This window comes from Tachyglossus aculeatus, chromosome 9 (genome assembly GCF_015852505.1).
Source record: "Tachyglossus aculeatus isolate mTacAcu1 chromosome 9, mTacAcu1.pri, whole genome shotgun sequence".
NCBI lineage: Eukaryota > Metazoa > Chordata > Mammalia > Monotremata > Tachyglossidae > Tachyglossus > Tachyglossus aculeatus.
Genome location: NC_052074.1, coordinates 55,961,396 through 56,249,753, shown reverse-complemented (window position 1 = coordinate 56,249,753; position 288,358 = coordinate 55,961,396). Strand labels below are relative to the sequence as shown.

The 288,358-nt window shown below is 42.6% G+C and overlaps 2 protein-coding genes and 3 long non-coding RNA genes across 9 annotated transcripts; 3 read left to right on the top strand and 2 right to left on the bottom strand.

Annotated features, from left to right (window-relative positions):
* Positions 1-106,455: 106,455 nt before the first annotated feature.
* LOC119932374 lies at positions 106,456-142,324 on the top strand. Of its 2 annotated transcripts, none has more exons than XR_005452308.1 (3): positions 106,456-106,559; positions 107,746-107,883; positions 142,185-142,324. It is a non-coding gene; the product is annotated as an uncharacterized LOC119932374 (long non-coding RNA). The 2 variants fall into 2 exon arrangements; XR_005452309.1 differs by lacking the exon at positions 142,185-142,324 and adding an exon at positions 120,640-120,716.
* On the bottom strand, positions 111,700-124,738 carry CDCA7 (cell division cycle associated 7). The gene is made up of 10 exons (XM_038751505.1): positions 124,705-124,738; positions 118,208-118,333; positions 117,548-117,790; positions 116,829-117,065; positions 116,309-116,386; positions 115,511-115,699; positions 115,114-115,251; positions 114,337-114,486; positions 113,209-113,345; positions 111,700-113,051 (listed from the first exon to the last, which is right to left on the bottom strand). The coding sequence occupies exons 1-10, from the start codon at positions 124,723-124,725 to the stop codon at positions 113,021-113,023; spliced, it is 1,350 nt and encodes a 449-aa protein (XP_038607433.1). The 5' UTR covers positions 124,726-124,738; the 3' UTR covers positions 111,700-113,020.
* Positions 142,325-152,063: 9,739 nt separating the features above from the next.
* Positions 152,064-286,463, bottom strand: MAP3K20 (mitogen-activated protein kinase kinase kinase 20). 4 transcript variants are annotated; one of them, XM_038750978.1, is made up of 20 exons: positions 286,445-286,463; positions 263,358-263,550; positions 225,445-225,532; positions 218,457-218,558; positions 215,260-215,325; positions 212,566-212,594; positions 212,323-212,460; positions 206,856-206,942; positions 200,710-200,784; positions 194,910-195,016; positions 187,990-188,125; positions 179,107-179,151; positions 178,383-178,413; positions 178,153-178,292; positions 174,921-174,983; positions 173,545-173,637; positions 162,829-162,945; positions 161,209-161,283; positions 157,985-158,135; positions 152,064-153,021 (listed from the first exon to the last, which is right to left on the bottom strand). In XM_038750978.1, exons 2-20 carry the CDS (start codon positions 263,514-263,516, stop codon positions 152,321-152,323), a joined length of 2,403 nt encoding a protein of 800 aa, XP_038606906.1. In that variant the 5' UTR covers positions 263,517-263,550; positions 286,445-286,463; the 3' UTR covers positions 152,064-152,320. The 4 variants fall into 4 exon arrangements, with proteins under 4 accessions (XP_038606906.1, XP_038606905.1, XP_038606904.1 ...); XM_038750977.1 differs by lacking the exon at positions 286,445-286,463 and adding an exon at positions 280,061-280,093; XM_038750976.1 differs by lacking the exon at positions 286,445-286,463 and adding an exon at positions 263,699-263,877.
* LOC119932118 lies at positions 179,265-181,345 on the top strand. Its single transcript, XR_005452285.1, has 3 exons — positions 179,265-179,349; positions 179,939-180,046; positions 181,243-181,345. It is a non-coding gene; the product is annotated as an uncharacterized LOC119932118 (long non-coding RNA).
* LOC119932117 lies at positions 187,034-198,203 on the top strand. The gene is made up of 2 exons (XR_005452284.1): positions 187,034-187,102; positions 198,035-198,203. It is a non-coding gene; the product is annotated as an uncharacterized LOC119932117 (long non-coding RNA).
* Positions 286,464-288,358: the final 1,895 nt, after the last annotated feature.

Genomic DNA, 288,358 nt, shown 5'->3' with positions numbered 1-288,358 from the left:
GACCGCAAGCCTGAAGAGGGGAACGGTAATGTCTGTATATACTTGATTATATACCATTACACCGACTGTCTTCTTTGGCCTCTTTGTCATTATTTTTTTTTTAAAAGCCAACAACACAAAAAACCGTTTGTTTCCCCAGATACAGTGTTTTCCCTCAAACTGGGGAAACAGGTTTGGTGCTGGTGGTTTACAGGCTCAAAGGAAACTCAAAAATGACACCACCCCCGGGAAATGTTTGCCCGGGAAAGAATTCTAGGAGAGTCAACTCTGTTTTGGGAGATTGACCGGGATCCTATTTTCAAATTATTAATTATCTGCTGCCCTCTAGGGATTCCGGCTCTCCCCGTGGCAACCTGCTGCAGATCCCGAGAGCGATTTTCCAACAACGCCACGGCCAGAGTTTGGGGGAATGGAAAAGGGTCCCTTGGTGGGGTACGGTCCCTCCTTTTTCTGGAAAACGCATCTCCTTTTCAGAGTGACTTTCTCTCAATTAGGACCTTGGGACTCCGTCCCCATTCCCTTTCCCAGAGGGAACGCCATCTGGGAAAAATCAGCCTTGGGAGTGCGAATACTTTTGCTCCGCTGCACCCTCTTCCCACCCTGGAAACCCTAAATCCTCTCTGGTTGGGGAAGCAGGACGTGGGGACTTTCCAACGCCTCTGGAATGAATCCTTCCAAAGCCATTTATTGCTGGGTGGTATCGCCTTTCGTTTTTGAAGGACATGCCCTTCTTAAAATATTGTTCAAATCCTAAACTTCTAGGAGGAAAAAAGACAGTGGCTCCTGATTGATAATGCTGATTGGCTTTTATGAAGAACTCTGTTGAGGTAACGTAATCTCACCCTCTTTTCTTCCCTAGGGGGCTAACGCTGCCTTTTATTTGGAATTTGGAATGGGAAACATCGGGACAATGATCAGACGGGAGAAGCAGCTGTTAATCTTAATGAGCAACACCCTGGCAGGTAAAAAGAAACATATAAATCAGATCTTTCGGTTGTTTCTCATATTTTGTCGAAATAATGAACAGGATCACTCTGACAGACCCGTTTTTTGGCGGGGGGGACGTTTGAAAAAAACTTTCACAAATATATTCATGATGAAAACAGTTTAGAAATATAAAATCTTGAAATGAGCAAAGGCCAGCAGGTTTTTGAATAGGCTTCATCAGTGGAGGGGAGAGGTCAGCTGTGGAGATTAGTTATAGGAGCTATTAAGTCTCCTCTGTGACACCCAAAGAACAAGCTGCTTAACATAATCAGCTGCAATCAGCAAAAATGCTGTTTATTATTAAACGCTTTTCCCCTTTAATATTTTACATTGTTATGTAAAATGGTACAGTGTAGGGACACACACATTTCACCAGGTACAAATTGTACAAATTGTTGGCAATAATAATTTATAGCTCTTCTCATGACATCTTTGGAAGTTAAAAATTGTTGAGAGATCTCTCTACAGAGCTATTTTCTCTAATATGGTTAATGGTTTGCCTGGGAGTGGGTAATCCACTACCTATTCGAGGTTATTGCCATTTATCAGGCAGGGAGAGAGTGTTTGTAATGATCCTGTATCAAGCTGGCAGTTTGGGATGTGGCGGTGGTATTCTGTTCCCTCTGAACGGCTTTGTGAGCCCTAGATTTCAAATACAAACCATTCCAGGAAATACATCAGATGAGAAGTTTATTTTTATTATGAGATTTTTTTAACTGCTTACTGCTAATTTTTTGAATTTCCTATTACCATTATTTTTTATCTGTTTTCTTTTGTTCTTTTAGCTATTATACATTTAGAAATTGTACAGAGTATAAACTTTTGAGGCCAGAGGTCATGTCTTCTACTTCTGTGTTCCCAAGTGCTTAGCACATTGTTCTGCACACAGTCAATTGTATTTATTGAGCACTTACTGGGCTCAGCGTACTGTATTAAGCACTTGGGAGAGAACAATACAACAATATAATAGACAAATTCTCTGCCCACAATGAGCTTACAGTGTAGAGGGCACAGCGGGCACTCAGTATATTCTGTTGCCGAGCAGAGGCAGATTTTACAATTTGCCACCCAGAGGCACTAAGCTTACTGCCACCACCTGATTTGTTAATTGTAAAATTGATTTAAAATAATTATGTAATTGTTGTTTATTATAAAAATGCTTGCTACAGTATGAGCTTTCTTTGAAATTCACACAGGATTGTACTTAGCCTTCCTTTCAGTAAAGGCATTGTTGAAGGAGCTGGATGACAGTAATTCTAATGACTTTCTTTTGCGTTTATCACTTTAGCTCATGTTTTACACTGAGCTCTGCTCAACCTGTTTCTTCCAAAACTCAGTACTGAAAAAAAAAAAATCTACTTCACATACTCAAAAGAGCTGTCCCTGGGGGCAAGCCCACCCGTGAGCCATCGGGGTCATACAAGCAATCTCACATTCATTCATTCAATCGTATTTATTGAGCGCTTACTGTGTGCAGAGCACTGTACTAAGCACTTGGGAAGTACAAGTTGGCAACATATAGAGACGGTCCCTACACAAAAACGGGCTCGCAGTCAGTATTGGATACTCTATTGCAAATTGCCCATTGAGAAAAACACATACAAATACTTTGTTTTATTAATAAAATAATTTTTAGCCTTTTGATTTTTTTTCCCTGAAAAATTGTGTCTTTCCCTTGGGCCCACTCTCAAATAGGCCACTGGCCTGTGCAGTTTATTGGGGAATCCAACCCTGATGATGGTAATTAAGTTCTGCACTTTTTTGTTTTACTTTATAAGGTGGTCCATATTATTATTAATAAAAAGCCGTGTGGTCTAGTGAAAAGAGCCCAGGCCCGGGAGCCATCGGATTTTAAGTTCTAATCCCGGCTCCACCACTTATGTGCTGGGTGATCTCGGGCAATCAATCAATCAGCTAGTCATAGTTATTGAGCACTTACTGTATGCAGAGCACTGTACTAAGCGCTTGGGAGAGTACAACACAATATAACAGACATATCCCCTGTCCAGAACACACTTAGAGTCTAGAGATGAGAGTCTAGAGATGAGTTTACAGGTCACTTAACTTCTCTGTTTCTCAGTTCTCTCATCTGCAAAATGTGGATGGAGAACAGGTATTCATTCATATATTCAGGCATATGTGATTATATTTGTTGAGCCCTTACTGTGTGCAGAGCACTGTACTAAGTGCTTGGAAAGTACAGTTCAGCAACAGAGACAATTCCTCCCCACATACGGGCTCACGGTCCAGAAAGGGGGAGACAGACATCAAAACAAGTTAACAGGCATCATCAAATCCCTGTTTTACAGATGTGGAAAGTGAGGTACAGAGAAGTTGAGCGACTTGCCTTAGGTCACTGTTAGCATCTGTGATTATTTTGTTGCAACTGCAATGAGTCAGAATTGGAAGGGACTTGATAGTATACCCTTTGGAGAGCCACATATGATGCTTGGTTTTACAGTTTGTTGGGACAGTGGGAGATGCCAGTTAGTCAAGTGTTTCTAGTCAACAGAGCTAGGGCTAAACAGTCCCTATAGGGAGTTTTTCATAGTTATAGAGAAGACAAATAAGAGCCACAGAATTAGGAATAAAGACCCTACAGAAGCTAGTTAGCCAGGCAAAGTTCTGTTATGGTTTGGGTATGGGCTCTGGAATATCCCCCAGAACTGAATTTGCTGGCAAAGGAAAGATGTTTTCTTCAGTCCAGTAATGCAGAAAACTCTATCAAGTGCTGGGGAAAGTAGAATAGCCATAGTAGACCTGTTCCCTTCCTCAAGGGTCTCACAGACTAGGAGGGGAGACTGCCTGAGACTACACCAAGCCTGAAAGACATTTTGAAACTCACCATCCTCTCACCAGAACCCTGATTCTTATAAGGAATTGCCTATTTGACAGTGCTCTCTTAGGGGCCTAGTGTAGAAGCTGGCAAGAAGGTGGCTTTCTCAGTTTGGCCCCAGTTTTAGTGGGTTCACTTGATGCTGGCCTAATCTGAGCACTCATTTAATCACTCCAAGTCCGTAACTGCATCCTTTATCACAAACTACTCTTGAGCTAGGGTGAAAATGCTCCTCTTTTTTCTAGATCGAACTTGTTCCTCTTAGATTTGCGTTCAACATCATGAGATTAGAAATTTATGTGGTTTTTTTTTTTTCATTTTGTCAACCTGGTCTCCCTAAAAATATAAAACACACACTCCTGGTCAATCGCTACTCTTAATAGCTACATGAAATGATACAGAGAGATTGAAAACCAAGATCAGTCAGTGCTCAGGATAAACACGCCAAATTCCCAGTAGAAATAGCTCCTCATGCTACTAAATAGTTTTCTGTTGGAATTAAAGGAAAGTGTTCTAACAGATGAAATTATGCCCTTCTTTCAGGTGTATCTGAACCTGTATCCTTGCCAAAGCTTTTTAGGCTCTTCCTGGTACAGCCATCCCTTATGAGACAGACGTTTTTGTGATCTGCTGTGACAATTGTAGCTTGGATATCTTGGCTAAGGAAATAGAGCAACTTCAATCCTTAGACTTATATACTGTTTTATTCTTTCTTTAAGCTCATCCAACCTTGAAGATCCGGATCAAAAAAGGTCAACTTCTGCCTAGGCAGAATCTTTTTTGAACTCCACATTAAGTGTTCAGGCTTTATTTGTGCACCCCAAGTGTCTTTTAATTTTCATTTATAAAGAAGCAACAATTCCTCACTCTGAATTTTTGCTCACCATCTGATAACGCATTAGGGAAGATTAGAGAAGATTTGCTATTTTCGATTTATTCTTTTTTCTTCTTCTCATTGGCAAGACACCAAGGTGGCCAAATAGTGCTAGCAGTGTCTAGTAGCTTCAGAATAGTGTATATCTTAAAAGCAATAATTATGAACCACATTTAGCTGAATAAAATATTAAAATCCTCCTCTAATGAATATGGGTATCATGAAAATCATCCTCAATGTCAAGAAATGCTCTATGAGGAATAAGCACCTACCCGCTCTGATTTGCGTTTTGAAAAGAAAACGAAAACAGCACAGATGCATTCAGAATTGTACAAAGAGAATATATGGGTATTTCAATTCCTAATATCTCACTATTTTCTGATGCTAATGTAAAATATGTTCTTTGTGCATTTATAATTAAGATGAACAGATGGTGTGGACTTAGTTTAAAGTAGTACTGTATGTCCATTAAAATAATGTATGCTGACCATAAGCCTTCACGATCGCAGGAATTTAATTGCTTATAAACACGTACACATTAAGAAAGGACTGTGATTCTCAGAGCCATTTGCTTTTCCAGGACAATAGTTGAACAGGGCTTGGCCATGACGCCCCTTGAATACTAGGTGCCTCTCTCTTCACACTCTCTTCTATCGGTTTAATTAATAGAAACACCAGGATATCGTCCACAGAGACTGGTGTGTTCAAACAAGGAATCTGCTGCAAAATAAGCCCCCAATCCAATCATCTTGGAAGAGGTGGCGGGTCCTGGAGGGTGAGGAAAGAATGAGAAAAGAAAAATCTAGTAAGTAATCTGTCCCAATCATTTTTACTATCGGGGTCTGCTAGATGCCACCTACAGTGGCATTTAGCCATTCAGGGTGATTAATATTGATTAAACGGTTGCTCTATTTTGTGAAAGTAAAAACCGCCAGAAAGGGATGAGTTTCTTCTGTCTAATTCCAAGGGCCTCCACTGCTCAATCACAGGGGAGAGGGAGGCAAAGCCTTTCTGTCTTTGACAGTTTTATGCCACCCACTCAGCTTTATTGGGAAGGGGGCACTCCCAGGGGAGAATATATGATCATCAAAGCAGATGAAAAAGTCAGGAGGATCAAAATCCAGACTGACGCGAGCGGAGAGAAATTGGTACTGTTTGCAAACAGGAGGAGGAGGAAAACAGGAGGAGCTGGAGACAGGCGGAGCGCCAAGGGACCAAAAAATACCGCAAGTTTTAGAAAACATTCATTTGACTAATTTGCCTAATATACCAAAGAAAGAATGGTTTATTTTCCACAGTGGAAGGGGTGATTGATTATGGGGGTAGTGTACTTGCAGCATGAAGAATGAGTAACGGTTGGGGATGGATTTGGAAAATACCTCACAGTGCAGGGAATAATCCATAAGTCATAAGAGACAGAACCCCAAAATATCAACACACTAACATACTGAGAAAGAGTTTAAATAATAACAGACCCAATCTTGGAAGAGGTCCAAGGAAACGAGGAACAGAAAAGGAACAACGGGCAGCGTAATTGTTTCTAGACAATAGGCAGAGAGAAAGGATCTGCACATGCTTGTGAATGGAGTATTAGCTCCTTAATTGTAATAATTACCTGGGCATAAGGTCAAGTTACCTGTATATTGCTGGCTGTGAAGGACTGATAAAATGCTTAATTTTTTTTAGTAGTAGAAGTAACGCGTGATCACTTAATTGTGATGTTACACTAGTCGTAAAAAAACATGCGTTTCATAAATTCTGCTGTTCGTTGAGGAAATCTGCAGGAGTTGACCCATCTGCTATGGCAGCAATGATGCCATCGATGGTCTTCTACCCTAATGATAATAATCGTAGTTGTGGTATTTGTTAAGCGCTTACAATGTACCAGGCTCTGTACTGATCACTGAGGTAGATACCACACTGGGGGGATGTTCTCCCAACTGTATCCTGATGTTGCAGGTGACCAGCCTCCTTGGTGAGGCATATGGGGAAAATGTTGGTGGGAGATTTGGGTACACTTCGTGTTGGGAGGGACAGGGAAGGGATGGATGGCCCTTGGGATATAGCTATGTTGCTTGGGGGGGCGGGGGGGGGGCAATCAGGTCTGGTATCCTAGGCCACGGTTATATCATTGCCTGAGGTGATATAGATGGCAAATATTTGTGTAAACTACAAAGGAAATCTTATATTTTGGAAACGTATATTGACTGTGGGAAATTATTAAACCTGGAAAATGAGGGAAATGTAATTTGAGAAATGACTGCCATCATTTGGGCACAGCAAAGCCCTGCTTGAACTGATCAATTTTCTTTTCCTTGGAGAAAAGTGCCCAATAGGCACCATAGATGAGTAGTTTAAAGCTTGCTATCTTTCTCCTTCCCTGACTACTTATAAATAACTTAGGTCTGTCAGTCTCCCTCATTAAATTATCCTGTTCTTCTAAGAGGCAGGACGGTGCCTCTTACTTTACTAATTTAACTGTACTAAATACAACTGCAGTCTTGATTGATTGACTGGTTGATTAATTGATTTGTAGGTGGAGCTAATGGAGTACATTTTTTTAACCATAAAAGCTTCAGATCCTCTATGTAATATAGAATTCAGGGAAATTTTTCACCTTCATTTGGAATGGGATATGACAAAAATCTAGTAATCGCCCAAGGATATAGCTATTTTAGCCAGCAAAATCATTGCCCAGAGATATGAATCCCAGTTATGTCGAGCTCCCATTTTTGTTTTTTACCTGATCATTCCATACTCCTCTGGCCTGTAGAAGTAAATTGTTACAGCAGCAGGGGTCTTAGATGGTAAATATTCCTCCTATCTAGTTCTGGGGAAACTTCCCAGGCTGGGAGTCTTTGTGCCTTTTCTTAAGCAGCTTCTGCCTTTCACTAGCAGGGAAGCTCATCCTGGAATCTGCTGTTGCCCAGAAACAACATCTCTCCAAAGCAGTTACATTTACCTGAATTCCTGCCATATATTACATTAGTCAGCACCAATAATTATTTGATTGATTAATACGTGGTAGGATGCACTCCACTCTCCAGTCACTTCAAGGAGCCACATTTTAGGTGACATTTAATTTTAAAAAAAGATGTTTGGCCGGGAGAGGTTGAAAAGAAGGAAGGAGGATGGGATTGAGATAGAGAATTCCTACGGAGAAGGGCTGGAAAAAAGCAAGAAATTAAATCTCACCCCAAGAAGACTGAATAACTCGGAGTGAGCACTCCTATTATTTTGATTGAAGTGGGACATGCGGTTGGGGTCTGAGTACCAAGGAAGCAAAGTAGAGAGGAAAAAGCTTTCAGTGTGTCAAAAGTGCTTGGCAAAAACCATAAGAGGAAGAAGAGAATCAACTATTTCCTTTAGGTTTCATTGATGACAAAGAATTGAATAAATAGCAGAAATGGTGTCTATATTTAAACACAGTATTAATGAAAAGGATGGGCCCTTCCTCAACCAGTTTGTTCTTCGATTAATGTATATGCTTCAGTGAATGCTTTTCAGTGAAAATAGTATTTCAAAGGGTGGTGGGATGGGAAAGGACTAGGGTGTTTCTGGCTTTAACTCCTGCTACATCACTAATAAAAATTATTTTTATTTGGAAGAAGACAAACTTGGTGAAGAGGAATTGGACAGCATCAATTTTTTCCAGCTAGATAGAGTTGTGGAGATCAGGACAGGCAGGTTGCAGAGAGAACTGCTGGCAGATTTTTATCGACAGAATCTGTCAACAACTGAAGGTGAAGGGAAAGCAATGAATGATGAGAACTTTAGTATTTTTCCTACGATCTACAAATAACTCCCCCAGACTACAGTGGAGCAGAATGAATTCTCAAAAACACAGTGTTTGTAGAAAATTATCCTTGTTAGTGAGGGAAAATCAATGTATTGACTTTTATTTTTTCAAATGGGCAATACCTAGTTATTGGAGACCACAAAAAGTCTTCTTTGGTCCCCTGAAAGAGAAGAGTAAATTAGGGAATGAGGAAACTCCACCTATTTTCATGTTCTTGGTTAAAGGGGCTTGTATCAAATAAATGACAAAATAGCATTTCAGTTGATTTTAAGAAATATTTACATTGAGCTACTTCAGGCTGAAGTTAGAGTAGTTCAAATGGTAATTCTTCATATGTGAAAATCCAGTGTGCTGGTGAAACAAAGCTTCACCTCCAAATGGACTATATTTAGTTTGATAAAATTAGAAATAACTGAGGAAGTAGGTTTACTCTTATTGTAGTAGCAGTAGTAGCAGCAGTAGAGTTTATTTAATGCTCACTTGGTGTGGCACACTGAAATAGACACTTGGTAAGTACAGAATAAAGAAGACACATATTCCCTGCCTACAGGAACCTTACACTTCCCACTCTTTTTGGAATTTTCATCCTTAAACCCTTGAGACCCTTAAGTGATACCCTGAAAACAACTATCCTTGGATCTTCTCCTAAAAATCTCTCATAAGCTTCATTTGAAAATCATAGCTTGTACTAATATTTGACAAGTAATGGGGACATTTCAGATGAAAAGGAAAATAGAAATGTTGATTAAATTAGGTGAGAGTTGTGCATCTGTTTCACCAGTCAAGCCTGTGGGGAGAAACCTATTAGATGGATGAAAATTTTTTCCTGAAACTGCCTGCATATATAATGATGCTAAAAATATCTGACCATTCACTAGGTAATATTAGGGGAATTTTACTCTACTATTTTTGGTGGAAATTTATGTGGCAATTCATTGTAGAAAGGCCCTAAAGTGTTAGATTGAGATTATTTTTTCATGAGATTGTATTCTCATTCTGTGCTTGCTGACTGGATTGAGGAATTGACAGTTGCTGCCCAAGGGTACCAGTGATCCAGCACGCCACCTCCTCCCCTTCAGAGTCAAATCCTGACATTACTCTGGGGACAGTCCTGAAGCTAAGGAGGCCAGCCAGTCGGGTAGGAACAAGATGGAATAGAAGCACTGGCATCAGGGTTCCCAGGATGGTCTGAGGGGTGAGTCTAGCGATGCATTTAGTCCTGTTATGGGATGCAATCTCCCCTAATGGTGTAGACTCAGAATTTCCACGGAAAATGGTTTTCAAAGAAAATGTGTAGCCTCTTGCAGTCATAGCTTGTGAATTCCCCTAGGTGCTCTGAATACTGAAATGGCAGTGTGAAGGTCAAATCAATCAATCGTATTGAGCGCTTACTATGTGCAGAGCACTGTACTAAGCGCTTGGGAAGTACAAACTGGCAACATATAGAGACAGTCCCTACCTAACAGTGGGCTCACAGTCTAAAAGGGGGAGACAGAGAACAAAACCAAACATGCTAACAAAATAAAATGGAATAGATATGTACAAGTAAAATAAATAAATAAATAAATAGAGTAATAAATATGTACAAACACATACACTTATATACAGGTGCTTTGGGGAAGGGAAGGAGGTAAGATGGGGGGGATGGAGAGGGGGACGAGGGGGATGCAATGTTATGGGATGCAATCTCCCCTAATGGTGTAGACGCAGAATTTCCACGGAAAATGGTTTTCAAAGAAAATGTGTAGCCTCATGCAGTCATAGCTTGTGAATTCCCCTAGGTGCTCTGAATACTGAAATGGCAGTGTGAAGGTCAAATGTTACTTCTCCCTCCAAAATAGCTACGTTAGACTAGTCCCATTTTCCAGGCAAGAGATAAATGTATTTTTCCTCACTTCACACTCACTGTGGTTTCTGCCTCTCCACTCAATATGTCTCTTCTCATCTCCCACCCTATTCTGCTCCCTCTGTCCGTGTGTTTCTTCCTCCCTTTCTCCCCACTCCTCCCTCTCTCCCCACCTGCTGACTCTAGCACTAGAGTCTGATCTAAGTTGGCGAGGGCATTGGCGGCAATGTGTGATCCCCTTGCATGAGTGAAAATGAGGGAAAGGGTATTCTATGTCCTGGGTATATCTGGGACCTGACAGCAAAGCCACGACAGGGGAGATAAATGTCAGGGAGCTCCCTGGGTGCCCACCACTATCCAAAAATGCCATGGGCCCTATTTTGTGAGTGACTCTAGACAGTTGTGCTTATTGTTAACCCCTTTTCCTGGCCTGTGGGTACTCTACGTCCCTCTGGGTACAGCCCCATGCCATTAACACTTCCATCAGCCCCCATTCCAGCCAGGGAAGGGTAAGAAATCACCAGAAGCATGTGGCCCTCTCATCCTTGAGAATGTTTGGAAGGCTGTGGCTGCAACTAGCTGTTGCTGTGGCTGAGATGACCATGATGTAAGAGTTAAAACCCTGAAGAGCCTGTATCTCTTCTAATCGCAGCATCTTATTGTATTTATCATTGTCTTTGATGCCATTTTTGTGTTTTTATTTCATCTTTTCTTAAATGTCTGTCACCAACCTATTATCCTCCCCTCATTCTTGTGAGAGCCCAATAAATACTTCTTGAAGGTGGTGGTGGTGATGACAGTGATGATGATAATAATGGTGAAAGATAATCTCCCTCTTTTCTGCTTCCATTTACCACAAAACCCCATCCTTTAAATTGCAATCCAAGGAGTAGGTCTCACAAAGCTTTCCACAGCTATCCTGCCCAGTCCCCAAGTACCATTCTCAATTACTAGATTTTCTAACCATATTTACATTAACTTGTCTTCCTTTCTATAGTGTTAACTCCTATAAAAGGCACCTTTTCTATTCTACAAACCCCACGAATCTAATTCAATATTAGCCACTCTCTGGACACTCAGTAAATATTTGCTGAGTGATGATCTGAAATGAAACTTTAATCCATTTCTTTTTGAAGTGCAGGGTATAACTTGCCCAATTAAATCTTTAACTGGTTGGACCCTGAGGAGTGAAGTGAAATGCCACCTGTGAATTCCCTTATTCGGCCTCAGGAGAGGCTGAAATCGATCATCTAAGGTCAGGAAGCCAAGTCTTTAGAGGGAAGTAGTGGGCACTGTACTCTCACCTTCAGCTCCGAGATAGCCGATGACCCATCTTAATTACAGCCCAGATAAACTGGCTCTATTTACCGTGAGGTAAGTGTTTGGCAGAAACCATTCAATCATGCTTTCAACATATTTATTGAGCGCTTACTGTGTGCAGAACACTGTATTAAGCACTTGTACCAAATCTGACATGGCTCAGGATACTTTGAGTCACTTGTCATTTTTCTGAATACCAAGTTCCGGAATCGAACAGAGCTCTAGACCATCAGGAAGCTACTTACCTATTCATCATCTAACACAATATTGTAGTTGTTTTTAGCATTTTGTTTTATGGCAGCCTATCTGAATGGGACCTTTATGACTCAGCCCTTGTTTGGAGGCAGTTTTCTTTTTGCTCTACACACAGTGCTGGAGACCAAATGGCTTATGTTTTCAGGATTCCATCAAAAATACCTTTTTGATATACCCAGGATTAGAACCCAGGTTTTCGGACTCCCAGTCCCTGGTCTTACCACAAGGCCATGTTACTTCTCACACTTCCTGGTATGACCATCGTTGAAAAGGCCAATGGGTGACTAACACACGCAGCCACACTGCATGTAGTTTAAAACAGACCCCTATGACACTGGGCAAATCACTTAACCTCTCTAAGCCTCAGCGTCCTCATCTGTAAAATGGGAATAATATACACTTATTCTTCTTCCCTCTTAGATTGTGAGCGCCTTGTGGTACAGAGACTATGTCTGATGTGATTATCTTGTATCTCCCTTAAAACAGTGCTTGGCACATAATAAGCACTTAAGGCCATCATTATTGCATTTGGTAGACAATAAATACCATTACTACAATTAGTGGGTTTGCCCTATGAATACCAATGCTAGTATTAATAGTATTGTATAGTATTAATAGGACTGTCCTATTCAGGGCCTGTCTCTGTAAATCTGCTTCTTGGTGTCCTGATTTCACAAAGACTTTACCTCAGCAGAGCAATCCCTCAGGTTGTTATTGTTCAATGTCTGTCACCCCCACCAGATTGTAAGCTTCTGGGAACATGGATCATGTCTACTGGCTTTGTTGTAGTCTCCCAAGTGCTTAGTGCAGTGCTCTTTACATGGTGGGTGTTCAGTAAATACCACTGATGGATTGATTTGGATTCACGGTATTGGAGGGAAGAAGACCATATATTTTATCCCAATTTTAAAGATGAAGAAAGAGAGGGTAAGTGACTTGCCCAAGGTCACCCAGAAGGCCAGTCGCAAGGTTAGGACTAGAGCCCAGGTCACCTGACTCCTATTCCAATGTTTTTTCCATTAGGCCTTTCTGCCTGCCTTAAGTTATGCATTCCATCCACAGACCTTCTCATACTCTGTATATTGCCAACTTGTACTTCCCAAGTGCTTAGTACAGTGCTCTACATACAGTAAGCGCTCAATAAATACGATTGATTGAATACAACATCATTTTGGTTCATAATTGCCTTTCTCAATGGTATACGATGCTGCTAGTCTCCCATGCCTCTGCCATTTCCTCTAGACCTCTTTATAGATCATGAGCAGTACAGTATGACCTTACCTCCTCCTTTCGGCTGTCTCCCAAGGAGGATCAATACCTGCCCCTGGGCTTTTATTCAGGTGATGGATAGTTCTGGTAACTCTCCTATCTTTATTGATCACCTATCCCCATCAATTCCTCCACCCTGACCTTCAGTGTTAGGATTCTGAAAAATGCCTAAAGTGCACTGGGGCTGGATGAGCCTCTTGAGATCTGGTTGGGACAGGGGGTTTGATCTCCTGAAGAATGAGGTGGTTAGGGTTTGTTTTTCTACTTTGTGAGCCGCTACAAACCCCGGGTTGTAGGAGGAAAAGCCCTGCACAATTAGAGACTCTTTAAGAGGGTATTTGCCTAAGAGCCGCTTATGTCCGACTGGGCCTGATCTGTGCCAAGGTTAAAGAAAAGGCCAACTGGAAGCAAGGTCTTCCTGGATGAGAAAAGGTGCAAATTTCTGGAAGTATGCCCTCCATTTTCCTCCCTCTATGTCTCCACTACTCCCACACTTCCTCCTCACCTTTTTCCCTTTCTATTCTCTCTCTCTATTCTTTTCTCTCTCCTGTTTCTTCTTCACATTTTCTTTTCCACCCTACCCTCTTTCTCCTCCCTTCTTTCCCCCTTGCCCCATCCTTCCTTTCCCTTCCCATGCTTATTCCCCACCCCTTAGCCCTAATAAACTGTTTGCTGTGGGAATACATGGTTCTTTCTGATCAGTGTTAGATGAATGACCAGTTTCAGGAAATGCAGTTTGAGAACCTGTTCTTCTTTCTAGCTTCTAGCTGGACTTCTAAGCAGAACTGTTGAATGCCTCTCCTTAAAGTCTCTTCTCAGAAAACTTCCTGTCTGCATATACAGGCTTATGAGTTCTGAGTAATTCAGAGAAGTACAGGGAGTTGAAACATTTCCCTGAAGCTTCCAGCTTGGAATTCCCAAATTCTTCAGTCTTTTCAGGGGCCTGTTTATCTCTGGAGACTTTCTTAAGTTCCTTGTGATGGCTTTTGGTGTCTCAAAGGAGATAGTGTTGCAATTGAAAGCAAAGTAACATTTTGTTTCCTAATTAACTGGCTGAAATGGGCTGGTGAGGGAGCTGAATTCACAGATGATGGTGTTTAAGGAACTCCCTTTTAGGAGCAGGTGTTTGTGTGATCCCATTTTCCAGGACTGACTACCAGTGTCTCCTCCCAAACTAAACTTTGAACTACACCTCATTCATGAGACAGTAAACTCTCAGGACTGCCAAAGAGATTTATAGAGAAGGGAGCAGAAATACAACTCCTATCCACTCATCCCCTCCACTGAAGTTATTTGTGTGTTCCAGAACAAGGCTGGCACTTCTGTCAATAAATAGTTGAAGCACAATTTCCCCCCTGCTCTCCAGAAGCTATTGGGATATTCTGGGAGGAATCTGGCTCCTTTGCCAATAGTGGATAGGCTCTGCCCCACTAAGGATGGGGCCAAGTTCTACTGAGGCAAAAGCTAAGAGAATGCAGTTTTATTTTCTGTGCTGTGAGTTTCAGCTCAGCTCCTGGCTGGGGATGCTCCATGTGGTAATATTTTTCTTTCTGCTTAAGCTATACCTGGGGTACAAAGGAATTTTTTGAGTGCTATTTTAAGCTAAGCATTTTTTTCCAGCCACTTTTCCAAGCAAAACCTTCAGGCTGCTTCAGGGCTGAAACTAACACTGTCTAATTTATGATAATCAGATCATTAAGCTTGGCCCTTGCAGCTTTGAACCTTATTGCCTTTAAATAGCATCTTGTAAATCTTGGCTTTAGTATGTTCTGCTTTTTATCCTTTCCAGTGCGTAATAATAATTACTGTGGTATTTGTTAAGTGCTTATTATGTGCCAATCACCATACTGAGCCCTGGGGAAGATACAAGATCATCAGGTCCCATGTGGGTCTCACATTCCAAGTAAGAGGAAGAACAGGAATTGAGTTCCCATTTTACAGATGAGGTAACTGAGGCTCAGAGAAGTTAAGTCACTTGCCCAAGATCACATAGCAGACAAGTGATGGAGTCAGGATTAGAACCTAGGTACTTCTGACTCCCAGCTCTATGCTCTTTCCACTAGGCCAAGCTGCTTCCCAAACTGGTAGTGATTATATCCTGACTTCTTGATCGTTATCTTGTTCGGGAATCTGGTTCTGTGTGGTTGCCGAAGTAAAGAATGGTGGTTTGTAGATTTGGGGCAGAAACAGGAAATTCTTCTTTCACTATCATGCGTTTCATCATGTGTTGGCGGAGGGCACCTCAAGGTGAACAGCTCCTGAAGAACACCTTGCCTAGGTCACAATGAAGCTTTTGGTTTTGTTCCACAAGCTAGGAGAGTGTGACTCAAACAACTCATTAATTATTTAAATCACTGGTTGGGGAGCCTCAGTAGGCCAAGGATTCATCCATCACCCCTCCAAGGACCAGGGATTGGTAGAATTGTCAGCTGGAGTTTTTAGTTCTGAAGTGAAAGGTCCGGGATGTTGGTCTTAGTATTAAAGATTGGGAAGGAAGGGTAAAATAAATCAACACTTTCCCTGTCAGAAACACTCTATTTTGTTCATGTCTCTTTCAGAGAGGTGCTACAAGAACCCGTTAATTAGTAGAAATGTGACTGAATGCTAGAGCTCATCCTTGAACAACTCTAGTGGCTATAATCCGAGCCTGTCAGAGATGGGGAATGCTGAAATGTTAGGTGGCTTTTGGAGGGGACTCAATTGCTCCCCAGAGAACAGCTGTAAATTCAGCTGAGAAAGAGATAAGCATCATGTGGTAGAAGAGTAGTTTGGAGCTTCCGCCACTTGTCTGTTGTGTGACCTTGGGCACGTCACTTAGCATCTCTGTGCCTGTTACATCAACTGGAAAATGGAGATTAAGACGGTGAGCCATACTTAGGACAGGGACCGTGTCCTACCTGATTATCCTATAGCTACCCTAGGGTTTAGTGCAGTGCCTGGCACATAGTAAGTGTTTAACAAATACCATTACAAAGAAAAAATACCAGTGCTTCCTAACTTTTTATTTGCTCAGCCAGAGCAGGTAATTGGTCCAAAGATGATCTGTGGGAATGATCGGGGAGTTTCTCCTAGTTTGGAGAGTTCTCTGCCGGCATGAGTGTGGTGTAATCATTGATGGCGTCACTCAGATATTCTTAGTGGGGATCTGTGCGGGTCCTAGAGCCAAATGATTGCAAATCAATCAATCATTTATTGAGCGCTTACTGGATGAGTACAATAGAACAGAGTTGGTAGATACATTCCCTTTCCAAATAGATGTAGCTGGTGTCAGAGTTGAGAAAAATCTCCCCAAATGTACCTTTTGGGGTGTCTCAAGTGGCTGGGGTTCCTGTGTAGCTATTTTTCAGGGTAGCATTTTAATTCTTTAAAAATCCATCTGATTTGTAGTGTACCTACCCACCCTACCCCTTCACAGTCCATATGCATGATGTTCAGCTGTGCATCTGTGTATGCGCATACAGGTGTTCAGTTGGGTGCACTAAAATTTGACCTGGGCAGAGGCACCATCAATCAATGAGTCATATTTATTGAGCACTTACTATGTGCAGGCACTGTACTAAGGGCTTGGGAGAGGACAATACAGCTGAATTAGCAGACAGGTTCCCTGCCCGCAGTGAGATTACAGTCCAGAGGATGCTGTATTACGTTGGATTCCTTATTCATATAGAGGAAAATTGAACTGTTTTTGTAGGGGCAATAAAACTGCAGTGAGACCAAGTGAGCCCCTTACTGAGCCTTGTTGTTAATTTCTTCACCACTGTCAGGGAGACTTGCCAAGTGGTCTTGTTGCAAAACATTGGTTTTATAATGGCAATAAAGTGTGAAATGGAAAAAAAAATGAGTCTGTTTATGCCTAAAGATTTTATTGTTCAGGTGAACAATTAGTCAGACACAGAGGCCATGATGGATGTGGTGAGCACCCCAGAAGAATCGTAATAAAGTTTGTTTAGAATCGATTCTTCCCACTCTTCAGTGGTCCCGATAGCCAGGGAAAACAGCCTGGTTCCCAGCTTGCCTAAGGAGGGTTCTAGGTACGAATCAAAGCAACAGTGGTCAAACAGGTTCCCTCTCATTTTTAAAGAGTGCAAGTTGGATTTGGAATTTTGCAGTTTTATCTGGCCACCTTCCTAATCTCACGTTCCCTTCCCAATTTGATTCTGTACAGTATTCAGTGTTGTCATTTTTGGATTTTTAGAAGATTAAGTCGACTGGCGAGGAGTTTGATTCTGTGTTCCTCTCAATGTGATTTCATGGTCATTCAAACCTGGGCTCCACAAAATTCTTCCCTCCTATCCCAGACTGCTATTGCGCTGATCTCTTAAACATGTGACCTGTTCACCCAATAAAATATCAAGATGTACTGCACCCAGTCTAATCATTAATTTGATTTCTTTGAGCTGGGAACCGGTAATGCCAGCACAGTCAAGAATGTTTTATGCCATGGCAATAATATTCCATATCCATCCATTCATTTAATTGTATTTAATGAGCACTTACTATATGCAGAACACTGTATTAAGCACTTGGGAGAGTACACTGTACCAATAAATAGACACATTCCCTGCCCGCAACAAGCTTAGAGTCTAGAGGATGAGCTTAAAGGCGGGCATAATAATGACCACATTAACAGGCACTGGAACTCAGCAGGGATTTTTTGGTCAACAATCTGCCATTTTGATCTAAATGAAATAATAATATGCTTCCTTAGAGAGCACTGGGGATGCTCTTTGCATTCAGAATATATGAAGTCATTTGGATAGTTTTCACCTTCAGGTGACACCGTGACATACCAAACAGAAGCCATCTGATTTTAGAGATAACCCCCTGGGAAGAGTGGAAACTTAAGTAACCTGGAGATAGATTTCTTGAGCTTCACAAAATGGTCAGGTGTAGTCCTCTTTCTCACCTAACATGGAAGAGCACTTTCTCTCTAATAGACAGTGATAATAGTGCCTGGGGTAGGCGGGAGGTCTCATGAAGCTAATTTTCAAGAATCCTCAAGCTGGTAAAGTTCTACTTTTTGGAAAATTAGTAGTGTCACCCACCTGTACCAGTGCCATATCCCTCTCCTCCAGATTATCTCTGCTCTCCGTCTTATCAGGCTGAGAGAACCCAGGCTCGAGACAAACACAAACAAATTTCCCTCCTAGCTTTAGATACCCAAAAACATTCAACAGAATTCAATAAAAAACAAAACGGAGGCAAAGGATATGGAGCTCGACAGTCAACCCCTTGTGGGACAGGACCTGTGTCCATCCTGATTAGCTTGTATCTACTCCAGTGATTAGCACAGTGTTTGGCAAATAGTAAGTGCATAATACCATATTTAGTATTATTACTTTAGATCTATTACCCGATTTGGCCATGGCATATTTTTTTTCCTCACCTGATTGGGCTTTGCAAACAGACGTACAATCGCATGCACCAGTGTGCAGTGTACATTAGCCAATTACCAAGGTTATTGAGGAGCTCAAAATTCACTTTGGCCACTAAATATTACAGTCTTCAGTGGGATTTGTGGAGAAAATGAAGCATAAGGTAAGGTGGAGAGGGGAATGCTAACAAAAACACAAAAGAATGAAGAGAAAAGAGTGCCATTTGGTAAGGTTATATTTGTACTTTAAGGGAAAATAAAATCTATGTAGTATAAAGAGGAAAGAGCCACAGGAAAAATGAGGCCATAATCTCTTTTGACATTTCTGGTGAGATTTGAATTCACCTCAGCTCCATGGAATCATAAGGAACTCTCCTCTGTGAGGACAACCTTATAGTTCACAATTTTCTCTTACTGTTCCATAATCACATCTAAAGTGGAAAAATAACACCTGTAATTTCAGCCAAAGCAATCCAGTAGTAATTTGAGACTAAAGTATCTTTTTTTTTTCCTCCATGTATGTGCAGAAAATATATTTGGACCTACCCAAATAAATAAAGCAAGAACTTCTAATATTTCCTCATTTGTACCCAAATGATATAGATTATTTTACGGTAATTGTTTGATTGTCTTTCATATATATCTTTCAGACATCCTACACAGTTCGTAGTAGAGTGTTCTTTACAAAGTAGTCCCCTAATAAATGCCGTATAGATGATGGACAATTGATCTACTTTCATGTTGTCAATAGCAAACAATATTTTTTTTTTTTATTCATCTGCATCCGCAGTCATTCCACTTGATAGTATCGGATGCAGCTCGACAGGTCAGGATGTAGAGTGGCAGCAGTTACTGCACGTTCAGATACCTCTATATTATCAGCAGGGGCGAAGCGGCAGGGATAATACAAAATAGGGGAGGCAGCTCAACCCCATTTGGACAGTGGTGGGAGGCAGTAGGACATGCGTGAGGGTTGAGGAGAGGCAATCCTGGGCCATTAGAGTCGGGCCATATGTAGGTGAATAAAGGAATAAATGACAGTTTAAACGAAGGGAGTGAAATTAAGTAGGGAACCGTGTATTACATGCATAACTGCAAATCCCAAAACACATTTTCTGTGTTAAAGATCTGGAGCGAATGTGGTAGCAAAGATGAGAACTTTATCTGCCGCTATGAAACTGCAGAAAAGGATGTTTTTTTTTTAGATTGTTCAGAGATTGCAAATATACATGTATAATTCGTAGTTGTCAGAACCTTATTCTAATGATACTGTCAAATGTTTTGAATGGTTTCACCTGTCTGAGGCATTTATCTAGATCCTAAGAATATTTCCTTTCTTTTTTTGTGGTATTTATTAAACACTTACCAGGTCCTAAGCACTATGCTAAGCATTGGATTAGTTTCAAGAGTCATCTATCTCCATCCGCATCATAATCCCCGTAGACTTCTCAGCTGCCTTCAACACTGTGGACCACTCCCTTCCCCTGGAAAGGTTATGCAACCTCAGCTTCACTGACACTCTCCTTTCCTAGTTTTCCTCCAATCTCTCTGGCTGCTCATTCTCAGTCTCTTTCATGGGCTCCTCCTCTGCCTCCCACCCTCTCTAGCCGTGGGTGTTCCCTAGGGTTCAGTTCTAGGTCCCCTTCTATTCTCGATCTCCGCCCACTCCCCTGGAGAACTCCTTCGCTCACATGGCTTCAACTACCACCTCTATGGGGATGATTCCCAAATTTGCATCCCCCGTCCTGATTTCTCTCCCTCTCTGGAGTCTCACATTTCCTCTGCCTCAAGTTCTCTCTTCTTGGATGTCCTGCCATCGCCTCAAACTTAACATTTCTAAAATAGAACTCCTTATCTTCCCACTCCAATCCTGTCCTCCCCCAACTTTCTCATCACTGTAGACAGCACCACTATCCTTCGTATCTCACAGCCTGTAACCTTGGCATTATCCTTGACTCCTCTCTGTCATTCAGCCCACATATTCAATCCATCACTAAATCCTGTCAGTTCAATATTCACAACATTGCTAAAATCCTCCCTTTCCTCTTCATCCAAACTGCTACCACCTTTCATTCATTCAATCGTCTTTATTGAGCGCTTACTGTGTGCAGAGCACTGTACTAAGTGCTTGGGAAGTACAAGTTGGCAACAGACAGAGACGGTCCCTACCCAACAGCGGCTCACAGTCGAGAAGACGGGCTCACCGTCTAGAATTGAATTGAATAGGTATTCAGTTATTGATTCGAATAGGTATTCAATTCAGTCCACCTTAATCCAAGCATTTATCCTATCCCACCTTGATTAACGTCAGCCTCCTTGCTGACCTCCCTGCCTCCTCTCTCTCTCCACTGCAGTCCATATTTCACTCTGCTGCCCAGACCATTTTTCTACAAAAGCGTTGAAACAATGTTTCCCCACTCCTCAAAATTCTCCAGTGATTGCCCATCCACCTCCATTTCAAACAGAAACTTCTTACCATCAGCTTTAAAGCAATCACCTTGCCCCCTCCTACCTCACCTTGCTACTCTCTACTACAACCCAGCCTGCACACTTCATTCCTCTAATGCCAACCTACTCACTGTACCTCAGTCTCACCCAGCTCACCGCCGACCTCTCGCACACATCCTACCTCTGCCCTGGAATGCCCTCCCTTTTCATATCCAACAGACAATTACCCTCCCCACCTTTTTGCAGTCAGACAGTCCTCAGTCTCTGATTTTCTGAATCAGCTCCTAGGCTTAAGTGACCACGTGATGCCCCTACACCCACCTCCTAAAGCAAACGTTTTGCTAGCATCATTAGACATGGGGCCCCAACAAGGACAAATGTAAGGAGAGAGCCGAGATAATGATAAGGCCACCGTGTTTTTCAGCACACTGCGAAACAGAGAGGGACAACCAGGTGGCATCAAACCCCATACCAAGTTGAAGGTATATAAGACTGTGGTGTGTCCAACCTGTTGTTTGGCTGTGAGACTTGGACCTGCCGTAGAAGACACTTCCAGCTTTTAAGAGCAGCTCCACCAGGCCGTTTGGGAACCCTATTCAATACTCCCAACAATGAGAAGGGCTGCAATATCACTTCAGGCATCGTCGTTCCGAGGAGCAGGGAGGGTGTGAAGGATGGACAACAGCACATGGAAAACAGGAGGGCAGAATAAGTGATATAAAGGCATAACAATAATAATAATAATAGTGGTATTTGTTAAGCACTTACCATGTGTTTCCACTGGGGTGGATACAAGCAAATCGGGTTGCACGCAGTCCCTGTCCCATGTGGGGCTCACAGTCTTAATCCCCATTGTACAGATGAGGTCACTGAGGCCCAGAGAAGTAAAGTGACTTGCCCAAGGTCACACAGCAGATATCTTCCCTCCAAAACCCTGCCCTCTCCCCGACTTTCCCATCACTGTTGACGGCACCACCATCCTTCCCGTCTCACAAGCCCGCAACCTTGGTGTCATCCTCGACTCTGCTCTCTCGTTCACCCCTCACATCCAATCCGTCACCAAAACCTGCCGGTCTTACCTCCGCAACATCGCCAAGATCCGCCCTTTCCTCTCTATCCAAACCGCTATCCTGCTGGTTCAATCTCTCATCCTATCCTGACTAGATTACTGCATCAGCCTCCTCTCTGATCTCCCATCCTCCTGTCTCTCCCGCCTTAAATCTCTACTTCACGCTGCTGCCCGGATCATCTTTGTGCAGAAACACTCTGGGCATGTTACTCCCCTCCTCAAAAATCTCCAGCGGCTACCAATCAACCTACGCATCAGGCAGAAACTCCTCACCCTCGGCTTCAAGGCTGTCCATCACCTCACCCCCTCCTACCTCACCTCCCTTCTTTCCTTCTCCAGCCCAGCCCGCACCCTCCTCTCCTCTGCCGCTAACCTCCTCCCCATGCCTCGTTCTCGCCTGTCCTGCCATTGACCCCCGGCCCACGTCATCCCCCTGGCCTGGAATGCCCTCCCTCTGCCCATCCGCCAAGCTAGCTCTCTTCCTCCCTTCAAAGCCCTACTGAGAGCTCACCTCCTCCAGGAGGCCTTCCCAGACTGAGCCCCCTCCTTCCTCTCTCCCTCTTCCCCCTCCCCATCCCCCCCACCCTATGCCCTGCCTACTTCCTCTCCCCACAGCACCTGTATATAGGTTTGTACAGATTTATTACTCTATTTTACTTGTACATATTTACTATTGTATTCATTTTATTTTGTTAATATGTGTTGTTTTGTCGTCTGTCTTCCCCTTCTAGACTGTGAGCCCGCTATTGGGTAGGGACCGTCTCCATATGTTACCAACTTGTATTTCCCAAGTGCTTAGTACAGTGCTTTGCACATAGTAAGCGCTCAATAAATACGATTGAATGAATGAATGAAAGTGGTGGTCAGGATTAGAACCCATGACCTTCTGACTCCCAATCCAGTGCTCTATCCACTGTGCCATGCTGCCTCTCTGAAGTGGCAGCATTGTGAAGCACAGTCTCAAATAATGTGACACAGAAGTAGATATTTGGGAAGCCACTGCAACAGCAGCGTTGCTCAGTGGAAAGAGTACGGACTTGGGAGTCAGAGGTTGTGGGTTCTAATCCCGACTCCTCCAGTTGTCAGCTGTGTGACTTTGGGCAAGTCACTTAACTTCTCTGTGCCTCAGTTCCCTCATCTGTAAAATGGGGTTTAAGACTGAGCCCCACGTGGGATAACCTGATTACCTTGTATCCACCCCAGCACTTAGGACAGTGCTTGGCACATAGTAAACATTTAATAAATACTATTATTATTATTATTATTATTATTATTATTCAAGCGCTTACCACCCCAATGCTTAGAACAGTGCTTGGCACATAGTAAACACTTAATAAATACTATTATTATTATTATTCAAACATTAGTGCAGTGCTCTGCACACAGTAAGCACTCAATAAATACGATTGAATGAATCCGGGGAAGCAGTAAATCCTGGAGAGAGGTTGCTCTCCTTGAGCAAAGCCTTCACAGTAAATCCATCAATGGTATTATTTTTCTTTTTGGTATTTGCTTATTATAGGTCAGACACTGTACTAAAGGCTAGGGTAGATACAATGCAGGTTGGACACAGGCCATGTCCCCTAGGGTTCACGGTCAAACTCCATGTGCTTTCTGCTTCTTTAGTTGTCAAAACGTAATTGTATATTAAGCTGCCCAAGTAGCAGAGCTTGATGGCTGCTTTCAATTACTGATACTGAAATTACGGATGAATGGAGGATTTTTGCGGATTAGGGCTCAATGACTTCAGGGCCTAGCAAGTGAACAAGTATTGGTTTGTATCTATTTATGCCCAGAGTTGTGTTTTGCATTTTAGAAAAAGTAACCTGATGCGACTGTGCCTTTTCATCAACTGATCTCTTTTAGGTGATGGATGAAATAATTTTCTCAATGGTTAGTGTAAATCAGGTTGCCTGCCACACTTTGCTATCAATCAATCAATCAATCAATCGTATTTACTGAGCGCTTAGTGTGTGCAGAGCACAGTACTAAGCACTTGGGAAGTACAAGTTGGCAACATAATTATTATGAGTTAGTCCAACTTCAGAATTGTATTGTTCCTAAATACCATCACTGTCATGATTACAGAGACCTTGCCTGAGATCAATAACCCACCACAACTCTGACCCAGTTCACCAGTCAACTTTAATTAAGCCGCAAGATACTTGGAGAAAATGGATTTGTTTTCTAATCTAAACCAGTTCTGCATCTTTATTTTGTCTCCTTTGAATCTTGCATCTCACAGTCAAAACTTCATTGACTCTGTCAAGTAGTTTACGGTGAAGCATTTGACCTAGAGTAAAGTATTAGGAGTTTTTAAACATTTCACTTACACCGTGTATTAGTATGAAACTAAGTTGAGCAGAACCCATTAATGTCACAGTGATCGGTTACCAATGGAAATAAATAATTCATGATGAAGGGAATTAGTCTAATTAGCAGGCAGTTTGAGTCCTTTGATAAAACCCAGCTCTAATTCCGTGAAGGGCAGGAAGTGCTGTCATCAGTCAGCCCTGAAAAGATTAGCATCTATTATGAATGAGGTTAGACACCCTAGTGAAGTCATGTGTGTCCTGGAGACAAACTTAATATGTTCCAGAATGGGACCCAGTTTGTCTCACCAACGCGTCACGATTCCTACTCGGCTATTGTATGTAATAACAAGCAAAGATCGCGGCTCTTGCCCTAGCATTCGCTCCCTGCCCATCATTCTGACAATGGTGAAAATACATTTTCCATGCAAAGCGGGGAGGTGCCCTGCATATTTGTCAGATTGCACAGGATGGCAGAGAAAATGTATCACCATTTTCGATGGCAAAAAACCAAAAAAACAAAATGTGAGCCCCGAAAGAGAGGAATTCAAACCGTAGCTGACAGTTTGCGTGTCGTATTACATGATGAAGAGGTATTTCTTCCTCTCCCCCTCATCCCCCTCTCCATCCCCCCATCTTACCTCCTTCCCTTCCCCACAGCACCTGTATATATGTATATATGTTTGTACATATTTACTGCTCTATTTTACTTGTACATATCTATTCTATTTATTTTATTTTATTAGCATGTTTGGTTTTGTTCTCTTTCTCCCCCTTTTAGACTGTGAGCCCACTGCTGGGTAGGGACTGTCTCTATATGTTGCCAACTTGTACTTCCCGAGCGCTTAGTACAGTGCTCTGCACACAGTAAGCGCTCAATAAATACGATTGATGATGAAGATGATGATTACATGGGACATGCGTGTATGTGTGTGGCTGGCGCACCCAAATTCCATTGGAAAAGCCATCATCAGCCATTCCAGTAGATTGGTTTCACCAGGTAAATTGAAGTTACGAGATCAACCGCAGAACTGCAGATTCTGGCACTACAGTCAGTCATCAGTGGTATTTATTGAGCATTTACCATTTGCAGAACACTGTGCAAGGTGCTTCGGAGAGTACCATACAGCAGAATTAGCAGTCATCATCAATCATCATCATCATCAATTGTATTTATTGAGCGCTTACTATGTGCAGAGCACTGTACTAAGCACTTGGGAAGTACAAATTGGCAACACATAGAGACAGTCCCTACCCAACAGTGGGCTCACAGTCTAAAAGGGGGAGACAGAGAACAAAACCAAACATACCAACAAAATAAAATAAATAGGATAAACAGTCACATTCCCTTGCCCAAAATGAGCTTACTACAAGGAAGCAAAGAGAGGATCTTGGAAAAGGGATGGCCACAAATTCCAAACTAAACATCTGAAGGGATATAAGTAACGGTGCCCAGCTGGCTTAGATCTCAGAGGTGGCCCAGATTTGAGGGGATTTAGAATTTCAGAATGATATTGTGCCTGTATATATGTATATATGTTTGTACATATTTATTACTCTATTTATTTATTTTATTTGTACATATCTATTCTATTTATTTTATTTTGTTAGTATGTTTGGTTTTGTTCTCTGTCTCCCCCTTTTAGACTGTGAGCCCACTGTTGGGTAGGGACTGTCTCTATATGTTGCCAATTTGTACTTCCCAAGCGCTTAGTACAGTGCTCCGCACACAGTAAGCGCTCAATAAATACGATTGATGATGATGACTGATATATCTGAAAGAGGCTGACTTCAGTTGAGAGTGAGCCTCCCATTATTTTGCAGGCTACATGCTGACGCAGTGTCAGCTGTGTTTCCATTTTTACTTCAGAGCCTTTTGAAATTACATGTTTCCATATTGTAATTTGATGTAATAATGAAGAAACTCCAAGTCTGTGAGATATTGTATTGCCTGTTTTTATTGTACAAAATTAATTGCTCCTTTTATTTATGTCATTAAGTAGGGGGAGAAAACCAGTTTTGGAGTATTTTATCATTTGGTGTAATAATTAACACACCAATAATGCAACAGAAGCCTTGGAAACAGAGGATATTATTTTCAAATGTCTGAACAGCATTTAATATCCCAGTACTTCTATGTGTTGTGGTTATTCAAAAGTATATTGAACAAAGTAACAATATGTTGTTAATATCCCTTATGAAGCACATTGATTTACACTACAGAGATGCAGTGGAGAAGAATATATTTAGTCAAAACAAATAATTTTTAAAGAAACAGAATAATATAGTGCCCCAAAATTGTAATTTGATTTTCCAAATGCTCAGAAAAAAAAATTTAGCTTTGAAATTGAAGAGATGCAGGTATATAATGAACCACTGATAAATTTCCTTGGAAGAACAATGCAGGGACTTATTACTAAATAAAGGACTTAATTTTTACCCAGTGTTTTGAAAGGTAAATTGAGGAACACGCAGTCTTGTGGGGGTCATGAACTTGGAGGTAGACTTTAATGATGATTAGGGGTGTTTTTGTGTCATCTTTGCTCCAGGCTGAATTTACAGACCTCTCAAATTCGAGGAGTCTCAAGCCAATGACGTTTAGTAATGCAATTACATCTTTGAATCTTTGGACCGCAATCCCTCAGCTAGATGTTCTGCATATTTTGTGATAGGGCCTTCACCTTGTAACCTCCCCAGAGCTTAGAACAGTGCTTTGCACGTAGTAAGCGCTTAATAAATGCTATTATTATTGTAGGATAGTGCCAAAAAACCCACAGATCTGGAAAAATGGTTACCTTCTTTCTGGACACATCATTTTCACCATTCGTATCCAAAATTATCACTGCCATATCCCTTTCCCTCATCAATATCCACAGATGACTAGGCAAAGAAAAACCAAAACTATTCTCAAAACACCGAGAATTTCTCCTTACACCCCCAAATCCCCAAACTCAAATTCCCAGGAGGGTTTGCTAGGAGAAGCCAAGTTTTCCAAATGTTTTTAATGTCTGCTATCTGGTTTCTTTTCAGCTCTGATTTGAATCTCCGAGGTCTTGTCAAAGAGTATAGGAGTTCAGTTCAGAAAACTGTCAGGGGGGAATCACCTCCGTGGAGTGGGTCCCTCTGTGCACAACTAGTCAGGGAAGAGTCAGATACCGATGCCTGTAGTTACAGAAACAAAGACACAGGCCAAGGGATTTGGTCAAGTCTTCTCAAGTAGTCATGGAAGAGCCGGATATTGACATTCATAGATGAAGAAACTGAGGCACTCAAGGTTAAATCCTTGCAAGTAGTCAGGGGAAGGCTCAGGTATTGTCACCCAAGACTCTTCTGTTCTTCCAGGCAGTAGTAAATACTACAATTACCCTTGTCCTCCGCCCCTTGGGAATAGGGGCAGAAAGCCCTATGCCCAATTTCAGCTTTGTGATTTCCCGACAGAACCAGGTTTTTACTTATATTTCCCACCTCGCAGCAGGACTAGGCTAGCACCCAGGGATTACCTGACCAAAACTTTGGATAACCCTGGATTAAACCACATCAGAGTGCAAGCAACAGATAGTCTTTGGGAAAAATTATAGGTAAGGTCTACCCAAGCTCTGTCTTCAGATACTTTAGGCTAAGAAACCACTTCCACCTGAAATACCTATATAATTGAGGCCAGAATATATTTTTTCGACCTAAATACACAAAGAAAAATGCTTAATGAGGTAGTTCACTGGTCTCCTCATTTCTTTTATGCTAATCCTTGGAAGTTGTAAGGACTACTAGTTCCTAGATCTGCAGTGGGACTAACTTGGGCTCTAAAATCTCATAACTCTGAAAGGAAGATAAGAAGCTGATTGGTCCCATTCAACAAAGCACCGAGTGTTACTAAACACGTAGCACACCAATCTATATCCTTTCCCAGGGATTCCTCAAGTGAAGACCTAAGAATTTTGCTTTGGAGAAAATTCTTTGCTCTCCCAATCTAAAGTTTATTCTTCCCCAATCCCAATAGTGACCAAATCTAAGCAGGGGAAAGAGAAAGGAAGCTAAGGGCTCATTGCCGAAATGAGTTGCTCTCACTTTGTGCCCTAAAGGAGAGCTCAAAGCTATCTCTGCTTCCTTCCCATTAAATAATCCCCTCCTCTCTCCTTAGACACCAAACTCCATTTCTTGATCCATGTGCATTGCTTTTTCCAAGATTAACATAAAAATTGGGTTATTCATATGTTTCTCTCTACCTTCTTTATTTGTCATTCTGCCCCTTCTCCCCTACAAAATCATGAACAACAATGAAACAGCATGTTGTCACAGCTAAGGACACATCAATGACATTTATGGAAAAATTTACCATGCTGCAACTGAAACCTTTTCTTGATCATTACAGAAGTGGGTATAGAGGACCCTAGTGATTCAGATCCCATTGGTTATTAATCCTGACGGTCTACATCATTTGTCCCATTGAGCTCAGTAATGAGATACTTCTGCCTCAAAGTAGGACTGCTATACCTTCTTTGGCACTCTATGCTCATCCTACAGCTGTTTTTACCTGGCAAATGGCAGCTGGTCCAAGCAGCCCCTCCTTTTCCTTTTTCTGTGATTCAAGTCCTGCAAACTGGGCTTGTATGAATAAATACGTGCATGATTGGTGTCTGGGAGCCTCTCAACACCATTACCTGGGTCCTAGGGGTCTACTTAATTTCTATTTTCTCCTGCATGGAACTGTTTCCAGGAAGGGCAACGGTCACGCCAATTCACATAGAAAAGCAGTGTGGCCTAATGGAAAGAGCTCACAACAGGGAGTCAGGAGGCCTGGATTCTAATTCCAGCTCTTCCATTTGTCTGCTGTGTGATCTTGAGCAAAGTACCTAGCTTCTCTGTGTCTGTTTCCTCATCAGTAAAACGGGGATTAAATCACGGCTATGCCTGATCAGATAATAATAATAATAATAATGATGGTATTTGTTAAGTGCTTACTATGTGCAGAGCACTGTTCTAAGTGCTGGGAGTTACACACGATCAGGTTGTCCCACGGGGGGCTCACAGTTTTAATCCTCATTTTACAGATGAGGTAACTGAGGTACAGAGAAGTTAAGTGACTTGCCCAAAGTCACACAGCTGACAATTGGCGGAGATGGGATTTGAACCCATGACCTCTGAATCCAAAGCCCGTGCTCTTTCCACTGAGCCATGCTATCTTGTATTTACCTCAGTGCTTACAATGACACTTGTCACATAGTAAACACTTAGCAAATATAATTATTATTATAAGTATTACATTCAACCACAGAACTTGTTTGCTTAGAGGTGTATTCGTTCCACATTTACTCATGTACTATTCATTGTTTGTTTTCTTGTGTTACCTATTGTTTCCGTTTTCCTTCATTGTTCCATTTGATGTATATTATGGGTGTCTGTCTTCCCCACTAGACTGTAAGCTCCTTGAAAGCAGCAATTCCGGGCTTCCAAGGGCCAGGTATAATGAGAACACTAGGGTCTCAGTGATTGATGCTGCTGCTGATGATGATGTTTGTGACTATAGATTTGCTAGAAGAGCACTTTATCCTTTCTTCTGGGGAATTTTTACCTTTAGAAATATCTGGTCTAACTCTCCATGATGGGCTGATATTTCACATCTTTCTCTGCATGAATGGAAAAAGAGAAAATTCACCCCAAACAAAACTCTGGCGTCAAGCTGAGGAAAAGCTTCCCTTACAAGGTAGGGGAAAGGAGTTGTTTGCTTTTCCCATTTGCTTTTTTAAGGAATCTACCTAATTAGCACAAATCTCATCTTAGGCTGTACTCAGGTTTAATGCTCCTGGCATTGCTCTGGCTTCAGTGGGTTCATTTCGAAGCACCCATGGGCCTTCAGGTGAAGACTATCTTGGCTTTTTCCACACCAGCCTATGCATAATTTAGAAGCCAACGACCCGTCAAAGAACAAAACACCTCCTGGCCCTGTAATTACTGGCCCCCATTGACCACCTCTTGGACTCACCTGCATCATAATTGCCTTTCTCACTTTCCTGCTCTTCTTTTCTTCCCCTGTGATGAGCCTGGGAGACTTCAACATCCATGTGGAAGTTCCTGATGATCTCCCTAACCCACCCAATTCTCCTGCCCCACATTCCCTATCCCATGTCTCCCTTATCCTCAAAAAAGAAAAAAGCCAACCCAAAACAGCCCTCCTCTAGATCCCACTACATCACCCATCTATTTTCCATCTTCCATTTTCTGGTCAGACCCTGACTTTGCATCTACCAATGTTCCCTTTGAGGGTATTTCTGTTTGTGAGCAACTTTAGAACCTTCACCCCGTTGCACTTCTTCCATGGCTGTATCACAAGTAGGCTGAGTTTTTCTGGAGGACGTTATGGGGGCAATAAGATGGAGCAGTGACTTGGAGTGTGAAGAAACATGGTAACCAAAAGAAAAGCTAAATCTTATAATGTTTTGGGTGTGAATCAAATTAAATCTTAACAACCCAGTACTCAGAAGATGAGTTGCCAATTTGTACTTCCCAAGCGCTTAGTACAGTGCTCTGCACATAGTAAGCGCTCAATAAATACGATTGATGATGATGATGATGAGAATTCTCATATCCTCAGCATTCTTTCTCTAATCTGTATTTAAACTGGGGTCACTTTTTGAGGACTTTCTCCACAGTAACTCCATATTTTGACTAATACACCTTCAAATCAGTGCTGGGCCTTGATGTATTACACTGATAGGTTGATCTGTGTGTGTAATCCATCACTTCCCTCAGCTGTTGCTGGACTTAGAGGATTGAGAAACTGAGCCAGCTGTTGTTCCGATGTGCTGAGATAATGTATTAACTCAGCGTGGGATGCTAATGATGTATTACTCCACAGTCACACTATCTGGGGAAGAGAAAGGTCTAGGGACAAATGGAGCATAATAAGCAGCAAAGTCTTTCCTAATACTGAGTGTTTAAAAGAGATCAGTTTCTTGTGGACTCAGATTGGCAGTTTTACCAAGGAGACAAGATGGCAGTATTGATCTACTGCAATGCGTCTGTTCTTGCAATGCTGAGATAAACAGAATGAAAGGTATCCCTTAAAACATCTTGTTTTGTACTTTATTGCTAATGATGTGGGTTATTGTTACACTTTTAGACTGTGAGCCCACTGTTGGGTAGGGACTGTCTCTATATGTTGCCAATCTGTACTTCCCAAGTGCTTAGTACAGTGCTCTGCACATAGTAAGTGCTCAATAAATACGATTGATGATGATGATTTGAATTGAATGGAACATTGTCTCCCCCCACAAGTGAGTTTGACTGACTTTGCTTTCTTCTAGACTGTGAGCCCACTGTTGGGTAAGGACCGTTTCTATATGTTGCCAACTTGTACTTCCCAAGCGCTTAGTACAGTGCTCTGCACACAGTAAGTGCTCAATAAATACGATTGATTGATTGATTGATGAGGCACGTGGCGATCACGTGCGCGACACGTGCCCGTCACGTGGTGATCACGTGCACGGCATGGGGCCGTCTCTCGGTGATCACGTGCTCAGCCGTTGAAGTGATGTACATGGTCACCCTCTTTTTCCTTGCTCCTCTTGCTTCCAGTCAATCAATCAATCAATCAATTGTATTTATTGAGAGCTTACTGTGTGCAGAGCACTGTACTAAGCGCTTGGGAAGTACAAGTACAGTCCCCTATGGTGCTGGTTCATTAGCTCTAACAAGGGAGGGAGGGGAAGGGAAGTTGAACTTCTCTAACCACCTGACCAAACAGACCTAGGGCATTAAGACATTTTCTGTTTGGTTGAAGTCATCCAGTGGTGGAGAGAGATGAAGAAACCTAGTTTCTTGAAGGAAGAATAGAAGTTCAAATCAAGGTTCTTTAAAACTGCCTTGGAGTTCACTACTCCATGCTAAAGAATCCGAAGACAGAATTGGGCCGAAATCCTGATTTTCCCCACCCTTAGGCAGCATTTTGTTTTACTGGTTCGCCCGTTGTCCCAGTTGAAGCCACCAATCTGGGCCGTGAGCTCACTGCTTTTCACTGACTCCCTTCACTTCATTCCTCCTGAAACGTTTTCAGTTTATGGAGGATTCATGTCCATTTTCCCATGGAATTAGTGCCCGTGACTTTGAGAATTTGCTGCCCACCACCCTTCTCCCAGGGCAATCCGGGAAGTAGTGGGCCCTTCTGGACCACGGGACAATCTATGGGCCTCTCTGTGGGTACAGTTTCCAGTTTTTCATTATTATTATATTAATTGCTTAGTATGTGCCAATCACTGTATCTGATCAGATGTAGTCTCCGTCCCACCTAAGGCTCACAGTCTAGGAGGGAGAACAGGTATTAAATCCCCGTTTTACAGATAAGGCAACTGAGGCCCAGAGAAGTTAAGTGACTTGCCTAAGGTCTCACAGCAGGCAAGTAGCAGAGCCTGAATTAGAACTCAGGTCTTCTGACTCCCAATCCCATGCCCTCCCTTTCCACTAAGCCACACTGCTCTGTAAGACTTTGCCCTTACTGTCTAATTCCACCATCCAGCCTGTCCTAGCAGTGCCACTCCCTCCTATTATTCTGCATCTCCACAGGCTAAAGAAGCAGAAGCACATCTCTCCATCCCCCCCGCCTTACCTCCTTCCCCTCCCCACAGCACCTGTATATATGTTTGTACAGATTTATTACTCTATTTTACTTGTGCATATTTATTCTATTTATTTTATTTTGTTAATATGTTTTGTTTTGTTGTCTGGCTCCCCCTTCTAGACTGTGAGCCCACTGTTGGGTAGGGACCGTCTCTGTATGTTGCCAACTTGTACTTCCCAAGCACTTAGTACAGTGCTCTGCACACAGTAAGTGCTCAATAAATACGATTGAATGAATGAATGAATGAACATGTCAGCAGTTAACTCACACACAAATGTCCCTAAAGATGCTAATAATAATAATGATGGCATTTAAGCGCTTACTATGTGCAAAGCACTGTTCTAAGCGCTGTGGGGGGGATACAAGGTGATCAGGTTGTCCCACGTGGGGCTCACAGTCTTCATCCCCATTCTACAGATGAGGTAACTGAGGCGCCGAGAAGTGAAGTGACTTGCCCAAGGTCACACAGCAGACATGTGGTGGATCCGGGATTCGAACCCATGACCTCTGACTCCAAAGCCCGTGCTCTTTCCACTAGGGAAAGAGAAGGGACTAAAATTGAGTATCTAGACTTTCATCTTCCCCACTGCCATCTGAAACATTACTCCCAGTGATTCACAATGAAAAATTAATTTTATAATGGCATTTGGAAAAGCAGCGTGGCTCAGTGGAAAGAGCATGGGCTTTGGAGTCAGAGGTCATGGGTTCAAATCCTGGCTCCGCCAACTGTCAGCTGTGGGACTTTGGGCAAGTCACTTCACTTCTCTGTGCCTCAGTTCCCTCATCTGTAAAATGGGGATGAAGACTGTGAGCCCCCCGTGGGACAACCTGATCATGTTGTAACCTCCCCAGCGCTTAGAGCAGTGCTTTGCACATAGTAAGCGCTTAATAAATGCCATTATTATTATTATTTGTCAAGTGCTTACTATGTGCCAGGCACTGTACTAAGCACTGGGTTAGATACAAACTAATCAGATCAGACAGTCCTTATCCCTGCTTTGCACATAGTAAGCGCTTAACAAATACCAACGTTATTATTATTATGGGGCTCGCAGTCTTAATCCCTATTTTGTAGGTGAGGTAACTGAGGCACAGAGCAGTTAAGTGACTTGTACAAGTTCACACAGCATACAAATGAAAGAGCAGGGATTGGAACCCAAGTCCTTCTGGCTCCCGGGCCCAAACTATCAACTAGGCCATGCTGCTTCTCAAACAATTAAAGAATTGAAGATAAGGGAGCAGTGAATAACCTGAAGCACACTACTTTTCCAGAAAACAGTTTATAACCAATCCTAACTACTCCCGCATATCTTCCTGGTCCCTTGCTCATTCATTCATTCATTCAAATTTATTGAGCGCTTACTGTGTGCAGAGCACTGTACAAAGCACCTGGAAAGTACAACTCAATAAATAGAGACAATCCCTATCCAACAACGGGCTCACGGTCTAGAAGCGAGGAGACCGACAACAAAATTCCCAGCAGGTGAATTTCACTCTGCCATCCAACTGTTGGGTTACATTTTGGAGACCTTTCTTGGTTTATCCCAATTTTTTTCTCCGCATCAGTTTTCTGGATTCCTCCACATCCTGAGATCCAGAGCTGGAAAAAAGCATTCCGGGCCACTGAAAATCTCCTAGAAGGTTTTTGGTTTCTTCCCTGAGAAGTTTTGACACCAGAAGAGTAACATTAATATGTAAATTATCACACTCTACAATCCATTCTGGTGCCTCGGAGGCAGCACTTTTATAAATACAGTAACATAATTACGCATCCTCTCGAGGACTCAAAATCATTATACGAATTCACAACAAAGCCCAAGGCCATGTTTCCTTTTAACTGCCTGTTTTTAATATCATTTCAATCTTGTTAAAACTTAATTACCAAATCTCCCTGGTAATAATTCAGGTGGAAGATCTGGCATCTAAACTTGCTATTTAAGAAATAGAACGAGAAGCAAAGCTGTCATAGCCTTGCCTGACAAAATGGGACTGGAGGGAAAAAGGCGGCCAAGAAAGAGCTCTGGCTGAGGTGAAGGAACAGAGGACAGATGAATTCTAGGAAAGCCTTAGTAACATAAAGCAGAACCACTTGGTTTAGGCCATGGTTTCTGCCCCAATCTATCAATCAATCAATCGTATTTATTGAGCGCTTACTGTGTGCAGAGCACTGTACTCAGCGCTTGGGAAGTACAAGTTGGCAACATATAGAGACAGTCCCTACCCAACAGTGGGTTCACAGTCTAAAAGGGGGAGACAGAGAACAAAACCAAACATACTAACAAAATAAAATAAATAGAATAGATATGTACAAGTAAAATAAATAGAGTAATAAATATGTACAAGCATATATACATATATACAGGTGCTGTGGGGAAGGGAAGGAGGTAAGATGGGGGGATGGAGCGGGGGACGAGGGGGGTACGGGCTGGGCTGGAGAAGGAGAGAAGGGAGGTGAGGTAGGAGGGGGTGAGGTGATGGACAGCGTTGAAGCCGAGGGTGAGGAGTTTCTGCCTGATGCGTAGGTTGATTGGTAGCCACTGGAGATTTTTGAGGAGGGGAGTAGCATGCCCAGAGCATTTCTGCACAAAGAAAGGAGTTGAGTCCAGACAGAGCAGTGTCTGCCTGCCCCAACCTCTAATAATAATCATTGTGGTATTTGTTAATCACTTACTATGTGCCAGGCTCGGTACTACCTGCTGGGGTAGATACAAGGTGGTCAGCATGGTCCTAGTCCCTAGCCTGTATGGGGCTCCCAGTCTTAATCCCCATGTTCCAGATGAGGTAACTGAGGCACAGAGAAGTGAAGTGACTTGCCCAAGTTCACACAGCAGACAAGAGGCGGAGCTAGGATTAGAACCCGGGGCCTCCTGACTCCCAAGTCCGTGCTCTAACCTCTAAGCCACCTTGCTTCTCTACCCCTCATCCTGTGCAGCCCTCCCAATTCATACCTCGAAGACCATTCATGAGTCACTTTCTTTACCCCCAACTCATCCAGTGAGTCTTGGGCTCAGGAGTGAAAAGTTTCATTTCTTATTTTTGGTTGGAAATAGCACTGCCTGGAGGAAGGGAGAAAGCCCAACATCTCCATAAAGTTTCCCACTGGTTTTCCGGCCCATGGCTCATCTTTGCTTCTGGCCCGGCCTGGCGCTAGCCCTGTCATTCATTCATTCAATCGTATTTATTGAGCGCTTACTGTGTGCAGAGCACTGTACTAAGCGCTTGGGAAGTACAAGTTGGCAACCTATAGAGACAGTCCCTGCCCAACAGCGGGCTGACAGTCTAGAAGACTGTCGACTCTGCCTATTATGTGTTCGATAAGTGCGATTTTGCTCCCTCTTGAATTGAATTTTGTCTTTTTGTGTTCACCTTCTGTTCCAATCTAGGCAACTTTACCTTGATTTAATTTGCATTATAAAAAGTCCACGTTTTAAAAAAGCAGATAAGCACCCAAACTGCCAGTGAGAAATAGGGTTTTTTTGTCCTTTAAATGGTATTTGTTAAGAGCTTGTTATGTGGATCAGGCAGAGATCCAACTGTTTCGGCATGGGGTGCAGAAGGAAACCGGTGCTGATTAATGCTATCAAAACACTTGTCTTTCTTGCGATTGATATGCCAGGCACTTGTTAGGATTATCGATGCCAGCGACAGTATCGTTGTAGTTCATTTTGGTTATGAGGTGTGCATACAATGAGGGCATTTTGATGTTGGAAAACAAGGAAGCATATGAACTTCTCATACACACGCACGTACCCTTATTTAAGGTCCTTGGGTGTTTGGATGGATCTCAATATATCCTGACACATTATCAATATACTGTCACAGGATGTATGCTGACTTTTTATGGGCAGGTCAGATGGAAGGAACTTAGTTTATGAAGTCTGGAAACTGGAACCTTAAGGCCAAAGATTACATTTTTACCCTGTGACAACACTTCAATATCAAATAAAAATGGCTACAGGAGTTGTTTTCCAGCCTACCGCTTTTCAAGCAGGTGACAAAGAAACAGCTAATCTCTGAGATTGACTTTATGGGAGCGAAGCCTGGCCATAATGCAGAGAAAACTGCTTAAAACGCTAAACTGGATAGAAACAGTTGTTTGTTTGAGCCATAGAGCAAAACTGCCATGAATTCTCATCCTTCACGACTGTTCTGTGGCTAGGACTGAGACGTTGCTATGCCAATTGCAGTTTACAAACCTATTTTCATAACCTGTTTATGAACTTATTTTGATCCTTGATGGATCAAAGGACAGGTTTACATATAGAGAAGCAGCGTGGCTCGGTGGGAAGAGCACAGACTTAGGAGTCAGATATCATGGGTTCAAATCCCGGCTCCGCCACTTGTCAGCTGTGTGACTTTGGGCAAGTCACTTCACTTACCTCATCTGTAAAATGGGGATTAAGACTGTGAACCCCACATGGGACAACCCGATCACCTTGTATCCTTCCCAACGCTTTGAACAGTGCTTTGCACGAAGTAAGTGCTTAACAAATGCCACCATCATTATTATTATTATTATAAAGATCACTGGTATCCAGAACACTAAATAGGAAGCCCTGTAAGAAGTATTCCTTTTGTGTAAGAAGCAATAGGAACCTTAGAAAAGCCCTGGGAATCTAATTTGCAGTCCTTGCTAAGAAATAATTCCAACTGACTTCCTTGGCTTTTGCCATCCTGACAAGGGATTGGTTTTTATTTTTGTATTTTGGATGAGGTATCAGGATTTTGACCCCCACAAGACCAGATTTGGGGAGCAAAGGGTGAGGGGAATTCGTTGAATACTGGCCTTGGAGACACTGGACAGGAGTGACCAGTGATGGAATGGTGGCCAAACCCTTGAAAAGAGGAAGTTTTCATTAATAAGGCATTTCATTTAAACATTGAAATTTGGTGTAATGTGAAGTATGAAATAAGTTTTGAAAGGAAGCTGATGATTAAGAAGTGACAGGAGTGCAAGACCAGCCATCAGAATCTTCCATCTCGTGATTAGGAGTGTACCAAAGCAACCCTGTTCCTCCCAAGAGTCCTGCAATACTATAGTCAGAGAAAGGACACTGGGCTGATGGAATGGTGGTCTGCCCCAGGGATGGTGCTTCATATGCTGTCTTGGAAGCTTGAGTGAATTTCACACCTATCGTGTGAGCTGCCCCTCCTAAAAACACGATGCACGCCTGCCTCCTTACAACTCCCTGATAGCTTGAGGCTCTTGCCCAAATTGGCTCCGTATTCACTGAAACCAATTAAACTCCTGCAAGCTTCTCAGGCTGGACAAATTAAACCAACATTCAGCCTTCCCTCATCACGATGGTAGGTGGACAATTTCTCCCAAAGTCTGGTTAATTTCGAGAAGAAGTACACTCCCGAGGCCATGATTAAGGCTGAGAACGACGATTATCCGAGTGACGAGGCATTCAGCCCAGAATTGTGCACATAAAGTCATCTGCAGCTGCCGGCCGTTATTAATATCATGAGGTGCCATGTGGGAGGAATTAAAATGTTGAATTCTTCCTCTATGGGGATTTACAAGTTTCTTTCCCTTCAGCCCAACAGCCCTTATTCAGGCGACAATTTGTCTCATTTCATGAACACAATCAGAGTACAAACGTCTCTCCCACCCGCTCAGGTTACCGTCTCCATTGCTTAAGGGTGAGTTCCCTGCTTAGCCATCCTGCAAAGGAGAGAGGAAACTTACGGTAGAGGTACATGAGACTTGGTTCAAAGGCACTGGGTAAACTTTTGACAGCCCTGTTCACGGCATCCTTTCAGGCAGGAGAGCAGAATTCACCTCCTCCTGCTATGATCTGTTGGACAGCTGGAAGTGTCATCAGCTTCAGGAAATTCAAGTGGCGGCCGTTGGAGTGGCTCCCCAAGAGCTTGTCTGTGGAGAGTAAAATTGCCCTCCCCAGAGAAGGAAGCTAAAGGGAAAAAAAACTGGATTAGGGTAACCTGTGTGGAGTTCCTGTGAACAAACCAAAGGGCCCCTCAGTGATACCATACCGGCAGCTCAATCTGTTGGGTGGTGAAGTGTCTACACTTTCTCTGGTATTCACTGGGGCCGCCATGGGCTCACAGCAATCCATTTCTTCAGCACCTTTTATGCCAATAACGATGGTTTTAAATATCTCTCACTCATGCAGTGCCTGTCAGACATGCCACTTCAGGTAGTTTTGTTTGTGAGAAACATGATTGAGCCTTTTGAGCTATTTCCCGGAATGAGGGTACAAATGGTATTAGTTTTAAAACACTTGAGAAGGTCCCTTTTGTAGAAGTAACAAAATAAACGCCCCGGGTAGCCGAAACAAAGAAGAAGTTGTAAAAGAGGGAGAAACAAATTTATAAAATGGAGATCATGCTCATGGATTATAACATTAATTCTGCGTTGGATTTCCCGCTGTGACGTGGTGAGAACAGTCTTCCCACCACTCGGATCAAAAGTCTTCGATGCATTCTTAAAGCATGTGTACAGAGTGCAAAGGTAAATGGGCTTATTGTGCCTTGGACCCAGATTTCTTGTCCATATTCCGTGTTACTTAATGATAATAATTGTGGTATTTGTTAAGCACTTAACAACCAACAGTACAATCAGATCAGATATAGTTCCTGCCCCACAGTGGGGCTCACAGTCGAAAGGAGAGGAAGAATAGGTATCTAATCCCTAATCCTCTCTGTCTCTTCCTCTCTTTCTCTGTCACTATTTCTGTGTCTTCCGTATCTCTGTTATTCTTTTCCCCTGCATGGAGACCATTGGCTCTTCATCCCATATCCTTGCACCCTCCTTGCTGTCACTCAGTTTGAGTTTGGAGAAATATAACCCCTTTATGCTAACCATGAATTGAAACAAACGAGAGGTGGCCAACTAAGAATGAGAAGCAACATGGCTTAGTAGATAGAGCATGGGTCTGGGAGCTACAAAGGCGTTTGTTAAGCGCTTACTATGTGCAAAGCACTGTTCTAAGCGCTGGGGGGATACAAGGTGATCAAGTTGTCCCGCGTGGGGCTCACAGTCATCATCCCCATTTTACAGATGAGGTAACCGAGGCTCCGAGAAGTCAAGTGACTTGCCCAAGGTCACACAGCCGGGATTTGAACCCATGACCTCTGACTCCAAAGCCCGGGCTCTTTCCACTGAGCCACGCTGCTTCTCTCAGAAGGACCTGGGTTCTAATCCTGGCTCCTCCACTTGTCAGCTGAGTGACCTTGGACAAGGCACTTAACTTCTCTGTGCCTGAGTTACCTCATCTGGAAAATAGGGATCAAGACTGTGAGCCCCATGTTAGAACAGTGTTTTGCACATAGTAAACATTTAATAAATGCCATTATTATTATTATTATTATTTTGTGGACAGGGACTGTGACCAACCTGATTTGCTCATATCCAACCTAGCACTTAGTAAAGTGTATGGCACATAGTAATCACTTAACAAATACCGTAATTATTGTTGTTATCATCATCATCATCATCAATCGTATTTATTGAGCGCTTACTGTGTGCAGAGCACTGTACTAAGCGCTTGGGAAGTACAAATTGGCAACATATAGTTGCAGTGAATAAACTTGTGATGGAGATGGCCAATTGGCAATTGCTTTGGGAATAGCAGAATTCCACAAAACAACTTATTCACAAATATTCATGCAAAAAAGTCAACTGGCAACAAAAGAAGGATGTACTTGACTTCCTTACTCCAGCACATACAATTTTCAGTATTACATTTCCCATTTTTAATGTGACGTGCCCTATTAAAAGATAAACCAGGCACAGCAGGTTAAAGAATCTAGGAATTGATTAGGCACAGTCCAACCACTTCACAGTTATGAACAGCACTTGAATTTTCCATCCATGTCACCAAGAGTAGGAATTTAGTGAATCTTCTGCATTGAACTCAAGACCCACCTTCCTATTCAGAGGTAGCTATGCCTCTTTGAAACTCTCTGGGATATATCTGTGTGATCTCTTGAAATGTACACTGTATGTGTGTGTGTATATATGTATGTATATATGTGTGTATATATGTATATATACATGTATATATATGCATATATATGTATGTATATATATATACATATATATATATATTTGTATGAGTGTGTGTTTCCTACATTCACTTTTTAGAGATGTATGCAATACAGGAAAATTTGCTATTGGGTGTGGTAGAGTTTATATGATTAAATACTTTATTCCTACTCATATGTCAATCTATTAGTGTGCTGTTAATTCAAATGTTGCTATGATGTATTTTGTCGCCATTAGCACATTCATCACAGGTGGATGTGAAACTTAGACAAAGGTGTATGTTCTCATTAATGATGAGCAGCCTATTCATCTTACTGGAGCGTAATTAATGCTAGGTACAATCCTTAATTTTTCACTGTTTGTCATGATGCATATTTAGCATTTCCCTTGTCCTTTATCAATCTGCTTCCGTATCACTTGGACATTTCATAAAGATTTATGTAAGTATTTAACCTGCTATGACTCCCTGTTTTTACAGTATTTAAAATTGTTTTTTTTTTTCCCTTAATGCATGTGGGGTTTTCTTTTGTTTTCCCCTTGAAGTTTCTTTAGGAATCAAATTTTTGATTTGTATGTTTGATGCACTATTCATTACCTAGTAAAAGGTAATCCTTTTTAACAAAGGATTCAGATTACAGTGAATACGGTTAATATCAGAGTTTCCTCAAAAGTTCTGATTTCTCCGTTTATAATTTCCCTAATGAAATGTATTTAGAATTGAATTCTAAAGTTGTATTCAGAGTCATTGTAGGAAAATATATAAGGCTGACAGGGGCAAGGGTGAGCGGTGTTCTGGACAAAATAGCTAAGTACAGGTGTCACTTTCATATTGAATCAGATGCTCTTAAAATTCAGAGTTTGGTAGGAAGTGATTTATTGAGACCTACTTGAGGTTCAGATTTTGTTTTTCAAAAGTTGTCCTTATGCATATTTAATTAATTGGTCTTCGTTGTTCACTATGTAGCTTGGCCACTTACATTCACTCTACCTAAGGTCTTAGGAGAGACCTTAGTTATCTGACCTTTTTCTGTGTCCCATGACTGCTTAACCATCCATTTTCAGACCTATGCTGGCTGTGATTCAAATAAATAGGCATATTAAACGGCGGGACTGACACTCCAATGCCCTGCTCAAGCCAAGGCAGAGAGGCTTGTCACTGCAAAACTCAAAATGTGGCTCAGATTGCTCCATGGATGATTTCTTTGGCCTGTCATAGTATCTTCACTGTTTATTTTTCCCTTTGTGTCTGGTGCAGATACCTTCAGAGGTCCTGGGGCTCCTGCCATTGGTCCTGGGACTCAGTCCCAGCACATCCAGGGACAAATTAATCAATCAATCGTATTTATTGAGCGCTTACTATGTGCAGAGCAAATTAAGCACCTCTCACTCCCTTTAGGAAGTTGAAATTGAAGGCTGTGTCAGCTGAATCCATGTAGGCAAAGGAACATCCTCTCCTCAGCCACTCCCAGTTCAACCAATGGTTTTTTTTTTCCTTCTAGTCGACATCATCTCCCGACATAAACCATCTGTCCCTGTCGATATTCTGCCTATTTTCTGCTCAGCCAAATGGGGGGTAGCGGATTTCCTCCCAGCATGCAGAAGCAGCACTACAACTCTGAGCCTGTTTTGTTCCCGTGCCAAAACAGGCTTCCTTATTGGAATTGGGTTGTAAATCATTGCATCTCCAAACCACTTTGATTAAATGGGACCCAGATCCTCTATTGCAACTGCGTTTTGTGACCTGCATAAGCAGCGGTGTTAGAGAAAAACAGATGTGTTTCTGTTTGGCCTGACAAAGGAAGGATTAGCTTACAGCACCGTGTCACACTGAAGTTGCAAGTACAGTCGAAAAACGTCTTAAAAGCACACCAGTAGGCTTCTCACAAGCAGAAGCCACTCTACCACTGATGGGACATTTTTGTTTCCAAGGTTTTTTTTTTTTAAAAACCACTCAAGGACCAGAAAATCATTGCTGTTTTTAGACTGTGCAAAAAATAAAAGCTTCTGGAAGGATGCTGCTTTTTTGGCCACCTAACCCAAAATATGATCACATACAAAAAAAGTCTTTTTTATGATCATTCAATCAATGGTATTTATTGAGAACTTACTGTGTGCAGAGCACTGTACTGAGCGCTTGGGAAAGTACAACAGAGTTGGTCGGTGATGTAATCCCTGCCCACAAGGTGCTGACAGGCTACAGGGGATTTTGGATGGGAGTGAACCTGAAGTGATGTTTGTCGGCTCTGCTATTCATCTTTTGTTTATCTCCTCACCTACCTTGGGCCTTCATTCCAGTTGGTTGATGGACATCCTCCCCCTGCCCTTTGACAAAACCGTTCAGGATATTGGTAAGCTCCTTATGGGAGGGGATCTTGTCTGTTAATTCTATTGTACTCTCCCGGGTGCTTAGTATGGGGCTCTGCACACAGTTAAATACTCAGTAAATACCATTGATTGATTTAGAAGCTCTGGCTTCTACTTTGGTGAATTCCACCACATACTGAACCTGCACAATTCCCCATTTATGGACTAAATCTGTCACTTGTTGGAACATAAGCTCCCCCGCTAGAGTGAGGGTAAGCTATTTTGGGTAAGGAATGTTACTCATGCTTCTAGTGTTCCTTCCCAAACGCTTACTGCAGTGCACTGCATCTAGAGGATGTTCAATAAATACTATTACTAATAATAATGATGGCATTTGTTAAGCGCTTACTATCATCATCAATCGTATTTATTGAGCACTTACTATGTGCAGAGCACTGTACTAAGCGCTTGGGAAGTACAAATTGGCCACATATAGAGACAGTCCCTACCCAACAGTGGGCTCACAGTCTACTATGTGCAAAGCACTGTTCGAAGTGCTGGGTAGGATACAAGGTGATCAGGTTGTCCCACTTGGGGCTCACAGTCTTAATCCCCATTTTCCAGATGAGGTCACTGAGGCCCAGAGAAGTGAAGTGACTTGCCCAAAGTCACACAGCTGACAATTGGCGGAGCCGGGATTTGAACCCATGACCTCCGACTCCAAAGCCTGGGCTCTTTCCAATGAGCCACGCTGCTTCTCTACTACAACCATGACAGCATTCTCCGTTGAGGCAGTGTGAGTCTTAATGGTACATTTGCTCTGAAAATGAGCTTCAAGAAACGTAGCTGACATAGCTAAGAAAGATGGCAGACCTTGCCAAATGATTGTCTTTTTCGGGAACAAACATTTCTTCCATTTCATTGTTTAATACATTTGCATTTTTGTGCAGGCTTTCAAAATAATTTAAGAAGAGAATTCAATGGCTTTCCAGTTTATTTTTTCTTCTTCTTCGTGCAAATATTTATACACCTAAAATGGTGTTTTCTTCTGTGACTTTTAGCTTAAGGGTGCAGAAAAATACAAAGAAATTTCGAGCTATTTTAACTTGTCATTTCTGAAGGCTTTTCTTGTCTTTTGTACTGGGCGGCTCGTAGAACGGGAATCGAAACCTTGCGTGAACAGTAGCATAGTTCAGATTACATAGCTTCTATAATTTACCAAGCTCGCAATTTGATTTCAGTGATGTTATTAGGGAAATATCAAGGATTTATTTTCCAAATAAGTATCTGTGGAGACGAGAGCTGTCTCCAGCCAACAAGCAATAGACCTTCTAAAATATTGAAGTGAGTCGATAGAAGTCTACACCTAGAGAGGAAGTTTAGCGCGTCATGTGAGGTCTTCAGTGATTATTTTAGTTTGCAAAATGAAGAGTGACAGATCCCGCCTCGAAACCCGGCTCGATTGGCTGAATTGGACTTGTACCTCTTGTCTGAACTGCTGCACTCGTGTGCCAGCTGTGACAGAGTCCCGAGGCCGCGAGCTTCTTTCATTCGCCTCCCGGGTGAAGGTCTACGCAGCAGCTGTAGCAGGCCATGCTGCACAGGGTGGTTGCGCCTTCATTGTGTTTTTTCAGGGAAGAAAAACCCAGGGATTTCCCCCCGCCTCCCCCCAATTCAAACAACCTTTTGAGGTGCAGTAAATCATTTAATTGTTACCTTTGTACTCAATTTGTATCCGCTCAAAATATACCGGGGAAGCACAAGAAAGACGCTCATAAAGATTAGTGAGGCATCACATTTCAATAGCTCCGAGTTGGTTGAGGCAACCTGGCAGGGCGCACAAGTCCTGGATTAGCACTAAGCCGTCAATAATGACCTCGCCCCGAGCCAGGGGAGCCGGGGATCCCTGCCCGAGCCTTGTGGCTTCAGCCAGTCTCACAGAAATAGTTCTCGTGCATAATGGGTAGGAAATTTTAATAATGATTATTTTCAGTAGCATAGCAACAGCCAAACCCTTGAAAAGAGGAAGTTTTCATTGATAAGGCATTTCATTTAAACATTGAAATTTGGTGTAATGTGAAGTATGAAATAAGTTTTGAAAGGAAGCTGATGATTAAGAAGAAATGCGGTGGGCATTTAATAAGTGGAAGAACCGCAGGATAATTAACTGGCATGCATAAAGATTCATGCTTTATACCAAAATTTTAATTTTGCACATAAATGTGCCTGATGTAGGCAGCATTTAATCACCTAGCTGACAGGAGTAACTACTTTCATTTAACCTTGACTGAAGATCATGAATTCTAACAGGTTTAATTGGATACATCATTTAACAGAATGAACAGAGCAAATTTTTCTCAATTCATAGGTTCTGATTGACGTGCACCAGCAATAAGGCGTTGCACAATTACAGCTGATCTGTATTCCTGGCCTGGGCAGCGATTGCCATAGTGATGTGACACCGTTTGATCACTGTGGCACTGAAACTAGACTGAATCTCCCCTTGTTTTGAAAAGGGCAATGCTTTAAAAAAAAAAAAAAGGTGGGGGAGAGAGATTTGGGTAGTTATTTTTTTTTTACATTAATCACATTGATATGCACAAACTGTAAGGGAAGGGATGCGTCTTGTTCTCCGTAGCATAGAGAAAGAAGGGAAAATGGCATTATCTTTCATCTGTTTAGCACATTTTTTTATGGGGAGTGAAGGAAAAATGGTAATCAAATGAAACAGACTCAGACCTGGGCATTGGTACTTTTATCGTTCTTTGGGAGGAAAAGCAGTGAGGTGTGGACTTCTCACCGCAGCTTCTCACTCCAGTAGAGTTTAAGCACACCTGGAGAAATTTACCCCATGTATGAAAGAGAGAAGAGCTTGCCCTTTTCAATTAAGACTGTGTCGTGATTGTTTCTCTTGAATTTTCCCCCAGTGCCGAGTACGGTGACTGGCACATAGTAAATGCCCAGGAAATACAACAGCAGTAACAACAGAAATAATGAGAAGGTCTGTCACCCACGTATCCGGGAAGAGAAAAGGGATAGCATAGAACCCTAGAGTTAAATGATACTCATTTCCCCGGCCGCAGTATGAAACTAGGACTATCCCCTTTACTCTCCCATTTCCACCATCACTACCCTCCATTATCAAAAAATCTTCCACCAACCCAGCTACCTTTAAAAGTCACCCAAGATCTCCTGTCATGGGTAACCCTCGAAGTCACATCATTCACCGACTGTAACCAACTGCTTTAAAAGAAAATGTATAAATTATTTAAATATTCCTTCTCGACACTTCTTCTTTTTCCCCCTCTATACTGAAGGCTCTTTGTGGGCAGGGATTATGTCTACCAACTCTAATGTATTGGGCTCTTCCAAGCACTCAGGGTAGTGCTTTACACACAGTAAATGCTCTATACATACGATTTATCGCTTGAAGTCCTCCCCCATTCCTTATATAATGGCAAGCCTAGTTTCCAGGTGAATAATGTGCAGTTTCCTCCTGAGGAGTATTTTACCAAAGAGAAGAACTTTTAAAAGGAATGTTTTTGTGTTCTTCTCTGGTCTGCCTGGAAAATGTACCCTTTTAGACCCTTTTGGATGTGACCACCATAGCTGGGTGAGTTGGGTGTCTTCACTGAGCATTCGGATATCCTGACTGAATTAGGTGACCAAAGAGATTATAACAGTATTGGAACCAGATGGCTGAAAGTCCTACATTGTCTCTTAACCAAATGTTTTTATTTTTTTAATGGTATTTGCTAAGTGCTTACCATGTTGCAGGTACTGTACTCAGTCCTGGAGTAGATACAAGCTAGTCAGGTTGGACACAGTCCATGTCCCACATGGGGCTCACATTCTTAATGCCCATTTTACAGATGAGGTAATCCAGGCCCCGAGAAGTTAAGTGACTCTCCCGAGGTCACGCAGCAGACAAGTGGTGGAGCTGGATTCATTCAGTCGTATTTGAATGAATGATGAATGATCCTCTGATTCCCAGGCCTGTGCTCTTTCCATGAGGTCAGCTGCTTCTCTAGCTATGAAGATATGTGATAGATATATGTAGATTTCATCTGGTTTGTAAAACTAAATTCTGAAAATAGAAACAATGGATAAAATCCAGCAACTTGAGCAACAGCAGAGAATTGACTGTCAGTGAGATTTCGGCGGTCTCCACACTGCTTTGGATCCTGACTGAGTTCAGGCTAATGAAGGCCCAGTAGCAGTTCATTAAGAGAGAGAGAGAGAGAGAGAGAGAGAGTATTTATGTGTGAATGTACATGGTTTGTATTTGCTTTTGTGTTTACTTTTGGGTGTGGGTGTATGTGGATTTTTGTACATATATTTGGAATTCCAATACTCCTGTTAATAGAAGAGAAAAGCACCGAGTAGTACAACAGCAAAAAGCAGCAGCACAAGCCACTACTGGAGGCAAAGATAAGTGAAGGAAGGAGTGGCGACCTTTGCCACCACCATGCATCTGTCACAGATCCTCCAGCCCCCCAGCTCTGGTTCTGGGACCAACTTTGCAAAATTTTTATCTCTTCCCTTCTTCCCTCCCTGACCCCAATATCTGGCATCCAGGTGGGACACAGAAATCAACGATCAATCAATAATTGGCATTTACTGGGCTCTTACTGGATGCAGAGCAGTGTATTAAGTGCTTGGGAGAGAACAATACGACAGAGCTGGTAGACGCAATCCCTGCCCTGGAGGAGTTTACCGTCAAGGCCCAGGACTTCATTGGTGCAGGGCCTTCCTGGGGCACATTCTCTCTCCTTCCCGCCACTGCCACCCTATATCTCTAACACCATAGATATCAATCTGGCATCTCATACAGAGCCCCAATAGTTCCTTTGGGCATAGAAGGAATAGTGACAGAGAACAACAGCTCCCTATCCAGGAGCCAAGTTGTCCAGTTCTTTCTGCTTCAAGTCCCTGCTCTATTCTGCTACACCCAAGGTGTATCTATTTGAGTGAGGGCTTGGGAGCTGGGAGATCTGGGTTCTAGTGTCATCTTTGTCATTAGCGTGCTGTGTTTCCTAGAGGAAAAAACAACATTGCCTAGTGGATAGAGCATGGGTGTGGGAATCAAGAAGGATTTGGGTCCTAATCCCAGCTCTGCCACTTTTCTACTGTGTGATCTTGGGCAAGCCAGTTAACTTCTCTGTGCCTCAGTTACCTCATCTGTAAAATGGGAATCATGACTTGAGCCCCATGTGGGACATGGACTGTGTCCAACCTGATTAACATGTTTCTTCCCCAGAGGTGAGTACAATGCCTGGCACATAGTTAAGTGCATAATGAGTACCGTAAAAAAAAGTCTCACTTCCTGCCTGCCTCTCTCTGACCTTGTGTTGTGAGGATAAAATGAGATCATCGAGATAAAAATTCTATATACATTTAAGATCACGATTCCTGTTTACAAATGTACTCCCCAATTTTAACTAGCTCCTGCTTTTGACTTATACTCTCCCTTTCCTGCTGAGAGAAATGTGCTTCACAAATGCTCAAAGGTTATTTGACCTGTCCAAGTTCACCAGCCGTAAATAGAAGGACCATATAGAGGATGAACCTATTGAGCCTCCATCCTGTGTCCTAGTCACCAGTTGACATTTTTCTTTTAAAAAAAAAATGTGTTAGGCACTTACTATGTGTCAGGCACTGAACCAAGAGGTGTGGAGATACAAGCTATCAGGTGAGACACAGTCCCTGTCCCACATGGTGCTCACAGTCTTAATCTCCATTTTTCAGATGAGGTAACCGAGGCACAGAGAAGTGAGGTGACTTGCCCAAGGTCACATACCAGATAAGTGGCAGAGCCAGGATTAGATCTCTCAGGCACTTACTTTATCCACTAGGCCATGCTGCTGCTTCTTCTAGGTAACACAGTTGTACAGTTGCTCTTGAAAATGCTCTTCTGTGACTCTCCATCCCTGCCTCCTCACCTTTTTCCAAAAATACAATCATGAATCCTGATCTTGCAACACACTCATGCACACACAACTTTAATCTTCCTATTCTTCACCCCCATGATCTTTCCACCTTCAGTCCAACAATTCCCTAGGCTTTCTGACCTTCTTTTTCCATTATGCTCCCCTCCTGGAGGCTGTTCTTTTACATGTATTGGTCCCATCTTCCAGACATTTTCTCCCTCCTTCTGAGCAGCAGATTCATCCCCTCTTTTCAAATCTCATCTTAAAACCTTGGCTTCATCTTACAGTCAGATCTGAGTGCAAAGTGTTTTGTGGCACTGTGTATTGTGTGTTTTTGGCTATAATGCCATACATAAATATATCATATTAGCCTTTATGGATTTGTCTCAGAAAATGGCATTCTCCATTTCCCCCAAGGTTAAAGAATTTGTACCTTTTCTTGGAAGTTGCATAGTATGACAAAGCTTGCGTGAATTGTCAAATACCGTTCTCAGCTATCTCCCTCGCTGTATGTACCTTCTCATTGTGTGAATTGGCAGAGTCTTTGGAAAGCAGTAGTGTTTACTGCCTTGGCACACTGTGTAATTGAACTTTTCTCAATATAAAATAAGTCAGCGGTGATATTTCTACTTGTTCTGAGAGGGTCTAAAGTTGTTTCTTACTGTTTTTGTTTACGGGAACGGGGCATAAACCTGGTGGCCTTAATCAATCAATCAATCAATCGGGTTTATTGAGCGCTTACAATGTGCAGAGCGCTTAACCACTGCCTTTGAGAGGGCTACAGCTGAGAAAATCTGCTGTCAGGAAGGAGTGAATAGAACTAACAAGACTATTGAGCTGGCCAACAGATTAGTGAAAGGTCTGGAGGTGAGGTCCTACAGGGCAGGCTAATGAAGCAGCCCACAGAAAGCACTTCTTTGTTATACACTACTGATCTGGCAATAACAGCGGCACTTAGCAAAGAGCCTGATGAGCTGAAAAAATTATGTCATTATCATTCATTTTTTCATAATAGAAACATGTTTTTGACCTTTACATTTTCTTACATTTTGCCATGCTGTGGTCTGTGTGAGCTGTAAGATTACCTTGTGTCTAATGTATTGGAGAGTATTAAAGCGAAAGAAGAGGCAGTTTTAGCTATTGACAAATAAAGTTTCTATATTAACATGCATAGACTTTATTTGGAACGATTAAACAGTGCTAATGATGCTGCCCCAAGTTGGTTTATCCCAGAACACAATACAATTGGTGCTATTTAGTTGAGGAATATGATAATTCCCTAATTATGTGTCTCAGAAGTGCATGGAGTATTACATGGGAGACAGAAAATAAATAGTGTCAAAACAATGAATTATCAGAAATAATCCATATTGTTTCATTGATCCAAGTTGGCTCCAGGGAAAACGTGTTCACTCAAAGGTCTCTCTTTACCATTCATCTATTGTTAATTTTATCTTTTGTGAATATTCAAATGTCGTTCCCTGGGGTAACATTGGTTTGGAAAATTTCTCTTCTATGTTCACCACCATTGTAGGTGGCACAGATTTCCAACCAGGAACTTCCTGAGGGTTTTGATTTTGGTAACTGAGCTTGCAGAGGGATAGGGAAGGGCTGTTTCTCTGCTAATTAAGCCAATAAATCTGGTTGGTTGTGATCAGTAGACATTAAAATACAAATTGATGGATGCATGTTGTGACCCATTTGAAACAGAAAGTGAAGGAACTGAAGAAAAAGTCCCAGTGTTAGACAAAAATCGGGAGAAACCTATGAGGGGACTAATTTGGTAGCTATATTCCGTCTCATCATGTGAAGCTAATGTCACTCAAATTAATGGAGGAAAATTACTCCCTTAACCTAGCAAATCAATCTCTGTTTTCTCAAGACAGGAAAAATAATACATGAGGGAGCAGAAGGATTTTTTTTTTCTGAATAGCAGAGTGACCCTGAAATTAACCACTATCACCCAGTCCCTGTTTACTGTGTTTATCCACCCTGTTCCCCAACTGTGGGTGTTAAAGCACCTTGAAGAGGAAAAAAAAATATAACATGTAAGAAGGAAGGAACTTGAAAGAAATCAAAAAGAGCCGTAAACCTAAAGGACAAACCCACCATAAATCAGTTAATCATCACAGAACCCACCGTTCACCAAACTCAGTGAGATTGAAATTAAGGGAAACCAACAATTATCTCCATGGCCCTTAATCTTAGGGAATGAGTTCAAAACCCAAGCCAAGCTGGAAATGACCCAAAATGAGAGCATTTACTTTAGGTGAGTCAAGTTTTCGTGGTTACAGAAAAGATTGGCATAGGTAGTGAAGAATCAGCAACATTTACTCACAATTTTTTGGTTCTGATTCCAGGTTCTTGGAGGTGTCCATTGCACAATTACCTAAAGCTATCGTTTCATTTTCCAATCAGCAACAAAATCATTCCCAACAGAGTCAGATTTCAGTTCACCCAGACAAGTTCATAAAGTTCCTAGCTTTTTAATAGCCTTTCTATCCCTTGGTCACTTGGTTTAGGGGTCCTTGGGGGGAGAAAAAACTGAATGCTGAGTGGAATTCCTCCTTTTCTTCAGAAGCAGCAGAAGCGGTGTGGTCTAGTGGAAAGCACATGGACCTGAGAGAGGATCTGGGTTCTTATTCCGCTCCACGATATGCCTGCTTTGTGACCTTGAGCAAGTCACTCAACTTCTCTGTGCCTCAGTTACCTCATCTGTAAAATGGGCATTAAGACTGCTAGTACCATATAGCACAGGGATTGTGTCCAACCTGACTACCCTATGTCTTCCGCAGAGCTTAGTTGAGTGCCTGGCACATAGTAAGTGCTTATCAAATACCTTATCAAATATCAAATGCATCATCATTCACTCTGAGAGAGAACTGACTGTTCCCAAGTGATGGCTCCACTGGCTACTGTGACAACCCCAAAACAAAAGCCATCTTTCCTGCAACTGCTAAATTTGTATGCATTTTGACTGACATTTAATCCAGATAGTTCTAATTTGCTTCCATTTAACTTATTTAAACATTGTCTTCTAAATGATGTTTGCTTAAAAAAATTGTGGGACCATTTTATATTTCTGTGTATTTTATTCTGGATCTGCTTTTGAATTTTTTTCTTTTCTTTTCCTTCTCCACCCTGCTTCCCTCACTTCCCTTTGGCCTTTTCTTTTTTCCTTGCCCCTGCTTGTTTATTTCATATTTCTTTCTCTTCCTCCATCTATTCTTCCTTTCTCCTTCTCTCCTTTTGATTCTTTCTTCCCATTCTCACCATTTCATGAGCTCCTTGGCAAAATACATTAGTCTCATGGAAATGGGTGCATACCTGAAGAGCTATGTGCCTTAACTGTTCTACATTTAAATACTGAAATTTCTATCGAGTTATTGCATGCTCAGTCATATTAAGCGGACCATGAATCATTGTAGCTTTGGTAACCTACAGGACCTAGCGACAGACACAGTCAGAAACTCAGATAGAGAAACAGAAATGGAGACAAAGAGTGACAGAGGCAGGCACTGTGACTGAAATGCGAAAGACTAACGGAGAGCTACGGATGTGTGGTGATTGGTCATGAAAGGGAGAGTCTAGCAAAGAGATATAGTCAGATGATAATGATTGAGATGGAAAAACACATAAGGGATAATGACTGCAAAACACTGTGGAAGTAAGTTAAAATTCTAATTTCAAACAAAATAATACCGACACTAAAAATGAGAAAAAAAATCTAAGAACAAAACAAAAGGTGAGTCCCTAGAAATGAAGAGAGCAAAGGTTTGAAGTAACTGAAGGGGAAAGAAAAATTAATATCCCAATGAAAAAACAGAACTAAATACAAAAGTGTTGCCTATCCCCTTTCATCAACCCCCCACCTCAAGATTTGAACACTAGACAGGTAATGACATCCCATAAAATTTGTAAAATACAATGATTCTTCATGGTTTTCTCCGGAGTCTGGAAAGATTTGTCTTCCTCAGCATTTTCCCACCATCTCCTTCCTTTTTATAACACTAAATGCTACATTCCCACTTTTAATATTTTCTTTTCAGCACTACTTAATAATGTTAATACAAGAAATGTTTCTACCCAGGCTATTTCCACTATGAATCCTTAATTTGCTCAATTAGAAAAATTTTTTTTGCATGATTGTTTTCCAAAATGACTTCTCAAGTTGAACCAAATTGGGAAAATTAAATGTAGTCATTTCCTAAAAGCTCATTCCTTTTAAGGCCAAAATGTTTTTAGTAGAAAGTTCAGCCTAGCAGTACATTTATTCCTGTTGCTCCTGCTTTGTTCAGTGTGTGTTACAAGTCGAGAAGCTGAACCATCCTGCTAGAGAAGCAGGAATTTAAATGTTAACGTTTATTATTTTAGGTCCCCATTCCAGCGACTGGAGGTCTTGATCCAATCTCCATGCTGACGGTAGATGCAACAATTGCTAAGTGGAACAATGAAGGTCTGCCCAGCGATTCAGTGTCCATACAAAACGCCACAATTCTGGCTACTGTGAATGCTGGCCTTTATTGACTGACCCCCAGCTCCAGGGGATCAAATGGATAAAGAGCCAGTACGGTTCAGATCTGAAAGTCATCCATTTGAGTCAGAAAGGGGAAGAGCTAGGGGAATCAGAGCTATTCATAAGCAGTCCGTTGGAATAATAAAAAAAATGTTTTGGTTGGTCTCTGGAAAAGATGACACTGATGATGATGTGTTTCGAGGAGATGCTTTCTACATATAAATAAAAATTCATTATTAGATCCCTCAGTGGTAACTTTCACTGTAAGTGCAGTATAGGACAGAGTGCTAGTGGTGGAAAAGTGAAATTAGGATCCAGGAAAACCCCGTCATAACCCTGGCTCTGCTTTGAACTTCTTCATTGGCCTTGATCTCCGACTGTCTCAGTTCTTCCAGCTATCAGATGAGGTTAGCAAGAATATGCCACACTACAGTAGGTCATGGATAAGAACCTTAATGTGGGAATGGAAGCGTCTTGCAGATAGAACATAAAAACCGTAACCAGTGCCGTACCAGGCCAGACCCGCTGGTCCAACCAGCTCAGCATTATGCCTTCAGTAGTGGCAAAGAATGTTTAAAGGAACAGTGACTTGGCTAACCTTGACATCCATCTTCTTGATAGGAGCATAGCTCATAAATATTATTAATGTGCTTTATTCTATCAGTCATTCGATCACTGGTATTAGAGCTTATTCTATGCAAGGCACTGTTCTAAGTTGTAAATTGTAAACTCATTATGAGCAGGGGGACTGTTCTTTTAATTGTTTTATTGTACTCTCCCAAGCCTTAGTACTCAATAAATACCACTGATTGATGGAGAATACAAATCAACAGAATTGGTAGGCATGACCCCTGCGCTCAGGGGGCTTTCAGCGTAGTGGAGGAACCTCTAATGCTTTGTACCACCGTTTTTCAGCTGGAAGCCGGTATACAACAGACGACTGGCCAGTTGACCCCTTGAACATCCCTAAATCTTGATGTTAGGATCCATCGGTGGTTCTGACCTTTGTCCGTCCTGGGCAGTGGAAGTACTCAAGCATCCTGTGCTCGCTGCTATAACCAAAAGCAATGAGACTTTGGACCATCTTCCGTCTTGCGGTGCCACAGGAAAGATTTGCGTAAAGCATCACCTATTCCCTCTCCTCCTATTGACAAGTAATCAGATCATTGTTCCCTGAGGGCTTGTTTGCAGTCAATTTGTGACACTTACTTCGAGGTATCTCGGGACCTAATTTCCTCCTTGAATTATGTATTATCTTTACTCCGGAGTCAATGAAAAATGTAATAGGAAAGTTCTATCTAGTCGGAGAGGGAGTAGCAGTTGCTTCAAATTACAAGCTGTTCTGATTAAACCAATATTAGATTAATGAGACTTTACAGACTATTTACGTATCTATCCCCGTCTGTATGTCTCTCCTAACCTGGCTTGTTATTAAATTGATTGGTTTAAAAATCTCTTATGGGTTTCATATTTATCAGGCTCTGAATTTGAGGCTTGAATGCAATTGGAGTAGATTGCCCTAATTAATTAATTTGTTTTATTTTATTTTACATACTTGGAGTTAGGGCCTCTTGAGCTCAGTATATAATTTTATGTAAATTAATATGCAAATATAAACAAATGACACACACATTTTGCTTAACCTAAACCAGGCTAGATCCCACAGGCTTTCAGGGGCCAAAATCCTCTTTCAACTACAGGCTCTAGATTTTGTTAGGAAAGACCTAGAAAACACATTTTCAGCTAATATACAGAAATAGCGATCAAATACAATTAAAAGGATAATCTTCTACAATTAAAGTCAGTCTTGCAGATAAAGATGAACTATTAAACCAGCTCACAAACATTTCTACAATCATCCTCCCGCTTGCCAGAAAGTACATGGTTAATTTTAATAAAGTGAAATTCATCTTCTTTACTACTTACCTGACATAAATTGCTATTCACCCTTGTCGAGTGGGTGAGTGGCCATTTACAAGGTTGAATTTGAAGCCCTGCCTGGTCTGGAATGTATTCCAGCCCCGAGCACAGTGTGTCCTGGATAGCTCAGAGGCGTCACTTTGAAAAAAAGTTATTTGGTTATATGGAAAATGGAAGGTGTTTCAAGAGGGTCAGTGTATTCTCTCCTATGCCCGTTTTCCATGAAAACCAGCTCTCGTTATTCCAGTGCATCAACTGTAGTAATATAGGTGCTAGAATCCTGTCAGCCCCAGCCCCCAGTGCCACGCATGTCCCGGGTTCCAGCCAGTTTGGGATTCCCTGTCAGGGTCAGGCTGGATCAGTTCACCCTGGGATTGTTGGCCTGGAAAGGCTTCCACAGTGTGCCGTTGAAGCCACAATTAAGCCAGTGGAAGATAGAAAATTAAATAAAGCGCCATGGTTGGTGGCCATTTGTCCAGTACTATACTGAACAGCCCACTTTTCAGCCGGTCTCTCCCACGTTTCCACTAGGGTGCTGGCTTAATATGTCTAAAACCAAACTACTTGTTTCCCTTCTAAGTCTATTCCACCCTATCTTTCTTATCTCTCCCTCTTGTCTGCTGTGTAATAAAGCGCCGTGGTTGGTGGCCATTTGTCCAGTACTATACTGAACAGCCCACTTTTCAGCCAGTCTGTCCCACGTTTCCACTAGGGTGCTGGCTTAATATGTCTAAAACCAAACTACTTGTTTCCCTTCTAAGTCTATTCCACCCTATCTTTCTTATCTCTGCCTCTTGTCTGCTGTGTAATAAAGTGCCGTGATTGGTGGCCATTTATCCAGTACTATACTGAACAGCCCACTTTTCAGCTGGTCTCTCCCACGTTTCCACTAGGGTGCTGGCTTAATATGTCTAAAACCGAACTACTTGTTTCCCTTCTAAGTCTATTCCACCCTATCTTTCTTATCTCTGCCTCTTGTCTGCTGTGTGACTTTAGGCAAGTCACTTAATTTCCCTGTACCTCATCTGTAAAATGGGAATGAAGACGGTGAGCCCTCTGTGGACAGGGGACTGTGTCCAACCTGATTAGCTTGTCTCTACCCTTGCACTTAGTACAGTATCTGGCGCAACGTAAGTGCTTAAGAAATACCATTTTAAAAAGTTGGGGGGAGGAGGAATTAATCCCCATTTTACAGATCAGGCAACTGAGGCACAGAGAAGTTAGGTGACTCACCCGAAGTCATGCCACAAGCAATTTGCAGAGCTGGGTTTAGAATCAGGTCCTCTGATTCCCAGGCCCATGCTCTTTCCACTGTGCCGTGCTGCTACTCTAATGTATCGTATTCTCCCAAGTTCTTGTCATTATTATCTTCTTATCTCAGTGGTGGTTGAAAACACCACCGCCCTGCTTGTCCCAGAAGGCCGTAACCGCTCTGCACATAGTAAGCGCTCAATAAATACAATTGATGATCCTTGACCCCTCGCTTTCCTTCAGCTCTCACATTCAATCTATTCCTGAATCCTGCCTATTCTTCCTCCCCAACGTCTCCCAGATCCTCCTTCTCTTCTCCACCCAAACAGTCACCGCTTTAGTGGTGGCACTGGTCATATCAATCAATCAATCAATCAATCAATCAATCATATTTATTGAGCGCTTACTGTGTGCAGAGCACTGTACTAAGCGCTTGGGAAGTACAAGTTGGCAACATATAGAGACAGTCCCTACCCTGTCATCCTCCGCTCTGGTCTCCCTGCCTCCAGACATTTCCCGCTCCAGTCTACACTGCAAGCAACTGCACAGATCACCTTCCTGAAGCATTGCTCAGCACACATCTCTGCATTCCTCAAAACCCTCCACTGGCTCCCGTGTCCTTCGACAATAAACCAAAAACTCCTTACAGTTGGGCTTCAAGGCTGTCCATCATCTTACTCCCCCATACCGTTCTAAGCCCTGGAGTAGATACAAGCTAATGAAGTTGGACACGGTCCATCTCCCACATAGGGCTCACAGTCTTAATCCCCATTTTATCCTGTATATATGTATATATGTTTGTACATATTTATTACTCTATTTTACTTGTACATATCTATTCTATTTATTTTATTTTGTTAGTATGTTTGGTTTTGTTCTCTGTCTCCCCCTTTTAGACTGTGAGCCCACTGTTGGGTAGGGACTGTCTCTATATGTTGCCAATTTGTACTTCCCAAGCGCTTAGTACAGTGCTCTGCACATAGTAAGCGCTCAATAAATACGATTGATGATGATGATGATGATTTTACAGAGGAGGGAACTGAGGCATAGAGAAGTTAAGTGACTTGCCTATCGTCACACAGTGGAAAAGTGGCAGAGGCAGGATTAGAACCCAGGTCCTTCTGACTACCAAGCCCATGTTTGTATCCGCTAGGCCATGCTGCTTCACACTGCACCTGCACGACACTCAGTAAGTGTCACTACTACAACTGCTGTTATTATTCTATTCTATTCTATTTATTTTATTTTGTTAATATGTTTTGTTTTGTTCTCTGTCTCCTCCTTCTAGACTGTGAGCCCACTGTTGGGTAGGGACTGTCTCTATAGGTTGCCAACTTGTACTTCCCAAGTGCTTAGTACAGTGCTCTGCACACAGTAAGCGCTCAATAAATACGATTGATTGATTGATTGATTTTCTGGTATTTTCTCTCTTTATGCTTTCCTCTGCCGTGGCTTCTGCTGCCGAGTTTAATGACTCAAATGTTCTACTCATATGTTCTCAGGGCCCTGGGAATATAACACAAAGGCTTTGGAGCAATGTGGGCAGACTAGACAGAAGTGCTGTAGATTGGGTGAACTCAAGGTACTTCTGCAAAATCATCATCATCAATCGTATTTATTGAGCGCTTACTATGTGCAGAGCACTGTACTAAGCGCTTGGGAAGTACAAATTGGCAACATATAGAGACAGTCCCTACCCAACAGTGGGCTCACAGTCTAAAAGGGGGAGAATGCAAAATGGCACCTGCATTGTCTTCACATCACCCTGCGTGCTCAGCGAAACACGCGTGATGCCGTGTCTGGTATCCACATATGCCTCGGTCAGAAAAATTAGGGCACCAAGACCTGAACAAGAGTCAGAACGGAGCGTCGGATTGATCTGTTCGGCAGGTACGATTGCCAAGTTTCATAAGTCTCCCATTGAAGGTGGCTAGTTTCTTTCGAAACTTGAACCACTGGGTAGTTTCTGTCCACTTTCCTCCAACTTCTCAGCAAGCAAGGTTTACCCCCGAAGTGACTCTGACTTGTGAAACAGCTCCCTCTGAGTTTTATAAAAGAAGGGTGGTTACAGGGGGAGCGGAGTAGAAAAAACTCTGCAAAATGTAAGGCGTGGGCCTCTTCTTTTGAGAGCGAGGCTTTCCTGACCACTCGCATCTTTGCTTAAGGTGTTAGATTGAAAAGGAGTTTTGTTTCCGCTGGATGGGGCTGATTGAAGATTTGTCCGTTAACCAGTGGCTACTATCATCCGTACGTGATTTTCATTTGTGATTTGGGGGTTTGGATTATTTAATGTCACCTCTGGGTATAAGCAGCGAGTCCCCGTAATGTGTTTGTTAAAAGTGAAATAAATATACTGTTGCCCATTTTCTTAACCTGTGATTCAATCAGGGCAGATTGAAATAATTCCTGTACCTCCAAAGAGTAAGTAATTTACTCCTTTCTTAGCCATTTGATCAGGGCAGTAAATAATGCATAAACCTAGTACCAAGCACTTTTATTATCCTCGTGCGGACATATCTGCCATCGTGGAGAAAGTTCTAATCAGCCTTCTCTTGGTGATCCTACAGAATTCCAACAATGTCCTTTAAATTTTTACCCTCCTATTGGTGAGAAAATTCACTGGGAAATGCAAATAATTAATCAGGGCCACCCGAGAGTGATTTCTATTATTTACACTGAGACCCACTGGGAGGGGAACTCTGGAAGAATAAACTCGTGAGTTTAATAAATGAACTCTTTCAGAGGCAAAGGCTCTCTCGTCAGTTTGAAAATTATGACGCAAATCACAAATGCATCTTGGAAGTTTTCTCTTCTTCCAGGATTCCATTCCAATCTGTGACTGTACGTTGCTGAAGACCATGTTAAAGTGGTTCCTAAGCATGTGAAGGCAAAGAGCTGATTTTACAGCTCATTGAAATTTTAAGGGATAAATTGCATTCAATTAAGATAGCTATTCCATTGGGTTTAAAAAATATTTATCATGTTTGAGATGATGATGCTTCAACAGACAATATTAACCAAATAGCTGGGGAAAAGTCTCTCCCCAGAATACAGTGGACTAGTGAAGAAATTAGACTGTGAAAAGCTTCAGCTTAAGAAAGTGATAGAGTGTAATGAAAAGTGGCATAGAGTATTTTTAAAACACAGTGAGTGCTCAATTAGTGCTTATTTAAAATGAGCCATCAAATATTCCTAATCATAGTGAATAGATTGTCATCCAGGAATTGAGGCTCTGCAACCTAGGGGACTGAAGCATAAGTAGGAATTGAATTTGATGTCTGGAAGCATATTGCTCATTTGTAGTATATCACTATAAGCCAGTTGTTTAATTATTCTGCCTCAATGTCAAATGTGAAAAATGATAACTTACCCTACTTTACTATCCAAGGGCTCACAATATTCATTGCTTTTCATCCTGTGATGTGTTTATGTTCTTACTCTTTAATATTTTGCATGTATGCTTACTTGTGTCTCCAAGTCTCCCCCAATTTTTTTATGGTATTTGTTAAGCGCTTACTATGTCCCAGGCAGTGTATTGACCACTGGGGTAGAAACAAGATAATCAGGTTGGGCACAGCCCATGTCCCTCGTGGGGCTCACAATCTTAATCTCCATTTTACAGTTGAGGTAACTGAGGCACAGAGAAGTTCAGCGACTTGGCCAAGGACAAGCAGCAGACAAGCGGCAGGGCCGGGATTAGAACCCAGGCCCATGCTCTTTCCACTAGGTCATGCTGCTTCTCGTTAGATCGAAGCCCTAGGAGGGCAGGTACCTTTTCTTATACAACTAGTTTTGCTAAAGCACAAATATTAATTACACAACTTGGAGAGAACGTGATGGAAAAATTAGGGAATGTTCTTCCAACAACAAGAGACTGCTTTAGTATGTGTGCTAACAGATTTAGTGGAGGAAAAAATGATTGTGTGTATGCTTGTGGTGTCAAAGTGTGATTCTGTTTAACTTCCCAAGCTTTGGCGTAATGGTTAGACCCTGGCCTGGGGGTGGGGGTGGGGGTCAGAAGGACCTGGGTTCTAATCCTGCCTCCACTGCTTATTTTCTGTGTGAACCTGGGCAAGTCATTTCATTTTTCTGTGCCTCAGTTACCTTGTCTGTAAAAGTGGGATTGAGACTGTGAGCCCCATGTGGGATATGAACTGTGTCAATTTAATTTGCTTGTATCCACCCCAGTGGTTAGTACAGTTTCTTATACGATTTCTTATACGATTAAATACGATTGATGATGAGTTTCTGGTACATAGTAAACACGTAACAGATGCCACGCTTATTATTTTTTTAATTTCACTGTATTCTACAATAACTGTGTTTCTCAGTGTTTTTGTAACTTTTTGGTATTTAATACTCTAAAGTAACAATGAGTGGCAAGGACGGGAAGCATTCTGCTAGTTGTGGAACAGTGACATAAGAATATGTATCAAAAAACGAATTACAGTGGTATCCTGAAATTATGCCCTAAATCATTAATTTCCTTTGAACAAGTGGTGATATATAACAAAAGGTCCTTTGAATCTGTAACCCTCATATTTGAGGAGAACTGAGTGTTTTTCTTCTATATGCTCCCAAGCACCTAATACAGTGTTCTGCATAAAGCAGATGCTAAGTAAGTGCTGTTGATGATTATATTTTTCTGATAATAAGTATGTGAAAGATTGAACTGAGTTTAATAAGGCAGGTTGTGGATCTCATTCTCTAGAGATTTTTAGGAAAATGGTCGTGCTAACATGCTATGAAGGAATGCAATCTTCCCCACTGAGTATCTTCTCATATAGTACGGCAATGACTGTTCGATTTAATGACAAAGAATTCATTTGTAGAATTGAATTATGTATAAAAATGGCTTCTTATCTGAGTTCACCTGTTCTTTTCCTGGCTTTTCCAACATTTCTTACCCTCCAGAGAGTTCCATCTTAAAGGTGCACTTATCCTAATATGATCTCCTTCCGAACTAATATTAACAGATTTGATACACCAAAATTAACAGATCATTTGTTTTAAACAGGACCAATTCATCATTCATGCTACATTCTCACTTCTAGCTGACCTTTTTAAATACTCCAACCCTGCTTCCTCCATCCTCAATATTGGCGATATTATTCATGTTTCACCCATTCTCCAGTGCTCTAGAGTTTAACCTTATCTTCCATGAATCCAGTTTTTGTTTCCAAAACCTTGATATTCAAGCCTGTTGTTTTGTTCCTCTTAGCTGGTAGTAGCTGTAAAATGGGCCTTTTCTTTCTTAAGTTTGTCCCTTGTCTTCTTTAACACTTAATTTATCAGTACCCTTGCCCCACCAACAATTTTTCCAATGAAAAACTTTGACTCTCTTCATTTAACTATGAGAATATCTCTCATCACAATTTTTCCTTTTTTATGATCCTGTTTTTATTATGTCTTGTTGCCTTTACTGCTTTCTTGGAAGTCTATTTCTGATTCTTCTCCTAAACAGTAATTCCTCTGGGAGGTACTCACTTCCATAGGTGGCACTTGAAACTTGGAAATCGTGCTAATTAGGGGTCCTTTCCTGAATATTTTAACCTTTAGGAGGCTATAGTGCTGAAATTTCGGGTTCTCTTTATTCTTCAAAGCTCTGATAGATTCAAGTTATTAGGTAGTGAGACCATTTCTTCCCCATGTGCATTTAGGAATATTGGAACTTTCTGAGGATTCTTTTTAAAGATTTAGTCAACTCTTGCACAAAGACTTCCAATCATAAGCAACATCGAGGGCCAACCTTGAAACTTTTAGTTCTTCCATATCTGAATACCAAAGCATATCCTGTTTTCAATCCACTCCTAGTACCTTGGGACTATATCTTTGCTTCTTAATTTATTTATTATTTTTATTTTATCCGTGGTATTCGTTAAGCACCTACTATCTGTCAAGCACTGTTCTAAGTTCTGGGGTACATACAAGTTAATCAGATCAGACACAGACCCTATCCCACGTGGGGCTCACACTCTAAGTAGGAGAGAGAACAGGTTTTCAATCCCCATTTTACGGCTGAGGAAACTAAGGCCCAGAGAAGGTAAGAGACTTGCCCAAGTTCGCACTGCGGGCAACCGGCAGAGCCTGGACTAGAAACCAAATCCTCTGATTCCCAGGTCTGTGCTCTTTCCACTAGGTTCTGCTTATCATTACTATTCTATTTATTTTATTTTGTTGGTATGTTTGCTTTTGTTCTCTGTCTCCCCCTTTTAGACTGTGAGCCCACTGTTGGGTAGGGACTGTCTCTATATGTTGCCAATTTGTACTTCCCAAGCGCTTAGTACAGTGCTCTGCACACAGTAAGCGCTCAATAAATACGATTGATGATGATGATGATGATTAAGCCAAGTCACTTCATGCTGTGTATTTAAGAGCAAATAGTTTATTTATAAGATTTAACTATGTACATAAATGGCTCTCTCATCTCAGTTCCTCTGCTGGCTCTTTCAATATTTCCTGTCCCCCTTTTGTATGGTGTTGTTTGGATTGCATGAATAATAAGTGAATAAGGTTTCTATCAGTTGTTTTTAAATCTTCAAAGGAAGGTGGTTGTTGTTATTTCCAACTCCCAAGTGACAGTGACTTAGGTTCCTAAAGATACTATTCGACACTGGAAAGACGCCCCAGAACAGCAGTTCCTTCTGCCCAGTGGTTAAAAGGTCCTGGGAGTTAGGATCTGGAAGAGAGAAAAGACAATTAATTGAAGAAGCCCAGCTGAATGTATGACCAGAAGACCCTGCTGTACAAGCCCAACATTCAGGTGTAAAACAGAAATTTTCTGTGTTAAACCAAAAACCTGTCATGGTTACTTGAGCATGTCAAATGCAACAGCTAGAGCTAAAAACAAAACAAAAAGGGAGCCTAGCCAAGGATGACACTTATGAATTTAATGGAGCTGGGAAGAGAGGCTGGGATAGAAGGGATCGGGCCAGAGGAGAAGATTCAGAGAGGTGGGGAGTCTGTGCTTTGGGAATTTAATAATAATAATAATAATAATGATGATGTTGGTATTTGTTAAACACTTACTATGTGCCAAGCACTGTTCTAAGCACTGGGGTAGATACAAGGTAATCAGGTTGTCCCACGTAGGGCTCACAGTCTTCATCCCCATTTTACAGATGAGGTAACTGAAGCCCAGAGAAGTTAAGTGACTTGCCCAAGGTCACACAGGTGACAAGTGGTGGAGCCGGCATTAAAACCCATGACCTCTGACTCCCAAGCCCAGGCTCTTTCCACTAAGCCATGCTGTTTCTTTGTGAATTTCTAATGCTGACTTGGTGCCTTGTCCACTTTCTTCTTTATTAGAAAACAATAAGCTACAAGTATTAGTGGTAGTAGTGCAGCGGGGCTCAGTGGAAAGAACACAGGCTTGGGAGTCAGAGGTCATGGGTTCTAATCCGGCTCCGCCACTTGTCAGCTGCAAGTCACAACTTCTCTGTGCCTCAGTTTCCTATCTTGATTACCTTGTACCCCCCCCCCCCAGTGCTTAGAACAGTGCTTGGCACATAGTATGCGCTTAATAAATACCAACATTATTATTATTATAACACCTGACTGGAATTCTAGGGAGGGTATTCATATAGATTTAAACTGGAGAGTCTGGTTTTCTGCTAGCCTGTCCCATTCCCAGTACTGGATATGGCTCTGGCACCTTTATGTTGGGTATTTTCATTTTAAGTTCCCAACCCCACTCCGCCTCAGCCCTGACCACCTTGGGTCTCTTTGGCTTGGAAGCGGTCCCTTCAAAAAACCGTAGAAGTTGGTAAAAAAATGGAATTGGGGATTTTAGATGGCATTGATATCTCAGGGACTGGGGAAGGAAATCACATCTGGAATATAGAAGTAGGCCTCTGAGACTTTGGGTAACAGATGAGTGCCTGCAAATGTAATTTGGAAAGCTACGAGCACCAGCTCCAATCCAAATGGAGTTTACCCTTTGATAGCATCTAAGACTTTCACTCAAGAATATTTTCAAGCAGGGATTGAATTCTCAGAGTTAGTCATTCATCTTCGGTCTCCTAAAATCAGCCCCAGTTCTTCACTTGCAAAGACCCTTCTGATCTCTTAGTATCCTGTTCATCTTTTCTGTCTTAATCTTGTTAAGTCAGATGTGAAATAGAGCCCTGCAGGATCGGCTTATGTCACCTCCTCTGTCATAACTCCTGACGTTTCTAAAGGAATTGCTGCAGACTTTCAGAACTGCCCATTCGGGGCAGGGTTCATGAAACACAGTAGTCAGGAGGTAGCATTTTCCTTACAATCCAGTCCTCTCTTGTAAAGTGGATTAAACTTGTAAACAAAGCCTACTTGAGGCTGGGTCTTTTACGGATTAGCAGTTGGGAGAACTTGGAGAGCTGCCTAGTCTTACCCAAGCTTCATTCATGAAACATTTGGGCCCCTCCTCATCCAGACACCAACTCTCCTGAATATCACAACATTTTTTTTCTTTTAGTTTCTTATCCCATGAGGGTGAGCTGTCAGGCTTGAAGCTTGACAGGATTGTATAAGAACAGTCTGCATTCCTATTTGCTCTGCCTTGCCGATGAAGTTAGATCGTTATAAAGATATCTGAAGAGGTTTGGGGAAATTGGACTCTTTCCTAGTAGTAAGAGTATTAGGTGCTTACTGTATGTAGAGCACTGTACTAATCGCTGGGAGAGAATGCACAGGGGGAAATGAGTCACATTCCCTGTCCCTTGGAGCTCACAAGCTGAAAGTGGAAAGGGGGAGAGGAGGCTGGTGACAGACACAAAGCACTAAGACAACATAAAGAAACAAAAACCAAAGATCTGTAGGGTACTGTGACTACGGGAGCAGAATTTAAGACTCCTCCTGACTCGGAGTCCGTAGTCACAGCACCGACCACAGTGACTGCTATGGCCATGGCTGCCACAGTTTTCCCGGGGTTCTGTGGCAGTGGTACCTCCTGCTGGGATGGAGCAAGGCAGGTTGGAATAGAGGCTCCTCATTAGCAGCCTCTAATGATTAGGGATTAATGAATGATTAATGATTAGGGATCATCAGGCAGCCTGGTGGGCTGGTAGAGTACGATGCCAAGGGTCCCGAAATCTCAGCGGGAAGATGGAGTCGGCTGCTTTCTGGTGGAGAGAGAGGCAGGGGAAGTACTCTGTGGTGGCTAAAGTCCTCACAGCCCACATGCTCACCCTTCTCAGAGAATGCAGGGAAATTTCTACTGCATGGGGCCTTCAGCGTGAAGCGGTGGAAGGGATAGAGCAGGGGTTGGATGGGGAATAGATGCACGGCAGAATGGAAACTTTTCTAGTTCATTATGATTATTATTATCATCATCATCATCATACTTGTTAGGCTTACTGTGGACCAAGCTTTACTAGGCTCACCATGGCCTAGTGGAAAGACAACGGGCTTGGGAGTCAGAGGACCTCTATTCTTATAACGGCTTTGCCACTTAGTCGCTGTGCGACCTTGGGCATTTCACTTGACTTCTCTGTGCCTCAGTTCCCTGAGCCGCAAAATGGGTATTTAATACCTGTTCTCCCTCCTACTTAGCCTGAGAGCCCCATGTGGCACCTGATTAGCTTGTATCCATCCCAGTGCTTAGAACAATTGATTGGCACATAGTAAGTACTTTACAAATACTATTATTATTATTCTCTTGGGAAGATGTAAGATAATCAGATCAGGCATAGTCCCTGTCCCACATGAGGTGTACAGTGCAAAGGAGGGGAGAACAGGTGCTGAATCCCAATTTAACAGATGAGGAAGCAGAGGGACAGAGAGGGTAAGTGACTTGTCCTAGATCACACAGCAAAAGAGTGACAGTGCCAGGACTAGACCCCAATTATTCTGACTCCTGGGCCAATGCACTTTCCACTAGGCCGTAAACTTGAGGCATGGCACAGCAGAGACCCTGGAAATGAGGGCTCCCCTTAGCCCATGGCAAGCTGTCATGGGAAGGCTACCTGGAGCTTGAGGGAAATTTTTTGTTTAGACTCTAAAACCCCAAGGATTTCTCCCAGGCTTGAGTAGCCTCACCCACGGCCAGGGAGAAAACCGGCACCTAAAGAATATAGCCCCGGCATCATGCTCACCTTTTGGATTCGTGGTTGTGTTTCTGCATTAAGGAAAGTAGGGAATCATCCCCTCTGCCACTCAAATAGTGAGCAGAGAAACAGGAATCAAGAGACTGTACCCATTCCCTAGGAACTGATTCTCCCGATCTGTCAGGTTTGTACGTATCACTGGCTTGGTGATCACTCTCACTAATCAGTTGTCTGGAACTGCAGTAGCAGGATTCGGCACTGTGTTTTTATGTATAAATTACGTGTTTTGCAATCACGCCTTTGTTCATTTTTTAAAACAAAATCAAGGGAGCTTATATTTATCTTCTGAGATGTATTTGCATTCTTCTGGTGGGAGGAGAATCAGTTCTACATGGGCCCCCATAAATTATGGAATATATTTCCTGCCCCAACTTGTCTAAACTTAAGGGTAGTCTGGATTTATTGGCTTCTCAATCAAACTGACCTCCAAGCTTCTTTTTTAAAAAAGGCAAAGCAACCACCTAAATATAATTGAAAATTAGCAGTACCCGAGTCAGAAATACATTCAGTTGAGGCAGGCTTTAACACTCAGGATAGGGCTGAATTCCGTGGATCGATTTGGTCAAAGAAGCAATGAAAATAGGGTTTGAAAATGTCAAAAAGTATGGAGGACGCGAGGGAAAAGCAAGGCAAAACAATCGATGAAAATGGAAAATCGAAGAAAGTGAGATTTTGGCCCATTTATTTTGACATCCCGTAGAGTTAAAGAGGTTGGTAAGCCAATTAAGCTTTAGGTTTCCACCCATCCAGTGTTTGACTTGCATAGCTGTGCTGTAGCTTAATTTCTGGGGGAGGCCCACATGTGATCAGCAGATGGTTATGTTGGCTTCATCCGTTCATCGGCAAGAAATCCAACTGGGGAGCCTCAGTGTCCTACTAGCTGGACAGATTTCAAAAACTGTGTCTAGGCAAGAGGGCGTTTTGTTTAATTGCCTAATAAACATACAATTCCTAACTTGAGCTAAGTCCTTAACACCCTGTTCAGGGACAAAGCGTCGGGGCTGGAAAAGAGAGGTACAAGCCGAAGTGGGACGATTCCTGGCCCGTCGGTAGGATGGCGTTTGGCGACGTAGGGCTTGAGCAGCAAGTATGTGAGAGGAAGGCAAAGAATTTTCCTTCTGAATGAGGATGTGAACGGTCATGGTAGCTGCAGAGGATTGGGCAGGACGTAGCTCTGGGCCTGCATCACTGGTTCATACTGCTTATAGTAAGCCTTATTAAAAACACATGTCCTCCAAGACACCTTCCCCATCTAAGCCCTCATTTCCTCTCTCCCACACCCTTATACATCCCCCTTGTACTTGGATTTGCACCCTTTAGTCAACCTTGTTTGCCAACTTGTAATAATAATAATCATGGCATTTATTGAGCATTTACTATGTGCAAGGCACTGTTCTAGGCGCTGGGGAAGTTACAAGGTGATCAGATTGTCGCACAGAGGGCTCGCAGTCTTTATCCCCATTTTACAGATGAGGCAACTGAGGCCCAGAGAAGTGAAGTGACTTGCCCAAAGTCACACTGCTGACAATTGGCAGAGCCGGAATTTGAACCCATGACCTCTGACTTCAAAGTCCGGGCTCTTTCCACTGAGCCATGCTGCTTCTCTACTTGTACTTCCCAAGCGCTTAGTACAGTGCTCTGCACACAGTAAGCGCTCAATAAGTACGATTGAATGAATGAATGAATGAACCTTCCCTCAGCCCCTCAGCACTTCTGTAGGTATCCATAATTTATTACTATTAATTTCTGTTTCCCCCCCCCTAGACTATAAGCTTGTTGTGGGCAGGGAATGTATCTACCAACCCCGGTATATTGTAGTCTCCCAAGCTGTGTTCTGCACACAGTAAGCGCTCGATAAATATGATGAATTGACTGATTGCTCAGATTGCACCGTGAGCTGGGATTGCCTTATCGAATTCTTGCCGGCTTCTCCTCAAGGCAAGATTCTGTCTCCCTGAGATAAAGCATTAACCTACCCAATACAGATTTACTCATGGGATCTTCTCCAGTGCCTCTAAAACCTCTCCTGATATCTTGGGAGCCTTTCTTTCTAGATATCAGGACCCGGGACACCTACATCCCTCCCCTTTATTTTCACAGTCATGTGGAAACTCTGAGTCTCTGAAGTCTCTAACTTTGAAACCCTGAACTCTGCCCTGGAGCTGCTAAACATCCTATTTTATGATTAGTTGCTGGTTACCTGACTTGTGATCTCTTTGGAGACTGAGCCCTCACCAAGCTTTCATAGACTCGTTATTCGTGGCATCATCTAATGTGAAAGTAATTACTTTTAATAATAATAATGATGATGATGGTATTTGTTAAGCGCTTACTATGCGCCAAGTACTATTCTAAACGCTGGGATAGATACAAGGTAATGAGGTTGTCCCACGTGGGGCTTACAGTCTTAATCCCAATTTTACAGATGAGGTAACTGAGGCCCAGAGAAGTCGACTTGCCCCAAGTCACACAGCTGAGAAGTGGCGGAGCTGGATTAGAATCCACAACCTCTGACTCCCAAACCCGGGCTCTTTCCGCTAAGCCACACTCTACACCTGGGAAGAAGCTAAATTAATAGAGTTAGAACAAAAGTCATTTCCTGTTCTCCCACTCCCTCTGTCACCCTTGCATTTGGAATAATAACAATGATGAGCCTTTTCCCTTTAGTTAACTGTTTGTTCTAGGTAACTGTTGGGGACCACATTTATCAGGGCAATCTTCCATTCCATTTTAAATGTCACTTCCGCAGGAGCAATAGTCACCATTGTCAGTCTGCTCACAGACTAGCGATGGTTTCCCATTCCTTTTCACAACAAGCAGAAACTTCTGACCACTGAATTCAGAAACTCCTTCACCTCTCTCCCCCTTACTTAGCCTCCCTCCTTTCCCACTCTTCCACTCCTCACATAGTACAAGGAGTTCAGCTTAGAATAGCCCTTGATTCCTCTGTTCGGAGTGGTTTTTCTGGGCTTCCTCCTCCAGGAACAATTAAAAGATGAAGAGTAACACGATCCAGGAAAACTACAGAATGAATTAGAAATGGTAGAATTAGTGATTAATAGTCATTTTTCAGAGATAAGTAATTGGTGGATAAGACTAAGTAGCGGCATTTCAGTCCAAAAAAGGATGCAATTCAGTTAATGTGTTTTTGACATTTAATGCCTGACAGTTTTATAGTGTGCATACAGTCCAGCATCTTTGTTGCATGCCAACAGGACAGCAACTCTAAGCTTCAAATTCAAGTGCCGAAACTTGTCACTGAGCCCCTGTAATTGGTTGATCAGTTAGCTAGATTTACCATACAATACAGAATCCATAATATAGAACCAGGCCATTTGCCTAAGTCTTAAGGCAGGTTAGTCCCACCTATGGATTGAGTAGGTTGCACTATGGCAGAGAGCAAAACTCAGTTTCTCCCCGGGGACCCCCGGCATCCTGTACTAAAGGGGGATGGACCCTTTTTGGCTCCTAGTGGCATGTGTCCTTGAGTGGAAGAGGAAAGAGGAGTCCTCCTGCTCCCAGCAACTTCCCCAAGGCATCCCCCTACCCCCAGCCCCACCAGATAGTGTTGCCTGGGCCTCTATTAGAGTATCAGCCCATGGCCTGACAATATTCTAAAAATGGTGCTTGAAGCACCGTGGGAATTGCTGAGAAGAATCCCAGTCCCCTGAAGTTTTGCTTTCTCCCTAACTAAAGGGACCCAACCTCCCTAGGCAAAGTATGGGGGCTAAAAGAAGAGGGTGCAAAGAACAGGATGAAGAGACAGGAAGGGATTAAAGAACCAGGAGAGGGGCCAGAGGGGCAGAAACGGAAGGAGCAGAGAGGGAACGAGAGAAGGAAAAAGAGAAGAGGAAGTTGGGCAGCTTTTCCATCATTGCTCATCATGCTGCCATGGTTGCCGCCACAGTTGTACTGGTAATTGTACTGGTAATAATAATAATAATCAATCAATCGTATTTATTGAGCGCTTACTGTGTGCAGAGCAGAGCTTGGGAAGTACAAGTTGGCAACATAATAATAATAATGATGATGTTGGTATTTGTTAAGCGCTTCCTATGTGCCAAGCACTGTTCTAATCGCTGGGGTTGACACAAGGTAACGAGGTTGTCCCACGTGGGGCTCCCAGTCTTAACCCCCATTTTACAGATGAGGTAACTGAGGCACTGAGAAGTTAAGTGACTGGCCCAAAGTCACGCAGCTGACAAAAGGCGGAGCCGGGATTAGAATTCACGACCTCTGACTCCAAAGCCGGTGCTCTTTCCACTCAAGCCACATTGCTTCTCGGTAATTTGGAGAACGATTAGGATGTGCCAGGAAAGCCAGGGGGATCCTTAAGAATTAGAGGTGGGGAAGAAGATCCTGGGGATAGTAGGAGCAGGCTAATACAAAACCTCCCCAGCTGTTGATACAGTGCCTTCCAGTGCTTAGTACAGTGTCTGACACATAGTAAGTGCTTAACAGATACCATCATCATCATCTGCTACCTCACCTAATTGAGGCGCCAACATCATTCTCTCTCTGGATTAACCTAAATCGAGGCTACTTCTGCAAACACAGTTTCCTTCTGAAGGAGACGGGTGCCAGACCCTTGTACAAAGTGTGCATCTTCAGTACAGCTTTAAACCTTTGAGGGCATATGAACAAAGCACAAAGCCTCAACAAAGGGCGATTGATTAGTTGATAGGATAGTTGATGGGATAATCTGATTTCTTAATGAGCCACTGCTGAATGGAAACCAAATGCATCCAGATCAAGGCCGGGGACAGATGACATTCCTATCTTGTGCTAAAGGAATAGGGGTGAGGAGCAGCACAAGTTTTCAAAAGCATCTTTCTTTGTCTCTCCTTTCTCTTTCTCTCATTTCACCCTCATCTTTCTCTTTCTTCTTTCTCTCCCTCTGTTCATTATTACAAGTTGAGGAGGAAGAGGGGGTCATGAATGGTGTCTTAAATTAGAGAAGTAGAGGATAATCCTGAACCCTCGTCTTTTAGAGCAGTTAACAGGCTTCTTCCACTAAAAAGTAAAATAAAGAGACAGGCAGTTGCAAAATGTCAGTGAGACATTACACAAAGAACTCAGTGCATTTGTTGACCTTTCTTTCTTTGAGATGGGTTCGGTCTCAGTCATCCTGCCGAGTATATGCTCTTAAAATATCATTTGGATGCTATCGTCTGGCTGCTGCGTGGAAAATGTGGCTGGTTCACCTAACCCAAGTAAAGTGAAAACAGGGCTTTATTGAAATACCTTAAATTCACCAAAATGTCATTTGGTGTCACGTCGGCTCTTATACGTGTGTCTGTATCTTGGTTCAGTTGTTCAGCTATTATCAACGCACTTTCCCTCACATTTTCAGCAGAATCCTGTACAGTTAAAATTAATCTACGACAGGGACTCTGTCCCATCTGCTTTTACTGAATCTGTCCTTTGCTTAAAACAGTGTTTGAGAAATTGCACTTAATAAAGACTACTAAGTCTTTATTAACTCATCATCATAATAAGATAAGTTGGAGAAGAATGAAAGGGGCTGCTATGGTCAGAAATGACTTGTTTCCTGCTGGAATAATTTAGGGGAAATTCCTTCAAAGCTGCACTACACCATCGTGTGCCTTGAGTTCGACAGCTTCTGAATCAGTTGCCCATTTAGGGTCCTGAGAATGGGCCCAGAACTACATAGGACACTGAAAGGCCATGTTGCTACTGCACAGTGTGTATGGGCTAGTTAGAGTCCAGATCAGTCACACACTGCATGGAAAGATTCCACAAAGGAAATGGAACACATACAATGCTTATGTAAATATTCCTGTACTCTACTGTTTCCCCAACCCCTAATATATATTAATCTCTGTCTTCCCCTCCAGACTGTAATCCCCTTGTGGGCAGGAATCGCCTCTACCAATTCTGTTGTAATATACTTTCCCAAACGGTCGCACAGTGCTCTGAACACAATAAGCGATCAATAAATACCATTGATTGATTGATTTTAAGATGGTCTGGAAAGGAGCAGCGGCACAAGGAGGAGCAAAAGAAATTTAAAAGAAAACAGAAAGTGGAGGAATAAGACAAGAACAAAGCTGCGGGTATAATTGGGTATGCCAAAAAAAAATGACCAAGCGGAAAAGGATTTTTAAATCAAAACCACAGAAGTGAAACCTGAGAGCAGAGGAGAGGTGGCCAGAGCAACAAAAGAATAATGCCATTTCTGACAGGGGTTTCAACTCCAATATTTGGCTTCCCAGGAAAACCCGTTGAAAGTTCTGAATGTTTTTAATGGTATTCATTCATTCAGCCAGTTGTATTTATTGAGTGCTTACTGTGTGCAGAGCACTATACTAAGCGCTTGGAAAGTACAGTTCAGCGACACAGTCCCTACCCAACAATGGCTCACAGTCTAGAAGGAGGGAGACAGACAACAAAACAAAACAAAACAGGTAGACAGGCATCAATAGTATACTCCAGAGCATGCTGGTCCTACTCCAGCATCAGGGCTGCCATCACCTATTGCATTTCTTAGAGTTATAGGCTTGCTGCTTAGTACAGTGCTCTGCACACAGTAAGCGCTCAATAAATACGATTGAATGAATGAATACTGTTGGTCCCGTGAAAGGAGTGCCACTCTGGGAATCAGGAGATTTGGGTTCTAGTCCTGCTCTGCCAGAAAGAGAATATCTGCTGAGGCCATGTCCACAGCGCTCAGGGTCTCTGACTGAAGAACCACCTTGAGGAAAAAAAATTTTAGTGAAAAGAGGGAGGACAGGATCTAGTAGAAAGAACACCGGCTTGGGAGACAAAGGACCTGGGTTGTAATCTGCTGTGTGACATTGGGTAAGTCATTTAACTTCCATGTGCCTCAATTACCCCACCTGTAAATTGGGGATTAAGACTGTGAGCCCTTTGTGGGACAGGGATTGTGTCTGACTCAATTATCTTATGTCTACCCCAGTGCCTGTCACAGCATAAGTGCCTAACAAATACAACAATTATTATTATTATTATCAGAACAGGAAGTTAGGAAACCTGGGTTCTGATTTCAGCGCTGCTGCTTTCATGCTATGTGGCCTTGGTCAAGTCATTTAATTTCTCTGTACCTCAGTTTCCTCTTCTGTAAAATGGGGAGTCAAAGCCTGTTCCCCTTTAGACTGTGGGAGGGAGTCTTCCTCCTGTTCTCTGACTATCTTGTCCCAACCTCAGTGCTCAGCCCAGTACTTGGCATATAGTAAGCGCTTAGCAACTACCACAATCATTATTCCCTGGGGATAGACCCAGCATGAATCCTAAATATTAGCTGGTTTACAAGGGTGGCAAAGACTCCAGCAATTACCAAGGTAGCTGCTTACTGGTACAGGATTGGCACTTTTCTAGAGTCACTTTGGCTGTAAATGGGTTCTGCATATAAATCCCCTTCCTGTGTCCTCTGCAATATCCTGCACTGCTGCCCACCAACGAGCTCTTTGCACTAATTTTCCAGCGGGAACACAACTGGCTGGGATGAGGAGCGAAAATGTCACCATGCAAACCGTTAGCAAATGTATAATCAGTTCCTCTGGGCAGCTTCTCGGGCCTCAAGACGGAGGCTCCCCGTTTATTTTCAGTGAGAGATTTCAAGAGGGTCATTTGCAATCTGCTTCCTAACAATTAGGGCTTCAGCGGAGGGCTTGTAGGTCTTCGCCTCTGAAGCAGCGATCTCCTTGGACTAAACTGTTCTTACAATTTGCTGAAATTAGACCGCAGTCCTTCCCACGGTTTGACATGTTGACTTTGAGAAATCGCCATCCAGGGAAGCGGTAATGGTGTGTTCAGAATGACCACATAAACTGGGTTATCTGGACCCTCTAGACTGTAAACTTGTGATGGGCGAAGGAACGTGTCTGCTAATTCTGTTGTATTGTACTCTCCTGAGTGCTTAGTATAGTGCTCTGCATACAGTAAGCACTCAATAAATACCACTGATTGATTTATCCAGGACTGACTTCACTGCTCTATTTCCCAGATATTTGGCTATTAAGAAGAAGATGATATGGTCCCTGCCCACAAAAAAAAAAAAAAGCTATTGGGAAAGACCCAGCTACCACAGAGGCCAAGTCCACATAGGGCCAAACAACATCTGTTTGGAAAAAGTGCAAAATCCTTATGTTCTTAAATGGTGCAAACATGAGCCGCCTCGTTTTAGCAGGATGGAAGGTTGACCTATGCATCTGCTCTTTTTCGTTGCACATTAGCTAAGATGAGCTGAAATACATTTGACTGGGGTCCTGAGGGCATTTTTTCCTTCTGGGAGATGAAGAGCTCAAAAAACAACCCGAAAACATGCCTGATAGTTGATTCCCGGAGATGCCTGGTGCGTAGATAAGATTTATAAGGAGCCACAGCTTAGCATTTCAGTGTCATCAGTAGCCATCTCTGGATGGGAATGGCAGAAACTCTGGAGAAAGCCTTGCCATGTTCAAAATAAAATGGCTCTCGCCTTCATCCTGGTATTGGGACCAGGGAAAAACGGAGGATCGATAACAGTCACTGCAACCTGATTCAACTCCCTGGGCAACTATGACTCCTGGGTCAAGATGGCCTAGAGGAGCACTGGGAATCAGAAGACCCTGGTTCTAGTGACAGCTCTGCCACTGGCCAGCTGGGCGACCTTGGGCAAGTCACTGAATTTATTTGTGCCTCAATTTCCTCATTTGTAAAATATGAGATAAAATACCTGTGCTGCCTGTTTCTTTTTTTTTTAAATGGTATCTGTTAAGCACTTACTATGTGTCAAACATTGCTCTAAGCTCTGAGGTAGATGCAGGTTAATTAGGTTGGACACAGTCCCCGTCCTTCAGGGGGTAAGTAAAAGGGAGAACTGGAGAAATGATGCACAGAGAAGTTAAGTGGCTTACCCAGGGTCACACAGTAAGCAATTGGCAGAGCTGGGATTGGAACCTGGATCTTTTGAATCCCTGGCCTGTGCTCTTTCCACTAGGCTATACTGCTTCTCTTGAACTGTGAGCCCCAGTGGGACAGAGATTGTGCCTTAACTAACTTATATTTACCCCAGCATTGAGCACCATGCTTGGCGCATCTAAAAGACTTAATAAACACCATCATTATTATTATTACCTTTCTTTCCTAATTTCTCCCAGTCTGGAGAAACAAGAGCAAGGCTCACCTCAATCCTTACCACGGTCAAGCTGCTTCTCCTCTGGGAACTGCTCTGAGAGCCCCAGAGCTGTAGTGGGATAAGAGGACGAGGCCAGGTGGGAGTGGAAATCCTTAAACACTTTATTCATGAGGCAGAAAGACACAGATCAAAGTTCCTAGGTTGGGCTGTAAAGCAGGGCGATGTGGGTGGAGAGGCAAAACCATTTCCTTGGTCTTCAGTGAGCAATTCCTGGCTGATATTAGCTCTGTACTTAAGCCTGGAGCTGCAGTTTCGGGTCAAAATTTGATTTCTTCTTTATTCTTGAAAAACTCATAAAAAAACCGGGCCTATTAAGACGGTTACTGACACAAACTTAAGGAAAAATACATTTAAAATAAATTACCTATACCAAATGTGCCCCCCCACGTCAAAATTCACACAAATGACACAAAAGAATACAGATGACAGAAATGTGTAAACATCGTGTTCGGAGCTGTACAAGAAGGGTGAAGAATTCTGGATTGAAGGTGTGACCACACACATTCATTCATTCATTCATTCAATCGCATTTATTGAGCGCTTACTATGTGCAGAGCACTGTACTAAGCGCTTGGGAAGTACAAGTCGGCAACACATAGAGACGGTCCCTACCCAACAACGGGTTCATAGTCTAGAAGGGGGAGACAGACAACAAAATAAAACATGTAGACATACCCTCCTTTCCACCCCTGGTCCCCGCTTAAAGACTGTTAGAGAAACCCTATTTTTCCCTGTTTTTTCTCAACTTCCCCTTCTTCCCCTTCTAGACTGTGAGGCGAACCTGTCAACCCACCGATAATGAAAAGTAAAACTAGGGTCCCTGGACCCTGACAAGCAATGGTTAAAAAACTAGAAAACAAAAATGCTGAAAATGAAATGTGACCTAGTCTTGGCAGAGAACAGATCATGAATACTGTCCTAAATTTTTTGCAGATGTAAATAGCTTTATGCATCACAGAAAAGTTTGTATGATTAATTATGTAGATTTTTGACTTTCAGCTTTTACTCATGAATAAAGAAACTGATGCTGATGTATTTGCTCAGATGTGATCCTGACCACAGCTTCAGTAGTCCTCTGGATTTTTCTCTCCTTCTCTCCCTAGAGTGCTGTAAAGGTAGAGTACGTGTGTTTACAAAGATAAGCAAAACTTGATTATTTTTTATTCAAATTACATCCAATTTGCTTGTGTGGTTTGTTTAACTCTCAGACCATGAGTTTTGTGGATGAATTACTGCCTTGGATAGGGATAACCAGGGCTTCCTCCCCCAACCTTGGAAAAATGTGGTGGAATTGAAGTGCCCGGAGAGAGATCCCCACGGGAATGGAAAAAAAAAAGGTCTTTGCAGAAGCTTATTACTGTATGCATTGAAACTCGACCATACGGTCTTTGCCACTGAATGGTTTTTCAGTTCTGTCCATAGAAAGAAAGAGCAAAATTTTTCCTGGAGTCCTTTTGGACTTGAGCTGGGTATGAAACATTCATCCCAGAATTTGGTCTAATACATTTGTTCTAAATAAGAATTTGCAAAAGGATGACAGTTGGTCGATCTTTGTTTGAACCCAGTGCCTCATGTCCAGGATGGGGAGTGGCTGGAGCAGTATCTCAGAGTCCTCATAAAGCTAAGGCCGCCTTGTTTTGAGGTTAAGGGAATACCAGGAACAGCTTTCTGCCTCTAGCAAGGCTTTGACTTTCGCATCCAAGGTCACTGCCGCTTTCTAGGCATGTGGGCCTTTTTTTCCCCCAACTCTCAAACTTGTGGGAACTTTGGAAAGGAGGTTGCTGAAAAGCATCTGGCCCCCACCACTGCCATTTATTTGCTTCCATCCACCTAGCACCAGCTCTTCCAGGGCACACTTGGGAGGCAAAAACGTTTGCGGTACTCACTGTCATCGTCATGACCGTCAAATGTCTCTTGGAACCCCTAAATTGCACAGCATTATAGTATACACAATTGGGTTTACAGAGTTAGGATAGAGAAGGTGTTCAGCTAACAGAGCTACAGTGTAAGGGCCCATAAGGACTTGGTGCTTCATTATCTCTAGTTCCTTGAAATCTTCCAAGAGAAAGCACCATTAAATCAGTAATATTATCCCTGGGCCTTTTCTCAGCACCTCACGCAAAGGAGACCAGAACAGAGAAGAATGAACTCTACAGTTCTGAACCCTAGACTGTAAGCTTGTTGTGGGCAGGAAGTGTGTCTGTTTATTGTTATCTCATACTCTCCCAAGTGCCTAGTATAGTGCTCTACACACAGTAAGCGCTCAATAAATGCAATTGACCGACTGACTGATTGACTACAGGGCTCGCTCACCAGCCCCACTGCTGCTTCCCAGACATTCCCATGTTGCCAACTTGTACTTCCCAAGCGCTTAGTACGGTGCTCTGCACACAGTGAGTGCTCAATAAATACGATTGAATGAATCAATTCAGTTTGTACAGGGGAAACTGGGGCCCCTGGCCCCAACTCATTCATTCGTTCAATTGTATTTATGTATATATTCAATCGTATGGCTCCCAAGTGGAGCTGTACAACACGGACCACGATTTCAGGTGGAAGCTGTGCGACCCGGGCCAGGTTAACTCTTCTGTGGAGCTACTGCTATTGGATTTTGTGGGGACCTTCTATTTGACACATGACGTCCCTCCATCGTGTGACGTCTCGTGGCTCACTTTGGAGATGTCATCGTGCCACACATGGGTAGGACTTCATTGGATGACCCCCATCCAGGGGCCCTCAGTGAAAGAAGGGGTGGGAGCCATTCCGGGGGGAGCAGTGGGAAGGGAATAATAATAATAATAATAATAATGGCATTTGTTAAGCACTTACTATGTGCAAAGCACTGTTCTAAGTGCTGGAACCTAGGTTGTAATAGCCCTGGGACTAGCCCTCTTACATCCGGTCATGGCGATCACTCGGGAAAGCTGAATATTTTCCTTTCCAGAACTGGATGGATTTGGCCACCTCAGGTTCTGGAGCTATAATAAGAATGGCATAGCAGATCGTCTTTAGCAATTGTTCCAGATATCTTTCTCCTGCTCCGCAGGAGGGCTAATGGCTCAAAGCTGGCATCTCTCCTGCTTTTTGGGTGCCGTACACACCCTGGATTCGCCATAGGAGGCCCTGGGCTGCTGTCCCTAGAGCCCCTTCCCTAACCTGGCCCCGTGAGTGACTTTGCATGAGCTCAATTGTAGCTAAATAAAATGTGAGAGAGAGGCAGGTTCTGGGGGTGGGAGAAGTGAGGTTCCATTCCTGAAAACCATGGGCAGGGAGTTGAGGCCAATGGTGTCATAATTATCAATGTTATAGAAACCTTGTTGAGGAAGAACTGGGAGCCACATGGGAGAAATACTGAAAAAAAAAATGACTTTGCAAAATATTTCAAGTGACCTAGCTTTTCCACTGGAACTCCAGGAGTCCCCCACCTTGGAGAGCTGTTGAATCCCCAGCCTACATGTGGAGACTCTGTCTGATGACCCATCCATGAGCTGCTTATTCCTAAAGCCAGCAGAACATCCACTGTGCGACAGCTCAGAATCCCATTAGCCTCCGAAGAATCCATCATAATTACAATTAGCACCGCCACGGGAATAAATAAGGAATTTCCATTATTGTCGGTGGCTGTCATGCGGTAATGTCTGAAATCCATCACCTTGGGGAGATGAGGGTAATAATAATAATAACAGTAATGATGATGAAGGTATTTGTTAAGTGCTCCCTGTGTACCAGGCACTGTATGATGCCCTGGGGTGGATACGGGCAAATCGAGTTGGGACACAGTCCCTGTCCCAAATGGGGCTCAGTCTCAGTCCCCATTTTACAGATGAGGTAACTGAGGAACAGAGAAGTGAAGTGACGTGCCCAAGGTCACTCAGCAGACCGCGGCTCAGTGGAAAGAGCACGGGCTTTGGAGTCAGAGATCATGGGTTCAAATCCTGGCTCCGCCACATGTCTGCTGTGTGACCTTGGGCAAGTCACTTCACTTCTCTGAGCCTCAGTTACCTCATCTGTAAAATGGGGATTAAGACTGTGAGCCCCAAGTGGGACAACCTGATCACCTTGTGTCTCCCCCAGCGCTTAGAACAGTGCTTTGCACATAGTAAGTGCTTAACAAATGCCATCACTATTATTATTATTATTAAGTGGCGGGGCCAGGACTGTGCTCTATCCACTACAATAATAATAATAATAAAAACAACAATAATAATAATGGGGGTGGTATTTGTTAAATGCTTACTATGTGCCAGGCACTGTACTAAGTGGTGGGGTGGATACAAGGAAATTGGGTTGGATGCAGTCCCTGTCCCATGCGGGGCTCACAATCTTAATCCCCATTTTACAGATGAGATAATTGGGGTACAGAGAAATTAAGTGACTTGGCCAAAGTCACATAGCAGACAAGTGGTGGAGATGGGATTATAACCCAGGTCCTTCTGACTCCCAAGCCTGTGATTAAGCAGATGGGAAGCCATTTGGTAAGGATGAGATGTTCTCTTTGGGTTGGGTGATCCTTAGCCTTCAAACAAATCCTGAAAATAGTAAGAATCTACTAGTTCCCTCCGTTTCTGAGCACTTTCCATTTTGCTGATTTGGCCGCTCACCTCAATCCCCCATCTCCCTCCCTCAATTTCCACATTTGGTGACTGGTCATCCTTTGGTGATGCAGTGAAAAACAGGTGTGAAAAGCACATCCTTGGTCTCCTGACACTCATCATTCGAGTAGAGGTGACAAGGTATATTCTGTGTGGGAGATGAGTTTGGATTTACCACTAAATCGGAGAAACTTCACAAAGCATCTGTGGATTAGCCACAAGAAGCCACGGTAGAAACAGCTCTGGTAAGTGAATCAAAAGAGGGCCTCTTGGTTATGCTACAATCCAACTTCTTAAGAACTAAAATCTGAATCCTTTCAAAATAATATGTGTCTAGATCAAGCACTATTGAATAACCATTTAAAGGCCTACTTTGTCTACTGAAGTTATGGGTATAACTTCACGTTGTAGATTGTGTGTTAGTGGAACATTGAATATTATATAAAATATGAATTGCAACTGCCTCGTGGGGTAGACAGTTTACTAAAGTATTATCCAGAACACACGCTATCTGTTTTACCAACTTATTATCCATTAAAAAAATCCTTGGGTAAATAAATGTGTAACTAAAAGAATTGTTACTCTGCATAATCAGATGAATAGATACAAACAGGGAAGATTGCTGTCATTATGCTGTATATTGTGCAAAACAGATGCACATGATTTTTTTCCAAATAGTGTGCTCTATCAAACTGCTTCCTTCCGTCTGGGCCTTGCTTTTATCAATAAGAATTTTCATATTCCAAATCAATCGTTCGCTGGAAAGACCATTTCTCCTTCAGCCTCCATCTGACTCTTTTAGAATATTCATCTCATTGCTAAGTGGCTTTTGGTGTGTGTGTGTGTGGTATTTAAGTGCTTACTATTTGTTAGACACGGTTCTAAGCATGGGGGTAGGTACAAGCGCTTAGTACAGTGCTCTGCACACAGTAAGCGCTCAATAAATACGATTGATTTATTGACTGATTACAAGGGAGTAAGATTCGATACAGCACTTGTATATATGTATATATGTTTGTACATATTTCTTACTCTATTTTACTTGTACATATCTATTCTATTTACTTTATTTTGTTAGTATGTTTGGTTTTATTCTCTGTCTCCCCCTTTTAGACTGTGAGCCCACTGTTGGGTAGGGACTGTCTCTATATGTTGCCAACTTGTACTTCCCAAGCGCTTAGTACAGTGCTCTGCACACAGTAAGCGCTCAATAAATACGATTGATTGATTGACTGATTGATACAATCCATGTCCCACATGAGGCTCGCAGTCTTAATCCCCATTTTACAGATGAGGAAACTGTGGCACAGGGAAGTGAAGGGATTTGCCCAAGGTCTCGCAGCAAGGCAAGTGGCAGAGCTGGGTTTAGAACCCAGGTCCTTCCGTCTTCCAGGCCTGTGCTGTATCCACTAGGTCAAGCTGTTTCTCATGCTGCTTGTTAGACTGGAGAGACTACTGAGGCAGAGGGTAGAGCCTGCTCGTCCAAGAAAAGAGCACGTTATTCCACCTGGCACCCTAGAAACCACCTTTAAAATCACCAGCGAAGCACCCACTGGAATTTTAGAAAATCTGCCTCTCGGCCTGGAGAATTTGGACCTGTGAAGTAAACAACACTGGGCAATGGGAAATAGAGGGGCTAACATACAAGTTTTTTAAAAAAACGGCAGCTCACTGGAAGTTATTTTGAGAGATGGATGTTGAGCTGCTTTTGCCTAATAATCTTAAGCCTGCTACTGGTAATATTTCCTCTAGCAATAAGGGTTCCTGCTCTCAGGTAAGAAAAGCAGCATGGCCTAGAGGATAGAGCGTGGATTTAGGAGTCAGAAGAACCTAGGTTCCAATCCCAGCTTGGCCACTTGCCTGTCGAGTGACCTGGGGTAAGTCTTTTAATGTCTCTGTGCTTCAGTTTCCTCATCCGTAAAATAGCGTTTAAATACCTGTTCCCCCTCCTCCTTAGGCTACGATATCACGTAGGACAGGAAGTGTGTCTGACCTGATTGTCTTCTGACTACCCAAGCACTTAATACGATGCTTGTAATATAGTGAATGCTCAACAAATAGTATGTTTGGTTTTGTTCTCTGTCTCCCCCTTTTAGACTGTGAGCCCACTGTTGGGTAGGGACTGTCTCTATATGTTGCCAACTTGTACTTCCCAAGCACTTAGTACAGTGCTCTGCACACAGTAAGCGCTCAATAAATACGATTGATGATGATGATGATTATCATTACTAATATTATTGTTAACGAGAATCACTATCATTGCAGCTTTGTAAGTCTGTGTGCCCCCCTTTTCTTTATTTCCTTCTTTTCTCCTATCTTTCCTTTTTCTCTTCCTCTGTGCTTCCTTGCCCATCTTTCTTTCTTTACCATATGACAGTCATCCAAGCTAGCCCCGTGCAGAGGAGGGGAGAGAAACCTCAGAAGTTGTTCAAACAGGAAGAAAATCACTCCTGAGAACTCCCTCCCCAAGGGGAAACTAATCTGCTTAAGTACCAGGTACTTAGCTTATGGCTCCACTTAGAACCCAGCCAATCACAGGGGAAGATTGAGAAAAGAGAAGAGGGCTGGATAATTGGTGAGAAGAAGCCTCCCCTGGCTATTTTAAGTTAGAGTTGGAATGAGTGATCCATAGGACAGGATGCTGGAGAAGAGGGAGGGTCTCCCTGTTGGGGTCTAGAGGCTCAGACTCCCTCCCCCAAATTAGGAAAAACAATCAGATGGATCAGCCAGTTTCTACCTGGAACAGGAAAATCCTGAAGGAAGGGTCCAGAAGGGGATGAATCCAAAATCTGGATTCCCTGAGAGAGACTATGGGGAGTGCACCAGAGGAATTAGAACAATGGTGGCACCTGCAGGAAAGTGTGAAGGGTCCTGGGGAAGGACCATTAGAAAAAAGAGAAAAGGTGGTTTGGATCCAAGTTTTTTCGTGTTCGTTATCTAATGTACCCATTCCTTTATTTTGATTAATACCCAGTTAGAGCTCCAACCTCCATGTCTGCATTTGGAAGCGGCCCTGAAGAGATGGATTTGCCTAAGAAACTAAGCTGGGGAAGGAAGATATGACTCCGAGTTCCTGCAGCCAATCTTGGACGGGAGGTACCTGGCTAGATCCCAATTGATCCCTTGTTGTTCGGGGAATTTTCTCTGAAAGCCAAGGAGTCAGGGTTTAGGCCTAGGGGTTGGAGGACTGGGGTTTGTTCACCCATTCCTGAAAAGAATGTCCTTGAAAATGGCCTTTGGACCAAATTTTGGGGTTGCCAAAGGCAAGCTGCTTTGCCTAATAGCCTCATGGCATAGTAGTTAGAGCACAGGCCTGAGAATCCGAAGGACATGGATTCTAACCTCCGCTCTGCCCACTTGTCTGCTGCCTTGGGTGAGTCACTTCACTTCTCTGGGCCTCAGTTACCTCAACTGTAAAATGGGGATTGAGACTGTGAGCCCCACTTGGGATAACCTGACTACCTTGATTTCTACCCCAGCACTTAGAATAGTGGTTGGCACATAGTAAGCGCTTAACAAATACCATTATTATTATTATCCAGACCACTGGTGCCCCCGATCCACATCCCCAAACTCTGGTATGGTTCCAGGGGTTCCAATCAATCAAGACTACTGAGGGAACTTCTGAACTGGCCCATGCTTGTAGGTTCCTCAGACCAGGACCGAAACTGGGCTTGCAGCTGGAACCTCTCCAGGCCCACTCCAGTCCTGAGTCACAGGTACCGGGTCCTGGTGGCTCTACATTCCCACAGTCCCTGCTCACGTGCTCTAGACTGTAAGCTCCCGGTGGGCAGGGAATGGGTACTCTCCCAAGCAATTAGTACAGTGCTCTGCATCATCATCATCATCATCATCAATCGTATTTATTAAGCTCTTACTATGTGCAGAGCACTGGACTAAGTGCTTGGGAAGTACAAATTGGCAACACATAGAGACAGTCCCTACCCAACAGTGCGCTTACAGTCTAAAAGGGGGAGACAGAGAACAAAACCAAACATACTAACAAAATAAAATAAATAGAATAGATATGTACAAGCAAAATAAATAAATAAATAAATAAATAAATAAATAAATAGAGTAATAAATATGTACAAACATATATACATATATACAGGTGCTGTGGGGAAGGGAAGGAGGTAGCACTCAATAAATATGATTGAATGGAATGGAAAATGGGATCATTATATTTTATTCTCCCAAGCACTTAGTAAGGTGCTTTGCACAAAGTAAGCGCTCAATAAATACAATTTAATGGATGGGCTGCAGGGAGCCCCAACAGGTTGGCAAAGTGCCTTGTTACACTTACCTTATGTCTACCCCAGCACTTAGTACAGTGCTTATTTAAATGCCACAGTTATTCTTATTACGAGGGTACAGCTATCCCAAAGGACAATGATTAAACAAAGCTCCCCCATTCATTACTAAGCACAAGCACTATTCTGGCAAAATGTTTTTTTAGTCTGGTCATTAGGGAAAATTATTTGTGTAGGCTGTTCTGTGCCAATGTGACTGAGCTTCGTAGCTCTAAAGGCTGCTCAGTAAGTGTTCCTTGTGGCTGAGAGGATGGGATCGCCAAGCATTAGATCATGGAGCGAGGCCCTCTGATGCTGCGATACCCACTGCTTCCGTGGCGTCTTCCTCTGGAAGCCAGATGTGTGGCAATGGAGAAATGGGTCTGGTTCACAGCTGGGACCAGGAAATCTGGTTTGGGATTCAAGGAAAGGGGTCACATCTCTGCTGTGCAGCACAGCTGCCCCAGAACTCCAAGGAGCTCCAGGCATTGCATGGAATCCCGTCCTCCCATCCTCACCCCACACCCGGCATGTACCCTCGGTAAAGACCTCTGATGCCTATTTGGGGCATGAGCTTTTTGTGAATCTGCAGGAATTCAGGCAGGGCAGTAGGAAGAACCAATCTGGAGACACTCTGGACAGACCCCCGTCCACTCTGTGGAAAGAGCAAAGAGGAGGGAGAGGAGGAATGTGTCTGTTGTTGTACTGTGCTCCCCCAGGCCCTTGGTGCAGTGCTTTGCACACAGTGGGCGCTCAGTTAATGTGATTGGGTGAATGAATGAATACTCTGCACATAGAAAATGACTGATACACATTACTGATGGATTGATTGATTGCTTTGAGGATGGGAGGCTGGAGCAGGTTAACAGAATTTGGGGAGAGGACATGCCAGAGCCTTATCCTCCCGCCGGAACCCACCAGGAATCACCTTTCGCTTTAGGTCCCCTGTTTACTGTTGTATCGTACTTTCCCAAGCGCTTACCTCGGTGCTCTGCACGCAGTAAGCACTCAATAAATGCAAGTGACCGAGAAAGTGCTGTTCAGCTCTGCCAAGCCTCCTGCAGCGTTATATACATCAGCCTCTTCTAGCTGCGCACAACAGGGTTGGCCTTAAGTACTTTCACAACGGGCTGCTACGCAATTATCCTGTTTTCCACCCCAAACTCAGCCCGCTCGTCCTCTCTAGTTAGAGGAAGAAAATTCCAGTTGGGGTCAGGATCTGGATTCCAGATAACTAGGCTATTCGAAGGAGCTGCTTCAGGGCACGTCACCTGGCGTGGAGACTTAAACTCGTCACCTAGTCTTGCCGTCCGGCCTCCGGTGGATGCTGTGTAATCATTCATCCTGTCATCCTTTGATGCAGACATCTGAAAAATCTGGCCTTGTTTCAGGTGCCATCGGGAGGGCCTCCGTCACTTATTTAGCTCGGTCACAGGCGCTGATCAAAGCCGTGGCCACTGGAGCTGAAGGCTCTGTGCATTTACCTGGAGAAATAGATGCTCCTCCACCGAGACAGCTTTGAGTAGCCACTGAAGGGTTTCCAGAGTTAGAGCTCCCCTTGCTGGAAGCCAGAGCAGTTCTTCTAGTTACTGAGAAGCAGCTCATTCTGTTTTTAAGGCTGGAGAAAGGACATTTTAAGGCACAAAAAACAAAAAAAAACAAAAACAAAACAAAAAACAGAAACACAAAAAAAAATCCTCTCACCCTTTTTGCTCCCCCGAGCAAGTTTCTCCCAGAACTCGAGTTCACATGATAGATGAGCCCCATTCCAGCATCTCTGTCCCTTGGCCGCTTCCTCCTGCGGTTACCGGTGGACCCCGGACTTAAGACTGATCTCATTGCTGTTGGCGGGCGATGCTCGGAAAGCCGAGAGTTGGGGGTTGGCTGTTTCACAACCGCGGGCAAACGGCCTCAAGTCCACCGGGTGTAAGTCTCACCATCGGGAGGGTCTTACTGGCAGAATGTCATTTTGTTCTCTGTCTCCCCCTTCTAGACTGTGAGCCCACTGTTGGGTAGGGACCGTCTCTATATATTGCCAACTTGGACTTCCCAAGCGCTTAGTACAGTGCTCTGCACATAGTAAGCGCTCAATAAATACGATTGATGATGATGATGATGATGATGACTTCCCAAGAGCTTAGTACAGTGCTCTGCACACAGTAGGCGCTCATTAAATATGATTGAATGAATGAATGATCTCAGCCTTGCCTGTCCCTTCTCGGGAAGGCACAGGCATGTCCATGTATGTGTTCTGCATAAAACTCCAGGGGAAAATGAAGCCCATCGAAAGTGCTTTTTCAACAAAGAAGGTTGGGAACCCGGTTTATTCCACCGTGATCTCCACAAAACAGCCTACTGAACTAAAGAGGGGAAAATATTAAGGATTTTGCAAAATCTACATTTGGGTCCATTCGTTTCTCAGTGAAGGGGATATGAACCAAAGAAGAATCAGAACCAATTAACAACAAAAAAAGAGAAAAGGAATACGAATTCCAAGTTTACCCTGCAGTATTTTCTTCCATCTATTTTTCTTATGGATTTTCCTTCATTCAAGAATCATCTTGATCCTACTGCCAGAGAATTTTGTGGTTATTGAAATCTCCTGTTCCAGAGTCATTCCCCACCCTCTTCCCTGACCTGTCTCCGCCATCACCCAGCCCTGAATCTTCCCGATGGATGTGAAGCTTGCGTAAGGGCTTCAGTTCCCCAGAGCTCAGTTTCCCAGTCTCGAGTCCTCTAAGGGTCAGAAATCCAGAGCCCAGTCCAACTTTGCCTGCCCCATGTCAGTCGATTAGTTAATTAATGGCATTTTTTGAGTGCTTACTATGTGCAGAGAACTGAACTAAGCACTTGGGAAAGTACAATACAATAGAGTTGGTAGGCAGAATTCATTCGTCTATTCAATCGTATTTAACGCTTACAGTGTGCAAAGCACTGTACTAAGTGCTTGGGAGAATACAAGGTAGCAACAAACTGACACATCCCTGCCCACAAAGAGCTCACAGTCACAATGCCTTCCTCATGGAGATTGCAGTCTAGAGGGGGTGTTAGACATTAAAATAAATTACAGGTAGCAGAAATGGCAGTTGTACCAAAGTGCTGTGAGGCTAGGGTGGGATGGGTGGGAAGTGCTTAAGGGGTAAAGACTCAAAAGCATAGGGGACTCAGAGGGGCAGGTAAAAAGCATTGGAAAATTAGGAGTTAGGAAGCTTCCTGATGGGGATACGATTTAGAGCTTTGGGGATATGATTTAGAGGTTTCTTGGTGAAAAATACAAATATGGTTTACCATTGCCTTCTTCCGTGCAGTAAACTTGAGCCTCTGCCCTCAACTCTCTCCCACACCGCTGCTGCCCAGCACGGGTGAGTTAAGCGCTTAGTACAGTGCTCTGCACACAGTAAGCGCTCAATAAATACGATTGATTGATTGATTTTGACTTGTAGCAGATTGCCTTTTCCTCGCTAGCCACTGCCCAAGCTGAGAATGGAATGGGTATGCCTCTGCTTGACTCTCCCTCCTGTAGCCAAGACTGGTAGACTACTGGAAACTCTCCAGGTGCCATCCTGAGAGGCCAGTGACCGCCCTTCTCAGTGCCAAACTGAAGGTTGGTAGCCTAGGCTGAACCAGAGTGCCCAGGATCACTTCTCGAGGACATTATCATGCATTTGTGGTTTCTCCCGTGACTGGGAGTTGAGGTCCCAGCAGCCCAGAGATCTACTGAGCATTTGTGGAATTAACGCACATATCTGGGCCTGGAGAAGCAGCATGACATAGTGGAAAGATCACGGACCTGGATATCAGAGGACCGAAGCTCTAGTCCCATCTCCCCCACTTGCCCCCCTCTAGACTGTAAGCTCCTTGTGGGCAGGGAACGTGTCTACCAACTCTGTTTTGTTGTATTTTCCCAAGTATTTAGTACTTAGCGCTCTGCACACAGTAAGCACCCAACAAATTGATTGATTGCCTGCTGTGTGACCTTGAACAAGTCACTTAACATCTCTGTGCCTCAGTTTCCACACCCTTAAAATGGGGGTTCAATACCTGATCTCCCACTTAGTGAGTCTCATGTGGGACAGGGATTGTGTCCAACCAGATTATCTGATATCTGCCCCAAGCCTTAGCATAGTTCTCAGCACATAGTAAATACTTAACAAATACCACAATTAAACCATCGAACAATGGTATTTATTGAGTGTTTACTGTGTGCAGAACACTCTATCAAGCATCTGGGAGAGGACATTATAATAGAATCAGTGAAGCCCCAGCAGCCTTTAACCCTATCCCAAAGGAAGGGGTCTAAGCAATGAGAGGAGCCCACTGAACAAGGCTAGGTTTGCTGGATGTTCATCCTCCCCTCCACAGGTTATGCTCCCCATCTGCTATAGGAACCTGTAAAAGTGGATTAGAAAATCAGTCATTCAATCAGTGGTATTTATTGAGCACTTATTATGTGCAGAGAACTATACTAAGCTCTTGGGAGAGTACAATACAACAGAATTAGCAGACACGTTCCCTGCCCATAACAAGGTTACAGTCTGGAGGAAGCAGCTGGGGAAAGGGTGGGCGGACAAGTCCATCACGACCTTGGCAAGGGTGTGGGAGGGTACGAGAAGAAGGAAGAACAGGAGTGGAAATACTTAATCAATGAGAAATGCACCTTCCTTTTCATCTGACAGGAGACTGGAGGGAATCATTTGGAAGGATTGGTAAATGCAGAAAAGATTGCTGCTAAGGAGTGAAAACCATCCCATGTTCATTCAGTCGTATTTATTGAGCTCTTACTGTGCGCAGACACTGTACCAAGCTCTCGGGAAGTACAATGCAGCAATAAACAGGCATTTTCCCTGCCCACAAAGAGCTTACAGTCTAGAGGGGGGAGACAGACGTTAATATAAATAAATTACATTTATGTACACAAGTGCTGTGGGGTTGGGATGGAGGATGAATAAAAGGAGCAAGGTAGGGTGATGCAGAAGAGAGTGGGAGAAGAGGAAAGGAGGGCTTAGTAAGGGAAGGCCTTTTGGAAGAAATGGGCCTCCAGCAAGGCTTTGAAGATGGGGAGAATAATTGTCTGACGGATGCCATCCAAGCAAACCCCTTTCTGATTCCTCTCTGAGCCCTCCCTCTCAGCCCCACATCTTTCGTTTGCTGGATTTCAAGTTTGGCCGTGTCCGTGGCACACTCCCACCTCACTCTAGGACTCTGATTAGATGTCTGATGGAAGCCGTACAAGCAAACCCCTTTCTGATTCCTCTCTGAGACCTCCCTCTCAGCCCCACATCTTTCGTTTGCTGGATTTCAAGTTTGGCCGTGTCCATGGCACACTCCCACCTCACTCTAGGGACTCTGATAAAGCTTGTGCCCTGTGACACCAAGGCAGAAGGGCTTGGACCCAGAACATCGGCTGATTCTCTTTGAGAATTCTGGGGCATGTGGAGGTGAAAGAAGCTACCAGAGGGAAGGGTAACTTTTATTCATTCATTCATTCATTCAATCATATTTATTGAGCGCTTACTGTGTGCAGAGCACTGTACTAAGCGCTTGCCACTGCAGGACAGATAAGAAGTCTATCATTATAAGGAAGTCAAACTGCTTTTGGTAGATCTGAGAAGACCTTTCTGTATGAACTGGTGGGGAGAGCTGGCTTCCTTTCCATTCTCATTACATAATTGTTTCTGTGGTTGGCTTAATAATTAATAAAAAGTACTCTGACTTTTATTGTACTATATATCTTTGGCAATCTAGGTGTTTGAATTTAGCATAGCCAATGTTTTGTAAAAATAATAATGGTAAACACTGTGATAGATACAAAATAATCAGTTCTGACAATCCCTGTCGTGCAAGAGGCTCCAGAGGGAGGAAGAACGGGTCTTTTATCCTCATTTTACAGATGAGGAAACTGAGGCTCAGAGAAGTTAAGTGACTTGGCCAAGGTCACCCTGCAGGCAAGTGGCAAGAGGGCAGACTAGAACCTTAGATCTTCGCCCCCCCCAGTCCTGTGCTCTTTCCACTAGCCCCCACTGCCTCCCAGAAATTCAGTGTAGAATTTCAGGAAATTCAGGAAAGCAATCACTTCATCTGAGGGCCAACTGACCAGTGTGTCGCTTTTCAAACTGTTGATTGTCTAACTTTTTTATGGTATTTAAACCCCATTTTACAGATGAGGTAACTGAGGTACAACGAAGTTAAGTGACTTACCCAAAGTCACACAGCAGACAAGTGGAGGGGCTAAGTTAGAACCCAGGTCCTTCTGACCACCAGGCTGGTGCTCTAGCCATTAGGCTACGCTGCTTCTCTTAAAGCTGATTTAATGCTAAAATTTCCTTGGAAACCCCCCCCCCCCCGAAAAAAAAAACCATTGTCAGTTCCATACGAAATTCCCTGGGTTTGTAGGACTGCATAATACTTGTAGGACTAGTCATAGTACTCCTTTGTTTTTAGCTGACTGAGCAGGTGGAATAAACCTACATAGTTTTGTTATGATTTCCCACCCATCCCTCATCTCTTCCCCCAGCAATTGTTCAAAGACCCCTAATAGCTTTTTATTTCAACGGTAAGGTCTACAGAGGCATTTAAAATCAATACTCTCCCTCATTTCTGTTAGTCAATATTTGTTCGATTTTATGGAAAATCCGGTGATACAGCACAAATGTATCTCATGAATATTTGATACTAAATTAAACAGTTTGTCATTCCATTACATAAAAGCATGATTTACTTATGAACAAACCATTTGAAATAGAGCTCATTATTATGATACTACAATTTCATTTTATTTTATTGTAGTGTTTTGATTGTTCATAGGACAATACACGTCTCGCTCGTTTTTGTCTAAAATAAGTAATCCTGCCTTTTACTTTGCAAACTGCGTTACTTGTTTTCATTTAAAGAAAGGGAAGTATTTTTCTGAAATATTAAATTGCTTAATTCAGAACAAAATGGAATAATAACGCTGTGCCACGAAACCGTGCTTCCCCAAATGGCTAAAAATAAGTATTTTCCTATTTTAGAAAGAGCATTTATCCTCATTTTCCTTTTTTAAAAAAATGACATTTCGGTGATTTACTAACATCGGGATCAAATTAGCAACAGCAAATGTATCCAGCCTATGATGTTATAATGGAAATTCGGTAATTATGTTCAATGTAAAGGCTTTTCTTAAATGCTATGAATTCATTTGGAAGGGCATAAAAGCGCTATAAAAAGGGAGATATTATCCAACATTACTCTCCATTGCAGAACTCTTCGATTGAGCTCTGAGGAGGTTCCCCATCGTTGGAATGATGAGTTACTGGCTTTGTGTCTGCCTGGAAGGCTAAATAGACAACTAGTTCTTGGCCTCAGGGGTTTCATCTCTTTTAACCTGGATTTTCCGGTGAAATATAAGCACTTGGCTGAGCTGTTGCTGCTGGAGGGGCTCTGACTGACCATGGCCAAGCACTTAGTACAGTACTGGGCACATAGGAAGCGCTCAATAAATATGATTGATTGATCGAAGTCCTGCCCCACCCCTCCTGCCCACTGTAGATGCTGAATTCTTGGCCATGATTTCAGGCCACCTAAACTGTAAGTTTCTTATTGGCAGGGTTCATGCCTGTCAACTCTGTCGTACTGAACGCTCCCAAATGCTAAGCACACGATAAACACTTAATAATTGATTGCTTGTTCTACATCCTGCTGGACCCAGAGACCCAAACATCCCTGAACATCACAAACAGAGAAAGAAAAGTCTAGGACCTAAAATAGACTGCAGATTGTTATGGAAATGGCAGAGTAGGCATTTTTCTGTCACCCACCACAACCATTTTCTCATGGCTTGACTTCTTTCCTCTCCTGATTTAAAGCAGGAAAATAGGCTTGTAAATATAAGTGCCGCTAATGCTCTTTCAAATCCAAAAAGATTTCCTCTTTATGCTTAATAAGTACGTATTTATTACTCTATTTTACTTGTACATGTCTATTCTATTTATTTTATTTTGTTAATATGTTTTGTTTTGTTCTCTGTCTCCCCCTTCTAGACTGTGAGCCCACTGTTGGGTAGGGACCGTCTCTATATGTTGCCAACTTGTACTTCCCAAGCGCTTAGTACAGTGCTCTGCACACAGTAAGCGCTCAATAAATGCGATTGATTGATTGATTGATTGATACAATCCATGTCCCACATGAGGCTCGCAGTCTTAATCCCCATTTTACAGATGAGGAAACTGAGGCACAGGGAAGTGAAGGGACTTGCCTTGATTGATTAAAAAGATGCAACCACATAGGGCAGTTTGAATAAGCAATGCAACTACCTATTTGTGTGTTTATCTTTAAGCTTGTCTCTCCTTCCTTCCTTAATTTAATAGATTGTAAACTCATCTCAAGACTGTAAGCTCATTAAGTTGTACTCTCCCAAGCACTTAGTGCAGTGCTCTGCTTATAGCAAGCACTCAATAAATACGATTGATTGATTGAATAGTGGTAGTAATAGTAACAGTACTTAATTAAGTACTTACTGTGTGCAAGGCACTACACTACGTGTCAGGAAAAAATACGTGGATGAGGTATAGATCTGGTCCAGTTAACTTCTTTTTATCCAGGGAAAGAAATGATTCGACAGGTCGCTTCTCCTATTAAACTACTTGAGGGCTGGGAATGGCTTTTATACTTAAAATTAGTCTCCCCAAGTGCAGTGCTCTGCACACAACAGGAGCTCAGTAACTGACTCCGAATGACTTGTTAATTGCTTAGAGCTCCTAGAATAACCAATGCAGGCACCTACTCCCTGAGTTTTCCCAGTATCCCAGTGGGATACGCCATCTCATCATCATCATCATCACAGAGAAGCAGCGTGGCTCAGTGGAAAGAGCCCGGGCTTTGGAGTCAGAGGTCATGGGTTCGAATCCCGGCTCTGCCACAACTCTGCCGTGTGACCTTGGGCAAGTCACTTAGCTTCTCTGAGCCTCAGTTACCTCATCTGTAAAAATGGGGATTAAGACTGTGAGCCCCACGGGGGACAACTTGATCACATTGTATCCCCCCCAGCGCTTAGAACAGTGCTTTGCACATAGTAAGCGCTTAACAAATGCTATTATTATTATTATTATTATTATCATCATCAATCGTATTTATTGAGCGCTTACTGTGTGCAGAGCACTGTACTAAGCGCTTGGGAAGTACAAATTGGCAACATATAGAGACAGTCCCTACCCAACAGTGGGCTCACAGTCTAAAAGGGGGAGACAGAAAACAAAACCAAACATACTAACAAAATAAATAGAATAGATATGTACAAGTAAAATAAATAAATAAATAAATAGAGTAATAAATATGTACAAACATATATACATATATACAGGTCGCCCGCTAGACGCTCCATCTCGCCCGCTAGACCACAACCCAAATGTCCTACTCCTCTTGTCAACAAAGTGCCAGATGTCCTCCAACCATCTCCCTTTCAGGGCTCTCTACTGTCCCTCCTAAGGCCTAAAAGAGGGTCCCATTAGGAAACAATCCTGCTCCTCTTCTTCAGTGTGAGCAACGGCAGCCACTGCCACTGCTTTGAGCGCTACCCAAGCTGAACGGGCAGAAATATCATCATCATCATCAATCGTATTTATTGAGCGCTTACGATGTGCAGAGCACTGTACTAAGCACTTGGGAAGTACAAATTGGCAACATATAGAGACAGTCCCTACCCAACGGTGGGCTCACAGTCTAAAAATATATAGAAATATATCATCTCCCCCTGTAGACTATAAGCTCCCTGTGGGCAGGAATCGTGTCTACCGCCTCTTTTTTTCCGTGGTATTTGCTGAGGGCTTAAAGCAGTGTTTCAAGCAAGTTCTGAGTGCTGGGGTAGATATAAGTTTATCAGTTCGGACACAGTCCCTGTCCTACAAGAGGCTCACAGTCTAAGTCTTAGAGAGCAGTGTGGTCTAGTGGATAGAGCATGAGCCTGGGAGCTAGAAGGACCTGGGGTCTAGTCCCTTTTTTTTTTTTTAGTATTTGTTAAGCGCTTACTATGTGCAAAGCACTGTTCTAAGCGCTGGGGAGGTTACAAGGTGATCAGGTTGTCCCACGGGGGTTCACAGGTTTTAATCCTCATTTTACAGATGAGGGAACTGAGGCACAGAGAAGTGAAGTGAATTGCCCAAAATCACACAGCTGACAGTTGGCGGAGCTGGGATTTGAACCCATGACCTGCGACTCCAAAGCCCGTGCCCTTTCCATTGAGCCAACCTGCTTCTCCGACAAGTGGTCCCTTCATCATCATCATCAATCATATTTATTGAGCACTTACTATGTGCAGAGCACTGTACTAAGCGCTTGGGAAGTACAAATTGGCAACATATAGAGACAGTCCCTACCCAACAGTGGGCTCACAGTCCCTTGTCCACTGCTTGTCTGCTGTGTGACCCTGGACAAGTCATTTCACTTTTCTGTGTCTCAGTTACCTCATCTGTAAAACGGGGGTTAAGACTGTGAGTCCCATGTGGGACATGGACTGTGTCCAACCTGGTTAGCTTGTATCTACCCCGACGCTTAGTACAGTGCCTGGCACATAGTAAGTGCTTCCCCCTAATCTTACCTCCTTCCCTTCCCCACAGCACCTGTATATATGTATATATGTTTGTACATATTTATTACTCTATTTAGTTTACTTGTGCATATCTATTCTATTTATTTTATTTTGTTAGTATGTTTGGTTTTGTTCTCTGTCTCCCCCTTTTAAACTGTGAGCCCACTGCTGAATAGGTACTGTCTCTATATGTTGCCAACTTGTACTTCCCAAGCGCTTAGTACAGTGTTCTGAACATAGTAAGTGCTCAATAAATATGATTGATTGATTGATTAAATTACCGTTAAAAAAAAGTTGGAGGAAGGAGGACTTAATCTCCCTTTCACACAAGAGGTAGCTGAGGCACAGAGAAGTTAAGTGATTCCTCCTAGGTCCCATGGCAAGCATTTAACAGAGTCCTCTGAATAATAGTAATAATAATAATGGCATTTATTAAGCACTTACTATGTGCAGAGCACTGTTCTAAGAGCTGGGGAATTTACAAGGTGATCAGGTTGTCCCATGTGGGGCTCACAGTCTTCATCCCCATTTTACAGATGAGGGAACTGAGGCCCAGAGAAGTGAAGTGACTTGCCCAAAGTCACACAGCTGCTGAGTGGTGGAGCTGGGATTAGAACCCATGACCTCTGACTCCAAAGCCCGGGCTCTTTCCACTGAGCCACGCTGCTTCTCTATCCCAGGCCCATGCTCCTTCCACTAGGCCACGCTGCTTCTCTGTTGTATTGTACTCTCCCAAGTGCTTAGTACAGTGCTCTGCACACATTAAGCGCTCACCAAGTACCACTGAACGGTGGGATTATAGCCTCCTGAGATGGGTGGAAAAATTCTGTGAAGTTAGTGCCAGCTCTGAAATGAATGCATCTCCCTGGCAACCGGGAGCCAACCATGCCCTGTACAAAATCCAGACACTGAAGTAATAATAATAGTCGTGGTATTTATTAAGCACTTATTACGTGTCAAGCACTGGGGTAGATACCACTTAATCAGGTTGGACACAGTCCCTGTCCCAAATGGACACAAGCGTTTCCAGAGTGTGAGAAGCGTTGGGGTGATGGGTGGGTTGGGTCTTTAACTAGGTTCAGTCTTTCTTTTATCTATCTGGTTTAAATTTGCAGTAAGCGGGGAGAGGCATGAAGTAATGCATTCTGTAGCCTAAGGTTTTCTAACCATTTAGGAATGATGGGAACATACATGTCAGTGTCCCTTCCTTCCAGGTATTTACAGTCACTTTCTGAAATACCGAATACTCCAAACCACACTCGTGTTGTTCTGACCACTCCACCTTCCTTAATAAATGAGTCTCACCGATTGTGAAAGCCGAGGTGTTCTTTACACTTCACAATTTAGCTACCTTATGTGTTTGTATAGCAGCCCCCTCCCTTCAATCGTTTATCATGTCATCTTATCACAGTCTCTTTCTGAGACGCAAATAGCACACTAATGTTTTCTTTTGTTAGGGTGAGTTGGCAATCTCCTCAGAAATGGAGCAACTACAGACAGCTCTCTTTTTTATAATCTTCCTGACACTCGGATGAGACAGGCTTATCCATCAACAGACAGTCTAGCTCAATGGTAAGTCACATGCCGAGAGACAATCAGTATGCATGTCACTTCTTGTCCATCAAAAAAAACATGTAAAGTGAACTGTAGGATACCTTATGCTGGCAAGTAGCCTTTCTCTCTCTCTCAAATTCAGGAGGGTTTTTCCAGTCTGAAATTATGAATGCTACAAACAACCCAAACCCTTTCACGCTCACCTTTTGTCAGAGTTCATCTTCTCCGCTTATGTGTGTATTCATTTACAATCCAGCTGTGAACTAAAACCCCTCTGCCCAAGAATCCACCCAGAGATACCCTATGAAACCTGATCAGGTTGGAGGAAATTGAACGAGAAGCCATTTATTCACAGAACACTCCAAATATAAAAGATGCATGCCTACTGTTGGCCATACAGGAGCATCTCTGAGCATGCACGTGCGCACACACACCCTGTGCTCAAAGTGGATGAGACTTAGCCCTACATACTTTTTGGTTCATTCATTCATTCATTCAATTGTATCTATTGAGCACTTGCTGAGTACAGATCACTATAGTAAGCACTTGGGAGGGATATATTCCCAGTCCATGACGAATTTACAGTCTAGAGGTATTGGCAAATCTTTTGTGAGATCTCGTCCATTAGCTGGGGAGAAGAGAGTAGAACTACTGCCTTTTCAATTCCCCATGGTATTTGTTAAGCCCTTACTCTGTGCCAGGCACTGTACTAAACGCTGGGGTCCTTACAAGCAAATTGGATTTGCACTCAATTAATACCACTGATTGATTGATCAACTCCCATCACCATCAGCTGCTCCTGGATGGGTCTTGACCAGACTCCCAATGATGCTCGGAGTCATTGAGTTGTAAGAGGTTCCTGAAAGATTGCGAGCTTACTGAGACACCAACTTCTTCTCTCCTAGTTAGCCCCTTGAACATGGAGATCATCAATCAATCGTATTTATTGAGCGCTTACTATGTGCAGAGCACTGTACTAAGCGCTTGGGAAGTACAAATTGGCAACATATAGAGACAGTCCCTACCCAACAGTGGGCTCACAGTCTAAAAGAACAGATAAAGAACAGATAAAGAACAGGTCTGGGTCTCGACCACCCTGCTCTGTTCGACCTCAGTGTGAACGGGAAGGAGTCAGTTGGGCTGCCTTCAACTCATCTCGACAAGCCATACCCATGTTGGGGTAGCGCAGTCTCGATTAACTTGGCAGTTTCCAGAGCCCAGAATCAAATCCTTTCTCTAAAGCAAATTAATTCAGCATAGACACCTTGGGCGGGTTACTCCCCACCCTTCTAAAGTTGTCATGCCGCAAATATCATGTTCCTGGGATGTGTTTTGGTCTGAAAACAGATACAATGCAAAGAAAATTGCTTTAACTGTAAAATAGCTGCCACCAAGAATTTAGCACTACTCTTTTTTCCAGCTGAAAAGAAAAAGCTTTTAAGGGAAAAATAGCCGACCGAGAGCAGCTCTGGTTTAAAGTTCAACAGCTCCTGCTATCTCACAGGGCTGGAGCTTTGGAAAGGAGAGTAAGGCTCCTTAGAAGAAAAAAAAAAAAGAAGCAAGTATTGTAAAACAAGCCTCGGGCAGCACGGTCTGAAAACAAGGGCAGTGATGTTCATGGATTAGATCCTAAAGACATGTACTGTGTATTCCTGGAGGTGCTTGTCAGTCAAGTGGAAGGGCTGACATTACAACAACTTCACTCAAGCTGGACACTTGAACCAGGAATTTTTATTTCCCTGTGAAAGTCTCAATTGAAAGAGGTGACTGGACTATAAGAAAATTCTCCAACAAACAGCAGGTTGAGAAATCTGGGCAGATATGAGAAATCCACAATATTTTACATGAGCAAGGGCTACTTAGCTACATGCCTTCCATCTCGTTCCCTGAGACTGGATTAAGACTATTAGAAATATGTAGATACTATATGCACACACAAATACACATGTGTATGTGTGTGTGTGTATATATATATATATATATATACATTTGTGATTGAAGATGATGGTGCTGACTGGGGGATTTCAAAACTCCCGCTTTGTACACCCATGTAGATAGTAAGAAACCTTGTCCAATTCCTTGCCAAAATGGATGAACAATATATTCAAAACTGAGGCTGCTCAGATATAAACAATCCTGCCAAAGTGGCCTTCTGCTCCTTCAGCAATGAAGAAGACAACATTCTCAGGCTGCCCACAGATGTAGTATTTGTGTTAGGATTAGGAAAGGACAAGAGGGAAGTAGTATAATCATCATCATCAACCATATTTATTGAGCGCTTACTATGTGCAGAGCACTGTACTAAGCGCTTGGGAAGTACAAATTGGCAACATATAGAAACAGTCCCTACCCAACAGTGGGCTCACAGTCTAAAAGGGGGAGATAATACTCTCAACCAAACAGGCATTTGATTTCTTTTCCCAGTAGTAGTGATGGTTTGCCTTGAGTCATCCACACCCTCTCCCCATGTCCTGTGTATAGCCAGTGATGTGGATTGGGAGACAGCTGGCAGGGATAACAAGTGAAGTCTCTGCTTATTGAATAAGAAACCCCTGTAAATCCTCATTATTCATTCATTCATTCAATCATATTTATTGAGCACTTACCGTGTGCACAGCACTGTACTAAGCACTTGGGAAGTACAAGTTGGCAACATACAGAGCGGGCTCACAGTCTAGAAGGGGGGAGACAGACAACAACAAAACATGTGGACAGGTGTCATCAGAATAAATAGAAATAAAACTAGATGCACAACATTAACAAAATAAATGGAATAGTAAATATGTACAAGTAAAATAAATAGAGTAATAAATCTGTACAAACATATATACAGGTGCTGTGGGGAGGGGAAGGAGGTAAGGCCGGGGGGAGAGGAAAAAGGGTGTTCAGTCTGGGAAGGCCTCCTGGAGGAGGTGAGCTCTCAGTAGGGCTTTGAAGGGAGGAAGAGAGCTAGCTTGGCGGATGTGCGGAGGGAGGGCATTCCAGGCCAGGGGGAGGTCGACGGCGGGACAAGCGAGAATGAGGTACAGTGAGGAGGTTAGTGGCAGAGGAGCGGAGGGTGCGGGCTGCGCTGGAGAAGGAGAGAAGGGAGGTGAGGTAGGAGGGGGCGAGGCGATGGAAAGCCTTGAAGCCGAGAGTGAGGAGTTTTTGCTTGATGCGTAGTTTGACTGGCAGCCACTGGAGATTTTTGAAAAATATGGAACGCTTCACGAATTTGCAGGAGGCCCCTATGTATCCTCATCATTTCGCAAGCCATTTTGGGTGTATTACACATGATGTTTAGTTATATCAATCAAAGAACTTTCCTGGTATATGTTCTAGTGTCTTGGAACAATAGGGATGAATAACAAAGAAATGCAAGTCATAATTATTCCTCTTATCATTATAATTAGTAATAATAATTGAGAACAGGAGGTTAATTGGGTGACCAAATTCAATATTTCAGTTTCTAAAAATCACTCTCGAATTGACCAAACTTTTTTCCAAGACCCATAAACAGAGCATTGAGGGACCTTCCTTCTTCCTATCCTCTCTGACCACTCCCCCTTTACCCTATTTCTGTCCTATTTAAAGAGGGGGCCAGTAGGAGTAGGAGAGTAGGAGTTTTCTCCCTAGGCAAAAATTATCAGAAAATCAGAGCATGATCAGATGGAAGAAAAGGCTAGAAAAAAGCTATGTCATACCTAGAGGGAATACTAATAATGTACATTATACCCCAACTATAATGACTAATATAAAAAATAAATGGGGGGAAGTTACATGTAGGGATGACAAGTGGAATCAAATGTGCATTTTAACTAAATAGGTTTCCAGGAATACTTAGGTTAATCCTTTAAAAATGTGTTCACTGAATACATTAGAAGCCAACCTGCTACATGAAGTAAATCTTGCAAATGCTCTGTTGTGCTTCAGAGGAAAGAAAAATGAGGATATCCTTATGTGTTTGATCTGCGACTGCATGGCAGTTGAGGGTCTATTGGCCATAGGTGCTGAATAATTGGCTGCTAATCCTAAAAGAAGGGCTATCTCGAGCCGTGTTTGGAAGAACTGGAAGAATTACCTTGGTGGAGAATCTTCTCCCTTCACCTTCTTTCTCCATTTGATTGCTTCTGTTTCTATTCATAGGAAATAATGTACTTGTACCTGTGGAAAGGGCAGTTTTTGTAACCCTTTCATCAGCTGGAAAAAAGCCAATTTCTTCTGGATAGGCAAGGAAGCTTTTTTCTTGGTCTAGAATAAATGCATTTTTAAACTGATAGCTTGCAATTCCTTCACAGAATGAATTATTCGTTCCCAGCCATATGAAGCTGAAAATGTAGCTGGCTCCCAGTTACAATAGAAGTGGAAAGAATTAGGAATCAGAGGATCTGGATTCTAATCTCAGCTCTGCCACTCACCTGCTGGGTGTTCTTGGAAGTCACTTAATTTCTCTGTGCCTCAGTTCCCTCATCGGCAAAATGGGGATTCAGTGCTTGTTCTCCCGCCTACTTAGGCTATGAGCCCCACTTGGGACTTTATTATCTTGCATCCTCCCTATTGCTTAGTAGAGTGCTTGGCACATAGTAAGTGCTTAACGAATACCACAATTATTGCATTTGACTAAAGACCTAATATTGCCTGGCAATATGTATGTGTTTATATAGGGCAATCTCCTAGAAGGCAGCGAAATGCATGTAAAAATCATATAGTCAAATACAGACAGAATTGACTGAAGGGATCCCCCGGTATCTAACAACCAGGAATGCCTTTTGATCTCTTGCACTTTAGGTCTGCCATATCAACTGTTAGAATTGCCCCTACAAACCAACTGGGTATTCCTGGGCAAGTATATTTATTTATTTATTACTCTATTTATTTATTTATTTATTTTACTTGTACATATCTATCCTATTTATTTTATTTTGTTAGTATGTTTGGTTTTGTTCTCTGTCTCCCCCTTTTAGACTGTGAGCCCACTGTTGGGTAGGGACTGTCTCTATATGTTGCCAATTTGTACTTCCCAAGCGCTTAGTACAGTGCTCTGCACATAGTAAGCGCTCAATAAATACGATTGATGATGATGAAGTATATTTGACTTTTTTCCATTTGGCGTTTGTTCCATTTGAGGTTTGTTTTTGTGATCCATGTAGTGAAATCAGGGCTTCCTTCCATTCCAACCTTCTTCTCTAGCCACTAAGCAGCTTGGCTTAGTGGATAGAGCTTGGGGCTGGGAGTCAGAAGGACCTGGGTTCTAATCCTGGCTCCACCACATGTCTGCCGTGTGACTTTAGTTGAGACACTTAACTGCTCTGGGCCTCAGTTGCCTCATCTGTAAAATGGAGATTAAGACTGTGAGCCCCATGTGGGACAGGGACTTTGTCCAACCTGATTAACTTGTATCTTCCCCAGTGCTTAGAACACTGCTTGTCACTTAAAAAGCGCTTAACAAGTACCATAATTATTATTAATTATAATTCTCCACAAAGCCACAAAAAAGATGCCAGATCTGATTATTCATGGGGACCTTGTCCAGTTTAGCTCTCCTCAAAGTCCATATTTAGACCTCTTACCCTTCCAGAATGACTAAAGTTACATTTTTCTAGGAGAATTACATGGTTGATGAATGCGTTCGCCACCCAAGGTGCCACTTTGTGAAGTTGAATTCCACCTTTCAGGATCATGACGAGTAATGCTGTTGGTTTTGTTCTCTGTCTCCCCCTTTTAGACTGTGAGCCCACTGTTGGGTAGGGACTGTCTCTATGTGTTGCCAACTTGTGCTTCCCAAGCGCTTAGTACAGTGCTCTGCACACAGTAAGCGCTCAATAAATACAATTGATTGATTGATTGATTGATTATACTTGTAATAAGTCGCAGCTGAAAACCCTATAGAGAATTTTTTGGGAAAAAACAAGTCCAGTCCCTGGATGGCAGTGAGGAGCTTTGTGGGGAAATTTGGCAATTTATCCTAAATTATATACTATTTATTACCAATTTATTCATATTAATGTTTGTTTCCCCTTGTACGGTACTCTCTCAGGGGCTTAGTTCAGTGCTCTGCACATAGTAAATACCATTGATTGATTGATTGATTGGAAATCCTGCTTCTCCGAGTGGGGAGGCGAAGGGGATTGGATGAAACAAAGCAAATAGAGGTTCCCCAGTCGTATTGGAGAGTTGTAACGGGATATTCCCTGCCCGGCGATCTTGGGATCTGTTTCCTCTGAGGGCCATATTTCCTCCTGATGATCACAACCCCTCTCCCCCTCAGAAAGGACAGCAGTGCTAGATCAGTTGAACTCTCTGGTTGGCGGAGACGTCTCAAATTTGTACCCCCATCACTTAGTCATCGTCTCTGGATTTTCCTGGGTAAAATGCGGGGCTGGGAAAGGTTTGTAATGTTAATGTGAATAAGTCCCAGCAGTAAGTACAATATTACTCATTAGTTTCATGTACAATGATCATATTATGGTGATATAATACATAGTGACAATCTCGATACTTTAGTCTGACAAGCCAACAAACCCGATAATCTAGCTTCAAAGCATCAGCAATTAAAATAAAAAAGAAATTATCCCCATGTCAGGATGCCCTCCCCATGAGAGGAGGGGGCTGAACCCGTCTTCAGAGTGACATTCTGAGATGCTGTCAGAGCTCAGAAAGTTAAACAAAAATCCTCTCTCTATTATGGATGAGGAGACAATAGGCAGTCACTACCTGAATAGATAGCTGTCACTCTTGCAGCTCACCTGCCATTCAGAGATCTATGCTTTCGAGGTTTCTGCTACGGAAGGAGCCCCCAGTCTGATTTGAGGGATTGTGACTGAATTTCTGTGCCCTGTCAGTGGGCCACCCTCATTTGTCTTTGTTAAGTCACTGGAGGTCATGTCTATGATCATAAACAGAAACAAAGACCCATTATTTAATGGGAACATGCAGTTCTGTTCCTCCCAGACTTCTTGCTTCCTTCATTCAATACAGGAACTGTTGAATGAAGCTATTTTGCGGGGGGGATTTTGACAGGATTTAATTTTTCAAATTAACTTGGTTACTATGGCTTTTCACCAAGCTTTCCCCAGCTCGGTTTGTCTTGTAGCTTGTTGAAGATAGAAAATTTTTCAACAAAATCAATTACTCTCATCCTAGAAGCAGTGTGGCCTAATGGAAAGACCACAGGCCTGGGCGTCAGAGAACCTGGATTTTAATCCCTGCTTTGTTACTTTTCTGCTGTGTGACCTTGGGCAAGGTACTTAACTTCTTTGTGCCTCAGTTTCCTCATCTGTAAAATGGGGATTCAGTACCTGTTCACCCTTCTACTTACACTTTGAGTCCCATGAGAGACAAGGACTGTGTCTGACCTGATTATCTTATATTTACCCCAGCACTTAGTACAGTACTTGATTATACAATTATTCTTATCATTATTATTATGATCATTAGCAATAATAAGAAAAAAAATTCCCCAGAGTATCATGCACCCAAGAGTAAAAAGTAAAGATATCTCAGATGTGGACCCCAGGGGTAATGTAATAACAATAATAATGACTATGTTGTTTGTTAAGTACTTACTATGTGCCAGGCACTCTACTAAGCATTGGGGCAGATACAAGGTATTTGGGTTGGTCACAGTCTCTGTCCCGCATGGGCTCACAGTCTTAATCCCCATTTTACAGATGAGGCAATTGAGCCCAAGGTCACAGAGCAGACAAGTGGTGGAGCCAGGATTAGAACCCAGATCCTTCTGACAAGCCAGCCCCTCCCCTGCGAGGTCCATTCTCAGGTTTCCTTAGGGAACATGGTGTCTCAGCCACCAGAATTGCACCTTGTCTTGAAAGGACATGAATCTGGATTCCAAGAAGCAGCGTGGTCTAGTGGAAAGAGCACAGGCCTGGGATTCAGCGGACCTGGGTTCTAATTCCGCTCTGTCAATTGCTTGTAGTGTGACCTTGGGCAAGTCACTTAGCTTCTCTGTGCCTCACCTTCCTCAACTGTGAAGTAGGAATTCCCTTCTATTTAGACTATGAGCCTTGTGTGGAACAGGGACTGTTTCTGACCTAGTTAACTCATACCTACCCCAGTGCTTAGAATAGTGTAGTATTCATTCATTCATTTGATCGTATTTATTGAGCACTTACTGTGTGCAGAGCACTGTACTAACCGCTTGGGAAGTACAAGTCGGGAACATATAGAGACAGTCCCTACCCAATAACGGGCTCACAGTCTAGAAGGGGGAGACAGACAACAAAACATGTAGACAGGTGTCAAAATCGTCAAAACAAATAAAATTAAAGCTATATGCAAATCATTAACAAAATAAATGGAATAGTAAATATGTACAAGTAAAATAGAGTAATGAATCTGTATAAATATATATACTGGTGCTGTGGGTAGGGGAAGGAGGTAGGAGGTAGGGGGGATGGGGAGGAGGAGGAAAAAGGGGGCTCAGTCTGGGAAGGCCTCCTGGAGGTGGTGAGCTCTCAGTAGGGCTTTGAAGGGAGGAAGAGAGCTAGCTTGGCGGATGGGCAGAGGGGCGGAGAGAGGGCATTCCAGGCCAGGGGGAGGACGTGGGCCGGGGGTCGACGACGGGACAGGCGAGAACGAGGCACGGTGAGGAGATTAGCGGCAGAGGAGCGGAGGGTGTGGGCTGGGCTGTAGAAGGAGAGAAGGGAGGTGAGGTAGGAGGGGGTGAGGTGATGGACAGCCTTGAAGCCGAGAGTGAGGAGTTTTTGCTTGATGCGTAGGTTGACAGGCAGCCACTGGAGATTTTTGAGGAGAGGAGTAACATGCCCAGAGCGCTTCTGCACAAAGATAATCCGGGCAGCAGAGTGAAGTATAGACTGAAGTGGGGAGAGGCAGGAGGATGGGAGATAAGAGAGGAGGCTGGTGCAGTAATCCAGTCGGGATAGGATGAGAGATTGAACCAGCAAGGTAGTGGTTTGGATGGAGAGGCAAGGGCTGATCTTGGCAATGTTGCGGAGGTGAGACGGGCAGGTTTTGGTGACAGATTGGATGTGTGGGGTGAACGAGAGAGCGGAGTCGAGGATGACACCAAGGTCGCGGGCTTTAGTGACATGCAGTAAGCACTTATCAAATACCATTAAAAAAAATGAAGTCTTAGTCAGACTTCACCTCCTTCCCTGAAGTCAGGTTAGTTGTCACCTATGTTACCGAACGGCTGCCTCTCGGCCTGGTTAGGAGTAGTTCAGTTTCCATTCTGGTGAAAGGGAATGTGCCTGCCCTGCACTGTGCAAAGCCTCTCATTTCGCCCTGTTTCCGTCTCTCGGTTAAGGCCTTCCATTCTGAGGCCTGGCCGCCCTGCCGGGAGCTCTGCGCTTGGTCACAGGCATTCGCCCTCCCTTGTGTTGCCTGGATATCAGGCTTTTTCAAGCCCCAGTCCTGCCTCACAGGTAGGAAGCACATCACAACTCATTAGTAATTTACTGCTACAGTAATTTTTATAATTACTGCCAGGAGGCCTCATTAAATTTGATCTAATGAATAAATATTGTATTTTTCAACGTGATTACCAGAACAGCTTAAGCTGAGTGCCATAAACAATTATTTTCCTCACTACTCAGGATGTCAGTGATTATTGATTTTTATTTTGTAAAGAATTTACTGTAGTAATACCGATCTAAATGACTCTTCAGGGGGAATAAACATCCCCAAAGTCAATTCACAAATAACATGGAGTTGAACTGGGAATTGGGGTAAGTGATGGGGGAGAGGGGTAAGCGGAGAGGAAATATGGCAGATGATTCACAAAGGCTGAAACTCGTATTGGTGACCAGGAAATAGATAGAAAAGAGCCTGAGGCAGCTGAGGTACCCATGACTTCTTTAGCTGTAGCTTGTAAAGCGTGTCAGGACTAAACATTTTGAATGTATCGTTGGTGGCTTAGCAGCAAAGTAGCTGAAAAGCCTTGCAGTACTTACATTTGGGTGTATTTAGCACTTTGTGGAATGGATTTGCTAAATTCTGCTACTCTGGAAACTGCCGGAAGCCAAAAGTGAATAGGAGTTTTGTTAAGGAAAATTGCCACTCTCAGTTTAAAGGTCTTCATTTCCCCCAAGTTGTTCATTTTTTCCCCCAATTACAGGAGGAATCTCATTACATCAAATTCATAGGGGAGAAGGGGAGTCAAAAGCAGTTCCTTTAATGGAATTTTGTTAAAATGTAATTAAGCCCATAAATAGTTTAAAATATCATTAAAATTATCGATGCCTTCCTACGAGCTACATAAAATCCTAGAAACCAGTTCAGACCCAATCAACTCTATTCAATAAATGGCTACCTACTGTCTTCGCGGCAATTCAGCACTTTATTATTTCTAGAGAAAATCTGTCAATTTCAAATCACGAGAGCTTGTATTGCACTTGTCATCAAATAATCATCATTCTACCCCATTTAGTAATCAAAAAATTGAATCAGGAACAAAGAAGAAAGAACCTGCCTTAGTTTTCCTATTTTCACGATGATTTAAGCATTGATAATATTACACGACTCCCTCGTCATCCTCACTTTCAATTTTGGTCTCTTGGGGGCTTTCTACCATCCATCACACTGCTTTTTTCTGTCATTTCCTTTCTGCAGATGACTTCTGATGCAGTTTTGAAATGTCCCTGCTGATACTCCTGAAGTTGAAGGGCAGGAGGGATTTCGATTAGTCAGAACACTGGCCCACACAGTAATTTCTGCTATCAGAACATCCTTGCCGCATTCATATAAAAGGTACCTTCTTGGTGTTTTTTTCCCAGTCCTTCCTCTGCTCTGCAGTAAGTAGTCTGTGGAAGGCACCATGACATTTATTAGGAAAAGTACCTAGAAATATTATGTAACATACTTTTTAAAACTACCGATCTTTTTCAAGGAGGACTCATCGTCAAACAAGAGCAGGAATTACATCTTGTTTCTCTCTTGACGCTGTCTAGGCCGTAAGAATGAATGGCCCTCGATTAAGGCACAACTAACTATGGATGTGACAAAGAAATATAAATTAGGGTCTGCATAAGCGGTCAGAAGCAAGTGCGATACAAACTCACTGACTACATCCAAATATTTGAAGTTCACAATAGCCTCTGATGACTGCATTGAATCTTGGCTTTTTTCATATTAAGAATTTCCCATCTTCTAAGAAAATCATCACCCTAGTTCAGATGACAAGAGCTCTATAGAGGCACCTTAAGTTAAATTAGGACGAATAAATCAGTGAAGTTAGTGTTGAAAATTTGTTATCTAGGTAGAGTAGGCTCACAAACAAAAATTAATGACTTCCTTTCAGAATGGGAGACCCAAGCCCTTGGTAATTGAAAAGGGCATGAAGCAGAGGATGGCCCAAATCTTAAAAAAAAATTCCAACAATGAGCTATGTGAAAGCAGCCTTTTAAAAAATAAGTGAATTAAAGGAGGGAAGAGGGACATTAGGGAAAGCTCCAAAGAACTTGACATTGGCTTGTTTCCAAGGCCTGCCTCTGATTAAGTATTGCTAGGAGTCGCCAGTCCCACATCTTCCCCTTGCTATAGTTAGCAGATAGAATCTAATGCAGTCCTTAATGTCAATAGCCAGAATTTATAAAGTGTCTATCTTCTCCTTCCTGCCCTACTGGGAAAATAACCCCCCAAATCCTGAATAGAATGATTCTTAATGATTGGACTTGGCTATTTACTTCTCCAGTCAGACCCTTATTAGAATACCCTGTCCTCCTTTGTCACTGCACTTTAAAGAAGCAGCGTGGCTCAGTGGAAAGAGCATGGGCTTTGGAGTCAGAGGTCATGGGTTCAAATCCCAACTCAGCCAATTGTCAGCTGTGTGACTTTGGGGAAGGCACTTCAAGTCTCTGGGCCTTCAGTTCCCTCATTTGTAAAATGGGGATGAAGACTATGAGCCCCCCTTGGGACAATCTGATTACCTTGTATCCCCCCAGCACTTAGAACAGTGCTTTGCACATAGTAAGTGCTTAATAAATGCCATTATTATTATTATTATTATTTAAAGAGATCTAACAAAACTGGAGAGATCCATAGGTTATTGACAACCTAAATGAATGTCTTTGCTTCAGGTATAGTATTGAACCAGAGCTTAAATTGATTCGGGTTTAACTCTTTACCCTCTAAGCCTGCAAGGAAATTATTGTGAGAAAGACAGCGCTACTACAATGCTGAGTTGGTGTCCAGTCAAGTAAGACTTGGAGTCTCTGGATCCAAGCCCAATCATTGTTTATTGCACAAGTAATGGGACAGCTTGCATCCACCTTGACTGACTTCAACTAGTTCCATGTTCCAGCTTTTAAGCTGTTTCCCTTGCCCTTGTCATGATGCTGCTTCCTTAGATTCCTCCCCTGAATGTTACTGCTTACTTAGGGGTCATTTGTAGATGACCTGCACCCTTAAGGATGGCCTGTACCCTGGAGGTTCCCTTTATCTTATCCTACTCCTATCTGGCTGTGCCTCTTTATTTTGCCTAGTTGCACCACCTAATTTTGGTTACTTGATCAAAGTTCATCCTCCTAGACTGGCTCAGTTTCTCCTTCATTTTGTCCTCCCTGACAAGCAGTTTCCTCTGCTCCCAATTACCCACTCAAGAACAAACTCCTCATAATATATTGTCAGTTTTCAGCTCAAATTCATAGTAAACTCTGAGGATTGTCCTCCCTGACAAGCAGTTTCCTCTGCTCCCAATTACCCACTCAAGAACAAACTCCTCATAATATATTGTCAGTTTTCAGCTCAAATTCACAGTAAACTCTGAGGACAGGTATCTTTTGCTTTTATTCAATGCACCTAAAAGCCTAGTATAGTGCTCACTGACTGTTCATGAGTTTAAGGATGATGCCAAATACATTGAGTATATAGATTCTCTAAGGAAAGGAATTAACTTTTTTTAATGATATTTAAGGGCTTACTATATGCCAGACTCTTCATTAAGTGCTAATTCCTTAGCCTCGGGAAGAAGGCCTAGGGGGTGGGGACTGTTTTTAAGCATATGAAGTCCAAGGATAGTCTGGACCAGTTCTACCCTATGGACCAAACAAGAGGAAATAGATTTACAGCAAGAAATATTTTAGTAGGGCAAAAGACAGAATTTCTTAGCTATCAGGATTTTTAAATGCTGCAATCATCTCAAGGGCAGGGATCATGTTTACCAACTCTGTACTCTTCTGAGCACTTAGTACCGTACAGTTCTCTGCATTCAGTCAGCATCGGTAAATATGAGTGATTCTAAGAAGTTTTCAACATCATGGACTACTCTATTCTGGAAACACTAACCTTCATTTCACTGACACTGTTCTCTCCTGGTTCTTCTTTTCTTCTCCAGCAGCTCCATCTCAGGTTTTTTCACTAGCTCTTCCTTGGCCTGTCACCCCCTATCTGTGGGTGTCCCTTCAGACTGTTCTGGCTCCTCTTCTTCAAAATCCTTTTAAAATCCCACCTCCTCCAAGAAACCTTTCCAGATTGTCATGTCATCACAAGTCCCAGCCTGTTAAGCTTGTTTATTGGATTCCTATTTTAACTTTTGTACATAGGTAAATTTTTATTCCTGTATTTGTCATTTATTTGCTCAGCTCTTTCACCCTGGTGTGTTTGTTCTGCTCCATGCTTTACCACCTCATTTCCACTAGCACGCCCCCCTCCCAAAATATTAGTTTTGTCTCATTAATAGTGTGTTTCTTGAGGGCTATACTTTAAGCCATTGTACAGTGCCTAGGACTCTGGAGGCGTGGAGTAACCATCGCTGATTATTGGATTCCAGCCCACTTATTTCCCTACCACCTGTCTTTTTTTAAAAATTAGCCCATTCATAATTCATCCCCAAACCAAAACTGCTATTTAATCACTTACTAGTGGTATTAAAAGCAAAAAACAACCTTGCCCCCGCTCTCGCTAATAAAAGTATCTACGCTTGGAAGGACAAGGTTTTTTAAGTGGGGTAAAATTCCCAAACATCTTTTCTTTATCTTGCCTTGTGTTCCACTCAAAGGGTACAACCTAAAATGAAGTGAAGGAGAGATATGGTTCTGTAGAAAAACAATGAGTTTCACTTACTAGAAGAAAATAAAGCAGTTGCATAATAAATGTTAAAGATACAAGCCAGGGCAATGCTTTTTTTTTATTAAAATAAACTTTGTACATAAGAACATTATTGAACAAAAGATCCATTTACAACATTTATCCATGACAGTTTCTGCCCATGTGCATCTTTCAACACTACACAGCAGGAGGAAACTCCACGTGCAGCAAGACACAGTATGCCCTTAGCAGGCATTAATGTTCTGTATTCCAGCATAATTTGATTACTACTAAAAAACAGACAGTTAACCTATTAGTGCCCCAGAGGAAAAGAACAGTAATTTCCTGATCAACCTCACTCATCTCCAAGGCTTTTCCCATTGTGCTGAAGGCCCAACTCTGAAGACCATCTCAGAACACCCTGTACCAGGCCTGAGGTAGGCCTCTCATATGAGGGTAAGCGCTAGTTTCTTAAGCTGGGCAATTAAGCTTGCTCCCCTCCCACCTCCCAACCCACCCCCCCCAACCCCTACCAGGGAGTAAGTGTTATTAAATTTTGCTCTGGCTGCTTTCCACTCCTGGAGGGCATCTCAAAGAGCCCCTACCGAGAACAGCAAGGGGTCTGAGGCGACATGAAGAGCCTGGAAACAGTAGTGCTAGAAGCAAGGCACATGGAGCAGGGAGTGGATGCGCAGCAACCTCCTAGCCCTGACCAGAAGCTAATGCGCACAAGGCATAATGGCCTGGAAAGCCACTTCCTAGCAGGTATAATTAAGCATGGCTGTGTATCTAAGAAAGCAAAACGCCATTTTTTGGGACTATTTTTTATGACTTTTTTGGAAAATACTGGCAATTTTCTCTTTAGAAAATTGCAAGAATTCATTCATTCATTCAATCGCATTTATTGAACATAGAGGGGGAATATTTGAGCATTAAAGTATTTCACTAGAAGTCCAAGGTTAGTCTAGTGGGCAGGCTCTACTCTACCTCTCAGGAAATCCAAAGTTGAGTTCCAATCCCCATCTAATACTGAGCTTCTCATTTCTAGAGAGCCATACAGATGAACGCACTGTTCCCAGGATGCAATTTCTTTGTGTTGATTAGTGTAAACCTAATGTCGTGAAACAGTTCTATTGTTAGCCACAATTCAGACATTCAATTAACAGTATCGTTTTAAAAAAAAATCTCTGAAGTCTTGTTGAATGCCAAGAAGCCACTAAGGCCAGAAGGTGAACAGCCCAAATTCCACCTCCTAACAGAACTTCCAGGAGTGCACCAATTTGTGACATAGTCCTAGGACTGTTGTCCCTTGAAAGCATATCTATCTCTGGTCACAAAGAATCTCTGGCTAAAAATACCAGTATGTAGATGTTCACTTTAGTCCACAAATAAGGTGACTAAAGAGAGGGCCTCTATGGAATTTAGTGCAGTTAGTTTACATTGAGAATACTACCCACAAGCATTTCCTAGTGCTGTACAGAAGTTTTAGTGCTCAATTAACACCGGGGCCAAATGCTAAGTACTTTGGCACCCTAGGACCCAAATTAATGAAGTTCCACAATGTGTCCCAAATACCAATGCATTAAGGTCAAATAAATTTTTATAAAATTTTGGTTTCATATTTCAGGTTTTAGAGAATTAAAGGCACTAACCAAAGGCATTACTGAAAAAAACCTCTGGAGTTTAGATTAATAATACACTTGATTCAATTCATTTTCTCTATGTTGTCCTTCATAAAAAAATACTTAGGATTAAATGCTGAAGTTGTTGAACCTTTAACAGCCCATGATCAGACAAGTTTAACAAGGAAGACAGATCGCAGTAGAAATCAGAATGGTGCCAGCAACGTCCTCCGTCAACTTTAGGCCTCCATTTCAAATTCACGTTTCAGGCTGGATTGGGGGATGGGGGTGCGGAGGCAGAAAAAAAAAAAAAAAGACATTTAATAGAAGGAAATCTTCATTAGATATATAGCACTTTATAAGGATCTAAAATAGGACTGCTAGACAGATACTCAAATTCCAAGTGTGAAAAGGGAAAGAAAGTTACCTCTTCAAGTAAGCATGGACATTTCCAAATCCATGGTACTTAGCCAAATAAACCAGCACCCCTGTGGCACATCGCCCATCACGCTGTCGACAAAAGCTGCAGTTACAGATTCCACGACACGGTGGGCAGTGCCAATTCTGAAGGACAAAAAAAAAAAAAAAATTGAAGTAATCAGACAAAAAAAAAACAACCCTCAAAACTTTCAGTAACTGGTCAGTTCATGCCTCAGTCCCTAAAGAGCCAGGAAAGTTACACGTACGTTATTGAGTCATTACTCCCCTTGTAGACATCATTTCTGAGCAGTAAAAAGTAAACTGGGCCCTTAGAGAAGCATAACAAGTCTTGAAATGAAACCCAAATCTGAATCCAGTACTATTCACAAGAAAGCCATGTACAAAATGTAGTTCAAAAGCAATAGTTTCTACTGCTGTGGTAAGTGGAGGCTCACACAGAACTTTCACTTCTATGGTTTCTCCCCTTCCCTCCCCGATATAGATGGTCTTACCTATGGACCCTAACTAAAGGGAGATTTTAAGGAAGAAAGAGAAAACCAATAAAATGACCCCCAAAATGCTGCGGGTGGAGATATCACTTTCTCTTCCCTCCCAGATTATTTAGGCAGGTAGGTCAGATGGCTTTCTATTCTTCAATCTTGAAAGGTAGGCACCAAACTGAACTGCCCTGTGTTGGTGTCAGACAACCACAGAGTTACCTTTCAAAACTGTAATTGTGATCTCCTCCATGGGCTTCTATAAAATTCTCGAAACCACGTTTCAAACCAGCCAATTAACATCTCAATCTTTGACTAATTTCTACCCCCCGGTCACACCACCAACAGTAGCGCTTTGGGTTTTTGTTTTTTTTTTCATTTTTATCTATGCTACTTTCACCTCTGTGTCATTTCGGGTTTACGTCTGTGACCTTCCCCTTTATCCACTAAATTACAAACTCTTCAAAGCAGGGTAGCATCAGGGCAGCAGTTACCTCAGAAAGTTGCACATGCAGTAAATAACAGGCTCAAGGGTTTAGATAAATTAACCGAAGACAGAGCCACAGCCCTCCTAAACGAATAGCATGTGCTGAAATGGACGCTTTCCAGGACAAGGTAAATCACTTTACAATACTTACTGGGTCCAGTAACGCGGTCCTAACCTCCTCACCATAACGATTACGCAGGCAGGGGCCGCAGAATTGGCCTCGCACCCCAAAGCAATCTGGATTCCTGCAGTTGGTTTTGGTGTCAATTGTTTTCTGACGACACTGATGGCAGGTGGAACCCTAAACGAAGAAGGGGAAAAAAACAAGGAGAGCTCATGCCAAGGCTGTTGGTTTATATATTCACGGTGACATAATGAGTGTAAAACTCTTCAGTGGTGTGCAATCCGGCATATCGGCATGAAGTATGAATGGCAAAGTGAACTGGGACCTCCAGCTTAGGGCTGAAAACAAATTCAGGCAGACAGCGCCATGAACATCATCATCATCAATCGTATTTATTGAGCGCTTACTATGTGCAGAACACTGTACTAAGAGCTTGGGAAGTACAAATTGGCAACATATTGAGACAGTCCCTACCCAACAGTGGGCTCACAGTCTAAAAGGGGGAGACAGAGAACAAAACCAAAAATACTAACAAAATAAAATAAAAACACAGACTAGACTGTTGCTCAAACAATGATTTACCCATCTGACGCCTCCCCCCCCCGCCCACCCCTGACAAAAAAGTCATTTCCACCTACAGGATTACATTTTCTCAGGCTTTAAAGATCAGTATTTCATCTTTTTCTTCTCCTAGAATTCTGGGCATATATTTGGAGAGGCAGAAGTATCAAATCTGAATCCTAGTTTGGCCACTCATGTTCCATCCCCCTCTCTGTGCCACACATTATTCAGAGAAGCCCTTACTAATGATCGATTGTAGATCTTCTCCCGGGAGGAGCCGCAGATGTTATCCAGTTCTTCTTCAGTGATTTCTTCCACTGGACGCACGATGTGAGGAAGGGTCATGGTACCCGGGCGACCCCTTCGAGGTCCTTGATCTTCCTACATGAGAAAGGACACTGAGTAACCATTTTAGTTCTTTAGCTTTATCACTTATATGTACACTCTTGCTATCACATAATGACACGTTTTCTGCAATTTTAACTTGATACACACCCCATTCAAGAAACTTTTAAACAAATGAGAAAAAAAAATTACAGAACAAATGATGTTTTCCTCAAAGTTTCAACCTGAACTGTTTCATATTTAATGCTAGGAAACAAGAGAATTGCGTTGGTTCCTCTAGCATTCTGGAGCTCACCTCCAAGTATCCATCTATTGTCTTCCTCTTTCTCACCAAGCTGTATTTATCTTCAAAGTCCTCTTCTTCTGGTGGAGGAGTTGGGGGGCCCTCAATCAGAGACCTGGATCTGGTGTGAGGACGAGTGCGTCGCTCAGGGTTCCTCCGTAAAGGACCCCTTGGGAATGAACGCCTGGCAATTGGCTTTGACTGTCGAGGGAACACACCAGAACATTATAAACCCTTCTTGTTCTGGAAGGGAAAAATATTTTGAGGGGTTATCTAAAAACAAGACATTGTAGAACCTTTCAGAATTTGAGGCCAGTGCCAAGGCATTCATCTGCAACCCACCAGTCTCTCAAGGGATTCTCCAAGGGAAGCCATTGCTGCTTCCTGCTGATTTGAGAGACACAAAATCCGGCCTCCTGGCAGCAACATATTTCAACCCCCCTATGAGGAGCAATCTGGTGGACCTTGAGAAATTTACCAGGTTACTGCTCAACACTAACCTAAGAAGGAAGATTTCCTACTTAACTCCAATGCACCAGGGTGTGCCCGAATACTCACAAGAAGCACATTGCTACGTTTTCCCAGAGACTGTAAATTCCATGTGGGGCTGTTCATTTTAGCACAGGGCTTGACACACAATAAGTGCTGAATATGGTACAATTAATAAGGAAAATGAACGGGGAGATGGGCAAACAAAAAAGCTCAAGGGCAGAGTAAGTGGATACTTGTTTTACAGCTTTTTGATTATCATCATCAGTAGGAAGCTTCTCCACAGAAAGCACATTAAAATAAAAATGAACTTCTACTTACTGGACTAGCACACGACAGTGATCTTCTCCCAGTGAACAAACCAGGGATGCTTTGTAATTCTGACATTAGTTTTGCAAGCTGAAAATGCAAAAGACAAAAAATGACAAAAAGGCCTAAATAGACTGTCAATCAATGGTATATATTGAGCACTTCCTATGCACAGATTACTGTACCTAACACTTGGAAGAGGACAGTACAGCAGAATTAGCGGACATGTTCCCTGCCTATAATGACCTATATGTGTCTTTTTACAGTTTCAACTGGGCAGATGTCTAAAAGAAACAATAGCAGCTGTCTCTACATTCTTTGATGACCAAGTTGTAGACACTGAATTTACTGCTTCGGTATCATTTCTGATTAACAGATAGTCTTAGTCAATGACCAGAAGATCAAGAAATGCTACAAGACTCTAGAGTTCTCAGGTCTGAGAACACAACTCCCTCCAATTAGCTCCTTGAAGCTTAGAACCCCCCCCCCGAAGAAAAACCAGATGGATGAAGGCAGCTCTGGGCAAACATACCATTGCCTTGTTTTCTTTTATGTTTAAAGCTCTTTTCTCCAAAAAGCTGGATCCTTTCTCATCTTCTGAATCAGAATCAGAGTGTGACACACTAGGCACTGGTGATTTAGGGCGGGATGGTTTATCACTGTTCCTCCCCTTTGTATCTCGACTGGGAAACTTCAGGGCGACTCTCAAAGGAGCTGGATGCTTCATCTGACTCCTTGTCCTCCTTCTTCCGTTATCTGATTTCAGTTTCTGTTTAAAGTTATTTAAAAATTATACTATGGTTTACTACCTTGCTGAGAAGCCAGAGGGCCTAAAAAGATGCAATTTTTGAATAACAAATCCATACAAAAGTAAAAACTTGCAAATGCACACACATTGGCATTAGTAAGCGGCACCGGCTGACAACAAAAACATCTTAGCCAAATGACAAGCATAGCATTTAGGGGGTGAGGCTAGGTCTATGACAATTTATGGTAGGAAACAGGGTCATGCGATGGCCTTACTCTCTAAAAGCCACTCAGGACAACAGACTTTTACTGAATTTTTAAATGAAAAACAGTATTTTCTATTTCACAAATATTTCAAAATCTAAAAAATGAATTTGAACTATTTTTAACAGATTCAACCGTTTGCAGTTCATTTTATAAACCATTAACTGCGCCCTCCTTAAAGAAGGGAGTCGAAAAGCTTCGAAAACTTTTTCATATCAAAGACTTAAATTTGAAACTCACCATTCCATCATGTATCTCACTCTCTGAAAAACCGCAGAAGGATTCATCATCAGAGTCCGTAAGAAAAATATTAGCCAGTTCTTTAGTGATATCTGGCCTGAATTTGGGTTTCTGTAAAATTCCACAATTCCCCATTTTATCTTGGGCCTCACTTTCTGAAAACCCACAGAATGACTCATTATCAGAATCCTCATAAAAAACGTTTGCCAGTTCTTCACTGATATCTGACCTGAATTTGGGTTTCTGTAAAATAAATAAATAACATTGTATATTTTTTTTTTCCTTTTGAAGAACCAATTTTCCATAAAATGTGCAGAGAGCAAATCACATTTACAAGTGCACTACAAGAGAATAGCTTTTGTTACAAAGAAAAATGGTTCAGGGGTTTACAAATGATTTCTGAGTTGTTATGGCAAATCATCAGGCATGTTAGGTTAGGCGACATTTCAAAAGGATAGAATAAGTAGCTAATCTACCTCCAACAATTACTACCTAGAACCACAAGCAAAAAAGTGAAATGAAATTACAGTGTATACTGTATTTTCATAACGGCTGTACAGAAATGTAGGCAAAAAGCAAGCAGTTTTAATCACGCACAAAGCATCTGGGGCATTTTAAGCTTTGTAGATTCAATTCTGTTTATTCTCATACTGCACTTACTGTGTTTGCAAAATTATCAGAAGCAAAACTGTCACAACTATCATCAGAGGATGATGAGGTTTCCATGGAAATCAGTTTCACGTTTCGGAATCTTTTGAAGTTCTTCTTTACAGAAAGATCTCTTTGCTGTAGATGGAGAAGGGTAATAAAATATTGAGTAAGATGTTTACTATAGAGTCTAACTTTTAAACATTCACGACATTTCAGACATCTTCCGGGAGCTAGGTCAACAGCAGGATTAGCTTTCTTTAAAGACAAAAACAAAAACAACAACAACAACAACAAAAAAACCAAACCCCAAACCAACAAACTAAATAGCCCTTAAATGGGCCCATGGCCAAGCCAAACCCATCTTTTTTTCCGCAAAGAAATCCTGGGAGGAAATGATTACATGTCTTAACCATCTATTCATGCGTATGCACACATTAGTATATGCTGAATCGCCCCAGATCCTATGTCCCCACCCACATCCATAAGTCAAAGCCTATAACTTTAACATCATACTGAACACCCAAGGGGTTTCTTGCTAGATTCTAAAAATCACTCCACTTTAGGTTCTTTTAATTTTATGGTATAGTTTATCTGAAAGGAGATACTTGAGAAAGATTTGTGGGGTAGTTTCAAGACTCTCCCACCAACACCAACCTAATTAGCTTGTGCTATAGAAGCTCTGGGCATTGCAGTGTGATGCTAATTTCCCAAACTCCCCAAATGGGCAAGGTCACTACTTCAAATGGCAAACTTCCAAAAAGGGCTTAAGTATTCCAGCAAGTAGTGATGGTGATTTAGGTCAAGTCCCTACAAGATGAATGGCACAGTATAACGAACAAATATTTTAAAGGCAAGAACTCCCCACCCCTCAGAGGGCCTTCTAAGAGAAGGAATGTAAGAATGAAGCCAAATTCCCGATGGTATTTTTTAGCCTACGCAATCTCTAGCCCCTACAGTGTCAGCTGGATAAAGGTCTTCTTACACAGGCGCTAACCTTGTGAATTACTGAAAGCTCCCTTCCTCTAGGAGGCCTTCCCAGACTGAGGACTTCCCTCCCCCATCAATCAATCAATCGTATTTACTGAGCGCTTACTGTGTGCAGAGCACTGTAGTAAGCGCTTCGGAAGTACAAGTTGGCAACATATAGAGACAGTCCCTACCCAACAGTGGGCTTACAGTCTAGAAGTCACCCTGACTTCCTCCCTCCACTCTACCCCCTCCCTGCCCCACAGCACTTGTGCATATGTACACATTTATTATTCTATATTAATGAGGTGTAATATCTATAATTCTGCTTATTTATATTGATGCTATGTCTGTCTAGTCTTGTTTTGTTGTGCCTTCCCACTTCTAGACTTTAAGCCCGTTGTTGGGTAGGGATTGTCTCTATCTGTTGTCGAATTGTACTTTCCAAGCACTTAGTACAGTGCTCTGCATGCAGTAAGTGCTCAATAAATACGATGAATGAATGAATGAACCATGAATAAAACAAATGTGTATGGGAAAGCTTTTGGTTTCCCTGGCTCTGGCCTTTGTCTGCTCTGTGACCTTGGGCAAGCCACTTAACTTCTCTGTGCCTCAGTTACCTCATCTGTAAACTGGGAATTAAGACTGCGAGCCCCATGGGGGTCATGGACTGTGTCCAAACTGATTGGCTTATATCTACCCCAGTACTTAGTGCAGTGCCTGGCATATATGTAGACATATTATTCTATTTATTTTATTAGTGTACATATCTATAATTCTATTTATGTTGATGCTATCGATGCCTGTTTACTTGTTTTGATGTCTGTCTCCCCCCTTCTAGACTGTGAGCCCATTGTTGGGCAGGGACTGTTGCTGAATTGTACTTTCTAAGCGCTTAGTACAGTGCTCTGTACATAGTAAGCACTCAAATACAACTGAATGAATGAACATACCAAGCGATTAATACCACAAAAAATGTATCTTTAGCACTTTGGGAAGTTAACACCAATATTACCTTTCAGCACAGGTCAAGAAATCCATAAGTTTGTATGCACCGCAAATAATTCTTGCCTTTGCACTTAAATATGCTTAACAATTCTTTGGTTTCCATATCATTTTTTCTTTTTAACGGCAGTAGAGATCTTATCAGTAACTGACAAACTAAGGAGTAGTTAAAGCAGACAACTAAATGAGCCTTAAAAGGTGGGAAAGCCTGAAACTTCCGGGCTTTAATTGCGGCTACTCACAGCTGAATTCCTGTAGCCCACTTTACATTTCCACGTGAATGGGGTAGATTGGATGTTCTGCGGGGCAAAAATCAGAATTCTATTTCTAACTCTGTCACTGACACCTGAGGTCTTGAAAGAAGCACTTAACCAATACCAGTGATCTCCATTGAACACCAAACAATGATAGTGGCAATTTAACCTCTCTTTATGCCTATTTCACTTCCCAAACTTTGTGTACACTGATAGATCGAATAACTCCCGTGGTAAAATGTTACACAAAATGAGATATGCTTGAAAACGGTGGAACAGCAAGATTGCTTCTGAATTTCCCTACTGGCCATCCCGGGAGGACATCTTCGGGAAACGGTAAAGGAGACGCAACATTTTTAATCTATTTGTTTTGTAACATTTGAGGGTGTCTTTTTTTTTTACTTTTCCCCACGCCATAACTGACAGCAGCTTCTTCGTTTATCAGAAATCCATCTTCAGATTTCAATAGTTCTTACGTGATTTGAACTCTACCAAGCTTCATGGTATTTTCGACATCAGTGGGCCACCCCAGAAAGTTGCGCTTGTCCCAAGGGGTGCCAGGTTTTTAGATGGAAAGTTAACTACCCAGACTGAGCCCCTGCCTTACCTCCTTCCCCTCCCCACAGCACCTGTATATGTTTGTACATATTTATTACTCTATTTTACTTGTACATATTTACTATTCTATTTATTTTATTTTGTTAATATGTTTTGTTGTCTGTCTCCCTCTTTTAGACTGTGAGCCTGCTGTTGGGTAGGGATGTCTCTATATGTTGCCAACTTGTACTCCCCAAGCGCTTAGTACAGTGCTCTGCACACAGTAAGCGCTCAATACGATTGAATGAATGAATGAACTACAGACTGGCCATCCATATCGATTTTTACTGTCAAAACCCACTGATTGTGTCATCTATCCATCTATCAATATTCCCCAAATCATAGACTGTGAGCCCACTCTTGGGTAGGGACTGTCTCTATATGTTGCCAATTTGTACTTCCCAAGCGCTTAGTACAGTGCTCTGCACATAGTAAGCGCTCAATAAATACGATTGATGATGATGATGATGATGATTTCGGCTTAAATTACACCCAAGCGTACGGGCTATTGGATCAAAGAAATGAATGCGCCTGTCATCTTCTGAACCCCATCACATTTAGAGAAGCAGCGTGGCTCAGTGGAAAGAGCACAGGCTTGGGAGCCAGAGGTCATGGGTTCTAATCCCGGCTCTGCCACATGTCTGCTGTGTGGCCTTGGGCAAGTCACTTAACTTCTCTGAGCCTCAGTTCCCTCATCTGTAAAATGGGGATGAAGACTGTGAGCCCCACATGGGACAACCTGATCACCTTGTATCCCCCCCCCAGTAATAATAATGGCATTTATTAATGGAATAAGACTGTAGGGACTGCCTCTATATGTTGCCAACTTGTACTTCCCAAGCGCTTAGTACGGTGCTTTGCACACAGTAAACTCTCAATAAATACGATTGATGATGATGATGAGCCCCCCGTGGGGCAACCTGATCACCTTGTAACCTCCCCAGCGCTTAGAACTGTGCTTTGCACATAGTAAGCACTTAATAAATGCCATTATTGTTATTATTTGCAGGACCCTTTAGACCAACTGTGACCTGATCTTAAATCGGATGGAAACCTTCCTTGATGCTGCTGGTTAATGGCGATATTTGGCAGCCACCAAAGCCTTTTAATTCGTTTCCCCCTTTCACCCGAATCGACAGGGTTCATTCCAAAGGCGTCACCGCCCCCCTCCTCCTAATATTCTGATTAAACTGGTCGAGAGAGAGGCATAGCAAGGAGTCTCGGGGTGACACCAAGGCGATGGCTTCTTGCACTGCTTCTGCGGCAGCTAATCCGCCCAGCAACCATTTCCTCTCCCCGCCCAGGCCCCTTCCACGTTTCAAAAAAGGGGCCCCCGCCCCCCTGGCTCTGCTAGCCCCACCTCCAAATCGCTCGCCACTTTCGGGCCCTCCTTTCTCATTCATTCATTCATTCAATCGTATTTATTGAGCGCTTACTGTGTGCAGAGCACTGTACTAAGTGCTTGGGAAATACGATACACTTTCTCCCAGAAAGGGGCCTAATGTGGGGGTCACCTCAAGTGGGGCCGGGGGGAGGGAGGAGGGCTGCACCGAGCCCACCTTAGGGGGCTAAAAGTTGACACAACGCGACCAAAAGTTGCAAGATTTCGCAGCTTTTCCGCTCCACGGTTATCTTATCTCACTTGAGGGGCGCGGGCCGCACTGATTCATTCCCACGTGGGAGCCGACTTCACTCTGCAGCAAGTCCTCCTAAAAACTCGTAATTCCCAGCATCAATCAATCAATCGCATTTAGTGAGCGCTTCCTGTGTGCAGAGCACTGTACTAAGCGCTTAGGAAGTACAAGTTGGCAACATATAGAGACAGTCCCTACCCAACAGTGGGCTCACAGTCTAAAAGCAGCCCCTCGAGATCACATTTTGTTCCCTATTTCTTTTCCGATATTCACCAAACTTGAGGCCAGGCTCCCCCCCCACCCCCCACCCCCCCAAAAAAAATCCCGTTTGGGCAGCGGCCACCGGTTGACTTCCTTAGCTAAAGTTACTTCTCGATCCCCTAAACTCCCCCTCATTCACTCATGTTACATGGTGGGCATTTAACGAATGCCCGAAAAGTAGTAGTATTTCCCTTCAAGGCCCTACTGAGAGCTCACCTCCTCCAGGAGGCCTTCCCAGACTGAGCCCCCTCCTTCCTCTCCCCCTCGTCCCCCTCTCCATCCCCCTCATCTTACCTCCTTCCCTTCCCCACAACACCTGTATATATGTTTGTACATATTTATTACTCTATTTTACTTGTACATATCTATTCTATTTATTTTATTTTGTTAGTATGTTTGGTTTTGTTCTGTCTCCCCCTTTTAGACTGTGAGCCCACTGTTGGGTAGGAACTGTCTCTCTGTTGCCAACTTGTACTTCCCAAGCGCTTAGTACAGTGCTCTGCACACAGTAAGCGATCAATAAATACGATTGATTGATAGTAGTACTGTTAGGGTTTACTGAGCGCCTGCAAAGTGCCGGGGACCGTACTGAGCACCGGAAAAGCATGCATTCATTCATTCCCATAGACTCCCCCTCATTCACTCAGTCAACCGTATTTATTGAGCGCTTACTGTGTGCAGAGCACTGTACTAGGCGCTTGGGAAGTACAAGTTGGCAACATAACTCATGGTACATGGTGGGCATTTAACGAATGCCCGAATAGTAGTAATAATAATATTAATGGCATTTATTAAGTGCTTACTATGTGCAAATCACTATTCTAACCGCTGGAGCACGTACTGCTAGGGTTTACTGAGCGCCTGCAAAGTGCCGGGGACCGTACTGAGCACCGGAAAAGCATGCATTCACTCCCTTAAACTCCCCTTCATTCACTCATGGTACATGGTAGGCATTTAATGAAGCCCGAATAGTAGTAGTACTGCTAGGGTTTACTGAGCGCCTGCAAAGTGCCGGGCACTGTACTGAGTACCGGAAAAGCATGCATTCATTCATTCCCCTAAACTCCCCCTCATTCACTCATGGTACATGGTGGGCATTTAACGAATGCCCGAATAGTAGTAGTACTGTTAGGGTTTACTGAGCACCAGAAAAGCATGCATTCATTCATTCCCCTAAACTCCCCCTCACTCACTCATGGTACATGGTGGGCATTTAACGAATGCCCGAATAGTAGCAGTAGTGCTAGGGTTTACTGAGCGCCTGCAAAGTGCCGGGGACCGTAGTGAGCACCAGAAAAGCATTCATTCATTCCCCTAAACTCCCCCTCCTTCACTCATGGTACATGGTGGGCATTTAACGAATGGCCGAATAGCAGTAGTACTGCTAGGATTTACTGAGTGTCTGCAAAGTGTCGGGGACCGTACTGAGCACCAGAAAAGCATTCATTCATTCCCCTAAACTCCCCCTCCTCCACTCATGGTACATGGTGGGCATTTAACGAATGCCCGAATAGTAGCAGTACTGCTAGGGTTTACTGAGCGCCTGCAAAGTGCCAGGGACCGTACTGAGTACCAGAAAAGCATGCATTCAGTCATTCATACTTATTGGGAGCTTACTGTGTGCAAAGCACTGTACTAAGCGCCCGGGAAGTCCAAGTTGGCAACATGTAGAGCCGGTCCCTACCCACCAGCGGGCTCACAATCTAGAAGGGGGGCAGACAGACAATAAAACGTATAAAAGAAATAAAAATTAGAAGAAACTCTCCTGCCCTTTGTAACCCCCACTCACCGGCTCGCCGAAGGGGCCCATGCTGGCGACAGGGCCGTCCAAGAAGTGCTTTAAAAAGGGAAAGGCGCCCGGGCCCGGCCTTTCCCGCGTTGGCGGCCAGGTCCTGCACGGTGTCACCCCCGGGCCCAAGGTTTCCCGCCCGGTGTGCTCGGAAAAAAGGCCTTGAAAACGGCCCGAGGGTGGTTGAAGCAGTAGGAGGTGGCCTGAGCCGTCCTTCTCCAAAAAGGCGCGATTTCTTTTTTTCCCCCAATTCAGCCTCTCTACACCGCTGCGAGGTCCTGGGCGAATGGCGCGAAAACGGTTCATGTTGCCACCAAGTTGCCAGGCGATTTGCATAAAGAGGCAGGAAGAGGGAGCGGGGGGCCATGGGAATCAATCAATCAATCAATCAATCGTATTTATTGAGCGCTTGCTATGTGCAGAGCACTGTATTAAGCGCTTGGGAAGTCCAAATTGGAATGATAGCATTTATCAATCCATCAATCAATCAATCATCATCATCATCAATCGTATTTATTGAGCGCTTCTTTTAGACTGTGAGCCCACTGTTGGGTAGGGACTGTCTCTATATGTTGCCAATTTGTACTTCCCAAGCGCTTAGTACAGTGCTCTGCACATAGTACTTCCCCGACTGAGCCCCTTCCTTCCTCTCCATCCCCCCCATCTTACCTCCTTCCCTTCCCCACAGCATCTGTATATAGGTATATATGTTTGTACATATTTTTTACTCTATTTTATTTGTACATATCTATTCTATTTATTTTATTTTGTTAGTATGTTTGGTTTTGTTCTCTGTCTCCCCCTTCTAGACTGTGAGCCCACTGTTGGGTAGGGACTGTCTCTATATGTTGCCAATTTGTACTTCCCAAGCGCTTAGTACAGTGCTCTGCACATAGTAAGCACTCAATAAATACGATTGATGATGATGATGATGATGATAGTAAGCGCTCAATAAATACGATTGATGATGATGTGTGCAGAGCCCTGTATGAGAAGCAGCATGGCTCAACGGAAAGGGCACGGGCTCTGGAGTCAGAGGTCATGGGTTCAGATCCCAGTTCTGCCAATTGTCAGCTGTGTGACTTTGGGCAAGTCACTTAACTTGTCTGGGCCTTAGTTCCCCCATCTGTAAAATGGGGATTAAGATTGTGAGCCCCCCGTGGGACAGCCTGATCACCTTGTAACCTCCCCAGCGCTTAGAACAGTGCTGTGCACATAGTAAGTGCTTAATAAATGCCATTACTAAGCGCTTGGGAAGTACAAGTTGGCAACATATAGAGACAGTCCCTACCCAACAGTGGGCTCACAGTCTAAAAGTCTAAAGTACAGTCTAAAATACAATCGTATTTAATAATAATAATGATAGTAATGATGGCATTTGTTAAGCGCTTACTATGTGCAAAGCACTTTTCTAAGCACTGGGGGGGGATACAGTGTGATCAAGTTGTCCCACCTGGGCCTCACAGTCTTAATCCCCATTTTTACAAATGAGGTAACTGAGGCTCAGAGAAGTTAAGTGACTTGCCCAAGGTCACACAGCAGACGTGTGGGGGAGGCAGGATTCGAACCCATGACCTCTGACTCCAAAGCCCGTGCTCTTTCCACTGAGCCATGCTGCTTCTTTATTGAGCGCTTGATGGGTGCAGAGCAATTAAGCGCTTACTATGTGCAAAGCACTGTTCTAAGCGCTGGGGAGGTTACAAGGTGATCGGGTTGGCCCACGGTGGGGGGGGGGGTGGGGGGGCTCACAGTCTTAACCCCCATTTTACAGATGAGGTGACTGAGGCGCAGAGAATCAATCAATCAATCGTGTTTATTGAGCGCTTACTGAGTACAGAGCACTGTACTAAGCGCTTGGGAAGTCAAAGTTGGCAACATAGAGAAACAGTCCCTACCCAACAGTGGGCTCACAGTCTAAAAGGGGGAAACAACCAATCAATCAATCGTATTTATTGAGCGCTTCCTGTGTGCACAGCACTGTACTAAGCGCTTGGAAAGTACAAGTTGTTAACATATAGAGACAGTCCCTACCCAACAGTGGGCTCACAGTCTAAAAGGGGGAGACAGAGAACAAAACCAAATATACTAACAAAATAAAATCAGTAGAATAGATATGTACAAGTAAAATAAATAAATATAGAGTAGTAAATATGTACAAACATACATACATATATAGAGAATAAGTCATTTAACTTCTCCATGTCCCAGCTCGCTCATCTGCAAAGTGGGATTCCATGCCTGTTCTCCCTTCTACTTTGACTATGAGCCCCATATGGGAGCTGATTATCCTGCATCTACCCCCAGCGATTAGTATAGTGCTTGGCACATAGTAAGCGCTTAACAAATACTGCAATTATTAGTGTAGGAGGATTTCCTTGGGTTTAAGCGCTTACTATGTGCAAAGCACTGTTCTAAGCGCTGGGGAGGTTACAAGGTGATCAGGTTGTCCCACGGGGGGTGCACCGTCTTAATCCCCATTTTACAGATGAGGTAACTGAGGCGCAGAGAATCAATCATATTTATTGAGCACTTACTGTGTGCAAAGCACTGTACTAAGAAGTTGGCAACATATAGAGACAGTCCCTACCCAACAGTGGGCTCACAGTCTAAAAGGGGGAGACAGAGAACAAAACCAAACATACTAACAAAATAAAATAAATAGAATAGATATGTACAAGTAAAATAAATAGAGTAATAAACATGTACAAACATATATACAGGTGCTGTGGGGAAGGGAAGGAGGTAAGATGGGGGGATGGAAAGGGGAACGAGGGGGAGAAGAAGGAAGGGACTCAGTCTGGGAAGGCCTCCTGGAGGAGGTGAGCTCTCAGTAGGGCCTTGAAGGGAAGTGAATTGCCCAAAGTCACACAGCTGACAGTTGGCGCAGCTGGGATTTGAACCCATGACCTCTGACTCCAAAGCCCGGACTCTTTCCAGTGAGCCACGCTGCTTCTCGAAGCCAGGGAGCGGGGCTTGACTCACTTGTGCCTACCGCAGCTTTGCACCCAAACATGGGAGTCATTCATTCATTCAATCGTATTTATTGAGCGCTTACTGTGTGCAGAGCACTGTAGTCGACACAAACCCCCCAGCCGGTGCCTTTCATTTCATTCAATCGTATTTATTGAGCGCCTACTGGGTGCCACTGCCTCGCGCTTGTGCGTGGCATCACCCACCCAACATACCGAGTATAGTTGTGGACGCTAAGTCAGCCCTGATAGCTGGAGTTTTGTGAAAACCTGATGGATTTTTTTTTTTATGGCACTCTATCTCTCTCTTTGGCGTTGCTCAGTGGAAAGAGCACGGGCTTTGGAGTCAGAGGTCATGGGTTCAAATCCCGCCTCCGCCACTTGTCAGCTGTGTGACTTTCGGCAAGTCACTTAACTGCGCTTAGTACAGTGCTCTGCACACAATAAGTGCTCAGTAAATATGATTGATTGATTGATTCTCTGTGCCTCAGTTACCTCATCTGGAAAATGGGGATTAAGACTGTGAGCCCCACGTGGGACAACCTGATCACCTTGGAACCTCCCCAGTGCTTTGCACATAGTAAGGGCTTTATAAATGCCATTATAATAATAATAATTCAATCGTATTTATTGAGCACCTACTGTGTGCGGAGCACTGTACTATTCAGCGTGGCTCAATGGAAAGAGCCCGGGCTTGGGAGTCACAGGTCATGGGTTCAAATCCCGGCTCCGCCAATTGTCAGCTTGGGCAAGTCACTTCACTTCTCTGAGCCTCAGTTCCCTCATCTGTAAAATGGGGATTAAGACCGTGAGCCCCCCGTGGGACAACCTGATCACCTTGTAACCTCCCCAGCGCTTAGAACAGTGCTTTGCACATAGTAAGCACTTAATAAATGCCATCATCATCATCATCATTACTAAGCGCCTGGGAAGCACAAGTTGGCAACATATAGAGACGGTCCCTACCCAACAGTGGGCTCACAGTCTAGAACGGGGAGACAGAGAACAAAACAAAACATATTAATAAAATAAATAGAATAAATATGTACAAATAAAATAGAGTAATAAATACGTACAAACATATATACAGGTGCTGTGGGGAGGGGAAGGAGGTGGGGGAGAGGAAGGGGGGGCTCAGTCGGGGAAGGCCTAATTAACAAGAACAATCAGTGGGAGTTCAGAATTAGGTTCACGTGCTAAAGCTGCAGCTCGTGCAAATCACCGTTCCACGAGTCACCTCCCCACAGCACCTGTATCCATGTTTGTACATATTTATTACTGTATTTTACTTGTACATATTTATTCTATTTAATTTTGTTAATGTGTTTTGTTCTCTGTCTCCCCCTTCTAGACTGTGAGCCTGCTGTTGAGTAGGGACCGTCTCTGTATGTTGCCAACTTGGACTTCCCCAAGCGCTTACAGTGCTGTGCACACAGTAAGCGCTTAATAAATACGATTGAATGAATGAATTAACGAGAACAATCAGAGGGAGTTCAGAATTAGGTTCACGTGCATTCATTCAATCGTATTTAGTAAGCGCTTACTGGGGGTAGAAAGCTGCTGCTCGTGCAAATCACCGTTCCACAAGTCACCTCCCCACAGCACCTTTATATATGTTTGTACATATTTATTACTCTATTTCTTGTACAAATTTTTTCTATTTATTTTCTTTTGTTAATATGTTTTTTGTTGTCTGTCTTCTCTTTCTAGACTATGTTGCCAATTTGTGCATATGTTGCAAATTTGTACTTCCCAAGCGCTTAGTACAGTGCTCTGCACATAGTAAGCGCTCAATAAATACTATTGATGATGATGATGATGATGAGCCTGCTGTTGGGTAGGGACCGTCTCTATATGTTGCCAACTTGGACTTCCCAAGCGCTTAGTACAGTGCTCTGCACACCGTAAGCGCTCAATAAATACGATTGAATGACTGAATGCCTGCTTTTCCGGTGCTCATATTTCTCTATTTTACTTGTACACATTTATTCTATTTTTTGTTAATATGTTTTGTTGTCTGTCTCCCCCCTTCTAGACTGGGAGCCTGCTGTTGGGTAGGGACCGTCTCTATATGTTGCCAACTTGGACTTCCCAAGCGCTTAGTACAGTGTTCTGCACACCGTAAGCGCTCAATAAATGAGTGAATGACTGAATGCATGTTTTTCCGGTGCTCAGTACGGTCCCAGGCACTTTGCAGGCGCTCAGTAAACCCTAGCATTATTCGGGCTTTCGTTAACTGCTTACCATGTACCAAACACTGGGCTGAACGCTGGGGTAAGATGCAACAGATGAAGCACAGTCTCTGTTCTCCACTTGAGACTCACGATCTAAGGGAGAGTAGACAAAGACAGTGGATTGCAACAACGAGCAAAAAGAGTCCTCAAGCCAAGAAGACAATGTGTCCGGGCAAGTAAAAGAATGGATCTTGAAGGTGAGAGACCTTAGTTACAAACCCTCTTTGCTTCCCTGGGGTTTTAAAGGTTTTGCAGAGAGTCTCATGGCTCGCGGGGCCCGGGCTAATTATCACTAGGAAATTATGTGCCAAAACACAGCAAACTAGTGTGCAGCTAGTCCAAACACCGGAACAAGCATTGTAGTAAAATTAAAGCAGAGTTTTTCTTGAACTGCACGAACGGAAAATGACTTGGGTTTGTCAACAAAAACTCCTCCCAGAATAACCATATGAACACAGTTGTAAGTGCTGCTTGCGAAACCGCACAGAATTGCCTTTTGAAAAGGTAAATATCTCTGGGGGATTTTCTTCTTAAACTCTACACCGAAAATTGTTTTTCTAGAAAGTATTGTATCTTTTCTGGACGTCAGTAGATGCTGGTAATGTTTCCGTGACGGTTGTAGTTGAAATGCTTTGGGTTGGGAAAAGATCATATCTTTAAATAGTGAATTTTGGGAGCAACCAAAAGTACTGCGTGGCTCAGTGGAAAGAGCACGGGCTTCGGAGTCAGAGGTCATGGGTTCGAATCCCGACCCCCCCCCCCCCATGTCTGCTGTGTGACCGTGGGCAAGTCATTTAACTTCTCTGAGCCTCAGTTACCTCATCTGTAAAATGGGGGTTGACTGTGAGCCCCACGTGGGACAACTTGATCACCTGGTAACCCCCCCAGCGCTTAGAACAGTGCTCAGCACATAGTAAGTGCTTAACAAATGCCATCATCATTATTATTATTACTGCGGGACTCTAAATGTGGATAGTGTTTGAGGCTCCAGTCGGTCCCAGCCCTGTCTGCGGGGAAAATGCGCGAATTGCACAAAATTCATTGTGTAAACCATTTCAATCTGTTATCTCCCTAGAAATAACCTCAACTCCAGGTTTGGGGTTCACCTGAGGATAGGTGAGATTTGTAATCCTAGAAAACATCCGTGAAGCATTGGTATTCTGAGTATGCCATCTGAGATGGGGTGTCTCAAGACCTCAAAGTGAATGGCATTTATAAAGCTCCTCCTTCATCCTCTGTCCCTGCTTTCCCCCTCCTCCCCTGCTACACATTATACTCCTAGTGCCCAAAATGAGTGTTTCCTGGCTTTGTGTGTTAAGGGTCCTTCTAGACTATAAGATTGTTAAGGGCAGGGAATGCGTCCATTAATTCTGTAGTACAATGCTCTGCACATAATAAATGCTCAATAAGTACTATTGATCATTAAGTGTGGATTTTATATGAATATTTGTTTCAAAACTAATGCAACTGGGCCAGCTGTGGGAGGAATGGAATGAGGAGGATTTGATTTTTTTTTTTCAGTATCAGTAACTGGTATTTAACTGCCTACTATATGCCAAGCACTCTACTAAGTTCTGGGGTAGATATTAGATAATCAGGTTGGACATGTTCCTTGTCCCTCATGAGGTTTACAGTTTAAGGGGGAATGAGAACAGGTATTATATCCCCATTTTACAGATGAGGAAACAGAGGCACCTGGAATTAAATTGATTTGCTCAAGATCACTCAGCAGACTATCAATGGTATTTGAGTACTAATTGTTTTGCAGAGTAATCAATCAATCAATCGTATTTATAGAGCGCTTACTGTGTGCAGAGCACTGTACTAAGCGCTTGGGAAGTACAGGTTGGCAACATATAGAGACTCTACTAACCATTTCAATCATATTTGTTGAGCACTTACTATTTGCAGAGCACTGTTCTAAGCCCTCGGGAAGGTACAATATAACAATAAATAGTGATATTCCTTGCCCGCAATGAGCTCAACACTTGAGAGAGTAAGATACAGTACATACAGCAGACACATTCCCTGCCCACAAGGAGCTTCCAGGCAAGTGGCAGCTGTGGGATTAAAATCCGGGTTCACTGACACTCGGGCCCATTATCCTCTTCTCTGCTTCTCAATCAATCAATCGTATTTATTGAGCGCTTACTGTGTGCAGAGCACTGTACTAAGCGCTTGTGAAGTACAAGTTGGCAACATATAGAGACAGTCCCTACCCAACAGTGGGTTCTCAGGCCCAATGTCAGAGCTGAAAGGTTTGTATAGTCTGCTGTATAGTCTGGCCCACGTCATCCCCCGGGCCTGGAATGCCTTCCCTCTGCCCCTCCGCCAAGCTAGCTCTCTTCCTCCCTTCAAGGCCCTGCTGAGAGCTCACCTCCTCCAGGAGGCCTTCCCAGACTGAGCCCCTTCCTTCCTCTCCCCCTCGCCCCCCTCTCCATCCCCCCATCTTACCTCCTTCCCTTCCTCACAGCACCTGTATATATGTATGTATGGTTGTACATATTTATTACTCTATTTATTTATTTATTTTACTTGTACATTTCTATCCTATTTATTTTATTTTGTTGGTATGTTTGGTTTTGTTCTCTGTCTCCCCCTTTTAGACTGTGAGCCCACTGTTGGGTAGGGACTGTCTCTATGTGTTGCCAATTTGTACTTCCCAAGTGCTTAGTACAGTGCTGTGCACATAGTAAGCGCTCAATAAATACGATTGATTGATTGATTGATGGCTGGGTTGGTAACAGTTTCCTAGTTTAGGTGTTTATTTTTCTAACAGAAATCAGTCAGGATCCTGGGAATTAGATATCTTGATAATGGTAGTATTTCTTAAGTGCTTATATGTGCCAAGCGCTGTTCTAAGCGCTGGGGTAGATACAAGGTAAGTAGGTTGTCCCACGTGGGTCTCACATTCTAAATCCCCGTTTTACAGATGAAGTAACTGAGGCACAGAGCAGTTAAGTGGCTTGCCCAAGGTCACACAGCAGACAAGTGGTAGAGGTGCATTTAGAACCCACGCCCTCTGACTCCAGCCCCCGCATAATTTCAAATGGTCAAGATAACTTGACTGTTTCTAATATTTAAATTGTGTATGGTACTTTTAATGAAAATATGAATTTACCATAATGCTTTATACAATGAACTTTGAGTTCCTAGGGAAGAGGGGTCTGTGTATTAATATGTGTTATATTTGGGGTTGGGAAATGAGTTGGAGAGGCCTAGAATGGGGCATCAGTAAAAGGAGAGGTTGCAGTGCCCTTGTTCTCATTTCATTGTCAAATTTTTTGAACGCTTTACTGTGTGCAGAATTATTTCCAAGTGGTCCTGCGTTTTGGGTTGGTTTTTTTTCCTCATTTTTTTTCCTCTTGTCTCAAGCAACCTTGGATCAGAGGCATCATCTCAGCCGATCCTCTCTGCCAAGGAGTAGACGTGACGTCAGCCCCCGTGCTGTAGTGTGCCAGGCAGCCAGTCAGCAGCCAGCTTTGCCATCTCCTCTCGCAGGCAGCCGGCATTGCAGGCAAGGCATGGAGATCATTGCTCATTTGGGATGGGGGAAAAAGCTGGACTGGGCTTCCTGCTGCCCCTGCTTTGGCCAGCGGGATGTGGCCTCGGGCTCGGCCTAGGAACCCTTGGTGGTCTCCTCATCTTCACCAGTCTGCAGGGTGAACTATAATAATAATAATAATAATGATGGCATTTATTAAGCGCTTACTATGTACAAAGCACTGTTCTAAGCGCTGGGGAGGGCACAAGGTGATCAGGTTGTCCCACTGGGGGCTCACAGTCTTGATCCCCATTTTACAGTTGAGGTAACTGAGGCACAGAGAAGTTAAGTGACTTGACCAAAGTCACACAGCTGACAGTTGGCGGAGCTGGGATTTGAACCCATGACCTCTGACTCCAAAGCCCGGGCTCTTTCCACTGAGCCACGCTGCTTCCTAAACTGGACTGGACTGAACTGAACTGGAGCAGCTTCACTCCCACTGTCACCACGCTCCGAAATGCCTTGCCTTGCCCTCCACTCCTGCAAAACCTGTCCTTGTTTGTATCTCTAGGGAGCAGCCACAGCTCCTGTAATTCACATGCCCCCTCGCCATTCTTCTGTAAAGCAACTTTTCCTTTCACCCCTAATTGTACCTCTCCTCTGCACTTGTTTTCTTATTTGTCTTATTGAAATATTCAACCAACTCTTCCTGATATATTGTTGCTACTATCCACTCTGTCCTTGTTCTTCCTCCTGCTCCCGTTGTTTGCAAATCATTTAAAAATATGCCTGTTTTTCCATTAGTCTGTAAGTACCTAGACAGCAAGGACTGTCTTTTGGTTTTGGTGTGTTCTTCCAATCACAGTGTAATGCTCTGCTCACAGTAGCCACTCAGTAAGTGCTGTTGATGATATTGAAGGTTGAATCTAGTTCTACATTGCCTATGCATTCCAATTACTCCAGTTTGATCTGCATTACTAGTAGGCATAAAACAAAGTCTGGCGATTTGAAGTTGGCATCTTAACAGGATCTGCCAGTCTCGCTTTTTCCCCTAAAGCCAAATGTATTCCAAGTCATTTTATTGGTAGATTCGTTTAACTCAGCAATAACCCTTGGAAAACTTTCTAGACAAGCTGTAACAACTGATAATGTTGGTAATAAATTAGGGTAGGTCAAGGGCCCCAGTGGGCTTGCTGCATATAGGTTTCACAATGCAGTGTAACGTGAACCCAAGCTGCTCTGAAAGCTAAGGATCTTAAATAGGTCAAGGCACAATAGAGAACCCAAAGCTCAAAAAGAATTATTGCAGTGCATGCGGTTGGACTCCCTTTAAGCCCACTAGAATCTGTCACATCAAGCATTGCTCTTTTAAATCACCCCATAATTATAGACTTACCTGTTCTAGTGGCTTCCCAAAGGGTACATAAAGGCAGATAAACCTTAAACAGTCCACAATAGCCTGAGCTGCACTTCCTTCCTGGAATCCATTCCCTGGGATGGGGTGGTCCATGCCACCCATGAAGATTTTAGCCCACAAAGGTTTTCCAAAATATTTTTTGACTGAAATGTTAGTATGTAACATATCCTTATGTTGGTGGTCTTCACACATTTGAAGTTAGCTGTTAAAGCCCCCTGATGTAAAGGAAGTAAAAATACAGCCATTTTAACAGGGTGGAATGTCCGGTTTTCTCATTGATTAACATTCTTCATCACTGAAGTGCTTAAAATATACAGTGCCACCACAATTATTGGAAACGTTCCTGGTGGGGCATGATTTGGGAACTCAGAAACATTACAACGGGCGATGTTAAGACAACAGCCTTGATTTAGTGAGTCACATGAGAGATGGAGGACTGGGTGGTTTCAAAAGGCAACACTAATTTCCTCAGAAGGTAAATCAGGGCATTAGGGAATATCTCTTGTTCGGCTTCTGGAGAAACTGGTTCCTCCCTTTTCAAACACCCAGCGGTTTAGCGGAAAGAGCACAGGCTTGAGAGTCAGAGGATGTGGTTTCTAATCCTGGCTCTGCCATTTGTCTACTGGGTGACCTTGGGCAAGCTGCTTCACTTCTCTGTACCTCAATTACCTCAATCTGTAAAATGGGATTAAGGCTCTGAGCCCCAGCGCTTAGGACTGTACCTGGCACATAGTAAGCGCATAGCAAATACAATTTTAAAAAATTGATAAAGAAATTTAGGAGGTGCCAGTAGGCGTCTTTAAATGTTGAAATGTACTAAAATGCAGCAGCGTGGCTTAGTGGAAAGAGCCCGGGCTTGGGAGTCGGAGGTGGGTTCTAATGCCGACTCTGCCACATGTCCGCTAGGTGACCTTAGGCAACTCAACTTCTTTCTGCCTCAGCTACCTCATCTGTAAAATGGGGGTGAAGACTGTGAGCCCTACATGGGACAACCTGATTACCTTGTATCTACCCCAGTGCTTAGAACAGTGCTTGGCACATGGTAAGCGCTTAACAATACCAACATTATTTTTATTATTATTAATAAATAGAGGTCCTTGAAAAGTTTGGGAGCAGGCGTCTGTAACCACACCCCATACTGATTCTGAATACAGACACCTAGAGACACCTGGATTTCCCAATGGGCCATATAAAGCCTGGCCTACAGTGGCAAATTTTGGTGAGATGGCCATTTTTCAGGAAGCAAGAGTGGAAAAAACTCTAAAAAAAACTTCTCTCTAAATTATATAAGATTTCTCAGGATTTTATTCTTTTTTTCAGTTGTAGTTTGCACCTTGCAAATAAGTGAACATTTTACATAGGGCAATAGGATTCTTTGTGAGCTTGTCCAGGAAAGGTGCTGCCGTTTGTGTAAGACTCTTTCCCTCCCCTCCCCACTCCCCTCACTTCTTTTATGTATTTGTGTGTAAGTGGTGAATGTTGCGAAGAAAGAAGTGATTAAAAATGTTTTGTCACGGGATGATTGTCACCAGTCTCCTACAACATCTCCATCATCAACTTGATGATAATATTCTCTAAGTGCCTATTGCGTGCAGAACATTGTACTTAAGGACTTAAGTGTACGCCACTGACCGAGTCTATCAACTCTACTGTATTGTACTCTCCCAAGTGCTTACTATAGTGCTCTGCACACAGTAAACGCCCAGTAAATAACATTGATTGTCTTTTGCTTCTCAGTTAGACTTCCTGCCCTTTAGGGGGTTTCAACCTATGGGGGAAGACAGGCAGACTTTAATTATTTACAAACAATGGGAGGTAGAGCTTCTCCTTCCTGAAAGGGAGGTGAAGTATTTTGACTATGGAAATTTTAAGGTCAGTTCATCGTGATATATAGTTTCTAAAAGCTTCCTGTTAAAATTTTATACATGGGAAACTGAGGCCGAAATTTTCCTAGTGCCTGTGGGTGACCATATCGTAAAGACACCCTAATCAATCAGTGGTATTTATTGAACACCTATTGTGTGGAGAGCACTTGGGAGAGTACAGTGTAGCAGAGTTGGTACATGTGTTCTCTGTCCACCAGGAGCTTACTGTCTAGTTGGGTAGACAGACATTAATGTAAGTGAATAAACCTAATATCAACCCCAGCAAAATTCATTGCTTACCAACATCTCTTCTTGACCTTTCACTACTATTATTATGGGCAGCCATACCTGGAAAGGCTACAGGCTTCTCATTTTGCAGTACTGTATTCCTTTACTTCCTCTTCTTCTTAGTAGGGGTTACAGTGTTTAAGTGCTTACTCTACATTAAATATTGGGGTAGAAACAAGATAATCAGAGCCAGCCCGAGACAGTCCCTGTTGCAAATGAGCTCACAGTCTAAAGGGGAGGGAGAACAAGTATTTCCCCCCTCCCCGCCTTTTTGTTCATACTATTGTCTGTCTCCCCCTCTAGACTGTGAGCTCATTGTAAGCAGGGAACATGCCTCCTAATTCTGTTGTATTAATCTCTCTCAAGTGCTCTGCATCAAGCAAGCACTCAGTAAATACGATTGATTTTACAGATGCGGAAACTGAGGCACCGAAAAGTTAAGTGACTTGCTGAATGACAGACAGTTGTGGAGTTAGGATTAGAACCCAAGTCCTTTGACTTCCTGGCTTGTGCTCTTTCCCCTAAACTACAATGCTGTTCCTCCTTCAGCCCCTATTCCCCTCCTCAACTACCTTACCACTTTCCTTGCTTTGTTCAGCTTTATCTGGCAGCTTAATTTGCTCTACTTCTACAGTATTAAAATTGCCCATTTAGCTTTGGACGAACAATGCAAAAACCCTATGCAAACTTATGCCCTTTTGATGGTTGTAATGTGAATAAACTTAATGTTTGTCACTCCATAACTGAGTCCCTCTGAGGTTTTAACCTGCCAAAATTGCAGAGCAAATTGATGGCAAAATATGGGGTAATTACACATCTAATCATTCTCTGCCTGAAGAGATATTTGGCAATTGGAGTTTTTCAATATTAAGAGGAGAGGGTAAGCACATATAAGAATATGGTTTGGTTGAACAAAGAATATTAAAAATGAGTGCATTCCAAGCTGGGGTTCATTTTACCACACATAGAGCCCTTAGAATATAGACAGGTTTGGTGCATTTGTTCTAATATGTATTCACAGCTTGAACCATAACATGCTATTCCAAGCCAGCATGGTGCAAACTGCAAATGTGTAATTATAATTTTCATTAGAGTTTTTATAATCTATTAAGATAGAATACATAGCAAGAAATCCTCTTAAAAAGCAGTCAATTGTGCATGCAACTATAGCTACTTTTCAAATCTCAGTATCATCATAATTTTGTTTCTGATGCTTAATTTTGAATAATGTGCCTAATTTAAGGATTTCAAAGCACTTTATGAGATTAATGAAAATTTGTCTCATTACAGTGAGCCTGGAATTAACATTTCCTTTTACAAATAATGAGGATGGGATGTTATAGGTTAAAGGATGAGAGGAGGCTATCTGAATTGGAAGTCAGTAGAGACTTGACAGACTCCATAAAAACTATTATTGCCTCCTTAGTGTTAACTTGTTTTTATATTCTTTGGGAAATCTCCAGCTCATCTTTACTTCGCAGATATAAGGACACAAAAGGAGTAACAGAAAACCAGTCAGTTTATCAAAGATTCACAAAGATGGCAGCTATAGTCAGGATCAAGGTTAGCACCGAAAAACATAAAATGACGATAGAAATGTCAGTTCACCTGCATTCAGTCTTGTCATCTTCAGATGCAAAGATCATTTATGCTTAAGTCGCTTGTACTTAAAGATGGCACTGTGACAGTCCTAACAAGGCTGATTCACAATCCTTGATTCTCTCTTCCCTGACTCCCCTGGGCTAGATATACAGGGAGTCTCTCGCTGAGCTGTTGCAGTTGCAGCTTGGAACTGTCGTTTTCAAATCAGTTATATTTATTGAGCACTTACTGTGTGTAGAGCACTGTACTAAACGCTTGGGAGAGATCAATATAACAATAAACAGTGACATTCCCTGCCCACAATGAGGTTACAGTCTAGAGTCTCTTGTTATCAAACAATGGTATTTATAGAGAACTTACTGTGAGCAGAGCACTGTACTAAGCACTTGGGAGAGTACAGTGTAAAAGTTCATTCATTCAATCGTATTTATTGAGTGCTTACTGCGTGCAGAGCACTGTACTAAGCGCTTGGGAAGTACAAATCGGCAACATATAGAGACGGTCCCTACCCAACAACGGTCTCCCAGTCTAGAAGGGGGAGACGGACAACAAAAACAAAACATTTAGACAGGTGTCATAACCATCAGAATAAATAGAATTATAGCTATGCACATCATTAACAAAATAGAGTAGTAAATATGAACAAGTAAAATAGAGTAATAAATCTGTGCGAGTGCTGTGGGGAGGGGAAGGAGGTAGGGCTGGGGGGGATGGGGAGGGGGAGAGGAAAAAGGGGGCTCAGTCTGGGAAGGCCTCATGGAGGAGGTGAGCTCTCAGTAGGGCTTTGAAGGGAGGAAGAGAGCTAGTTAGGCAGATGTGTGGAGGGATGGCATTCCAGGCCAGGGGAAGGACGTGGGCCGGGGGTCGACGCCGGGACAGGCAAGAACGAGGCACAGTGAGGAGGTTAGCGGCAGAGGAGTTGGTAGACAATTTTTGTATCCATGAGAATGAGGAGGGGGAGACAGATATTAAATTACAAATATGTACATAAATGCTGTGGGGATTAGGGTGAGTTGAATAAAGGGTGCCAGTGCATTGGTGACACAGAAGGGAGAATACAGGGAAAATGACAGCTTAGTTGGGGTAGGCCTCTTGGAGTAGTTGTGCTTTTAGTAAGGCTTTGAAGGTGGGGAAAGTAGTAGTTTGTTGGATATAAAAGGGGAAGGAGTCTCAGGATATGATTAAAGGGTAGGCAGTGAGATGGGCAAGGTGGAGGTACAGTGAGTAGGTTGGTGTAAGAGGAGTGCTGGTTTGTCGGAAATCAGTGAGGTAAAATAGGAGTTGGCAAGATAGAGTGCTTAAAAGCCAAAGGAAAGGAGTTTTTGTGTGATGCAAAGTGGGTGTGCAGCCACTGTTGGTTCTTGAGGAGTGGGGAAACATGGACTGAACGTTTTTTTGGAAAAATGATCTGGGCAGCAGAATGAAGAATCGATTGGAGTAGAGTAGTTATAATCTCCAAGCCTCTGCCGCCTTCTTCCTGGTTGCCTAATGTCAGGGTGTGCTTTCTGCTGCTTATGTCTCCCCAAAAACCCCTCTTAGACTATAAGCTCTTGGCAGGCAGGGAGCATGTTTGTTATACTGTACTCTCCCAAGTGCATAGTACAGTGCTCTTCCGAGAGAAAACACTCAATAAATACCATAGATATGATTGATTGATAAGTCACTCTGTTGCCTTGCTGTTTGAAACTCCAATTCCCTGTGTCTTTACAAGACTGACCTGCCTTTCGTGCTTGTAATGCTCATTTCAGATTGCAGTATATTTAAGCAGCTGTTCTATGGCACTTATCTGTTCCCCTTACATGTTTCCGACCAACAAAGTAATTTTGCAGTGAGTGTTTCTTTGAAGTCGGTGGACCTTGTTTCTGGAAATCCTGATTTGCTATTGGTTTTGTATGGCTCATAAACAATCCTACTCCTCCTCATCTGTATTGGAGTGGTTACTATGTGCAAAACAATTTCGCTTGGGAACATACAGTAGATCCTCTAATAGAAATAAAAGATGGTCCCTACTCGTGGAGTGTAGTGGGAGTTTACAATGCTGATGTTGGCACTGTTTGAGAATCTGGATGTGCTTTCTGTTTTCAGTTTTCACAACCATCCAGAAAGTTTGACATGACCATAGCGTTGTAGACTTATGTACCGTTGTACAGCGAAGCAGCGTGGCTCAGTGGAAAGAGCACGGGCTTTGGAGTCAGAGGTCATGGGTTTGAATCCCGGCTCCGCCACATGTCTGCTGTGTGACCTTGGGCAAGTCACTTAACTTCTCTGAGCCGCAGTTACCTCATCTGTAAAATGGGGATTAAGACTGTGAGCCCCACGTGGGACAACCTGATCACTTCGTATCCCCCCAAGCGCTTAGAACAGTGCTTTGCACATAGTAAGCGCTTAACAAATGCCAACATTATTATTATTATTATTATTATTACTACAGTGTTGCCATACTCTGGCTGTCTTCCACAGGCCATTCTAGACTCCTTAGTTCAGTTTTTCTATTTGTTTTTCCACACACGCATTGTTGGATGGCACACGACCTAAGCAGCAGAATTCATGCTGAGAAGCAAGCGTGGCCTAATGGATAGAACACGGGCCTGGGAGTCGGAAGGACCTGGGTTCTAATCCCGCCTGTGCCATTTGTCTGCTGTGTGACCTTGGGCAAGTCACTTCTCGGGGCCTCATTTACCTCATCTGTACAATGGGAGGCCCAAGTGGGACAGGGACTGTGTCCAGCTGATAAGCAGAGTTTAGTACAGTTCCTGGCACAGCTCTATTTTTGCAGATGAAAGGCTGTGTGTGTGTGTGTGTGTGTGTGTGTGTGTGTGTGTGTGTGTGTGTGTGTGTGTGTGTAGGGTTTCCTTGGATAAGCAGAGCTTAGTACAGTTCCTGGCACAACTCTATTTTTGCAGATGAAAGTGTGTGTGTGTGTGTGTGTGTGTGTGTGTGTGTGTAGGGTTTCCTTGGATAAGCAGAGCTTAGTACAGTTCCTGGCACAACTCTATTTTTGCAGATGAAAGCCTGTGTGTGTGTGTGTGTGTGTGTGTGTGTGTGTGTGTGTGTGTGTGTAGGGTTTCCTTGGTTTGGGCAAATACTGTAAAAGCCGCTACCTTCCAAAATCTGTTCTACACTTCATATCGGGGCTATGCCAGTCAGTAATAAAGAATCACTAAAGGCATCTCACGGGTGGACAAGAGTCAGCAGGAATTCTGAAAGTAGATCATCATCATCATCATCATCATCAATCGTATTTATTGGGCGCTTACTGTGTGCAGAGCACTGTACTAAGTGCTTGGGAAGTACAAGTTGGCAACACATAGAGACAGTCCCTACCCAACAGTGGGCTCACAGTCTAAAAGTAGATGGTTATTGTGGGCAGTTAAGATCAAAGCGGCCACCAAGGCTGCTCCTCTGGCAACCACTTTCTCATCTGTGGTGCCACGGAACAACTTAGGCACTATGCCGTAGTCACTTTGGCCTTAAATGGAATTTTTATGTAAAATTTTTGTGGGCGCATCATATTGCTGCGCCAGTTCTCTCGTGGCTGCCTCGGCCCTAGTGGAAACGTGATTGGCAGGTGTGAGTGTCCCTGAGCAAACCACTAATACTACAATCAATTTCTTCACACAGGTTTCCAGTCCAGAAGTCTTCTCTACCAGGCCAGGGAGATTCCATCATCTTCATAAATGTCACCGTCTTCTGCATCTTCCCTCCTTTGCACTGAAAGGCAACTGCACCGGGATTTGCTGCTTCCTTTGAAGGCAACCGCATTGGAGGTAGGTTATTTCCTAATCTTTTTGAAAAGCAAACAGCCTTAGCATGTAATCAGTGTTCACCAGTGGATATTACTACTTACAGTCTGTGATTATGCCAACTCTCAGGCTGGTCACTCTGACTCCTTTATTTAATTGACATTTTCTGACTAAAATAATGCACTTCAGGAAAAGCAATTTAGACTTGGGATTGCTCCTTCCAATGACTGGTTTAGTGCAGGGAGGACCTAAAAAGGTGGACAAAATATATCCACGATTCCTCTGTAGAATCATTGGGATCTATGTCAAAGGGGACAGTCAACACCCTGTTCCGCTGAGCTTTTAGCTAGTTGTTTTTATTGTGCAGACTCTGTGATTCATTAAATCATCTGCATATTCTTCCAAATTCAATTATCAGCAAAGAGCTGCTCCATTACTGCTTTTAGGCTTTTGTTCACTTCCGGGCCTTCTGGGTTGGAAGGGTTTCCTGGTGACTTAAAGTAACTTGACTGGCTTTTAAAACACAACCCTGACTAACTCTGGGAGAGACATAGGTTAATTTCACAGCTTTATGGCATACCAGACCAACATTGAAGTAGCCTTAGGGACTTGGTGAATTTCTCAGGGTAGCAGTATTTGCTTCCTAGTTGCTAAAATAATAATAATAATAATAATAATAATGTTGGTATTTGTTAAGTGCTTACTATGTGCAAAGCACTGTTCTAAGTGCTGGGGAGGTTACAAGGTAATCAGGTTGTCCCACGGGGGGCTCACAATTTTATTCCCCATTTTAAAGATGAGGTAACTGAGGCACAGAGAAGTTACGTGACTTGCCCGAAGTCACACAGCTGACAGTTGGCAGAGCTTGGATTTGAACCCATGACTTCCGACTCCAAAGCCCATGCTCTTTCCACCGGGCACATTTGCAACAGCCAGGTGGCAACAATCACGTCTGTGTGGTACTTTGGTGTGAAACTGCTTTGCAGTTCAGAGTGTGCGTGGTTAATTGTATTCTTTAAGAATCTGATGAAAGGACCCTGGCTGTGGTCTTGGTGGTAGTGGAGACTGAGATTCCAGATCCCACCCAATTTCAGCAATCATCTCTCCCACTTTTCTTCACAAACTTTGATTATCTAGTGGTCATGACTCTTTTGATTGTGAATATCAATCAATTGCTTATTGCCCATCACCCCCGTCAGCTGTTCCAGACATATAACTCCCTCCTCAGGCCCCCCCGTTCCTCTTCCTCCTTCATCCCTCACCCGTCTCTCAGCCGCAATGATCTGGCCACCTACTTCATTAGCAAAATTAACACCATCAGGTCTGAGCTCCCCAAAGTCACCCCTCCCCCCTCTCCACTTCCCCCTCCCCCCCACCAGCTCTCAACCCTCTCCAGTACTTTCCCATCCTTCCCAGAACTATTTTCAGATAAGATCTCCTCCCTCCTTTCAAGTGCCACCCCATCCAGCTGTGCTTCAGAGCCCCATTCCCTCTCATCTTATGAAAATTCTCGCCCCTTCCCTCCTCCCCTCCTTAACTTCCACCTTCAACCGCTCACTCTCCACTGGTTCCTTCACCTCTGCCTTCAAACATGCCCATGTCTCCCCCATCCTAAAAAAAACCCTCGCTTGAGCTCACTGCCCCTTCTAGTTATCACCCTAGCTCCCTCCTACCCTTCCTTTCCAAACTCCTAGAAGGAGTTGTTTACACCCGCTGCCTCGAATTCCTCAAATCCAGCTCTCCCCTAGACCCCCTCCAATCTGACTTCCGTCCCCTACACTCCACCAAAACTGCCCTCTCAAAGGTCACCAGTGACCTTGCCAAATCCAATGGCTCTTACTCTATCCTATCCTAATCCTCCTCGACCTCTCAGCTGCCTTCAACACTGTGGACCACCTCCTTCTCCTCAACACGCTATCCAACCTTGGCTTCACGGACTCTGTCCTCTCCTGGTTCTCCTCTTATCTCTCTGGCCGTTCATTTTCAGTTTCCTTTGCGGGCTCCTCCTCCCCCTTACTGTAGGAGTTTCTCAGGGGTCAGTTCTTGGTCCCCTTCTGTTCTCCATCTATACTCCCTTGGTGAACTCATTTGCTCCAATGCCTTCAATTATCACCTCTACGCTGATGACACCCAAATCTACATCTCCACCCAGTTCTCTCTTCCTCCCTCCAGGCTCGTATCTCCTCCTGCCTTCAGGACATCTCTGTCTGGATGTCTGCCCACCACGTAAAACTCAACATGTCCAAGACTGAGCTCCTTATCTTCCCTCCCAAACCCTGTCCTCTCCCTGACTTTCCCATCACTGTAGACAGCACTATCATCCTTCCCGTCTCACAGGCCTGCAACCTTGATGTCATCCTTGACTCCACCCTCTCATTCACCCCACATGTCCAATCCATCACCAAAGCCTGCGGTCTCACCTCCACAACAACGCCAGGGTCCGCCCTTTCCATTCAAACTGCTACCTTGCTGGTTCAATCCTCATCCTATCCTGACTGGATTACTGCATCAGCCTCCTTTCTGATCTCCCGTCCTCCTGTCTCTCCCCTCTTCAGTCTACACTTCACTCTGCTGCCTGGATTATCTTTGTACAGAAACATTCTGGGCATGTCACTCCCCTCCTCAGAGGTCTCCAGTGGTTGCCTATCAACCTTCGAATCAAGCAAAAACTCCTCACTCTCGACTTCAAGGCTCTCCATCACCTCGCCCCCTATCTCACCTCCCTTTTCTCCTTCTACAACCCAGCCCACACCCTCCAGTCCTCTGCCGCTAACCTCCTCACTGTGCCTCGTTCTCACCTGCCCCGCTGTCGACCCCTGGCCCATGTTCTACCTCTGGGCTGGAATGCCCTCCCTCTGCACATCTGCCAAGCTAGATGTCTTCAAGACCCTACTGAGAGCTCACCTCCTCCAGGAGGCCTTCCCAGACTGAGCCTCTCATCTCCTCCTCCCCCCATCGCCTCCCCTCCCTCCCTCTGCCCTACCCCCTTCCCCTCCCCACAACACTTGTATATATTTGTACATATTTATTACTCTATTTTCTTTGTACATATTTATTACTCTATTAATGATGTGTATATAGCTATAATTCTGTTTATTCTGATGGTATTGACACCTGTCTACCTGTTTTGTTTTCTGTCTCCCCCTTCTAGATTGTGAGCCCGTTGTTGGGTAGGGGCCGTCTCTATATGTTGCTGATTTGTACTTCGCAAGCACTTAGTACAGTGCTCTGCACACAGTAAGTGCTCAATAAATACAATTGAATGAATGAATGAGTGCTTACTGTACTAAGCGCTTGGGAGAGTACAATATAATCAAGTTGGAGTAGTGATTTCCATAGGTGTCTCTGAAACTGTGTGGCATTTCCTCAGTGTTTTATACATTGAAAAACAGCCAGGGCAGATATTTAAGCTTTATGACCTCTCTTTTCTTCTAGACTTCTGCAGGATTGCCATCAAACTTGAGGGGGTAGCTTTTTCCATTTTTTAATGGCATTGATGTTACCATGTGACTTTTTCAAAAGGTGAAGTACAGGTCATGAACTCATGTTTTGATAGCTGTCTACCTTTTATTTGTTCACATCATTGTAAACTTGTCACTCATAAATATATACAGATAAATCATATTATGTACAGATAATATACTATATAAATATATACAGATAGTCAATTGAGCCTAAAAAATAGACAAAGGAGGAAAGGAAAAGATAAATTAGTGATTTACTTTGGAATTTGGGCTGTAATGTTTTGAAATGGCATCACTCCGCTCATCTGTAGACTGTGTGCTCGTTTTGGGCAGTGACCATGTCTACCAACTCTTTTATATTGTACTCTCCCAAGTGCTTAGTACCTTGTGCTGCACACAGTAAGTGCTCAGTAAATATGATTGATTGGTTACACCAAGCTGTTGAAATACTGTTGTTCAGTTGCAATAGATTCTTTTACTGTTCCTCTTGTTTCATGGGAGGCAATGATTAGGAGTCAGGAGACCCAAGCTCTAGTCCAAGCTTTGCCACTTCCTGCTGTTTGTTACCTTGGGGAAGTCATTTAACTTCCCTGTACCATAGTTTCCTCATCTGCAAAATGGGGACAAAATGCCCTATTGTCTCCCTCTCATAGAATGTGACCACTCAATGGAACAGGGACTGTGTCCTACCTCATTCTCATATCTCCCCTACACTTAGAGTATTAGGCTGAATAAATTCCAGTATTGTTAGTTACCATTATTTTACAATAAAGTGAACATTAGCCCCTCAACCTTTTGTAAGTCACATTGATTGTCATACTCAGCGATGACTTACAAAATGAGTCAAGGCATAATGGTTTCTACTGATAATGAAGTATCAGGGATATTCAGTTCTGTGACAGACTGCTTCCAGTCTCCCTTCAGGCTATTTTTCATTGAGTGCCACTGGGCCCCTGGAATTGGGTAAGAGGGTGTGCATGGTTCAGTGCCAACCATCTCAACCATTGTGTAAACTACTGAAGTGTATGTCGTGCTGATAGAAAATACCTTGGAGAAGCTGCATGGCCCAGTGGATAGAGCACGGGCGTGGGAATCAGGGGACATGAATTCTAATCCCAGCACAGCCACTTGACTGCTGTGTGACCTTGGAAAACTCACTTAACTTGTCTCTGCCTCGATGTAAAATGGAAATTAAATATTTTCTCCTCCCTATTTAGACTGTGAGCCCCTTGCAGGACAGGGACTGTGTCCGACCCGATTATCTTGTATCACCTTCCACTGGCTAGCACAGTGCTTAAGAAAAACCTCTCATTGTTATGATTATTCATAATATAATAATGATATTTGTTAAGCACTTTGCTAAGTGCGGGGATAGACCCAAGATAATCCTTTCCCTTAACCTTTTGGGGTTTGAGCAATGACTCATTCCAAAGCAAGTTGCCAGAATAGATGCAGTGTAGCTTTGTGCGCACAGTGTCCAAGGGTGCAAGAGACTCTGAGGGCAAGGCTGTGTCTTCCAACTTTATTTTATTGTACTCTCCCAATGCTTAGTACAGTGCTCTGCACACAGTAAGCCTTCAATAAATATCATAATACCATTGATTGAGGCTGGTGCGCTCTCTCTCTCTCTCTCTCTCTCTCTCTCTCTCTCTCTCTCTCTCTCTCTCTCTCTCTCTCTCTCTCTCTCTCTCTCTCTCTCTCATAATCCCACTCTCCACAGGTCATCTTTGAAAAAAAGGACAGTTTTATTAAAAATTAACAGTATTCCATTCCTCCTTTTTTTTTCTCCACCCTCCTTGTACCCCTTTTAAAATTCCATCCTTAACGGCCAACCCCTATGGTGGGTAATGGAGCATGAGGAGAGCCTAAAGTGGCACTCTCATTTTACATGTGAAAACCATGTTGTTTGCCCAGAAAGCATCACTGGCACCCTTTGAAATCATTTTCCTGGAGAAAGGCCCAAAAGTTATCTGGACGGTATGCAGCTAAATGTAAACCTCCTGAATGGTCAGATCTCCCCCCGCTGCAAGCAACATTGTTCTGATACTTTCCAGTTGACAGTAACTTTAGTCCCACACTGTTTTGCCACACCAGATGTTTACATGTGGTTAAATATATCTCCACAGACTGTTATTAGTTTTTGTCATCCAAAACTCCTCCTGCATAACCTCCTACCAGTCACAAGAAGGATTTTCAAAGAAGGAATTATGGAAGTTTGTTGGAATAAGAAATTGTGGAAGCATAATTTTGTTGTACATTCAGCTTCTTGAAAAATTCAGCCTGGTTCAATTTTCAAAGGTAGCACAGATGTTATGTTCCATTTTATTGATTTTTTTTTTTATGTCGAGAAGTCTTTCTGTCTCGGCTTTTCCTCTCCATTACCAAATGAAACATGTGGTCTCCTTTACTTTAGAAGAAGAAGAAGAAAAATTGTGTCAGAAGGCATCACTAGCCCAAGTAAAAATTCAAATGTGTATCTTTAAAGCAGATCTTTGTATGTTTTGGGGCTGAGTTTGCAGCATGTATTGGATAAAAAAATCTATAATTTGATCCTTTGCAGAATCACTTAAATTGGGGATCAGAATTGTTCCAAGTAGTTCTACATAAGTCATTGTTTTGAGTAATTGCTCATTAGAGAAAAGAGAGGAACTAAGAGTGTTTGAGCAACTTTTATTAAATAAGCTCAGTGGGTTGCTGGATGATCATAAGTGTATGGGTTTTGGTGGGCATCCATGTGGGATATGTTAGTTGGCTGTTGTCAAAAGTGACCACATGTAGAAATGTCTGCTAAGGGAGATCTGGATATAGGAAACAAACTGAGGGATATATATATATATTTTCTTTTTCATAAGGAACTGTCACATTCACACACATCTAACGCTATTGAAACCTGACTATTGGTGAAAATATACTTAATTAGTGGTTTATTTGGAGAATGGGAAACTACAGTTCTATGAGTGATAATATTCTGCCCTATACAGATGTCGCTACAGCACATATTTAATGTTCTTCTGGATCTATCTAATTAGAAAAGTGATACTTGTGCACATCTATGTTAATTTAAAGACTTCCTTTTGGGGATCCTATAAAACAATTATTTCTTGAGGGAGGCATAAACTCAGGCTGCCAAAGAAGCAGCATGGCCTAGTGGAAAGAGCGTGGGCTTGGGAATCAGAGGGCATGTGTTCTAATCCCGGATCTGCCAAAATACTTCTGGGTAACTCAGTTAACTTCTCTGTGCCTCAGTTCTCCTGTTCTCTCTCCTATTTAGACTGTGAGTCCCTTGCAGGAAAGGGATTAGGTCCAACCTAATTTACTTGTATCTACCCCAGCGTTTTAGAACAGTGTTTGAATCGTAGCATGTAACAAATGCCACTTTTTAGAAAAGGCAGTATGGCTTAGTAGGAAGAGGACAAACCTGTGTTGTGTTTGCATTGGGATCTGTAGCTCCTAAGTACTTAATATCTACTGAACCCTGGGCTTTCCCTTATTTGTAATATGTTTTAATGCCTGTCTTCCAATGTAGACTCTAAGCTCCTCTTGTGCAGGGATTGTATAGATCAACCCCATTCTATTGTACTCTCCCAAGCCCTTGGTACAGTGCTCTGCAAGCAGTAACCACTCAATAAATACAATTAATTGATCATATAATGCTCCAATGAAGCCTTTCTACCACTGTCTTTAAAAAGGGGATTATTTACTCTTAAAATATATCATATTTCTGCAAATGAAAGCAGTATTTTTCCATTGCCGGGTCTTTCCACCTTTTTCATACACACATACTTCTAAGATTGGAATTTGTGTTATAGCACCCATTTCAGTCCTGGCAAGAGCAATTTGTACTTAGCACCTACTATGTTCAGGGCACTATTCTAAGTGATTGAGATGGTGAATAAAAATTAGAAGAGCTGGTGTCTGCCCTCAGGGTTTATAATTTAGTGGGGGAGAGAGACACTAAAGTAAATGGCAGATAGAAAAAGAGTGGAAAGATATGCACAAAAGGGGTAGGATTTGCGAATTCTGTAGTGCTTAGGTAGTGTGAAAGTGCTGAGTTGGGTGAAATGTGGGAGGCGTAATGTTGGGCGATCAGGAATTAATTGGAGAAATCCTCCTTGAGGAGATGTGATTTCAGAGGGAGCAGTGTGGCTCAGTGGAAAGAGCACGGGCTTTGGACTCAGAGGTCATGGGTTCAAATCCCGGCTCCACCAATTGCCAGCTGTGTGACTTTGGGCAAGTCACTTAACTTCTCTTTGCCGGTTATCTCATCTGTAAAATGGGGATTGAGACTGAGCCCCCCATGGGACAGCCTGATCACTTTGTAACCTCCCCAGTGCTTAGAATAGTGCTTTGCACATAGTAAGCGCTTAATAAATGCTATCATTATTATCATTATTTCAGAAGGGCTTTGAATCCAAGGAGAGAGTTCCAGGCAGGAGAGAGGGTGCGAGCAAGGGGTTGATGGAGGGAGATGAGAGTGCCTGGCATTTAGTAAGTGCTTAACAAATACCATCATCATCAATGAGGAGCAGTGGGTAGATTCATGTGATAAGAATGATGCTTTGAACTGGGATGTAGTGGGAGAAGAGTGGATTAAGTAGGAAAGGGAGAGTCGAAGGAGTGCCTTAAAATCAATGGTCACGAGTTTCTTCAGGGAGAAATGGGTAATGATGATTGCATGATTTTCAGGAGTGATAAAGTGTTCAGAGTGACATTTTAGAAAAATGATCTGGGCAGTATATTGAGAAGGGAGGAGACTGGAGATAGACCAGTGAGGAGGTTGATACAGTAATTTAGACAAGATAGGAAAAGCAGCTGGACTAGGGTAGTGGCTGTTTCGATAGACAGGAAAGGGCAGATCCAGGAGATTGTTGGGGAGGAAAAACTGTCATTTCACAACAGATTGAATGTGCAAGTTGAAAGAGTCAAGGATAATGCCAAGCTTCAGTGCATCCAGGTTACTTCTTCAAAAATGTGGCTGTATTGTAAAGTATTTTCCCATGGACTTTCATGCAGCTAGTTAGGGGTTCCATTCCAGAATCAGGCCTGACACAATGATGGGGCCCAACAAGGTAGATGGTCTACACAACAGCGCTTAGTGTACAGTGCTCGGCACATAGTGAGCACTTCACAAATATCAGAATTATTACTATTACAGGTTAGTAAAGATTACACTCAAAATCTTCCCCTGCTGCCCCTCTCCTCTCATCCCTTCTGTTTTTAGGAGCTTCTCCACCTCTACTCCATACCCCAGACTTGGTCCTTTCTTCCTCTTTCTTTGTCACCCCACCATTCCTGTGCTTCAGTATTTTCTTTGAACTTTTTTTTTCAAAACCCCAGCTGTTGCTGCCATTGCTTCCACTTAGAACTTCTCAATTTAGAACAATTGCACACCCTTCTGACAAGTCTTCTCAGGAAAACGAGACCCAAGAATGTGAAGTGACAATCCCATGTATACTGAATTTCTGAAAACCCTAGTTCTACTAGCCGTGATAATTTTCTTTTAAGATTAATCTTGATTTAAAATGCTGCTCAATCCATTGTAGTACCCTGATTTGAAAATGTGCTTTTCCTTTTAGCCCCCGAAACAGCTCCCAGCCTTTAGCTGTATGTTATGTTCCTTGGATTAAAATGAAATATCGAGAAATATGTGCTTCACAAAGGATAATTGAATTGGGGATTATTGAAGCCACCTGTAGGTACTAGGAAATCTATAATGTTTGACATGTAGTGAGTAAATCTGTTGTCGCCTGTCTCTTTTGGATTGTAATTTACTGATCAACGCTTACATTTCTTGCCCTGGGATTGTCCTGCTGGCTAGATTTCCCCCACCCCTGCCATTCAATCTGCTACTAACAATTGCTTACAGTCTTGAGGCTGTAAAACTGGTGTTTACTGGCTTTTTCAAACAAGGATGTTGGTGATTTAGCATTTCTCAGCTTGTACCTTGTGATGTTGCTCCCCAGCTTTGTATCTGTTTTCCCCTTTGTGAATAATTCCTTGTATCCCAACTTTTATTATTATAATTTCTTTTGAAAAATAAAGAGTATAATATTTTAGAGATAGGATCATCATGGAGTTAGGGAGAAAGATGAGACCCCTTGAGCATTCACATTTTTTTTGTTTTTTGGTGAATCGGTATAGATCACAATCAACAGCGCTGACCAGCACTGCATTTATTGCTTAATGACAGTGAGTCAAATCAGTCAGACATAAATGAAACAAAAACATACAGTTGCTTCATTAACATAACAGAAAAAATATATTTTCAAAGTAAGATTAACTTTTTTCTTTGGGAGATATCTGGCAATTCAGGGGAAAAAAAATGGGATGATAAATTTCCTCAATATCAGTCAGTTAACCATCTGTTAGAGTGGCCGTGTAGGGAAATGAGAGCAAAGTTTAATTTGTAATTTGGCCATCAATTGCTCTTAGTTTTTCACCCATCTCAGCAAACATACTGCCAAGCTTTTTAAATAAAAGTCAATCTGGATGAACAATATTAGCAAAATCCTCTACAAGTAGCTCAGCTTAGATGGCTGTTTTTCTTGCATCAAAAGGCTCTTCGCCCACTAGGCGTTCCTGTAGCTGTGCCTTTATTGACCTTGGCAGGATCTGACCTGTGAGGTTTTTTTCGGTATTCCACCTTTATCCACCCACCATCATTAGCTTTGTTCTCATCTTCGGTAGCTTTAGACTCATTTTCAGTTTGTAGAGGCATCCCCGGTATTGCCCTGGGAGGTTGGGAGTTTGGTGAACTTTTTCTAGAGTTCTGCGATGAAGGTGGACTGAGAGCTGCTCGGGAAGTCCTGTAGAATTTTCCAGAGTACCGTTCCGATGAAGGAGTGGAATGATGGCTTGTTCTACTGTACCTTTCTTTGGGAGAAGAATTGAGAGATCCCCTGCCTCGACAGTGTTTATTCTTGCTTCTACCCAAATACCTACCCCTGTCTGAGGGACAGTCAGAATTAGCACTAGTATTGCTATTATCCTTGGAACTCAGATGTAGCGAAGAGAAGTTTCTTGCCATGGCGTACTGGGTGGGAGACGAACTCCTGGAATGATTTATAGGTGTGATCTGTTGGTATTTCACCTGCGACTGTGTCCGTCTTACAGCAGAAGCGTAGGAAGTTTGGTTATGAAGGTATGGCAAGAAGTGTGTCCCGGTGATAGGACTGCTGTGAGAACGCTGGAAAGACGGGTTTGTTGCAATTTGCCGCATCCTCAGAGTATTGAGCCACTGACAGTCAGCACCTATGATGGAAATGAAACAGATTTATTGTTTGTACTGCTGAGATGCCACGTTGCTACTTTTTAGGACAGCCATAATCCACACCTATTTTAGAATTGTGGAAAAATGGCATTCATTCAAAAACCTCCGATAGTTGCCCATCCACCTCTGCATCAAACAAACTGCTGACCATTACATTGCTTACCTTGCTGATTTCCTACTAGGGTCCAGCTCCCATTCTTCGCTTCTCCAGCGTACTCACTTGTACCTTGATCTCACTTATCTTCCGGCCGACCCCCTGTCCACATCCTCCCTCTGGACAGACCACCACTCTCCCCATCTTCAAAGACTTATTAAAATCACATCTCCTCCAAGAGACCTTCCCTGACTGAGCCCTCCTTTCCCCTACTCGCTCTCCCATGTGCATCACCCTTGCACCCTTTATTCACCTCACCACCCTCAGCCCCACAGCATTTATGTGTATACCCTTAGATTATTTTAATGTCTATCTCCCTCCTCTAGACTGTAAGCTTCTTTGGGGCTGGGAATGTTTCTACCTTCCAACTCCATATGTTGCACGCTCCCAAGCGCTTAGTACAGTGTTCTGCACACAATAAGCACTCAGTGACTGTGACTGACACATTTGCATCTGTACCCTTTAAGCACTTGATATTCACCTTACTCCCTATATACATATTCATAATTTAATGGCTGTCCCCGCTTCTAGACTGTCAGTTCCTGGTGGGCAGGGAATGTATCTACCAAGTCTGTTGTACTTTCTCAAGTGCTTAGTACAGTGCTGTGCACATAGGAAGTGCTCATGGAATATCATTTATTGAAATTGTCCATTGTCCAGAAAAAAATCCCACAAATTAGAGGTGGAAAATTGAGGAGGCATGGTTTTAGAAAGCAAGATAAGGAGTTCAGTTTTAGAAATGTCCAGGTTAAATTGCTGGCAGGACATCCCTGTGGTGATGTCTTGGAGGTAAGCTATCTTTGGTTTGCTTCCAGGGGACTTGTGAACAGTGCTTTTTCCCTAGTTGGCACTCAGTAAATGCTGCGGAAGCTGACGATACCTTCAGTAGATTCACCCTGACGGCCTTGATAGGCTGCCATAAGATGTTCCTGGCGATCGCTCTGTCTATTCTTGCCGGATTTTCTTTGCTCCAGAGCAAGGAGCTGTTGGCCAGAAGCTACCTTTGGAAACCATGCTGGCACACTTCTTCAGAACGGCTTCCAGTTCAGGTGAAAGTGCAAAACATTTTTTTTATCCCACTCCTGGGTGCAGCAACCTGGCTGCAATTTTCAAAGAACAAGAACTAGGTTGGGAAATGCTTATTATTCATGTATTTCTGGAAATCCAACCTCAAGGGAAGGACTCTCCTGACAGAGGAAGTGAGTTTTTTGGGGTTTTTTTAAGGTTGTAGATAATTAAGCAGGTGGATGCTGATTTAAACAGGGCCAGATTGGAGTACATCATAGGGCAAATATAATTTGCATATTTTGTCAGCACATGATGCAAAAGAAGAGAAGAAAAACAAGCATTGGTCACTATAGTAATGGAAGAAAAACTAAAACTGAGTAGTGGTAACAAGCTGCATTAGGACAAAAGAATTTTCTGCATCTTGTTTGATCATTGTTACTGAAAAAGGACAGCGTAAGGCAAAATCAAACACTCAAGAGTACTCTCCATTGTACAAGTGAAACAGTTTTATATCGATTCTTTAGGAGAAAATGGATTTTTTTCCTCTATTTTGTCATTGTGCAACTTTAAATTTTAACTTTGTGATTCTTATGAGTGGGTTTGATGGGATGTTCATCATCATCATTGGTTGGTTTCTGAGTGACATAAATCAATCAATCAGCAATATTTATTGAGCACTTCCTGTGCGCAGCACTGTGTACTAAGCACTTAGTAAAATATAACAGGGTTTATTTATGTTTAAACCCATAAAGAGTTTACAGTCTAGAGAGGAGACAGATAGTAAATTATGGATGTGTACATAAGTGCTATGGGACTGATGGTGGGTGAATAAAGGGTACAAATCCAAGTAAAGTTACTCTAGAGTTGAAAAAAGTAGAAACTATAGCTGCTTTTTGTGCATATCCTGAGAGAAGAGGCTGTGATAAGCCTATTTTCAGGATGGATTGATATGCCTGCCTCATGGAGAAAATATGAATTACTTTATCTCAGAAACTTGAAAATTGTGTGTCATTTCACACTGCTCAGTAAAATTCTGAATAACTGTATTAAATCCATAGGTAGTCCTAATAATAATAATAATGATTAAAAAAAAAAACTTCAGTGAAAACTGCCTCCAGAGAATAAGAGCAATTGACATTTTGGTGATAAAATACAATTTTAGGTCCATGTAAGAATAATCATTCTCTTTGGCATAATGGTGAATTCTATCTGTACCACTAGAAATAGGCTAGGTAAATGAGTCTCTTGGTGTAAGATCAAAGAATTTGTCTTTCTTAACAGCCTTTTATGGATTTTTGTGTTGTTGCTCTGCAGGGCCACTTTAGCCAGTCCCAAATTGCCTGATAAATCTCTGGTCTCCTTATGCCATTTGATGAGCTTTGAGTTGTCAGGCTGACCCAGGAGAGGTAGCTTGGATTCACCGAGATCATCAGTTCAATATGCTGCAGCAGCAGAAAGGATAAAATATTGGGTATCATTCCTCTAGACTGCAACTTATTGTGCGCAGGGAACCTGTCTACCAACTCTGTTGCAGTCTCCTAAGCTCTTAGTATAATGCCCTTGCAAAACAGGCAGTGCTCAATAAATACCACTGATTGTTTAGGAAGGAGCTAGAAAATAAAAAAAACCTTTATTTTTGCCAATATTTAAAATCATACACCCACACTTGAAATATCGTGTGCAGTTCTAGTTACTGTAATTTAGGGAGGTCATATTAGAGAAGCAGCATGGCCTAGTGGATTGAGCACAGGCCTGGAATCAATCAATCAATCCGTATTTATTGAGCGCTTACTGTGTGCAGAGCACTGTCCTAAGCGCTTGGGAAGTACAAGTTGGCAACATATAGAGACAGTCAATCAATCAATCAATCAATCGTATTTATTGAGCGCTTACTGTGTGCAGAGCACTGTACTAAGCGCTTGGGAAGTACAAGTTGGCAACATATAGAGACAGTCCCTACCCAACAGTGGGCTCACAGTCTAGAAGGGGGAGACAGAGAACAAAACTAAACATATTAACAAAATAAAATAAATACAATAGATAAGTACAAGTAAAATAGAGTAATAAATATGTACATACATATATACAGTCAAAAGGACCTGGGTTCTAATCCCAGCTCTGTCCCTTGTCTGCTTTGTGGCCTTGGGCAAGTCACTTAACTTCTCTGTGCCTCACTTACCTCATCTTTAAAAGGGGGATTAAGACTGTGAGCCCCATGTGGGACATGGACTGTGTCCAACCTGATTAACTAAGCCCTAGCGCTTAGTGCAGTGCTTGGCACAAAATAAGTGCTTAACAAAAACATTAAAAAAAAAAGGAGGCCTGAAAAAGGTATAGAAAGGACCAGGGTGATCAGGGGCCTAAGGATTCCTTGTTAGGTTAGAGTTAAAAGTCCTGGTCGTTGGTTCTAATCCCAGCTCTGCCATTTGTCTGCTGTGTGACCTTGGGCAAGTCACTTAACTTCTCTTGGCCTCAGTTCCCTCATCTGTAAAATGGGGATTAAGACTGTGAGCCACACGTGGGGCAACCTGATTACCTTGTATCTGCCCCAGTGCTTAGAACAGTGCTTGGCACATAGTAAGCACTTAACAAATATTATTAATATTAATACCTCTATTATATTGTACCCTCCCAAGAGCTTAGTATAGTGTTATGCACAGTTAGTGCTAAATCCATTCGTTCATTCAATTGTATTTATTGAGCACTTACTGTGTGCAGAGCACTGTACTAAGTGCTTGGGAAGTGCAAGTTGGCAAAATAAATACAGTTGTATGATTGATTTCCTGCTGGTCTTATCCAGAATGCCTGAGCTGGTTCTTTGGTCAGAAACCATACCATTAATGGCAGTTCCCTACTTGCAGGTGTAGAATCCAGGTCTCCTGATCCTCAGAGCTGTGTTCTTTCAATCAATCAATCAATCAATCGTATTTATTGAGTGCTTATTGTGTGCAGAGCACTGTACTAAGCGCTTGGGAAGTACAAGTCGGCAACACATAGAGACAGTCCCTACCCAACAGCGGGCTCACAGTCTAGAAGGGGGAGACAGAGAACAAAACCAAATATATTAACAAAATAAAATAAATAGAATAGATATGTACAAGTAAGATACAGTAATAAATAGACTAACTGCAGTCAGTCATATTTGTTGAGTGCTTACTGCGTGCAGAGCACTATACTAAGCACTTGGGAGAGTACAGTATAACAGACACAATCCCTGCCTACAGTGAGCTTACAGTCTAGAAGGGAGACCAACATTAATATTAATAGATGCTACAGATATGTATGTAAGTGCTGTGGGTCTGGGCGGGGGCTGAGTAAAGGGAACAAGTCAGGGTGACACAGAAGGGAGTTGAAGAAAAGGAAAAGAGGGTATAGTCAGGGAAGGCCTTTTGGAAGAGATGTGGCTTCAATAAGGCTTAGAAGAGTGGGGAAAGTAATTGTTGGATATGAAGAGAAGCAGCAGACCTATAATGCACATAAAACCAGACGTATGATCATGTAAATCCTACCTCTTTCCTGTAGCTCCCTAAATATATCCTGTGAAATTTCATTTTAATGGCCTACCTCCAATTTAATGTTTTGCTTCATGTAACGTTTATTTTGATTTCACGGCCTCAGCTCCATAAATATTACTCCTATGCTAGGGTTTAAAATGTCAAAGGTGTATCCTTCTCAATATGCGTATTTCTGCAGTGGGCAACGGTTAATTTTATTGGTAAATTTCAGGTTGAAACCTTTGTTTTTATGAAAAGCCACAGTCCTTCAGTGGAAGAATAACTTACTTGAGTTGGATCTGCTTCTAGGGTTGGTCTCAGAGTCGGGGAGTGAAGTCTGAATCGAAAGTTGTACGGCTTTCACTTCATCCTCAGGTTTCATCCTGCTCCATTTGATTGCATGGATGTGTTTACTACTTTTTGGACATCGAACATCACTCTGTTCAAGAGACAGCCAAATAAGAGAGTTATAAAAAGGGGATATAGACAAAATACATTATTATTGTTATTATTAATAATTTTATTTGAGTGCTTACTGTGTGCAACGCACTGTTCTAAGCACTTGGGAGAGTACAATGTAACATCAAACACATTCCCTGCCCACAACGAGCTCACAGTCTAGAGGGGGAGACAGATATTAATATAAATAAATAATTAGATAAATTACAGATATATAATAACAATGATGGCATTTATTAAGTGCACAGTTCCAAGCGCTGGGGAGGTTACAAGGTGATCAGGTTGTCCCACGGGGGGCTCACAGTCTCAATCCCCAGTTTACAGATGAGGGAACTGAGGCACAGAGAAGTTGTGACTTGTCCAACTTCTGATATATACATACGTGCTGTGGGTAAGGGAGAGAGGATGAATGAGGGAGCAAGTATAAGTGGTGCAGAAGGGAGAGGGAGAAGAGGTAAGGAGGCCTCAATCAGGGAAGGCTTCCTGGAGGAGATGTGCCTTCAGTATGGCTTTGAAGTGGGGGAGAGCAGTTGTCTGATATGAGGAGGGAAGAGAGTTCCAGGCCAGAAGTAGGATATAGGCGAGAAGTTGACGGTGAGATAGACGAGATGGAGGTACACTGTTTAACTATATACTGTATACTGGGTAATTTTTTCAGTCAATGAATGAATGGTATTTTGGAGGCCTTCCCAGACTGAGCCCCTTCCTTCCTCTCCCCCTCGTTCCCCTCTCCATCCCCCCCATCTTACCTCCTTCCCTTCCCCACAGCACCTGTATATATGTTTGTACATATTTATTACTCTATTTATTTATTTTATTTGTACATATCTATTCTATTTATTTTATTTTGTTAGTATGTTTGGTCTTGTTCTCTGTCTCCCCCTTTTAGACTGTGAGCCCACTGTTGGGTAGGGACTGTCTGTATATGTTGCCAATTTGTACTTCCCAAGCGCTTAGTACAGTGCTCTGCACATAGTAAGCGCTCAATAAATACGATTGATGATGAATTTTTGATACCATTTTGATACCCCAACCCCACAATACTTACGTGCCTTATTTGCAATTTACTTTAATGTTTGCCTCCCCTGGTAGATTCTAAGCTCCTTGTGGGTGGGGTTCGTGTCTACCAATGCTTACGTTGTACTTTCCCAAATGCTTAGTACAGTGCTCTGCACCGAGTAAGTACTCAGACACTTCTGATTCGGTTTTTTTTTGTTTTTCATTTTAGATATGTCAGCTTCTTCAATACCGAAGACTTACTGTGTGCAGAACAGTATACTAAGCATTTGGGAGAATACAGTGCAGTTGGTAGACATGATCTCTGACCTCAGTGAGCTTATGGCAGGTGGGGCGGCGGGGTTGGGGGACGACGACGGACGGACACACAGACTGCAAGCTCATTGTTGGCAGCGAATGTGTTGACCAACTCTCTTGTATTGTACCCTCCCAAGCTCTTAGTACAATGCTCTGCTCACAGTAAGCACTCAGTAAATATGATTGATTGAAAGTACAGATGATAATAATAATGATAGTATCTGTTAAGCGCTTACTATGTGCAAAGCACTGTTCTAAGTGCTGGGGAGGTTACAAGGGGATGAGGTTGTCCCATGGGGGGGGCTCACAGTCTTCATCTCCATTTTACAGATGAGGTAACTGAGGCACAGAGAAGTTAAGTGACTTGCCCAGAGTCACACAGCTGACGGAGCCGGGATTTGAATCCATGACCTCTGACTCCAAAGCCCGGGCTCTTTCCACCAAGCCACGCTGCTTCACATAGGGAAGCAACAGAGTATAAGGATATATGCATAAGTGTTGGGTTGTGGGGTTAGGATCAAATTGCTTAGGGGATCAAAGTACACAGGCAACTCAGACAATAGGGTGAGGAGCGGAGAGGTTAGTCAGGGAATACTCACATTCAAGGTAGGGGTTTTCTGAGGGGGAGATGTTCATGAATCAGTGACATCCTGCAGGTTGCCCTTAGTGGGGAGAGCAGCAGTGAAGTTCAAGGACCCTCCCTCGGCTAATCAATCAATCAATCGTATTTATTGAGCGCTTACTGTGTGCAGAGCACTGTACTAAGCGCTTGGGAAGTCCAAGTTGGCAACATATAGAGACAGTCCCTACCCAACAGTGGGCTCACAGTCTAAAAGGGGGAGACGGAGAACAAAACCAAACATACTAACAAAATAAAATAAATAGAATAGATATGTACAAGTTAAATAAATAAATAGAGTAAGAAATATGTACAAACATATGTACAGGTCATGGGTTCAAATCCCGGCTCCGCCAATTGTCAGCTGTGGGACTTTGGGCAAGTCACTTCACTGGGCCTCAGTTCCCTCATCTGTAAAATGGGGGTTAAGACTTTGAACCCCACCGTGGGACAACCTGATCACCTTGTAACCTCCCCAGCGCTTAGAACAGTGCTTTGCACCTAGTCAGAGCTTAATAAATGCCATCATTATTATTATTGGGGGCGGGGGAAGGACTGTGTGTACTCTGCACACAGTAGGCGCTCAATAAATAGGATTGATTGATTGATTGGGGGGTGGGCCGTGACTCCATGTTAACACTGCTTTCAGTTCGGAGGCTAAATAGGGCTTGGACACTTTTTTTCTTCTCTTTTGAAGTAGTATTTTTACATTCTCCACTTCTACCATGTTGTTCTGCAGCTCACAACCCCCTACTTGTAACAAATCAAATGTGAACTAGGAGTCATTTGCTTCCGAGTTTTTCACCAGCTAATCTGTTCTCAGTCGCTGCCAGGCTCTGGCTTATTTCTTGGGTTTCTGCCACACTGGCCCTCCTTGCTGGCTTCCACACTTGCTCTCTCCTGTCCCACCTCCAAGCCTTTGCCCAAATAATCACAAATACATGCAGCAGCCTCTTTCCAAACCACCACCAAGTTACACTGCTCCCTTCCTTTAAACTGCAGCTCAAGGCCCACTTTTCTCAGTGCGGCGTTCCCTTCTCAACTTCACTGATTCTCTAATTCCCTGTGCTCCAAACACCTTTGCTTAAATGATTTTTTCCCCTTTCCCCCCAACACTTACCTCATATGTTACAATGCACTCTACAGTCTGATTTTGCGCTATCCCCACAATCCACTTCTCCATCACAAACGGGGGCTGAAAAACAGTCAGCAGCTTTTAGATCTTTTCCTTTTCCTTGTCTTTTAACTCCACTGAATATGTTCAAAAATTAAAGTGTTCCTCTTAGCTATTGTTTGTGGCCATCTGTCACTCACTTTAATCTTACTTCTTGGACTCTGCTTGGACTACTTATATTTTGTCACAGAAGTAAGCTGCATAGTGGAGAGCTTATCTGTCTAGATACTTTAGAAGTAGCACTTTCTAAGAGGAACTTTAATAAAATATACAGTAACTACCATCAGCTTTATAGATTTTCTGTGGAAATTTCTTGCTACCTACCAAGGATAGCAGAAAACTGACACAAAAAGTTGTGGGAAAACTTTTGATTAGGACTAAGACTAGGAATGTGGTGGCAGTGAATGTTCCACGAGGTAGTATGGATGATTCCCGGTGGGTTGATTGTATGTGAGCATATGTGCTTATTTATCATGATTCAGTTTTCAGTAATTTGTCTTAATGCCATACTCATATTTAAAAGCATATACAATTACATTGGCAAACTTCCTATTATATAGGCAAATCTTTCATGGACATGTAAGTAAGAAGGGTTTAGCTCCTCAGGTATTTTTATGCATATTCATATAGTAAATGAAGTGCATTAATTTCTGTTTTTTCTGAAGGAAAAGTGCTTACCATAAAGATCATCTTTTAGTATATGCAAACAGTTTTAACATGTAATGTCAGGGCATTTCTCTGATGAATCTCCCAGTGTTCATCATTTATACAAAATATGCAGATCTGAGGCAGCTTTTGTTATTAGGAGGTTCTCGATAATTTACTGTAGTCAAAAAACACTTTTCCTCTTAAGGATATTTTAATTAACATGATGGCTAAGTACTACTGTCTGCTGGGCTTTTGAAACAACGGTTCCAAGTTTCCAATTCCAGCGTCAATCTGATAAAAAAAAATATTTGCCCATATCTCTGCATTTATCCTAGCACTCATTTAGGTGATTTGAAAGATATGGCCCGATGTTTTATTAAAAGAGAAATATTTCCAAAATCTCTGAATGCTTAAACTGGGCTCAAATGAATGTTCTGTGGTTCAGCTAAGACATCCTAAAGGTCTCTGCCTCCTTATGAAGACCTTCCCTGGCCCACAGGGAAAGAGGAATCATTTTTGGGGGGCCCTCTATTTAAAAAAGGCTCTGTCTACTCCTTACAAGATTTTCAAAGTTTAGGAACACACAGTAAACAAAGTTCAAGTTTAAGGCTTTTATCATTTGCATTTCTTTTTTTTATCTAGATGAAGTAAATAACATATCAAGACAGAAAAGCCAGGAAGGAAAAAATTATTAATGATGCCTCTAGTGTTGCTTTATCATTCACACAGCATAATGTGGAATTTTAACAAAAACCATTGTAAAGGCAATCTACTCAATAAAATGTGCCTTTCAACAGTCAGCTTGAATTTGAGTTTACGTGAGCTTCAACAATCACGAAAGCACATGCTGGGTTATTGTAATGTCTTTGATATTTGTGAATTCATAAAAAGCTTTTAATACTGTAAATAGAAACCTACCTTTGTCATCTTTAAAATTTCTGCATCGGGTAGGTTAGTGTTGAATGTTACATCTTTTATGTATGTTATTGCAATTTCATCCCCATCCATCTCCATATACATTTTCCACTTACAGTCCTGGAATTAAAGGCCAGAGCATAGAATTTAGAGGTGTGAAACTTTTTTAGAGCCTCAATGATTTAATAAAGTATTCTGAATAAAGTGGGGTGTGTGTGTGTGTGTGTGTGTGTAGTTATTTGCATTCCAAGAACTGACAGTGAAATTCCCCTATGAGAGTGTGTGGAGACTCCACAATCCTGGCCACTTTGTGTTCATAAGTGGGAACCAACTGTCACTTATCTGAAACTTTGTTTTACCATGTCCTTTGCCCAAGCTTTCGGTTTCCCAAGCCTCAGTAATTCATACAGGAATTGTCTGGGTATCTGACCGTTGTTTTTTCTCCTCACAGTATAGCTGTGTTGTAATCGTAGCTTTGATGTTGGGAGACTGAATGTGTTTCAGAGTTTCACTGCTTATGAGTCTGTCCTGCCATTTTATTTTGAGGAAGCACATAAATGATCCTGTTGGGCTACCCAAGGAGCCAGATGTGGTGCATTTGTGTTGTTCAGGTCTCACAGCCATAGGGAAGGTTGAGCAATTCTCCCACTCCATAGTTTGGTTTCAAGCCTGATTTCAGCCAGCTGCCACTCTGACGGTCTCCCGAAGTGTGTGCTGGCATTCTTAATTCTCTTTTCTACTTGTCTGTCACTGTGCCCTTCGTCACTGGGCTGCACAGGGAACAGACTTCTGTGAAAGTGTATAGCTCTGTGTTGCCAGTGTAAATTTTTGGGTTTTGCGCATGGATTCCCTAGTACAGGGTGATACTCTGCTTCATCTTCCTTTAGACTTCTCATCAACCCGTAGTGTTTGGCTGATTCGGTGAAATGGTTCATGATCATTTGCACGTTGTCTTGGGTTTGGGCCTCTATGGTGCAGACATCTGTAGGAAATAATTCTTGATTGGTTGTTTCTGGGACTTTAGATGATGCACAGCGTTTGTCGAATAGGAAATTTCCCAGAGGTGCTGAAGCGGATTCCAACTGCAGCATACAGGTTTCTGGTTGCATCTTTCCAGCATGGTGGCATAGAATAAGTTGAAAAGGACTGGTGCTCCTTCACACCTCTGCTTGACCCCACTGGTGATTGGAGAATGGATCAGACAGGGCACTCTCATCTCTGACTTGGTTACCCATTTTGCCTAAAGTAGTCTTATAACCTCGATCAGATTTCCTGGGCGGCAAAATTTGCGTAGTAATTTCCAGAGCTAGGATCTTGTCGGTAGACTTCCTTGTGGGCAGGGAACATATCTACCAACTCTGTTATGTTGTATTCTCCCAAGCCCTTAGTATAGTCTCTCTGCACATAGTAAGCGCTCAATAAACATGACTGATTGGTAATAGGGAGTAATGATGATCAATATAACAAGAATGGGTTCCTCCCTCACCCTCAAGAAATCGAATTCTCAATTTTGTACTCTTTTCAGTGCACTAAGCACTTGGGAATGTACAATAGCATTAGTATACATGCTCTCAGACCTAGAGGAGGTAATGTAGTCTGTCTGACACAGTCAGAAGAAGGTCAGGTAATGGGCTTATTCCAGTATCTATGTGAATATCTTTCTATTTTAACTCCCAGGAAGTATTTCCTCCTTTTGTTGAGGTTGAGCAAGATGAATGAAAGGGCCTCTTCTAGTTTCTGCCATTCTTTTGCCCCTTTTCTGAAAGTGAAATCAATCAGTATGGGATATTTATTGAGCATTTACTGTGTGCAGAGCACTGTTCTAAGCATCCGAAAGAGTACAATATACTAGAGTTGGAAGACATATTCCATACCCACTTTTGTTTTACATGAACCATAAAAAAGACATCCAGGGAAGCAATAAAACTGTAATTAAGGAAGAGCTGAACCAAAGTGGGTATTATCCATCTCATTCAAATGTAGATAACTGGAGGAGGAAAAAAGAATATACAGCATTCATTGAAATACAGTCATCAACTTTACTTACTCTCAACCTTGACTAATCCTCAGCTTCCTCATCAAGTCACCCTTTCAGCCACTTTAACACTCTCACACATATCAGTTTATTTATTAATTACGTACTTTTGGTTTTTATCATTTATGTTTATGCTCTTGGACCGATCATACTTTTGGCAATTTGTGCCTGCTTGCCTCCCCCATTTATATAGTATATTCCTGTGGACAGGTACTGTATCTTTTACTTTTGGTGTATATTTCCAAGTGCCTAGCCAGTGCTGTGCATACAGTATTGGAATCCTCCTCCCAGGAGGGTGGATGAGCCTCGGTTCTAAGAATTCAGGACCAAGAATCTGTTCTAAGGAATTGATTGTAACGATAGTGCTTTGCGCAGGGTCACTTTCACACCCTTGTCTCCTTCAATTCTGCATTTTTCCCCTGCCCGAGGCCCAAAGTGCAACATGGAAGCAGGTGGGCAGAGGAGGTACAACACACTGAAGTGTGAAGAAAGGTTTCTACAGGTGAAAGTATCAGCACATTATCGGTGCTGAACAAATGATGATGCACTGATGTAGCTCTATGTATAATCACCTTTGGAAAACTCTCCAGTTAGGAAATTAATTGCAAAATCCCTCTCTACTAGCGGAGCTTTTGGTTTCATAAAAAAGATCTTCATCCAGAAGGAATGTCTCCGCCATACAAGTGGATATGTGTACGGACGCAAGCATGAGGGGAGAACAGAAGCTACATGACTTTTGGTCAGAAGGAAGCCTTACATCTGGGGGTAGGAGAGCATGGGCTGCTGCAGATCTCCTCCTCACAAGCATGTCTCTCTATCCATCATTTCTGATTTCACAGAACTGGATTAGGTTGCATCTGGATGCAAATCCCTTCCAGACTTTTGGATCTTTTCTGCACCCTAAATTTCTTTCTGAGTGCCTAATATTTGAAAAAATTCCCAGATTCTTGCTGACATAGCCAGGTAAAGTGCAGGAGTCTCTGGTCGGGATTAATGGTCAAGCCTTGGTCTTAACCAGCTAAATTCCCCTGCTGTTGGTCCGGTGGAAAATCACTGCTCTGGGAATTGGAAGACCTGTTTTCTTAGGCTCGGTTCTGTCCACTGGGACTGTGCCTTCAGTGGTGAAGGCTTCAAAGTGACAGAACCTCCTGACTGATGGAGCCTCTAAAGTTTTCTGTGAGATGGACAGGTCCACAGGAATCCTGAAAAATATTTAGCTAATATGGGTAGCAGAGATCAAGCGGCTATCAAGCAACCGCCTGCCGGGGCTTAGAACTAGAGTCCAGCACTAGCACTCGGCGGCGGTTGCTTCGGCTATAAGACGGGTCCTGTATGTTTTGAAAACAAAAAGAGAGAATGTAGGAATGTAGGCACAGCCTAAGTAGGTCTTAGGGAGAGTGAGAACTGAGCTTATCTGAACATCTTTCTGAATTAAGGGAGTTCTTCAAGAGGAATGGAAACTCACGTGGAGATGCCTCTTAGAGTAGAGTTTATTCACAGCTCTAAGTGCCCTGAAACTGTTTGAAGCCTTAAGCCAATTCGTCGTGTTGTCCAATAGGCTTTCTCAATCAGGATCTAAAGCTTGACAGCATAAAACTAGGTCCCAAATAAGAAAAGAGTAGAAGGGAGATTAACAGTAAATTCTCATAACCCCAGACATTTTTGGAGCACCTGGTAGTTAATAAGCTGCTAGACTCCACTGTTCAAATGAAGTCAACCTGAACTCGAGAGAAAAGCCAGGGACACAGGCAACTCTGGCAGTGTAGGAAACACTTTGGAGAGGCCTCTAGCTTATAAAGAAAAATAGAGTGACTGTAGTGAACACCTTTCTCCACAATTTGGGGCTAAAATATTTTCATACTATTTTTACATAACAGGAAAGATGAGGATTTTGATGTATGCGTTAGGATACCAGAAGCCCAAACCTATGTCTCGAGAAGCCCCTCAGTCCTATATTTAGGACACAGTATTCACTTCAGAGGGTGCCGGGAACTTTTTAAGTCCAAGGGGAGAGAGTGGAAGCAGCGTCTTTGTAGAGCACTGGATAGTTGGAAATGTAAGAGGTAAGGCAAGATGAAACAAATATGAACAAATGTTGGTCATGCTGGTATTAAAAGTAGTAACGTGTTGATGATTGGAGCCCCCAAAGGTTCTTTACATTCTTAGCTATTATCTAGCTCAGCTGCGGAAGCCCGCTGTTTTCAAGGCCTAAGTCCTGCGCATCCAGTGATAGCACCTGGGTTGTTATTTATCATTATGTATTACCCCGCGACACTATATTTTATTATGCTGGGTTTAAAAGGAAGATAATACAAGTATAGTTAATTTGCCTCTCTTCTTTATACGTACCATGTCATGACCCACCACTGCTTTGTCCCATGAGATTTTTCTTAACCAAAAAGAAATCCACAAGAAACTCTCCCTAAAAATTCCATTAATAACCTCTTTTAGCGTGTATAGGTTGCAGGGTCTGGAACTCAGAATGTTTTAATCTCTTCAGCAAAACAATGTCTCATAATGATGTACAGGACTATTGCTGTACTGATGAAGAATCATACATAATTCAGCACCTTTCACTTGGCACCACTGTGATATCCTCATTAGTAGTGGCTCACAGTGCCTGTCAGATGGTGTCCATGCGAATGCAGGCATTATATTGTCTTTGAGATGTGCAGCTGCTTCCATGACACTGCCAGTATATAAAAACATGACGCCAGTTTGTTTTATTTAGTGCTAAACCTTCCAGTTTGTAAAAACAAGGCTGACACAGAGCCTGACATGAGGCAGTGAAAATAATTAGCTCTCATTTTCTCAGCCTCCTATTTCCTTCTCCCTGCTGTGTTCTCTTTCCACTAAACCACCACATGTCAGTCGAAATGGGAGGCAATTAGTGGGCTCATTTCAGTCCCCACAACTGTGCTGAAAAGAAAGTATTTATGATGGCACAATGAACAGCTGAAAGATTAAATAACATTTGCCTTTTGAAAAGAAAATGACTTCTAGCTAAATGGGCAATTTTTGATTATTCTCAAACAAGCTTAGAGTAGTTGGTTTTTAAAATACAAGAAAGGAAAATGAGTCATTTTTAGGTGAAAGAATCAAATAAAACTTGACACAGTAATGCAAATAACTGATGTTTTATTGCAAAATATGTAAATGCGTTATACCCTTAACAATAGCTCATGTCTAAGGTCAGGGCAGATTGGTGCCAACTAGACACCAGGATAGATAAGGTTGGTATATTGCTTTTTAAAATTTCGGTTGTGTACAAAGAGGGGACTTTAGAGATGTTGTTAAAATCAAGGGAAAGAAATCAAGGGAAATGGACTGTCCAAGGCTGCATTACACACTTGACTACATAAAATGGTTCTGAGATCACCTGCCATGTTTAGAGAGCCTTTTTAGTATCCAAGACTGGAAGGAAGGTTTTCATCTAGAAAACATTTCCATTTCGAGCTTAAATTTTGGATCATTTCGAACCCGAGCATCAGTGTCTGGGCCAGAGTACAGACTGCCAGCCCTTGGAGTTTTGCTAACAGTGATGTGTCGTGTACAACTTGGGTCTTCCTTAGGCTTCAGGCCCAGTGCCCTTTAGCACCCTGAACCAGCCCATCCTCCAGGGCAACTCACTGATGCCAAGCCACGTTTGGCGCTCGGCTTACAAGGGAACAATGGCCCACTGGTCTCCAACTACTGGAAATGGAGGGTTGTTGTGGCCACACTAGAGCAATCGATAGATAACCGCCCCAGTGGGCACCCAGCAAAACTGAGGCTTACTCTGGGGCAATCATCTTTAGGCTAGTTCACATTGGAGCGATTAGCCAGATAATTCCTTGTCGGAGCCGAACGGTGTGAGCCAGAAAATAGGGTGGTGGATTGGAGAGTTGAGCTCTTTGGCCATATTACACAAAGTTATTAAATGCAATGTGGAGATATTCCTGCGATGAATATCAGTCTGAAGGTGATTGATGGCATTGATGATGAAATTGTATCCCTGGGCACCTTTTGTACACTCACAGACTGTTTTCACGAAAGTAGTGGAGTACACCTTTTCTGGACGCCTGCCATACGGTTGAGCATGGCACAGGTGGCAATGGTTAAGAGAAGAAAGGTATGTCCTGCCACCAGCAGAGCATTTGCCTGAGCTGATTTTGGAGGTAGTGGGGATGGCTTGCCCTGAGCCATCCACACACTCTTATCTGGTGCTCCCGGGCCCAGTGGCACAAATTGCAAGACAACTGGTAGGGGGAATAGGGTGCAGTCTGTGATCACTGATCCAAGTATTTCTGAGGGCTCTCCGTTCTCAAAGAAACAGTGAACATTTGGAAAAGAATGATGAAGAGCCCTCCAGAAAGATGGCTGTTCCTCTTCAAGCAGGGTGATGCGGCCAATGACGTTGGTGCAGGACCCTGATGGCCCCATAATCCTGAACTTTGTCTATAAAATCAAGAAAGGAAGGGATGTAGTTTCAAAGTTCTTGTCTTATGCCATCGAGTCTCCTTCGACCCATAGCGACCCCATGGCCACCTCTCCTAGAATGCCCTGCCTCCGTCTGCAATCATTTTGGTTGGTGTATCCATAGTTTTCGTGGTAAAAATACAGAAGTAGTTGACTATTGCCTCCTTCCGTGCAGTAAACCCTCGACTCTCTCCCATGCCGCTGCTGCCAAGCACAGGGTGAGTTTTGACTTATAGCAGATTGCCTTCCACTCGCTAGCCACTGCCCCACCTAATAATGAAGTGGGTATGCCTCTGTTTGACTCTCCCTCCCACAGTCGAGACTGGTAGAGTACTGGGAACTCTAGCCAAGAGGGGGAAAAAAATGGAGAGGGTTATTGACCAGTAATAATTACTTTTGTAGAGGATGAATAAGTGATGGATTTTACTTTGCTGACACAGGCAGGTCGTCATTCAGAAGGGTTAATGAAACAGAACCAATAAGCAGCCAACAATATGTATTTGCTGTCTTTGGATTTATTGGTGTCCCTTTGACTACAAAGGAAAACACTAGCTACTTAAAAAAAGTACTCCAATAATTCTTTCACTTAGAGGTGAGGTGGCCTTTGTTGCAAGTAAACACATCATGAGGTCAGGCAAGTGAAAGTTCTGGTGGAAGAGCGACGGTGGAGTCTTTCAGGTCTTGAAGACTGCCAAGCCACAGTGTAGTATCAATCAATGGTATGTACTTAGTGCTTACTGTATGCACAGCGCTGTACTAAACGCTTGGGAATGGGCGTAGATGTGGAACTGGTGCTGTACCCTTCTTTCCTGTTTGCCTGTAGGGCCCAGGGACCGCCTACATCAGAGTGGGGCTTAGTGTTAGACTTGTTTCATGTAGGTCCGGGACCCAAATTAATATCTTTAAAGAGAAGATGCAACCGAGATGATCAGGATGTTGGAGCACCTTCCATTAGAGGAAGGATGAAAATATTAGGACTGCTGAGTCTGGAAAGATGAGGGCTGTAGAACCTAACTGAAGTTTGCAGAATCACAAAGGTAAGGACAGGACAAGCCCAGTGTTATTGTTTTTCCCCAACACCCATATAGGAGGCTCTTATTCAGCTTGAAGTGAGTAGGTTGAAGAGAACAAAAGGAGGAAAAGCTTTTTCAGATAGTAGGTGGTTGGCATTTAGAATTCACTACTACTGAATGCCAGGGAGGCCAAAAATATTGGTATGTTTGGACAAATCTAAGAAGAAGCCCATAATGGGACAACAGAAGGGAAGAAGTGAAAGGGATGTTGGTACAGCTTTAATCTTAAGATTGGATGTCACGAATGGCAACTATCCCACTGCTCCTGTAAACATCCGTTGGGTCATTGTAGGAAGAAAATCCTTGGCTAAACGGGACATCGGTCTGACCTGTATGGACTAATGCTTTTCTAAAAAGCTACTTTCAACTCAGCCTATGAAGGCAAACCTGGAACTCCCCCCATAAGTCCTTACTAATTCCCAACTCACATTAGCTAAGCAGCCATCCTAGCGTATATTTTAACCCTTCTCCTACACTTGTGTTTATAACTATTTGCTATTGGTAAATATTTGTTTCTACAAGCATATACTAATATTTGTATTATTAAATATATTTATGTCTGCCTCCAGTAAGAGAGGCTTGTGCTTAACAGACGGCACTGCATCCAATGGGCACTTTTTTTGTTTTTTTACCTTATTGGTCCTGATTCTTAGCCATTGGGGAAAATCCTCCCACCGTTAACAGTATTCTTCAAAAGTTGCTCCGGGAGGCCGCCGGTGTGGATCTAGCCACAGACAACTCTCTTCCCCTTTCTTCTTGAAGATGTTTTAAGACAGCATCTTAGGCATCCTGTGGCATCTCTTCTTTGTTACATATGTTAGCTCGTTGAACAGAACATAGCTCTTCCTGCTTGTGGATCTCAGTAAGTCCACTTCAAATCAAGGACCTTCTTGGATCTGACTGCCACGGTGTCTTCATTAAGTGTTGGCGCAAAAGCTGTGTGTCAGGTATCTTTAATGTCTTATTGCTCCCTTTTAAAAAATCCGGGTCTGTGGTGAGGATGGAGCTATCAGTCCTCTTCAGGGGTGCTTTGGCAATGGCTATGGTTATCTGTATACACAGAGGTCTTTAATTTGGTTTCAAACCGCATAGTCCTCGGTTATTCTCTAGCCTAGGTGCCCAGTTGCTTGACAAGGCATGCTTCTGTGTTCTACAATGCCGGGTTTGGTAAACATCTGTCTTTTGTCAAGTTGTGAGGATCTACAAGTTGTTGATGCATTGCTTGCTCTTTGATCTCATCTAACATGGGTCTGGTGGTTTGCTCCTTCTCTCAGCTGATCAAAGTGTAGTAGTCAGTACAGAGATGATCTGAAGATCTGACAGGGTATGCAGTTCTATAGTGCAGAGCCAAGAAACCTAAATTTCTCTTTGGTGTTGCCATGTAATTATGTCTCTGTACTGCTGTATTTGCCCATTGAAAAATGGGGCTAAAAACAGGAAAGGAGATGAACAGTTGGAGGAAATGTCCTTCAGGGTAAAAACTCTTCCATCTTATATCCTTTCCAATTATCTAGAAAATGTAATTATCCAGATTTGGAGAGACCCCCACCCCCCCAACTCCATTCACATTCAAAAGATCTGAACTTCAGTGGTATAGTTTTGAACATAGGCAAAGTGCTCTTATTCAAAATATGGAAGCCCTAGATGTCACAAATGATAAGGAACCTTAATGTGATTTGATATCACAAAGCGGAATGGAGTAGTTTTCCTTCATCTGCACCTGGGGTTATGGACCCCATTCGGGGCACAACTAGGTTGGTATAAAACCAAACACTTATAGTTCCAATGGAGTTAGAGGGGAGGTCTATAGCTTCAGTCACTCCGGATTGGCTCACTTAGTGATTCTCACAGTGGACTTCTACACCAAAGTGCATCTTCATAGGGCCATGCTGGTAGTTGTTCCAACATCTCAACTTCCTTTTCTAAGGAAATCCCTTTTCTTGCCTTCTTCACAGATCACTTTTCACTTACAGGCCACGATGAAGTGCAGTGAAGCCAGGGAAAATGCAGAGCACTGCATCTGGGTCTTTCCTGCAAGTGCTTGGCCTCTCGGTGTCAGGTTCCTTTACGAGTAGAGAATGGTACTCGATTCCTTGGGCACACAAAGGTGCTTTCATAAGTGAAGGTAACGTTTGTGTTGAGCCTCAAGTCCTTTGGCAGAAAGGTGCTTTCTCAACTCCCCTTACAGTTGTTAAATAAATTGACCTCTTTATCTGGCTCCAGAATCATCTGCCACCTCTGGTATCCACCAGAATAGTTTTTCAGTTTCACACATTAAAAGTAGTCAAGTTATCAAATTAGGAGTAGAGTGAACATTTAAGTCCTGGTTCAAGTTTCAGCTGACACTTTCTTTTTTTAGAAAAAAAAAAAAGCACGCTGTAAAAGAAAAATTGAAATACAAGCATCATCAGTAAAGTACCCTATAGTGCTGAGTATAGTGCCACACCATGAAAAGCCATGTAACTTTAGTGACATGTACTCTTGTAGTGTTCCAAGAACATGGAGACTCTCCGTTTCACAGGGCAGTGAGCTGCCAATCACAGAGTTGCACCAGTGGAGACATTCAGAACCCAGTGAAACACATTTTTATCAATTTCAGTCAATAAGCACCCTAGGCAAATGTGACCAGATTGACCATTTTAGACGGCAGCCATCTGATGTGAGAGAAAATGACACCAGGAGTTCAGTCATCAGTGAATTCAGTAATTAACTAGCATCTTAAATCCAAAGTGAGCTTCCTACATTTATTTATTCCAGATATCACGAGGTGTCTGGTGATAGAGGCAATCCGAAATAAGTACAGTCTAATCAACAAGGCTTGGGTCTGACCGCAGATCTGGGTTCTGTTATCAGTTCGGCCCCGGTCAGTGAGTTGCTACAGCTTCTCATTGTGCTCCCCCTAAAAAGTGGTATGAACACCCCACTGCTGTGCGCAACCTGGGCATATCCTTGGCAGTGAAGTGCATATGTAGTTTTGGGTGACTAGGCCAAATGACTGTAAAAACCCAATGTTCCCTTTCTGGATGGGGTCATTTACATGCAGCACCACCAAACCTGCTATTTTCTCAATCAATTCATCAACTTTACCAGTTAGAAACTACTACAAACTACCAACATAACCAAGGCCATGAGATCAGTTCAGATTTGATTTACCTGGGGGCTGGTGCCTGGTTTCAAATGAAAGCCAAAAACAAGCTCCAGGTTCACGACTTTTTCCTCATTTTCTTCAGGTCCTCCTGCTGAGTCCTGACACAAAAATGCAAGTTCCACAAGTCATTCTCCGTCACTGGTTTTGCTTTACTACCCATAAGGCAAAAACACCACGTAGCGTCTTCCAACTGTTTTTCTTTCACCTTACGGTAACTTTTGTCCATGGGATAAGCTTGTCTTCAACTACTAGAGGGCAAGGGAAGTGAACAATTTTCAAGTCTTTGAGAACGCATGGATCTTGAGTTGGTCTTAAATTAGAAGATGAACATTCGAAGCATCTCTTTCTCTTGGTATAGCTTCCCAGAAAGTATTGCACACTCACTAGAAAAACAGCTTGGTCAGAGATGCTTTAGAGGACCTTAAGTTAATTCCGAGTAGATGTTATTGAATTATGTGGTAGCTTGAAAAGATCCTCATAACCGATCTCGTCTATCATCTCGTCGCCGATCCCTTTTCCATGTCCTCGCCTGGCCTGGAACTCCCTCCCCCTCCATATATGCCAGACCACAACTCTCCCCATGTTCAAAGCCTTATTAAGGCCACATCTCATCCAAGAGGCTTTCCCAAGTTAAACCGTCATTTTCCCAGCTCTCTCTCCCATTTTCATCATCTATGCATGTGGTTCTGTGTCCTTTGGGCTTTTGGAATTCATCCCACCCCTCATCCCCACAGCATTTACATACATATCTATAAATTAGATATTAGTATTTATTTATATTTTCTGTCTCCCCCTCTAGACTGTAAGCTCACTGTGGGTTGGGACCATATCTAACAACTCTGTATTGGATTCTCCCAAGCGCTTAATACAGTGCTGTGCACACAGTAAGTGCTCAATAGTTACCGATGATGATGACAAATACAAGAGCAAATTCTTAATACTATTAAATGCGCTTACTACTAAACAATGACAGAAGTATGTATTTAGAAGTTAAAATACTGAACCCCGGGCTCACTGCAGAGTTTTTCAGTATAAATTCCTAGGTTGGGGATTTAGGAGGGCAGAAATCCCTATCCGACTCATGACAATACCTGTATTCTATTTTCTCAAGGTAGAGAGTTTGCCTTATCTTGAACAGTGTTAATGTTTCAACCTTCGGATGGCAGAGGAGGTTCATTACCAAACACCTTAGAAGTTTTTTAAAAAGGGCTTTTGTTTGACTGAGATTACTTTTTCATAGTATTTAATTTGACTTCAAACAATTGCCACCGGGACCTGGAAAATTCAGGTGTGTAGGTGGCAGGTGTAAAATGTTCAAGGTTTTTTCATAAACGTCTTGAGTCAATAAAAGCAACACACCTTTAGAAAGAACTTGACTTACCTTAATTAGTGGTGGAAAGTGAAACAGATTTAAGTAATCGTGGGTCAGTTTCTCAATGGCCGTCTGCAAGAAATCATACACATAATTCAATTTCACAAAGTCCCACAAAGGTTAATGTAAATTACCCCATAATGTAATTCAGTTCAGAGCTAGGTTTCCCAAATGTTCCATAGGGACCCAACATCTAACAATTTTAATCATTGGTACACAAAGTAGTATAGGTGGTTTGCAATGATTTAATAGACTAGGAAGATATTTTAAAGACCCTATACCTCGAAATTCCTAGAATGATTCTTAACTACTGGTGGAATATGGGTGTGAAATGTTAGGGTTCTGGGGTGTAAAACATGGGTGTGATGCTGCACTAATGGATGAGAAAAAACAACACCACTGTTCACAACTAGCCTAAATGTCCATGAAATAGCACTTAGGGTTGTCTCCCAGCAGTCTTCTTGGTGAATACAAACAAGTGCTAGGAAAATTAAGATGACTGAAAATTTGTTTTCTGACCCTCCACTCAGAAATAATTTAGCTTTTCCGTGAATTGGAACATACTATTCCCTTAGGAAATGAGGAGTATTAAACATGGGTAAAATTACTTGTTTTTTAAGCATAATGAAAGTGGTTAGCATTTGGATATTTATGGGCTGCTTAATTTCTCTCCCGAGTTCTGTGCTCCTTCAGGTAGAGGGATCAGGAGACAATAATAATAATAATAATAATGGCATTTGTTAAGTGCTTACTATGTGCAAAGCACTGTTCTAAGCGCTGGGGGGATACAAGGTGATCAGGTTGTCCCGCGTGGGGCTCACAGTCATCATCCCCATTTTACAGATGAGTTAACTGAGACAAGCCAATATGAGACGAGTGAAAATGCTGGCACCACCTTACGATTTTGTCCTAATGCTCAGATGTGGGAGAGCCAATACGCAGATTTCAACCATTCTTCCTTTCCTTCTAGAAGAAAGTTTCAGTGCAGTAAATTGGAGTGGAGAGGTGGAAACTGCCTGCTGCTGGGGAAGCAGAGAGATTGGGTGTCCCTGACTGGAGCCCTTCTTCTCCCCACGCATCATTCCAGGTTTTCCAGTTCCACCTCTCTCACTCCTCTAGAGCCCATTTCTGAAATAGGTTTTGTATTTCCTCTTAGGACCTAAAATACATTTCTTCATTCTGTGAAAAATACTTCACACATCCCACCAAAGTGCCCAACCAAAACTTTCTTTTTTTTAAGGTGGGTAGTAAATGTAATGGTGTCTTTTTGGTTTTGTTTTTAAGGGCTCACTACGTGTCAAGCACTGTTCTAAGCGTTGGGGCATATACATGCTAATCAGGTTAGACCAGTCCCTGTCCCTCAGGGGGCTCACAGTCTTAATCCCCATTTTACAGGTGAGGTAACTGAGGTACAGAAAAGTTAAGTGACTTGCCTAAGGAGACACAGCAGACAAGTGGCAGAGCTGGGATTAGAACCCAGGTCCTTCTGACACTCAGTCCCCTGCTCTATCCACTAGGACTTGCTACCAGTGTAACTCTTTCCCCTGGCCTGCCCCTCCCATCAATCAATCAATCAATCATATTTATTGAGCGCTTACTGTGTGCAGAGCACTGTACTAAGCGCTTGGGAAGTACAAATTGGCAACATAACTCCCATCGACATTTTGATGAGTTAAATAGAGCCACCAATTGAGGGCCAAGGTGGAGTTGCGCTTGAGTTGTGATTTTTTGTTAGGAGAATAGAGCAGAGATGTAGCTTACTGATGTGGCCAGAAATGGTTAGTAAATCAGAAACTAGAAACAGTATAATCTCCCGTGGATTCCTGTTCATGGAACCAGTTTTCTTTGGCTTTCCTCAGATGCTACCACTGCCATGGGGCAGTAGGAGAATGTCATTCAGGAGATCGAGGTCAACCAAAGAATGCTCACTGACGTGGAGGACTCCCAGGAGCGAAGGCAAGCTGACTTTCCCTTTGACATATATATATTTTTTTAAATGGTATTTTTTAAGCATTTACTATATGTCAGGTACTGGGATAGAAGGCAAGCTGACTTTCCCTTTGACATACATATATATTTTTGAATGGTATTTTTTAAGCATTTACTATATGTCAAGCACTGGGATAGATACAAGTTAATCATATTGGACACAGTTCCTGTCTCGTGTAATAATCATGATAATAATAATAATAGTAGTAGTTATGGTATTTGTTAAGCATTTATTATGTGATAAGCACTGTTCTAAATGCTGGGGTAGATACAAGGTAATCAGGTTGTCCCACATGGGGCTCAGTCTTATTCCCCATGTTACAGATAACTGAGGCACAGAGAAGTTAAGTTGGGAAGCAGCGTGGCTCAGTGGAAAGAGCACGCACGGGCTTTGGAGTCAGAGTTCATGGGTTCGAATCCCAGCTCCGCCAATTGTCAGCTGTGTGACTTTGGGCAAGTCATTTAACTTCTCTGTGCCTCAGTTACCTCATCTGTAAAACAGGGATTAAGACTGTGAGCCCCTCGTGGGACAACCTGATCACCTTGTATCCTCCCCAGCACTTAGAACAGTGCTTTGCACATAGTAAACGCTTAATAAATACCATCAAAAAAAAGTGACTTGCCCAAGGTCACACAGCAGACAAGTGGCGGAGCCAGGATTAAAACCCAAGTCATGGGTTCTCTCACTCCCAAACCCGTGCTCTTGCTTCACATGGGTCTCACAGTCTAAGTAGGAGAAAGAACCTGTAATCCCCATTTTACAGGTGAGGAAACCTAGGCATAGAGAAGTTAAGTGATGAAGTTAAGTGACTTGCCCAAGGTCACACCGCAGGCAATTGGCAGAGGAAGAATTAGAACCCAAGTCCTCTGATTTCTCGGCCTATGCTGCTTCCCCTATGTTCAGACCAATGTTACACCTTATTTCTGGTAGGTTCAGCTCAAGAACTCCCAGACTATCCAGTTCCAGACATAGACGTTTCTTGGGGTGTTTTTAACCCTTTCTGAGCAGTCCAAACTCACTATCCTGACAGGGCTAGCGACGTTGGTCCCAGCGAGTGTGCCACGAAAGCAACTTAAAAAATTGCCAACCATTTTTAACCCTCCAAGGTAGTTCAGGCTTAACTGAGGTTATCACTTGCAGTTCTTAATAGGTTCTTAATATATGCTAATCAGATTTTCTGCTCCTTCTACTATTAAAATGGATTCTCCTTGGCATTTGTTCAACCACTCTCCATGTGTGTTGTCCACATACCTTTAAATGAATGATGTGACCTTTGGAAACAATGCCCATATCCTTCATGTCTTCCTCGTCTAGGAGAAGTAACCGTTTTCCCGTGATGTTATTTTCTTTAAACAAGTTTGCATATATACTCATCTCTTCAGAAGCATCACCTGAAGGTGGGAGGGAAAAAGCCATTCGATTTTAAAGTGTTTAGGAATAGGTCAACTTGAAAATGAGAAAAAGTGAATTCAGTCACTTGCCTTTTCTGACGAGTTGGTTCATCCAAAAGTGCTGTGAAAGAGAGGACACAGTTTGATGATCCACTTATTGCAGTGGCCGGGTCCGCGTGAACCAGGAACCATGAACTGGCTCAGTTTCTTACAGATTTTGTTCCTGGCTCCACTTTCCAAAGTAAACAAAAGGTCTTTCTGGTTGTTTTTTTTTCAGGGCTTCCAACTTGAAAGTATGAGTTGTGCCCTTGGACAAGCCCCCCTTTTTTGGCTTGGGAATCTGATCCAACTGGGGAATGTCTTTATGATTACCCTCATGCATTCCGTTATTGCTGGAATCTGTTTCTATGACCTGCCTCTACTAATGAAGACAGGGCATTCCAGGAATAATCGAGGAGTATCCATTCCCCAGGTGCCCGGTGGAGAGGGCTGCATGTGCCAAATACGGGGGTCCCTCCAGTCCCTGCTGCAGAGGGCCAGGACATTGAAGGGGGCAAAGCCTGCCTCGGTGCCTGTTCCCAGAGGCTCTCAGTTAGGCCCAGCATTGCGTGATCCTACTTCATGTGTTAAAAATAAACCCTCAATGTTTCTTGGAGGGCCAGTCTATACAGTCAGCAAATTAAAACAGTCCAAAAGGTCCTAGACCACACGGGCCAAGGTCACAGAATCCATACTTTATATCTTACACCTTCAGGACCATTTTATCCTATTCATTTCCTGATTACAATGGATGGAATGAATGCGAGATGCTTACCACGTCTTCTTCTGTCCATGCACAAATATCAAAGGAAGGCAGCAGCTGCGTGGGAAATATGAATAGAAAATAATAACATGGTTCCCTTGGACCTGTTCATCTATTCACCTCATTTTACTTTTGCTGGCTGACTGTTCCTGGTTTCTCCCCGTAGGTTATGCTGAAAACTGTGCCAGAGATGAATATACCATCATGACTCCGGTTGTCATCCTGAGCAGTGGTAGCAGCCGATCAAATGTAGTAGTAAGTGTTCATCTGTGCATGATAACTGGGCTCAGCACTAAAAAACAGACACTTGCCGTTGCCAGAGCAAACCATTTATGGGAAAGAATTTGGATGTCCCTAACTTTACTATCAGCGACTCTCATCCATTCATTCATTGAATCGTATTTATTGAGCGCTTACTGTGTGCAGAGCACTGTACTAAGCGCTTGGGAAGTACAAATCGGCAACATGTAGAGATGGTCCCTACCCAACAACAAGCTCACAGTCTAGAAGGGGGAGACAGACAACAAAACAAAACAAGGGATTCCTGAAAGGCTTGAGGGTAGAGTAAAATTATTATACTTTATCTCGAAGGCTGGCCCAGAGACATACTCCATTTCTGAGTCCCTAGTAACTGTCTCTACTTTGATATAAAGAACCTTCTTTGTTGACATGGAATGCATTCAGGGATCCCATTTTTCCCTCTCCTCCTCTCTCACCTTAACGTATCTTGAAATCATACATCATATTGTCTGACTGACCTGTACAATATGGAAGGTGGATGACTTGGGAGATTGAATTCAAAGCTGGGCCACAGGCTATGCATTAAAAGTTTATTTCCCTACAGAATAGTTGGATTTTTCTGTAGTCACATCCCATCCTTCTACTCACCTAACACGGGTCACAGAAACATGAAATGCAAAAACCTTTTTGATCAGCTTCAAGAAACAGCCCAGTAAGTTGTAGAAACATTTCTGCTTATTATGGGCTTGTACTGGGTAGTATCTTCAGAAGTACGATGGGCATGATTCAGAAAAAAGATCTTCCATTATGCTCTGCACTAGTCAGACCCTTATTAGACCAGGTTTGGGTCCCTTTTTTTAAAGGATGCGTAGAGCCTGGAGCGCTCCAGAGTTGTGACAAAAATGATTAAAAGGATGGAAAAGAGGTCTTATGAGAAAAGGTTTAAGGAACTGGAAATTTGGCCTAGAGAATAGGCCGAGAGGGACTTACTAACTCATCCAGAGTATGAAAGGCTTTTCTGGGGAGTGATTCTGCCCAGCTGTGCTGTACATTCACGGAGGACTGAATGATTGGGAATGGGTTTGTTACAGCAGGAGAGATTTGGGTTGGAATGTAAAACATGAACTATCCTAACAGGATGATAGAATACCGAAATGGGCTCTCAAAAATGGTGGTTGAGTCCAAATCTTTGGAGAGTCGTAAAGGAAAGAACAGATGACCATGTGTCTTGGATAGCTTCGTTTAGTACTCTTGCCAGATAATCTCTTGAGCTGCCTTCCACTTCTGGGTTTCCATGCTGGATGTTCTGTGCCTCTGTACTGTTTAAAATCTGTACAGATTCCCAAATCCTTCTCCCCTCCATAAGTGTTCTTAAATGGAACATAAATTATCCTGAATCCACAGCAACCCATAACATTTACTTTCACGCTCATCACCAAATACAGCACTTCCTAGAGGAAGCAAACCAATCCTAGGAAATGTCAGTGGGGTAGGGTACCGTGAGTGGGAGAATATTTCCCAAGGACCCAGGACCACACTTCGAAAAGCCCCGTTTGGCTGGCCGGTGTTTTACTTTGCTGCACTGGGTAAAGGCTGGGTTTGGTTTTTCCTACTTGAAACCAATCCAGAAACTTTTCCTCTAGGATGTTTGCTGACAGTAGTTTGATCAAGGCTATTGGGGAAGCTCCAAAATGGTTGGAAATTGGAAAGAGGGAAGAATTCACGAAAGAACAATCTTTGGATACCTTGAGGCTTATCATTCTTTGTAACATTTTAACTTAGCTAGACTGCCCACATGGGTATTGAAGTTTCAAATAGTTTTTTATGTGTTAATTCCACAATTCCACTTAAATTAGTCTCCCAAACCTGGACAGGATTTTACTCTTACAAGGTGATTTCTGATTTTAGGAAGAAGAGCACATTAGTGGCAAGCATACACATGGAGAATGGAAAAATTGGCAAAGAATGTGACCCAGATTCCTTCAGAAGATTGCTTAGGAATCCAATCTAATCCAGGTATTTTACATAGCAACACATACAAAGGAATTTACTGTCAAAATGTTTATTGCAAAATAGAGGTTTAGAACAAAGGAAAGCAAAAGAAAAAGGATCACATCAAAATGAAATTTATGACACTAACTGAAATGCATCGTAGGCATCCTAAAATATCAAAACCCTTTTTATGAAGATGCCAATTGGAAATTCTTACCTCATGATTGTAATTTCATATTCCATACTTATTGTATATTCTCTTTGGACTACAAGTTAGACACAGGTTTTGCTCAACATCATGTTCCAATAGAAAGAGAAAAATCCTTTTTTAAAAATATTGTGAAAATACTGTTTATTCAAAGCTTATCTGACCACACGTACAGATTATAAATAGTATTCTAGTATTCAGTACAAAACTTTCAAGAGTGCAAAAGCAGTAAATGCAGTGTATGTCATTAAAAAGACACTATAACATTCTGCACACAATATAAAATATTTAATGTAGGTGCTTGGTACTCTAGCTCTGAAATTAATCGTCACACACCAGAAAGCTCCAAACAGGCATTATAGTGTTTACGAAGCTACAGACTGGGAAAGAAGAAATGCTTTCTTCTCCAGATTTTACTGGTAGAGATCGTTTTTCTTTAACGTAGAAAATACTGCATAGCTTCCTATTTAAGCTTCATTAAAATTGAAAACAGAACAGATTCTCCCTTGGACAATATCTAAAATATTGTCTTCCAAAAGGTGTTACGTAAAAGCTGTGAAAGATGCCTGATTACAGAAAGGAGGGGCTGCTAAATGGGAAGAATAGCTGGATAAGTTAACTTTACACACATTACTGTTATATAGTAAAGATACTTACTGCTGTTGATTTCAACAGGCTGCAGTTCATTAATAATTTATCAATATTTAACTCAGAAAATTCCTTTATTGTCTCCCGTAAAACCACTAACCCTTTGATTAAAACTTGAGAGATAATGTGAAGTATGCGTAGTGTTGGGAGGAGCTTACATTGGATCCCACTTGCCCAGAAAAAATTCTCTGAATCCTTCAACTGTCCTAGTTACAATTTAATTAAGCCAGTTGATTGATTCAGAACAAAGGCCCTATGTCCTAGGTGGATTGTCAACACCAAAGCAGTTACCTAATGTCAGAGAGATAGCCCTCAGCCCTGCCCACCCCAGCATTCCTCTAAAACCGTGAAAATGTGGAGATTAGGGTCAGCAAAGGGATCTTCAGCATGCAACCAAAAGAAGAATAACTGAATGTCAGGTATTGAAAAGGCGAAAAACAAATTTGGCAGAACAAACTAGGTTTGTGCATGTCAGATGCATCCAGCCCTACTTTTTTTTGGCTGGCTGAGTTAGACTCACCTACAACTGGTTTGGATCTGGAATCAGCTGTCTTACTGCTTCAGTTTGCTGCTTCCGATGAGTTAGAATCATTCACAAATATGAGTTTTGGGTCTGTTCACTCACAAAGAGTTTTTAGCGGTTATTTCTGAAGTCAAAACCACTAGGGCACTCCTGTTCCACTTCTTTCAGCCTCGAGGGCTTTCTGTTGGAAATCAGTATCAGCGCCAGAGCCTTCATACATGATATCCAGTTGAGCTAAAGAAATGTCATCGATCTTTACCACTTAGTTGGAGTGCCTAAAAGCCCTGCAGAGGAACTCCATTTAGGAGTTACAGGGGTAGAACATGTATGTGTGAGTGTGTATACATATATATAAATATATCTACCAACTCTTTTGTAAGGTATTCTCTCCAGGTTTCAGTAAAGTGCACTGCACACAACAAGTGCTCAATAAACACACTGAATGGTGTAATTTAGTGTCAATAGATGTCTGATAAACTTTAATTTTTATATAATACTCACAGAAACTCCACTTCACAAAATGAGATATTTGTAAAGGCCATGATCTGGATTCACCTGGTGACGTTAGTCTCCTCAAGAGCTAATGCAGCAACCTCAAAAGAAATTGGGAACTTCTGTTATTCCAAATTCTAGGAGACCTAACTTCAGGTCTGTGAAAATCCAGTGAATTTAGAGATAATTTCAAGCTGATAATCTGACCATTTTTAAATGTATGTTTTGGAATTTGGATTTTACATTTTTCAAAGTATTGCTGTATAAAGCAGAAGATCCTTATCTAGTGAGCTGGTGCTTTTCCAATTGGAAGACCTCTTAGAGTTGCCAAGTTTCTAGAGCAGCACCTACAGCAAGAACTTGCCCAATCACCAGCAGCAGTAGTTGTGGGAACACAGCTAAGAAATACGCTATGTACATGACCATGTGCTGCAGAATAGCAAACAAGATTTACGTCCAATATTTGTAGTTACTTTCTCTAAGTGGGAATTCTTTCCCTGGACATTTGTTCTACAACAGTGAGAGAGAATTTCCTTTTAAAAATGTATTCATTTACAATCCAGGATTAATAACTCCTACCAATCTAGTGACCATTTGAAGTAGGGCCACATTTAAGGAAAGCTCCAACAGGCTGAAGCCATTCCTTTAACATGCACCTTTCTTTTGTACAAAGTACAACCACCTAACCTTCAGGTTCTTGGGCATTATTAATGGGCCCAGGGCTGCAACATCTGTTGTCAGTTTCCAATAAGACTCTTTTTCTGTTGCAAGTTATTGCTAAAACTGCTCAGGTCCTCTTTTAAAGCAGCAATTTTTCAAACTTACAAGATGCTCATCAGAAAGCTATACTAGTGGTAATTTTCTGTATTTGGCTATGACTAAAGATCCATGTTTGAAACAAGCCTCTCTCCCTCATCTCTCATTCTCCACGTGTTGCATTCTGCAGCCATAGAAATAAACCCAACAGCAGAAATGCTTGTTTGTTCTTTTACTTGGAGTGAAATCAGAATGGAATAAGAAATGGGACTCAAGAAACCTTGTTGAAACACAAGTATCTCTGATCAGTAGTAAAAGGGAAGTAGAGTGTTTAAAACACACTACAATGTCCTCAGCTACCAAAATTTCTGTAATCAGGCACCTCATTAAAACAAACTTAAAATGCATCTTTTTAAAGTTTTTTAAATTTTATTTCAAAATTTCATTAAGCAAAAATAAATTTCACTGTACTCTTAAGCAGAAAATGCTGCCTTACAAACGTGACTGGCCTGAAAATCATGTTTGGTTTTCTGCTTCATTTACAGGTTTTCATACAGACCAAGACATCAGGTTTGTGTATTTCTCAACATCTTAAGTGTTACTGCTTGGCTTTCGGATTGAAAGGTTTTCTGGATTTCTGCTTTCATTCACTACTGTCCTCATCGTCACCATCATCGTCACCTTCTGACACGTCAAAATCACTCAACCCCAGGGCCATGTTGATTTTCTTTCCCCGCCTCTTAGAAGTGGTTTTGGAAGAATTCTGCTTGGCTTGCATGTTTATCTGCATCCCAGAATGCAGGACAGCTCCTGTTTTGTTCATTGAGAAGATATCCCCAAAGCCCATCATCATCATGGCCTGCAGACTTTGGTTCATGCCATCTCCCTCCCCGTTACTTGCTGCTGTGATTTGGCATGACATCTCTGCACTGTTTGATTCCTCTGTTTTAGATTCAAAATAAGACTCCTCAGACATTCTTGCAGCAAGAGGTAAGAAAAGCTATCAAAAAGGAGGAAAGGATAGAAGCAAAAAAGGAAAGTTAGAATCAATCGAAATCGATGAAACAGACACCACAAGATTAGTGCGTTAAATGGAAAGTAAAATGGTTAGTGAACTGGATGTGGGGCTAGGAACATATTTCTAACAACCAATCTAGCTTCCAATTGTGTTTTTTTTTCCTTCATTTTTGTTCTTTATAAATGATTGAAAAAATCCAAACCAACAGTTGGCAAAGAACCACCAGAGGAAACCCAGTTCATATGGAAAGGCCCAGCTTGCTAAATCCCCATTTTGTTTAAGACAAAATGGTGAGCAGGAATTCTTCATTTGGGGTGAGTGCTCTATTACCAGAACCTTAATTTTGATGATTTCATTGACAAGTAAGCAGAGTGGAAAAACCCCACCAAAACCAGAGCAGGGAAGAAAGTTTGGTGCAGAGTGAAAAATGTTTTATCTAAAGATCCTAAGTTAAGTTCAGTAGCCTCTACAGTTCTGGGCAGATTTTAGTTTCCTGTTTCATTGTACAGCACATTGTTTAGAACTACAAATTGATTCTGAACTCTTTTCCATTTAATAGTCGCCCTTAATGAGCATGAATTTCAGTTAAATATGCCATTGGAAACAAAATTTGACATTAATCTGTCTGTGACACTTAAAAACAACAACGTGTAACTAGGGGAGGGGAAGGGAAGAGATCTCTCCTTTCTGCCTCACTCATCTTTCTTTATTACTGCCATGTTAGACATCACCGGCGCCCATCTTTAAACACTAATAAGACTTACAATGAGGCTTTGGAGCCTCACCATAAAAAGTCAGCGATGATCCCATCAAGTATAAATTTCTCTGCTCACTCTGCTGCATCGCTGTGGAAAACAGGGTTGGGTCAAACAATGGGCTTTAGAGAAAGCTACCAACTTTCCTTCCAGGAGGCTTAGAAAATTAGGACGTAAAGTAAATTACATTGTTCTCAAATTTAGAGAATTTGGTGGCAGTTTCACAGGCAAATTAATGACTAAAAAGTGCTCAGTAAATATCACTGACTGATTGAAGTCGGGTTTGAGACCAAAATATTCAAATAGTTTACAACACTCTAATTGAAATTTGACCTGAACTGTGCAATGATATCAATCCACTGTGAAAGGAACTTCAGGAATGTTAACGTAAGAAAGCTACTTTATATAATTCAGTACTTTGCATCAGAACAACTGTACTACTTACCTTTCAGATCTCCTGAGTCCCTACGGTGGCTTGATCGGAAACTATGGGTCACTCTAAAAATAATTTATTTTACTTTTTTCCAAAGGAAACCTTCCCCTCTCCAAGACAGATGGGCATTCTCTTTCATTTCCCCAGAAAATTCTCCTTTTAGATAGGGATACCACAATCACATAGCTCCCATAAAATCATCATTCAATTTGAACATTTTACTTTCACAATAAGCTTTCATTTTTCCCCACGTTTTTACCTGCAGCCTCTCCACCAAAGTAAAAGATGCCCTTGAAACTAATCCCATCTAATAATTTGAGAAATAGCTACCTGCAGAGCAATGAACTGCTCCATATTCTCAAAATATGGGGCTGACACCTCCGAATGTAAATGATTGTATTTTCATTGAAGACTGTAGGCAAAAACTCAGCATTCAAAAAAAAGACAACCTGCAAACCAAGGTGTCTTTGATGCACCTTTTAGGACACATAGCTCTCAAGCTTCTACTATGGCACCCTTAGAACCAGCCAACTTTTGAACCATGCCAATGAAATTTATAAAGAAAATCAATGATCTACTACTTGAGTGTAAACTTCTCTTAATTCAAAAGGCAAGCGGTAAGAGAAAAATGAGTAAGAAGCAAGAACAGGTTAGAATACACCCGCCCTTTCTCCAAAAAAAAAAATAAAATTTAAAAATCACTTTACCGAAAGTGACCGGGGCAGATGTTTGCTTTGTTCCTCCATTCCAGTAATAGTAGTGACATATGTGGGGGAGGGCACATGAAAGCATGGCATTGATTCATTCAAAAAAACTAAAAGTGATAAGAGTTTTGATGTTCTAATTCTAATTCAAAGTTTATTCCTATTTTAGAAATGAAAAAAATCCTGTGATAGAGCCACATGCTTTCAGAAACAGAATTTTTTTCACCCTCAAGAAAAAGGTAAGAATTAATTCCTTTCTAATGTGTAGGGTTCTGGCTAGCCTGCGTTTCTACTTGAAGTAATGATTTTTTTGCATAAAGAAGCTAAAAACACCACTCACCCTTGCAATTGAGGTAAAGAAGGCTAGCATGCCGTCTACAAAGATGGGATCATGATGGTTTGAAAGTGTTTATTTTCCTCTACTTCTGTCATTTTGAAAGGGGCAAAACAGATTTCTTGTAAAGTTTCGGGAGCAGATTCCATTTAAAATCAATCCATGGAAAATCATTTTTGAAGTCCTTAGGAATGGGAGCAAAGCTTGATGCAGCACATTAATGTTTTGATGTTCATGCCCAAGGGAGTAATTAGCATTGAGCAGATGAAGCAGCAGCCACGAGAAGGCGGATGGATGGGAGGAACAAGGAGGGCCTGGAAGAAGAGGGGGCAGATGTGCCCGCTCTTCATTTGGAGTGTGGGAGTGAGCTCGAGGAGGGTCTCAAGGAGGCAGGGCTGGGAAACAAGGGAGCAGTAGACACTCTCCAGGGAGGAAGGGGCTCTGGGTGGAATGGGGGCCACACCAGCCTTCCCTAACGCTTCCCAGGCCCACTGGGCCCCTGGCCCCCACCCCGGCCTCAAAGAAACAGGGTCAGTGACTCTGCAGGGAGGGCACACGTTGCTCCTCTCGCCAACGCCCCCTCCTACCATTTTACCTCTACCATCAGCTGGATGGGTTTGGGCTGCCAAAACAAAAACAAAAACAAAAAAAAAACCCGGCCGAGAGCGAAAGAGGAGAATGGCACAAGGTTTGGAGTGCAACTGCACTCCGGCAACGCCAAAAACATTGCGCCTGTTCTTGCAAAGAAAGAGAGAAAGAGAGAGAGATTCCACCGCGGTAGAAAAAACTTACAGGAGTGTTGGATTGCTCCGTCAACTTTTGCTCCCACATCTTCAAACGCCTCTCTCTTTCCTTAAGCTCCTGCTCTTTAAAGCCCAGATCGCGCTCCAGTTTCTTTAACCTCTCTAAAGTTGCTTCAATTTCACATCTGCACAGAAACAATTTGTTAAGCCTTGGGTTCTGGTGACAGATATAAATTGTTTAGATTCCCCACCTGAATGATAATTAAGTATGAAAGGCTGAGAACTCCAATACTAACTCAAGCAGTACATTTAATTACCAGAAAACATGAATCCTCCCTTTCCCCGAAAAGCAAGTATTGTGACAATCTTGGAAATTAAACTGAAAGTGCCCACCCATTAAAAAAAACAACAACCCACCATAATTTGTTTTCCCAGAACAACCAGTTCCTTACTAAAAACAGGAAGGGACCCCCTTGGGTGTCCAGCTACTTTAAAGGGCTCTCGGCATCTGACAAACTCTGGCAGATTTTAGAGTCTCCAACCTGGTCTCCCTGCTGTGAGCTGAGGTTTGACCGGTATTGGATCACTGTTCTCCGCAAAGAGCTCCCTGTACTGCATAAATAAAATAAATAAATAAACTGGATCCTCTTTCGCAGGTTCCAACTTGGAAAGACCTTATCATCTGAGTGAGCACTTGACAGTTCTTTTGGGAGAGTGTTCATTACCTCAGCTGCCAAGTAATTTCACCATTTTAAGGGTTTCTCTTTTTTTAAGAAGAGAAAAAAAGCATAATACTTCAGTTGTTCTCCCTGAAGAGGCCCCAAGGAGAGCTACCTCACCTTTTCCATCGCTAAAAGAAGGGCACACGTGGGGCACTTGCACTGCATCACTGTCCAAAAAGCCGGCTGGGGACGATAAACGAAACCCTCGTTTGCCTTTTGTAGTGTGGCCCAGCACCCATCAGTGGGGCAGCCCTGTGGCCATCTCCAGCCCTTCACCCAAGACCCTCCAGCGGCTTCCCGGGGTTATCAAGCGCTTAGTACAGTGCTCTGCACACAATAAGCGCTCAATAAATACAATTGATTGATTAGTGCTCAGCTGCGGAGCATTCAGAAGCATAAACCTCTTCACAACCGTCATAGGGAACCAACATTTGGGCCCCAAAAGTTTTGTGGCCTTCGAAGACGAAGTTTGGCAGGTAATTAGCACCGTAATATGCTCTAATCACATTTAGTAGTCTGAAACTAAGGCAATTAACTATAAAATGGCTGCTTGTCATTCTCTAACCTCCATGCAAATCAATATGTATTTTGTTGAAATAGGTTAGTGCCTTAACCTAATCACTTAAGGTCCATTAAAATAGGGCAATAATCTAAAAAGTACACGGCAAATGTCTCCACTAAACCCAGTGAGGTAGTACTGACTATGAAATATGAGAAGCAGCGTGGCTCAGTGGAATGAGCACGGGCTTTGGAGTCAGAGGTCATGGGTTCGAATCCTGCACGTCTGCTGTGTGACCTGGCGCAAGTCACTTAACTTCTCTGAGCCTCAGTTACCTCATCTGTAAAATGGGGATTAAGACTGTGAGCCCCACGTGGGACAACCTGATCACTTTGTATCCCCCCAAGCGCTTAGAACAGTGCTTTGCACATAGTAAGCACTTAACAAATGCAAAAAAAAAATTGTTTTTTATGAAGATTTGAAAACAATTTAATATTCACACCCTTGGCTCTGACAATTTCATTTCCGCTCAAAAAAGAAGATTTTTTAAATAAAAAGATGTACGTGCAGGACATTACTCCTCCCTAACCTAATGCTTTACCTCAAGGTGCAAGCCCCATCTGGTGTTTGGAGGAGTAGAAATCAGAATAGCAAGACCAGACCCAGCTGCAAACTGGTAGCAGTTTTAGAACCCAGCTCTTTACATGCATCTCTTCTCTCCCTTCCTTCTCCCAATTATACTCCTCTCCATGCTGCATACTTCTGATCAGAGTAAATGGCCAGAAAACTCATTTTCACTAGAAATTTTGACCAAGGATTTCCCTCCAGGGCTATGAGCCCTGGATACTCCACTCCCAGGGACCCCAGACCCCCTGCAAATAAACACTTAAATAAATTGAAGGTGGTGACGAATATAGAAACAATCAAACTGACAGCTTTAATATTCCATCTGTAATGTGGTTCCTCGGTCCCGGCTTTTCTAGCATCTGACTATTGTATTTGACGTTACAATACAGAGGCTGAGAGAACAAATTAAGGCCAGTTGTTTCCACTGCTTTTGTTGGTACAGAATGGGACTCAACCTTGCTTTTACTTAAATGTAGTTTTCTGGGTTTTAATCTATGCAAATTATGGTTTTCTCCTAAGCCAAATCCTGCTAAGGTAAAGTCCTCATAACAGCAGTTTTCCATATGTCAAAATCAGACAACATACTATAATTATCTTTTTTCATTAGACAGAGACTTCTCTTAAAATAAAAGGTCACTCTGTTAAAACAGCTGCAATATATAAAAAAGCTTGTACTGGATTATTTATTTACAATTATTTATAATCTGCCTCAATAAAGAAAAAGCAATATTGCAAAGTTTTGGGTTAATTCAGCTGTGTGACTTTGGGCAAGTCACTACACTTCTCTGTGCCTCAGTTACCTCATCTGTAAAACAGGGATGGAGACTGTGAGCCCCCTGAGGGACAACATGATCACCTTGTCACCTCCCCAGCACTTAGAACAGTGCTTTGCACTTAGTAAGTGCTTAATAAATGCCAGCTTATAAATGCAGGAAAGTGAAAAGCATCGAATGTATATTCACATTGATTTCTGCAGTCTAATCCTCAAAATTAAGGTACTTAAGTGTTTGCTATGGACCAAATACTATAAGATAATCAGGTCAGAGGAGAGGAGAGTCCCTGTCCCAGTCCAAATGGGAGAATGGGAGGGATGACAGAACGGGCATTCAGGCTCCCCCTTTTAGACTGTGAGCCCACTGTTGGGTAGGGACTGTCTCTTTATGTTGCCAACTTGTACTTCCCAAGCGCTTAGTACAGTGCTCTGCACACAGTAAGCACTCAATAAATACGATTGATGATGATGATGATTTTACAGGAAACTGAGGCACAGAAAAATTGTGACTTGCCCAACCTCAAACAGCAGGCAAGGGGCAGAGCTGGGATTAACACCCAGTTCCTCTGACTCTGAGGCCCAGGCTCTTTCCACTGGGGCAGGCTGCATCCACCATATTCTACAATTCCCCAGCCCTCTAACCAAGGTTTGTGTAAACAACACATAAAACACTTCAGAGAGTACAGTGGAAAAAAGACACAATCCACCGCAGTGTCCCATGAGGGGCAACCGGGGGTGCTTGGAGGTGCACAAGGATTGACACCCTTCTTTGCATGTACCCAAAATGGTTACTGTCACGCCCAACATTTCCCTCTAAGACCCTACCATCCGTGTACCTATTTACCTGTCCTCGAGCCAACAGCCCAACTTTCCCCCCAACACAGCTCCGGGAAGGCCCTAACTTTGAACTTCAGATATCGTGAGAACAATCAACACTTTACAGATGACAAGCTCCAATTAGAAATCATTTTGAAAGAAGTGCCTTAAGCCGGGCACTTATGCTACCACTAACAGTAATTTAACTGTGAAGGGCACAGTCGTGGTTCAAGTACATGGCTGTATTTTTAAAATACTTGTACTACGACAGGGATAATTTAATAAACGCCGTCAGAGGCAATATGACAAGCAAAGGGGCACGCACACTAAAGCGTGTTTGTCAAAGGAAAAGGGGCGCCTTGAAAAATGATCCTGGCTTTTCTTCCAAGCGCCCAGTGAAGCATTTTCAAGGCACTCAGGCCTCATAATAATAATAATAATGATGGCATTTATTAAGTGCTTACTATGTGCAGAGCACTGTTCATGAAGTTCAGGGAGTAGCAGGCCTAGAAGGGTGGATGTCCTGATAGGAAGGCAGCATGATTTAGGGGAAAGAGCTCAGGCCTGAAAGCTAAGACTTGGGGCTCTTTCTAATCCTGGCTCTGCCAGTTGCATGCAGTGTGACTTTGGGCAAGTCACAACTTCTCTGTGCCTCTGTGTCCTCATCTGTAAAATGGGGATTCAATACTCCTCTTCCCCGCTACTTGGATTGTGAGCCCTACGCAGGACAGGGACTATGTATGACCTGATTATCTTGAATCTACCCCAATGCTTAGAAAACAGCGCTTGACACATTGTGAGCACTTAATACCAAATTAATAATTATAATATCACACAGTACTGCAAATAGAAGCTGCACAGCTGAGTTGCTAGAGCATGGGCCTGGGAGTGAGGCAGTCATGGGTTCCAATCCCAGTTCCGCCACTTGTCTGCTGTGTGACCCTGGGCAAGCCACTTAACTTCTCTGTGCATCAGTTACCTCATTTGGAAATGGGGATTGAGACTGTGAGCCCCATAAGGGCCAAGGAACCGTGTCCAACCTGATTTGTTTCTATCCACCTCAGTGCGTAGTGCAGTGCCTGGCACACAGTAAGCACTTAAGTACCATAATTATTATAATTATTATTAAATAGCCATCCTCTCTGTCCATTTTTGCTGCAGTACCAATATGTAAAAAAATCCTAATGGACTCTATTAGACCAACAGCTGAAACTACCAAGTTGCAGCAGACTCAACAGGGAATAAGTATGGTGATTTTTTTTTTTTGCTTGTTGTGAGCAATTGCTCGCAACTCCTAGTGCCTGGAAAACCCAAACCACCTTTGTATTATTTGTGGGTTCATTCCTTCATTCAGTCAGTTGTATTTATGGAGCGCTTACTGTGTGCACAGCACTGTACTAAGCGCTTGGGAAGTACAAGTCAGCAACATCTAGAGACGGTCCCTACCCAACAACGGGCTCACAGTCTAGAAGGGTTCTCGCTCCCTCGTCCCCCTCTCTATCCCCCCATCTTAATCCCTTCCCTTCCCCACAGCACCTGTATATATGTACATATGTTTGTACATATTTATTACTCTTACTTGTACATATCTATTCTATTTATTTTATTTTGTTAGTATGTTTGGTTTTGTTCTCCGTCTCCCCCTTTTAGACTGTGAGCCCACTGTTGGGTAGGGACTGTATATGTTGCCAACTTGGACTTCCCAAGTGCTTAGTACGGTGCTCTGCACACAGTGAGCGCTCAATAAATATGATTGATTGATTGTGGAGGTCTGCATGCCTATGCAGTCGCCTGAACCAGCTGATTACAAGTGGATGTTTGCCCTGAAAATGATAAATGAATGAACGGATTTTTAAAAAACCGTCCAATACGCTAAACGACCGGCCGAGCGTAGCCAAACTGGTCGTCGGCCCAAGGATTTTCAGCACGTTCTTGTAGGTTGTGCTTGGCATCACCAGATGGCGCAACGTGTTGCGTTGTTGCAGTTGTCTACAGGGAGCGGCAACACGGCCTCTTAAGGGGCTCTGCTGAATCAGTGGAGAAATAATGTCAGCTCGAAAACATGCTATTTATACTCGTGCGTCATGTGACCTGGCTCAAATACTCGGGCTGGTGCTCACTTTTTCCACACACACACACACACACACACACACACACACACTCTCTCTCTCTCTCTCACATCATCAATCGTATTTATTGAGCGCTTACTATGTGCAGAGCACTGTACTAAGCGCTTGGGAAGTACAAATTGGCAACATATAGAGACAGTCCCTCCCCAACAGTGGGCTCACAGTCTCTCTCTCCCCTCATTTTACTGAGCCCGTTTTCACGGACAAAGTTTGGGCACTCTGAAAAATAGTAATAATAATAATAATGAGGGCATTTATTAAGCGCTTACTATGTGCAAAGTAGACTTTTAGACTGTGAACCCACGGCTGGGTAGGGGCTGTCTCTATATGTTGCCAATTTGTACTTCCCAAGCGCTTAGTACAGTGCTCTGCACATAGTAAGCGCTCAATACGATTGATGATGATGCAAAGCACTGTTCTACGCGCTGTTCATCCCAGTTCCCCAAACCATCTCCAGCTATCGGTGTTTCTACTATTATGCTCTTTTTCTAGTCCCCCAGCCCACAGGCACAGACTATTTTCATAATAATAATAACGATGGCATTTATTAAGCGCTTGCTATGTGCAAAGCACTGATCTAAGCGCTAGGGAGGTTACAAGGCAATCAGGTTGTCCCACGGGGGGCTCACAGTCCTTAATCCCCGTTTTCCAGATGAGGTCACTGAGGCCCAGAGAAGTGAAGTGACTTGCCCAAAGTCACACAGCTGACAATTGGCAGAGCCGGGATTTGAACCCATGACCTCTGATTCCAAAGCCCGGGCTCTTTCCACTGAGCCACGCTGCTTCTCTGCTTTTGCTCTGCAACTTGCTGGGCAAAGACCAGGGCTTCTTAATATAGAGCGGGCTGAGCGCAATGTCTGCTAACAATCCTCTTTGCCTTGGAAGATCTGATTTCAATATTCCCTTCCAACACCAAGATATACCGTGAAGTCATAAGTGCCAAGAAAAAATCTTTGGGACCTTCTCCAATGTTATTTTTTGATACGTGTAAAAGAGAGGGGTTTACTTGGCCCTGTCGAATCTTTTAGAGACCTCTCCAAATTTTGAGACAATACTACATTTGTCAATCAATCAATCGTATTTATTGAGCGCTTTCTGTGTGCAGAGCACTGGACTAAGCGCTTGGGAAGTCCAAGTTGGCAACATATAGAGACGGTCCCTTCCCAACAGTGGGCTCACAGTCTAGAAGGGGGAGATACCACCTCACCTCCTTTGGCCTAATTTTTTTTGATAGCGTTTATTAAGCGCTTACTATGTGCAAAGCCCTGTTCTTGATGTCAATTGGTGTCAATTCTTGATTGACACCAGCCATGCTCTTAAACCATTCATTATCAGAAATAATGTTAACTTAAAAGACTGCCGAAGTCTGGTGAGAACAGATAGATCAGGAGAAGAGACACCCACCTCCACTCTGCCTTGTGGTGCAAGAACGAGTTACACTGGTCTGGAAGGTTAGTGTCATTTGACATGGACTCCAGAATTGCAATGATTTGCTTGAATGACGGTCGTTTCTGAAAAAAGAAAAAACAAAACCAAACCTAAATAATAATAATAATAATGGCATTTATTAAGCGCTTACTACGTGCAAAGCACTGTTCTAAGCACTGGGGAGATTACAAGGTGAACAGGTTGTCCCGCGTGGGGCTCACAGTCTTAATCCCCATTTTCCAGATGAGGTAACTGAGGCCCAGAGAAGCGAAGTGACTTGCCCAAAGTCACACAGCTGACACGTGGCGGAGCCGGGATTTGAACCCATGACCTCTGACTCCAAAGCCCGGGCTCTTTCCACTGAGCCACGCTGCTTCTCCCTTTGAAAGAGCATGACTTCTCTGAGAAAATGCAAAGAAACAATGATGACAATAAATAAGATTACAGAGTATCCCTGGGAGCTTCAGTGGTGATGTGTGCTTAAAAGCAGCATGGCCTAGTGGATAGATCGTGGGCCTAGAGAGTCAGAAGGGCATGGGTTCTAATCCCAGCCCCACCACTTGTCTGCTGTGGGACCTTGGGCAAATCACTTAGCTTCTCTGGGCCTCAGTTACCTCATCTGTAAAATGGGGAGTGAGAGTTTGAGCCCCACGTGGGACAGGAGATTGTTTCTAGCCCGATTTGCTTGTACCCACCCCTGCTCTTAGTACAGTACATGGTAATGATAATAATAATAATGTTGGCATTTGTTAAGCGCTTACTATGTGCAACGCACTGTTCTAAGCACTTGGGGGATAGAAAGTGATCAGGTTGTCCCATTTGGGGCTCACAGTCTTAATCCCCATTTTACAGATGAGGTAACTGAGGCTCAGAGAAGTTAAGTGACTGGCCCAAGGTTACACAGCAGACATGTGGCGGAGCCAGAATTCGAACCCATGACCTCTGACTCCAAACCCGTGCTCTTTCCACTGAGCCACGCTGCTTCGACTACGGTACATAGTAGGCACTTAAGAAATGCCACAATTGTTAGTATTATTATTAAAAAGGGTCATAAGCTTTATTCTCCTCCAAAAGGCCTTCCCTGAATACCCCCTTATTTCCTCTTCTCCCACTCCCTTCTGTAGTGGATTTGCACCCTTTATTCACCCCTCCCGCAGTCCCATAGCACTTATGTACATTCCCGTTTAGTTATATTTTGATTGAGTATTGATATCTGTCTTTCCCTCTAGAATGCAAGCTTGTTGTGGGTAGGGAGCAGTCCGTCAACTCTGTTATACTCTCCCAAGCACTTAGTACAGTATTTATTGAGCATTTACTGTTTACAGAGAACTGTACACACTGTACACAGTGTACACACTCTGTACAGTGTACGCTTAGTACCTCCTAGACTGTAAGCCCCGTGTCCCACCTGATAACCTCGGAACAGTACTAGACGCATAGTGAGCGCTTAGTAAATACCACAATTACTAATGTTTATCCAAATGCCTCTGTGAAGGCATTTGCTTTAGCTGCCCATGCATCACTTTGCATCCTGATGTCTCCAGGAGAATACTATCAGCGCTGCTGAGGAAGATGGTAGGGGGAAGTGTGGCCCAGTGGAAGGAACACAGGCTTGGGAGTCAGAGGTCTTGGGCAAGTCATTTCACTCATTCAATCGTATTTATTGAGCGCTTACTGTGTGCAGAGCACTGTACTAAGCACTTGCGAAGTACAAGTTGGCAACATATAGAGACGGTCCCTACCCAACAACAAGCTCACAGTCTAGAAGGGGGAGACAGAGAACAAAACAAAACATATTAACAAAATAAAATAAATAAATATGTACAAATAAAATAGAGTAATAAATACGTACACACATATACACAGGTGCTGTGGGGAGGGGAAGGAGGTAAGGCGGGGGGATGGGGAGGAGGGGGAGAGGAAGAAGGGGGCTCAGTCTGGGAAGGCCCCAAGTCACTTAATGTCTTCGTGCCTCAGTTACCTCATGGAGAATATGAGCCCCACATGAGCCCTTTTACACTGTGAGCCCACTGTTGGGTAGGGACTGTCTCTATATGTTGCCAATTTGTACTTCCCAAGTGCTTAGTACAGTGCTCTGCACACAGTAAGCGCTCAATAAATACGATTGATGATGATGGGACAGGCTGATTACCTTGTATCTACCCCAGTGCTTAGACCAGTGCTTGGCACATAGTAAGCGCTTAACAAATACCATTATTATTATTATTATTACTCTGCACACAGTAGGCATTCAAATACCAGTGATTAACTGATATTCTTGTGGAGGCCCTAAAGCCACTTAACTTCATTAGATTCATCAGTGAATCTAATAAAGTGACATTTCAGGTGCTAACCAAATGTGTGGGGGAGGTGAGACAATTAATCCAAATCCACAACAATCCCAATTTAGGATGCTGGGAGTGGAAAAAAATGGATTTTTTACTCTGCCCTCCTCAGGGCTACTGGGAAGTCACAACTTCCTAACGTCATTTCTCTTTCCTCACTCTCTCTGGTGAGTTTTACACACAAATGTCCCTACTCACAGAATGATTGGCAAGGGAAAAAAGCGGGCAAGAATTTAGGAACTCTGTCCTCGCGTCTTTATTCCTTCCAGAGGAGTCCCAGTATTCTCAAGTCAGAATGGCAGTTTTTTTGCTCTCTACTGATTTGGAGATGGAAAATAATAGGTGGTAGAGGGCTGTGCTGTTCTGGCCAAATTTGTTCTCTGAATGCAAGATTCAGGCTCCTGGCTTGACTCTTAAGCACTTTTTCCTAGCTTCCCCACTTAAGAAAAAAAAAAATTATCCAACGAAAGAAGACCCCACCACTCTCATACCCATCTTAACTTCCCTCTTTGCTTTACCTAACAACTAAGGTTTAAGACTTTAAATGGAAAAGAAAGAAGCTATTCCCTGAAAATTGAAAAAGGCTGCTGTTAAATGTGGTTTTTTAAAGAGCAATGACTGCAGTGGTCTTTTGGACAGACCCCAGGCAAGGTTGAGACAAAAGGTTAACGCAAAATGGAGACAGATAATGAAGGGATGATGTACACTCTCTCCCCATCACATCTCCTAATTATACCATTTCTGAACAAATTACAGCTGCAGCAATTAAAACCTGCATTTTAATTTGGGAGCAGAAAAACAACTGGGAACAATGCTGAGGTGGTAGTTTTCAGGAAGAGCCAAGTGATTCTTACATTATGAAGATGGACAATTTCATAATGGAGCAAAAACAGAATAAAGACAAGCACTCAGGTGATGCCTTTTATCCCACAATGTCTTTGAATTTTCTCCTGACGACCCCCATCTACTGCCGATTTGACAGTAATTAGGAGGGGATGATAAATGTTCAGTCCATGTCTCCCTAGTCTTCAAGAACCTCCAATCCTGACCATCCACATCGGGCAACAAAGAGGCCTTAGCATTGGTTTTAAAACACTCAATCCGCTCGCCCCAACTTACCTTACCAACCTCCTACTCCAGCCCAGCCTTTACAGTTAGCTCCTGTAGCGCTAACTACAATCTCCCCCAATGCCCCAATCTTATTCATCTCACTTTCAATCCCTTTCCCACCCCCTCCTCCTAGCCTGGAACTCCATCCCCCTCCATATACACCAGACCACCACTCTCTCCACCTTCAAAACCATCATTTAGGTCACATCTTCTCCAGGAGGTTATCCCCAATTAAGCCCCCTTTTCCTAGCTCACTCTCCTTTCTGCAGTATTTACGCACTTGGCTCTGTGACTTTGGAAATTTAATATTCGCCCCCTTCTCTAGACTGTAACCTTGGTATGGGCAGGGAATGTACCCGCTAATTCTGAGTTATTGTACTTTCCTAAGCGCTTATAGTACAGTGCTCTGTACATAGTAAATTCCCAACAGATACCATTGGTTGTTTGACTGGTTAAACATAATTCTCTCTCTTTGCTGCCCATGTAGACAGGAACCCTTCTAGGGAAATCTTTCCTTATAAACTGGTTCTGAAATAATTATTTTCCTGCTTTGTTTTCCTTTTTGTCTTTGCACCACCTTTATTGCTTCCCAAGTCTGTCAAGGCCAGAGAGGCACCCTCCTTTATTTGTGCTGTATTGTCGCTCTCTCTGCTTAACTTCCCAATACCCTGAACCTATCATCCTTTCACCCAAACTAACAGGTATGACCTTATTTATATCTACTCCTTAGAATTTATGAATACGTTTCAGCTTTACTTAGTTATGGCTGACCTCTCTAATTGTAAATATTGTTATGTTTGCCTTCCCCATTAAAGTGTAGGGCTAGGAACATGTCACGTCATTATTTTGTACCTGGCAAACATCTAACACAGTGCACTGCACCTACTGGGTGCTGAGAAGTGCCTTGGTAATTACCTGTCCAGCAACTAATTATGGCAGCCTATACACCAGAATATGGACCTGAAAGCAACTGCTGGAATTGATGAACTCTGGGAGAAAAAAACCCAAATCAATCTTCAGGAATTACCTCTTGAAAACTAATGGGCCTTTCAAACCAAGAGCCAGACTCTACTCCAGAAATTCACAATCTCAATCAGAACTGCCCCAGCATATCACCAGAAGTACTTATTGAGCGCTTACTATGTGCAGAGCACTTACCCATCATCAGAAAAATAATGACTGACCAAACTGCAAGGTATCTAACATTTTGAGGTTATCCACAAACCCTCCAGGTGCTGGTACCTCTGGTACCTTGTGATCCCCAAGATTTTTCAAAACTTTTTTTAAGGAACAGAGGTAGGGATTAGAAGGGAAGCCAGGATTATTTTATTGAAATTGTATATGGTGAGCAAAGCCCATCATTAATGGGCAAGTGTTTTTCTGACATTTCTCCACACCCCGACTCTAACTTCAAAGAAACATTGGTATAAAATGAAACTGTATACGGTGTTGGCTGTTTTCACTCAAATATTTTTTTAAAGCCATGGTTTTAATAAGGACAAAAAAAAATGCCCCTAATTCTTGCCTCAAGATTAGGTATCCTGGAGCACAGGCAAATTCCAATGTCTACACCTCAATACCTGGTTAAATTACTATTGGCAATCCCACTGGTGTGCATACCTCAAAAATCATACAGAATATATGTCACAGGATTCCTTTACCATTATTATAATGAAATGATAGTCGTTCATTAAAATAAACAAACAAAGAATCTGACCAGCCTGAAATATTGGTCTTTCCAATATTGGTCTTTGGTCATTCTCTTTGCATAAGTGTTTTAGTTACATTATTTTGCCTTTTCATTTAATATTTTGCTTTGCTTGCTTTACTATTTTTTAACTGCTTAAAAATGTGCAGGGCACCATCTAAGCACACGGAAAAGGCATGAGGATATTTATTTCCCGAGCATACTTTCACAACTCTGGCATCGGCTTCATCGATGATTTATCAGTAGAATTTGTTTGTAGGGGTCAGAGATGGCCTGGCCGCTGCTCCAGATTCCCACCAATACAAACCTACAGCTGGAATTCTCAAAGTTAATAAAAACTAACAATCAAAATAGGAGGTGCATACTCCCTTAAAGGCAAGAGGAGTGCAGGCCTTTCAGTACCTAGAAGTGGAGTTCATCAGGTTGAAAGAGGAAGGAGCCAATGATGTAACTACAGCAGATCAGAGCAATTAAATGGGTGGAGCTGGTAAATATCTTTGAAAGTAAATCAGTGGTTCGGTTTCAGAAAGGAGCAAGAATCCAGCTTTACATGAAAGCATGAGACCAAAGTATAACATTTCATTACCCAACAGAAAAAAATGAAACAACATACCTTTGAATCAGCCTCCCAACACTGACGCATCAGCTCAGCAAAGCTCCGGGGGCAACTGCTTGGAATGGTTAATCTCTGCAACAGAACCAGAATTTACACATCAACTTAAAGCAAAGATTGGCTTGCGAAACAGAAAAGGACTTTTCTAGCCTTTATTTAAAAAATACCATAAATTTGAGAACTTGAGCAAAATTTTTCCTTTAAAACACACTTTCTAGTGTTGGGGAATGAGAAAAATCGGGTTCATGAGAGACGCATCTAGAAGATGCTTCAGGAATTCCCAGTGTGCAGACAGCAAGTGAACACCAAGTCACGGGGTGGAAAAGAAAATTTCCAAACCCAAAATGAAGCTAGAGGACGGTAGTTAGAATCTGAATAAAACTGACCCAATTTCACTGAAAGGTCTATGCCAGTGCTGCTTCAGGGGATCATGTGTCGGAAACATATTCTTCACCTTCTTCGGTCAGGTGTGAAATGGCATTTGACAGTATTGAAAGGTTTCAAAGTCTGTCACAATGAATTATAATTGGGAATGAACATAAAGTAAACCAAGAGGCAGGGCAAGGCAAAAACATTTTGAGAGGGAGCTGACACTTAATCTGGAGTTGAAAACACTGCAGCCAAGGTGTGAGGGACTGGAAAAAATCAAACTGGTTTCCCCATCTCATGATATTGCAGAAACCTCTTGGAAGCTAGGCTGGGGCCTATAGCCTAATGGACCCACAACAGCCCTTTGAATGATCTACAGATGAAGAGGTTTCCTAAGTTTCCTGAATGACCAGTTCACTGATGAATCAGAGAACATTTCTGCAACATGGATACTGATGCCTGAAGAAGGTCCGTCCACCAATGGTCCAGCTTTTCCCTCTCCTCCCCTTCCACTGGCTCAACTGACACCCAAAGAAACCACAGTTTGCAATTACTAAACATTAGGTAACTGGCACTTCCCAGAAGTACTATAAAACCATTCCGGTTATGGGTTGTAAATAGACTGCAACATTGAATACTCTATAGGACACTTCAGCACAAAATAATATAGAAACAATTTTGATGGGCTGCAAAGTTATTCTTGGGTACTGAGGGGCCAATGTTATATTCGACAAACCAGCAGAATTCATATTGAAAAAAGATGAAGAAAACATTTACTGCTTACCAAAGGAATGCTGAAGATCAAAACTGGAAACTAGATTTACGTAGATTTTTGGAGTGACTACCAGTGCGAATTTGGAAAGCCTTTGGCCAGCCTTTCACCAATAGGCTGACCAACTTGATTCAGGGGGAAACACTTTCTAAAAAGGCTGCTTAGTTTGAAGCTTCCAAGCCATGCCATAAATGGGTAATAATAATAATGATGGTATTTGTTGACCACTTACTATATGCCAAGCACTGTTCGAAGCGCTGGGGTAGATACAAGGTAATCAAGTTGTCCCACGTGGGGCTCACGGTCTTAATCCCCATTTTACAGTTGAGGGAACTGAGGCCCAGAGAAGTTAAGTGACTTGCCCGAAGCCACACAGCTGATAAATGGCAGAGCTGGGATTAGAACCCACGACCTCGCTCTTTCCACTAAGCCACGCTGCTCCACTAAGCTTGCACACTAGAGGAGACGGACAGTAATATCAATTATCATTTTCTATTGAGCAAATGGATGAGGCGCCTCTGTGGCCCCCAGGTCTCCCAGCTGAAGAGAAGGTGGATCAGCACTACAGACCTGCAGAATTTCCTTTTGGGTTGGAGCCTGATACCACACACTCTTTGACAGACTCCCAAAGCACATGCTGGCCTTCGCGATTCAGTTTTTCTAGTTCTTTCCGTACTAGGGGAATCAATATCACTGTTGAGAATTTAAGTCGGTCAATCAGTAGTCTTTATAGAATGTCTGCTGTTGTGCAGAGCACTGTACTAAGCATTTGCTAGACTACAAGCGAGGTAGAGGAACTTGGTCAACCTACTGTTCCACTTTTGCGCACTTGAAAAGTTTACAGAAGTTGAAAATAAAAGCAGTGCAACTTGAAAGAAGTATTCACCCTTTTTGCCAACCAACAACTCCTCCAAACAAGGAGGAAAAGGAACTGAGATTTAAAATCATGGGCAAGGAATGTGTCCGACAACTCTGGTTTTCTGGACTCTCCCAAGCACTTAGCACAATGCTCTGCACATAGTAAGGGCTCAAAAATGACCACTGATGACATTGCCTACTTCCCAGTCAAGCAATTCTAAGAGCAAGGTGGAATCAGAGGTAAATAGTAATGTAGACTTTCACAAACTAGTCATGCTCTCTAGATGGAAAATGATAAATGCTTCCTGCAAAGATTAAAAGGGACAAAGTCTTAACTGATAAACAGTTCGCGGGGGGAAAAAATCCCTCTGGACATCTGAAAGAATAACATTAACATTTGAGACTTTTATATCTTTTAAATAGAGGAGTCAATTAAAACACTGCCATAAGATAGATACCTTTTAATAACCCTATTTTCATAAATGCCCATAATTTCTTTCCATTTCTGGGATGAAGTTTAAATTTCCTTGGTCACTAATAATAGTAACGGTGGTATTTGTTAAGCGCTTACTATGTGCCAGGCACTGTACTAAACCCTGGAGGGAAATACAAGCAAATCAAGTTCTGTCTGTCCGTCTGTCCTAATGTCCGTCAGTCCTAAGTCTGCCCGTCCATCCGCCTGTCCGTTGGGGAAGAGCAAAGGGACGCTGTGTGATCTTGGGCAAATCACTGCACTTCTGTGTGCCTCAGTTACCTCATCTGTAAAATGGGGATTGGGACTGTGAGCCCCACATTGGACAGGGATTGTGTCCAACTTAATTTGCTTGTATCTACCCTAGAGCTTGGGACAGTGCCTAGCACATAGTAAGCACTTAAATTCCATCATTATCATTATAAATAAAATTACAGATATGCACACAATAATCAGAACAACAATGATAATAATCTTGTAACTTCACAAGTCCGACAGAATAAAATCTATCAAGCTGTACCTTAGTGCTTCTGTAATATGACCGGCAAAGTCTTATGAACCTTAGAGTACCAAAACAAGGCTTTATGTTTCTTTAAAGCATAAGCAGGTTAGGAAAATGACTGAAAAGAAAGTCCCAAAATTGAAAAAGATTCCATTCCTAAATGGAAGGTTCCCTTAAGATGTTACATTTTGAAAAATGAGGAGTTATAAAAATAACGTCCTGACCCTTGAGAGCAGTCAGATCATTTGCTTAAAACTATGCATGATAGTCTTGGAATGGCATTTGTCTACGTTTCCCTCCCGTTCCGTAAACTGAAAAGTGGACTGCAGTTCGAGAACAGAGAGTCATCACTTCCAACACCCTTACTAAGAAAGCGTTAGGTAGCACAGGACACATTTAAAGAACATGATGTAGTTAACATTTCCTTTTGCAAATCACAAATGGAGTCCTTTTATATTTACATTTGTTTTCCTGCATTACAATTACTTTTGTAAAGGCAGCCTCAAAATGACAACTGCACATGCTGTAGGTCCCTCCCCTAACTTTCACAAGGATTCGTTGGTCTCCCGTGGCCATTTTGCTGTTTTGGCAAACACATGTTGTAAAAGGAACAAAAAAATTAAAACATTTATAAAGCGGGCATTATGCTGTCATAACACTGAAGAGAACCTTAGTGAAACTGAACTGAAAAATCTGGAGCGCGTTTCCAAATTTAAAGTAAACCTAGATTTATTAGAACTCCCTCTCAACTTCATGGCCGGGAGCCATTTTCAGAGGCTTCTCGAGGGCTCACTTTTTACTCTGTCCAATCAAGCGCTGTATCCAGGTCCTATTTCTAACACCCACTAGACGGACACATTCCGGAGATGGCAGTTTTGGGATTTCAGAGAACTCTGGCATGTCACTTAAGCCAGATTCTCAATTACACAAGGAACTCGAACAATTTCTTCTGAAAGATAATTATGCTGTATTAAATGGGAGAATATGGATGTGCTGGCATCACTCCTTATGTCTACCTGCTTTAATAAATTAAATTCCTTTCCCGCCGCTCAAGGAAAATGGAAACTGCTTCCAAATGTTATTTCTACAGTTTTCACGAACACAACCTAGGGGTAAAATAACAGTCTGATATCTTCCCAAGCCACCATTTTGTTTTCATATGTTCTCTTGGGAAACAACACTTTATTGGTTGAGTTTATCAGTGTTTTAGACTTTTCTAAGTAATCTTCCATGCCTAGAATCTTTCCAGTTAGACTTCAGAGGAAAATAAAGGCTGCTGATTAGAAAATATTACATGACCTTCGTTTTGGGCAACTCCTCACAGACCAAATGTGTTGATCCTGGCCCAAATGGCATCCTAAAAAAGCCAGCTGGTTGGTTCCATATAACTGAACTGGAATCTTCTTGGTTCAGTATACTGGAATCACTGGTCCACTGTAATAGTTACGTCAGCCACAAATTCAAAGGCCATGAGTTGTTACTGTGCAGGTTCCCAATCCAAATGATGATTTACACAAAAAGAACGTACAAATTCATAGTTCCCTGCTTCCTTCAGAGCCATAACTACTTCATTAACCTCCACTGGGAACATGCTTTTCTGATTTCATATTGTGTCTTGAACAGTGAATTCTTGAGACACATTTAATACATTTCTCTTTTCTTATTCCAAAATAATTTTCAATAGAAGATCAATAGTTTCATTACTTCCTTTCGCGAACCCACACGTTGGGTGATCCCACCGCAAAACTCCAAGATCAGAGTCTCCCACTAAGATTCCAATTTCTATGAACGTGTGGCTGCTTGTTCAAAAAAAAATACAGCAGGAAATAGCATCATAATTGGTTAAAACTAAACAACCCTGGTGGGGAAGAATAAGCCAAATCTATTTTGTAATGCATCTTCTTCTCACTCAGCTAGCCAGAAAAAATGATCCATCTCCAATGTGAAATCAATGTGAATCAATCTCCAATGTGAATACAAGGGCATTACCAGGTCATCCTGGATTATGTGTCAAAGAGGGAGAATCGGCTTCCCCCATTGACTAGTATTTTCTGGCTACCGTGACTTTCTCATGTGCTCACGTGGGAATTACAAGCAATCCAATATCCCCAGATTGCTCTGTGAAAAAACACAACAAAACAAAAACCCCAGAAAAGGTGGATGCCCCTCCACCTTCCTCTTTTTTGACTGTTTTTTTTATTTGAGTCAGGTCTTTAGTTCATTCTCCCTGTAGCATCCTTAGGTAACTGTTGATAGTGGCAGAGTTTTATAGAATAAAGTTGCATGTTAAAATGAAGGCATCACCAAGTTCTAAGTTTTCCCGACCTACCTCTCTACACTGATATTGGATGCTTCATTCTTCGGCTGAGAATTTCCATGACTGTGTGTGTTTCAGACCGTTTTAAGCCTTTTCAGAATGTAGTAGCTGGCTTTGATATGAATGCACCGTGGTCTCTGATGTAGGCTCATAGGTCCAACTAACTGAAAGCCTCAATTTGTGGGAAGAAGGAAAGCGAGGCTGGGGACACAGCACAAACGGTGTTTACGCTACTGAAGTTCTTTTGAAATGGAAAGGCTCGGCATGAAGAACCAGCAGTTATGCCACTGCCTCGCCAATTCCAGTGAGGAGCTCATCTTCAATGTAGTGTTGAACGTAGGTGGCAAAACTGTAATTTCTCCCTTTTTTGAAACTATTTTTTCTTCTTTTATTTTTGAAATTCTCATCTAAGCGACAGTTTCTTGTACTATAGTGACTCCTGCTGGGAGAGTTAAGTTGAAGTAGCTGAAGGTCTCTTACAGATATATCAACTCCCGGCCAGTAAAAAGATGTCCTAAACGCAGGAGATGGAGTTAAACTGTTCCCCTACCTTGGATGCAATGGCTTCTTTCATCACTAAGAACAAACCCCCAGGTTTTACAATTGAGACTGAGAAACTAGTACAGTACTTGTACAATTTTTGATCTACAGCATCACGACGTGAAGCTGCAACAATTAGATGTAAAGGGTCCATTCATGAGGAATAACATCACTTTGACCCTTTGTGTTAGCTCCTACTGCTAATCTTTCCATAAGCGTGAACTTACTTTCAATTTGAAGAAGATGAAAAAGTCTTTTGCAAAACCCCAATACTGTTTTCTGATCTATGTACCTGAATGTAGAAACGTAGTCTTACCTCATTTTTTTCCACTACAAGCCAAGCTACTTGTAATCCTTCCAAACCTTTAAAGGGGACCTCCCTTGTTAGCATCTCCCAGAGAACCTGGAACAAAAAAAAAAATAGAATTTTATTCCTGTCCTTCATATTTTAATATATTACTAGGCACATCTGAACCAATTACCAAGCATAGCAGATCACATCCCTAGAAACTTGGGCAAATGAGTGTGCATGAATGAAGCTCTCTTCAAATGTTTACACATTATTCCTGTCCTTCTCCTCTAAAGTATAATCTGGATTTTTAACGGGATCATTTGGGCTATGGGTTTTAGAATTTAAGGAAACCCAAAGCCTGAGTAATGATCATCCTCACATTACCAGCTACCAAAATGGATTTGGCGTTTGGTTAGTTGACATTTGAGAAGAAGTACTCTTCCCAACCTCAGATTACCCAACCTGGAGCAAGATCGTTATTTGGTATTTCTCCAGGGTTTAGGGATGGCAATTTCTAATGGCCAACCAAGACCTTCCAGAATTGTTCGGCTGTAAAGCTGTGTCTTTGTCCAAGCATCTACTCCAAAATGGCAGGTAGTCATTAGCAGAATTATGGTCTCTGGGTTCCTCAATTTGTAATTCAGATTGAATTCACTTGGACTAGGCCATTTGGGGGCAGTAATATTTTCTCCTTAAATCCCACTTCATCATTCTTATCAAGAATATAGAGTGAAAATAATAAAAAATTAATTTATGGGATTATAGATGAAGCATTAAATTTACAGTACCTAAGCTTTCAACTAGATTACAATAAACAAAAACTGAATGATGCCGATTCTGGAAGGCACAGTCCAACTTTGGTTTTGCTTTAAATGGAGGGGACACCACAGGTTTAAAAGTTGCTTTTCGTGAGAAGCTACCCCAACAAATATCTATCAAAAGCTATCAAAACAAAGGGAGCCTCCCAAAACTCTATAAGGGCATGGTTCATTACTGATAATTCCTGATAATACCCATTTCCCTAAAGGACAAATTGAAGTTCAGAGAAGGGAAGGGAAATGTACAAGTTCCCACAATGGCTCTGGAGTGGAGCCAAGGGGAGAACCCAGAAGTTCTGATTTCTACTCCCCATGCTCCAACTTCCACAAAATTGTCTCCTCCTAAATGAAAGAAGCCTGGGTGAATACTTAGGCAGCCCTCAAACGACTATTCCAAGCTGCTTCCCTTGACTCCAAAGCACTGCTGCCTCAGCCTGTCCTCAGTCTCATTCAAGCCACATCATGTTGAATGAATTCTGGCTAACACTGAAGGTAATTAGCAGCAAAATGCAGGGAAATTGGCAGATGCTGCTCAAGCAGGGGGAAAAAAAAAAAAGATCACTGAAGCACATTTGGGCTTTCAAGCAAGTGAATGCGGTGCTCCCTCATAAGAGCTATTGAATCTTTTCTGTCTTCTTAATGGAACTGATTAGAAAAGGTAAAGGTACCTCAGAAGGGCAAATTTTCCTGAATTATTTAAGGGCAGAAGAAGAATTAGAACAGGCGTCCAATCTCCTGGGTGGCAAGAAGCCCTGCTTTTTGGGAGGGCAGGGAGGAGGATGAAAAAGGTACCCTCAGTCTGTTTCTCCAATTATCACATCTGGTAGAAAGGCTGAGGAACTGAAGGCTACACACAGCCAAAGAATTGAACCAATTTAGTATTCCCATGGAGACTGGACGCAGGAACCACAGTTTGGCATAAATTAAAACCCCTGGACTACCAAAACATTCAGCTATGCAGCCTCATTCCCTTTCCTCCTCTGAATGACTATAGGACATTTAGAACAGTCATCCTGGATGAACTGAAAATCAGCCTGAGCTTTTTGAGATGTGATATGATGCCAGTTGGGAATAACAGCTTGGAAAAAATTTTTTACTTTTGCAGATGTTTATATGAAATAGCCTATAGCTTGGCAGGAACCAAAAGCTAATTAGCAACAAGCTAGACTCCTCTAGGAGCTTTAACCTGGCCCAATACAGCACCTGGATTTTACTCTTTCTCCAGATCTCAGGAGAGCTGCACGGGTTACAGGAGTCAGCCGATGTGTATAAAACAGGTTCAAAGTGCATAAATTGGCCTGTTTTGAAGCCCAAATTGCATGCTTTGTTCATTTTCTACAGCCAGCACAGCTTGGTAGAACTTTCCTAACACTACTTCCCTCTTACTTCGCTACATCAGATGGAAGATAGTATATAATGGTGGAAGAACTTAAACCATGCAGGAGCACTGAAAGTTGACAAATTCAAGGTGCAGAAATATTTTCAGCAGAGTAGAAAAACTTGTTCGCAGTTATCCTTTGCAAGAGTCTGCTACGTGTATGTGTACTGAAAAAAGCAGTTAGGCAGAGTTGGATATTGACCTCATGGTTCCCTAATCCAAGTCTGTGTCTCAAGAAAACTAGACCAGGCTCCTCTCAGACTGAGGCAGCGAAGTTAGCATCGTTACTGGTCTCTCTCCTAAGAGCTTGGGAATTCAGAATGGAGTAGATTAGCTCTCCTAATTCATAATGTTTCCCCCACTAGTCCACTTCTGGAAAGACACTACGGTCTTCTTTTCAAAAAGATTTCTACACCTCATTTTACATAAAGCAATAATAGATCATAATCAGTCCCACAAAAATCCTTCGGTTGGGACTGATGTCCGCCAAAAATCACTGGGCTCAGCTCCAGCTAGGATAACTTTGACAGGGTCACATACATCGTTTCCCACAAAAATGAAAGCTGCTAACCAGAGTGCCTTGTCTAGGGGTGTGGCCCAGGCCACCGAAGCCATTCTACACTTTGAAAGCCTTTTGGGAGTCCAAAGGTGTAATCTCTCCTCCACACTATTACTATTCCTCTGTTACGTGTGGCTGCATTGTATCTATTTTCAATAATATTTTTTCTGCCTATTCACCTTTTCTCTAAGAAATTACAATCTGCCAACAGAGGACATTCAGATATAGCTTCACTAGCTGCAAATAATATCAAAAGCCACTTGAAGGATGCCTTGGGCTCAGGTTACTGATGAGGTCAAATGCCACCCCCCGACACAAGATGAGTGGAAAGCCACTCTGAGGAAATCAGTTTTTCATAGAAAAGGGAAATTAGCCCTTTATTTCACCTCCTGAGCAGCTAGGAGTCCTTTTCTGTACATCAGAGCTGCACCCCTCTTCAGAATCTGCTCTGCTATTGGCAGAGGGCTTTCGAGAGGCTCTGGATACAGCATGCCTGGCTCCAGGCACAGGTGTAAGACCGGACGCCAATGCAATGTGGTGGTGACAGCTTTTATCCTTTAGAGAATTTCCGAAGAAAAGACTCGGCAAAAATAGGATTTGGCCACATTTAGAATTATTCCCTCAAAGTGCAGATCACCAGGAGAAGTTGAGGAATATTCCGTTCAGAGAGCTTAAAGAATATTGCTTCGCTTATTCTTTAAGCTCCACAAGACAGAAGACTCCTCAACCTCCACAATATTTCTTGATTAGGTTAGACAATTCATTCAGGACCTATCCAGCCTCGTTTGGACATCTATGGCTTTGTAAGCCCTACTGCCCTGCTACCTGTTCAGCTGCTATATGTTTCAGAGCACATCAGGGAACGGAGCACCTAGGAAAAGTAGATCAGAAAATTGAGGGGGGAAGTTCTTGGGAGACAAGGGTGAAATGAACAATGCACACACGCACACACACGCGCGCGCACGCACACACACACACACACACACGCACACCTCATACTCTACTGGGCTTCTGAAAGACCCAGCTGTTTCTTGTTCTCCCAACCCCAAACCCTTTCTTGAGCCCCCAAAATTTCAAGTATAAAGTTGTGAAAATGACACCATCATCAGTCAGCAAGAATTTTGAGTACCCTCAAGGTGTCTAGCTACTGTACTAGGAAACTTACCTACCTCAAATTATGCCCTGGCAGTGCCACAAGAATGGAGAATGTACAGAATGAAGGAAGTGATGTGATAGGATCCTCACCGTTAGAATGGCCTCTCTCTCCTTGACAATAACTAATAACAGGCCTTCCCTACTTGCTGGTGGCTGATGGAGCCCAAGATTTTTTTTGGTAATCCCAGGAAATTGTCAGGATCAACTCCCACTGTCCTTAGAAAATGCCCATTTCTAAGTCTTCCTTGATTCCAAAGCTGGAATTTTATTTAACAGCTGAGATTTTTTTTTTAAGTGGCTGTCTGAGGAGGAGCTGGGTCTGGGCATTGACAATCTAATGCCCTCTTTTTCAGCTTTAAGGCCTGGCTCCAGAATATAAAATGGGGCAAGAACAGTCAAATTTACTCAACTCTAATTCAATCAACCTATGAAATGCTCCCTCCCAAATGAAATTCTGCTGGTGCATCCACTAGACAAGAATACACTTGTTGAAGGAACCTCTTTAAGACTTCAAAATAGCAATGCCTGCTTTACAGTGGTCATTTCACAAGCATTTCTGTATCTACCAGTCGAGAGAAGAATTATTTTGTACAAACACACAACTGAAAGTGAAAAAGAATGTAATGGAATATCAAGAAAGAAAGATTGACACTTTACATCTGTTTAGAACATGGACTTTGAAATGGTTTAGGAACCATCAGAGGCTAACACAGAGAGGCTGAGAACTGTGTAAGTGGTCTGAAGAATACACACTGGTCTACTTGAAGGAGGGATTTGTTAAACATTTGTTAAATCCCCCAGTGAGAAAAGAGGGGTCAGGAACCAAGTAGGAAGGGTAAGAGGAGAGCTTCTCAGGGTTAGACCTACATTGGGATCCCCAAAGCAGAAAGTTCATTCTAGTTATGAAAAGCCTCAGGCCGATCTGGTGACAAATTGTGTTTTGTCACTTAAGAAATACCTTTGTTACATACGAAGCAGGACATTTATAACCACAGAATGGTTTACCCAAGTGAAATCCATTCAAAAATACAAAAGGAAAGGGCGGGAAAGAAGACGAATAAAGAAGCAAAAAGTTACAGTAGAGACCATCAGATCCACAATCCAAAGGCTTTTCATAACATCTTGATCGTTTACATTTGAAAAGGAGTCTAGTCTTTTATCAGCGCTTCAACTGAGGGAAAGCAGATATGCCTCTCCTCAAAACAGGCCCTGGGCAAATGTAACGTTTTGAAAATGGGCTATTCAAAGGCTAGTTTCCCGGATGAAATCATTTTAAGACAAAAAGTTCCACTCTTTTTAGGGCACATCTGTCTTCAATGACTCTGCTCTTCTGAAAATCTGAGACTCGGAGGGATTCAAGCTGCTGAAGTACAATAACTCTGAAAGTATTATTTAAGAAGTTTCCATGCAAACTAAGCAACAGCATGTGCACTACACATTAATTTACAAAACAATATGAAGCTACAGGCATATGTATGCAGGGATATAAGCACAAACGTGAGCATAAAATACCACTATTATCATGTGGATAAAATATCATAATAAAATGCCATTATTATTAAGCATAGATGGATAACTCACCACACCATAGGAATATGTGTCACAGGTTTCAGACACTGGCAAACTCTGGATAACTTCAGGAGCCATCCATGGGAAAGTGCCCACTAAGGACATGTGAGTTGTATGGTTGTGAAACCTGGAGGCGCCAAAATCACAGATCTGGGAAAATAAAAGCAAAAGGCCAACTTCTCATTTATTGCCTTTCAAAAATGTCAGTATGACCCCCTTGGCTCAGATTTACAAATAACAAATAAATGATCCTACCTTTAATACTCCATCAGCAGCTATAACGACTGGAATTAAAAAAGAAAAAAATTATACAATAACTATTTTATTAATTTTTAAAAATCATAAATCTTTCAAATTCTACTTTCGTGATACTTGTTAAGAAGGTTAGAAAAAAAGGAGGCGTTTTTGGCTTTGCAGTATTAATTTTTTAAAGACATTAAACTTCAGAAGTACAATAAGAAAATTAACTGAATTCTGAATTCCCCCTTTTAGACTGTGAGCCCACTGTTGGGTAGGGACTGTCTCTATATGTTGCCAACTTGTACTTCCCAAGCACTTAGTACAGTGCTCTGCACACAGTAAGCGCTCAATAAATACGATTGATGATGATGATGATGGTATTGGTTCTTATTTAATCATGTAAACAGGGCAAGTGCCTCAGTTTCCCCAACAGTAAAATGGGGATAATATAATCCCCAAACTTGCCTGTCCTGTGCTGAGACCTAATGAGACTGTACAGTAAAGTCATGACTGTCTCCCCCTCTAGACTGTAAGCTCCTTGTGGGCAGGGATGTCTACCAACTATGTACTGTACTCTCCCAAGTGCTTAGTACAGGGCTCTGCACACAATAAATGCTAAAATACCACTGACTGAGAAGTTTTGAACTTCTCAGAAGAAAATGCTATATTCATCCAAAATAAAATACCAAATTATTTCCCCCCATGCCTCAAGAAATAGATCTGAAAGAAAATGAGCTTTAAGTACTCGGCAAAATTTAAACAGTACTTAAGCTGTCCACTTACACCCAGAAAATCCAGGTTTTCACCAGTCTCCACCTTTCCACCAAAAATATTTTGTTTCCTGTTGATCAATCAACTGTATGGTACTCACTGAGCACTTACTATATGCAGATCAGAATACTAAGCACTTAGGAGAGTACAGTACAACAGAGTTGGTAGACACGTCCCCTGCCCACAAGGAGCTTACAGTCTAGAAGTTCCCCATTTGCCTGTCCAGTTCACATTCCAAGTTCCATGGAAGGCATTTTCCAGCACACAATACAAATGTTTCAATTGAATAATTCTGGCATGACGACTACTGGAGAAATGATGAGCAGTTCAGACCTTTAAGTGATAACAGTTAGGTTTCAAAGATAATACCTCATTAAGATGAACTGAAAGCCTGACCTCACCTCGAGCTGTATTTCAACTTGCTATGAATTTAACTATACCTTTAAGGCCACATTCGCAGTCAGAAAGGCAAGCTTTCTCTGATTTTTAAGTACACTTTAGACACCCTGATGTAAGATTAAAAACAAAACAAAACAAACTGGTAGGAATCCTCAGACAGGGTAGATATACCCTTTGCTTTGCTGTAAACGTACGTTCATAAGCTAGTGGTACAAGTAGATAAGAGTCTGCTTGTCTGGCAAGAATGGAAAAGGACTTTTCATTAATTGAATGGCTATGCTTGGAATTACCTATTTGAAAGTGTGAACAAAACTTGGAGTCAGTTCTACACTTTGAACTGATTCAGACTACTAAGATTGTGAAAAAGGGTTCAATAGATTTTTAAGTTATTTTCTTTAAGTTTTTTTCTTAGTCATCTATGCTTGTCTCTACCAAAGGAAAACAAGGTAGAAGATGGTGTAATTATCTTGGAGTCTCGGACCAGTCTATTTAATTCAGGCTTTGGCTGTTAAAAAGCCCCAAATTCACCAGGTAATTGAACATCACCTCTTCTCTTGGGCTTTATAGCCACAGTTCATGACTAACAAAAACTGATCTTCCTAAATTCAAATAACAATCAAGAGGTAAAATTCACATCTATAATTAGTATTTTTTTTTTACAATACACAAGTACCACCCTTTAAACCTATCCCCAACCTGAAAGAATACATGGGTGATCAGAGAGAATGAAGACTCTTTAAAAAAAAAAATAACCAATATGAACAGTTTGATTGATGGGGTACTCTTGGTCAGTTTTAGTTTAATCAATCAATGGTATTTATTGAGCACTTATTGTGTGCAGAGCATTGTACCAAGCACTTTGGAGAGTACAACACAACAGAGTTGGTAGACATGTTCCCTCCCCACAATAAACATACAGTCTAAAGGGTTTTAAGTCTCCAAAACACAAATGCACAACAAAGTTACCTTAAAATGAACAAAACTACTCAAACCAGAGTTAAAAGTAACCTCAAAATTTTTCCAAGTTTTATTTTTTCCCTCCAGGCTTAAAATCTTTATTGGGAGGTTTAAGATTTATTGATTACTAACTAAAGCCTAAGCACTGTGCTAAACATTTAAAACTAGAGGGTCTCCCCACAAGTTCTATTCTAGTGTCTCAATGTTACCTAGAAATCTATTTAGAATTATATATCACAGAGGACATAGGTGTTTGGAGAAAGCTATTTAAATTTTTGCAGTGGTAAACAACAGAATAAAACTTCAGTCGTTTCCTCCTGCTTTCAGTGACGCAGAAGCATATTTTACACCTCTCCTAAGTTTACTACTGCTAATCCTTCATGTCAAGCTATCGTTCCGCCCCGGTTGGATTCAAATAAAGATGACGGGTTCAAAGAAAGTTTTAAGCCAGGCAGTCCATAAGTAACAAAATCTGTTAAACAAGAGCAAATATAAGTTCAAGCTCAAGAGTATTAAGGCAGAAAGTCATACTGTAGAAGAGGGATCAGAAAATAGGCAACTAAAAATAGATGACTATTTTACCATTTCTTGACTTGAGGTCTCTGTGAATCACCTTGACTGGAGCCTCCATATGTAAATAGTGCATTCCTATCGATTAAAGGAGAAAAAGGGTTCTTCAGTGATAAGAAATTAGGAAGGACAAACTGCTCTTTTAAAGCAAATACAATTACAGACACTTCATTCACCTGCTTTTTTCTGGGACTGATGGCTACATTTGAAGCAGATACTTATGACATGGCCACATTACTAGCAGTTTAGGTCTGCTTTGATCGGACTTTGATCGGAGATGATGGCTGTTGCCCTCCCAAGACCAAATTTGGACAATTTCGTTCCTTCTAATCCCCCGGTCAGTCTTGTTAAAAAAAAAGGAAGGGGTGCACTCAGAACAATGCTGGGAGTAAGGCCTGCCAAATTCTACAACCAGCTGTACCATTAATCTACTACTGATTCTGGGTAAATTACTTATCCACTCTTGCCTCAGTTTCATTTCCCCCTTATCTCAAAACACCATGGGAGTGTTGCAAAGATTCCATCCATTTGGCTGTTAAATGGTTGGGGACGCAATATAAGAATAAGGTGAGGTATTGCCCAAAATTGAACCAACCTCTCTGTGTCATTCCCTAGTGGTTACTTTTTGTTCTCTATTTCTATTTACATGGTGCCTATCACTACAGTACCTAAGTGCTTTGACAGTTATGTGATTTTAGCAAAATGTAATAAAAAAAAGTAGGAAAATGCCTATATCTGCCTTCATTCTGCTCAAATGGTGCCTCTATAAGAAAGGAAAACAAAGAGTTCAAGAAAACCAGCATTATCTCTTCATTTCCAGGAATATTAACCATAGTTCACACAAATTTTCTTGATGTTCTACTTGTTTTAGCACTCAATATTTTTATTTCACAAATTCCCATGGATTTGTTTAACAAACAGCAAAAAAAACAAAGAAAGACTATATCAGATAGAAGAAATTAAAATGAATCAACTTACAAAAGAAACAGAACAGTTAATGCTATGAAAAGACAATATTTCTAAGGACATTTGTTAAGCCAAGATTAGCCACCTCACAGGATGGAATTAAGGCAAATCTTCCCTCCTTCTAAACAGGACTTCATATGTGCAGATCCAACATTTTATTGCAAAGAAAACATCTTGATTCAACACATAAATTGTGCTTCCACTCAGAGAATAATAATGTCTGTTCCAGGTTCACGAAGTTGGAATATCTGCTACCTCAGGGTGAACTTCAAATTTTTATCAAATTTTACTTCCTCTCCTCCAATGAGCCCAACAAACCAATTTGTTTACAAAAGAAACGATTAATACAGATAATACACATGAAAGGCAGTGTCGCCTAGTGGAAAGAGCTCAGTCCTGGGAGTCAGATGATCTAGGTTCTGATCCTGGTTCTGCCACTTGCCTACTATGTGACCATGGCCAATTCACAACTTCTGTATGCTTCAGTTTCCTCATCTGTGAAATGGGGATTATATATTTCTCCGACTGGGAGCTCCACATGGAACAGGAATTGTGTTCGACCTACCGTGTATCTTCCCCAGTGCTTAGTGCAGTGCTTGGCACAAAATCATTTAAGAAATACTTCAATTATGATGATGATGATGGTAGATTCTTAAAATTTATCCAAATACTCCCAGAGATTAGGATAGGTTTGACTCTTTCACCACTTTTATCTTCTGCTACATTTATTTTTTCCTCTCTCCCACATACTAAAGCATTCATAATGCCACTCTTGTGCAATTTTTGTATGTACACTTCATCAGTCCTGGCAGCAGCACAGCACCCACTGACAGAAAACATTGTTTGAAGGTGATTATCTGCACACCCTCACACAATCACGGTGCCATAGCTAGGGTGTGGCAGGACTATGATATTTCATGAAGCACTACCCAATTAAAATGACCTGGGATCCTGAAGAAACCAAGTTAATGAACCCAGCCTTAAGCATATCATGCCTACCAACCTTTGATTTGGGACCTACAACCAGGGCTTGTATTCAACAAATTTTCTCCTTTCATTTTCCCTGTATGGGAAACCTGATGAGGTTATTATTATCAATAATAATAATTTTAAAAATTGGCACAAGTGCTTACTATATGTCAGGCACTGTTCTAAACACTAGGGTAGATACAAGTTAACCAGTTGGACACAATCCCTGTCCACAAAGACTAAAGAGAAAGGACAAGGAAATTCTCAAAAGAGCGGACTGCCTCTTCTAGAGATATTTAGGATTTCCTCGTGCAAATCAAGTATGCAGCAATTGATGCCCTGTCGTGAGTGTGAGCAACTGTTTTTATCCCAGAGATAAGACACAGAGAGTAATCTTTCCAGAAAGAGAATCCAAGTACTCTGTCTTTTCAGGGGGTTGCTAAAACTCAATCTATCATCCTTCATTATTTAGGTCAAGTTGTTTCCAGAGCAACTTTGGGAGTTATAAATAAAACTCTAAAAAGGTTTGCAGTTACGAAAATGGAAAAAATAGATAAAAATAAATGGAATTTGAATTACTTTATAAAGCATTAGGTTATGCAGGAATTTATGAGGGGAAAAAAAGGCCTGGACACATTGTTGGCTAATTTGGGGGATTTTGTTTTTTAAAAATATTGAATCTCCAAGGGCAATTTCCAAATTTGAATTAAATGTAAAATAAAATCAGAAGTGGTTTTATATAGCAGCATGGGTAAGTGATTTTCAAAAAAATGATTTCTATTTTAAGCATTTGCCATGCATACAAAGCAGGCAGAATATGTCCAATAATAAATCAATTTCTGGGAGGGCCTTGAGAATTAATGAACACTCCCAGAAGGAGCAGACAATTTCAGCGTGGACACACTTTTTCTCCAACTTGTAGCAAGAGGTAAGGGTAGGGAACAGCCGAGGGAATTCGCAATATATCACCATTTGGCACTGTGGGGAAATCCGTTCCTTTGCAGGTCAATGATTTAACTGTACCTACATCTTTGGGAGAGGAAGGGAAAAGCTGGAAAGAGACAACGACGTTGAAATTACAAGCTCAATCAGCTTCAACCTTAGTACCTCCCTTCTGAAGGATGGAAAGAACAATTACAGATTTCAGAAAGAAGGACCAGGCGACCCTTCCTTCCAAACCATGCAGCAAAAGCAAACTTCCAGAGGACAATCCTTACCTAAATGGCCCCTACAGAAAAGCAACCCTAGGTAATCACCCATATCCTCACACTTACCTTTAGCTACGTCTGTTGCCCAGGTCATAATATGCTCCATGTCCATCTCTTCACTTCTATTACTGTTAATGTAGTCGTATAGTGAGCCAAGGGAAGCATATTCTGTAGGGAAAGAAAAATGCACACATCTTCTATAAAAACAGAACAGGATGGCCTTTCTAAACAAAAGTGCTTGATGATTCAGCAGCAAGACCTGAAACTATCATGTCAGCACATAGCAGTCTAATTCACAGCTAGGGCAATTACAGAAGAACCAGCATTCCTTGACCCTCTCCCGTGGTGCCGTGACAGGAGGGGAAGGAAGGGAAAGGCCCCCAAACTAAAAGATCTCTTGGGTGAACTTGCAGGATTGAGCACAATACAAAATGCAAAGGCAGGGAAAAGTAAGTGGCAGGTATCCAGGACAGGCAATGGAGTGTTAGTTGACTCCTACCTATCTTGCCCTCTTCTCCAGTAACACCTCAGTTCACGCTCTTGACTCCTTCCAGTAACTGTTGCTTGCTCTCGATTCACCCTTTTCCTGACTCACTGCTCACATCTTTCCTGGAATGACTTTGGTACTGAGCTTCTCCAAACCATATTCCCTCCATATACTTTTGTTCTTCTGCTTCAAAGCCTAAAAAAACCCCCACCTCATCCAGGATGCATTTCCTGAATAAATACATCCCTAAGCTTTCCGTTTATACTACTGCTCAGGGTTCATTAAATAATACATCAGCAGTACTTAGCTAAGCAGAGCACTGGGAAAACCACAAAAGAAGAAGTCCCGATGCCTGCCCAAAGTGAGCTCACAATCTAGCAGGGAACACAAGTATAAAATCATTTACAAGTAAGAGGAAATGTTTCAGTAGTAAGGTATATAAAATGACACCTAACAAAAGTGCAATGGAAGTAATGATTATAAAAATGCCAAGATGATACTGAGGGGTACGTAACCCGGTGAAATGAAAAATTGAGGAGAGCCTCTTGGAGAAAGTGGGATTTTGGGAAGGGTTTTGAAGATGGGGAGACTTGTGGTCTGGTGGATTTGAAGGGAAAGGAAATGTAGTGTAGGCAAGCGGAAATGTAGTGTGGGGGGAAAAAATGCAGGATTTGCCAAAACATTTATTCGTGTACTCAGTACTTATGAATTAATTTATTCACTTGCATTAATAATTTACTTTTTTTTTAATCTTTGTTAAGTGCTTACTTTGTGCCAGGTACTGTACTAAGTGCTGGGGTCAAATACAAGATAGTCAGGTTGGACACATTCCATGTCCCACAAGAGGCTCACAGTATTAATCCCCATTTTACAGATCAGGTAACTGAGAAACAGAGAAGTGAAGTGACTTGCCCAAGGTTACACCGCAGACAATTGGCAGAGCTGGGATTACAACCCAGGTCCTTCTGACTCCAAGGCCCACATACTTATCCACTTGGCCACACTGCGTCTCATGTTCATAAGCATGAAATATTGGAAGATTTCGATCTCTTATCTCCCTCACCAGATGATCCATTCCTTGAGGGCCAAGATTCTGCCTCATTTTTTTGTGTGTTTCCAAGTGCCGTGAGCCCCGGAACCTCTTTCCATAACACAATCATCATTTCTTTACTTGAAAAATACCTTACAAAATAAGGATCGTCACCCATGAGAAGCAGCGTGGCTCAGTGGAAAGAGCACAGGCTTTGGAGTCAGTGGTCATGGGTTCAAATCCCGGCTCTGCCAATTGTCAGCTGTGTGACCTCGGGCAAGTCACTTAACTTCTCTGGGCCTCAGTTCCCTCATCTGTAAAATGGGGATTAAGACTTTGAGCTCCCCGTGGGACAACCTGATCACCTTGTAACCCCCCAGCGTTTAGAACAGTGCTTTGCACATAGTAAGCGCTTAATAAATGCCATTATTATTATTATTATTATAAGCATCCACTGGATGCAAAACTCTGATTTAGCTGAATTGACTTAGCTCCCACTGCTGTCATCACTTGATTTAAAGGTGAGGATCAATGAGCCCAATCCCCCAAGAGGACTCATCTAATTCAGACAAAACAATATCCACACATCAGCAAATCCATGTTGAAGCTTCTGGATCTGCTGAAAACGAGTATTTGACGGGAAGAAGGCCTGACTGCACTTGCTTTCAGATCCCACTCTCCCTCTAAGGAAGAAAATGAGACAGGGAGTTGCAACTAAGTAGGGTAAGAGATTAAACAGAAGCATTCCTTCAACTAAGTTCTTTGTGGTCTGGAATCGTGTCTACCAATCCTATTGTATGGGACTTTCCCAAGTGCTTACACCACACATTGCAAACACTCAATTGGTTAGTATTTACTGAGCACTTACTGTGTGCAGAACATTGTACTATGTGTTGGGAAAAGTAAGAAGATGGTGATTTGGACTCCTAGTTAAAAAAAAAAGGGGGGGGGGGGGAGTGCCTGGCAACAAGCACACGTGGAAGATTCAAATGATATACAAAGCACAAGCAAAAACAACCGTGAGGACTATAAGCATTAGCGTACACAGCTGAAGGAGCTGTCTACAGCTGTCTTATGAACTTAGCCTACTTTTGATTCCCTCGATAAGGTAGAAAGCCTTTGCCTGAGCTGAAATGGATTCAGTTGGCACATTACCTTTTATTCCATGGTACGTCTCCTCCCAGAGCAACAAATAGCAAAAGCTAGACCTTCTAAAAACTTGCTAGGACATAGAATCCAATACAAGTGCCAGTTAATACTGAAAAAATAAAAAATAAAGACTGGCCTTCCAAAGTCAATTAAAGTACATTTTAGTGGTTGTTTAATCTGGGCATTTATCCAATCAGTTGTGCCAGAACGGGCACACATTCCCTTGGGTTCTGGCTGTGGGATCCAGAATTCAAGGCCTAGCTTGACAGAATTTACTGTTAATGGAATTGTGCATGTTATGACTTCAGACTACAGTAACTGAAGGAGAGTGAAACACTGAAAGAAGTTGCTGAAGTTGTAAATTAATAGTTGCTCCATTGATTTCTGGTGAGGTGGGTTTTTTTTGTTTTCTTTTCCTTTTTAACCACATAAGATAGCTATCTTTCTGGGGTGACTGAAGTGGAATCCTGACCAAAGAATGGATGGAGGGAGTGTGCAAGAGGATGGTGGATGGACTATATAATTTCTTAGATGCTTAGATTGTGAGCCCCAAATTAGACAGTGAGCCCCATGTGGGACAGGGACTGTGTGTTTGACCTGATTATGTTGTAATTATTCCATCACTTAATAATAACAGTATTGTTAAGCACTTTTCATGTGCCAAACACTGAACTAAGTGTTGCAGTAGATGCAAGATAATCTGGTGAATCAGAGGCCCTTAGTACAGTGCTTGGCACATAGTAATCGCTTAAACACCATAAAAAAGTCACTGCTATCCTTCAGATTCTAAGATGGTTAATGTTAAATTCCATGAAGATTATGCTCTTAAGTTTTTATAAAATGTACCAGTAAATCTAGTTGAATGCAAACTGACCGGCTAGACAAGTGGAACTGAAGACTGAAATAAGTGATAAATCAATCGTATTTTTACTGAGGGCTTACTGTGTGCAGAGCACTGTACTAAGTGTTTGTGAGAGTACAATATGACAGAGTTGTTTGACATGTTCCATGCCCACAAGGAGCTTAAAGTCTAGAAGGGGAGACTGACTTAAAATATATTATATATACATACATAAGCACTGTGGGGCTGAGAGTAGAGTGAATAGAGGTTATAAATCTTTTGTTTTGTTTTCTTATGGCATTTGTTAAGCACTTACTATGTGCCAGGCACTGTACTAAGCACTGGAGTAGAAAGAAGATAATCAGGTTGGACACAGTCCATGTCCCATAGGGGCTCACAGCTTTAATTCCCATTTTACAGATGAGATAACTAAGGCACAGAGAAGTTAAGTGATTTGCCCAAGGTCACGCAGCAGGCAAGTAGTGGAGCCGGCATTAGAACCCAAGACCACGATCTCCCAGGCCCGTGCTCTTTTCACTAGGCCACACTGTTTCTCAGATCTAAGTGAAAAAGGACAAAGAAGGGAAAAGGAGTAGGGGAAATGGAGGCTTAGTTGGGGAAGGCCTCTTGGAGATGTGATTTTAATACGGCTTTGAAAGTGAGGAGAGTGGTGGACTGTTGTACATGAAGGGGGAGAGACTTCCAGGCAAGAGGTGAGATAGAGGAGACCAAAGTACAGTGAGTAGGTTGGTGTTAAAGGAACAAAATGGTGTGCTAAATTGTAGTAGGAAATCAGCGAGGTAAGGTGGGAGATGGTGAGCTGATTGAGTGCTGGTAAGCAGTTTGATGTGGAAGTGGATGGGCAACCACTGGAGGTTTCTGAAGGGGGGGAAATGGAGACTGAGCGGATTGCTCGTAAAAAGAGCCAGAGAGCAGAGTGAAGTATGGACTGGAGTGGGGAGAGTCAGGAGACAGAGAGGCCAGCAAGGAGGCTGATGGAGGAGACAGAATGGGAAATAAGTGCTTGGATCAGTGTAGCAGCAGGTTGGATGGAGAAAAAGGGTCAGATTTTCGTGATTTTGTGAAGGTAAAACCAACATATTTGGTGACATATTGCTACTATGTGGGTCAAATGAGAGATTAGAATCAAGGATAACGTCAAGGTTCCAGGCTTGTGAGACAGCGAGAGAGTGATGCTGTCTATAGTGATGGGAAAGTCAAGGGGAGGACAGGATTTAGGTAGGAAGATGAGTTCTGATATACATTATATGTCTCTATATGTTGCCAACTTGTACTTCCCAAGCGCTTAGTACAGTGCTCTGCACACAGTAAGTGCTCAACAAATACGATTGATGATGATGATGATTATACAATACAAAACTGTAACAAAAGGAAATAAGGCTTTCTCCCTTACTGGCAATTCTGAATTTTAGACAAAGAGTTTTGTTAAGTATTGTAATTTTGCAATTGCGCTACCATACATGTTGAAATTTTGTGATGTTTAATGAATGCTCACCTCCTAATCTAGCATCACCTGAACCACGGGTAGTACAATAGAAATGTTTACCAATGTACATTGAGAATATGGGAATTGATGTGCTGTTCTCAATCACCGTTGTTAAAATGCCTTACTGTGCTGACCTCTGTCCCAAGGTGACCCTGGGGTACCAGCCATCTCAAGGTCAAATGCTATTTCGTGACCAGTTGGTCACGAGCCAGCAGGCGGAACTCGGAAGTGAGGATGGGATGCCGCCCCACAACCAAAACTGCAAGATTGACAGCCCAAGCCGAGAATACATAGGGTGTCCCTCGCCCTGTGCCAATAAAATTAGGTATGGAGGAGGGGGGAGGGCAGAGATTGGATAACTGAGGCCAGAAGCTGGAATGGCCTAGGAGCACAGGTGATAAATACATGTCGCCTCTGCCCTTCTGGGGCAGAATACCGAGATGCGCAGCAGCAGCAGCAGCAGCAGCGGCCCACGTGTCTTTCTCTGCCCAGAAGGCCAGACGCCCATTCTGCAACCAGAACCAACACACTGAAGGAAGGGCTGCGGGACGGAGCCAGGTGATCTGCTGCGAATGGGTAACAAGTGCATTCCTCCCATGTAGGGAGCGCACTTAGTGACCGCAAGCTGCCCGCCACATGTGCAGGTAATGTAATGGATTCCTCCCGTATGGAAAAGTGGATTCTTCCTATGTGAGAAAGCACGTAGATGCTTCCCGAGTGGGAAGTGCACATGGGTGAGAGCTAGCCGCCTCCCCCACATACGACTAATGTTTGAATGTGTTCCGTTAGGGAAGCTCCAATATTACTAATTAATCACAGTCTTCCTGAAAGGGAAGTTCAATCCATTGCGCCTAAACCATTAAGTAATTCAATTTGTCTAGCGGAATGAATTTTATATAAAACTCAGGCTTTCCATCGCCTGCCTCCCTCTCCCTCTCTCGCTGTCCCGATTACCAAATGAATCCATCCCTGGACGACGGGTGACAACTTCATATTGAAAAAAATAGATGAATCACAATAATAGATCCTCGGTGACCCTGCTCTGTAGGTTCCCTCTTGTCTTATTATGCTGTCTAGTTGTTTCTGACCCAGAGCGACTCCAGGGACACATCGCTCTCAGAACGCCTCAGCTCCAACTGCAATCGTTCTGGTAGGGTGTCCATGCAGTTTTCTCAGTCAAAATACGGACATGGTTTACCATTGCCTTTTTCCACGCAGTAGACATGAGTCTCCGCCATCGGCTCTCTCCCATGCCGCTATCACCCAGCACGGGTGAGTTTTGACTTGTAGTAGATTGCCTTCCACTCGCTAGCCACTGCACAAGCTAGGAATGGATATGCCTCTGCTTGACTCTCCCTCCCGGAGCCGAGACTGGTAGTGTACTGGAAGGTCCCCAGGTGCGATCCTGAGTGGGGTGGTTTCCCTAGGTGCAATCGTGAGTGGGGTGGTTCCCTCTAGCACCATGCACATTATGTTTTGTGGGTAATACAATCTGGATTTGGGTGTCAGCATTTGTCACTTACTCCTTTCTGAAAAGGGATTTTCACCAAATTCTAAAAGGCTGCTCCAAATTAAAATATAATTCAGATCATGGTCATTAACCAACTCAAAGGACCAAATCTGAAAAACACCATTCTCGGGTCAGAAACCTTCAAGTAAAAATGCTCTAATGGGATTAAAATGTACAGGAATAGCTCAAGAAATATTAAATTGTGAAAGGTCACAGAGTTGCAAAAAAGCATTGCTCATTTCAACTAATTAAAATGAAATTTTAAATAGCACCTTCAAATATTGGTAATGCAGCTGCAAGTGCATTTAAAGAGCATTACTCAGACATAATTAGCACAATTAAACATGGGTAGAAGAAGAAACACCACTTCTAATTATATTGATATAATCAGTTTTATTAGTGCTTTATGGCAACAAAAATGACATCTGACATTCGCAGGGTTTATAGCTGAACCAAATGCGAAGCATTCTAACAAATTCAGGACCCTAAACTATTTAGAGAAAGAAAAAAGTCAAATTCAAGTATCTTACCTGTTACGATACCATAGTTCGGAGGTTCAAGAATTACTCCATAAAACTGGATAACATTTCTGTGACTGAGGACGCTGAGTATTTCTGCCTATACAAAAAAAAGACAAGAGTAGAGAGAATTGAATTCAAAAATTCACATCACTATGTCATCAGAATTCAGACACTTTATGTACTGTTCAATCTGTTGCCAAATCTATGGTGCTCTCTTTAGAAAACTTGTCAGTTTGGAAGATAAGCTTTCTACGCAATACTCTTTTGCATGGTCTGGAAAGAAACAGTGATAGCTTAATGTCTCATCAAATGTCTCATCATTTTGTGCATTTTCTTGGAAAAATGAGCATTGCCCAGTGGTCAAAAAAAAAAAACAAAAACAAAACCCAAAAACATACTTGGGAAAAAAAAAGACAGGAAAGTCTTTTGATTGGGATGTTAATGTGTTTTTTCTTAATGTGATTTTGGATGTATAGTTGGGCCACAATTTTAAAGGGCTGGGAAACTGGGTAGAATTCACGAGGGAATTCATGATCCACTTGCAAGTAAGCTACTTTTGAATGAAATCTTCCTTGCAAAACCCATATTCCAGGTTGGGGTTTTGATCTGTTTGGCCAACACCCACCACTTGTCCTGTGGGGCCTTGGGTCCGTGTGACTCGACTCTCCTCGTACTATCAAGAAACTGATGACAGATCAAAGAAATTTGATTAAAATTGTGTGCCACTAGTGTGATCAAACAGCACAATATTAGTGCTATATGACTAAAAGCATTCTTCCATTCCCCAGTAACAGGAGGTTGAATAAATGGAATTTTAAGCTAGTTGGTCCAAATGAACTCACATTTTCAAAAGTATTGCCTTGCCTACACCCTTGGGTGAGTACTTCCTAGACACTTTGATAATTACCCCACCACACTTATGTATACATTCATCAGTAATTTATTTTCATATTTGTCGCCCTCTCTAATCTGGTAAGAGCCTCGTGAATGGGGATCATGTCTACCGATTCCACTGTATTGTATTACCCACGTGCCTAGTACAGTGTCCTGCACACAATAAACACTCATTAAATAGCACTGATTGACTGAACTTTGTATTGCCTTGGAGGTGCTAGATGGGCATAACAATTTAGCTAGCCCATTTTTAATTTACAGACCCAGCTGGATGTACAAGTGATAAGGAAAACCAAACTGTTATTTTGACTCAGATATTGTCAGTGTTTCCTCTTGACCTGCCACCTCAATATAGATGACTTATCGGGTAGCAAGATTGAAAACTGAGTGTGTGCACATGAATCCCTCGAGGCTATCCACACACAGCTACCAGAAAGAAATGTCTCAATCTTTTAACTCCCTGCCACTGGAATAATTTCAATGATTACTCTGCAAGACTTGGAATTAACACCTTTATTTTTAGCTGGAGAGCCAATGCTGAATTCAAAACTTGGCCCTCTTAATCCCAAACTAAAACCAAAACTAAAGTTTAGTCAGCTAGACGACTCCCAGACCCTCTAGATCATTACCTCTCACCCTGCTCCTGGTCAGATGTTAATTTGATTTTAATACATATTATTTTTCTTTAAAACATGTTAAGGGGAAAACGGACTCAATATCTTTTTGCTAAAGTGAACATACTGCAACTGAATGGAATTCACTGAATAAGTATAGCACTGTGATTTATGATGACTGCTCAACATCAGTTGAGTCGACTTCTCCCAAGTTCTAGAACATTAGCTGCTGTCATACTCTATCTAGGGGACAGATTCTACTAGAATCTGACAATCCTCTACCTGTAGCCCGACCAAGGTTGCAAAGAAAATAGAAAAATCAGAATCCAAAGAGTTCTCTCTCTCCAACCCCCAATGGTTGCAGCCTCTGCCTCCCTATAAAGTGGACTACCCTGAAGCACGACACATCCATTCATTCATATTTATTGAGCACTTACTGTGTGCAGAGCACTGTACTAAGTGCTTGGGAAGTACAAGTCGGCAACGTGTAGAAGCAGTCCCTACCCAACAACGGGCTCATAGTCTAGAAGGGGGACACAGACATCATATTGAGCTTAGATTTGGGGGCTTTCTCGAAGTGGTGAAACATTTTTTTTCCACAGAGAATCTAACTGCCTTGCCCATGATCATATGGCAGGCAAGTGGTGGGATGGGATTGGGATTAGAACTCAGGTCCTCTGACTGCTGGGCCCGTATTCTTTCCACTAGCCTACGCTGCTTCTCTTTCAAAAATAACAAATCAGTAACTTTTCCAGTTCCCTCGGTTAGCTGAAGAAACTCTAACTAGAGAAACCCAGTCACCACTGCAGTTGTTCTGTGAAGACTGATGTTCCAAGACCATTCTCTCTGGGCCTTTTTTAATGGTTAGGTTGCAGTTGAACATGTAGGCCAAGAAAGACATTTGTTCAACTTCCTCCTTGGTTTGGAAACTAACCAAATTCTTCAGACCCCAAAACTCTCCCCAGAACTCTCCCTTAGGGATTAGCCCTGAGAAATTACGCTGCTCTCTAGGAAAGGGTGAATGGCTGCTTACATATCCCACTGAGGGCAATGGAATTTGACAGGAGAGAAGTAACGGAGGCTAAGACAAATGTTGGAAAATTAGGATTATTGATTTCAAAGGCGAGGCATATGAAAGCCAAAGCAAATCAAACTACAAATCATCATCATCAATCGTATTTATTGAGCGCTTACTATGTGCAGAGCACTGTACTAAGCGCTTGGGAAGTACAAGTTGGCAACATATAGAGACAGTCCCTACCCAACAGTGGGCTCACAGTCTAAAAGGGGGAGACAGAGAACAAAACCAAACATTCTAACAAAATAAAATAAATAGAATAGATATGTTAAATAGAATAGATATGAACATGGTGTTCACACAGGATGGCTGCTTCAGGACAAAGATTGGAATCTTTAAACAGAATTCAGAGTCCAGGCAGTTTGATTGGCTATACCAGCATCAAATCCACAGAAATTGAACCCAAGACTTGATTTGACTAAAGAGATGACTTTCAAAAAGACTAAAATTCTGGGAAAGTGTTATGTTAGTGGGACTTTTTGGGTGGTAGAAATCATTTTCCCTGTTGCTCAGTTCTTAGTCTGTACAAACTGATCTACTCATAGGAAAACAGTAGGTTTCTCTGCTGGTTCAACTCCGAGGCCAGAATCTCAATTCACCACATTCAGGTTGGTTCTTACTGCGTTAGCCAAGCGACATGACTTTTTAAAAATAGTAGTTGTTAAGTGTTGGCTGGGTGGTAGGGACTGTACTAAGTGCTGGGGTAGATACAAGATAATCAGGTTGGACCCAATCCATGTCCTATATGGGGCTCACAGTCTTAATCCCCATTTTTTAGATGAGATAACTGTGGCCCAGAGAAGTGAGGTGATGTGCCCAAGGTCACACGGCCGACAAGCGGTGGAGCCGGGATCAGAACCCAGGTCCTTCTGACTCCTGGGACGCACTGGGCTATGCTGCTTGAATTTAGTGGGGGCAGAATACAGCAGCAGGGTCCATAAGCTATTTCGGCACCAGCTCAAGGCACTAAACTACCTTCCTCCCCTCTACCCGCTAGCCCTGGAACTATCACAATGGAATTAAGAACCATACGCTCATCCTCCACAGACAGCATCAACCAACTTTATTACTGATCAAACCAGTTAATTGCACAGCATGAGGTGCCCTCTCTCTATGTAAAATTACAGGGTGAGGAATTTTCAGCTACTCTAACAAGCTGATTAGCTGCACACCCCTAAGTGCTTTATAAAATTATTGCACTGTGCAAGAGAGTTTGATTATTTACATTCCAGTAAAGAAATGTTTGCCACGTTTATTATGGAAATCTTCAAGATTGCTTAGAAGAACTTAAGCAGGTTTGATAAATAAAATTAGTCTCAAAAAGTCTTGTAAGATCCTGAGGGCCCTGATTAGACAGAATAAGGAGTGTGTCCTTGTGGATTGAGCGCAAGTCTGGGAGTCAAGGGACCTGACCTCTAGTCCTGGCATCACCATGACTTCTGTGGGACCCTGGGCAATTCACTTAACTTTTTGTGCCTCAGTCTTCTCATCTGTAAAATGGGGATCTAATACCTGTCATCTCTCATTCTCTTAGATTGTGTGCAACATGTGGGACAGGGGCCATGACTGAGCTTAATTTATTGTACCTACCTCAGCATTTGGCATGTAGTAAGTACTTAAACGTCACGTATTATTATTACTATTAGGTGCCAATATATTCATTAGACAGATTAATGGTTTATAATTCTTGGACTGTGTCTTCGTACCCTTGAAGAGTTGATTGATTAGAGTGCCACTTGCAAAGCTTTTCAAAATCTTTTATTATTAAAGAATACATATTCACCAACCACATGTAGGAGAAACGGAACCGAAGTCCAGCTGAGAGATCATTCCCCGTTCTGTCAATGGCAACCATAAAATATATCAGGTGAGAAGTTATCCACCCTATCAAGTACTTACTACAGTGTTCTGCACACAGTAAGTGCTCGATAACTATCATTTGTTGATTAAAAACCCTCCACATAAGGAGATTCCTCTTTCGGGAACTCACTCCAAAATGTAACCAGTCAGTGTTTCTTATAGTCCCAGTACTCTTTTATGGTCATTTCTTCTTGTTATGTCTTCAGAGCAGATGGAAATAATGATTCTTTAAAGTCTACTGTCTCCCACTTTAGACTGTACACATCTCGAGGGTGGGGACTCTGCCTTTTAGTTTCTTCATGTATTCCCAAAGCACCAAGTGTATTTATGCACTGAATAAAATAGGTGCTTAATAAATACTGTTTATACTAATATGCCTGTCTGCAGTCAGAGTCCTTGCCTTCAAATCACACAGGACTCCTATATATTGGATTAGCAGCCATGACTCTAAGCATTTGTTTGATGGTTCTAGACTGTGATGGTTCTTTCAGACTGTGAGCCCGTTGTTGGGAAGGGACCGTCTCTATATGTTGCCGGTTTGTACTTCCCAAGCGCTTAGTACAGTGCTCTGCACACAGTAAGCGCTCAATAAATATGATTGAATGAATGAATGATGAGCGTGATTATAAAAATAATTGTGGCTTTTGTTAAGCGCTTCCTACGTGCCAGGAACGGCATTTATTTAAACGCTTCCTAAGTACTACACTAAGTGCCGGGGGAGATACAATATAATAAGCTGATTGGACACAGTCCCTATCTATGAATATGATGGTCTCATTCAAGAAAGGGAGGTTTCTGAGATGGTCAGGGAAGCTTGGAGTGAGGCACGAATACAGAGAACCACTGCAAAGTGTCTGACTATTCTGATAAAAGCATCAGATGCTGTATTGTGGGCAGATCCACAGTGCAAAGCTAATGTCCATGATATTGGGCCCCACTCACGCAGCTCCTCTCATCATCTGCTGGCCCATGGACCTTTCTCTTGCTGTTGCTGCTGGGGAGGGAAAGTCTACATGGTCTGCGGCAGCATCACTCTCAGTATGGAGTCAGCTGATATTCGGGCAGCTGACTAGCAGGTTTGGCTTGCTAGATCATTTCAGAACTACCTAAGGGACTTTAAGGACACTACAGCCCGGTAGGTCAGAGAAGATCTACCAAACCACTGCTCAATTCCTACAGTGTAAAGTAGATTCTGTTTTTTAAAAATCAATTTTATGGAGCCAAGCTTATGGGTGCGACAGGAAGCCTGGAGCCACAAAGTTACAGAATAACCAAAAGTCCTTAAGACTTCAGTTTTATGTGAATGTGTTTCAATACACACACACCCCCACACACCCCTGCATAAAATGTTGATCATTTTACAGAATCAGCAAAGTTATGGATGAACACTTCAGTTGGAAGTTGTGATGATAAATATTTCCTCATCACATATATGTCACGTCAATTTATTTCTTTTGATAGTGATGTAAGTATTTATGTCTCTCTCATTAGATTGATAGCCCTTTGTGGACTGGGAACCTAATATTAATATTGACAATAACAATGGCATTTCTTAAGTGTTTACTATGTGCCAGGCGCTGTACTAAGTGCTGGGGTAGATACAAAATAATCAGGTTCGATACAGTCCCTGTCCCAGATGGGGCTCTCAAAGTCGCAAGCAGGGCGAGCGTGTATCTATAACACATTTACATTCAAGCAGTCATCATATCCCACATTGACTACTGCATCACCCTCCTTGCTGACCTCCCTGCTTCCTGTCTTTCCCCAATCCACACTTCATTCGGTCTATGTCTCCCCTCTCCTCAAGAGCCTTTAGTAGTTGCCTAGCCACCTCAGCTTCAAACACAAACTCCTTACCCTTGGCTTTACTGTCAGCTCTCCCGCTCCTACCTTACTTGCCTCGCTGACTTCCCACAACCCAGCCTGCACACTTCATTCCTCTGAACACCAGCCTACTCACTGTACATCAATCTCATCTATCTCGCCATCAATCCCTTGTCCATGTCTTCCCTTTGGCATGAAACTCCTTCCCCCTTTATCTGTGACAGACTACCACTCTCCCCACCTCCAAAACCTTTTTAAAATTATACCTCCTACAAGAGGCCATCGCTGACTAAGCCCTCATTTTCCCTACTCCTTCTCCTTTCTGTGTTGCCCTCGCACTTGGATCCTTAAGCACTTGATATTCCCCCTGCCCTCAGCCCCACAGCCCTTGTGTACATATCTATAATCTATTTTAATGTCCATCACCCACCCTTGGTGGTCAGCTCCTTGTTGGCAGGGAACGTGTCTACCACCTCTGTTGTATTTTATTCTCCCAATGGTTTAGTACAATGCTCCGCACACAATAAGCACTCGATAAATAACTCTGATTAACAGATGAGGAAAGAACAGAGAGGATTAACAGATGAGGAAAGAAAGAAAGATGAGGCACTCAATAAATAACTCTGATTAACAGATGAGGAAAGAACCCCGGAGGGGCTAGGTGACTTGCCCAAGGCCTCATAGCTGGCCAGTGGCAGAGTGAAGATTAGAACCCAAGTCTCCTGACTCAACTTTTCTTATTATTGTGAAACTTAGTTCTACCTCATCATGTTTCTTGAACAGTTTCAGTCTTGCTAAACTTAATATTAAATGACAGGCAGGTTCATCATCAGGATGTACTAGAACTCAACCAGTCCATCTGCACAGTTCTACTGAACCAGACAAATGTGGAGGATCAATGTCAAAAGGGAACCAAACTGTGTATGTTAGCTGAAATGAGGTAATAATAATGAGGTAACTGAGGCACAGAGAAGTTAAGTGACTTGCCCAAAGTCACACAGCTGACAGTTGGCGGAGCCAGGACTTGAACCCATGATCTCTGACTCCAAAGTCCGTGCTTTTTCCACTGAGCTGAGCAGCAGAAGCAGGAGAAATGGACTACGGACTCATTTGATTGTACTCTCCCAGACCCAGACCCTTCAAACCGAGCTCTACACACAGGAAGCACTCAATAAAGAACATTTATTGATTGATTTCAATATAAATAAGCACCAAGGCCCAGCTGTAGAACGCCAGGAAGCAGGGGAGACAAACAGAATATACTGGTGGTACTTTTTGCCAAAGGCATCATGCAGACCATGAAACAAAGGGGTACTTAGTCCACCACAGTCCAAATATTCTAGGAACTGAACACTGTTGAATAAGGAGGAGTTTCACATACAGGTCGGGGAAGGGCTGCTGGATATATTCACTGGCCTTTTTCGACACATTTAAAATGTGTGGAGAGCAGTACAATTGATATCACCACAAACTGATAAATGAACAAAAATGTATACAGTACATATTTATCAAGATAAATTGCAAATTCATTTAAAAATTAAGGGTTTAAAATTATTCCCTCTATCCCTTTTACACTAGCAGTAAAAATAAAAGGTGTTTCACCATTATTCGTATTACAGCAAGCAGTGTGGCCTAGCAGAAAGAGCATGGGCAGGGACATCAGAGGGCCTGAGTTCTAATTCCAGCTCTGCCACTTGCTTGCTGTGTGACCTTGAGGAAACCACTTAACTTCTCTGTGCCTCAATTACCTCATCTGTAAAATGGGGATTTGATACCTGTTCTCTTTCCTATTTACACTTGAGCCCCAAGTGGGATAGGGACCATATCTAACCTGATTAACTTGTATATCCCGGAACTTAGTATAGTGCTTGGCAAATAGTATAAATGCTTAACAAATATCATCAACATGAATTTAATGATAACACCAAAACTTCATTGAAGGCCAAAGGTAAGACTACTTCTTAATACTATAATTAATCCTCCAAAAGAGTTATCAGGTCTTCTCATGGTATTGATAACCTGAGAGGGGCTTTTGGTTTAAGATGCACCCTAACCTTATCACAGAATGGGGATGGTTGACAGATGCTAAGCTGCTTTTGCCGAGTAAAAACAATAACAACAACAAAAAGCAAAACATGTTCACTTATAGCTTAACCCAGCCCCTTCACTCCTCTGATCAGAAGTATCCTGCCTAGCTCATCATAAAGTTTTACTTGAATGGGCCAGAAATTGTTCCTCTCTTCAGATTCCAGATGAAGCCTAACAGCTGTCTGTCAGCAGAAGACAATTTTATCCAATTAAGGAGATGTTTGTTAACTCCATTAAGTCTCTCGTGATATTAACAAAGGCAAATGAAAACAGTATGGGGCACAAAGTGGTCAGAAGCCTCTAGGGTACAAGAACATATTCAGATGAAATTCTTTCAGTGCCAATAAGCAATTATCACTTGTGTTGATTACGAGGATTTCTCTCCAAAGCAATCATTTCACCATCACCTTCCTTGCTGCAATCTTATTAAAAAAAATTATCTGTGCATGAACTTAGGAGCTGTAAAGGATTTTTAACTCAACCATTTACGGATTATGCTTCCTGACAATTCCATTTCCTACCCTTTTGCAAAGAAGTTGGGATTAAACCAACTCCATGAAGTTTAGTGATAGGCAAATATTTGAGTTTAATCACAATTTAGACTATCAAAATGAAAACAGAAACCATCCAAATAAAAACTGCAGCTTCAAACATTCAAAGAGGGCATAGACTAAAATGAAGAATCGGTAAAGTGGCTTGGTTTTATATCAGGGCTGCAGCCGGATAAAATAATCTGGATCAGTTGCTCTGATTTCCCTCTTTTATAGACCACTCCAGCCCCACAGATAAAGTTGGATCAGTGGGACCTTAAAGCCCATCCACTGAGGCTCATTCATTCATTCAATCGTATTTATTGAGCACTTGAAAACCCCCACGGTGTTAAGCCGTTTGTCGCAACATGGAGTTGCAGAATGTTGTCAATGAACTTCCTGAAGGTCATCATGTAGTCAAGCACTTCTGAGGGGGAACAGATGCCCCGAAAGGTCTGAATTTTCAGTATTAGCCATAAAAGAAACTTACTATATTTAAATAAATTGCAGCAACTTGTAGGCAGAGACTGGGTACCTGCCTCTGTTGTACTTTCCCAAGCATTCAGAATGGCATTACACTCAATGGATGTTCAATAAATATTACTATTATTCCTAAAGATATTTAATATAGTACTTTGGAATCATTCTGTTATTCTCTCTCAAGTCGGTGTTACTGTGTCAGTTGGAAGCCTAGAAACACGTGAGCATTGGCCAGCGTGCCGGAAATTCAGGACAGAAATAAACAAATGCAAGCTAGTGGGCTTGGGAGTCAGAGGTCAAGGGTTCTAATCCCAGCTCTGCCATTTGTCAGCTGTGTGACTTTGGGCAAGTCACTTAACTTCTCTGTGCCGCCTTAGTTACCTCATCTGTAAAATGGGGATTAAGACTGCTAGCCCCACGTGGGACAACCTGATCACCTTGTATCCCCCCCAGTGCTTAGAACAGTGCTTCACACATAGAAAGCGCTTAAATACCATCATCATTATTCCAGTGCTTAGAACAGTGCTTGGCACATAGTAAGCGCTTAATACCATCATTATTATTAGTGTTTATAAGAAGGTGAAAAAAATGGAATTATTTGGTCCCAAGAAGAGCTGTGGGCAGAGATGCCTTCTGATTTTTCAAGTATGTGAAGGGATATCGTCTGGACGGTGAACAGACTAGTAGGAGAGTAGACTCAAATTGTATGGTTTCTAACTTTGCACTAGGCCAGTTGGTAAAAACATTTGCGGGCCACTACACTGTCAGCATGAAAATAGTCCTGCACAGCATCAGGATGTACCAAATTGCATTGGTTGCATCTGGGCCTCCATCCCTAAGCCTTCCGATTCTGCTGAAGCTGGAATCATCTCCGATCTGTTCCCACCTCTCCCACCTCTGCATGAACAGCTCTTCACTTCCACCACACGGGCACACAGCCTAGGTCTTTTGCTAACCACATATTCAATCTTGCATTTTCACTCTTCAACAGGAGTGAATCTGTGTATTTGGGAATTTCATTTGGCTCAGGACTACCCTAAATAGCAAAGTCTAAGGCAAGACATCCATATGCATGAATAATTTCACTCTCTGAACTTGGCTATTCCCTTTATTACCTCCTATTTTGGACTAGTGGAAATTTACCTGCTCTTGGCAATTCAGGATGGTCACTGTCTCACACACACAAAAGAGAAATTTCAGCAGAGCAGGCTTCCATCATTTTGTTGACAACTTAGAATATGAGAGTAATAAAAACAAATGTATGTTCGGAAAGCACTGCTATCAAACTGGTGATTTTATAAAAAATGGATTCTTCTCATCCCCCCACACCCACCAACATACACACACCCACACATAGGTTTAGTTCACTAAAACAAAGACCTCTTTTTTCGGACTTTTTGTTTTATTACTTTCTTCCTCTTACATCACACATAGTATTTACAACAGGGTTAGTACCCAAATAACACAAGATGTGTTACTGTGTGCAAAGCACTGTATTAAGCGCTTGGGAAAGTATGATATAACATCAAACACATTCCCTGCCCACAGTGAGCTCACAGTCTAAGCATCATTCCTATCCCTCTTTTTAGAGGGAAGTTTTAATGATGGATTATTTATTCTTGACTCCAGTTTATTTTTAGAGTGAATGGAAAAACTTGGGATGTGAATTTTGCCACTTAATTATGATTTTATGCTTTGAGGTGAAAAGTTACAGTGTGTAAAAGCATAAGGCGTGAATAAAGGCAGTTTACTTGAACAGTTCTCGGCAATATACCCACATGGAGGGAGGTGTCTTCCTCTTTAAAATTAGAGATATAGTTAAGGAGCCTCCTCAGCTTAGGTGAGTTGTCTGGTGGGCCAACTTTCTGAATATTTTTACTGATAAGCTTTCTGATGAGTGCTTCTTGGAAAAGACAGAAGGAACAAAGATTTTAATAGTAGGTCTAAAAGAAATACTCACATCAAAACCAGGTACAGGGGGATCCAAAACCCAAGCAGCTGGCAAATCCAGCACTGTGGAAGTGGGCACACTTCTGTCTAATAAAATTCGAATCAAACACTTTGCATCTGATTCTCCATGTGAGCTTTTATGCAAACTTCTAAAGTGCAAGAATCCTGGGGTGGCAGAGCTATTCTGAGAGATTTCACATAGTTCATGTAATTAGGGAAACCACTTCCTTTGATTGTAAGTGTTCAAAACAGCTGAATTTCTTCTCTCAAAGGAACTCTGCGATTTGGGTCACCTCTTTTACTTTCCTTTTCATGTTTCTCAGGATGAGAGGTGAAGCTGGAGAGCACATTATTTAGGGAAAAAAAAGATTCTGCTTTTTGTTTTAGGGATTGAACTTGCACTATTCAAAAGGTTGTCATTTAGACCCTTTCTTTCTCGCTCTCCCTCTGTCTCTTTTCCTTCTCTGCCGAGGCTCTTCAGTGGCTGAGGAGAACACAATCCAAAATGCCAATTTAAGGCCAATAGGAAACTGGTATATTGGGTATAAAAGGATTCTAATGTTCATGTTTGGGCTCCCGATATAATTAGACTGGACTGTGAGCTCTTGGCCTCTGTATTGGGGTCTTTTTTTGTTGTTACAACAGCAGAAAAGACAAAAAGGGGAAAAACAGCAGCAAATATAACAAAAATAAAGGCACCTCTCTCATCTCTTCCTGTGCCAACAGGGCATCTCTTTTCCCTGAAGACTGGATTGCAGGTTCCTATTCAGTGAGGCAGATCATGCTGCTTTTGCTGAAGCTAATCTCTGTGCTGACGCTGTTAAAGTATTCAGCGCCACTTATTCCAAAATATCTTCTCAGCTTAGCACACAGCAAGTGCTGCTAGCGAATAGGCTCACTAAGAAAGCAAAACAAAAAGAAATACCAAACACGTTTCCCCTTCCCCCAACCGTAACCCCGTCTTTACACATGGCGGTAAAAGTCCTTCCTTAAGGTCAGACGAAGACCAGGACCTACACAGTTTGTGTTCATTTACTAAGGAAGGTTCAGTTCTTCCAGTTCCAAGTGAGGGAGAATCAGCATTGTACCAGGTCACATTAACAGAAAAGGTTTTTGAGTCATAGGAGGAAAATGAGGGTATATGTTCCAAGGACATGGTGTCAGTCTCCAACTGGCTTAAATTATAGGCATCCATTTAGGGAGAATACAGCACACGGGAAGAAACGGAGACAGGTTTAATGGCGTTTACGATGTGGCATTGCAGAATCTGCACTGGGGCTTACGGGGGTTCAGTCTGCCATTTTTGGAATTGGCAGATGGGAGCTCCAGCAGCATTACTATCAGGGGTAATCCATCATGATAAACATGCCAAACATTAAATTTAGTTAAAATTCCTTGAGTCCTCAAGTCAATGCAAATGAATCCTCATTCGGGAAAAACAGTAAGGGAAAGCCGGGGTGAAAGGAAAGGATAAGCCATGCCTATTGTTCCTTCTAGCTCTTCCACCTTCACTGCCCTCCATTTGAGGAATTAAGTTCAAACCATCATCACTAATCTCCTTTTAATTTTAAGCGCCAATTCAAATTTGCTTTGTTTGCAAAGTAACTGCAGCCTCTATTAGAGAATCAGCAGGCTGAATCTGTTTCCTTCACCGACCCGGCCGTCTTCTTCCATCGCTGCACAGCGTTCTTTGAAATGAATGAGATCAGAGGGGAAACCTTTTACCCAGCACACCCCTTTCTATTAGTAAATCAATAGTAATTAAAAAGAAATGCCCTTTCACAGAGATGAACGGTACTTATTATTCATTGACCTGGATTTTTACCCTTTAAAATAATTAAAAGAATAACTATTAGAAAATCCTCCAGAAACAGTCCATACTTTCTGGTGAAACAAGTCTTCAGATGCTCACGGATTGTTCTTTTATAGTTTGTTCATCCCTACTTCTGTGATTCCCTTTATGTCATTTTTGGAACAGAGTTTCCACACCTCAAGTGCCAGGCTCAAATCAGCTTCCTCCACTTCCTTAAAGTACCCCTTCAAACCCAAAGATGATAGGGAAGAAAGTGCACTGGGACCACCCATTGGCATTGCACCCTGCCCCTGGGGCCTGGCACGGTTTTTGGATATTGGCCCAATTACGGGGGCGTAGATAGAACCAGACATGGGCAACAAGTGTGGGAGGTCTGTTCCAGCCTGGAGTGGTATCAGGAAGTCTAGCTCAGCCCTGGGACATCGCTGCAGTATATGCACCCAAGAATGATCCAAGACCCAGCCCAGTCCAATTTGCAAGCCCCCTAGGGCAGAGCAAAGTTGAACCAGCTGGTAAGAGTGGAGGAATCAGCCCATTCACTTGGCTCACTGCTTTTCTCCACAGCCTTGCTTCTTATGGGAAAAAAAAATCTTTCAACAGAGGCTTGGCCAGCTGAAAAACCACATAATATTTGGATACTCAAAGATACACCTAGCATTACTATCCATCTTTTTGCAATTAGTTCAGCTCTTTCAGGTGTTGTATTTTGTTCCATTTCTGACTGTTCCTACACATTTTCTGGTGACCCTTGGTGGGAAGAGGGCTGTGCCTAGTTTTAAGGTTTGCATGGCAGCTGTCTAGGGTCGCCCCACAGAACTACAATAAACAACTATTTAGTGTTCCACGTAGTGTTTGTGAATGTTCAGCCATTCATTGTCTGTCCCTTTTATCACGTATGTCTGGGTTTGGAGGTTTCTAGCCACTGCTAAGCAGCTCTGTCCCCAGCTCCTCAGTCACACTGGGTATCCATGGCAACATTTACTGAAAAACTGTTCCTGGTTGCACACCACTGTTTAATGAAGAACCTAATAGTGGTAACTTAAAAAAAAAATATTACTTGTTCTCTGCCAAGGTACCTCTGGTTGTTGGTCTCTCAGCTTCAGGGAGCCATCTTGTGGTCCCTTCCTAAGGATGAGGGCTCTAGTGCGCACAACAGAAAACCAAGAGGAAAAAATGTTCTCAGGTTCTGGAAAATGTGAGCTAAATGCCACGGAGCCTTTGCTTTTTCAAAGATTTAATGGGCACACCTGAAAGTTTGTCAGGATAGACAAACTCTCCCCAAGGAAGGAACCTGTTGGTCTTCCTCCTGAACCTTCTCCATTTTCTCCCTTCTTCCTCGGCTCGCACTACCAATAAACCTCGGACAAAAACCACCTTAGACTGAAAGGAAGTCAGAACCCCCTCTGTATCTCCTAGATGGTCAGTTACAGCACAAAGTTATACAGTATTTTGGTGGCACCAAGAGTCTTGCTAAATCCTAAATCGAACTGTAGTTAAAGCAATAGCTGGTATTCTTTTACAAAAGAAACTGTTACATAAGAAAAGAATCACAAATGATATACAAAAACTTGTTAAAAAAAGATACCCAGTCCAGATTGCTTACAACGGAGTTTCTGCACCATTTGAGGCAGGGTAGAAGCTTATGCGTACATGAATGAGACAGTAGAGTTTTTCAACCACGGGAAGCTCTGAAAAACAACTAAGTGAATTCACAGGCCCGGCAATTCTCTGGAGCACCCATAGTATGGAAAAAAAGGGAAGTGGTGAGGTGGAAGGTCACATCTTGTACTTTCATCAGGTAGCCTATTCAGTTCTGGGCAAGCCAATCTGGACCAGAGCAGGCACTGATGGCCCAGCTCGGGGGCATTCATGATCCAGAGGCTGCAGGCCAACAGAAGGGCTCATGATGGCCCCAAGTCCCAGACTCTTTAACTGCCTGAGTGCTTCTGCATCCTCTAGACTACACTCACTGTGGGCAGGGATCATGTCTGCCAGCTCTGTTGCACTGTACTCTCCCAAGCTCTTAGTACAGTGCTCTGTACAGTGTTGTACAGAAATGCTCTGGGCATGTCACTCACCTCCTCTAAAACCTCCAGTGGTTGCCTGTCAACCTTCAAATCAAGCAAAAACTCCTCACTCTCAGCTTCAAGGCTGTCCATCACCTCGCCCCCTCCTATCTCACCTCCCTTCTCTCCTTCTACAGCCCAGTCCATACACTCCGCTCCTCTGCCACAAACCTCCTCACTGTGCCTCGTTCTCACCTGTCCCGTCGTCGACCCCTGGTCCACGTCCTTCCTCTGGCCTGGAATGCCCTCCCTCCACTCATCTGCCAAACTAGCTCTCTTCCTCCCTTCAAAGCCCTACTGAGAGCTCACTTCCTCCAGGAGGTCTTCCCTGATTGAGCCCCCCTCCCTTTTTTTCCTCTCCTCCTCCTCCTCCTCATCACTCCCCTCCCTCCCTCTGCCCCACCCTCTTCCCCTCCCCACGACACTTGTATATATTTATACAATATTCATTACTCTATTTTCTTTGTACATATTTACAATATTAATTTTAACTCGTACTTCCCAAGCACTTTGTACAGGGCTCTGCACACAGTAAGCGCTCAATAACCACGACTGAATGAATCTCCAAGATGATTCTGCCTAATTGCTCTGCACATAGTAAGCGCTCAATAAATATGATTGATTGATAATTGTCACACATGGTTAAAATAGACTTTTTTCCCTTGTAAAAGGAAGAAAAGGTGCTGTAGAATCTGAATGGTAAAAATAGAGAAGTTTCACTTTGTGTCACTGAATTTACTAGAGTGGAAGAAACAGCATGTTCAGATCATTTATACTCAGTCCCTAGAATTTAGCCCATGGAGTTACGGGATGCAGGTTCGAGTGCCATATGGGTCAGGCAGTGCCAAAATCAAACTCTGCCAGTTTTAGGAGTCCCTTTGGTAATCCTGTAGCCTCCAGCCAGAGGACAGCATTGCACTTGGGCAATAGTTTTTCTCATGTATAGTCAGCCTCTAAGCTGCTGGCTGAACAACCAGACATGTGAAACTATCATCAATCATATTTATTGAGCGCTTACTGTGTGCAGAGCACTGTACTAAGCGCTTGGGAAGTACAAGTCGGCAACACATAGAGACAGTCCCTACCCAACAGTGGGCTCACAGTCTAAAAGGGGGATTTGCCTATCACTCAGGCAAATCAACACCCTCCTGAAGAGACAGTTAAATCCCCTTCCATTTCAGCTCAGTTTTCGTCCTACTTAGACTCAGACTGGACCCAGACCCTATTGTCCGTTTTCAACACTATATATGCATCTAGCTGCATATTCAGTTGTATATTTTATTCAGCTCTTTTATCCTGGCATATTCACACTACCCATTTATATTCTTGTTCTTCCAGTTCCATTATAGAAATTTTTTTTGTCTTTCTCCCCGCTTTAGAGTGTGAGTGCTTGAGGGCAGGAAACATGTGTTATGCTCCTGCTGCACTCTCCTAAATGCTTAGTGCAATATTTTGCACTCAGCAGGTGCTAAATAAGAACATTGCTTGCTTGATTGGTCATCTTGGCCAGGGTTAGATTAGTTGAACTGGGTCCAATCAAACTGAGGATTTCCAAAACATGCAGAACTTCCATTACGGACTTCTTCCTCTCTATCCTTCATCCCACGCTACACTGTCAATATCGCAAAACACCAAGAACAGTCTAGCTTTGTGAATGGAGTTATCATTCCCCGTTTCTCTACTGAGAAGCAGCGTGGCTCAGTGGGAAAGAGCACGGGCTTCGGAGTCAGAGGTCATGGGTTCCAATCCCGACTCCGCCACTTGTCAGCTGTGTGACTTTGGGCAAGTCACTTAACTTCTCTGGGCCTCAGTTCCCTCATCTGTAAAATGGGGATGAAGACTGTGAGCCCCACGTGGGACAACCTCATCACCTTGTATCCCCCCAGCGCTTAGAACAGTGCTTTGCACATAGTAAGCGCTTAATAAATGCCATTATTATTATTATTATTATTACTGAGCTGCCAAGGCTACCATTCATATCATGCAGTTCAACCCTTAAAGCAGCACAAGAAGCACACAAGCCTAGGAGTCAGAGGGCCTGGGTTCTAATGCCAGCACCACCACTGGTCTGTGTGACCTTGGGCAATCCACAACTTCTCTGTGCCTCAGTTACTGTATCTGTAAAATGGGGATTAAAGCTATGAGACACGCATGTGGGATATGGACTATGCCCAACCTGATTACCTTGTATCTCCCCAGCATTTAGTACAGTGCCTGGCACATAGTGCGTGCTGAACAAATAACATTGAAACAAACAAAACTCTTAAAAAAAAATGCCTCCAAACTGCCTTTCATACCCTTCCCTGACCCTAATTCCTCACTCCAAAGCCTCCACCCACAAAAATTCCAAATCCAATTGGGCCCTCTGCCTTCCAGGATGATGCTTTTCCTATTTGATGCTGTAGTTAAGTCATAGCCCTACATTTAGGACACTGGTTCAAGCAAGTTGAAGCATTTGTAATAATACAAACTCAGCCCCATTACTTCATTTCTGAATTAGGCAGTACACGAGGCTGCACTGAGAAAGATCAGGCCTTCAGTTCCTCACCAGGACAGACACAGTGTCTGAACGTTTTGCTCCTGAATGTGAACCTTCCTGGAAAATGGGAAAGGTGCCCAATTGAGGTGGGGAGAAGAACAATACAAGTTTAAATTATTCTTAACAGATTATGGGCTCTTCTTTCTTTACCAAACCTTTGTGAGCTGTCCTTGAATTTGCTGATGGCTTCAGGCCTTTCATTTGGCAACAAGTTTCTACACAGATTCTGACCAAGAGAATTGACACAAACTCTACCAGCTATACTACTCACTCTCTAGCTGACTAACTGTCTTTACTTGAGCCAACTGTCAGTTCTTAGTCCAACTAAGCAAATGAATTCTTGTAAAATATACAGCTTTTTATGCCCAAAGAATAGCAGGCTTTAACTTTGGGTGGGCAAATGAATAGAGAGGAAATCTCAGATGGCCTCAGAACCAGAATCTGAGAAAGGATGGGGAGTAACTGAAAACAGAGCTAGGTAAAAGTACTAAAATGGATTCTTGGTTTCTTTTTTCCTCAGTTGTCTTTATTTTGTCACTAAATAGCTGAGTATTATTTGTATCAGTTGCTGTTAAACCCTGGGGGAAAACAATTCTGAAGGAAACCTTAACATCTCAGTAATCTGGTTAACTGTGTGGTGAAGAGCAGAATGACATTTTGCTAATTTCATATGCAGTTGGGATAAAAAGGCCCTGGACAAATTCAATGGGCACAAAACCTCTCCCAAGCAAATTTAATAAAGTTATGGATCTGGGTGAAGTAAATAGGTCCAATGCCCCATCCTGGGGAGACACAAAAATGTACTGTGAACAGACTTTCCACGATCCTGGCACCTACAGCCAAGCCTAGTCTATGACTATGGGATGGTCAGGCAGGTAGAAATGCAAAGGGAGAGATCAGATACCTTCCCCTCTTTCCCGCTCTCTGTGTCTACGTGCTGAAATAAGCAACAGATGGAAGAAAATGGGTTAAAAGCAAATTTAAATGAGATAGAGGCAACTTTGGGCAAGGTCTCCAGGGCCAACAGGAACAGGGACCAGATGTCAGAGTTCAAACAGCTGGACCAGGGGCCCAAACCAATCAGTGGTATTGAGCACTTACTGTGTGCAGAGCACTGTACTGAGCACTTGGGAGACTGCAACTTAACAAAGTTGGCAGACACATTCCCTGCTTACAACAAGCTACCATGCTGGTTGAAATGTTTCGTATACTGGCAGTGGACTAGCCCCAGAGTAGAACCTTTTAATTTTTATTATATTACTGTTACTGGATTTGTTAAGTGCTTACTATGTAACAAGCACCGAATTAAGAGTTGAGGTAGATGCAAAAGAATCAGGTTGGACACAGCCCCTGTCCTACATGGAAATCACAGGCTAAGTAGGAGGAAGACAGATATTGAATTTCCATTTTACATATGAGGAAACCGAGGGGCAGAGAAGTTAAGTGTCTTGCCCAAAGTCACACAGCGGGTAAGTGGCGGAGACAGAATTAAAAACCAGGTGTCCTGATTCTCAGGACCCCCGTCCTCTTCCCAGTAGACTATGCTGATTCCCAACAGAAGCAGCGTGGTTCAGTGGAAAGAGCCCAGGCTTTGGAGTCAGAGGTCGTGGGTTCAAATCCCGGCTACACCACTTGTCAGCTGTGTGACTGTGGGCAAGTCACTTAACTTCTCTGGGCCTCAGTTCCCTCATCTGTTAAATGGGGATTAAGACTGTGAGCACCCCCGTGGGACAAACTGATCACCTTGGAACCTCCCCAGCACTTAGAACAGTGCTTTGCCCATAGTAAGCGCTTAATAAATGCCATTTAAAAAAACCCAGAAATCACTGAAAATTCATTTTTACAATAAGAATGGTGCGAACGATAGCATTCCCAGGGGCAAATATGGCCGAAAGGCAGGGAAGGAATATTCCAGTTGGCATTGAGGGCTCAATAATTGAAGGGGGAAGATAACCTCATGCGGTTTAACGGAGAGTTGGGTCAGGTGGGAAACTATGGGAAGCAGAACACAACGTTGACCCCAGCCCTGTCGGTACGGGCATACCTTGTTGTTTTTTAGCATCCGCATAATGAACTGCAATCAAAAGTACTACCAATAAATGTTCCTATCATTAGATGACTGTGAAGTTAGACATCCTTAGCATCTGCAAAGTGCAGGCAGGAGTTGTGATTTTTTTTTCCCATTTACAGGTAAGGCTTGCTCCATGGAGAAATGGCCATTTATGTATTGGAAAGCTTTTCATAATGATGAATTACAAAGGAAGCTAGAATTGGGACACTATAAAGTTTTTCTCGTCTATCTAAAAGCCCAACAGTGAAAAGAAAACAGACATTCTTGGATGCAAAGTATCTCTTTTGGTTTTTAATAATACTTTTAAGCTGGGACTCAGGGTTTCTGGGTTTGTTAGGTTTTTGCTGGTGGTGTTTCAAATGTTATTACAATATTAGTTCTTTCACCCCACGCCAGCCAAGTGTACATTCCCATTTCCTCCTTTTTTGCACCCAACATGAAAAATAAATCTGTGGTCCCATGAGGCTCTTCCTGATTAAGCCCCACTTTTAGGTGCTCCCAGCAAAATGTGATCCATCTTCAAAACACAGCAGAAATCAATTGTCCAAAATTTCATTACTAACTGGATCAAATATATGGTCGTTCTAGATATTCAATTATATTACCTCAAAGCAGTCAACTTTAATCATTTCAATAGTAAAAGCTTTTCTTGTAAATTTTTTAACTGTCCACCCAATTACAAAAATTCAACATGGGAAAAAAGAGGCAGACAAAGGCAATACCTCTCGGAGAACTCCCCAATGAAATGAAACATTTTCTGGATCCTGGTATTTGATAAGACGTACCCCATATTAGTACATTCAACGAGACAGAATTCTACATCAAAGACCATTAGAAGCATCACTGAACTATTTGAAAATGAGCCTCATTTTCTGTTTTCAAACTGTGAAGTACAGGCTTCTAAGCAGAAAACATACGTACTTAAAGTGTGGCTGTTAAGCCTAAGGGAAGGTGAGATCACTATTATTCTGTGATGTGATCTCCCACTGAGCTAGGAATCTGCAAAACAATGTCTATTCCCTAGTTCCAGACACAGAAGGGCTGCAGAGCTGAAAAGGTGTTTTTAAGAATTTGCTAGATTGGGAAACCAGTATTGAATAGTCTGCAGTGGATGAGAAGCCCGTGATGGGTTATCAGAAGGGAAAGTTAAGAATATTAAAGAGAAAATTTACTGAAGTTATCTAACAGTTTAGACACATACATAAGTTACTCAAAGGAAAAGTTAGGGATATCATAGAGTAAATTCCCAGTCAGAAGAAAGGATGTAAGATACTTAATAAATGCCATCGATTGATTGATTGACAGATATTATACAGTTCCTCTAAGCAGCCTTTGAACCCACTACTGGAGGCAGGGCACTAGGCTGCGCAGATCAGTGGAATGAGCTCTTATGGCATTTCTTATATTAGGAGCTTCTTGTGGAATGAATGAAATGAGACTCTAAGAAAAATGACTTGAAGGCCCCAGTACACAAAAACATTTGGAAAATGAGTTGAAGGACCTATGACCTGGAAGTTGAGTTTCACTGTGGGAGTCAATGTAATGGTAGGGTCAGAATTTACCAGTCGGCTTTTAAGGGTCTTCACCAACTCTATCTCCCTCTTGTTCATTTGCTCTCATCTCCCACCACATCTTAGTTTGGGCACTTCACTCCTTCCAGACAAACCTCTTTATGGTGCTTCGTTCTCAGCTCGCCCCGGCTGACAAGTTGCTCACATCATTCTCCTTGCTAGAATGACCTCCCTGTTAACTTATTACACACCTGGACTCTACCTTCCTTTAGATTCCTTGTGAAAAAAGTCATCTCTTCCAAGAGATTCCCTGCTTGATTATCCCCCAGCTTCACGGATATGCCATTCCACCAGTCAACTCAACATTAATAAACTGATGTATTTACTCACCTGTGTCTAACACACTTAAACACTAATACAGCCTTCTGATAATTCACTATATATAAAACACTGAGGCGTTCTCCAGTCTTGGAAACAATTTGAAAACCTTTACAAGTTAATGCAAATCTTCACCAGTTGACAAAAATGCACACGAGTGCTGCCCAACGGAGCCATCCGCCAAACTAGCTCTCTTCCTCCCTTCAAAGCCCTACTGAGAGCTCACCTCCTCCAAGAGGCCTTCCCAGATTGAGCCCCTTTTCCTGTCCTCCTCCCCATCCCCCCCCGCCCTACCTCCTTCCCCTCCCCACAGCACTTGTATATATTTGCACAGATTTATTACTCCATTTTACTTGTACATATTTACTATTCTATTTATTTTGTTAATGATATGCATATAGCTATAATTCTATTTATTCTGACGATTTTGACACCTGTCAACATGCTTTGTTTTGTTGTCTGTCTCCCCCTTCTAAGCTGTTAGCCCATTGTTGGGTAGGGACCGTCTCTATATTTTGCCAACTTGTACCTCCCAAGTGCTTAGTGCTCTGCACAGAGTAAGCACTCCATAAATACGATAGAATGCATGAATGTTCCCAGCAGAAACATCACTTCAGTGCTCATGACTCCACACCCCAAGTCTGGCAGAGTCAGAGGGCATGGTGGCATATAAAATTATATTTATGCAAACATTACCAAGGATAAAGAAAACCTAGGAATCACGATCAATCAATCAATCGTATTTATTGAGCGCTTTGTGCAGAGCACTGTACTAAGCGCTTGGGAAGTACAAGTTGGCAACATACAGAGACAGTCCCTATCCAACAGAGGGCTCACAAAGAGTGAAGCAGAACTGCAGGAAAAATTAATCGAAGAAAAACTGCTTTTTTCCTCTTCCCTTTTTCCTTGCCCTCTTAGAATTGTACCCTGAAGTACCACTGATTCAAGAGGGTTTAGAAATTGGAAAACAGACCAAAAGAGCAATAGGAGAATAGAGATGTGATGAAGGCAAAGATGAAACCCAGCCCTAGGGACGTGGATATGCTCTGCTTTCTGACAGTTTCTCTGAAAAGAAATAATAGCTAGCCACTGGCTGAACTGGCCACATTGCAGATCTTTTTTTCATTGAATAACCTTGCAATTGATGGGAAGAGGCATCTATACCTCTATACTGCCCAGTTAGCTGAAGACAAGGTGGCACTATGTAGCCCTCTTCTCTCAATGTTTTACAGTCCCAGCCAAATTGCTGATCCACCTAACCTGGCCCTATTTTCCACATCATCTGTTAGAAGTTGCGCAGGCCTAAGTTTCAGGGTCCTATACCAGGTGAAGCTCATCCTGTGGGGTCCCAAACCAGCAGCTCTGGACTGGAACGAAGAGGTCCTGCTCTCTGGCTGGAAGCTCCTTGATGGCAGCGATCATGTCTATCGACTCCCTTGCACTGTACTCTCCCTGGCATTAAGTACAGCGTGCCGCAAAGTAAGCATCGACTGACGGCACGTAGAAGCGTTCCATATTTTTCTATTTATTTTAACTTGTACATATTTACTGGTCTATTTATTTTGTTAATTTATTACTCTATTTATTTATTACTCTATTTATTTATTTATTTTATTTTGTTAGTATGTTTGGTTTTGTTCTCTGTCTCCCCCTTTTAGACTGTGAGCCCACTGTTGGGTAGGGACTGTCTCCATATGTTGCCAACTTGTACTTCCCAAGCGCTTAGTACAGTGCTCCGCACACAGTAAGCGCTCAATAAATATGATTGATGATGATGATGATGAATGATGTGCACATAGCTTCTAGACTACTCTTCTAGACTGTGAGCCCGCTGTTGGGTAGGGACCGTCTCTCTATGTTGCCAACTTGTACTTCCCAAGCGCTTAGTACAGTGCTCTGCACACAGTAAGCACTCAATAAATATGACTGAATGAATGAATGAATATAGCTTTAATTCTATTTGTTCTGACGACTTTGACACCTGTCTACATGTTTTGTTTTGCTGTCTGTCTCCCCCTTCTAGACTGTGGGCCTGTTGTTGGGTAGGGACCATCTCTGTATGTTGCCGACTTGTACTTCCCAAGCGCTTAGTACAGTGCTCTGCACACAGTAAGCGCTTAATAAATACGACTGAATGAATGAATGATGGAATAACGTGAAAGAAACCTCCACCTATGCCCAGTGGGACACATAGCGGTCCCTTGAAACTGCTGGGACTTGCAGAGCAGTGTTTCTGTTGCCCTGCCACAAAAAGCCTCAAGTCCTAATGGGTCCCAGACAAGACTGGCAGAGAACTGCCAAATCTGGCCAGGGTCATTTAGAATTTGGCCTGACCTTGGCTTGGACCTGGCAGACCCCAACCCATGGAGGGCTCTTGGAATCGCAGAAGCCAAAGTCAGGCCCCCTGCTTGCACCCATTTCAGAATTCTGTTAGCCAGAGAAGAGAAGGAGCAAATACAAAATAGCCATTCCTGGGTGAAAGGCACTGGAGGCATGAGGGAGTGAGTCCCAGCTTCCTCCATGCAACAATATCACCTGCATGTCACACTGTGCATGCCTACCTCCATCCTCACCCATTGGAGAGAGATGGTCCAGCTGTTGGGACATTCAGAATGGATATATATCCACACTCCTGGAACTGGGATCCAAGGTCATGGCCTGTGCATGCATGCTCTCTCACATTATTTTTATTCTTACTAACACAGGAACGGATACTTGTATTCAAAAATAAATCACATAATGTTCTCATAAATACTATAGATGGATCATATTAAGTTGGAAATTTATAGATCTGATTAACATTAACCAATATCCTGAAACATACAAATTGTGAGCCCTCTGTGGGACAGGGAAATGGCTGATCCGATTATATAGTCTTGTACCTACCTCAGGGCTTAGCACATAAGTGCTTAATAGATACCATAACTAGCCAAAGACTAAATGAAGCACATACAATGTATAAGGCACAGCAATTTCTAAAGATTGGAATGAATTCAAGAAAATTAAATCCAGAAATTCTTCCAGCCCACAAGGCCTTCCTCACAATCCAACTAACTATAACACCTTATGAAAGCAAGTTAAAATTACCCAATGAAATCATTGGCCATAGACGTGCATCAGCTAAACTGTACTTAGATGGGTCAGTCTTCACTGCTGCAGGCTAATTATCCTTAGTTCCAAACTGCCCTAACCCTCCAAAGGTTTGCAAATTTAAGAAGATGGGCTCGGTTTCTCCCTGTGAACCCCCCTGTGAACTTTGGAGGCTGAGGACCTCCAGATTATAAAGCCCCAAGGCTTCCTCCCTCCTTGCCAAATGGTACAGATTCGCCTCAACTCCAGGACATAGCAACACAAAGATTCCTTCGCTCTTCCCCAGTAAATTACAAGTTCTTCAAGGGCAGGACATGCATCTTTTATTCTTGATGTGCGTTCCTCAAGGGTTGGTACATAGTGCACTGTCCACAGTTGGGACTCAGCACAACCTGGTGACGATGCTTTGATTTTTGTGTAACACTTTTATAGTGTGGATCCTATTTATTTTATTTTGTTGGTATGTTTGGTTCTGTTCTCTGTCTCCCCCTTTTAGACTGTGAGCCCACTGTTGGGTAGGGACTGTCTCTATGTGTTGCCAATTTGTACTTCCCAAGCGCTTAGTACAGTGCTCTGCACATAGTAAGCGCTCAATAAATACGATTGATTGATTGATTGATTGTCCTCAACCTACCTGTGGAGGAGGCAGAGGCATAATTATCTTCATTTTGCAGATGAGGAAGCAGGGGCACAGACCGGCTTAAGTGACCTGTCTCAGGTCACACTGCAGGGAAGAGGCAAAGCTGGAACTAGAACCCACGTTCTCTAACTTTCAGCTGTTTTGTCACTAGTTCATACTGCCTCCCTGTAATGGTGGTGGTAATTTTTCAAGATGGGTTGGGGCTCCAATCTTGGCATTTTCCCCCAGCCCGCCATCAGAGGCAGCCAGACCAGTGGCTAAATTCTAACCTGGATTTACACATCCTCCAGCTAGAGAAGTGGCTGGATGGGAGAAGAAAGGCTCATGTTCTCAGAAGAAAATCAAGCCATCCAAAATCGTCAGTCTACTGCACCCTGATGAGGACAATTGTGTAAAGGCTGCCGAGCGAGCAAGTTCTTGCATTTGAAGAGCTCTAGCTAGCTATAGTGCATTTAAGTGTCTGTCTCTCCTCTCTAGAGTCCAAGCTCCTCGAGGGCTGGGATCATGTACACAAACACTACTGTATCCTCCCAAGCGCTTAGGACTGTGTACATCAGAGGCGGTCCTCTTCCGTATTTTTACCAAGAAAACTCTATGGAATACACTACCAGAACAACTGCAGACAGAGGTGGGGCTATGGGTCTGAGACGACTCGACAGCATTAGACAAGACTAGGCATAAGTGAGCCCGCTGCTGGGCTCTATGTTGACTGTCTCTTTGTTGCCCATTTTAAGCGCTTAGTACAGTGATCAGCACAGAGTAAGCGCTCGATACGATTGAATGAATGAATGAATACTTCCAACTTCCACAAACCCTTCGGAGATCATTGGAAGAATCTGGTTTTTTTTTTTTACATCTACCAAAGACCTTTTTTAAATGGGAAAGATGGAAGGTTTAGTGAATCATCAACCAGGGGTAGTTTTGAGTGATTACTGTGTGCAGAGCCCCGTACTAAGCATTTGCAGCTTACAACATAAAAGTGAAATTGAGCTTTTGGTTTTCCTCTTTAAAGAAAGCTATTGAAAAAAGTAAAATACCCCCCATCTCTAACTGGAAACAAATCTTTTGACATTGCCTTTAAGAAAACATTTTCTTTTGCAGAAAGCTATCTGTTTGCCTTTATGAACAATATATTAAGAAATTGGATGGGGAAAATGCTATTAAGCCCCTTAAAGTGAGGCATAACCCTTTCTTGGCCTTGTGACTAATAATTCGCATGTCCCTGCCTACAATGATGCAAAGTTCTGAATTTTCTCATGTTCTGAGCACAGAGTGACATGCATGGCATTCCAGTGGGAGCAGAAATAGAAAACTTTTATGCAGCAGTAATTAACAAAAGAAGAGAGTTAATCAGAAGCATCATGGCCTAATGAAAAGAGCATGTGCCTTGGAGTCAGAGGACCGGGATTCTAATTCTGGTTCTGCCACTTGTCTGCTGTGTGACCTTGGGCAAATCACTTAACTTCTCTGGGCCTCAATTACCTTATCTGTAAAATGGGGATTAAGACTGTGAGCCCTATGTGGGACAGGGATGGTGTCCAATGTGATTACCCTATATTTACTCCAGTGCTTACTACAGTGTCTGGCACATAGTAAGTGCTTAACAAATACCATCAACACACACAAACACACACACAAACATAAAAACAAAAAAAATGATTCTTGACCATAACATTACATATATAAATGTTCAGCTGGGGACAAGTTAATATCACTTTCCTTTTGAAGATGCGCTGGAGTTGGCTCAGAAAAAGAAGATGGAGAAATTTAAGGTTAACTCCAACTCGTAGATGAGACACAGAAGTGCAGTAGTCTGCTTTTTTGTAACTCAACTCCAACCCTATCTATGGAAGGAAATGGTCTCTGTGGTAAAGCAGCCTTTGAACATAAGAGTTAAGGGAGTCTATCATTTTCTGCAGGACCTTGTTAAGATAAACAGGTGTTGAATGTTTCTATAGAGATGTTTATAGAGTGTTCTTAAAAAGGAAATTTCTTCCTACTCATGCTGACAAGTAGCAATGGGTACACATCCAGAACCTTTGAGACTGCTAAAATAAAATAGAATAAAAGGCAAAGAAACACTGCAAAGCACCAGGATTTCAAAACACCGGGAAATTCTGGGTTACAGATTCTCTCTGAGCTTTCATCTACAGAAACGGACACCTCCTCTTAAGACTACTAGACCAAATACAGCGACCAAATCAGAAGTAGCTCCATGAACAAAAACAAAACAAAAAAACCACCCCATATGTCACCAACTGCTTTATTTTTATTCTTAATAAATAACAAAGGGGAAAAAAAGCCCAAATAAGGCCAAACCTAGGGTTTATGGTGTTGCAGTGTCTCTTTAGTGATCACTTGGACTAGAAAAACCCCCAAGTCAAATTCTTGATCTTCTTCTTACCACATATGTACTTAACTTTGAAGACAGCAAAGTGAAAAATGGAATAGAAAGGGGGCTGAGAATCTAATCCCTCAAAGAAATGGTCTCTAAAAGAATCCAAGGAAAAATATCAAAAGTATATTATGGTGGAGTGCAAAAATTAAACAGAGGAGAACTCAACAGCCTGTCTCTTTCAATCTCACCTTTCTGTATATAATCTTACTATGTAGCACTTTATTAAACAAAGCAAGGAGAAACTCCATTAAAACATGTGCATGCAACCCTGTGCCGACAAGAGCGAGACAAACCGGGAGTGTTTTAGCGCAATGAAGCGAGGTGAGTTAAAGAATCAGATATCTTCATGTTTTTAAAGGCAGAGAATTTTATTTGAAAACATTTTCTTCTCATCTGCTCGATATGGGACTTCAAAAAGAGACCTTCGAAACTTTTTTTGAATCAAATTTTGAATATTAAAAGGACAGGTGCCCAAGGAAGCCTTAGAGTCAAGAAAGCCTTGGGTCTGACCGCCTCCTCTCCTCCTCCTGCTGCTGCTGCTGGTTGAGGATAAATGAAAGCCATGGAGTGGTAGCGTCCAAACAGTTGCCTGGCCTGCGGGTTGGGTCTAAGGCATTGTATAGTTTAGAAGATTGGGCCTCACAAGGGATGGATAAATGACTTGCAGAGTAAGTTTTGGGGGGGGGGCAGGGTGACTAAGTGCTTAGCCATCAACCTAAGTACAATCAGTTTTGACTTCCCAGCAGGATCTCCCAACTTGTACTTCCCAAGCGCTCAGTACAGTGCTCTGCACACAGTAAGCGCTCAATAAATACGATTGATTGATTGATTGTAGAGCTGGCAGTTTTGTGAGTCCCCCATCTCTAGTGGCTGCCACCAGCTCCATAGATCACCATCATCAATGGCATTTTTTGAGCATTACTGTGCGCAGAGCACTGTACTATGCACCTGGGACAGTACAACAGAATTGGCAGACACATTCCCCGCTCGTAACAACCCCACAGTCTAGAGGGGAAGACAGACATTAATATAAAGTAGATAATCTACGATATATATGACTGTGACTCGGGATTCCATCTGAGCAAGGTGGGGTGGAGGTGGGGGTCTACTCTCCTGCCATCATCATCTTCGATCGTATTTATTGAGCGCTTACTATGTGCAGAGCACTGTACTAAGCGCTTGGGAAGTACAAATTGGCAACATATAGAGACAGTCCCTACCCAACAGTGGGCTCACAGTCTAAAAGGGGGAGACAGAGAACAAAACCAAACATACTAACAAAATAAACAGAATAGATATGTACAAGTAAAATAAATAAATAAATAGAGTAATAAATATGAACAAACATATATACATGCCAGCTGACATATATACTGCCAACCCCACAGGTGGCTAAGCAGCTCAACAGTCCCAGGCCTAAGGCATTAGTAAGTACTTCCATCATCATCATCATCAATCGTATTTATTGAGCGCTTACTATGTGCAGAGCACTGTACTAAGCGCTTGGGAAGCACAAATTGGCAACATATAGAGACAGTCCCTACCCAACAGTGGGCTCACAGTCTAAAAGGGGGAGACAGGGAACAAAACCAAACATACTAACAAAATAAATAGAATAGATAAGTACAAATAAAATAGAGTAATAAATATGTACAAACATATATACATATATACAGGTGCTGTGGGGAAGGGAAGGAGGTAAGATGGGGGGGATGGAGAGGGGGACGAGGGGGAGAGGAAGGAAGGGGCTCAGTCTGGGAAGCCCTCCTGGAGGAGGTGAGCTCTCAGCAGGGCCTTGAAGGCCCTGAAGCACTTCCAGGCTGTGGCCGGGAACCTGTCTGTTTATTGTTATATTATACTCTCCCAAGTGCTTAGTATAGTGCTTTGCACACATTAAGTGCTCAATAAATGCAATCAAATGAATGAACGTTGCGTTCTGGGGGAGGGAGCAGGAGCAGTCCTGCTCTAGGGGTTGCGATTCACCTTGCCATAAAACATTCTCATCATGACATCACCCAGGGTCCCCCAACATGCTCCAGCCAGCTCCACCCTGGACACCCCTTGGGGCTTAACCTTGGTGTTTCTCTAAGACACGTTCAGCGCACAATGCACGGTGTTGTCTTTCGAGAAGAAAATAACCTTGTGATTACTCCATCCTGGGAAATGAGCAGCAGTGTGGCTCAGTGGAAAGAGCCCGGGCTTTGGAGCCAGAGGTCATGGGTTCAAATCCCGGCTCCGCCGCTTGTCAGCTGTGTGACCTTGGGCAAGTCACTTAACATCTCTGGGCCTCAGTTCCCTCCTCTGTAAAATGGGAGCGAAGACTGTGAGCCCCACGTGGGACAACCTCGATCACCCTGTAACCCCCCCAGCGCTTAGAACAGTGCATGGCACATAGTAAGCACTTAACAAATACCACCATCATTATTATTATTATTATTATTATTATTATTAAATGAATACTGACCCTCTTTTGATTTCATCAGAGTGCCTGTGGCCACAACTTCTGCCTTAATGTACTCAGCTACGCCAGCTGTAAATTGGCTCAAGAGCAGGGCTCATTTTGTTCCATAATTTCTGAGGTGGAAAACTTAAGGTTTTAGATTGATCATTTCAGTCCCATCCAGCTACATGATTCCTCATTCAAAGGACTAATGGGATGGTTCATAAAGGTAGAGCAACCTTTAAATTAGGGAATATGAAATGTCCCCCTTAAATCACAATGTTTTTATAATTTAGGTGTATGTTATACTCTAATGTTACATTAAAGAAGTGGTTTTAGAAGGTACAAGGTAGACTCTTCATTTCGATTCCATTTCATTACTCCTAGGAATTTCTGAGTGGGTGAAAATAAAATTGGTGGGAAAAAAAGCCTAATACTTCTGGGTAAATATCTGGGAAGGCAGAGAGGACTAACAGAAACAGCATGAGACTGGGAGCCAAAAGATCTGGAGTCTAATCCCATCTCTCTTACTCAAGCGCTTAATACAGTGCTCTGCACACAGTAATCACTCAATAAATATGACTGAATGAATGAATCTCTTCCAACGATCTCCCCTGATTAACTTCCCAAACCCAAGTTGCCTCTAGTACTTATTTATACCCTACTCACCACTTAAGTGTGCACACACACACATTTTTATAAAAACAATCATGCAGTTTTATTCTGATTACCCAATTTGTGTCTGTGTCTCCTTTTAGAGTACAACCTCTTTACGATCAGGGAACTGGGAAGCAATGGCCTAGTGGAGAGAGTTCAGGCCTGGGAGTTGGGGGATCTGGGTTCTAATCCTTCTTATGCCTTCTGGGAGACTTTGGGCAAGTCACTTAACTTTTCTTTGTGCCTCAGTTTCCTCATCTGTAAAACAGGGATAAAATACCTCTTCTCTCCCTCTCCTAGACTATGAGCCCAGTCTGGGATGGGGGCTGGGTCCAATCTCATTGGACTGTGTCTACCCCAATGCTTAGTACGGTCCTTGGACCTAATAAAAGCCATGACTATTGTTTTTACGCTTCTGATGTACCTTCCCAAGTGCTTAGCCCAGGCTACTGCACCCAGAAGGCATTCAAATATTCTAACTACTTCAGAGGCTTATAAGTGCTTGCCAGTCTTGAACTTCACATGCTTAGGGTATGATCTTAAAATATTTTGGCCTCTTTTATACCCCAGCTATCAGTTCTTTTTCAGGCCTCTTGCCATTTGAGAACTCCATGGTGCCTGATTTGAAAAACATCTATGTGATCCCGTTGCTGGGTAGAGACCGTCTCTGTATTTTGCCAACTTGTACTTCCCAAGTGCTTAGTACAGTGCTCTGCACACAGTAAGCGCTCAATAAATACAATTGAATGAATCTATGGGCAATGCATTAAAGGACCCAGAGCACAGTGCATTAGTACATCAATCACTCAACATGTTTTTTTGAGAGTTTACCATGTATCGAGCACTATAATCTGCTCCTTGGTGCACTACAAAGGAAGAAGAAGGCTCAACTCTTGTTTTGGAAGAATTTACAAATGATATTTTGGAGAAGCACAGACTGGCAACACTTCACATACACTGGGTTACCCAGTAAAGGTAACGTGATGAAAGCCCTTTTTTTTTTTTTGGCTCATCATTTAGCTTCCAACACTGCAGAAGTAGGTTGGACTCCCAGGATCCAAAAATGAACTGCTGGGCAGAAGTGCCCATACTCTTGAAGGTGAAGGTGGCCTTAGAGGGTGCTGAACCATTCTATCAAGTGGGTTAGGCCACAGGCAGGCTCGTGGGATACCAGAATCAATCAATCAATCGTATTTATTGAGCGCTTACTGTGTGCAGAGCACTGTACTAAGCGCTTGGGAAGTACAAGTTGGCAACATATAGAGACAGTCCCTACCAGAAGTCTAATGGGCTTGCCCCAGTACCAGCATGAATTCTTCACAGTAGTCCCAGGAACTTCAGATTTCAGGGGGAAGTCTGTATTGCAGAACAGCGATATAGAAAATTCTAACCAGCGGGCATGCCCATATGATCTTCTGAATTTCTGCTTTCAGAAAACTCTGGCCGGCATATATGCAATTGATGATTTTGAAATTTACCCCAAGAAGTCAGTACCCTTGCCTGTTTAATCAATCAATCAATCAATTGTATTTATTGAGCGCTTACTGTGTGCAGAGCACTGTACTAAGCGCTTGGGAAGTACAAGTTGGCAACAAATAGAGACGGTCCCTACCCAACGGTGGGCTCACAGTCTAGAAGTGGCCATTGTCAGCATTTCTCTGGGCCTCAGTTCCCCCATCTGCAAAATGGGGATTAAAGACCGCGAGCCCCCCGTGGGACAACCCGATCACCTTGTAACCACCCCGGCGCTTAGGACAGTGCTTGACACATAGTAAGCGCTTAATAAATGCCATCGTTATTATTACCCACTGTTTAATGTGATCTATATCAATCCAAGGCTAAAAGGACACCAACCATGTTGGGAAAACCTTAAAATTTCTCATGTATTACTCATGGACAACAGCATCCAAGCTGTTCAGTAGACGAAGGGCTAGAACGAGGACTACTTCAGCCTCTTAATATAGAAACTATGATGATGTTTGGGACAACTTCTCCTCAGCATATTATCAGAACAGCCTACATACTGCTGCCCGTGAACACTGATCTTCTCACGTGTTGAAAAAATATTTTGAATCAAACATCTCTATTTTTCTAAAAATGAAGTCAGGTGACCATCAGGAACGATGCTTACATAGAGGAAAAACTTAGCCTAGTGGTAGACCAATCAATCAATCAGCGGTATTCACTTACTATGTGGCACAGCACTATACTAAACACATAGGAGAGTCAGCAGAATTAGCAGACACATTCCTTAGCCATAACAATCTTCCAGTCTAGAGAGGGAGACAGACATTAATAGGTCCATCACATTCATGGGGAAATGAAGAAAAATCTTATAATAACTCCTGATGGAAAACAGAGCATGTAAAATCTGCTGTTGAGTTCCTGAGCTGGAAAGGAGAGGAAAAAAACAAACAGCAGCCAAAAAAAAAAAAACCCTCCCTTAACGTGGCTAAGAAGATGATAATGAAATTAAAGTCATTCTCCATCACTCAAACCTCCCCGACAGGAGGTCACCCACAGCAAGCACCAAGTGTTCTCAATATCTATAAACCACATGGAAAAAGATCACCTCTATTTTTAGTTCAGTCTGAGTTCAGTATCAATTTCGGGTTTGTTTTTCTTCCCTCCTGTTTTACCTTGTTGTGTTTCCTGCTACTTAAAGTCATTGGCAATTCCTGCTCTTGTGACCCAGATTTTTTTATTACAACACTCTCCCTTTTCGGCCACAAGCATTTATGATGCTTGTCCGGTGAGGCACACGTGATGAAACTTTAACTTCTCACTCCCTGACATCATCCCTTACAGGCTGTCAGCAGGAAGCAGAAATCCACCTTCAGGAAAAAATCCTGAAAATCCCTTCTGTTTTTCCACTATATGAGAGCTCCACTTCTGTCTGTCCTTTCTGAGAAAGGTCATTTGTGTCTTTCCTAGATAATACCCAAGTCCAGAAGCCTGGTGAGCAATGAAAACTAGAGGAATTCAAGGTAGAATAAGCACATTCAGGTCCCTACCTCTCCCACAACAAAATATTGTACAGACATGTCTGACAAAGCATTTCATCAAATATCCTGATGAGAAGGAATTAAATGGGGATATTTAATTTTCCACAAGTCATGAGGTTTTGAACTGTCTGTACTTGTAAAAGTGCTGTTCATGAGAACTCTGAAAGAGGAAAAGAACAGCAATGTCTAACTGGGTCTGCCTTTCAGTGTTTCACCCCTCGCAGATATCCCAGCTCCTCTGGAATTTAACAAATGGATACCAGAATGGCATGTATTCCTACAAACACATTATTCTTTGCTGCTATAAACATCTCTTGCGAAATAAAAGGAACGCTGCAAATAAATGCAGCAAAAAGAGTAAACAAACTAGACATACCACTGTAGCCTGCAAACATCTGACACACAATGACACAAGCACTGCTCTAGAACAGCGATCGTCAAAACCAACGGTTGGCATTTCTGGGGCGTGTCCTCCAATGCAAAGTTTGGCTGAATGCGTTATTGCTACAGGAGACTTCAATTCAAAGGGCTTAAATAAATCCAGAAATGTATTTTTTAGGACACTGCCTAGCCAAGGTAAGATTTTAAATCAAATGTTCAAAAGCTGAGAGTTACTGTAATCACCACATTTTTTGCTTAAGGACATTTAAGGAGGCAAAACACTAGTTTCCAGTAAATGTAATCCTCAAAAGTTTAGTGAGAGAGATGGGCCTACACAAGTTTCTAAATAAATAGCTATGCTTGACAGATAATTACTAGATACACCCTCCACGGATTCTGAAACTGGTGACTGCACATTAAAAAATAATTATGGCATTGGTTAAATGCTCACTATATGTCAAGCACTGTTCAAAGCGCTGGAGTGGACACAGGCAAAGCAGGTTGGACACTGTCCCTGTCCCACAGGGGGCCTACGTTCTTAACCCCCATTCTACAGATGAAGTAACTGAGGCACAAAGAAGTGAAGTGACTTGCCCGAGGCCACACAGCAGACAGGTGGCAGAGAAGCCCATGAGCTTCTGACTCCAACAGGTCTGTCTGGCACAATCGGTTAGCTCGTTCAGCTGTAAACTGAAAGGCTGGGGGTTCAAGCCCACTGGTGGAGTTGCTCTTTTCCCTCTAGACTGTGAGCCTGTTGTGGGCAGGCACCTTCTCTCTTTATTGCTGTATTGTACTTTCCAAGCGCTTAATACAGTGCTCTGCACACAGCAGACACTCAATAAATATGACTGAATGAATGATTCCCAGGGCCATGTTCCTTCCCTTTAAGGCATAAATGTTCCTGAATAAGCACCACGATTAGAACCAATAACCCTGAAAAGCCACCACTGGTAAAATGACAGACTGAACATTCCACCATAGGACAGGGATAGTATTGGAATTGATTATCTTTTATCTATCCCAGAGTTAGTACAGTTCACGGCATCTAATAGGAGTCAAATGACATAATATGTTTATTCAGAGTAGAAATAATTTCTGTAAGCTACAGATTTAGTTCTTAACCCAGGCAAACCACATCAACCCACTGGGGACTCGGCCCAAGAGGTGTATTGTATTTTCCTCAAAGAACAGCAATTTCGGGACGGCGTTCATCAAAAGGGAATAGTGTGAAGAAGTGCCTTATATTAAAACGGCTTTCTGCAGCAGCCATATCTTTTCCAAAATCCCTTTCTTGATGGCTTCCACCCCGTGTATTTAAGTCTTGAACACTATGCCACTCCTCTTGATTCAAACAGACCAGTTGGTTAAGAATAACTTATAGAAAAGTTCTCCTGTATGTCATCAGTAGCGATCAGCTGGATTGGATAACAAAATTAAAATTGAATTGGTTTTCAAATGCTGGTTAACAAGCCCTTGGATTTGATTCAACCTACTAAACTAGGTCCACATTTGTACAGTTGTTTTTTTTTTTTTTTAAAGTGAAACTACTACTTCACAATGTCCTTTCCAATGCAGACACTCACACATACACTAGCAGCCATGCTCAGAGGCCCAATGAACTAGCATGTGGGTTTTTTGGAGATGAGTGGTGTTTACTGCTCATATGAAAAGTTTTTGTTTCAGAGGGCTTTCCCACTTGATTTGTTGTTTGCTTGTGTTTTGTTTTTTTTAACTGGTACTTGCTAAGCATTTTGTGTCAGGTATTGCATTAAGCGTTGGGGTAGATACAAAATAATCAATCAGGTTGGACACAATCCCTACCCCACATGGGGCTCACGGTCTAGGTCATAAGTATTTAATCCCCATTTTACAGATGAGGTAACTGAGGCACAAATAACTGAACTGACTTGCCCAAGGTGACACAGCAAACAATGAAAGAGCCAGGATTAGAGTCCAGGTCCTCTGACTCTCAGGCCTGTGGTCTTTCCACTATGCCACACTGTTTCCACACACTTGCCACAGTTGTGTTATTATAGCGCCATGCAGTGAAGTTGCACGAGTTAGTGCTCAAAACATATTATGCTCCTTTGAATCTCTAAAGGGTTCACAACGGTCACATCTGGGTACACTTCCTTACACGGTTTCCTGGAAGAAGAGAGTTCTAGTTCTGAGGACTGATGGTCTCTGTTCCTGGGTTTTAATCTCTTTTTCTAAATTGATGAGGTTTCCTAAATCATTAAACATCTCCCAGCTCAATTTCCCAATCTATATAATGGGAACCATAATGCTTGTCTATAAAGTATTTAGATGAAAGGCACTGGGTTAGGATAGAGTTGGAGACTATTTTATTAGTTGGCAAGTATTCAAATAAAATTTTTTGATCAAAAAGGAAAGAAAGACCAAAAGCCTGTAATTTTGCTCTGTATTGCCCTTCTGTTTTGGCACACACTGGTTTTAAGAGCTCCCCTTTCTTCAATGCCTTCCAAAGACTAAAGGTACCCTCAGGGAAAGTTATCTGGGGGCCCTTCTGACCTAGCTTCAAACACTGGAAACACAGCTGGTGATCAAACAGAACCACTGGGGGGAAAGTCCATAAAGTGCTGCCGTTTATTTTCTTCTCTAATCAATTGTTACAGTTCACTAGCAGCAGTTAATGAATAAATGAAATCAGTTGGGAAGATTAAAAGAGTATTTACTGAAAAGTTCATTTTGTACAGCTCTCTGGAAGGACGATAATTAGCAAAAAAGAGCATAGGAGTCCCAACACTCAATAAGTGACACTTCAAGACCATTGAAAACTCCTGAGCAGATCATCAGGTAGCCAAGGACTGACAAGTGGGTTTCCTATCACACAATCAAACTCAAGGACAACAAAATCTTTAAGCCTAGCTTGTCGAGCAACTAAGACAACAAGTCACAAACATATCTTATGAGTCTACGGCAGTCATGTACGTATTGACTGTGTACAATGTGCATATTGCTCAGGGCTTTACTTCACTGTCAACGCAACCCTGACCATCTGCAAAGGGGTCAGTCTTGTAGCCTGATGGTACGTGCAAGCAGGAATCAAGCCCCTCGGAACTGGACTGATTGGGGCAAGTACAATACTGAATGTAAGAATCTGGGTTTAAAAAACAGTTTTTAGCAGTTTTTGGGATTTGCTGCAGGGGGGGAAGGGAGTGCAGCGGTGGAGAGACCCTGAGTCCGAGATTGCTGTAACAGCTAGCCATCAAAGAAAGAAAATTGGAAGAGACTAGAACCTTCAAGAAGCATGTACTGCTCTGTACTGATCCCTCCTAGATAATAAGACCCTCCCCCACCCCAAGTGGCAGGATAAATTAAAACTCATCTTCCTCCCCCCAGAAGAGATCACAAAAACACAGAAGAAAGTGGGGAATGAGGTTTAATCAGGAGGGAAGGCTAAGCCCTTCGGCTCAATTCACCCTAAGCAGAACTCAACCTCAAAGCATAACACCGCAACGGTATCTATTCGGAAACTCCTGTAAATGATGTCGGCTGAGTCTTGAGGACCAGATGCACACTTGGCAAAGCCTACATAAAAGCTCTAACTCCGACACTTCTGATAGCAAGAAAAAAGTTGTGTTCGTGTCTTACCTCCTTCTCTATTTTGAGCAGCTTCTTTACAGCCACCTCCTTGTCCTGGGATATCCATCGGGCTCGATAAACGCTCCCAAAACTTCCTCCGCCACAGTTTTCAAAAAACTGCAAGTCGTCGAATTTAATTTGCACAAAGGAAGCACCGAGAGACGTCATCTCATAATGACAAAATATTATACCACCACAAAGTCTGCAAAGAAAGAAGAAAAGTCCAATCAACAAAGATGACACCTCAGAATAACCCCCAGGACCAAACGTTCGGCGGCACAAGAGACCCTTTGTACTCCCCAGAAAATACAGAGCTGACTGAAGAGGCAGCAAAGCAAAAAGAAACTTACACTAGCAGCCTCTGCAAAATTTATAAACTTTTCCGGACTTTTTGCAGAGCAGTTTGCAGAGAGATGGCTCGGGTTCCGCTCTCACCAGATTAGTAGCGACGTTTACTACAAGCCCGAAGGAGCTCTGCAAAAAAGCTAGTGTGTCACCGGGTCTTTCGTATCATGAAGCTCTGTTAAACGGGAAGTGTGCTTTCAACTGCAGCCTTGCATAGTCACTCTGGAATCTGAAGCATGCAATCGTTCCATGTTGTGATCACTTAGCACAAAATATCCACAGCCTAAGCAAATGAACAACCTCCCCGAATTTCCGCCAAACTTCTGCAGAATCCAACACACATCGAGGGCCCAGAAAAGCAGCGAACAGCCGTCCCAGTTACCAATGTGCTGTAAAAACTGGTCAGTTGTCTTCCGGACATTACTCCCTGACTAGCATACTGTAGCAAAACTTAATTAAAGACTAGGAACAGTTTCTCCAGGTGACCATGCATTAAATCATCCTACGAACACAGCTAAGAAGGGAGTTTGCCATTGTAAACGATGACCTTATGGCCTTCCTTCCCCCAGGAACAAAATGTTCTTCCTATACATTATAAAGTAACTCCTGAAACCCAAGTTGTTTTTACCATCACCCAGGTAAGAGGATGCTCACACAACAGTACTAATGGACAGACTCGCAGTTATACCGTGGTGCCAGACAGTACAGGTTTGATCCAAAGCTTCAGGGACCCTATAGAAAATGATAGACATCTACTGGAATGCCCTCTGAGAACAATTTGGAGAGTGCTGAGCAATACATGTGTTTGGTTGGACTACCTTATAGCTGACTAGAAATCCCATTTCAGGCACCGGGGCTCACTGAAGAAATGCCGATACCCAAAGGGAAGTCATCGTGCTCCGTGACCGAAATAAGTAGTCAGGCCAGCTTGCATTTGGTTCTTAACTCTCAAAACCAGACAATGAAAAATGAAATGATAAAAGCCTGGCAAGCTGTGGGCTTAATGAGCTCTGCTCTGCTAGGGACATTTCTTCACAGTAATTGATTTCACTAATCTTTATTACAAGCTAAATTCAGCTACATGATTTGTAGGGAAAGAGAAAAGTTTGGATGCGGTTCAACTGGATTGGAAAGACATTCACAGTGATTCTTGGCAAAGTCAGTTTCGCATAAGTTTCCCAGTAAAATGCAAAAACGATGCAGTCGAAAGTTGTCTCATTCCATCGAGATCAATTTCCCCAGGGAGAAATGGGATAACTAGAGACAGAGGAAACTTGAATCACAGTGGGAGAAATTTCAGTTACACATAAGGAAAAGCACTTTCTGATTAGAAGGCTCGTGAGACACTGCAGTTGGTTTCAGAGTAAAGCCAAAGTATCTAGAGGGACCTTTAAAAAAAGAAGTGCTTGCCATTTGAACATCCTGGGTTGCAATAATAATAACTTTTGGTATTTGTTAAGCAGTTTATGTGCCAAGCACTTTAAGTGCCAGGGTAGATAAAACATAAGCAGATCAGACAAAGTCACTGTCCCACATGGAGTTCCCGGGCTAAAGGGGAGGGGCAACAGATATTAATCCTCATTTTACAAGTGAGGCAACTAAGGAACAGAGAAGTTAAGTGACTAGCCCAAGGTCACACAGCAGGCAAGTGGTAGAGCTTGGATCAGAAGCCAGGTCCTCTGACTCCAGGCCTGTGCTCTTTTCACTCTTCTCTAGAGTGAGACGCAGTTCTGCCCGGCTGTGGCATGAAATGGGTAATCTCTCGAAATCTCTTCCACACTAACGAATTTATAAAGATGAGCTCAATAACTAAAAATCCCACCTATTAAGACATTTATGCAGACTGGTTAAAAAAAAAAAAACATACAGCAAGTCCCAACAAATGTGTTTCCTGGCCTGGATTCCCTCAAGGAGGTATCTTGGTATCAGAGCCAGGAAATCAACATTCTTTTCTCCTTGCCTGGCATAAGTAGGTAGGTAGCTATCACCACTAATAAATTCACCACTCCTACGGTTATGCCTTCTTTTGGATGATTAACTGATTATCTTGTATCAATCCCAGTGCTTAGAACAGTGCTTGAAACATAGTAAGCACCTGAGTACGATAATTGTTATTGCTACAACGGAAGCTATCTAGCTGGACTGAAAAGTTCTTTCAGCCAATTAAAAGTAATCTAAAAGTTTAAGCTTTATGCAACAACTGTAAGGAATTTATTAAATAGCTGCAGTTAATTAACCGAATGAATAAGACAAGATTTAAAGGGTGCCAATTCTGGTTGCTCAATGCCCAGTTTTCATTCTTTAATCACAGCTCTGTGTTATAACACGGCCCCTAGAGAGCAGCAAAGATTTTCAATGCAGAGTTAAAATATAGCTGCCAGGTAAGAACAATTTTTCCCCAATAAATACTGTAACTGAAAGCCAATCAATGAAATTTTCAGAAGAGCTAAGACTTCTCTGCAAGATGCCACCTTCTGGCTTCTTTCTAGCCTTAGGTTCCTGTGTTTGGATGATGTAAAAATGTAAAACACATTTTCAAGTGTTCTAAAACGGTTCAAAAGCAAAAACAGACGAAAACCAGTTGCAGGGATGTGAAAAGGCTTGGTCCAGTACCTCCAGGGAGGAGGAAAAGAAAGGAGGAAGAGAGATAGAGTTTGCCATATCAGAAATGGACTTAGCTCTTATTTCTCAAACCAGAAAGGCTGTGGTGCGCCTTCACCCAGCAGAGTTTTTGGTGCTTGCATGTCATTCTTCTCAGATACACAATGCCCCACGGGGCTGCCCTTCTAATACCAAGCAGCTGTCACATATGGATGTCTTCATATTAACTTAATTCAAAAATATGCATATATATCGGGTAGGGGGAGGGAGAGAAGCAAAGGGAAGGTTCATTTCCTTGGCCAAGACACCTGCCACGTTAGAGGAGATAAACCTTCCCTATGGCAGAGAAGCAGGCACTTGTGGAATCACAGCATAGGATGGGGCAACTAGCTAAAGTTACTCTATCAGGGTTAGGGGCGATTGGGCCAATATATTAAGGCCCACTTGGCCTGCAATGTCTCCGATGTTATTTTGAGCCAGGACAACACCCAATTCCATAATATTATTTTGATGGTATTTGTTAAGCACTTACTATGTGCAAAGCACTGTTCTATGCGCTGGGGGGGGATACAAGATGATCAGGTTGTCCCACGTGGGGCTCACAATCTTAATCCCCATTTTACAGATGAGGTAAAAGGCACAGAGCAGTTAAGTGACTTGCCCAAAGTCACACAGCCGATAAGTAGTGGAGCTGGAATTAGAACCCATGACCTCTGACTCCCAAGCCTGAGCTCTTTCCACTGAGCCATGCTGAGCAACTGTGTGCAGATTCCTTCACTAGCAGAGCGAGTACAAAAAGTAAAAAGACACAGTATATATGGGAAAATGATATCAATCATAAATAAAGGGAGCCCAGGTCTAGGAAGAGCCAAGATAGAAAGAGAAAGGAAGGAAGGGAGTCTAACACCCCCGGCTGATCTTGGGTGATGGAACCAGGGCAATCTAAAGAAAGTCCAGATCTTTCCAAGTCTTGACCACTCCCATCCCCTCACCCACCACATCAGTATAAATACCAGATAAAGGCAAACTGGACTAGCTTCCAAGGTGGGTGAAACAAATATCATTCATTAAGGCACTCACTCCATGGTATCCTGCCCTATGACATTTACTGCACTAGCCTTTTTGTATTTCATCTTGTCATTTGGGAACTGGGTAAATATGAATGGAACCAAGCTGTTCACGTGATTGTTTTATTGATATCATAAAAAAGGATGCCCCAGCTTCACTTCTGAGACATTACCAGTTTTAGACTGCTTTATGTATGAGTGCAGGAGACGCCATACCCCCACAAAAAAAAAAAAAAATGTCCTGGCAAATATTTGGCACGTGGCTGAAACTCGCCTGTCCAGCAGTCGACCCTCAGCCCATGTCCTTCCCCGGGCCTGGAACGCCCTCCCTCCACACATCCGCCAAGCTAGCGCTCTTCCTCCCTTCAAAGCCCTACTGAGAGCTCACCTCCTCCAGGAGGCCTTCCCAGATTAAGCCCCCTTTTTCCTCTCCTCCTCCCCACCCCACTTCTTCCCCTCCCCACAGCTCCTGTATATGTTTGTATAGATTTATTACTCTATTTATTTTACTTGTACATATTTACCATTCTATTTACTTTGTTAATGATGTGCATCTAGCTTTACTTCTATTTATTCTGATGACTTGACACCCATCCCCACGTTTTGTTGTCTGTCTCCCCCTTCTAGACAGTGAGCCCGTTGTTGGGTAGGGACCGTCTCAATTTGTTGCCAACTTGTACTTCCCAAGCGCTTAGTACGGTGCTCTGTACACAGTAAGTGCTCAATAAATATGACTGAATGAATGAATTAACAGACCCTCGTTGAGGGTGGGCCAAATTACTGAGTCCGAAGGAAAATATGGTTTCTCACACTATAACAAAATGGGCCACAGAGGTCATAACAGCTGAATGACAAAAGCAGCAAGTTTTCTGTTAGACTATAACCTTCTTGAGGACAGATGAATGTCTATTAGCTCTAGTTATTCTCTCAAATGCTTATTAAATTGCTCTATAAATGCTAGGCAATCAATTAATACTATTCATTCTTGCTCCTATATCTCCCAAAGTTGTGTGTTATTACGGGACTTTTTTAAACATAACTTACTTCATTATCAAAAATTTAGATGGAAGTCAGATAGGGAGGTTGAGTGAGAGGCGGCGAGAAGGAGAGGAAGATGCATGGCTGTCCCAGGTTAGGAAAGAGCACAGGCTTGCTAACAGGAAGATGCATAAATAAACCTATTCAACTGTTGCTGCTGTTGATGAAGACATCGGAAAGATTAAGCTCTTTATTTAATGGCTGAATCCAATAAGTTTAGTGAGCAACATGAACCTATTAAGTTCCGGTTGCTGTCATAATTACTTCATAAAGACTTATTTTCAAAATCAATCTTTCCTCTTGGTTAGTTCTGTACTGGACAGTGGTTCAGAGTAAAATCTTAGCTGCTTGGATTCAAATTTTCATTCTTTAGCGCTAACGTGCTAGCCTATTCTTGGCTAACATGGCTTGCCTACTCTTTGAATCTTACTGTGTTCCATTTGGACTTCTAGACCAATGCCCCCTTCAATTTTTTTTTTTGGGGGGGGGGCAGGGGGGTAGGCTGTGACACAATTTGAGGTTCTTCCTTAGAAGGTACAATCCAGAGGCTCAAGCAATTAACAGACGATGTAAAGATCTCTATAGACTAGAGCTTTGCGCTAACTGATACACTCACTCCCTTGGTGACCTCATTCGCTCCCACGGCTTCAACTATCATCTCTACGCTGATGACACCCAAATCTACATCTCTGCCCCTGCTCTCTCTCCCTCCCTCCAGGCTCGAATCTCCTCCTGCCTTCAGGACATCTCCATCTGGATGTCTGCCTGCCATCTATAACTCAACATGTCCAAGACTGAACTCCTTATCTTCCCTCCCAAACCCTGCCCTCTCCCTGACTTTCCCGTCACTGTAGACGGCACTACCACCCTTCCCGTCTCACAAGCCCGCAACCTTGGTGTCATCCTCGACTCCGCTCTCTAGTTCACCCCACACATCCAATCTGTCACCAAAACCTGCCGGTCACACCTCCACAACATCGCCAAGATCTGCCTTTTCCTCTCCATCCAAACCGCTACCTTGTTGGTTCAATCTCTCATCCTATACCGACTGGATTACTGCATCAGCCTCCTCTCTGATCTTCCATCCTCCTGTTTCTCCCCACTTCAGTCTATACTTCCCTCTGCTGCCAGGATCATCTCTGTGCAGAAGCGCTCTGGGCATGTCACTCCCCTCCTCAAAAATCTCCAGTGGCTGCCTGTCAACCTACAGATCAAGCAAAAACGCCTCACTCTCGGCTTCAAAGCTGTCCATCACCTCGCCCCCTCCTACCTCACCTCCCTTCCCTCCTTCTCCAGCCCAGCCCGCACCCTCCGCTGCTAACCTCCTCACTGTACCTCATTCTCGCCCGTTCCACATCCTTCCCCTGACCTACATCCTTCCCCTGGCCTGGAATGCCCTCCCTCCGCACATCCGCCAAGCTAGCTCTCTTCCTCCCATCAAAGCCCTACTGAGAGCTCACCTCCTCCAAGAGGCCTTCCCAGATTGAGCCCTTTTTCCTGTCCTCCTCCCCATCCCCCGCCTTACCTCCTTCCCCTCCCCACAGCACTTGCATATATTTGTACAGATTTATTACTCTATTTTACTTGTACATATTTACTATTCTATTTATTTTGTTAATGATGTGCATATAGCTTTAATTCTATTTGTTCTAACGATTTTGACATCTGTCTACACGTTTTGCTTTGTTGCCTGTCTCCCCCTTCTAGACTGTGAGCCCGTTGTTTGGTAGAGACCAACTCTATCTGTTCCCAACTTGTACTTCCCAAGCGCTTAGTACAGTGCTCTGCACACAGTAAGTGCTCAATAAATATGACTGAATGAATGAATGAATTGAATTGTGAAGTACTGGATTGGAAGGAAAAATTATGGAAACCAACGGGGTTTCTGCCGTTTAGGGTTTTTTTAAAACTCCATCCAAGAACTTTTTCTTTATTAGTTCAAATAAATCAAAACCAAAGTCAGACAGCTTAAGGACTGAAGCCAATTTTCCCATTTCTCATCTCTTATAATTAGTTATTTCAGAAGTGAAACTCAGAAAAGCTTGTCTTTCTTTCCCACCCTTGCCAGGCATTCCATTTTTAAGAAACTGGTTTGTTTCTTAAACAGCATTTCCTGTTATTAGACATCCATCATATTCAGAAACTGTCTAGTGAGTACAATACAAATTATGATTGGTAAAACAGATAAATTCCCACTAATGCCTGCTTAAGAAAGCCTACAAAAGAAACAAAACAAGCATTTATTTCCCAATAATTGTGAACATCTTCCCTGCAAAAGCTACCAACATTTTTTAAAAAAATCCTTACTTCAGAACAGTTCATTATTCCATTATCTTTGAGAATCTTTTTTATTTGCTTTATTATTTCAATGAAGTACTGGTGTTAAATTTAGTGAGTAAATCCCTTCAACCTTGGTGTAAGCAATGATCACTGGTTCCACATTTTTTAAAAAAATTTTAGAACCAAAAATTCTTCATAATTATTCAGTAAATCAGGGCACTAAATGTGTCTAAATCAAATTTTTACCACATTTTCCCATGTGCACCTTTTTGTTTTGGTCATTTTCATCTGGTCTTAATTGTTTATCTTAATTTTTTTTCCAGTTTACTTGAAAAGAGCAAAGTCAGCAACAGCCTTTTAGGATACAACCAAAGTAGAAAACACAATACCTGCTTTCACGGAGCTTACAATCTAATGGGAGAGACAGAGGGTTACAGATACTAAACACATCATGGTAATACAAGGGAACCCTCTAAACCGTAAACTAGTCATCATCATCAATCGTATTTATTGAGCGCTTACTGTGTGCAGAGCACTGTACTAAGCGCTTGGGAAGTACAAATTGGCAACATATAGAGACAGTCCCTACCCAACAGTGGGCTTGTGAACAGGTAATGTGTCTATCAGCTCCGTTGTACTGTACTTTCCCAATAACTTAGTACAGTGCTCTGTACATGGTAAGTGTTCAATAAATACCATTGATTGATACAACTGAAAAAACAAATGAAAAATGAAAAAATGAGTAAGTGGAACTAATTAAGATGATATAAAGGAAATCCTCAGGTTTCTTGTGCAAAAAAGGTGACAGCTGAAGCCATGTAAGTGGATGAGTATCCTGAGAGAATGAGGTTAGTGTGAGAAGAGTAAAAAATTCAGCACGGTTTTGTAGGGCAGCCTCAGTTAAAGGGAGAGAGATGGAACAATCACCTGGAACTGAGGAGTGTTCCAAGAGACAGGAACTTCAAAGCAGATTTACTAAATTTGCGGATTTTTAAATATCACCTTGCACCTTCTCAATGAGCAACATCATGCCTGGTGGTATTTCACTTACTATGTGCCAGGAATTGTACTAAATTCTGGGGTGCATACAAGCTAATCAGGTTTGACACAGTCTTAATCCTCATTTTCCAGTTGAGGAAAGGCAAGGTTAAGTGATCTGCTCAAGGCCACAGGGCAGACTAGTGGCCCCTGATTCACAGGTCCTTGCTCTCTCCACTAAGCCAAGCTGCTTTTCTTGATATGCATCTTTATCTTAAACTTCTTCTGCTTCTTTTGTTTCTTTTCTGTTATCGCTTTTTGCCTGTTTCAACTGATACTGTACTTTATTTTTGGCTCCGCCAATTGTCAGCTGTGTGACTTTGGGCAAGTCACTTAACTTCTCTGTGCCTCAGTTACCTCATCTGTAAAATGGGGATTAAAACTGTGAGCCCCCCCATGGGACAACCTGATCACCTTGTAACCTCCCCAGCACTTAGAACAGTGCTTTGCACATAGTAAGCACTCAATAAATGCCATTATTATTATTATTATATTATTATTTTTCAGTTCCTTCTCAGTAATCATTTTTTAATTCTCAAATCTTTAGGCACCTTCCAGGAACCACTGCTGACATTGTTTGCTCCTTACTACCTTGTCATTATAATTTGTTGTTCTATGAAAAAGTGTCTCAAAACATTATCACAAATTTTATATTCCAAATATTTTATATTTGTATCACCACTTAGTGCTTTAATGTTCTTTTTTAAGGTGTAAGACACCTCTATCACTGTTTGATGAACAGATCTATGACTTGCTCTTCAAGAGGAGCGTGTGGAAGTAAGCTTGCGTGTATTTTCCAATCGGTTCCTTTCAGTCAAAGAATTTGGGGATATCCTCTCCTGAGGCTAAATTCTTTACTTTTTAAATCATTAAACCGCATTCTGTGACTGCAACACACAAACCGATAGTTTTGCCCACCCAGAGGGCAAAACTGAGTAATCTGAAACGCCCTTACATTGGGAGGGGGAATAGCTCATCAAAAACCTTTCTTCTCTTGGGAGTGCAAAAAAAAAAAAAAGCAGGAAGCAGAGAACACTGTAGTAGCACCAGATAAGCACATCATCATCAATTGTATTTATTGAGCGCTTACTGTGTGCAGAGCACTGTACTAAGCGCTTGGGAAGTACAAATTGGCAACACATAGAGACAGTCCCTACCCAACAGTGGGCTCACAGTCTAAAAGGGGGAGACAGAGAACAAAACCAAACATACCAACAAAATAAAATAAATAGGATAGATATGTACAAGTAAAATAGAGTAATAAATATGTACAACCATATATACATATATACAGCACCAGATAAGCACATCATCATCAATCGTATTTATTGAGCACTTACTGTGTGCAGAGCACTGTACTAAGCACTTAGTGGGTGTCCAATCTCAGCAGGATAACTCCGGGTCTCTTCCAAGTCCTCCAGTGAACTTAGAGATGACACCAAAGAACACAAGAAGCCACTGGGCCTTTAGCCTTCACATCAGGCCCTTCATTAAACCGGCTTTTCAAGACTTTCTAGGGGAGCACAGGGTAACAGATGCTCACTGAAGTTTCTCCTGAATTTTGGATCCTATCCCAGTCCCAGTCGCTTCACTGTCAATCTCTCATTGACCTGGTGAAGCTTTTTTTTTTTTGAAGGACCCCATCAGAACCCTTGCCTCATGTCCCTCAGCCCCCAGAGCCAGTAAAGTTATGGCCCAGTGTCAGAGGTGTGGACCCAAAATGAGGAAGGCTTCTGCAGAGAGAGTGGGAGCCATTTTCTTCGTCATTCATTCACCCCGTTCATTCATTCAATCGTATTTATTGAGCACTTACTTTGTGCAGAGCACTGTTCTAAGCGCTTGGAAAGTACAATTCGGCAACAAATAGAGACAATCGCTACCCAACAATGGGCTCACAGTTTAGAAGGGGTAGACAGACAACAAAACAAAACAAGTAGACCGGCATACGGTTTTATTGAACCCTACGGGAAAACACATAGGCAACTTCCTTGCCTTGCTCATTTTCTTTTATATCTTGAACTCTGCTGATTGGTTTTAAGAAGATTCCCACCAGGTTTTAGTTATGGCTTATACGTCATAACCTCCTCCATTCACATAACCTCTTCATTCTTTCGGCTCATTTCCCATACTCCTTACATAGGTATTTAAGTGCATTAATAATATTTCTCACACGCACTGTCCCATTTTAAAGAACAATTCCAACTTCTCCCTAAATTGGCAAGCCAGAAACAAACATCAGAATATTCAGGCCCATCTCCTGTCTTACCTCTTCCTCCCATCTATCTATAATAATAATAATAATAATAATGGCATTTATTAAGCGCTTACTATGTACAAAGCACTGTTCTACGTGCTGGGGAGGTTCCAAGTTGAGATGAGAGGGAATGAAATAGAGAATAGAAATAGAGAATGAAATCTATGACACTTTAGTGCCTACATTCACACAGGTTTATTTCACACAAAGCCGAATCGACTGGGGAGATGAAGGAATCCATGAGAATCTTTTCATAACCATAAGTGTTATGTTGGTAATCCAAATACAAAATGACATTTTGGCACACTCTGTCTTCAGTCCCATCTTTTTTACTCCTCCTACAGAGCACCCCATATTTTCATCAATATCCGGATTGCTCTCCACCTCCGTTTCTTTTTTCTGGTATTTCTTTCCTGCTGTGAGCCTCACTTACTCGCTGCTGTGATCCTGACTTGGCTGGAGCCAGCAGACAGGTAGTAGTTCGACCCTATATGATGATAATGTTTTTAGGGCTGGATGTTGCTGTGAGATGAGGAAGGTCTGGGACAAAGAGTCCTGAGTGTGTTAGAAGTTGCAATTCGAAAAGGCAACTGGATATACATAACTCTCCTGGTCTGGAGAGTACCTCTCCTGTAGAGTGCCTGATCTCTTGGGGTACAACTCTGCAAAAGCCTTTCTGGGCACACCATTCGGGCCAGGCTACCGTCAGCATGAAGTTGAACTTGGTTAAACTGGAGGAAGCTCAGTAGCAGCCTTTACTGAGCCCCTATTGTTTGCAGAGCACTGCACTACACTTAGAGGACACACAGATAAGTCTTTAAAAACTTTGAGAAGCAACTGTGGCCTAGGGCTGCAGAGTTGGAGGACCTGGGTTCTAATCCCAGCTCCACCACTTGTTTGCTGGGTGACTTTGGGCAAGTCACTTAACTTCCCTCCACCTCAGTTACCTTATCTGTAAAATGGGGATTCATTCATTCCTATTTGAGCACTTAGTGTGTGCAAAGCACTGGACTAAGCGCTTGGGAGAGGACAGTCTAACAATAAACAGACATTCCCTGCCCACAACAAGTTTATCCGATTATGTTGTGTCTACACCAGTGCTCAGTACAGTGCTTGGCACATCCTAAGCATTTAAAAAATACCACACCAAAAAAAGACATGCCGGTAAAAGGCCTACCACGAAAGACAAGCACACAAATGGACAATCACATTTAAACAAGTGGACTAAGTGACAAATATATCAGTTAAAGGAGTATGAGCTCTCAGTAACAGCTCTCATTTCCTACAGTTTCCCTACTACAGATGTTTCAGGCCAGGTGGCCCGATCAGGGAGAGGGAGCCCTGCAGCAGAAGTGTTATCAGTGTGTGCAGTTTTTTGCAAATGTGACTGGTCCAGTAGTCAACTACAAGGACCATGGCGTGGTGGCTCCAGCACAGGCCTGGGCATCATGAGGTCATGGGTTCTAATCCCAGCTTCGCCACTTGTCTGCTGTGTGACCACGGGCAGGTCACGTCACTTCTCTGCGCCTCAGTTCCCTCATCTGTAAAATGGGGATTGGGACCGAGAGCCCCATAGGGATCGTGTCCAACTCGATTTGCTTGTATCCATCCCAGTGCTTAGTCAGTGCCTGGCACATAGTAAGCTCTTAATAAACACCATAATTATTATATGCACACACGCTCTACCCCCCTCCCCTCCCCACAGCACTTGCGTATATTTGCATATATTTATTACTCCATTTTACTAATGATGTATATATAGCTACAATTCTATTTATCTATTTTGATGTATTGATGCCTGTCTACTTGTTTTGTTTTGTTGTCTGTCTCCCCCTTCTAGACTGTGAGCCCGTTGTTGGGTAGGGATTGTCTTTATCTGTTGCCAAATTGTACTTTCCAAGTGCTTAGTACAGTGCTCTGCACACAGTAAGCGCTGAATAAATACGACAATGAATGAATGTACACTCAGCACTTTCACCCAGAAGTAAAATCTGGGCCCACTTCCGGTTTAGCTTAGAATCACTTCTGCTGCAGTTTACCAATTGGGAACCAGGGTTCAGGGTCCCGGACTTCTACCCAAGACAGAGATAAAATAATAATAATAATAATAATAATAATAATAATAATAATAGCATTTGTTAAGCACTTACGATGTGTCAAGCACTGTTCTATGCACTGGGGTAGATACAGGTAATCAGGTTGTCCCCACGTGGGGCTCACAGTCTTAATCCCCATTTTACTGATGAGGGAACTGAGGCACAGAGAAGTGAAGTGACTTGCCCAAAGTCACACAGCTGATAAGTGGTGGAGCCAGGATTAGAACCCACGACCTCTGACTTCCAAGCCCGGGCTCTTGCCACTAGGCCAAGCTACTTCTAGGAGACACAGAAGAGAGAAGGGCTCTGTCTACTTTTGTTTTGTTCTCTGTCTCCCCCTATTAGACTGTAAGCCCGTTGTTGGGTAGGGACCGTCTCTATTCGTTGCCAACTTGTACTTCAAGTGCTTAGTACAGTGCTCTGCACACAGTAAGTGCTCAATAAATACGACTGAATGAATGAATGAGTGTAGTGTGAGCCCCAAGACACCATTCCAAATTGCTCAAGGAGCTAGTAACAGTTCAAGAGGATTACTTTGGCCGTCCAATCATGTGCATTCAGAATCAAAAAAGCAATGCAAATTTTATTTCCTGTCACTTAAAAAAAATACTAGGAGCCACGAATTTTCTCCCTAAATTCTAACAGTGGGGCCAAAAGCATCTCATCCTCCTCTTCACATCTGGCTTTACCATGGCATTGTGCAATTACCCTCTAGAATCACGTTCCTATTTTGCTTCTGACTCAGCCCTGCAACAACTTCACTCCATTTCTCCCCCTCTTCACATAAACTAATTATAATTTCTTGAGTGTTTTCCCCTGATGATTAGATTATTCACCCCACACCTCAGTTTGTAAATCTGCAGCCCTGTTAAAGTCAGTTTCAGTTATCTTTCCAGGGAGGCATATTGCCAACATATTGCCAATAGAGTTGCACTTAGACTACACAGTACAGTTTGCCAAGTTTCCTTATTTGGCAAGAAGGTTCCTCAGTTCCCAAGATCTCTGACCATCCATTTTTAGACCCAAATCTTTGAGTTTAATATTCAGATACTGTTCTCGGTCTTCAGAAAGCCCTAAAGACTGAAAACAGTGGCAAGAAAGTACTGACCACTATTTGCCTTAAGAGATGACTTTCCCGTTGAATTATTATACAGTCTGAAACAAACAAAATGTTTCTTAAAAAAGGTCTCTAATACAAACCACCTTTTGTCACTCCAAAACAAAGACTATTCAAAATCACCACTTCAATGAAGATTTAGTTAACACTGCACAAGGCTTTAGAAAAGAGAGGAGTGAAAATGCTTCCAAAACTAAATTCATATTAGAGTTTTACAACCTCCTAAACCTCCCAACTGTCGCACAACACAAAAGGTTCTACAAAATGACCACTACTGTGATAATGCCGCCCATCTTTTTCTTTGAAATTAGGCATGAAGCTTCATTAATGAAAAAAAAGTGAACCCAAATTATTTCATTACATTTGCGTATATCTTGTTTCCCAGGATGGCTCTACTAAGTCTCAGGTTGTTGTTTATACACTCAGATGGTAGCATAAAGGCAATTTTAAGAACAGCACCCTAAAACTATGATACTTAACACAGAAATACAAAACTTTATAATCACTCTTCGAGACTAAAAGTTGATACTATTGCCACCTTGACAACACATTTGGGGGCTGATCATTATATTTTCAGAAGCAATGAGCAGAACCTATCCTATCAGCGTTTATAACTGAAAGCACTAACACAAATAAGTTACTTTTACTCTTCCCGTAGAGGCCACGTACTTTTCAATTAGTTTCCAAGCCAAATAAAGGGGGACTTCTTAACTTAGCAGCCCTATCGCATCTGTTCTGTCAACATAAAGTTATCATCCAGTTTGTTTCCGAAAGCCACAAACAATGTCTTATCTGTAAATCGGGGACATCAGACTCCTACAGAAATCCTGTGCTGTGCCAGCTGGGGGGGAAGAGTTTAGGAAAGTGGGCCCTGGAAAACTGGGAACAGTCACTGCTCTCTCATGAAATCAATCCATCGTATTTATCGAGCTATTACTGTGTGCCAAACGCTGTATTACGCGCTTGGGAGAGAAAAATATGACTACAGGAAGAGCTGGAAGCGAGGCGAGAAAAACTCCATTACAAGTTTTTCTAATGACTGCGTCAGGCCGAGCCAGGAGGAGAGGGAGGAGTGGTCTGCGTTGACGTTTTCTAATTCTTCAGCAAAACCCAACGGCAGTTTCTGTACTTGAAGTCACCGCTCTGTCCGTCTTTTGAAGCTGAATCAATCAATCGTATTTATTGAGCGCTTACTGTGTGCAGAGCGCTGTACTAAGCGCTTGGGAAGTACAAGCTGAAGGTGTCCTCCCGCACCTCCCACCACAAGCCCACCCGCTCGCTCCTCCTCTCCAGCTTCCCGGGCCTGGAAATCGCTCCTCGGGAATCCAGGCCCAAGGCAAATCCCCCTTTTCGCTTTATTTGTATTCGATTTCGGCCCCGTGGGAAGGGCTCAATGCCTAAAACATCTCCCCACAAGGGAAAGGTTAAGTTGACGAACATGCCAGGCGCCCCGTCCGTCCCCAAGGTCTTTCCAGGCCGGGGGGGGGGGGGGGGGGGGAGAGAGAGGAGGGCAGGGAGGGGGTTGGGAGAAGGGGCAGGAGGGAGAGAGGGGGCTAAAGGGAAAGGGGCAGGAGGGAGAGAGGGGGCAGAAGAGAAGAAGTGGTGGGAGGGGGGCTAAAGGGAAAGGGGCAGAAAGGGCAGGAGGGAGAGGGGGGCAGAAGAGAAGGGGTGGGGGAAGAGGGAGCTAAAGGGAAAAGGGCAGAAGGGGCAGGAGGGAGAGAGGGGGCAGAGGAGAAGGAGTGGGGGGAGAGGGAGCTAAAGGGAAAGGGGCGGAAGGGGCAGGAGGGAGAGGGGGGCAGAAGAGGAGTGGGGGGAGAGGGAGCTAAAGGGGTAGAAGGGAGGGGGGCAGAAGGGAAGGGGTGGGGGAGAGGGAGCTAAAGGAGAAGGGGCAGGAGGGAGAGAGGGGGCAGAAGAGAAGGGGTGGGGGGAGAGGGAGCTAAAGGGGCAGAAGGGGCAGGAGGGAGAGAGGGGGCAGGAGAGAGGGGGCAGAAGAGAAGGGGTGGGGGGAGAGGGAGCTAAAAGGAAAGGGGCAGGAGGGAGAGAGGGGGCAGAAGAGGAGTGGGGGGAGAGGGAGCTAAAGGGGTAGAAGGGAGGGGGGCAGAAGAGAAGGGGTGGGGGGAAGGGGGCTAAAGGGAAAGGGGCAGAAGGGGCAGGAGGGAGAGAGGGGGCAGAAGAGAAGGAGTGGGGGGAGAGGGAGCTAAAGGGAAAGGGGCGGAAGGGGCAGGAGGGAGAGAGGGGGCAGAAGAGGAGTGGGGGGAGAGGGAGCTAAAGGGGTAGAAGGGAGGGGGGCAGAAGAGAAGGGGTGGGGGAGAGGGAGCTAAAGGAGAAAGGGCAGGAGGGAGAGAGGGGGCAGAAGAGAAGGGGTGGGGGAGAGGGGGCAGGAGGGAGAGGGGGGCAGAAGAGAAGGGGTGGGGGAGAGAGGGGTAAAGGGAAAATGGTAGAAAGGGCAGGAGGGGGGGCAGAGAGAAGGGGGGAAGGGGCAGGAGAGAGGAGGGGGGGCAGAAGGGGCAGGAGGGAGGGGGCAGAATAGAAGGGGTGGGGGGAGAGGGGGCAAAAGGGAAGGGGTGGGAGGGGGGAAGAAGGGAGAGGAGGCAAAATGGAGGGGACGGGAGGGGGCGGGAGGGAGGAGACAGCCGGGCTCCGGGGCGGGATGGGGCAATAACTAAGTTGGAGGCCGGCCCCAACCCAACCCACCCAGTCAGTCAGTCAGTCACCTGGCCGGCGGGGGGGGAGGAGGGCTTCTCCTTCTACTGGCCCAAGGCCGGGCCGCCCCCTTGTTCCCGGCCCGCCGGGGAGGGGAGCGGAGGGGAGGGCCGGGCTGGGAAGCAGGCCTCCGGCCGGCCGGCCGGCCGCGGGGCCGCTTACGGGCCGCTTACCTCTGTGGCCCCGGGGACCGGGCGCGGGAAAGCGGCGGGGCGAGGCGCGGGCGGGCGGGCGGGCGGCGTTGACGAGTGTCCCCGGGCCGTGTTGCACTTCCGCCTCGTGTCCCGGAGTTAAACCTTCCGCCTGTCCGCCCGCTCCAATCGGGGAGGCCACTCAGCGAGGAGGAGGAGGAGGAGGCGGGCCGGACCCCGACGACAAACCACCCCAGCCACGTGGGGACAAACCATTCATTCAATCGTATTTATTCATTCAGTGGTATTTATTGAGCGCTTACTGCGTGCAGAGCACTGTACTAAGCGCTTGGGAAGTCCGAGTCGGCAACAGAGACGGCCCCTACCCGACAGCGAGCTCACAGTCTAGACGGGGGAGACAGAGAACAAAACATATAAACCAAATAAAATAAATAGCATAAATATGTACAAGTAAAATAAATTCATTCACTCAGTCGATAGTATTTATTGAGCGCTAACTGTGTGCAGAGCACTGTACTAAGCACTAGGGAAGTAGAAATTGGAAACATATAGAGACGGTACCTACCCAGCAATGGGCTCACAGTCTAGAAGGGGGGAGACAGACAACAAAACAAAACATATAAATCAAATAAAATAAATAGAATAAAGTAATAAACCATTCATTCATCCATTCACCCCAGCCCCCTGGGGACAAGCCACTCCCGGGGGGAAGGGGACAAACCACTCCACTCTGGAGGCCTCCCCCTCCCCCCCCCACCTTACCTCCTTCTCCTCCTTCAGCACCTGTATATATGTCTGTATACTCTATTTTATTTGCACCTATTTATTCTATTTATTTTATTTTGTTACTATATGTTTTGTTCTCTGTCTCCCCCTTCTAGACTGTGAGCCCGCTGTTGGGTAGGGACCGTCTCTAGATGTTGCCAGCTTGTACTTCGCAAGCGCTTAGTACAGTGCTCTGCACACAGTAGGCGCTCAATAGATACGATTGAATGAATGAATGACGGGGGGGAGGGGACAAACCATTCATCCATGTGTGACTTTGGGCAAGTCACTTCTCAGTGCCTCAGTTACCTCATCTGGAAAATGGGGATTAAGACTGTGAGCCCCACGTGGGACAACCTGATGACCTTGTATTCCCCCCCCCAACGCTTAGCACAGTGCTTGGCACATAGTAAGCGCTTAATAAATGCCACTATTATTATTATTATTATCCATTCACCCCAGCCCCCTGGGGACAAACCACAACACGGGGTGGGGGGGTGGAAAGGGACAAACTACTCCCCGTCTCTATATGTTGCCAACTTGTACATCCCAAGCGCTTAGTACAGTGCTCTGCACACAGTAAGCGCTCAATAAATACGATTGAATGAATGAATGAATGAAAGAGGGGGTGCAAAGGGACAAACCACTCCACGAGGGGGTCGAACAAACCACTCTACAGGGGTGTTGGGGGGAGGGGACAAACCACTTCCGGGGGGGGAGGAAGGGTGAGCCCGCTGTTGGGTAGAGACCGTCTCTATATGTTGCCAACTTGTACTTCCCAAGCGCTTAGTACAGTGCTCTGCACAGTAAGCGCTCAGTAAATACGATTGAATGAATGAATGAATGAATGAAGAGCCATCCCCCCCCCGGGCTGGGGTGGTTTGTCCCTTGGGGCGCGCTAGGCCCTTACGGGGCTGAGGGTTGCTTTCATTCATTCATTCATTCATTCATTCATTCGAATTTATTGAGCGCTTACTGTGTTTAGAGCACTGTACTAAGCGCTTTGGAAGTACAAGTTGGCAACATATAGAGACGGTCCCTACCCAACAGCGGGCTCACAGTCTAGAAGGGGGAGACAGACAACAAAACAAAACATATTAACAAAATAAAATAAATATGTACAAGTAAAATAGAGTAATAAATACGTACAAACGTATATCCATACATACAGGTGCTGTGGGGAGGGGGAGGAGGGGGAGAGGAAGGAGGGGGCTCAGTCTGGGAAGGCCTCCTGGAGGAGGTGAGCTCTCACCCACTGTGTGACTCAAATTAATGGTTAGTAACCTAATCCTAAAACCCATGACAGTTCTTATTCCAATATGCAAAACAAGGGTTGGGAGGTGAAATTAAGGGTGATGTAAACTAGAGCTTTTCCATCCGTTCCACATACCACTCATGGCATATGGTCAGGTCTGTTTGGGATAATTATTAAAAAAAAATTTCACTAAAAACACTCCACATTTGGCTCATGCCTGCCCCCCTCACCTTATTTTATCACCCTTACAGAAGAGGAAAGATACTGTGAAGACGAGAGCAACGTTTGTCGATCCACACACCATCAGTCTACACAGGAACTGTGACATCAGCCCATCTACCTGTGAAAGAGGGTAAACTTTTTAACTCCTTCCCACCACCCTCCCCCCCCCCCAAAAAAAAAAATTAGTATGCTGCTGCCATTCTAGGTGGTTGGTCTTAAAACAGTTTCTCTTCCCACTCCCAAAATTCAGGCAGGTAGAGGTAGGAGTGAGAGGTTGTCCACAGATGCAAGCATCACCAAATTGCAGAAACTAACCGGACAGAGAACCAGATCATTCAAGAAGCTTTCCTGAGGGCACAATCCCATGGCAATAATACTCTCCATGCAAGCATAATTTAAGTTTTTCAGTCCTTTTGTGCCGGTAGCAAATCCCACAGTCATTGTCTGGATAATAATAAGATCTTGCTAAAACATGGGTAGAATCTCTAAAAAGTTAGCACAGTGCTCTGCAAACAGTAATCGCTCAATAAAAACGATTGATTTTCAACCTGCAGTTAATTTTGCCTTGTGCAGACACACCCCTTAAATCAAGTGCAAAAAATGTCAGCTTTTCAATTTGAGTGCAGAAATAAAGGTGAGGGAATGGGCTTTTATGCAGGAAGTCACGGGGAATGGAGTTTGGAAATAGCAAGCAGACTTCAGTGGGTCAGAAAGACATATTATCTATTTTTTGGAGGGGTGGAGGGAGGGTTAACCCTCCTCAGAGACCATCAGGTGTTGTTGGGATGAATAAGTCTGGGAGTCCAGTTCAACATGGCATAGTGGAGCATAGAGCATGGACCTGGGTTCTAATCCCCGCTCTGCCACTTGTTTGGTTTGTGACCTTTGGCAAGTCACTTTACTTCTCTGGGCCTCAGTTACCTTATCTGTAAAGTGGGGATTGAGTCTGTGAGCCCCATGTGGGACAGGGACTGAGTCCAACCCACATTTTCTTGTATCTACCCCAGTGCTGGCACATAGTAGGCACTTAACAAATATAATAATAATAATAATTATTATTATTATTAATAATAAGATGTGGGAGGGGAAACAATGATTTCACACCCACGGCTGGAATCCCTTAGAGGCAATGATCTTCACTGCTCCCTTGGAGTTGGCATTTTAGACTGTGAGCCCACTTTTTAGACTGTGAGCCCACTGTTGGGTAGGGACTGTCTCTATATGTTGCCAATTTGTACTTCCCAAGCGCTTAGTACAGTGCTCTGCACATAGTAAGCGCTCAATAAAAACGATTGATGATGATTGGCACCTGTGCTCCTCTTTTTCTCCTCCCAAAGGAAACTCCTGACAAAATGAGTTTTTTAAAAATAAAACTTTACAGCACATTGCTCAGTAATGTAGCTAATATTCCCCAATATAAATTCTGCTTTGTAGAGAAATCAGTATCTATAATTAACAAACCAACATCCCATATATGATTATTGTACCTCACTGTCTGCAAATCAAAACACGGGGTAGGCATAGAGAATCAGTGAAGCAAGCAGAGAGATGATTTCTTATCTCAGGTGTCAAGACAAAGATAAGATAGTCAAAAGAATGGCCTACATATTAAATTGTTGCCTTGTATTGAAGTGTTTCAGAGGTGTGGGAGTTTGGGCATATTTGTATAGCCACTTCTTAGGAGATGATAAAGCTGGAAATGGTGAAAAGGTCAAAAAAAATGATCAGCGGAATGGGGTAAACCCCATGAGGATACACTAAAAAGATGTGACTGAAGTTGACTAAATCTCAAAGGATGTGGGGGACTGGTTGAATATGATACCGCCCATGTCAGAAGAGGGAACACTCACTAAAACCTAAATGTGAAAGGCTCAGAACAGGAAAAATGAACATTTTTTGACAGATAAATAATTAGAATATGGAAACTTGGAGACAGACCATGTGGATGGATTCAAGAAAATTCTTCTCCCCTAGCCACAGCACCCTAATAATAATTAATGATGGTATTAAGCGCAAGTGTCAAGTACTGTACTAAGCACAGGAGTACAAGATAACCAGGTCATATTCAGCCCCTGGCCCTCATCAGACTCACAATCTAGGTAGGAGTGAGATCAGATACTGAATTCCTCATTTTACAGATGAGGAAAATGAGGTACAGAGAATTTAGCTGACTTACGCAAGAGCATACAACAGGCAAGTGGCAGAGTCAAGATTAGAATCCTGATCATCTGACTCCCAGATGCTACTTCTCATGATTTTTGTTTTTTTGTCATCGTGTTTTATGCTACTTAGTGTTTTACTTTTTAATTATTCTTGATATGTCTGTCTCCAGTGCTCCCTCCCGTACTTATATTCTTATATTGGAATGAAGACAATGCTGCTGACTGTGAGATTGTATTAATATGTGTGTGTGTGTGTGTGTGTGATTGAAAGTCACTTGCACACTCCCCATGAAAATACCATCATGAACGTTTACTGGCCCTCTGCCATTCAGGATAAACATTGGCAGACACCTATGGTTAAGAGGGAAAAGGTATGTCCTACCCACAACAGGGCATGCGCTTTAGTTGTTTTGGCAATAGTGCTGAGCCATCCACACACTTCTGTATTTTCCTCTTAGGCTCAGTGATACACATTGTGAAATGGCTTTTGGGAGAATAGGTGCAGTGTGTCAACAACAGCAGACCTCACTCTGCCCTCATTCACAACTTAAATCATCTTTGAATACGGTTCCCAGAGTGGCATGGCAAGTTTGGGGGCAATCTTCATTCTTGTAAAAGCAAAAATAAAATTAAAGAACAGCATAAAATAACCCACATCCAACTACCTAGACAGAAAACTGCAAGTGCATATGCAGGCAAAGGCGGTTGTTTCAGGAGACAATACAGTAGCAGCAGAGAGTCACTGCTGCCTCTGGGCAGATTTGGAAAGACTGTTCTCAGCCCTTGACTGCCTGCAAAAACCCTTTAAAACAGCCACTAGTTTGACAAGAAAAACCCACTCTAAAACAAGTTGTTTCCCGGACCCAACTCCATGACCCCTCTTTCATCATGAATATCCTCACCCAGTACTTTGAAATTGACTTCCCATCTGACCAGACCATGCACTATCCTTTCTGGGTGATGCCTGGTCTCACTCAATCATCAATAGTATTTATTGGGTGCTTACTGTGAGCAGAGTACTGTACTAAGGGCTTGGGAGAGTACAGAACATTACAGTTGGTAGACCCGATCTCTATCCTCATGTTGGCAATGTAGTGGGGGGAGACAGACATTAAAATAAATTACAGATAGGGGAAGCAACAGAATATATCAATATGTACATTCATACAAGTGTTGTGGGGCTTGGGTTGGGTATCAAAGTGTCATCATCACCCAGGGCATTTGTAATAGTCATTCACAATAGCACTTACATAGTACACTTAACAATAGTCACGGTGCTTTTACAGAGACGACACTAAATTGTCCTAATTACTGTCAGCTGAGTTACTTCATCAGGTGTGGTCATATGTAAGCGTGGCGCTGGAATTAGTTTCTACCTCTCACCTAAACTTACTGTGAAAAACTGTGCCACTGATGCACATTCAAGAAAGAAAAAGGTCTGTTAAAGTTTGGATTCACAAAAGTGCTCTTGTGGGGAGCAAGCAGGAATATCTATACAAGGTAACAAAAATCTTTGACAAAGTTTATCGATGGAGGAGAAACCCAGATGAACAGATGATTGTTAGATTAAAAAGGGACACATTTCTTTTGATTGCTATAGTATTACCTCATACTAATGTGTATCATGCAGGAAGGAAATACAAAATAAAAAACACACTGGAAATTTTACAAGGTTTAGTTTAAAGCTTCAGCCCTCAATTAAGTCAAATTGACAGAATGCATTTTTTCTAGGCATGGCAAGGAGACTTCACTGGAAGACTAAACTTCTTTTTGTTTACAGAAACTGAACGAAGCCAGGCTCTGTTTAAAAAAAAAGTATGTCTGGAAAGACTTGAAATCAAAGGTGCTAGATGCACAGACCATTAATGCCAAAGTATTTTGAGATAAAGATCATTTCAGCTCTGCTTTTTAAGTGACTCATAGGGTCCAAAAACTGAGTCACAGTCTCCTCTCCTTTTTAATTATCAGTAACAAACTAAGCAAAATGTGACTGATACATACCTGATTAAGCCCAGCAGATAGGAACTTCATGAATGTCTTGGGACAAGTTCTCCTGTTTAACCCTGAGATGAAGAAATGAGTTGAGTCAAGGATGGGCGCAAGGCAGTGGGCAGGAAGAAGATGAGGTTACCTAGTCTGAAGAGCTGAAAGCCAATAGCAAAACTCAGGTGTGTTGAGGGAGAAACGTGAGGAGGGAGAGCCTAACTCCCACACACCCAGCCTTCAGCAACTCTGCCTGCCCAGAACTAGAAGATCCAGATCCCCAGGGAAGCCTTTAAATTGGCTAAAAACTTGAGCTCTCCCTCATATTCCATATGTTCTTCTGCAACTTTCGCAGAAGCATTGTTAACAAACAATATATAGAAATAATTCAGAATTCAGGTACTTTGGAGGTGTTCCCTCCTTGTGGACAGGGAACATGTCTACCAACTCTGTTATATTATACTCTCCCAAGTGCTTATGACAGCGCTCTGCACAGCATCAGCACTCAATTAATACAACCGATTGATTACATTTGCAGGGCGAGTTGGAAAAACAGAGTTTCTGCGGTGTAAGGAAAAAGGGTTGAACTTTGCCTAGAGCAGAATCATTTCAACATCAACTGCCGATTCCCTCGATTGTTTCCTTTTATTTTAACATGCTGAATGAGTAGCATGGAAGAAACTGGTTGAATTTTTATGTTGGGAGTATTTGTTTATTTTCTGATCCGGTCTCCAGACTCCCAACCCTATGCTCTTTCCACTAGGCCCTGCTGCTTCTGCTTCTGCTTCTTGCTGTTTTAAAATCTTCTAAGGATGTTTGAGGACATCCTCAGCAATAGCATGCTGTGAATCTGCAGCAACAAAGGTAAAAACCCTCTTAACTGATATCTGGGACGTGGTTATTAAACAACTTTTTGTACAGTTTTGAGTCCAGGTTCCTCACCCTTAGCTTTGTAAAATCTTTCTAGTTATCCTTTCAAACATCTACAAGTTCATTTGGCCCCTACTTAGGTGTAGGCTGAGCAAAATGTATATATTTAGCTTTCCCACCTACTTTTCCATATTCCGTTTCTCCTTGGCTATTCTATTGTTTTAGCTGTAAGCTTTCCCTCTAGTCCGTAAGGCCTTTGTGGGCAGGGAACATACCTACAACTCTGTTGCATTGTACTCTCCCAAAAGCTCAGTACAGTGCTCTGCGCACAGCAAATAGTCAATAAATACTATTGATTGATTGATAAATAATTGTGCAGAACTGAGTAGAATACTCCTGGCTCCACCTAGGACTAAATGGAGAGGAGCTGCCTATTCCTTACTGCTTGACTTATTGCATCTTTGAAAGTTGCTTCACACAACAAGCTTACCCTTACACCACATAGCCAATTCTCTTGGAAAAACAAGATTCAAGTGATCTTTCTCTAATGTATTAATCTGTAGTGTTCCCGAAGTCAATCGGTGGGATATTGTTATGCCTGTCCTGTTCATCCAGTGCTCTTCCAAGTTCTTTAGTCCATTTATGCTCTCTCTCTCTTATTATTATTGTTCATAGTACCTTCCAATTTGGCATCATCTGCAAATTTCATTAACATGCTGTTTACTTCATCTTCCAGATCATTAATAAATGCTATTTCTTATGTATTAGATTTTGCGGTCGAATAGATTTAATTTTCTATTCTAATTTCAGTGCATGTTTCCTACAGTGTGGTTAAGAATGGTCTTAATGTGGTTTTAAATCCATACTTAGTTTATAGTTAGTTTACTATTATGCAATCCATTTGTGTTCTCTAATTAGCACTGTTGTAAACTCCACTGAAGCAATAATCTATTGATTTTTCTCTCCCCTCCCTTTTCAATACAGTCATCATCTGAGTTTTAAATTCACTGTGAGAGCAGTGTGAGCTTTTGTAATGCTCTACTCCACCATTTCTAAACAGGG

What these genes read in the sequence shown, in the direction of transcription:
- CDCA7 (XM_038751505.1), bottom strand. Translation starts at nt 124,725, where the DNA reads ATGGGCCCCTTCGGCGAGCCG. An exon ending in GTGAGATACATGATGGAATG is followed by an intron (nt 117,066 to 117,547) that starts GTGAGTTTCAAA and finishes AACTTTAAACAG; the next exon opens with AAACTGAAATCAGATAACGG. An exon ending in GTCCATGCTTACTTGAAGAG is followed by an intron (nt 113,052 to 113,208) that starts GTAACTTTCTTT and finishes CCCCCAATCCAG; the next exon opens with CCTGAAACGTGAATTTGAAA.
- MAP3K20 (XM_038750978.1), bottom strand. Translation starts at nt 263,516, where the DNA reads ATGACGTCTCTCGGTGCTTCCTTTGTGCAAATTAAATTCGACGACTTG. An exon ending in GGCAACAGACGTAGCTAAAG is followed by an intron (nt 215,326 to 218,456) that starts GTAAGTGTGAGG and finishes TTTAATCGATAG; the next exon opens with GAATGCACTATTTACATATG. An exon ending in TTGTAGTGGAAAAAAATGAG is followed by an intron (nt 200,785 to 206,855) that starts GTAAGACTACGT and finishes GTTCTGTTGCAG; the next exon opens with AGATTAACCATTCCAAGCAG.